Consider the following 264,271-nt stretch of genomic DNA (forward strand, 5'->3'; position numbering starts at 1 on the left):
ACAGAACTTGAGCAACAACGAGGATTCGCATCTCGTTGGCTGGCATCTGTTGCTATTTAGCCTGCTGGCAGGTGACCCATGACCCATGACGTAGATTTAGCGGGAAAGTTGACGTCACGTGACCTGCAAATAAATTCAGTTTACCCGCTACCCGTCATTCTCCATACTCTGTGAGCACAGGCCGACCCGAGGAGGGAAGTCAATGAGTCAATGGGGTGGAGAGGAGGGGAGAGACCTGGGGAGGCACAGCTCGAGAAGACATGCCTGGAGGTTACTAGTGATAAAGCAAGAACGTTTCACGTGCCAACACAATTGCAGGACAATTTGCGATATATCTAAATGCGAAAGCCTTAACAGTCCCATGGAGCGAAGCCGGCGTTGTTTGTAACAGAGAAAAACGGCACATAAATTCTCATTGGCTGAGCGAAACGGCACCTAAAGTCCCATTGACTGCGACGCGTCATGTGGCTCCATAGCAACGGCGTCATCGTTGCTAAGGCGTCAGCCGAACTGCTGGCGGTGCAGCGAAAAAAAAAGGGGGGGGGGGGGGGGGGGGGGACGGGACTCGGGTATGCGCTGGCCTGACGCTAGGCCTATCGTTGCGCTTTGAGGTCTAATGTCGTCAACCGGTAAGCATAGCTGTTTGACGTGAGGGGGGTACGCGGGTGTGCGCTGGCCGGACGTTAGGCCTAACGTTACGCTGTGAGGTCTAACGTCGTCTAACGGTACCCGCAGCAAGAGCGATGATGATGATGAGGGAGACGTGATTTCAGCACGCCCCGCGCCTCGCACTCGCAGTCCCGCCGCTGCCTCACCCAGCGGCGCAGCAGTCACCAGCGAGCCAGGGCGGTCCACGCGGCGCACCGCCGCACTCCCTGCCGGCGCTGCGGCCGCTTCTGCTCCTCTCGGCACCGAGAATGCTTTCGCATTCACAACTCATAAGTGATATTTTTGTTTACAACTTAAAATATGAATATTGTTCTTCCAAAGTATGTAGTGTTCTCTCACCATCAAACCGCAACCTTTCTAGTAAAAAAATATGCGGCAGAGTTAGTATACACCGTAGTTGCGCAAACCTTTTAGGTCCGCGAACCCTAAAATGCCCGAACGTCATCCGACAACCTCGCCCCCCCCCCCCCCCCCCCCCTCCTTTCCCCTTTAGAGCAGCACCAAACCTATCAGAGGCTCGGCTCTCTTAGGCCCCCGTGACCCCCAGACGTCGCCCCAAGACCCCCACTTTGCGCGCCGCTGGTACTGTACAGAGCAAGTTGAGTCTAACCCCAGGGTCCCCTCTATGTAAGCCAGACCTTTCGCTCTGTAAAGGGTGCTTTTCCTTATGCACAGAAGCGCAGGGAGGAAACCCCTGCAACGGAGGAGTGCACGTGTTGTGCCGGGTTGTGGACTTAAAAAACAGGTATGGCCTTGGAATACGGCCTTCCTTTTAACGTCGCCGCAGCCACCGCGCCAGGCGGCAAGTGGATCCATCAATTAAAGCAGCTAACACAGCCCGAGACCGTAGACATGCGGTTTCTCATCGAGCGCTTTACGATGATTTAAATTTTGGCTCCAGTTAGAATATACGAGGCCACTGCATTTACCGCTCACTGTTCCCACCTCTATCCTGTGACCATCATTAGGCGTGGCCGCTGAACCAGCGTGACGACACCCTCTCGCCGGCTTGGAATGTTCGGCGAAGGTCACGGGGCAGACGAAACAGTCGGACACCGAAAATGTACCACGTCACTGTTCTTATTGGGCCTTAGATTAACCAAACAAAACCCGCTGGACCAATAAAGTGTCGCGGACGTTGGACGAACCAGTGCCGTTTTGACTGCTGCTGCGCCCAACTTCAGGTAAAGGTCCAGCTTACACAGTGAACAATTTCACAGCTCTACCGCGTACATTGTATATATTGATCGGCGTCAGGTTGACGCCGTTGACGCCAATGCCAGACCCAGACGCCTTTTGGATTAGTCAGTTTACATTAACTGCAAACTGACCAATCGAAGGCCATGGGAGAGCGTTCAAAGCGATATGGGAGATGTCTGATCAATTCCCTTACGGTGTAGGTTTATCGGGACCTAGGCGAAAGGAATTCTGTTTTTCTAGTCAAACACATCAAGTGGCAAAAGGCAGTATGACGCCACGTTGTCTACGACGCAGTAGGTCGAGTCAGAATGGCGCCGCGAGGAGGCTGCTAGCCCATTAATAGTAAATTCTGCATCGGCGGCCCCAACTCGGACCGGTTCGTGCCGCTCTTTTTCCCAAACAGCGGATGGACAGTTTTTTTTTTTGTTTTTTTTTCTCCGAACGTCGTTACCCTCATCAGGCGGGACGCAAAAGACAGTTCGAATCGAGCGTCTCCAATGCGCGCCAGCCCAGGGCTTGAGAGACGTGCAGAGAGAGGCATAGAAAGCGACGTCGGTCCGCCCCAAGCGCGTTGGCGACTGCCCAGGGTCACTGTCAAGGCCAAGCGCCTCGCCTCCGAGCCAGTGGGGAGAGGGCGTCTCGTACTCGGAAATTGTCCGTACTCGGAAATTGTTAAGGAAGGCGAGCGAGCAAAGCGGCGTCCGGGTAAACGCGACCAGCCGTAAGAGAAATACAATTGAGACGGGCACGCAGCGGCGGCGCAGTTACCGAGGGCGTGCAGGGGGACTGGTGGTTTGGACGCATCATGAGCGAGTCGAGTAGTTTTCTTCGACGCATTTCCGCACTGGCGTCGCGGGGCAACACTCTCCAAGATATTACCCCAACCTCTATCGTATATGGAATATACTATGTAAATATCAATACGTACATACTCGCTCTCACGAACATAAAAACAGAACGAACGTCCCGCCTGTCTTGGCGTTGCCTTACCTGGTTTTTCTGTAGGTGTTACGTCATGAGCGAGCAATCGAGCTTTTGGGTTAAGTTTCGTTTCCAGGGTTTACATCCCTACCTTTGCGATATCCCCCTGATTTGGGTATAACCGAGTGTTTGGAACAATACAAATTTATTTTCTTCAATTGCGTTTTTTTTTTTTTTTTCTGGCAACTTGCTCGCCGCTTGCACGGCCTTCGCAGCTATTCTATGCAAGGGTGATAATCCGTCGTATTGCACAGAAGTACAGCTCCAGAAAAATGCGTACAAAATTACTGCGGCTGGGCACTGTCGCCTCCAGTACACGTAATCTTCATTTGCAACAGGAGTGACGGACGGCACCGGGCGAAGTTTGAAAATGGAGAACGCTTATTTTGATGTTCCTGAGAACGCGACGAGTACAGGCGGCAGGCAACGTTGACAACACGCACCAGCGCGGACACCACCGAGCACCCGGCCACACACACGCCGAGCGACCGACATTACAAAATGCAGTCAGCGGCATCCAAAGAAAACGTGTTGTTGAAGTCGAAATAAATAAGGCGTCAAGCCTCATTATTTTGACGATATAGGCCACGCCCCCTGGATCCCAAATCGCTGCCGAAAATACGCAGCCCACTCGGGCAGCGTGGTGATAAACACATAATTTTACCACGTATGATACACATTTTATAACAATGATTTTGTGGTAGTTTTGATGACAGTCCTTCAGTCTGAAGAGTTTTGGTTGTCCCCTTGTTGAAGTTGGGGTGCGAGGTGTTGGGTCAAACATGCAGCTTGGGTTGGGTTGAATGTTATTTTGTTAGTCGACTCTCTTCATTCTTTTTCGTAGAAAGAAAAAGTTAGGTTGATTAATCCCTTTGTGAGGCAAGGCTGTCTTGTAAAGATCTAAGTGTAGAGTGATGCTTCAAGGCTGCTTGCAACCTCGGCTGTATGTCACAATTAAAAAACAAAATTGTGCAATTTGTTTAGATAGTTTAGAAGCTTTTCGTCTAAACCAAAGGTATCACTGTGTGCGTCGCAGTTCACAAGCACACACATATATATATATATATATACATATATTATTTGTGTGTGTGTGTGTGTGTGTGACCTCAGCAGTCTAGAAGGGTTTTTATTTAACTGAAAGGCGGTTGTGCTTTGTAGGTTGTTTTATTTAGTTTGTGTTGTGATGTGGGTGAGGGTTGTGCGTGCGACATTGAGAAACAGGATGTTCGGTAGTTCTGTGGCGGTTGTGGTTCTGTATAAAAGGAGGGTAGTTGAATAAAATTATGAGCTGAGTTAGAGATGTTGCCTGTCCCTGTTACTTTTTCTGCCACTGTAAAAAATTCTTCTTTCTTCTTCCCCAGTCTTGGGTTAAAATCGTCATGGAAAAGTTCCATCAACTCGCGTATGCACTGACTGTAATTTTGACAAGTATAAAAAAACACAAGTAGTTTGTTCATGCTGACAGTGTCGTGCTCTAAACATGAGTATGAACATGAGATGGAGAAAGTGAACCAGAATACTCCGACAGAAATATTTGGGCAATACATAGTAGGAATGCGCATCAAGGAATACCAGTTAACAGATGTTAAAGCAGCAATGAGGGAAATATGAGATGCGGATATGCAATTTAATCATCCTTGCAGACATCACCCAAGATGGATACTGTTAGAGAACGTAAATATATATGATGAGTACTAATGAGAATTCTAAAGGGAGCTCATTAATGTTTGAGGTTGGGGGCAGCATATCAAACTATGATGTAGAAAGTTAAATATGAAGATACTGGGAGTGGAGCGTGGGGCATGGAGGAAGAGATGACTGAACTCTAGATACATTATTGCAACGGTCTTCAAACTGCAGCTTCCAAAGGTGATTCAGTAAAGGTATTGGGGTTTAAGGACAACAAAAGAAAAATTAACATTAGGAAGGTGGAGAGATCTAAACAAAGATTATCAAACTGATAGCCTCAGTTGAAGGAAAATGTTGTCCATTATTTTTGCCTTGAAGGGTGACAGGGGGCTTCTCTTGTCAATCTCGAAGCAGTGATGTAGTACATATAACCTGTGGAAGTTTAGATGACTAGAAGTTTCAATAAATTTATTGGTTTAAGAATGCTATCTGTTACGAGAGACACAAAATGAGATATCATGCTCACTGCCCCAGCATGAGTCGTATGCTCCCACTGGAACATATCTGAGCTGGGTGTTTTGACACTCTTATTGCAATTGTGTGAAAGGCGACATCGGCTTGCTTCATACTGTGCCGGCCAAGAGTTCGTGGTTGATGCCGGATGTACTCTACTAAAACCGAGGCAAATACAGCGCATAGTGATGAAAGCTTGTTTCAAGGACGAGGTGCCAAAAGTGCGAAGGGCCAAAAGTGCGAAGGATGAAAAGTTGGCGACACAGTGCATTTTCACTCAGTGCGTTAAAGCTGTTATACTTGGCAATAAACAGCAATTGATTTCAGAGTAGCACAGCTGCCTTTCTGCCATCGTACTTGCAGGCTCCCACAACAGGTATTCCTTTCAGCTTCGATGCCAGAATTGGGGACCCACTGGTGCCGCAACCAGCGGAACAATTGAACTCAATGTATGCATGTGTATACGCTCAGTCGCTCGCATCTGCAATCTACACCTGTAACTACCAGGCATCTCTGAGGCAAGCAAGATACCGAAGCTGCCGAGTCGGAAGAAAGAAAACAAACAAAAAAGAGAGTAAAGAACGGTTCGCATAGGTTCTTGAAACTGCACCGGCGATTTTGGGAATGTTTCTCACAGTGTCCATTGTCAGTGAATCTTGCATGATAGAACAGCCAACAGAGCATTCTGACTGATACTGATGATAAAAAAACATTGTACACTGATCTGACCACCTGTAGTTTTCACAACACATCGCCACCATCGAACACTGATCATTGCAACCCATTTTGTCGACCATTTTAACATTGAAACAAAGAGGTATCATATTGTTTGCGTCTGTTCTTTTGTCCAAAGTATTCAGGGTGCTAGGCCTGATGTGACTGAAAGTGGCCCGCCTGTTTTGTCATGCCCCCAGAGGCCTGTTGGACAGCCAGCTCCAGGAAACGTAAAAGGTTTACTAACTTTAATCAGCTACACCAAGGCGATGCGTTATAGTGTGGCCTGGTCAGCACAGAAGGACTCGGCACAACCTCAAAGCCCCCGCAGTGCCTTCTCATGGCGTAGCGTCCTCAACACTGATGGTAACAGAATGTGTACACCATTCTGTCGAGTTTTTGAGACTCTTGTTTCCTCGTAAAGTGTGGGGATCGACTTGTTCATTAGCGCGAGCGATGTGTGTAGCCTCTAATGTGCTCCTTGGTCTTTGGCTTCCACGATGATGTAGAAAGATGAATTATTAAATGCTGCAAATTTAGGGTTGTTGGTAGGTCTAGTAAGGGTGTGCGAATAGTGGTTTGAATCAAGCAGAGCTGCGTCGTTCCTAACCCTCACGCCGTAAAGAGAAGCCACGCCGTAGAAGCTCTCATTACAGCGTTAAAGCCGGGAATAACACTGTGCTATTGGATTTGGGCCAATACTTTTACACGTACACACTGAAAACAATTCCGAGACTTTTCTGAAAGTTTTCCTCACAAAATAGAACATGTAAAACATGTACCAATAACTGAAACTAAATATTGTCTGAGAACTGGCTGTAACAATCCAATCAAATTTAGAAAATGAATCTTGCAATTGGCAACTTTTTAAGAAATACGGATTAAGACTTGTTCACTACCATACGGGATATTTCTGCCAGTTCTCAGAACTGTAAAACTAAACTTTGGAAGTCACTTTAGTGTGTAGGCCACAAAACACATGCTAATGTTTGTTTGATCCTCTGCTATGTCTCCGTTTCTTGTTTCGAAAAGCAAACTTCATGCACTTCACTGCGCTCAATTTAGCTAGAGTCATTCCTCAATAAGATTAGCAAATCCAGCGTCCTGCCAAGAAATATTGTTAGAGAACTCATGGCTGCGACATTCATCCAAACAAGTGAGACCCCTATGGTTCATTCAAACTTTTAGAACCTGAAAATTGCACAAAACTGCATACTCAATTCCGGTGAAAAGGCAGGTGCAGCAATGAACTTGTTTCAAAATTAATATACAAACACCAATGAAGCTATGTGCTATACACCACTTGTCACATCTCATTAGTGGCCTATGTGGAAATAAAAAAGATCACTATGAAGTAGAAGCCATTTCGAAGTTGGCCAGTTACTAGCTAAAAAAACATGAAACATTTTGCTTCTAAAATGAGCTAACAACGACTCATGCATGTCCTCAATATGGGGTGTATAGCCCAAACAGAGACACGCTTATCATGAGATAGGATCTCTGTTGTAACAGTGTTTTAGTCATGTCGCATGTTGGACAACTCCCAGAACCAAGCAACCAAAAAGCATCCCCCAAATGACAGAATTTGAGACTTTGCAGTATAATCTGCATTTATTCCCAATGTGTGTAACTTAGAAGCTGCACACTTTTGTATATGCAAAATTTTAGGCAATAAATCTTTCAATATATGCTTCGACACTGTCTCATTATTTTGTAAGGATTGCAAATCTCGTATGAACCACTGAAAAATCTACCATTTTTCCCGGCCAAAAGGTCGTCCCAGATAAAAAAAAAAAAAGAGTGAAGACACAAATATTTTGTCCATGGAAAAATAGTGGATGCACTTGAAAGAAAACCAAACAGAAAGCTAATTGAATCTTTCGCTAACTATACAAGGAAAATAGTCTTCTATATACAGTATTTACTCTCATAATGAACGCACTCGGATAATGAATGCACCCCTCACAACGCGCATCAAGATTTTGACTTTTTTTTTCCCCTCGCATGAGCGCACCTCGAATTTTCGGCTTCGCGAGTCTCGAACAGCGTCCAACTCAGCTGCCACCAAGCCAATTTTCTTTTGCCACCAAGCGGCCGGGCCAAGTTAAGCCAAGCCAAGCCAACTTGCTCTCGTAATGGTTGCAAGTGCGTAGTTATGGAAGTGATCAACCGTGAAACCGAGTGGTGCGCACACACCGAACAAAGCTGGGGTTGAGGAATAGCCCAGCCCCAGCTTATGATGGGCGAAGCAGTCCCGGGACATGCTTCGCCCATCAGATGCATTGATGTCGACGAACACACCGTCGTCTGTGATCCGCTTTAGGATAGTGAAATCGTGGAAGTGGTTAGGCCTACGACCGATCGCGTCTCTCTTCGTGCTGAAAGAGCTTCATAGGTCGCTTTTCCTTTGGCAAAAGGCACGCCGAAAGCGCCTTAAAAGAGGCTCGCAATTTATAGAGCATGGGCACTATGGCGCGCCCACAATCAGTTGCGGGTGCACCTCCGTTAGTGGAGACGTGCTACAGTACACTGCCGTGTCATAATGGCATCTACGATGACATTTACACAGAATGTGTAAATGCAGAAATTTTACTCCGTGTAATGTGTGTCAATTTTTTGGGGGGAAAAGTGTTAATTATGCGAGTAAATAGGGTATGTCTTTGCTGCCTCATAGAGCATAATCAATTTTTTCATGCAAGTCTACTAAACTTGTTTTCACCTCAGAATTGTAGTAAACAAAGTTTGGCTCCTCATGGAGCATAACTAATTTTCCTTTTAATGTAGATTATAACATATATATAGGTGCATTTTAGATTAGATATATGAAACCTTATCAAGACATACAAGTTTCAAATGCCAAAAGCATCCCTCCTTCCTCCGACAACCGAATCTTGTAAGGACTACATCATGTGGCATATGAACAATGCGCAAAAGTTCCTTTTTTCTTGAGGTGAAAATGAGCATAGTAATGTGCATGATCTTATCCCCACTTTCCCAGAATCTAGCTAAAATAACATGATGCCTGCTATCTCATATAAATGTGTTGATTCAGTTGTTGACATATTGGGTCCTCTAAATAAATGTATGAATTAAGACTTTTTCTCTAGCTAGGGACATCAAGGAACCTTTCTAGGTACCAATGGGAGATCTAAAGCTGAAAACACGGCAGCTAGCAAAAACTAGTTTTACACCAGCTGGCAAGCTCGTGCAGGATTTCTAGGCTTAAATGCAACAGCCTAAAAACTGCAACAAGAATGAACAGAATATGAGTTCTCCGTGCAAGTTAGTCGAAACAAGGGGGGCACACCACAGCCAAAAAGGTTTCAAGGGGGCAGGAGAGGTAAGGAGGAAGACAAGGATCTAAGGCACAGTGGACAACAAATTGTTTACCTGGGTTACTAAAACCACACTACAAAAGGCTCTACTTAAGCTCATGCTCAGTTTATGCAGAAAATAAACAGCCTTATTTTTTTATCTTTTAAGCAGTGTCTGTGTGCACTTGTGCCCCATCAATATGAGTGCATCATTGAGTGAGTGCCTGTGTTAAATTGTAACATGCACTTTTTTTTTTACTGACCTCAAACTTGCATGAAGTGTACTTGTTTGTTTACTTGCACTTTTTTTTAATTTTTCTTTGTTTTTTGCTCCATAACTTTTTAGCCTCCACAGGTCTCGAAACCTTTACTAGCTGTACATATTTTACCCCCCCCCCCCAAAAAAAAAAAAAAAGAAAAAAAAAAAGGTGGTACCCACTCGAAACATCACATTAAACCACATAGATAGAACCCCTGACAGTTACACATCTCTTTCATATATATATATATATTTCTTTCCTGCCCCAAATCGATGCTTTGTACCAAGTGTTCATGTGTTCAACCTGCATGAACTGTGTACAGTTCATCCTCGACCTTAACACCTTGTTTTCAAATAGACAACGGCTGAGCGAAAGTTGTTCGCTAGAGCCCAAGCTCGGGATAGGATGGACAGGCATTCTTGGGTGCCCATGTGCACTATGTGACAGTAGCTTCGTTCGACTTACCTGCACCTGCTGCACCGGTGCAGAAAAGTGTAGGGCAGTGTACTTCCGGTCGTATCTGAATACACATACCAGAAGTACACTGTCCTACACTTTTCTGCACCGGTGCAGAAGCTGCAGGTAAATCGAACGAAGCTACTGCTAGCACGAACCGTTATCCCCTCCCAACAGATTCCCCGTACCCATCTATACAATGCTGCATGCAAATTGTCCATTGCCGAAAACAGTGCTGCAGGTTGTTGTGTGTTAACATCTTCAGCAGTGCCGCCGTTCTCTCCTTTACCTCATCCAGGGTTCTTTCCTCGCCTTTTTTTTTATTTTTGGTCACGTGGTAGTTTATCGGTGCATCAATTGTATCTTTGTTTCCAGATTGTACCGCAAAATCTACGTCCCGTCACATGCGATGATCTTTCCAAGCGAGTCAGCTTTCACTGCGAGTCGTTCCGTGACGTGTGTGCAAATTGTTTTCCGTGCGTCTTTCCGGTCTTGACCAAACAAAACATTGTGAAAATGAGTAGAAAGGGTCACAACGATGGACAGTTAAGCATTTGGATGATAGCAGACATGGTGCACATTGATAAAGAGACTGTATGACAAATCTTATGCAAACCAATTAAATATGTATCCGCCAAATCTGCATAAAATGGTGCTCAAAAACCTCAGTCAAGAGTAGAAAGATACCCGGTAACAGATTCACACTGATTTCATGAAACAACTCGCAGCGGAACCAGACTCGCTGGAATAGATCGTCACATTTGACAAAACATAAATTTGCCAGTACAATTTAAAAACAAAGAGAGAATCGATGCACTGAGAATCTCACGTCACTGAGAATAAAAATGGCAAGGTAAGAAGTGTCGACGATGCAAAGGAGAAAACGGTGGCGTGGCTGAATGGGTCGACACATGATGACCTGCAGCACTCTCTCCAACCATGGAAAAGTTTTACGCAACGCTGTACATTAAGTGGGGGGAGCATGTTGAAGGGTTGACAGCAAATATGTGATATTATAATAACAAACCACATATTATATGCAACCAGTCTCACTATTTAATAGACACCACATATTCTAAACATATGAATGCAGAGCAATATCATACAGTAATCCCTCGTTATAACGAAATAGCTTTTTTCTAATTATCGTATTTATCGAAGTTCAACGTGGTCCCAACCGAAATGCAAACATTTTTAACCCGATTATTCAAAGTGTATTGGCAGCTTACCCAGGGTGACCACCCGTCCCGCGACTCGCGGGACTGTCCCGCATTGAGGGCTCGTGTCCCGCGTCCCGCAAGAAATTCTCAAATCTTCAAAATGTCCCGCATTTTATACTGTCGTAAAATTCACTCCGCAACTCATGGCGCTGCCGAACAACGGGGCACGGGGAAGCGCGGAGGTCGCTGGTAATCGTGTAAATCGCAATGGTACACCATTTTCTATCCAAGCATTGTGGGAAGCAATTAACCGTCGTTCTTGCAGGAGAAACGACGGGCTTGCTCCCTTGTGCCTCTCCCCTTGGTGGCGAGGGGAGAGGCACACCGGAGAAAAGTTTAAATGTAAGAAAAGTTGCCCTCCAAAAGTTTAAAGGGAAGATGGGGCACTTCTACATTTGAGAAAAAACACTTGAATTGCGTTCATTTGGCCTTTAGATTAACAGATATCAAAATTGTATTTCAATGCGACCCGCCGGAGAGCCATACGAGCAATTTCAAAATAGGACTGAAGCCCCGCCTCCCTAGCCTTGGGCAGCCAAAAGAGCCGTCGATGACGTCACGGACAGCGACTGTTTTTTCGCGTTTTTCTCGCGTTTAACAATACTTACGCAGCAAATGGTTTGGGTATTCGGGTTCACGGGATAAAAATACACTAGAATTCACTTCTAACTCATTTTTTCCAAGAAGCTCCGTAGCTTCCCTTTAAATATAAAGTATTGTAATTATTTTGAAATCGCTGCGTCAATGCGGAAGGGGTAGTGTTAATTTTTCTTTTAGGGAAGGCAGCCATACAAGGCAAAAAGCCTACAACTCGGAACGGTCAAAAAAGAATATAATGTTAAAAATTTGTGTAGGACCATGTTGATAAAAGTGAGCATTGACAGGAAACAATAACCAGAAAAAGATTTACTGTTTCTTATTTCCATTTGATGCATTGAGTTCTGCTACAATAAATTTTTATATTTTCAACTTCGACAGATTAATAACACATTTGGCATAAAAGATAGATCACTGGGAGTGAAAATTAATTTAGCTTAATTGCCGCCATACAATTAGCAGGTGTATTAACAGCACAGGATATTAAATGTGTTAACAGAGCCTGGGTTCGCGGTGCGTGTGTTAATAAATTTCCTCTAACCGCCCCGCCCCCCCCCCCCCCCCTCCCCTCCCCCCCCATGACATGGAACATTTGCAGATAAAATGTAATGGAACATAGTACAGCTCCGACTGATTTCTCCGCAGGTTTATTTACGGTCGTGCTGAGGTAGGAGAGGGGTTGACCACCTTTCAGCGATACGAGGGGAGCACTGCTGACGCATTCAACACATAAAACACATAGTAAAAGACAACAGCTACAAGGTTTGCCAACACAAGTCAGTCATTAGTGTTGTCCATTGTGACTAAAAACATTTTCTTAGACTGGATTAGGTAGCATAAGTTACTCCTTTAAAACGAGGGACCGCAGAGTTGGTTCGGATATGGCCAATCGATATGGCCAATCACAAACATTCTTTCTAAAAGCTGACCGGCTGATGGGAAAGAAGGAAATGGGGATTTCCCCTTTCTCTACAGCTACAAGAATGAAAGCCAAATTCAAGCACTCCCCATGATGTCCTCCAAATGTCCCATGTTTCTATTGCAGATTATCCTGCTCTCCGAAACATAAAAAAAAAAGAATTGTTTCCCTCTTCCCTAGCAAATGTAAGAGAGAAAGTGGAAAATTGCCATGTTCTAAGAAAAATATTAATGGTTCGCCCTAAAAGAAACTTCCAAGATGATGTCTTCCCCCCGCCAATTTTTAAACCATCCCACCTACACATCTGAACATCGATGACAGAGCTGATCACCGTACTATGTAATAAAAAGATGTCTGAATACTGTGTGGTACATTAAGTTATTCATACCAAGCAGGTGTGCAAGCAGTTCAAGGTCATTCACAGGAATATAATACTTATAGGAGTTTAGCACTTCCATTCTTATTCTGTATTTCTTGTTTGTAATCTGCTAGATGTGCCCATAACCTTTACACTCAGCACTGATGACCCAATTATGACAATACTAGAGCACAAAACTATTTGTAACATGCGAGTTTTCATTTAGACTGACCCTTCAAAAAAAAAAAAGCTGCTCAACTGAAGCAAAGAGATGCCTAGAAATACAAGAAGGATAAATATCAAACTTGCAACCAAGCACCATTCAGTTAGAAAGGCTGCCCTAGATGATGATTCTCTACTCAGTCACTGGGTAGTCCACCTCCACCTCTAGCGGAGTAATACATTTCCTGAATCTTTCACTCGGAATTAGTATATGTTTACATTTCTGGGGACACAGAGTGCATGGAAAGTGATCACAACTTGTCAAGTAAGCACACAGAATGTCCTTTTACAATTAAAATCACTTCTTCTTCGACACTTGGGAAGCACTACACAAAAAGACACCCGTGCATGACCACTTGCAATTTTATAAGTGAGGCTTCAATGCTGCTATAAAGTGCACGTTTTAGCAAGACATAAAAAGTCAATTTGCTTTGCATAGCTGCATGCTGAATCGCGGCTCACTACCCAACTTACCGTATATACGCGTGTAATGGCCGCACCCCTAACTTTAAACAAAAAAAAAAAAGCCGAAAAAACTATATTTAAAAATTACCCGTGTATAGGCCACACCTACAATTTTAAAATCTTTGGTGCAGCCATTTTTTTTTTAAGTACTGCCGGCAGATGGTGCCTACCCGGCTGCAGCAGCCAACAACATTGAGGCACTCTGCCCCGTCTGTTTATGCCTCTCGCTTCATCTCAAACAATCTCGAACTAGACACAGTGCATCTCTTTGTGTTTGCGAGCACCCCCGGTTTACCGCTGTCACCCACTTCAGGCTTCTGGATGGGGAAGTACACAAGTTACACAGCCGACTTTAAACTCAAAGTTATTGCCTTTGCTCAAGACAACAGCAAAAAAGCAGCCGCGCGAAAGCCGCGCGAAAGTTCGGTGTCGACGCCGACGAGACGCCGAGACAAGTTCCAAAAATGAGTAATCTACTACGGAGGAGTGAAAAGGACTTTGCACGCCTGTCTATGCAATACCCATAAATGTTTTCTTGTTCTACCAAGGCATGTGAGTAGTTCCATTTAATGAAGGCAAGTAGTGAAACTTTTGGCGGAAAAAAAAATGATTTCCAAAAAACTTTTCCATTTTTCTCCGTGTAATGACCGCACCCCTAGTTCTAGCCCGAAATCATAAAAAAATACCTGCGGCCATTACACGCGTATATACGGTAGTTACTTCCTGGAGGATCTACAACCTAGAGGTGCACGAAAATGTGAGTTGTGGGGATAGACTGAGATCAGGGCTTGTCCAGGACAGGCAAGTCAGGCCCATCATAGCTCCAAGGTAATGCTGCCGGCCTTGCCTTTGCGGCCCAGCTGGGGGAATGTTGATTTGCCTGCATGGAGATACACAAATAATTCACGAGAGGGTATCTTTAAAAAGAAAAGCAACAACTGAGGTCCTATGGTCAGGAGTAGAACAAGCTCCAAGACGGTGCTCAGAAAAACCAATATTCAGTTGTGGTGGTGTTCAAGAAAGAGAGGTACACCTAGGCTCAATGTCATTATTGTTTTGTTGAGAGCGTTCCCACTTTTCTATAATTTTCGCTATTAACTTGAAATATGATCAAAAATGACATTTCACTGAAAAAATATAGCAATTAATTGACAAGCAATTGCACCATCACTGATTTGATACTTATTTTCTTGGCACATGATTTGAAACCTCAAGATTTCACCCTCCACATACTCACCAGAGATATCTGTCATTTTTTAATACCTAAATTGCTTCTTAGACCCAGGTAACATAAAGGTACTACAAGAGAATACACTATAATTCCACATAAGCTTTTAACTACTCTCCACATCCCCAAGGCAGCATGTATAAATAATGCTAGTAATAATTCTACTATGTCATGGTTCATTAATATGGACCCCCTAAATATGAATACCATGCTATATAGACACAATTTTCGGGGAAAAACTGGGTGTATACATTCATTTTTGTCTTATTATGGACAACTCCCATTAAAGGCAATTTTTGGGCCAAACAGAAATGTCAATTTTAACGAGACATGACTTTACAATCAACTCAATAGAATTGCATTTCTGTATTCCACTGTATTGTCTAGTTTTCTTTAAGTTTACATTTTGTTTTATTTGTCTTACTTACTCCCTTTTGTAATGTCTCTTTGGGCAAACTTTGTTAATTAATTTGGTGTAAGGAGGAAATACCTATACAGGGTGTAGTATATATTATGTATAAGTATCTTGCACAGGTACCCTCATGGCATGTAATTCAGCAGTATGAACGAGAAATATAAAAAAAAAGTAAAAAAAACTTTCAGCCTTTCCACTCTGGTGAAGAAGGAACGCCAGCTGAGTTGTACAATGGAAAGTACTGGCCGGCCGCAAGTCGGCAAGCCAGAGTGAAAAGGCAGCCGTCTATGAGTGGCGGCAACAACCAGATGCATGGCTTGCCACAGTCGCTCATAGATGGCAGTAGCTGTCCAGAGTGTTGTGTCGACATTCCTTTGAGGGGACACGATCCTGGGGAAACTAGCCCTTAAAGGGGCACAGACACATCAAAACCATATTTTTTTTTATTGTATGAAAGGATTGAAAACGATGCCTGGACATTACCCTCAAAATTCGAAACTTGGGAATTTAGTATTTGTGAAGTAAAAAAACAATTTCCAAATGTCGAATTTGAAGTTCCCCCGCGATCCGCGCCAGTGGAGTGACGTCAACATTTGAGGGCTCCTGAGAGTCCAGTTTCTTTTGCGCCTCCGCTCCGAAAGCGAGGAGGTGACAGCGGGAGAAGGGCGCCGGGCGCCGGCGTCGAGGGAACCACCGTACCAGAAAGCCTGTTTCCTGCGTGGGTGCCACGCTGCCTATCGCTTCGAGCCGACGACGGTGCCCCGACTGTGTCACAACCAAAACTACGATACACGGACACCAAACCCAGTTGTTTTGACTGTTTGATGATTTCCTTTTCGAAGTTTGAGAGGTCGTCGGGCACCTAAAAAAGACCACTTTGTCCAATTCCCCGATTCACTGATCACCCTCTCTACATACATCAAGCGCCGCCATGTTTTCCGAGGAAGGATAAAAATGCAGAAGGTAACATCGCAACGGACTCCGATTTTTGGTATTTCAAAAAGGAGGGCCATAGGCATTCGCAATTGTGTTAAAAAATATGTTTTACGATTGCCGTTATTATATGTTAGAGAAATGTCGCCTACGAAGCTTCTAAATTTCATGATTCTTGACGTCACGAATCAAAAGAAGTGAGGAGGCAAAAAGCGGGAGAGGAGAACGTCAAAAATAAAAAGGCGTGCGCGCGTGGGAAAATTTTTTTTCGCGATGCGTTTTTTTTTTTGCTTGTTTATGACCACAACGTGCATCAATTTAGACAATAAAAAAAATAGACCTTTGGGGTGTCAGTGCCCCTTTAACAGCTCTGCTGTATAAACTGTTTACAGCAGATAACTGCTACAATGAGAGGCAGCAAGTCAGTGGTAACCAGGGGGAGGAGAGAATTAAAGGAATACTCGAAAGTGTTACCATGGACAGTTTAGATCAAATAGGGGGTCTTCGGAAATTTGATTTGTTCTTCATACAGAACTGCCAGTGCAGCCTTCCAAGTATCTGAAATAAAACTACTAAGCAAACTGGCAAGCTTCTGACTATATCTATAACATGATCAAACCTGGGAGCAAGTAAAGAAAAAGATAGACACTGGGAAAAACTGGAAAGGAGGCTAGGCGCAACCTGAACGTGGGAAAGGCAACTGATGGCAGGGCAGAAGTTTTGAGCTACATAACAAAGCTAAGAATAAACTGTTAACTGCATTCAAGACTGCTACTGCATTGGCGAGAGCATTGTAAAATGCTCCTGGCATGTGCTGTGTATTATGTGCGTGTTCGCGGTGCACAGCGAACACGACCTATTGAGCCCAAACAATGGCAGATACAACCTGAGACATCGAAAGGGGAGAGCCCAGCAGCAAGCCATAGAGAAGCAAGGGATGCCTGGAAGCCACAGACTTGGTGCGGTCGCAGACCAGACAAGACGGTTCTAGCAACACAAACCGATTGTAACCTAAACAATTAAATAAATATATACTTGCATTATCCCAAATTAACCGGCACATCAAAATGTGACGAGGATGGGATCCATGTAACGAAGATGGATATAAACAACTGAGCGACCTCTGAACAAAGGAGAGAGAGGAGGCAGTGGTAACGTGAGTGATGCCCAATCTCAAACCCAAAGAATGCCTTGCATCGGGAACATTGAAGAGTTCGATCAGAAATCGAAATCATGGTCTTTGTACAGCGAAAGGATCGAAGTGGTCTTTGCTGCGAATGACATTCCGGAATTAAAGTGAGCCAATGTTCTTCTCTCTATAGTTGGAAGAGAAATGTACGGACAAATATAGAACTTGGCTGCATCTGCCAAACCAAGCACCAAGACGTACGTACAGATTGTTCAACTAGTGCAGGGCCAGATCGACCCGACGCCCAATGAAACGGCTGAACGCTACAAATTCCATCACCGGAAGCAGCTGGAATCTGAAACCACAGCAGACTATGTAGCTGCGCCCAAAAAGCTTTCGCTGCAATGCAACTTCGGTGTTTCCCTCCCATGACTGACTTCGAGAAAAGACTTCGAGAAAGAACGGAAATATTCTCGAAAAGCTACTGGCTGAACCAACGCTGACATTCAAGACAGCGATGGATCTTGCCACTTTGATAGAGGTAGCGATGAAGGATGCGAAGGAAATAAGGAGCGAGATCGAGACCCAACAAGATGTCAATCGTATGGCACAAGGGCGGAAATACAAGATGTCACTTCCGAAAAAGGAAAGCGAAGGTAAAGGAAAATCTTGCACAAGCAGGACCCCATGTCACCACCGCAGAAAGAACAATGTCGGCCCTGAAAACAGCTTTGCAAGAAAAAAGACTTGTAAAATATGCGGAAGAAGAGGACACTTCCAAATGGTCTGCCACGACAGGAGATGTGATCACCAAGATCAAAAAGGAAGGATAAACCACACTTTGCCAACCATGTCACCACTCGGGACTCGGGACACGAAACTCCGTTTTATTTCATTGACTCAAGCTACCTGAGACCCATCACAGCAACTGCAGAGGTTTGCAACAAACCTCTTCAAATGAAGGTCGACACAGGCTCACCCGTGACTGAGATAAACCTGGGGACCTTTCAAGAAATTCTTCCAGGCATCCAGTTGAAACCTTTAGGAATAACGCTGAAGTCGTACAACGGCAAGCCTATCGTTCCAGAGGGAATGGTTCAAGTGGAGATGCAGATAACGGGCAAGTCAAGCGTCATGAAATCCATGTGGTGAAAAATGGGGGACCTCCCATACTGAGAAGGACATGGCTTCAGGACTTTCAAGTGAACTGGAAGGAAGTACAGAATGTGCATGCAGAAACCTTAACTCTCGCAAGTGTGCTACAGAGACACGATCCCATCTTTGAAGGTCTGGGAGAACTGAAGGACTACGCCGTGAAACTCCGCGTAAATGAAGATGCTCAACTAAAGTTTCTCAGACCAAGGTCAGTTCCATACACCCTCAAACAAAAGATTGAAGAGGAGCTGGATCGTCTTGAGAAAAAGCACATAATCACTCCTGCGATGAGGAGTGAGTGCGCGACTCCAATCGTTCCAGGGATGAAGGCAAATGGATAAGTGCGCGTACGCGGGGATTACAATGTTACACTCAACCCAGCCTCGAAGCCAGACAGATACCCACTACCGAAGACTGAAGATCTCTTTGTGAAGGTCCACACAAAGGGAGCCCTACCAGGTGAACAGAGTGCCATTTGGAATAACCCCAGCATCAACTATCTTCCAACGCGTCACCAAAGAACTTGTTGGGAACTTGCCGTACACAGGTGTATTTCAGAATGACATTGTGGTGTAGTAACGGGCAAGAATGATCATATCACCTGCAAAATCTGGACATCGTACTGCAAAAACTCGAGGAACATGGCCTTCCCTTGGGAAAGAAAAAATGCTGCTCCATGCAGGACTCCATCGAGTACCTAGGACATGTCGTAAACAAGCAAGGAATCCACCCAAACACTAAGGAAGTGAGGGTGATCCTATAAGCGAAGACACCATAAAACCAAAAAGAACTCAAAGCATTTCTGGGACAGCTCAACTACTACAGAAATTTCATCAGTGACACAGCCGACATCCTACATCCGCTACATAAACTGCTGCAAAAAGATTGAAAATGGGAATGGTCGAAATCATGCCAGAGAGCCTTCAACGAAGCGAAGAAGCAACTGCAATTCCTCTGTAACTGCACTGTGATGCTTCGAGCCATGGCATTGGTGCAGTACTTCAACACATACTACCCAACAAGCATCAGAGGCCGATCTCCTTCATGTCAAGAATGCTCTCCAAAGGTGAGCGAAACTACCCTCAGAGTGACAAAGAAGTGTGAGCCTAGTTGAAGACATAAAAGAAATTTTACCAGTATTTGTTGGGACAGCACTTCATGCTGTGGACAGACCACAAACCCCTGGTATCGATTTTCAATCCCAGTAAGGGCATCCAAGGCACGGTTGCAGCAAGAATGCAGTGATGGGCGATCAGGATATCACTTTGACATAAAGTATGTGTCAACCGATAAGAATGTTGTCGCAGACACGCTGTCAAGACTCCCAACGACTGACAAGGGTGCTACAAAATCAGAAACTACAAGAATGACCGAAATAAAATGTCTCAGTCTAGAAAAGTTTCAAGCACTCCCACTGAAAAACCGTAGAATACTGTGCAACCACCCATACAGGACGTAGTGCCCACCCCCAAAATTTGAAACATCTGAAAAAATATGCACAGTACATATATATATGTAAAATTGATGACCTCACCAGTGCCCATCCCCTATTTTTTCGTGATTATCTTAAAATTTTGAGTGGGCACTTGCTCGGTATTTACGGTAAGCAGATCAGTGGAAAGACCCGAAAAGACACTGTGTTGTCAAAAGTTTTAAGACTCACCATGGAAGGATGGCCAAAACAAGTAAAATCCGATGACCTCAAGCTTTACTTCCGTTGCAGAACGGAACTAACCGTGGAGCATGAATGCTTAATGTGGGGAACACGCATCATCATACCTTCGAGGTACCGAAAACATGTTTTGAATGACTTGCATCAAGGTTATGAGGGGATGACAAAGATGAAGGGACTGGCACGACACTATGTGGGGTGGCCGCTTTTGGATCATGACATCGAAACGATGGTCCAAAGTTGTCGACCACACCAGGAATTGGGCAACGAGGTACCCAAAGTTCCCATACACCCGTGGGAATACTACCCAAAAAAGAAATGGCAATGCTTGCATGCAGACTTTGCAGGATCCTTTCAAGAAAGGAATTTCTTGCTGTTCATTGATGCATACCCAAAATGGCCCGAGATAGTACCCATAGCCTTGACTAGAGTTCCTACGAGGCGCGTTGTCTATAACAATTACGCTGTTAGGCTCGATGTGGTCCAGCAGATGAAGAAACCAAGCTTCAAACCTGTTCGAGTCCATTTCATGGAGGTAGTCCCCCTTTTTCTTCCCATGGAACACGTCCAGGCAACCGGACACGAAGCCAGTGTCACTACCTGCGTGGGTGACAATCACTCTTTCACCTTTTCCAGAAGGAGCCTTTAGCCCGGTCGTCAGTCCAGACATGAAGGCTTGCCTTGCTGACTTTATGGTGCTGTCAGTCCACACCTTGTCAACTGTGAGGCCGGCGTTCACCCAAGTCTCGTCCTGGAAGTAGATCTTGCAGTTCTGGGCTCTGTGCTTTCCGATTGCCATCAAATACTGCCGCCTCCACTCGACGATGTCATCTCTCTCAATTAGGAAGGAGTTGCGATTCCGTTTCTGTTTCTCGAAATCCATGTCCTTCAGCAGACGATACAGGGTAGTCCCAGAACAGGACGCCAACACGTCGTCTTCCTGGAGACGAGCGGCGATTTTCTTCAACGTTGGGATCTCCCCCCGACGGAAGAAATTGTGCAGGCAGCTTCTGACAGCCATCAAAGTTCACGCGTCGTGATTTGAAATCCTCTTCCTTTTCTCAGCGAATTTCGGGTGCTTCTTTGAAGGAGAGTTCACAGCTCCGTTGGCACGTTTGAAGCCACGCTTGATCTCATAGACCGAGCTAACACTGATCCCCGTTGCGGCGGCAGTGAGCTTTACGACTTCCACCTGCCGCCGCATCCAAGAATAAACGTTCAAAACACACTGCCTTGTGTGGCTCGACAGGACATTTCCACTTGCGTGACGTTTGTAGTACACCCGAGGGGAAACGTCTTTAAAGGGACACTGACAGGGTATTTATGCTCGCCGAGGTTTTTAGTTGTACGTGACATATGAGAGCTCAACTACCCAGAACAGAATTTGCGGCTCGAAATTCGGTTTCTTTCCGCCCGAAAACCGCCGATCAAGAACTGGCCGGTTCGAGTCTCGCTCACTCTCTTTTCCGCGATCACGGGCCGTTTTCTAAGGTATCGATGCGACCACCAAATTTAATCAAAGTCGTGGGTCACTGAAGGCAAACACTCAGTATTAAAAATAGAAAAAAATATGAAACCCATTTTTTGTGGCTTCTAAAAAGCTGCAAATACGTTGATTGAAAAAAAAAGTTCCACAGACAACCGGAAGCATTCTGTGCGTGCGTCGTTTCGCGTATCGTGGGACTCGCAGGGACGGCGATGGCAGCGGACGACGGGCGTGGGACCTCTATTTCAGAACTGTCGTTCGCGGTACCGGCGAATTTTGTCTGCTTTTAAAAGAGAAATTTGGGACTAATCAAAAGAATTGGTATTCATCTTGTACGACACGCCCGACCACCAAGCCGATTTGCACGAAGACGTCGCCGAGCCGTCGCTCCCTTCTCGTGGCTGAAGACATCGCTCGCGCAAACGTCAAGCACGACGTGTCTACTTCGAGTTGAATATGCACGCGTACGATTTCTTTACTAGGTGAGAATGTCGCCAATGCGTGGTGCATCCCGACTTCGACCCGGGAGTGCTTTTGCTAGAGGAAAATCGGCAGCAAACTTTCCAAGTTACAGTTTATTGGCTGAATTATCACCAAGGAGAGAGACCCCAGTTTGGTATGCCCCAGTAGCTCAGTAGGAAAGACGTCCGCTTCGCACGCGGTAGGACCGGGTTCGATCCCTCGTGAAACTTTTGTTTTTGTTTTTTTCAAATATTTTTTTTTTATGTTTACATTTCTTTTTTTTTTACAATTATCATTGAAGAAACAAAAAAAAGAAATAAGAAACAAATGTTGTGGACGACACGTCGCTGAATTAAATGGTATGGGATTTCCTTTTTGACACCTGCGAACTCAATGTAATCACTTTCCACAAAATGCAAGGAGCATATAAATCAGCGTCCGCTTTCCGAGGTGCCCGTAAATGGTCTACAGGAATTGCAGCCAGCCATTGGTCCCGATCCCGTTGATCTTTCGGAAACTCTGTCGCACAATGCCACTTCTGTTTCGGACGCAGGACATGTGAGCCAGCTCTTCACGCAACATCTTGGGTGTATTCTTTTCGGAGCCGATCAAAATTCACCACGGGCACTCACTACTCATCTCCAACTCCTCAATGTACACAACAACTCATCTTGGAGTACAGAACGTCGAGCGGAACATACATAACTGCAAAAGAATCCCACGGCGAACAGTTCCCGTACGCCGCATGTCGTCTGCTACCGGGAAGGAGAAAAAAAAAAAGCACACGGTCGGGTGTAGCCACGTGACTTCCGCCGCTCACTCTCTTCTCTCCACTTCTCCGACCTCCGTCGGGTTTCGGTTTCGGTTTCGAGCAGTTGTGTCTTTTGGCTTTATTAAAAAAATACGCTACTCTGTTGCAAAATATTAATTGGGTAGTCCTCCGACACCATAATGAAGCGCCTGGCAAAAAATTAAAACAAAATTTGGGGGGGTGTCAGTGTCCCTTTAAGAAAGAGTGCTGACAACACGGTCCGATCAGTCAGAGTTGTTGGAGTCGCCATTTTGGAAGGCGAGCGACAACGGCTGGCCGGCTGGCTACGAACATCGATCCTCAGATCTTGTGAGGCGCTGAATTACGTGAATACACGCGTACTAAGGAGGTATATTATTTATCCTACTGAGAATAACAAATTTATCTAAGCTTCAATAACGCTCGCGTCCCAGAGAGCAAACTTTTATTGCAACTACTTTGCAGAACGGAATAATATGTGCGACGGCATGCGACCAATAAGCATGCGACGAGAGGGACACACCCACTTTTTTCTTAAGGTGAAAACAGGTATAGAATGGGGAGGTTTGCTGTCCGGCGGCCGTGAGAGTACTACGATGTGCAAGCACGCCGGTGAGGGCACTGTCGGGCAGATCGCGGTAGAGTTCCTGTATATAGCTACCTACGGTAGCAGAGTTGCGCATTCAGCCTCGGCGACTAGCCGTAGCGGCGGCTTTCCCGCACGCCCTGGATGCTTTGCTCCGCACGTGACTACATTTTGCGAATAGCGGCGCCGCGCGTGCCGCCGCGCGTGGAAAAGAGGAGAGGAGGAAAAGGAGGCGGAAAGCACGAGAACATACGCCGGGGCGCGAGAAACGTCGGCGCAGCGAGCGTAAAGGTGGCTTTCTTGCACGGCGCGGATGCTTTGCTCCTCACGTGATTGATCTCAGCGAATGGCGGCGTGGCGGCGCAGGGAAAACAAATGCGCAACTCTGGCTCCCGTAGGGAGCCTATACAGGAACTCTAGCCTCGACGACTTCGGCAGCCACTATATGAGTGTTTCTAACTCTCTTTACAAAATCTGGACTGCCAGAAAGGCTTGTGACAGGCTATGGCCCGCTGTTTCGATCAAGTGAATTCCTGGATTTCATGACAAAAAAACGGAGTGCAGCAGTCATTGTCACCCCCAAACCATCCAGCAACGAACGGTGCGGCAGAAAGACTTAGTGGAAAAATCTTTCAGCCTTTCCTCTCTGGTGAAGAAGGAAGACCAGCGAAGCTGTTATCTTTATGATGACTAGGATGATGCCTAGAGGACGATGTCTAGGATGACCTAAAGGACGAATTCTTGGACGACCTCAAGGACGACGCCTAGAGGACGGCCTCAAAGACGACGTCTAGGATGACCTCAAGGACGACTTCTAGGACAACCTCGAGGACGACCCCTAGAGGACAACGCCTAGGACGACCTCAGGGACGACATCAAGGATGACCTCAAGGAAGGCTTGTAGGACGACGCCTAGAGAAATTCAGCCTTTCCACTCTGGTGAAAACCGAAGTGGAAAGGATGGAAACGTTGCCGCCGTTGCTCATAGATGGCGGCAGCTGTCCAGAGTTTTGTGTTGACATTTGTTTGCCCGCGGAAACGATACTGGAACCTAGGCCTTAACAGCTCCGCTGTAAAAATTTAACAAGTCTGTCAACGCAAACCTGAAGTCACGGCTGATCATGGAAAAGGCATGCCATAACTTCTTGGTGGCATATCGGATGACCCCGCACACGACAACAGCTCAACAACTGCCAAAATGATGACAGGACAACAGTTACGCACAAGGTTTGACCTTCTTGAACCATCAATAGGCTCTGGACAGGGTTCCAGAAAGTGCTACCATCAGTTGATCATCAGCGCCACCGTGGCCAATTGAGGCAATTCTGGGACGGGTAAAATCGGCAGCGCCGCCAGCGTACCCTTGCAAGATTACGTTATTACCAACTCCGAGCGTTGTGTTGTTGCGCGCTGCACTACCGACTGTTTTAAAAATCTATCAAGCGTGTTAGCAGGTGCCTTCCTCGATAGGTAGTAGAGACAACCCAAAACGGGAGGTAGCAGAACAAAATTGAACGTCCTGATATTCCCGCCAAATACAAGTAAAAGCAAATAGACAAAAGCAATTTTTTTTTTCTTTTTTTAAAGTTGTTTGTGCGTGCCTCAAAATAACAAAAGCGAAGACTTCATCGAGCTTCCTCATCTACAAACAATGACCGCATCTCCACGTGGTGAATGATGTTGATTAGGGTGAAGCTCTGGTGGTGCTGATGATACAGATTTTATTGTTCATAGGTGATGCTGATGGTGCCGATTTTTTTTTATTGCTCATAGGTAGTGATGAGTTCCGGGTTGTGTTTCGACTTCATTATTACTGCTTTATGGTCGGTGAAATGCAGAGCCAGTGGTTCTTCTAGCAGATTAGCTTGGATCCGCTAGAAGCCGTGGGAATGCATCTCCACCGCTTAAGTCAACGGTACATGTCAGAAAGAGAATGTGTGGTATGGAACGTGGTTATATATGCATTTGAGCATTTGACCGCAGTGCCCTCTTGTCTATAAACGTTGAGCCAATGCACGCAAAGTTTAACGCGATTATATACGCATTTGACCGTAGCGCCCTCTCCTGTATAGACGTTGAGCGGCTACATGCAATGTTTCATCCATGACAGAAACCCCAGCTCTTATCTAAGAGCCCCCTACTTGTCCTGCAGTCGTGGCTGAGTGGTTAAGGCGATGGGACTAGAAATCCATTGGGGTCTCCCCGCACAGGTTTGAATCCTGTCGACTGCGCAAACATTTTTTCTTTTTATGTGAGGACGGACGCCGGACGGACGGACAAGGCTAGACCCTAAGGAGCTTCGCCCCTAAAAGTGGAACTATAAGTGCCCGCCCGCCCGCACCTCCACCTCTACCACGCGATGTGTACCTTGGGGAATCGTATATTTCCTTATTTGATGGGAATGTTTTTTCCTACTTGCCACAGTGTGCCTTTTTTCCCAAGGACATATGACCGAACTGCCCTAAGGCCCTGAGGATCAGGGAGACCCAGAGATAGAGAATCCTTTGGAGACATTTTTTCCTACTTCCCACTTGGGGCCTTTTTTTCCGAGGACATTTTGTCCGGGGACTTTTTTTCCGATGCTATTTTTTCCGGGGCCATTTTTTCCGGGGTCATTTTTTCCTACACTCGTGCATGGAGCCCATGCGGTTACTCCATGCGACGTAATGCAAAACTTCAAACTTCAGCGCTGGGTGAAATGTCATAGTAGTGCTCAAAAAGTGCAAACTTTGTGCACCCTACTTACTCGGAGGGGGGTTGATCTTGGACACCAGGTAGACAAAAGGCTCGATGAGAGATTTGCGGTCGAAAGCAGAAACTTCTACCAGGCGCACTGAAGCAAAGAAAGAGGGCTTGCATGGGTTTTGAGACACAAAAGTAGAAAAAAAAAAGCTATGTCAGGATAAAATAGAGACAGCACACCTGTCCCAGAACACTTGGAGGAATCAGGCACGTAGCCAGGGGGGGGGGGAAGGGGGGGGGGGGCATGGCCCCCCCCCCCCCCCCTCGAAATCTTCCATTTTGCTGGGACCCTCCTCTCCTCCCTTCCCCTCATACAGCATTTTGTCATGGGCAGGCAGCCCCCCCCCCCCCCCCCCCCCCCCCCCCCCCAAAAACAAAATCCTGGCTACGTGCCTGGGAGGTATTGTTAAAGGGTAATTCCACTCAAAAGTTTAACCAAAACAAATGCCTAATATAATTTTAGTGGAACAAAGTATAGCCATAGTAAAAAAAAAAAAAAAAATAAACACTTAAGACTGCGAACGTGTCAGAATGCGAAACCATTCGTATATGTAGCGTAGTGTATTCCTCCAAGCTGCGTGCCGCGCGGAGCCCAGTCGGGCAGCCTGTGCGGATGCTGCCCGGGCGGGCTCTGTGGCCGGCCGCTCTGCAGAGCCCGGCCACCCTCTCCTTCCTATCGGCAGCCGGGCTGCTGCACCATAGCAGTCGGGTGGCATTCCTTGGAACTATGCCGCACGCCAGCCAATGGGAGTCAATCCATCAATTCGCTGCTACAGACTACAGGCTTCGCTCCATCGGACAGGGGAATTTAGAAGCTGTTTGGCGCGGCTTCAAAAGCTGATAGCGCCAGTTCACTCCATGGGACCCAGTTCATGCTTTCGCATTAAAAGAAGTGCCATCTGTTGCACCCCAAGCACAAGCCTTATTGGCTTGTGTGAACTTTAGAATGCGTTATATCCAAAGGCAAAATAAATATTGTGTCGTATCAAAGGGATGCCACAATAACTACTAAAACCAATATCAAAAATACTACCACCAGTTCAGGAGCTGGTGGTAGCATTTTCAGCAACCGCAGCGGGTTAGCTCTTGCTGAAGGAACACTGGAAATGATGTCACTTTTGTGCAGACATTTCTTTTCCTGTGATTTTTCGCTGCTGACTTGGCCGTCAAGTAGTGCTGCCTGCTGCGTTTTCTGCTATGTTGTCGCAGTTGACTCAGCATAACTTTTTTATATAAATTTGTATGTTATCCTTTTAAATCACGCAAAAAAGTATGAAGTTTTTAGACTTGTTGCTCCCGACACAAATTGTGAAAGATTGGCTTTGTTTTGCAATATCAAGCATGACTTGTGCTGTGGGTTGAACAAACGATGTGTGTTGCAACTCGGATATGCATTTTCGTGAGATTACAAAACACGTGAAGTTGAAAATGTGGGTCGATGATGTTTGCTGTACAAACTTCGGAATAAAGTGGACTCCAAGCACCAAATAGAAGCCTTGCTCTTATAACCTTAGGCCAGCAAGCTACAAACCAAATTTAGGGTTGCTGGCTTCTGCTGGTCTCTCCACAAAGGATGCGATTGAAAAATTATGCTGTGTAATTGCTGCTTGTGCGCAGTCTGCCTGCTGGAACAGGGGGTGGACAGTACATGCTGCACGCCACACACTATGCAGCAGCGGCCATCACATGTTCTCCGATGAAGACATCAAACTTATCAGAAAACAAGGCCCGTGCATAAGACACGACCAATCCAGAACACCCTCGAGCAAGTGGTTGTATGGCGAGTGAATCTCATGCGATATAACCAGTTGCCACACTGCCACTCGATCGCAGGATGCAGCAGACTTCCTAATCCACTTGCAGATAGCATCTGGATTCCAATTTTCTTGTTTAGGAGCAAAAACAAAAAAAGAGTATGACGATGCAGCCACAACCACACACTGCACCAACAATTAATGTTTCTTTTTTTTTTTTTTTAATCCACCATGGTTGAACTTGCGTTTCTGCCGTAAACTTTGTTAATGCACAGTCACTTTTGTTTTAAGTATTGTATACCTACAGAGCAAAGCAGTAAATTAGGAGCAACTTGCCTTCGTTCTTTAGAATGCTTGTGCGACTGAGCACGCCGAATGTGGCGCAGTACAAACACCATGTTACATAGCTGCCCCTGTCTCCATGGCAGCCCAGTGTAGCCGTCACACTCAAGCTGGCTGTTTGTTTCACCGTAAGATTCTGAACAAAAACTTAAAAATCAAATATGTCCTAACTTCCTAATCCACTTACAGATAGAATCTGGATTCCAATTTTCTTGTCCAGGAGCAGAAAAAAAATAGAAAAAGAAAACTACCAAAAAAGTATTACACCCCATAATTCAGGGATACTAACTCCATTTATAACAACCCCCCCCCCCCCCCCAAAAAAAAAAAAAAAAAAAAAAAAAAGAGCAGAGTTCTTAAATTTTTGAGTTGTGCGAATATTCGAAATTTCGAATAGTAGTTCCGAATAATACACTATTCGGTATTCGCTTCGAGAAGAACTGCACTATTTGCGTTTTTCGAAGTGTTGATTGCGGCGGGTTAGCCCCGTTGAGTGCGCTTCTCTCCAAGCACCGGTGCGCTGCGGAGAAGCAATACCCGCGGAAGCGAGCTCCACGGGTGTTGCTTCTCCGCAGCGCACCGGTGCTTGGTAAGAAGCGCACTCAATGGGGTAACCCGCCGCGATAAACACTTGGAAAAGTATGAATACTGTAATTGCGTGCTTAGAAGTAAAGCATACATTCTAAGCGAGATGGAGCACCTGTGCCGACTGTATTCGAAAATAAATGAAAAGTATGTGAATGTGTGTATCTACTATGTAATAAAAGTAGCTGTTGTCGGCACAAACACAACAGTTTCAAAATTAAACTGTTATGCAAGAGTATTACACTATGTTAGGCAGAGATGCCCTTACAGCCTGCGTTCATCATGCACGATTTATTCTTTTTTAACTCGAGATTAAAGGAAGAATATTTTATATAGCAAGATTTGTAAATTCACTCCTTTGGGTATAGTTGGCCATCTCTACAGGGTTCATCTTATGTCAAATCTGTCGTTTACTTGCCATCCCAAGACACCAGACCTTCTGGTGTCTTGGGATGGCATAAATATAGATAGACTAAACTTAGTTTATAAATAAACAAGTGAAACAACCTTCACAAGTTTTGCTGGGTTTTCGTCCAAGTATTATGCAATGGTAGTGAAAGGCGTAGAAAAACTATTCGATATTCGAATCGAAAATATTCGGGCAAAACTACTATTCGCTTCGAACTCAAAATGCACTATTCGCACAAGACTATAAATTTTACTAGTACAACATTGGTCCACACTGGCCCACACCATGATGCCCCTTATGGTATTGGTCACTTGCTTTCTGAGGCTCCGTGACTCTTAGAGCCAAAATAAATATTGAGTACTATAACAGTTCCTAATACAAGAAACAAAACAGTAATGGTACATGAAAGCTACATTTTGCTCATATTTATTGACAAGACATTCCTGCAATTTCTTACAAAATGCTCAACAACCAACATTCATGGTTGGTAGACAACTGGCAACAGAATGGGACAAAATCCCAGTAACTGCTAAGTGCATAATTAAAAGGAACTTAGCATTACTCGGGTGGGTTGTATTCTGCCCGAAGTACAACTTCCGCAAAGGCTATATATAGTCTGTTACAGGTTAAGAAACCAACACAAACTACCCCCGCAAAGCCGTCTACTCTTTCCTCTTGAGCAGAGCGAATGCTGGAAAGGAGGCTAGTCTGTCCTCCCCTCCTCTTCAGTGCTCGTTCTGCTCAAATGGAAAGAGTGAAGGGCTTTGCGGGAGGGCACGTGTCCTGGTTTCTTTACCTGCAACAGACTGGAGAGAGGGTAAGCAAAAGTACAGCCCACTTTGACATTCAATTTGTTCCTGAAAGAGGAATCCTCCCCTGCTGGTTGAGTTGGATCACTGCAGCCCCATTATAGATTACCTGCTTTGCTACAGGTTTAGGTTCATGCTCTAAGATAAATAGAGAAGTTTGCCATTACCTTGTGCCCAAGTTAGGGGGTTCAAACCCTGGTCAAGACGCCCACAATTTCATGAAGCTTATTGCGGGAAAAGAGTGCAACTGAGATTTCATTTGCATGCCAAAAGGTGGTCTGAATTATTCCTCAGTCCTCCACTGGGAGATGTCAAAAGCTCTTAGCTGATTTAGCATGAACACACCCAAACAATTACATTTTTGCAATTTCATTGGTGCAAATGACTGGCATGCGCAATAATTTTTGTTGTGACTGCTTTTGATTTGTGAATTTTGCAAAGATTCAGGGAACACTGCAATCAGTGTTGGCTAGGAGTGCTGTCGAACCTAGTTACTAAACTATGAATTGTGCTGCATCCTTCCTGGCAAAGATTCAGGGAACACTGCAATCGGTGTTGGCTAAGAGTGCTGTCGAACGTAGTTACTAAACTATGAATTGTGCTGCATCATTCCTGGTATTTATTGGAAACAATATGCTTTAATGGAGCACTTCCATTGTTCCTACCCGTGATGTCACGACCACGATTTTCAGCTCCGTACGACGAGTTCAATGGTGTTTGTAAAAAAGCAATGCCATCAAAGTTGACAATCTGACATTACTCTTATTTCTGTCTATGAAAGCAGAATTAATCCTACTAAAAATGTAATAGTGAGCGTTTGGCCAGTCATGGAAGGACAACCACAGCACTGCTTATGGTCAAGCTCGTCGCCAATACACCGAAAAGGGCACCCGATTGATATGGCCTGACCTTGTACTGGGAAGGCTATGAACGATGGAGAAAAGTTTGATTAAAACCTTTTTAGCCGGGTTCGACCACACTATAGTTTTGGCGCCACATTTCTTGTCATTAAGCTACACAAAAGCCAGTCTCACGAAAAATAACCATACACTGCTTAGTATTCAATAAACAGCAAGCCCACCATCATACAAATGCATGGTACAGTGGCAAACCCGCATGACATTGTGCAAACTGCAATGATTGGAAAACAGGAAACAACTAAAATAAACTTATAAACAAAAACTTTACAAAATGATGAAAACGAAACTGCAACTTTGTGAGCCTTCACTCTCTGCTCAACTGGACTTCTGCTTCCCTTTCTCTTCCCCAGAACATTGCATGCTCCAAGTAACTAAGAGGTCAGTCGCAATCATGGCTGCAATGGGCAACTGGGGCAGCTGGCCAAGTTGCCCATGCCTAATGCCAGCAAACTGCACCTGAATGCAGTATGCACCTACCCTAATAGGAGAGCTTTCTGATTACTTCTCATGCTTGCCTCACTGCTCAAACACTTGTTCAAATAGGAGGACTCAGACTCTGCACCCAATTGGAAAGTTAGATAGAGCCAGTTAATAACCATAAAGTATGTGGTTTCTATGTACAACAGACCCACCCTAGTTGCCCTGAAAGAGCAACAGGTGAAACTGCATGGGATCAAGGTATTTACTTTGGAAAACGGAAGGCGGGATTCTGAAAAGTCTGAGGCAACAAAGGGGAGACTAGAGGATTGGTAAAGACGGAGGAAGTCAGAGAAATACTTGAACGAATCTACACAAGTAACAAGCCCAGATGGGAGGCTAGTGGGACAGTGAAAAATGGGTACCCCCTCCCACCCGATTCCAACTTGAAGTCTAAATGCTTCTTCCTAGTGGATCTGGTCTTTGGAACTCCCTCGCCTGGAAAGAATTTAGGCCAGTAAGATTGTATTTTTGCGTTGTTTTTTTTTTTGAGCCCAAAGCAGAAAGGTTATTTTACAGTTTACATTTCTTTCCTGGTGAAAATTACGGGCTTGTAAAGGTTTCAAAATTCACAGGCTAGGTGTCGCAAGCTAGACTCTCTTAAAAACACTAACACCCCCCCCCCCCCTTTTTTTTTTTGCCAGGCGATTGATTTTGGTGTTAGAAGACTACCCAACTAATATTTTTCTGGAGTGTCACATATATTTTTAATCAAGTACAAAAAACGCAACTGCTCGAGACCGAAACTGGACTGGGGAAAAAGAAGAAATATAGAGGAGGAAAAAGTTGCCAAAAGTCAAGTGGCTGTGCAACATTTTTTTTTTTTTTTTTTAATTTTTTCAATTAACGTTTTTGCAGCTTTTTAGAAGTCACAAAAATGTGTATCATATTTTTATTATATTTTTAATATTGAGTGTGTGCCTTCGATGACCCACGAGTGGTTATATTTGGGGGTTGTGTCTAAACCGTAGAGAATGGCATGTGACCAAAGAGAAACCGGCCAGTTCTTGATAGGCGGTTCTTGGGCGGAAAGAAAACAAATTTCGAGCCGCAAATTGTGTTCAGGGTAGTTTGACTTTCATATGTCATGTACAAATAAAATCCTTGGCGAGCATAAATACCCTGTCAGTAGAAAGTTTTAGTAGATTGTTTTGGCACCCCTGCTGCGCTATACGCGTGAGCGATGATGCTACTGCGCATGCGCGATGCTAGCAGAGAATTAGCGGAGCTGCGGAAGCTAGCGGAGGCGCCCGATTTTACGAGAGTTGCGAGAAACGTAGCGCACTTAGGGGGGTGACCTAGCGTGGATCTCGCGAGAACGAGTCTTGGCGAGACTACGGAGAGCCAGCGAAGGATGCAATTCAAGATGGCTGCCACGCCGCGCCTGTCCTCTTCGCAATCACGGTTCTGAGGGGCGGATTATGTCTTGCTGCTGGGAGAAGTAGCCGTGACAAAGCCGATCCAGGACTGTAACAGGTAGCGATTTACGGTGGACATGCTAAATACATCCACGGGGGGAAAAACAAGCTTTGCAATTCGTGGTGCTGTGAGCGAAGGATGCGGCCTCCTGCTCAGGTGCTTTTGTCGTGAGGACAGAACCGACCAAGGGGGCGAGTGAGCAGGCGGATCTGAGAGACTTCCGTGGCGTTTCATTTTTGGTGAACAGTGAGAAAGACGAAAGAAAGACCGATCGCAACGACACAACATAAAAGCTACACTCGTCATTTATTTCTGAAATTTTCTCTCAATGGCGTTCGCACTTGACTCATATCGGATTGGCTTGGATAGCTTCGCCGTACGTTGTATTCAATTACAAACACAATAATCATTTACTTAAAAAAGAAGCAAAAATTAGCACTTTATTTGATAAAGAAAGAATAGTCTATTAAGATATCGAAGTTAATAAACAAAATGCAAAGGATTGCCTTACAAACATTTATTTTACGCAAGCCTTAGTGTCTGAAAGAGCCGCTCGTTGCGTTGCGTTAGTTATTGTAACACTGTAATGAGTAGCAGTTTGCGAACGTCCTACTAAAACTTGAAATGGCGGTTCTGCTACGCTACATATAGTGAAGGATGTAGCGGATTGCGGATAGCGTGGCGGGAGCGACTAAACGATCTACTAAAACGCTCTAGGTGCCCCTTTACTTTAAAGAACACTACCATGCAACTTCTGGTTACGCCGAAGAACGTTTACTCCGAGCCTAAAAAGCTCAGAACCCACCCTAAAAAGATTACATAGCTTGTTCTGGAAGCAATCAATGTGATTCATGACAAAAGAAGTTTACTGATAGTGATCTCATTTTACATACCACTGAAAAGTGGAAACCTAACTTCCAAGTTCTATAAAACAAAAACAGTCTCTTAACGTTAACCCAACTTTGGAGGCTTTCCTTTTTCGAAAGTGCACAGTGTTGCTCTAACCCACTTCTATAATCTGTAGATAACAAACGGCTGTACAATACTTATATATAAAAAAGGCAAATTTAAAGATACGAAGAATGCCACTGAGACAAGTATTCGGAGTAAGGATGCCTGTTACCTCTTTCCTTAGTGGCCCAACTGATGGCTGACTTTATGTCCACTTGCCTCTCCGAGTTCAGATCTGCTTTGTTCCCGATGACCAAAAATGCTAGCTGGGGATGCAAGCAAGAGTACATTTTTGTGAGACCATTTTCCCCCCATTTTCCGTTTAAAGGCAGCTCATGTGCACTACTAAAAAATAGCACAAGGACGATTGAAGGAAGAACGAGAAGACAGGAAAGAGCACTGACAACTGGCGTTTTATTTACAAGACAAAAAAAGGCGAAAAAAAGTGAGGTATTTCAAAGACAAAAAAAAAAAGAAGGAAGAAGAAAGATAAAAAAAGGCATCGGATAGAAAAAAGAAGGATGCTTTTTGTTATATACAAAATGTATTTTTTAGTGATGTTTACCCCACTAGCCCACCATATGATTTTAATGCATGTGCATTACCTCTTTTTTCTCCTTGTGCTTGTCTATGTCTTTCTTGAGCTGCTCCAAAAGCAGGAACGATTCCTTCTGGTTGATGGCATACAGCAAAACAACACCCTAGAAAAGAATCGTTACATTGAAGCACGGGTTCTCAGACTGCGTTCCTCAGGGGGGCCTCCATTGGTTCCCCCGAGCCTTCGAATTTCCTTCACTGTCCTTTCACCTAAGTAAGGTGTTCTTACAGTTTAATCACTCTTTTGGCATATCTGAGTCACCCATTGAAGCAGAGCTATGAGCCAACCACTCCCTAGTATGTGCACTGTTGTTTACAATTTTTGTAGGCTAATGCATTGCTTTATTGAGTCGATGCCGAGATCAGGAGGGGTTTTTCGGCTATCAGTCCAGAGAGACAGGCGTTCCTCGGGATTGAAAAGTTTGAGAATCCCTGCATTGGAGAATAGAGTTTGTACCGGATTGACCAATCTTCCAAATATTATTTTGAAAGGCCACACACAATGCCCCCGCCTCCCCCGTGCCTTCCAATCCCTATTCCTTTCTCGCACAACCCCAAGGTCGAGTCGCTTTTCACTGTATATTTCAGCAGGCACGAGCTCCCAGTTTCTCCACCCCCTATATTGGCTGTGGGATTGCTTCTCTCATCCTCATCTGGTGTAGCGAATAAAAATCTACTACCTATTGTCAAAGAAGCAATAGTTCTGGATCGTACGAAGCTCAACAAAGTTAGCACAAATAAGAGATCGTCAGTTTAGTCACAATTTCTCTTAGAACTGAAACGCTATCATTAAAACTGCTAGTGTGGTGGAACCCCCCCCCCCCCCACCCATGCTCACTCAGTGCACAAACTTAAGTAGTGTTTGTCAATATCCCGATTGAGCCAAATGCAAAAAAGGTGTTATGCCGGCATTAATTATGTCGTGCAGTGTACCATTTCCACACTACGTGTCGTGCAGTGTACCATACTACGTTTCCTTGCGAATCAAAAGTAATTTGTGAACCGATAGCCAGAAGAGATTTTATTAACTGCCATGAGATGGTGCCCCCCTATAAGAGTTTCATGGGGCTGATTTTCACCAGATGTTCCAGCATGCGTTTAGAATGTGTGGCATAAACAGACGTGAACCTCACAAAACGTTCAAGCCCAGGTAAGAATTTAGCACACATTTACATGCCCAATCTTAGCAAGCATGTGTTCTCAACTCATGACCATAACCTGGGGCCAAATACCACAAGATTCCAGTGAATGGAAGCAGGTGAGTACCTATATGATTAATGTGTCCACCATTCAGATGTCAATTTAAATCACCACAATCACTGAAATCACTGGAAGAAAGAAAAAGATCATTAACCGTGACTTAAAACTAAGGGAGTCCAATCGGATCACAAAATAAAATTTTCTGAAGCTTGCATAACTGAGTATGGGCCAAGCTTGATGAGGCTGAACCAAAATTATTTGTTGATTCCAGCATCTTAACACCTTGTTCGATGTTAATGACAAGAAGTGAGATAACCCATGACTCAATAAGCCTTCCCCTCTCACAAAAAGTCTGAATATTTGCTTCAGGCAAAGCGAGGAGTGTAAAGATTACTGTTCTATGTTTGTGTTGAGAATTGTCTGGCTTTGGAAGAGCACCTTCATCGTAAAAATGCGACTGATGGCACTGAAGATTCCTCTGATCTAGAACACTAAAGGAAAAAGAAACACTCTAAGACTCTGAGTAATAAAAATGTTATTCAGTATACTCAATGTAATAAACATGTTGTGAAGGAAGAGAAAATGGTGCAACTATCTTCAAGCTGAGGTTGAAAGGTTCTGTTGCATGAGAACTCACATATTCACCGCCCCGCGACATTGGGCAAAGTGCACACACCCGGCCAACATCATTCCACCTGTGGGCTTCGTCTTTTTCAATGGCCGGGGACGCTGCTACACCAATTCAACCCATCCCCCCACCCCCCCCTAGAGTTGGTAAAAAGAAAGTGGGAAGGGAGATGTTTTGGTGACTAAGTGCAAAAAGGATTGAGAAAGCTAGGCAATACCTATTTTTCTGCATATGTCTAGTGCTGGTGAACAGGAGGCACACTGAACTGAAGACTCATTATTTTCATGTCCTAAGCACTTACGAAATGAGATTTTACTGCCGTGCAAAATAAATCGTTGTTCATTATTTGCATGCGTGTGATGAAGAGCAGCAATATTTTTCGCATTCTTGCACGACCGAAAGAGAGCCGTACAAACTACTGTAACAAGTTCGTAAATCCAAGTAAGCATGTTTCTTTTTTGCTGGACAGGGGGTTCTCTTGTCAGTTTCAAGGGCTCGTGCATCCTCTAGTGTGATGCGTGCATGCAACATGGATTGACAGTTACATTGCTGCACAACACATATAGCACATGGCTCAAGCCAAAGAAAGCAAGCTGAAGTGAGTGTGAAGAAATTGGAATGTTTTAGAAATATTTGTGTGAGGCATCCCAGCGAATTGTTACTCACTCACCATTCTCCCTGAAACCATTAATGAGCAGCGACACCTGAAGTATATTTGTGTGTGTGTGTGTGAGTGTGTTTGTGTGTGTGTGTGTGTGTGCGTGCGCATGTGTGCGTGTGTGTGTGTGGGGGGGCTGGAGCCAAGATCCTTTTTGTCATTTCATTCAGTGTTGATGTACTATTTTAGAGCGCAGCTCTTAGGCGCCAGTTTCCGGCTTAAATGGCGTCGCTGTCGCCGTAATTGCGGCGACGTTTCGGCATGGTGACGTTTCGACACCATGCCAAAACATCCTTGCGACCCCCCTCAGGGGGGCACGTGAACCCCCTGAGCAAGGTCCTGAGGGGGGGGTCACGTAACCCCCCTGGGGTCACGTGACCCCCGTGGCGTCACGGGATCATGTGGCCTCACGGGGGCCACGTGAGGTAATGTGGTTCACGTGGTGGAGTAGCAGGCAGGATGACGAGTTGAGGAGGAGGGAGGAGGGGTATACTCTCCCCTCAGTACCCTTCCATCCTCCTCCTCAAGAGCTGCGCTCTAACTGGGCGTTACAGGGAGTTGCGAACGGCTTTCATTTTTTTTTAGATATTACAATCTGAGTTTGGTTTGAGAAAGAACTCTATCCTCGCTGAGTTTTTTTTTTTTTTTTTTTTTTTTTTTTTTCCTTCACAGGCGGACGACCAGACTCGAGATTCTGCAAGACAGGGCCCTTCTCCATGTCTTCGAGCGAGGGAAGCGAAGGATGGAAAGAAGGGACTAAGAAATGTGGGCATGGGTCTGTGCATGCAATTTGGATGGTAGGGTGGTTCAGGGTCAAGCAAGTGAACATCTATTGTGCGAGCATATCACATGAATGGAGATAAGCCTGCAAAAAGGATGCCCCCTGAATGGACGCGTCACAATCTGTGTGCTGGAGGATTAGCGGAGGAACCTTCCAGGACCAGGGAACGAGAAGAGTTTGCTTCTTGCACTGTGTGGTACGTCTTTGCTTAGTGCTTTTTAATCACTGCATTTTTTAATCAATGTGGCTTCACGTTTTTTCCAAAATAACTGCTGCCCCCTATCGGAAGCCTGGATCGGAATGCATTGGTATGAAATCGCGAAGACCACAAGAAAGGAAGAGTGAAGAAGCTTCTTTGTACGAACTTCAGGGTGAAAGATAAGCTGCAGATAAGCCACAATGTGTACAAAGGATACGGTGGGAGAACTCAATCACTCACAGGTCACTGCATCTAGGAAGCAAGATCTATCTCCCTTTCTCGGGAGGCCGTGACTTATTTCACTCGGACACACACCTCCCGTGTTTTCATACTCAGAACTTTCAAACCAGCATTTGCGTGGAGCTGCGCATGCGCAGAGGATGTTTTCCAAAATCGTCATTATTTTAACAATAAAAAAAAATGAAATGATGCACTCAAAAACCAAGAATTGCTCCAGTCGTATTTAACAATGTTGCCCCCCCCCCCCCCCCCCCCCCCCAAAAAAAAACAACATTCCAAGGGGAACATATAGATGCTCTGCGTCAGCTGTGCATGGCTGTGGCCATAGCCGGCCTTCAGTTTTTGTTTCCTCTTATTTCGATCACTTGGCTCCATCATTACCACAGCAGGACAGATTATGCCAATTTAGACCCGACTGTGTCCTTCTCCCCAGCATTGGCCTTTGTGGAGGCTCGTCAAAGCCCGCTTCAGTGGCTTGGTATGTCGGTGAGACAAGAGAAGGTCGGCAATGGCAGCTGTAACCTGACGCATGTGCAAAGCGTCTATAAAGAAATACCAGTGCACGGCACGTTGGCTAAAAACCTGCACTGATGTCAACGGCATTGTAACTCAAGGACTCAAGGCCACTTATCAATCATGTTGGGGTTGCTCTTTTGTAACGTAACCCCATTTTTTTTTCTTTTTCTAGTTAGAGTTTATGGCTTAGCTGCCAAGGGTTTATGAAGCAGGGGTAGGGGACGGGAGGGTGGAGAGGGGGAAGGAGGAGGAGAAAACAGGTAACGGTGGAATGGGTAGAAGGGAGGAGAGGAGGAAGCGAGAGAAAAGTGGAAAGCGCAACCTGGTTGTCGGCCTTTAACTACGTCGTATGCAGCAATTTCTATTTTCTGTGTGCAAAAATTATTTTCTTATGCAGTTCTCCTAATTGCTAGATGCCCCCAACCTCCAGGGTCCCCTAAGTATTCTTATGGAGGGGGGCTGAGTCCCCCCCATGAGAATACTTGGGAAGACTGTGGTCCTTCCCTTCCCTTCCCTTCCCTTCCCTTCCCTCCCTCCCCCTCCCCCCCCCCCCCCCCCCCCCCCCCCCCCCCCCAGTTCCAGCTTCCCCAGAAGAGCTTTCTTTTGCAAGCTTTCCCAATGTACCGGCCCGGACATGGCAGCAACACTAGTGGACACTGAGGCAGTGATTGTCATATGCACTCACATGTGCACAGATTGAGAAAATGTAGCCCTAATAGGGTGCAAATAAAACAAAGACATCCAAGACCATGAAAACAGACTTGCAGTTGTTTGTTTTTCTGTTGTCGTGGATGTTCACGGACCTTATAGTCCAGACACTGACATTCCGTGAAATTGGGTGTTTGCTAAGCAAATATAATGCCATAGGTTTTTTTTTTTTTTTGTAGAGGTTAGGATGTTTTTTGGATTCATCAAATGTCAGTTGGAGATAAATTTGGTATTGTTTATGAAGAAAAAAAAAAAGAAAAAAGGTTCTATCTGCTCTCTTGATTTTTTTTTTTTTTTATTACAAATATTTTTATTTCAGAGTTCACTGGAATGGCATTTGGGAGAACAGGTATTTGCTAACCTCGCAATTTGTGGTTGGGGGTTTTGGATACAATTTAGGGTGTTTTTCAGAATATTTATTTATTGCTCAAAAAGGTGCCACAGGCGATGTTATGGTGACTGACATTGAATTGGAAGACTAAGATTGCAATACGAGTGGTACCCATTATAAAACCCCAGGTAAGCTATAAAGATAAATCACGATTTTTCCAGGCAAACTGAAACTTCATTAATCTCAAAAACCAATTTTTTTCAAGCACTTTTCAGATGCCCCTTTAATTTAGCATAATGGCACCAAGTAGCGACAGGAGATGCGTAATGTACCCTGCATGAAGTGCTCGACGAAACTATGTATTTTGACCACAATGCAAATATTATTTCGTCAAGGTTCGTGCACTGACCTTTTTATGAGTTCTAAATGAAAGCTAGCTGAGGCTATGATAGTGAACATTACACTCGAGTACTGACTAACTTACGTCTGCTTGGGACAGATGGGCCTTGGAAACCTCTGCACATGAAGAATCCTGGTAAAAAGAAAAAAAAATAATATCACCAAGGCCAGACCAGAACACTTTAAAGACAAAATAGAAAGTAAATAGATGAGACTACTAAGTTAGAACATAGAACTTAGAAAATACATGTAAAATAAATGCCACCAGATAGAGGGGTGGTTACTAGGTGCGCCTTGATACATCACTAAGGTGGTATCCACAACTATATTGACCATGGATATTGGCCTATAATTGGCAAAAGTGGCCTGTAGCTGCCAAACAGCTATGTAATGGTCTAATTCTGCAAATTTTCAAATCATCTCAGGAAATGAACTTTCAGATAATTTTTTTTTCAGGTAGAACAACTAAAGATTTGGAGACCCAGTCAGCATATGCCTCAAAAATGTGTTCGCCAAACAATTAGGCTCCACAGACTTCTTTTCATATAGGTTAAGCAACATGTTAAAATACCACTGGGTGTTACCATGTCAAATCATACAATGATGGTCTGGGTAATATTTTTATATTTATGTAAAGAATATATGTGAAAGCCATGTGTTTGGGAGGAGCATTCAGGTATATGTGAACGCCATAGTTAATTTTATTCCAGATGTAAAATGACGATGCTCGAGGCGTGAAGATTGCCAAGGTTTCACTATGGTACTTTGCACAGCCGTCAATTTCACACTGGAGCATGCACATAGGAATATCTTTTGTATTTATTTTATGATAGGTTTACAATATGTATACATAATATAAAAAATTACAATAAGATTTTTATGCAAAACAAATATGAAACACATCAAATAAACATGTTTTAGAGACACGTCAAAAATTATTTAACAGCAAACTACTTCATATAAACAGCTCAAAGTATATAAAATGAGCATCTTACAATGTATTGTAATATATACAAGAAAATTATGCTTAGCCATTATTGTAGTTTTGTTATTAATGCAGAAACAGTTCATTCCTCTAAATGTGGCAAAACTGCACAACAATATTTAAAAAAAAACTCCACCTTTTATTTCCTTTAAACTCTCCTTAACCATTTATAGTGACTTGAACTAACTTGTGATGGCAAAGCACTGAGAAACATGGGACCTCCTTAACCCTTTGATGCCCAAAATTTTACTTGAAATCCTGCAGACCTAGAAAACCTGACATGGTTCTACAACACACAGAATAAAAGAAATCTGATCTCAGATTTCTTTTAATTCTGTTTTCAAAATGTTTATTTTGAGCAACATTGGACTTTTACAGCATTATTTTGCATGCAATGACTGAAAGAAGTTAAGACCTGGGAGAAGGCACATATGCACTTCTCATTTCGCACAGTAGGGGCACTTATAACTGGATTTCCATTATTTGCATCTGCTTTTCTCCTCGGTGTGTCGAAGCCACTGGTGCGTGCCATCACACCTCACATCCCCGGTCAGCTTTGGTTTTATTTTAAAGGAGAGCGATTTCTTTTAAAGATGCAATTCAATTCTCCACTGCTAAGCGCAGGCATCCTCGCCCTTGCGACCGAGAGCGCTACATTTATTTAGGCGCACATGGCATGGGAGAAATTAAATAACTTTCGAGTTATTTAGAGCGCAGTATTTATCAAGAAATGTAACAAAATACACTTCACCCTGATTGTATCGCGATACAAAGGAACATTCAAAATGTATTTCGATACAGAGATACAGATAATGGTGAAAAAAATCTATCGCGATACAGAAATACAGATACAAAATGTATTCCTGAAATACTATCGCGATACATTTGTATCACAATACTGCCCAACCCTGGTATATACAGTCAAACCCGTTTATAACGAACAGCAGGAAACGCTACGTTCAGTTCGATATAGCAAGTACTTCGATATAGCAAAACAATTTACAACAAACTTCCACAATGCGTTCGTTGTAAGTCGAGAGCTTCTCTTTCTTTATCATCTCTTCACTTCCGCCTTGTAACAACGCGCTGTAAGTTTCTTTCTTTTTTACATGTGTGCAGAATTTTTTTTTTTTTTTTTAGCTTATCTCTTTTTTTTAATCGCTTCCCTTCGTGGGCGAACGCTTTGGGATGAAAAGTTTTTTTTTTCTGTGTGTGCATGCAGTGTATTTTTTAGCTTTCTTCCCCTTTTGAATTGCTTCTTTTTGCTCAATTTCGTTCACAACTTGAGCTTCTGGAATTTTCTTTCTTTCCTACTTCTTTTTTGGGGGAAGGGACAGACCAGAAGACGACTGTTTGCGCGTTTTTGGAAGGCTTCCCGGGGGGAAAAAGTTTCGATATAGCCAATATGGTTGTTCGTTATGAAAAGTACTTTTTACATGCATTTTTATTTAACTTTTTCGCGAGTTCGATATCGACAATAATTGGCTGTACGTGGGTTCGTTCTAAACAGGTTTCACTGTACATATTTTTTAAAAAATATATACAAAATATGACCAGGACCATTATTGTATCAACTGACATAAAAATACCCAACCACAAAATCCTTTTGGTTATAAACTTCTATCTGCATCCCAATGTATGGTGCGCATTGCTACTTAGAAATGGTAAGCTGATTTCTTTCCAGTCGCACAATGTTTAACACCAAGATACCAGTGATTGAAGCGGCATTTAACCTTTTGTGGCAGGCTCTATAGCAGGCAACATATTAGTTTGGGGCAGCCATTGATGCTTTTGGAGCAGATGCCAACATCTGTTAACACATCACTTGAGAATAAAAAAGTGATTGCATCTCAACGAGTTCATTTATGATAGTGATCAAGGGTTCCTCTTCTATACTCGAGCATGTTACTTATTACCGTCTGTGATAACAATAAATAGGGCATAAAAGGAACACAGTATTCTTAAATAAGACACTAGTCAAAGAAAGTTTCATTTACAATGGGTATTAAAAAATGGTTGAAAAGTGAATCGCAGCACAACAGTTCATTGGGATAAATCCTCTCCTCCCCCTGTCCATTTTACGCTCGGTAGTTTGTTTAGCCTGTAAATTAGATTTCTTTAAAATGCCAGTAAGAACTAGCATATGCGGTAACATGTCTACCCATAAAAATGTGTCCTGCAAGTTTAATGAACCTACCAAACTCAGAACTCTAATATTATAAATTGCAAAAACCACCACCAAAATTATTACAAAAGCTTACACACATGCTTTAAAGATGACACTGCTGTTTAGCGGCGTAGGAACAGGGTTACGTCATAGTTTGTTGCTCTTTCTATCAACAGCTGCACAGGAACTACCGTGACTACCATATTTCTTCAAATATAAATAGACCCTTGTTTTCTTCTCTCTTTTTCTGCTGTTTTTCTTTTATATTAGAATAATTCACAATTAGGACAAAGTTTGACCTGTAATAATCCTGAGCATAATTTACGTGCATATCACACTAAGCCAGACGCTCACCCAGGTCAGTAGCTGCTCCTAGCACTCTGGTACAATGGACGCAATGCTGGCGAGGGGAGAAGGAAACCCCCTCCCTTCCAGAGCGTTGCGTCTGCTTCGTCCTCTCCCACCTTCCTTTCCCTCGCCCTACCATAGAATACCGCGCATCCGCCCATTTCACATTAAGCGCCCATATCCAAATTTCTGAGATATGAAAAAATGTGCACAGTACATTTATATGTAAAATTGATGATCGGAAAAGGGCCCATCCCCCAATTTTCCGCGATTATCTCTAAATTTTGAGTGGGCGCTTGCCCGGTATTTTACGGTACCTTCTTAACCTGCAACATACTACAGTTATAACAGACCTTGATAGTGACTAAGATTTCAGTCTGTTGTAAAAGGAGTATGCTGTATGCAGAAACAAAGTTAAACCAATGGTACATATAGGAAAACTAAACAAACTTCAGAAAGCAATATGTTATAAACAAATGTCTGTTGTAACGAGTTTATACTGTATGTGTCAAAAAGCAGTTCAGCTGTATGTACGTAGTGTAGTACAAGGCTGCCAAGACCCTGAGCTTTTTTTTTTTTCTTTCTTTTTAAATCTAGAACTTTCTTTTGTCTTGGGGTGCAGAAGGGGAAGGGGGGCACGCTTACCAGGGAGCCGCAAACTGCACTTGAACCCGCAAAGAGCCGCAGTTTGGCCACCCCTGGTATATTTGGTCGAAGGATTGTGTTTTTGTACAGCACCATGTACACTACTTCTCCAGTACAGTATGCTAAACTTTTCTAGGTACTCGCCTCATCGTTTGTAAAACTGTCATAATATGTTTACGTGCACCTTCAGTTAATGTGTTGCTTGTTTCATTTTTTACTACTACCATATACAAGGTGAAACCAGCAAATGAAGTTTATTTCACCTGTACTATTCTCATAAATAGATCTTATCTTTAACTTAACAGGCCAACATAATCACAATATGCCTTTTAGTGTCAAAACGTGTCAAGCATACGCGAGCTTACCCCTGAATGAGAAAGAGATTGACAAAAGTTGGCTACGTACCACCCCAGCGGAGTCGAAGAACTGCACTTTCTCCTTCCCTCCTCGGTCGTTGTCAATGTAAGCAACGTAAATGTCCTCGACCGTGGGTTGAGCTTCCTAATGGTCACAAAATATCAACCGCTAATTATCGAGGATTCACACAAACTAGGACGAGGAACTCGTCATACTCACTCCTTTGGAGGGATTGTGCCCATATATGAGCTGTTCAATGATTGACGTTTTTCCGGTATTCCTGTGTCCGCATACCATGATCTTGCTCGTCTTTCCAGACGAGACTGACGATTTCAGCATCTGGAGACCAGAGTGTGTGATCGAAATGCTCATGTCAAATGAAACTCTTTTCATGTGAAACTCTTTTCACTGCTATTAGAGGAAGAATTTAACACGGACAGCACTGACTGAGAGTACTGACACAAACGTGTCTCCATAGCCCTGTTAGGCAATATTAAGCAGCAGACTTATACAATGGCAAAACTAGCGTAATGTGTATATGATGAATAAACCACTATGTCACTCACATTAGAAAAATATAAGTTACATAGGGCGAAGGTTCCTGCGCCGTAAACTGGCCGAAAACTAAAGCAACACCTGTTTAGGAAAGGTGAACTGTTACAGTTACACGGCTTCACAATTTAGCACAGAGCAGCGGCAAGCCGATTCTCCTTTAAACTTGACATGGTGGGACTTTTAGACATCCTATTTTCCTGTGACGAGCACAATTTACCAGGCGGACCACCAAATCAGGATTTCTCACACGACCAATAATCCAAAACAAAATCACGGCTTGACTTGGATTGGATTGGATCGGATTGCATTTTAGAAACATTTACGTTGAAAAGTAATGTCTGGGGCGGCCGCATTTTCGCAGCCTTTATTTATTTTAACGGATAAATTGTGAAAAATGCGTGAACATAAGTTACGTCCACTACTTTTGTAACGTTGGCTAGAGGTGTGCGGCGGTCGCTTTTCGACCGGCGGCGGTGCGGCGGTTGTTTTTGTCGGCGGCGGCGGCTACGGCAGCGGTGTGCGGCGTGTGCTGTCACTACAGCGCGAAATTCAAAATGGGAGGGGACTTTGCGGCAAAGACGTCGAGATTAAAACTTCACGCGCTTTCATTAGAAGGTTAAGACTATGTGGGAAGTAAAGAAACTAGAAACTTATATGGCCATGATATTAACTTTTTGCGGAACTGAACCCGAACCCGAACCGTTATATTGTTATCGCGATAAACCCGAACCGGAACTGAACCGGAAAAAAATAACGGTTACCGGCTCATGTCAAAACGGTTCGGCCACGCGCTGTTGACAATGAATGTGCTATCAATGCCATTTGTTTTTTAAGTGCCGTCAACTGACACACACCTCGCTCACATATTTTTCTTCTCCACTCAGTCTTAGGAATATAAACGCTGCATCCATGAATCTTGACATAGGAAGCAGTATTGCGCTGGTCGCGGCTTGCACGGAAGAAAGAAAATTGGAAGGCTGTGCAAAAAAAAAAAAAAAAATCGCGTCACGGGATTTCATTTTTCTACAATCTCGTAAATCCTAAATGCTGCTGTGTGCTCATTTCATAACACGTTTCTAGAACGCGCGAGTTCTTGAAGTTAGCTTCCATCGGAATGAGAAAAGAAAAGGCTGTGGAGTTTGATAATAATGCATCCGGTTTCGTATAGGCACTTAGAAGCTAACATATTTGTGAGTCAGCGAACTCTTCTATTTTAATATTTATCCTATTACGTCCTTCTGGAGTTGCGTTCGGTGAAGTGTTTTTCATATTCCGTATCTTGTTTAATGAAAACTTCTTTAAGGGTCTAATTTGAGTTACCGAAGGCTAGTTCAAATAAAGAAAGCTGTATTTTCTCCCCACTGTTCCTTCAATTGCTTACACGCCGAGGTGGCGGGATAGTTAGCGAGTCCTACTTGTAAGTGGGTTTGTAAGGAGGTCGCGGATTTTACAGCTACTGCGTCAGACCCAATTAGATGAAGTCCGAATGCGTAAACGTCGGTGAGGTAACCTTTGAGTGCACATAAAGAAACCATTCCTGGTAGAAATCCCTGAGCCTTACACTACGATGTATCCCGTTTCGTATGTGCTGATTTCAGATGTTTTATTTGTAATTTATTTTCATGTTGCAATTTGTCATTTATAATTTCCGAACCGGTTCGCGAACCGGTTCAGCGCCCCGAACCGGTTCGCGAACCGGTTCGCGGATCGAAATAATCGAACCGGAACTGAACCGGAACAAAATTAATTTACCTGAACCTGAACCGTAACCGAACCCGTATTTTTTTCGGTTCGACACACTGATATATATATATATATATATATATATATATAGATATATATAGATATATAGATATATATATAGATATATAGATATATATATTGTTACGAAGACGACGACGACGGGCACTGTCGCGAAAGACGAAAAGGAGACCGCGCAGTTGTTGTGTTGCACGAGCTGGGGGGTTTTCTTCAGGCATATTTGTAGTAGCCATCGCTGTTGTTCTTCAACAGACCACCCTCAAATATATATATCATATTCACCCTCACAAGTGGTAGACTTCTCAATGAAGTCCTGCAGCTCGCAAGTACAGTTCATCATGTAACAACTGCTTACCACCCGCAGGCGAATGGGCTCACCGAGCGACTGAACCATACACTAGCAAGCATGATGTCAATGTATGTTGAAGAAAACCACACCAACTGGGACGCAATCCTTCCTTTTGTTACTTACGCGTACAATACCGCCCGACAAACAACGACAGGATTTTCGCCGTATTATCTTTTATACGCTCGTGATCCACTCACGGCTCTTGACACTGTTTTGCCATACGTGGAAAATTGTTCGGATCCCTACACATCTGACGTCCTGTCCCGAGCCCAAGATGCCCGCCAACTTGCCCGACTGCAAACTCTGCAGTCCCAACAACAACAACAACACCTTCGCCATGCGGACACTCACATACCACTCTCTTATAATGTTGGTGATCTCGTCTTACTCAAGACACCATTTCGCCAAACCGGCAAATGCGAAAAGCTCCTAAAAAAATTCCTTGGGCCGTATCGCATTGTTCGTTGCCTTTCCGATATCAATTACGAGATAGTAGAGAGTTTTAGTAGATCGTTCCGATACCTCCGATAGCCCCGATAACGATACTATGCATGCACAAGGGAGGCGGTGGCGGAGTATCGGGTATCGTTATCGGAGTCATGGGAACGATCTACTAAAACTCTCTAGTGCCCGTGACCCAGCCCCGCGACCATCGCTCGAGGTGCCAGGACATCGTTCACGTGGATCGAATAAAACCGTACTTCTGAAAACCTAACCAACACCCCAGTGCCGGATGACCGGCCCTACCACCACGGGGGGGAGGGGGGGGGGGGATGTTACGAAGACGACGACGACGGACACTGTCGCGAAAGACGAAAAGGAGCCCGCGCAGTTGTGTTGCACGAGCTGGGGGTTTTTCTTCAGGCATATTTGTAGTAGCCATTGCTGTTGTTCTTCAACAGATCACCCTCAAATATATACGTATCTCATATTCACCCTCACAATATATATATGAGGAAGAGCGGTCACCGCTCGGAAACGTCGTAATAAACTTCGAATTAGTAACTCCGACAGTACGCATCTTTGACTTATTAACTTTTCCCGGTCCATTGTTTTTATATTTACCTTACTTCACCCTATATATATATATATAGATATATATATAAAGTTAAAATCATGGCCATATATATATATTTTTTTTAATATTTGGCATAGTGACAATGTTAGGCTCATTGGAGTAAACTTTTGGAAAGTGGGACGCACGAGCTTCAGAAATTCTAACTACGCCTGCCATGACCTCGCAAGAAAGAACAAAAAATGGGCAGTTACAAGAAAGGGATCCCCTTTATCTCAGTTGTGTTATTTCGCTTCGCATCATACCGGACACTAATCTTTCTGTACAATCATAGCCTCCTCTATACGGAGAAAGCCTGGCACATCGACGACGGAGCCATAGGGCGCGCAGCCGCACGAAAAAGGAGAGGAGGAGCGCTCCGAACGGTGACCAATATGGTAGCGCAGAGCAGAAAGGGCAGACCTAGACAGCGAGCGCTTGGGTCATGAGCGGCCGCTCCCCGAACCACGCTTGTTTTTGTGTGTTCGTCACCGTCGTCTTCGTACTCCGGGAGAAACGGGCGCGGCGATCCGAAAGGGCGCAGGGAGAAACGGGAAAGGGTGGACGTTGAGTTTCTCCTCTCCACGATAGCGACAAGAAAAGAGAGAAGAAAAAAAAAAAAAGATTGTTTTTGCGTTTGGCCGCTCGCTCTTTTGTGGCGCTAGCAGTGAAGGTTCTCTCCGCTCCCGTTTCTCCGCCCCTCCTTTCCCATTTACGGCTGCCGTCTTTTCACGCGACGCGCCAGGCTTTCTCCGTATAGAGGAGGCTATGGTACAATATAGGATATTAACATGAAACAGGATAGCAACGCTTCATATTTTGTAAAATGACCGGTTTATCTACATTACCTAAGGGAGTGTTCATTTCGTCCTGAAGATTCTATTTTATTTGAAGAAATATGCCGGGTGTTTGGGAGAAAAGAAAAACAGCGTTTGTTTCAACTAAAAAAGAAAAAAAAAAAGAAGGGGGAGCTACAATGGCCGGACGCCAGGGCTGCCACCACGGAAAGTCAAAATCTCCCTATTTCTGCCGAAATTTCCCTCGCTTGTCCAAATAATTGTATAATACTTCGTACGTACTAAAAATATTCATTGTTTTCTGCATCATCCAGTCAGTACTGAACAAAATACTCGATAAAAGTATTTAAGTTACTAAATACCTGCTTCGTAAAGTATTTAATATACTACTCAAGTTACTTTCACTATCAAATATATTGAGTAGAGTACAAATACTGAGAAAAGTAATTAAATTACTTTTGAAGATACTTCCGCATTGCGTAATCTATATCGACGTCAGTAACAACGGCGATTATACAGCTGCGCAAATCTGGTTTACCACAATGGTTTATTAGCACGCAACAACACAAAAAGAAAAAAAAAGTATCGTAGGGCTATTTTATGCAGTCCAACCATGGGAGCAGGATACTGTCGCGAATGACAAATGATGAGGCGGCAAATAACTGAAGAAACTATTCACCCCTTAGTAAAGTAGCATCAGGAGTTCCCTAGGGAGCAGGACTCTCCCCACTACTATTCTTAATATACATAAACGACCTTCCTCATGACATTCTTTCGAAAATTAGGCAATTCGCCGATGACTGCGTGATATATCGCCTACTCACAAATGATTCAGGTCATCTCATATTGCAGGACAATCTAACACAAATTAATACCTGGTGTGAACAATGGCTTATGCCTCTCAACCTGGGCAAGTGTAAAGTAGTTTCGTTTACCCGGAGAAAGTTTAAAGATACGTATTTATATTCACTCGGCGACATCCCAATTAATACATCATCTTCTTACAATTACTTAGGAGTAAATTTAACCTCATCGCTTTCTTGGGTACTACATGTTGATAACATTATAGCTGAGGCATCCCGCACACTTGGATACCTGAAACGTAATTAAAAGTCTGCGCACAGTCACCTTAAGAAACTTGCATACAGAACATTTGTTTGACCAAATGGTGCGAACTTGTGCCCAAAACAAAATAGAGAAAGGCTAGCGTCGCAGGCGTCGATGACGGCGAAACAGCAGGATCGAGCGCTGGGGCGAGAATGACTCCGGACCGCCACTCGGAGCACCTTTTGTACCCGCGTGTTTTTCTGGAACATTCGACGTAAAACGTTCGGCGTGTAGAACATTCGTAACTCTATCAGACGATAAGGTTCTCGATCTTACGACAATGCCAAGTTGAAAGAATAAATAAAAGAGGAGTCCGTTTCCTGGTATCGAACCCGGAGCCTTCGCGCGAGAGATGTTACAAAACATTTCTGGGACAGTAAGAAAGAGGTCGCTTTAGCTATTGGGGAGGAGATCAGACCATGGTGCCCCAAGTTGTTAACTTTAAAACTACATGGATGGGGACAACGAATACAATGACTCGGCGCTCGGCTGACTTAACCGAACGCGGCGTCAGCGTTCGGCTGGAGTTCGTGTTCTCCGGTGAGGATGAGGAGTAATCTTTTGTTTCCACCCCGGCCTGCATGAACAATGCAGCATGCACGGCGCCCAGCTCAGCACAACAGCCCAAGTGGGTCAAGCTCGCATCCTCTGACGACTGCTTTCGGGAGAGATCCGGCACTTAACGTCACTTCGCTAATTGTTAGTATTTTTACATTACACTGTGCCCCGCGCTCTATTAAAAAAGATAAAATGAACATGCCCACAAGGCCTGTGAGCATGTGCACAGGCCTTGTGTTGAGTAAACACCGAGGTGTGGGGGAATCAAACGGGTCAGAGCGCCTCGCCAATAGCGACATCGCTGAATATCACGTCCTGCGGCGCAACTTAGACGCATCGTTTAACTGCAATCCATATTTCCTATAGAGGGACTTGGGATACGGATATGGGTGACACTGGATAACAAAGAGAATTCACATAATAGCCACGGCAGTGGTCCCAACTTCTTCAAGTGTTGTGTTCAGAATGGCACTCAACGTTGGGGGACACTCTGTTGGCATTTTGAGAGGTCATCCAGCTCCTAGTTCGTTCCCTGTCCTATTCTCTGCTTATCAATGTTCGCTTACATACAGTGTTCGCGAGAGCAGTAAGTGACGGACTGACGACAAAAAGAAAAGAAAAGAACCCTCGACGTTTTGCAGTAGCGGAATCAAATATACAAAAAAGCAAAACAAAAATTTCTTTTTTTGTGTGTGTCCACTTCTCATTTTCTTCTATTCGTTATTTTCTTGACACTCAAGTCTGCGGGTCTAGGCCAACTTGTCGAAAGCCAATTCGTCGACGGCCAACTCGTCGGCGGCCTATTCGGCCCATTCTCCGACGAGTTGCAAGGAACCATCTGGAAACGACATCTCAAGTAACTTTTGTTACCTCCTCCCATTTCTTTTTACTTTTTTTTTTAAACTATTTTGTGACATACCAGGCAACCAGGCCTCCACACTGTAAAGGAGGCTACACACTGGGTTTATAATATAACTACTGGGATCCCTCGCACTAAGAAAAGGGTTTTAACGACTCAAGATGGACAAAAAAAAAAGGAGAACGAACACAGCGTCTTTTATATTTTTGTGGCCGTCTGGAGCTTAAAATCCTGTTTGGCCAGCGATCTCTTTAGGCTATTCACCTCAAAGTTCGCACATTTGATGAATTTAGGTGCTCTACTATGTGATAGGAGGGTGATTTCAGATAAGATCGAACAAAGGGTGGCTGGTCGACATTTTTAAATCAACTGATGTTTTTATATGCCGTTGTCCAGGGTTGGACAGAAATACTCAAGAATGTATTTGGAAATACAAATACTGGGATACATTAAATAGTTGCTAAAATACGGATACTAAAATATATATGTAAAAATGTATCGCAATACGTATCGGAAATACATTTTAAAAAGAGGCAAAAAGTATTTGTAAATACAAATACAGGAATACATTTTAGGGAGGGCAGAAATACAAATACAGAAATACTGATACTGCAATACATTTCTTTTAATTCGTTTAAGACGCCAACTGAGATGAAGCTCTTGTCAGCCAGACAAGATGTCAGGGAAGGGACCGCGGTCAGTCTTTGACGGAACGTTTTTTGGAGCCCACTGAAGACTCCTCGTCTTCGTCCGAAACCACTACCTTCAAGGCGAACTGCCAAGCCTATGGGAAAGTAATTTCGGGATCAGAAACTTCCTCTTCAAGCTTCATCTCAGTTGGCGTCTCAAGCAAATTTGAAAAAAATGTATTCCAGTATTAGTATTTCTGTATTTGTATTTCTGCCCTCCCTAAAATGTATTCCTGTATTTGTATTTCCAAAGACTTTTTGCCTCTATTTAAAATGTATTTCCGATACGTATCGCGATATATTTTTACAGATATATTTTAGTATTAGTATTTTAGCTACTATTTTGATGTATCCTAGTATTTTTATTTCCAAATAGATTTTGAGTATTTCTACCCAACCCTGTGTCCCCCTAAATCCCATCAAAACGTCACCACGCCCCTGTCAACATTGATAACATGACGTCACGGTGGAATGAACTGGTGTTCTTTATCTGTAGGTGTGGCCTTGAACATGAAACTTTACCACGCTGCTGCATAACTTTGCATCGCACACTCGGGAGTTAGTGTGCGAGGCTCTAGTAACGTAAGAGAAATATAATCACAAAAAAAATGTAATCAGCTTGGACGTAATAGGTGAAAAAAGTACAGAGCTTCAAGCAGCTTTTTTGTCGATTACATTTTAGTATAGACCAACAAAGAGCCGAGACGACCAAGACACGCAGCACTAGATAGAGAATTGGTTTATTGTTGCAACTCGCACCAGTTACGAAAATCTGGACGATCCGCACATTTAGAATGTTCCAGGCAAAAATATGGATGTAAATCAGGCTGGAAAGCATCACAAGTTGTCACAGGCACTTATTCAGCCAGTCTGCATGTGAACGTCGATTTCGTCACTATTCTTGCCCTGGACTAGCACCGTAATCACAAAGTCACTAAACGCTTGTGCTTGATTGAGAGACACTGCATTCGGTGCAGAACGTAGTTTTCTTCCTGCTCTGGAGAGTGCCTTGAAAATAAAGCCGGAGGAGAAAAAGAAAAAAGCCCCATGGCCAAATAAAGGATGGAGACTATATCTTAGAACCCACGGATGGGCAAAATACATGCAAATATGTATCGAAATACAAATACAAAATACTTCGTCAAAAATGTATTTAATTACAAATCTAATTACATTTCCAAAAAAGTATTTAAATACAAGATACAAATACAACCAAATGTATTTGGTCTCCTCCAAATACTTTGCCGAATACATTTCTCAAGATTTGCGTCAGCCACTTCAGGGCACCTGCAACGGGTTTCTGGGTATCTCATTTTAATTTTGCATTGCACACTCGGGAGTTAGTGTGCGAGGCTCTAGCAACGTAATAGAAATATAATCACAAAAAATGTAATCAGCTTGGACGTAATAGGTGAAAAAAGTACAGAGCTTCAAGCAGCTTTTTTTGTCGATTACATTTTGGTATAGACCAACAAAGAACCGAGACGACCAAGACGCGCAGCACTAGCTAGAGAATTTTTTAGTGTTGCAACTCGCACCAGTTACAAAAATCTGGACGACCCGCGCATTTAGAATGTTCCAGGCAAAAATATGGAGGGAAATCAGGCTGGAAAGCATCACAGGTTGTCACAGGCACTTATTTAGCCAGCCTGCCTGTGAACGTCGATTTCGTCACTATTCTTGCCCTGGACTAACACCGTAATCACAAAGTCACTAAATGCTTGTGCTTGATTGAGAGACACTGCATTCGGTGCAGAACGTAGTTTTCTTCCTGCTCTGGACAGTGACAATAAATTTGAGAGATGTATTTTCGCCCACAAAATTGTATTTAATTACAATTGTATTTGAAATATCCACGTTTTAGTATTTAAATACACACGTCAAATACCTTACCCAATTTGTAATTAAACACAAATGCAAAATACACAAAGTATTTGAAATACGTATTTCAAATACTTGTATTTGAAATACTGCCCATCCCTGTTAGAACCACACGCATAAAAACAAGATGTATTTTCGCCCACAAAATTGTATTTAATTACAATTGTATTTGAAATACCCACGTTTTAGTATTTAAATACACACGTCAAATACATTACCCAATTTGTAATTAAATACAAAGGCAAAATACACAAAGTATTTAAAATACGTATTTCAAATACTTGTATTTGAAATACTGCCCATCCCTGGTTGTAGGTTACCTAGTTGAAACATGAATCATAATTACCAAATAGATGTAATATTTCTAGATTTCACGAAGGCCTTCGACCGCGTTCTGCATCATCATCTACTCACCAAGCTTTCAGTTCTTTGTATGGATTCGACTATCATCGTTTGGATTCAGGATTTTCTCACGTCAAGAGTTCAGTTCAAATTGGCTAATAATCACAAATCACCCCTTAGTAAAGTAGCATCAGGAGTTCCCTAGGGAGCAGGACTCTCCCCACTACTATTCTTAATATACATAAACGACCTTCCTCATGACATTCTTTCGAAAATTAGGCAATTCGCCGATGACTGCGTGATATATCGCCTACTCACAAATGATTCAGGTCATCTCATATTGCAGGACAATCTAACACAAATTAATACCTGGTGTGAACAATGGCTTATGCCTCTCAACCTGGGCAAGTGTAAAGTAGTTTCGTTTACCCGGAGAAAGTTTAAAGATACGTATTTATATTCACTCGGCGACATCCCAATTAATACATCATCTTCTTACAATTACTTAGGAGTAAATTTAACCTCATCGCTTTCTTGGGTACTACATGTTGATAACATTATAGCTGAGGCATCCCGCACACTTGGATACCTGAAACGTAATTAAAAGTCTGCGCACAGTCACCTTAAGAAACTTGCATACAGAACATTTGTTTGACCAAAGCTTGAATATGCGTCATCCACCTGGCACCCTTCTCAAGCTTACCTCTCTGATAACCTGGAATGCATACAAACTCGCGCAGCCCCATTCGTCGCATCAGCTTATACTCATGACATCAGTGTAACCCAACTTAAAGAAACTCCTGAACTACCCTTACTGCCCATTCAGATTGAATTCTCGGTTGTGTTTATTGCATACATTCTACTATAACTATCCATACTCCCATACCACACCTTTTGCTCCTCCTGACAGAGTATCATCACGCCTTAATCACAGTCAATGCATCAAGCGTATTGCGGGCAAAACGCTTGCGTTCAACACTTCATTTTTCCCCCACGCAATAGCCACCAGGAACTTTCTTCCCGACGGCATTGTAGTCATTACTGACCCAATAAGGTTTCGCCAGGAAATCTCCTTACACATCCACTAATCATTCCCAAGTAAACCACATCAGTACTCTGTGTTCTTTACTATTGTTATTTTGACTCTCTCCTTATCCTATTTTTGCCGCTTTCAAGTGTCAAAGTGTATTTTACACTTTGAAACGTCCTGGAACACATGTCTTATCTTTTGTTACACTTGAAAAAACGATACGATGGCATCCCTGATCTGAAGGTCCTTCCTGCCGACCCTCCGCCACCGACGCATGGATTGCAGTCCTGAAGTTTCGACTATAGCATCATCCAAACAAAGACCTCGTGGATTGCGACGATATTTCCGGCAGAGGTGTGAGCTCTCCGAGAAACAGCGCGCTCGAGTCAAGTTGCAGGTGTAGGAAGTCTGGGTCAGCACAGCGAGGCCACGTCTGGCCTCCTTCCTGGGTTTCGGATCCCCAGAGCAGAGGGCCACGTTCACGTCGGGTGATGACGCACCCTTGAGCCGTGCAATATTACGGGCGCAGCCGCAGAGGCATTCGAATATATGTTGAACTTTTCTGCGTGAGTCCTCCTACTATTTAAAGTCAACCATTCCCAGGCTCGTGCTGCAACGGACTGTGACTCAGCTTTGCCGGCTAGGTGTACTGTGTACGCTAAGGCAAGAGAGACGGTTAGCAGCGGGCGTCGCACGCCAGCAAACAGTGACTCAAGAAATCCCTACCAAAGGACCTGTGGCAAAAGATGTCCTGACTCCACTCCTGGCACGCCACCTGGTTCAAGTCCCCGACTGTGCAACAGTTCTCAGAAGATTGAAGAGGACGCATAGAAAAAGAGTTTGGAGAATCGGAAGGAACCTTGGTCAGCATGGTAACAATGCCCCAGGATCTCCTTGATCCTAATGCCCTCAAAAAAAAAAAAAAAAAAACTGCGTTTGGATTTTTTTTTTTTTTTTGAGGGGGGTGGAACGGTATTTTTCAAGAAATGTAACGAAATTCATTTCATCCTGATTGTATCGTGATACAAAGAAACATTCCAAATGTATTTTAATACAGGAATGCAGATACTGGTGAAAAAAAATGTATCGCGATACAGAAATACAGATACGAACTGTATTTCTGAAATACTAACACGATACATTTGCATCGCGATTCTGCTTAACCCTGCTATTGTCTAGTATCTGGTATAAACGAATCAAAACTTAGTTTTGACCAGGAAAGACACTTGGGGACAAGAAAAATCGTAAGGCATGAAGAGGTGGACAGTGGCATTAACGCGCACTGATGGAGGGGGCACATTTGAGAGTGAATAACTAAAGCAATAAAATTAGGAGATTTTCAATATTTTTAGACGTAAACTATGGGTATAGGTTGCTTGTAATATAAAGTAATAATATGTATTTAAATTTTATTAATTTTTCTCAAAATTTCCGAACATGCCTGCTCGAACGACAAATGGCAAAATTTTGAGGCCTGTATCTCATGAAATGATTTCATCATTATTATATAATTCGCAGATAATATTCTAGTTATATATGCATATCACTTAAAAAATAAATAAGGTATCTGAGTGGTACGATAGTCGAGATTTATTTAGGCAAACATGGGCAAAAATCAAACAACAAAAAATTCCGATGCAAAATATAAAGAAAACACCACCTTCGATTTTTTTTTTTTTAAATTTGGGTATTTTGTTATACCCTATTTCGGCATTCATTTCTGTTTAAAAACCTGTTGCATTATTGTATTGAGAAAGAAGAAATTTTCAAAGCCTACGACTCTAAGTTCCTTTTTCATGAAACTAATACACATTTATTCAGATGAGGTTATCGATAATTTTATAAATAGTCCACGCACTGAAATTGATAAGAAACTACTCTGTAGTACAAAGAGCTATCATATCACGAACTAGTGATCCGAGAAAATGTCCTGCAGCCATCGGACACTGGGAACTCTGTTTACTTTATTTTCCTACGGCACTATACACTCCGTGCGACGCGACTGGCGCGCCGCCGCGCGGCCGGTACCGAAGGTAGGCAGCGAGAACCCCAGAGAAAACGAAACCGAAACCACGCCGCGTACGTTGGTACGCATTGAAGTCGGAGTGGTGCGGTTGCGCTGGGTTCACAGCATGAAGTGCTGCCTGTGCTGCGTCATTAAGTGCTTCAATAGTTATGCGTCATATCTCGTAGAGACAAAGTTTCACAGCTTTTCACCTCGCCGATGTTTTGTGGGACAGCGACAACGATGGAGCCGTGCCGTACGACGTGAGAAATTTGGTCTCCCGATCCTGTCTGCCACTGTGTCGGCACGGCTGACATATTCTACACTGCCACTTTGCGCTCTGCGTTTGTTTTCGTACCAGTAACGCCTACATCTGTCAGCGCCGATGGGACGAACCCACACTCGCAGGTATGCAGTGCCAATTTCGTTGGAGGAATGCCCTCCAAAGAAGTTTCGTCCCCATCGTACGTGTCGATGATATTTCCGGACAAGTATGGCACGCAATCTGTACTTCATAAAGAAAGATTAGAAAGGTAAAAAAAGTGGCAAATATAAATCTAAAGAAAACAACAATGAAACTCGGAATCACTGGAGAATCGACGTTTGAGTATGGAAGTTTATGTGGTGTGCTTTCTTTCTTGACCAGCCTCCTTTTGGATGTGGAAACGCTGACACCCAGAGTTCTGTAGACAACTTTTTTTTTCTCGGCTATAGAGCCACCTATCGCAAAGTGGTTCAAACTGGAAGTACCGTCCACTGGTCCCTTCCTACCTGTAAAGTGTGCACCTCCCACGATGAGTGGTATTACCTGACAGCCTTTGACGGTCAAAGCCAGTTCCCAGTTAGTTACGCCGCCCAAAATAAATTTCGAACTGGTTTCGCTATGCCAACTCTTTTTGTTATAATAAGTGTTGTGCCAAGTGACGGTAATGTCAAAGTACCTGTGCGCCGAAAATCAGCACCTCGCACAACAGGTTATTACAAAACAGCCGACCGCAAAAGCCCTTGGCGGCCAAACCGTGTGTTGGCCGAACACTTTGTTTTCTCGGCTTTGGAACCACCTTTCGTAAAGTTGTTTCAATCGGAAGTACAGTCCACTAGTCCCTTCCTACCTCTAAAGTCTCCACCTCCCCCGACCAGTGGTATTCTCTTGACAGCCTTTTCATAGTCAAAACCGGTTCCCATTGTGTTACGCCGCCCAAACCAAATTTTCACCCGGTTTCCCTATGTCACCTTTTCTTTTTTTTTTTTTGTATATTAAGTGCTGTGTCGCACCTCGCGTCAAGTCTGTCAAGTCTGCCACTGTCAAGTTCAAGCACCTGTGTGCCCCAATTTGCACTTCGCACAGCCCGCTATAACACAACATTTTGGGTCCAATATTGGATATCCCGTACAGCTTTATTTCTTTATTCGTTAGAAACATAACTTTCACACCTGCTGTCTTAAAGAAACTTGGCTCTCTTCGTGCAAAAACTTAGTGAACCTCTCACTCGCCTCCAGATATCATCGTTCCAGCAGTCCTAGGTTTACAGCGACGAGCGAAATAAATTTCCCACTCGGAGCAATTAAGGTGGCGGCCGTCTTCTTTTTCGGAAAATTACTCCAACTTCTTTTTCGGCCGCAACTAGAGAAATTACCCCTAATTACGACTCAAACTCAATATATAAGAAGTGGAGAACAGCTAAATGCCCTTCTGCCCCAGCACTCATGCAACGTCACCCTCAACTTATCGGCTAAAAAAGCAAAAGTTTCGTCCGTGCGCGCTTCCGCCGCCACAGCTTGGCATGCGAAAAGGCGCCGCAGGCTGCTGAACGCGCGTCACAGTCGAACGCAAGCTCCTCCGCTAGCGGCGCTGCGCGCGTTTTCAAAGCGCCCCCTATAGTTCCCGCACGGAGTGTATATGCTCCTCTCTCTTACCCTCTATCTCCATCTCTCTCTCTCTCTCTCTCTTATATATATCCCTGACTTACATCTAGAATGAAAACATATTCAAACATTCCCTTTCTGAGTGATAGTGTTCTGTGGCTAGCAACAATCTTCTCCTGGCGAAGATCGCGATTATGGCGCCATAGTTGAGCAGGCGACACTCGTTGCTAGTTCTGGCAAAACAGCCGATACAATCTTTGTTCGCATTTCCCCACCCTCTGTCAAGGATGACGGGGTTAGCTTCAACCAGCAAAATATGGCCGCCGATGCCTGTTTACTGAGCAGTCGTGCCTGTCACCATCTCACTTGCTGGCTTCGCGGGCGATAATATCAGGCACAAAGAGGCACACCGACAGTGAGCAGAACCCCGAAATACTCGAGCCTCGCCTAAATACAATAGAGCGTAAACACTGTCGCCATGTTAACCTAAGAAAGGTTAACATGGCGACAGTGTTTACGTTTTAGGCAAGGAAAAGCATGGCGTGTGGTATGAGCCGGATCCTTACACGAGGTGCAAGGTGAGCCCTAAGAACCTGTCTGCTTCCCTAGAGTACTTCACGAAAGACGAGCTACAATGTTCGCGCCAGAGTCCCAACCAGAAGGACGTGATCTCTGTCATGCCCGACGGGGAGAAAACGTTCGTGCCAAAAACGCTTCCTGTCAATCTCAATCCGAGAGGCCTTTCGTGTATAGGAATACAAGCATCCTGATTCCGGCGTTGGGCTCACGAAAATTTATTCCTTGAACCTTAGATGGATCAAATGTATTCCACACCAGGAAGTGTCCGTTTGTGTGCGCTGCCAATTATTACCTTTGTATTGCCGCTGTAGAGAACGTTACAGGCTCAACATTCAACACTGGTAACTGAACTCAGCATTTCTGTGCGACCCACTAACAAGTCTGTGTCTTCAAGGAGACTGTGATCACTGCCCAAAAGGCCAGTCTCTTACACTCGAGGAACTTCATATCCCAGACGATGAAGAAATCGTGCTTACAACATGGGAGTCCGGCGACCTTGTGAAAAAAAAGAAAAGAAAAAAAAACCATTGGATTTTGAGATTTTCCTAAAAGTCGTTCAAGTAACGGTTGAAAGTTAGATATTTCACAACCATATCCGACAAACGCAAGGAAGAGCGATCTACGATGAAAAGCAGCTGGATGCAACGCGGGAGCATTGTCTTTCATTTTGACTTCGCTGAAAACTGGACCATCGTGCTTCTTGACAAAGTCAAAGCATATACCACTGAGAGAAAAAAAAGTGACGATATTTACATGTGCAGTGGCGAAAAAAAAAACTACAAACAGCGTTGCTATCATCAGTGAGGACCTGTGTGACGACGTCGCTCTCACGTGCTTGGCTCTAGAAAAATTGAAAGAGTGGGTTAAAGACAACGTTGCGGTATACTCGCACGTGACCTGCGCAAGTGACGGCGCCGCCAGTCATTTTAAAAATCGCTACCAGCTTCACCTGTTTGCACAGAATGATTGCCCACGAGCCCAGTGGTTATTTTCTGCATCTGGACATGGAGAAATGCATTCGACGGAGTTGGCGGACTCGAGCACTAGGCCACGCTGAACAACCTGAGAGAACGTTCAATAAAGGCAATTCAGACGGCCAGGACAATGGTGAGCGTTCTATTTGAGGAACTTGGTGCATCTTGCGTATCTGGACGAAAAGGAACATGTTCGGTATCGTCAACAAAAAGAAAAAGAAGAGTGGCTGACGGTGCACGACTTTCCTGGCAATCAGTCTTGGCACGCGTGGCGGCTGTGCAAGTCATCAACAGAAGGAACCTGTGACATATATGTAGCACGGACAGTCGGATCTTGTTAGAAGAAACTTTATTAAATGGGTATATTGAGGAAAGCCTTAGTGTAAAGTGCCAAATATGAAGCCCCAAGGACTGCTAATTTTGAATGAAGGGACATCTTATTTATCACAGTTTTCTTCGCTGGGTATTTAACCTACTATTTTACTTGATGATAGCTTAGAATCTTAATCTGATCACCATAGGATAATCACGAAACGTTATCTTCGCGCAGAATAAAATATCTCGGCTTGCCACGATCCATTCGTACGCCGAGAGTATCGATGACCTTACAGTCCGGCGCGTTGGCATCGCTCACCTGGAGTGAGCGACCGGAAATACATAACTAACCTAAACCATTTTAGTATTCTATCTTTATTTTTGTGTGTGGAAGTGAAGTTGTTTCTTTTATCTTAAACATAAATTATACCGGAAAGTAGAACTTCGCACAACATTACCTTTTCACGAATCACTGGTCTCTAATATGATACCTCTTTGTACGCTGTATGTAAAATGCTGTATAAAGTTTCTCACTTTTAGTGTGTGACCGATTGTTCTAGTTGTCAGTGACCTCATCTGAATAAAATGTATGAAAGATGTGTGTTAGTTTCATGAAACTGGAACTGAGAGTCACTTCTCGTTAGGGCAGTGCTTAGTGTAGGCTTTGAAAAAGGACCCTACTTTGAGGAGTTGTTTCTTCTTTCTCAATAAAATAATGCAACATGTTTTAATAGAAATGAATGCCGAAATAAAGTATAACAGGGTACCCATATTTAAAAAATATATCGAAGGTGGTGTTTTTTGTTTGTTTTTTATTTGCATCGAAAATTTTCGTTGTTTGATTTTTTTCCCGTGTTTGCCTAAATATATCTCAACTATCGTATCACTGAGATACCTTATTTATTTTTTAAATAATAGCCATATATAACTAGAATACTATCTGCAAACTATATAATAATTATTAAATTATTTAATGAGATACAGGCCTCCAAATTTTGCCATTTGTCGTTCGAGCAGGCATGTTCAAATATTTTTAGAAAAAAAAATACAATTTAAATATTTAAATATATATTATTATTTTATATTACAAGCAAGCTGTACCCATAGTTTGCGTCTAAAAATTATTAAAATTCTCCTAATGTTATCGCTTTAGTTATTCACTCTCAAGCGTGCCTCCTCCACCAGTGCGCGTCAATGCCACTGTCCACCTTTTCATGCCTTACGATTTTTCCTGTCCCCAAATATTTTTTCTGGTCAAAACTAAGTTTGGATTCGTTTATACCAGACACTATACAATGGCATATAAAAACATCAGTTGATCTAAAAATGTCCACCAGCCACCCTTTGCTCGATCTTATCTGAAATCACCCAGGAGTGAAACCAAGAAACCTTCACCTGATCTTTGGAGAGGCAAGCTACTTGCAAGCAAAGAAAAACAAAATTACGACCCTTTTGTAATAAAACAATATCCAGCATTGGTATGCTCTCATTTATTTCAGGCGTAACAGACGGCAGCTCTACTGGCTGGTGCTGTCACCATTGCTACACCACAGTCGTCTGTCGAAATGCGTGCACTCTAGGTAAACTCGTCAAGTGGCAAAAGTGCCAGTCGGACAAGCTCGGACTACTGCAGACGTCTGGGAACTGACATTTCAGTATGGTGGGGGTTGCAGTATTTGGAGAATGTGACACGCCAACAGCAAGATCATTTGCACGACACTGGTTCGAGACTTGGGACGTATTCCGACAATGGGCATCACTGTCGTAACCTGCAAAATTAATCAGAAGACTCTCATCAAACAATGTTGTGTAGCTAGTTCAAGCTGAAAACCTGAGCAAGGACCATCATGTTCACGGGTTGCTTTCATCAGCAGTTGGCAGAGAAGTTAGGGTACGATGTAATGGAGGTGAACAGGGAGGTGTACCACAGGGGGAAAGCTCATCCAATTGACCTGGGTGAGCTGGACTACGGGACACGCACGCGGTGGTGATTGGGTCGCGAATGGGAGGGAAAGCAAGGGCTTTTTTTTTTTTTTTGGAAGCCCGCAGGGTCCTCGAATAGATGAGGGCCTTGAGGTAGATTTGGGGGGGGGGGGGGGAGGAGGCCTCGTAGGACTAGGAAAAAGAAGTATCTTAATGTAGGGTTCATAAACAGTAGAATGAAGTGGGAGGAAATTGGGGGGGGGGGGGGGCAATTAGAAGGTGAAAACTTTGTGGTATGTGGACTAGCAAAAACATATTTACGAGATATGGAGGAACCACCACACATACTAGGCTATTCTTGAATGGGATGCAACACGAGTAAATGGGAACAGAAGGGAGGGGGGATGGGGATATTGGTTAAATAATAGGACTGGGAAAGGGTACGGGAAAGCTGCAGGGAACACATGTGGGTTAAAGACAATATTGAGGGAATGGGACACACTACTGGGTTTTGTGTATCTGAAAACAGGGAACGATACAAGGGACGAAAATACGCAACACCTAATGCGTATATCAGTGGACATTAGAGAAATTGGCACCAAAAGGGAAATAATTATCTTAGGGGACATGAATGCTCACTTGGAAGACTGATGGGTATACAGATACAACAGGGAGGATGTTAGACGAGTTCTGTGAAGCCCTTGATCTGGTACTGGTTAATGCTGAGGTAAAATGTGACGGAAAAATAACGTGGGAAAGAAACTCGCACTCAACAATTAACTACTGTTTAATATCTCTGAAGCAATACAACAAATTTGGACATATGGAAATAGATGAGGTGGACACGAAGAGCTTAGGGAGTAACCATAAGAGTATCAAGATCACATTTGGCACATTAAAAGCAGAAATATTCACTCAAAATTGAAAGGATATCACTAATTTAAGTGATGTGCAATTGAGAGAAGCATCTAAGCGAATTGAGAATATAGTATCCAAACAACCAGAAAGAGCATGGGTGCACAAGGATTTAGTTAGTATTTTCAAGAGGGAATTGGAGAAATACTAAATTAAGCAAGGAGGAAGAAGGCTAAAAAACAAACCGAAAGATTGGTGGCAGCCATAACGCGACGCCAAGAGGCATCTAGCCAAGAAGTAGCATCCTAGTGGGGGGACTTTCAGGAAAGAAAGAGGGAGGCGTTAGCATTAATCCAGGCCAAAATTGGGAAGGCAGGAGTTCAGTGGATGACAGAGATAAATCGGAATGACGGGAATGCTGCAAAAAGGTTTTGGGAACACATTAAAGCGCAGGGAAAAAACAACAACAACAAAAAAAAAACCACATCTCCACGTGGTGAATGATGTTGATTGGGGCGAAGCTCTGGTGGTGCTTGTCTGCGTAGACGCTGAGCCGCAGCATGCCGAGCCTTTCGTTCGTTTTCATCCATGTCACGCTGCGGTCAAATGCTCAAATCCGTATATAACCACGTTCCATACCACACATTCTCTTTCTGACATGGATGAAAGCGAACGAAAGGCTCGGCATGCCGCGGCTCACCGCCTACGCAGACAAGCACCACCAGAGCTTCGCCCCAATCAACATCATTCACCACGTGGAGATGCGGTTGTTCTTTTTTTCCCCTACACGGAGCACGAAAGCACGTGCTCACGTGCTCGTGAGCACGTGAGCGCGTGAGCTTACGAGCAGGAGCACGTGCACCCGACGGTGGACGGACATACGGACACGGCTAGCCCCTAAGGAGTTTCGCCCCTAAAAGAACGGAGGGATGTCAACAGACGCTGACCACAGGATAGGACAAGGGTAAGGGGGGGGGGGGGGGGGGGAGAGGCACGAGAATATATTAGACGTACAATAAAAGCAGTTTTTTTTTTAAACTGGAACGAAATCAGGCTTCAGGGAACGGTAACAACAGCATAGCACAAGAGGAGGAGTACTGTGAAACAGCTGAGATGACCACAGGAAAATGGGATAAAACAGAAGGTAAGGTCTCGGCTGGAACTGCAACAGGCCCAGATGGCATACCAATGAGACTGATTAAAATGTTAGGCAAAATAAGCAAACTGAAACTAAGACAGGTGATTGACCAAATAATTACGGGAGGCGATGTACCCAATGATTGGAAACTAAGCCGGATGAGACTATTATATAAGGACAAGTTAGACAAAGACAGTATCACATCGTACCGACCAATCACAGTAGCATCAGTAATCTACCGACTAGCTATGAAGATTGTAAAAAGAAGAATGTGCAGAGGGCAAGCAGATACTGGGAGAGCTCCAAAATGGTTTAAGGGATAGAAGGCTGGAGGATAACTTATCCTTAATCACGCAGTGCATAAAGATAGCAACAACAATGCAAAGGCCGTTATGGCTGGCATTTCTGGACATCAAAGGAGCATACGACAATGTTAATCAGGCAAAACTCTGGGATCAACTGAACAGATATGAACTAAATGAAAATTTCATTAAGTTTCTAGAACAGATATATGCGGATAACAGGGTATAGTTATAACTTGGGAAGGCGAAACCGCAAAACCATCAGCAATAAAAAGAGGACTTAGGCAGGGCTGCCCATTGTTTCCCTGCTCTTTATAATATGTCTTAGTGAAAAAAAAAAAGAAAAAAGATTAGAGCAGTGCAATTTAGGATTTGATCTGACTTACTTGGAGGGAGGGAAAAAACTAAATCAAGTATTACCAGGGCTGATGTATGCAGTACTTGTAGCAGAGAGTGGAGAAACAATGCAGGGACGAATTATAATTTGTGGCGGTGAAGGGGACACTTAGGCCCTAAACTTCCTTAGGGACAAGTCTGGGACAATAGTTCATAACGGGGGACCCTCTGGAGATACAAGACACTGTGATAGAACATGTAGAAACGTACAAAGATATGGGTGTATGGGAAAATGAGGGGATAAAATATCTGAATGAACATGAAGATATTGTAATAAAGAAGGGGTAAAGAAATTCGGTTATTATGAAACACAAAGCACTGTGGAACTTTAATAAATACAAAGTTGTGAGGGGGTTATGGAAAGGAGTAATGGTACCAGGGTTGACTTTCGGTAATGCAGTCCTGTGTATGAAATCTGAAGTACAGTCATGCTTAGAGTAAGGCAAAGAACTGTAGGCAGATTAGCTTTAGGGGCACATTGTAACAAACCAAATGAAGGAGTACGGGGGGATATGGGTTGGGCATCCTTTGAGAGCAGGGACGCAACAAGTAAAGTTTGACCAAAGGCCAACTGATATGGAGCAGCAGACTTGGACGTAGTTCAACTACTCTACTCAAATTACTGTAGTTTAACTACTTTTTCGAGTAACTTGGTAACGTTCAATTACAACTTGATTTGGGTAATTAGTAGTTTAATTTAACTACTTTTTCAGGTAACTTCCACTCAAATTACTAACTACTTTCGACATTATATAGTGCTAATTTTGCCCATCACGAAAGTTTGAGCGCAGAAATGAATAAGACGCCGGCAGATAAAGTGGCATTCCCGAACAAGGGGCCCCCTTGTTCGGGAAGGCGTCCTTGGGCCAAGGTGGCGACGAGCAGCCAAAATATAACACCGGCACGCACGAACGCAGGAAGAGATGCTTAACAAGCCTTGGTCGGGTATTGACCTAATCCGGTAATGCACGCAGGCGCCGCGTTTCCAGCTGCAACCGTGAAAGACGGGGACACTCCGAGAGTTGTTGTTTTCGTGTTGTCTGTCTTTAGTGAGTTCTGACTCAAGCGGTAGGTTCCACGGGAGGCGCCACTGGAATGACCTCGCAGCTGGGCGCCTGTTCCTATAATTGCCTTGTCGTCAGCGCATACGCCTTTGCAAAGCCGGACTGCCCCGCGCACAAACCCTGGCACGGATAATCCGTTCATGGGAGCACGCTCCCGCTTCCAGCTGCAACTGTATACGAGCGACGATGCTTGTTCACGTAATCCTTCGCGTCCTTCCGACCATCCATGCCTGAGAGACCTCCTCTTTGTTAAAAACGATTTACTTGTCAGGCGTGACAGGCGCATCAAAATATTGTAGTCGCCGGCGGGGATTGCGAGTTACCCTTGGGAGATCATTTTGTTGGACCCGGCGTCAGCGGCGAAGTATACTTCTTTTCATCTTCTGTTAAACCAAAACAATTTTTTTTCCATTGGCGTAGCACTAGCACTACAACGGGACGCGCAGTCGTCCGGATGATCTCATCGTCGTGGCGCGAGGCTTGAACCCTTGACGGTCTGGTGCACTCGCTCAGCGTACTCTCAGAACGACGTCGGAAAGAAGAGGGGCCAGTCATAACAATCTCAACTTTACGAAGAAAAAAGAAAAAAAAGGAGGAAAGTTTGTTATAAAAGACCCTCTACCTGAGGCAAACCTCACGTGTTTAGTCATGGACACCTAAGATGCCGACACTCGCTTACCCGACCCTGCACAGCCTGTTTCTCAAATTCAACGCTGCCGTTCCATCCAGCCCGTCGGTGGAACGTCTATTTAGCTTGGCTGGGGACGTCCTTTATGGCTTGCGAAAACGCAAGCCATAAATAGACTGCATTTATTTTAGGCTCGCAGGGTTTTTCATTGATCAAAACTGCTGTTCATTTTGCTACCACAAAAATATAAAAAAGTAACTTCGAAGGTAACTTCAAAGTAACTCGCTACTTTTTACAGTAGTTGTTAGTAGTTTACTCAATTACTATTACAAATGCGTAATTTCTACTCTACTCCAATTACTTTTGGAGTCGATACTCAGTAACTTAACTTAACTACCTTTTTTGAGTAATTTGTACATGTCTGTGGAGCAGCTAACGTATATAAGTTCCTATTGTCACGAATGACGAGGTTAAACAAAGAATAACTGGGGAAACTGAAACTTTTAATGGGGCGAACTTGTGTCTAAAATAAAAAGGAAACAGAGGATAACAGCAAAGCGTCGCGAGCGTCGAAGTCGGCGTAACAGCAGAGTCGAACGCTGTGGCGAGACTGACTCCGCTCGCCATGCGGAGTCCCTTATGTACCCTCGTGGGTTTCTGGAATATTCGGGTAGAACTTTGTGTGCGTAGAACATTTGGAATTCGATCAGACGAGAATGTTCTCGAAGTTACGAGAACGCCAAGTTGAAAGAATAAATAAAATAACGGCCCGCTGACTGGAATCGAACCTCCACCTTCCGCGCGACAGTCTAGTTTGAGTTTGAGCTAGTTTGAGCTGTGTTAGAGACGTATCCTCGACTGTTGCTTTTTTCTTCTACTTTGAAACTTCCTCTTTTCCTGCCTCAGTCTCAGGCTAACATCAGAATGGTTAATTTCCACCAGCTCGCCTGCGCACTCACTACAATATCACATGTTCGATGGTTTCTGGTTGTTTGCATAAAAGACAGTCAGTCGACCATGGCACATGTACGCCTCTTTCTTTAAGCCACGCGTTCACGGGCAAAGTATTGGTGTGTAGTTTGAAAAAGAATGTCTTTACAGAGGGTGGAACACACATACGCCTAACGCGCTTCAACACATCTTCACCGCCTTGACAAACGACACTCCGATACAGCGGCGTTGGGAAAATACTTTCCAACAAATTGCGAGCAAGCTTCTTTCTCTTTACTTCAGACAGGTACTCAAAAGAAAAACGGACAAACCAAAAGTGCAGCGTTTCCACAACCTCCTTTTGAAAGCCAGCAAGTGTTGCTGGTTCACCGCCATAAGACGATACAAAAAAAGACGGCAAATGGGGTGACAGTTTCGTTTTAATGAACACGCACGCGCCATTCACGGTTCTATCGATCGTAGTACGGCTTGAGGCGCACGACGTGGACGACTTCCGGTCGTGGAGGGCGGCGTGATGAAGTGCGCGTTCCGTCGGGCATCACCTCGTATAGGTCAGATCCCCCAGTCGACGAAGCACTAGCTCTGTATGGTAAGAAGTAGCGCTTCAGGAATTTTTCGCTGAGACCACGGTGGCGGATCGGTGTCTACACCTACACCCTGTCTCCGGGCTGAAAGTGGACGTCCCGACGACGAAGGTTGTAGCGGCCAGTGTCGATACGTTGTTGGGCTTGAATCCGGAGCCTGGCGAGCTGACGGACTTCTGCCCGTTGGGCACCCACCTGGGCGAAGTCGCTTCCGTCGACAGCCGGTTCGTGGGGTAACATCGCGTCCAGCGTTGTCGTTACTTTGCGACCATGAATCAGTTGAAAAGGTGTAACCCCGGTGGTCTCTTGCACGGCCGTGTTGTAGGCAATAGTGACGTACTGCAACACCTCGCCCCATGTCTTGTGCTCCACGTCAACGTGTCAACGTACATGGAGATCATGTCGGCGATGGTCTTGTTTATCTGCGGATGGTACGCCGTCTTTAGACGATGGCTGGTGTGGCTGAAACGAAGGAATTCTTGTGTCAGTTGGGCCATGAACAAGGATCCACGGTCTGAGATCAGGACTTCGGGAGCGCCGTGCTGGAGGACAATGGATTCAATAAAAAACTTGGCAACTTCCACAGCAGTCCCGGAAGGAAGGGTTTTCGTTTCGGCGTACCGCTTAAGATAATCTGTGGCGACGATGATCCAGCGGTTTCCCGACGTCGACGGCGGAAAAGGGCCAAGTAGATCCATTCCGATCTGCTGGAGGGGTGCTGTTAGAGGAGGAATTGACTGCAGGAGTCCGGCCGGCCTCGTCGGAGGTTTCTTCCGTCGCTCGCAATCATGGCATGATCGTGTAAAGGTGGATTGTTTGGGGGAGCTTGGGGGGCCAGTAATACTTTTCACGAATACGGGCCAGTGTCCGGCTGTAGCCAAGGTGTCCGGACGTCGGGTCGTCGTGGCAGGCTTCAAAGATCTCTTCTCAAAGGTCGGTCGGGATTACCAGCAGCCACGGCGACTTGTTGTCCCCGAGGTTCTCTTTGTAGATTACACCATGTCGAATGGCGAAGGTCGGCAGGGCTCAAGAGAAAACACGTGGCATGGTACTCCCGCGCCCTTCCAGGTGCTCTATTATTGCGTGCAGCGATCGTCTCGTTGGCGTCGTGCCATGTCGTCGGTGTTCACTGCGCCTGGAAAACACTCGTCGTCATCGTCGTTGCTGCTGCCGAAAGATGTTTCGACGGGAGCTCTGGACAGGCAGTCGGCGTCCCTGTGCTTGCGGCCTGACTTGTAGACCTCTGTCATTTTGAACTGTTGTCGTCGGAGACTCCATCGAGCGAGGCGTCTTGACGGGTCCTTGAGGTTCGCAACCCAGCAGAGCGAGTGGTGGTCCGTGACTACGCGGAACGGGCTCCCGTATAAGTACGTACAAAACTTCGTGATCGCCCAGACGACCGCAAGGCATTCTTTCTCAGTCGTGAAGTAATTTATCTCCGCCTTGGACAATGTCCGACTTGCGTAGGCGATGACTTGCTCCGGGTGCCTTCTTGCACTTGACCCATCGCCGTGCCAAGTCCTGCGTTATTTGCGTCTGTGTGAATCTCGGTTTCCGCATCCTGGTCGAAATGTCCAAGAACAGGAGGAGTCTGCAGTCGTCGTTTCAGCTCGGTCGAATGCCTGCTGCAGATCCTCGGCCCATTCGAACTTTTCGGCGTCCTTCGTAAGGTTTGTGAGTGGTGCGGAAATCCTTGCGAAATCCCGAACGAAGCGCCGATAGTAGGCACATAGTTCAAGGAACCTTCTCACGGCCTTCTTGTCTGTTGGCGCTGGAAGTGCTGCGACGGCGCGAGTCTTCTCTGGGTCTGGGCGAACGCCTTCGTTACTAACCACGTCACCTAGGAACTTCAGTTCTCATAGGCGAACCGACACTTTGACGGCTTGAGGGTGAGTCCGGCTGTCCGTATGGCTTGTAAAACAGCTCGGAGGCGTCGGAAGTGCTGGCCGAAGTCGCCGAAAACACTACGACGTTGTCGATGCAGACAAGACAGCTCTGCCACTTCAGTCCTGCCAGTACGGTGACCATGACACGATGGAAAGTTGGTTGCGCCGAGCATAGTCCTTTCGGACTGCTCGAACTCGAACTCCCCCCCCCCCCCCCCCCCCCCCCTTGAACTCGTACAGTTCATCCGGTGTGACGATTTCGATTCGTCGACTTCGATTCGTCAACTTCGATCTGCCAGTAGCCGCTCTTCAGTTCCATCGATGACCTGTATCGAGAGGGGCACAGCCGGTCTAACGTATCGTTGATGCGGGGGAGTGGATAGACGTCTTTCTTAGTCACCGCGTTCAGCTGCCGGTAGTCCACGCTGAACCTAAGCATCTCGTCCTTCTTCTTAACCAGTACGACTGGAGAGGCCCATGGACTGCTTGAAGGTTGAACTATGTCGTCGTTCAGCACCTCTTGAACTTGCTCCTGGATCACCTTCCTTTCTTTTACAGAGACTGTACGGCGATCGATGCACGGGGCGCGCGTCGTCCTCTGTAACGATGCGGTGCTTTGCAACAGCGGTTTAGCGCACCTTCGACGACGTCGCAAAGCAGTCGCGCTATTCGGCGAGGAGATTGATCAGCTCCCGTCGTTTCAGGCCCGGAAGCTTAGGGTCAATGCCAAGCTGCGCTGGCGACGTACTGTCCTGCTGAGGTGGTGATGATTCTACAGTAATCGCGGTGATTTCGGCGGAGTTCCGGAGTTCCTCGATGTGGCCCACGGCTGCAGCTTTCGTGAGGTGTTGCGTTTCTTTTCGGAAGTTCGTGATGAGGACCACAGTGCGGCCATCCTGAAGTTCAGCTACTCCTCATGCGACGCCTATTCTTCTTCCCAGTAACAATTGAAGCTTTCCTTCCAGAACAACTTCGCCGCAGGTAGCTGCATCGATCACGACGGTTACGAAAACACTTGATCGCGGCGGCAGGTTCACGTGGTCGACAGCGACTCGGACCGCGGCTGACGCTGTTTGGGGTTTCTCTGAAGGCGGAACAGGTGCGCGCAGAGTCAATCTGTTCTCTCCAAGGTCGATGACGGCACGGTATTCGCAGAGAAAGTCCATTCCAAGGATGACGTCCCTCGCACAGTTTTGCACAATGATTAACTTCACAGGGCACGTCTCACCGTGGATCTCGACGCAAGCAGTTCATCTCCCGACTGGTGTGATGAGGAGCCCTCCGGCTGTTCGTTTTTCAGGTCCCTCCCACGGCGTTTTCACTTTTCGCAGGCGGCGAGAGAGCCTCCCACTGAAGACTGAGTAGTCTGCTCCGGTGTCTACGAGTGCTGATGCGTCGTGGCCATCGATAACAATGTTAAGGTTGTTGGGCACCGTTACAGAGGCGTCGTTGCGATGCGTGGCGTCGGGGGAGTGGGAGCCCTCCGGCGTTCTTGGAGGCTCTTTACGTCGTCCGTCCACGGCAACTTCACCTCCGGGAGTTGCCGCTCTTAGTTTTCCCGGCGGGAAATGGGGGACAGGCTATCTCGACGGGACCGACGAAGAGGTGACACGTGACGGCGCGGGGACAGCGAGCGCGATACTCGGGGATGAGTTTGCCCTTGCCCAGAGGATGGTGGCCGGCGCAGGAACTCCTCAAAGTCCCTCGGTCGTTCCCCACTCCTTGGGCGGGGGGCGCTCGGTGCGAAGTTCGAACCCACGAAGACCGAGCTGCCGGTATGGGCATCGCCGGTACACATGGTCGGCTTCCCCGCACTGGTCACACAGCGGGCGTCGGTCTGCCGTCCTCCAGACGTTCGTCTTCCTCGGAGAAGGTTGCTCTGGGCGGACTGCGCAGCGGGAGAATCACGTTGGGGTGGCGCCGTATACTGGTGAGTAAGGGGCGGTGGTCGTCGGGTAGCTGCAGCGTAGCTCAGCGTCGATTGTTCGGGGGCGGCGCTAACGAGAACTTCTGGCTGCAGCGCCTAATGAACTTCTTCCCGAACAATCTCTGCGATTGAGGGCGAAGCTAGGCTTGCGGTGGCAGGCAGAAGCTTCTGGATTTCCTCCCGCACGACGTCCCGAATGATCTCGCGGAGATCCGGGCTGTTGCAGCTAGAGGGCGAGAGGGCAGCGACGCCGGGAAGTCGCTGGTAGCGGGAGGCCCGTGATTGAAGGGCACGTTCGGTGTTCGCCGCCTCTGTGACGAAACCTCCGACTGTTGTCGGAGGGCTGCGGACAAGAGCGCCGAAGATGTTTTCCTTCACGCCCCGCATGAGGACGCGCAGTATTTTTTTCTCGGGTTGAGGGTCTGCACGGGTACTCAGCCGCAGAACATGTTCCACAAAGCTGGTGACGCTTTCGTTGGGTGCTTGAAACCTCGACTGGAGACGATGTTCGGCCCGCTGCCTACGATGCTGATTCATGAATGTCCGCTTCAGTTCGGTAACGCAGCTGTCAAACGACGTCAGCGAATCCTCACGGTTCTCAAGCCAGTTTCTTGCAGTTTTCTCCAGGGAGAAGAAGAGGTTTTGTAGGCGCTGTTCCGTAGTATGACGGGCTATGCGTTCATAGTGTTGAAGCCAGTCCTCCACATCCTCATGGGCCTCACCATGGAATGGCGTCGGATTGCGTGGGGCGACAGGAATGAAGACGAATGGAGCGGTCGAGGTCTGCGACGACTGGATGTCCATCGTCGGCCTCGTTGACTGCTTGGTCTTGGGTGGCAAGAGTCCCAATTCCTGGGGTAGGCCTTGGTTGCGGCGACTTGATCGGGTCTCGGTCCTCTCTTCGTTGGCTCTTCGGGGGCTTGGGATCGGACTTGCACTGCGGGCCCTCGGAGGGTGTGCGCTGCACGGACATGCGTCTACCCCGCGCCTCCACCAAAATGTCACGAATGACGAGGTGAAGCAAATAACTGGAGAAACTGAAACGTTTAATGGAGCAGACTTGTGCCCAAAAATAAAAAAGGAAACAAGATAACAGCAGAGCGTCGCGGGCGTCGAAGTCGGCGTAACAGCAGACTCGAACGCTGGGGCGAGACTGATTCCGCTCGCCATGCGGAGTCCCTTATGTACCTTCGTGGGTTTCTGGATCGTTCGGGTAGAACTTTCGGTGCGTACATTCGGAACTCGATCAGACAAGAATGTTCTCGAACTTACGAGAGCGCCAAGTTGAAAGAATAAATAAAAGAACAGTTCGCTGACTATAATCGAATCTACACCTTCCGCGCGACAGTCAAGCGCGGTAACTACTTGGCTATGCACGCGCTCTCTCGCCGACGCGCGTGGCACTATATATAAAAAGCTTGAACACAAATTGGATGAAAAGCGTTCAAAAGCTCGGAAACAAATTTTTACAGGCGGACAGTGAAACGAAATCAGTAGAAAACAAAGTTAAGGATGCGGAGAGAGATATGCAGGAAATAACTATGCAGGAGAAATCAGCTTTAACTATGTATAGGTCACAAAAGCAGGAAATAAAAAAATAAACTTTGTTTGATAATTCTCGGGGGAGCTCTTTACCGTTTGAGGCCAGGACTGAGATACTTAGAACGGAGACTTATAGGGAAAAATTCGAAGATATAGATACAGTTTGTTGCATATGTGGGATGGAGAGCGAAACTGTGGAACACTTGGTTTTGAGGTGCAAGGGGCTTAAACCTGCCCTCTCTGAGGGGAGAACAGACGTAGAGGGGGCCCTGGATTTCGGCGGAGAAGATGGAAGGGTGAATTATAAAAGGGTTGAGGTAACGAAAACGAGGTGGATTGATGGAGAGAGACTAGGGAAAGCTGAAATTGGCAGAAACAACTAGGACAATTGGAGACAGGGAGAACAGAAGAAACTTGGGGCTCCCTCCCGCGTGGCTTCGGCCCAAAGTCTAAATTCTGTCTTTCAGTGGGTCTGGGTTTTGGAAAGAACCCCAACAAGGTTGACTAGAAAAAAATTGGCGACATCCTCGCCGGGAAAAGAAAGCAGAAGTGCGTTTTCCTTTTTTTTTTTTTTTTGTACTTGCCCGATCCCCCAAAGGTGAGCCTGCAGTGGTTCATTCCCCCGGCCCAGTGATAGTTGCAGAGATGTAGAAAAAAAGAAGTTGGGTGTTCAAGTGGGGGAGGAAAGCATTTTCTTAGGCTAGGTGGCGCAAGCTACCGCCCGTTACAAAGGGCATTGCCAATATCCTCCCGCGGGGATACCGCCGGATGATATCGTCACATGTCGATTCGTCATAGGGCAACTGGCAACAGGCCCGTTCGCAACAGCGAAACATCCGTCATAGGATGATTCGTCACGCTGGCACTTCGTCACACAAACCCCAAGATCGCTAAACGTTTTTTTGTTTCCTATTTTGTTTTCTTAGGAAAGTTACCGAAAGGGGGTCACCCAACCAAATCTGTACAAGATCAGTGAGGTTGACTACTGTACGAACGAGAAGAAAAGCATGTTCCAATGAACCCAAGATGAGGCAACATGCAGCCTTTAGCCTGCATGTTGTCTTATCTGGGTCACCTTACGAACAAAAGAACTTCGAGAACATAAAGTTCACAATAGGAAAAAGTCCACTAAACCCGATTCCTTTTTTTTTTTCTTTTTTTTTTATGCCCCGCTTTAGGATTATGCCGGTTGCTCAGGGATTATAAAAGACGAATCTCTTTTGCTTCCCATCTCACTCTCGATTTCTAAATGGAGGTACCATAGTTACTACTAAGAGAGGTGGCGATATGCTTCTTCGCGAAAGACATTCCTGCACTTGCATTAAGGTCAACGAAACTACGTTGTATCAAGCCTGCCGGCGAAGAGAAGTTTGTAAATCTAAAAGTGTCACTGATCACGCCAATATCCATGTAATCTCTTATTCCAGTGACCATACGCATGCCGGTGACCTCACCGAGATAAACGTGCTTCAGGTTCGTCATCAGATGAAGGAAAAGGCTGGTATGTACCAAATCTGTTCCTGCTCTTATATTCCCAAAACAAGTTTACTAACGTCCTTCTTTATTCCAGTGGAATGCCGTCTAGCATCACACCAAACACTTCTGGATGCGGCTGCCTGTGTCACTGACGACACTGCGTCGCAGATTCCCGCGCCGTCAACAGTTCGGCGCACAATCCACAAGCAAAGGCAGCGGGCGAATTTCGAGTACAGCGTACCATCTTGCAGAGCCGACATACGAATGCCCACAGAGTTTAAGGGAAAGTGTATTGCAGCGCAAAATCACAGTGCGCGACATATTATGATCATAATGACTGTTTTACCTGCATGCAGACCACAGCCAAAGGAGATTCCTTTCTCCTTCACGACAGCGGAGAAGGCGACAGCGAAAGAATCGTGATATTTGCTAACGAGCGCAACTTGAGCTGTCTGGCTCAGGCGACTACGTGGTTCGCGGACGGGACTTTTAAAGTCACTTCGGCACAGTTTTATCAACTGTACACGGTGCATGCCACAGTCAATGGCGTGGTATGTGCCAATGGTTTACGGCTTGCTGCCCAACAAATCTGAAGCTACCTACAGAAGGTAAGCATTCAAGAGCTCCGATAAATGTATAAATCGAGACGCTCGGTGGCCCTACTATTGGATATGTGTTTCAAACACTTCATAATACTGTAAACAACTCAAACAACGCAATACGTCCCGCGAACAATTCGGGCAATATGTGAAAACTACGGAAGCTACACCCGATTCGCGAAAATTAGAACCCGCGAATAATTTCAAATTTACAGCTTTCGCCCGATTCGCGAAAATTTGAGCCCACAAAATTAAGTCGTTTACAGTATGTTCGCTCTTTTTAAGATTTTCCGACGTCGTGCTGAGTCACATGGGGGCCAACTCCCTTGAGGTGGCTTACACCAAGTTCGAGATAGTGGCCATCGATGCGATACACCATGATTCCCGGTGCTAAGATAGAGGGATGCTTTTTTTCACTTATCCCAGTCGGTGTACCGGAAAGTGTGTTCCAGTGGTCACCAGAGTCGCTACAATTCAGATGAAGAGTTTGCCGTTCTGATATGCGGCATTCTATTTATATGTCTTATTGTTGTCTTCAGCTAGGCCAATTGGTTACTTTATTTCTAGTGGATTTTCAGATGGAGAATGCTTCCAGCGTTGGCCTTTTTGCCAATCGCCGACATTCCCAAGGCCTTCCAGGAACTTCTCGAGGTTTTCCCCACCGATGCCTCATTCGTGGCGGACTACTTCGAGGTAGCGTATATCGGGAGACCCCGTCGAAATGGCTTGTCGCCGGCCACCTTCCCTCTTCTGGTTTGGCCAGTCAGAGAATCAACACTAGCAGAAATGGCAAGGACGAACAACAGCATCGAAGCATAGCACCGGGGACTGCAGGTAAGAACTGACCTAATCCTCTGAAACTTCGAAGTTTTCTGTAGCACATTTTTGCATTTGTGGCTCAAAACTCCAGTACGGTGCCCACTCAAAAAGCTTTCTCCACGAGTGTGGGTGTTTTTTTTTTTTTTTTTTTTTTTTTTTTTTTTTTTTGTGCCAGAGCAACGTGGGCTGCAGTTCTCACAGTATCTGGGCGTTCCTGGGCTGCATCAAGAGGGAGCAGTCCTTGACAGGTAAAGGTGGCTTAAGCAGAGGGCGGCACGACATCTTCGAGGGTGTCCAAGAAGCACGCCGACTGCAACTGGCGTCTTCAGATCATTGTGAGCCGCTACGATGGTCGCAATGTCTCGCAACCGTGACGGCGGCAGCTCGGAATATCGCTTTTTAATTTGTTTTTATTGCGCTCAATAAACCTGTTGTTTTCTAAGTACAGCGAGGACTTGATTGGATGTTCACTCTTCAGTAAAAATGAAATATAACGTACTAATCTTTATTGCATGCAAAGCTAAGTGAATATAGGTTGGGCAAATTCGAATATCCAATTCGCACCGTGACAAACGTTCCTAGTGACAAATTCCCCTATGACGAATGTTCCGCTGTGACGAACGGGCCTATTAGCAGTTGGCCTATGACAAATGCGCACATGACGGACAGGCCTACACCCCATCCATCCATCCATCAATCAATCTGTTTGAGTCATCGACAGGAAGTTCTCAACGTCCCCCGGGGAGGAGGGTTGGAACTTGTAAGCTTGCACGCCGCCCCCCCCCCCCCCCCCCTTCCCCCCCCCCATAGCCGGCGCCTATGGTTTGAGTTCCTTCCTCCTTCAAATCTAGGCTCTGCAGACCTAGAACTTCTCAAAAGGCGGGAAAACACTACGTGTTTTCCCGGCTTTCGAGAAGTTCTAGGAGCCATCGTATAATCTATCTTCCTTCTATAATTAATCACGCCGGCTTATTTTACAGCAGGTCTCGAGAAGTCCCCTTTTAATGTTCACTTGGAAACACGAAAAATGAACGAACTTTGGTTCTCGAACGCACGAAGGATGGTGGAAAACGGAAATGACATAATGTATGACCAACGTAGATGTGTGACATGCGTTCGAGTAAATGCCACAATTATCTTTTTAGGCGGATGTTGTATTTGTTTTGTTGTTTTCCTGGTTGCTGCGAACAGCTGCAGATAATAGTGAGTTTTACTATTACGTATACGAGCAAACGCAAGCGCTGTGCGTTTGCGTTAGCGTTACGTGTTACACACTGCGCGTGCGCGGAGCCCAAACTGCGCCCTTGGATTGGCGCATGACGACTTCGCGCATGCGCAGCGTGCAGAACGCAACGCTAACGCAAACGCACAGCGTTGAGCTTGCTCGTATACGCAATACTAAAACTCGCTAATAATACTGGCGCGCAAAGTGCACTTCGATCGCACGCGCAGCGAGCGGGAGAGAGAGAGAGAGAGCAAATAGACTATTGGGGCGTATAAACAGTCATGCATCGACGGGTATGAAACTCCTGACCAAGGGGCCTTTGATCGCCTATACGAAAGCAATCAGACCAACCACCAATGTGCACACCATCACGTTCACAACATTATAATTCATACTTCTATCGAATGTAGCTTGCACACGAGCCGGTTTATGGAGATACCGTGTCTTTTCGGATTCAGGGGAAGCCTGAGCTGGACGGGCGACGAATGTCCGTAGCACATTGTTTAAAAGTTCCCCTTAAGTGTAATGCCACAGATAAAACGGATCCAATCAACCAGCGACTGATTAATTGATCCCGAACAAGGGTGTCACCGCTATCCCTATCGAGAGGTGAGACAGTCCGGGCTATACCTCGGAGAATATGTCCGCACGCGAACGTGTCACATTGTTTCCCGAAAATGTGCAGCAATAACGTTCCATTGACCAGAAAAAAAAATATATATACATTGATTTAACCCGTAAGGTGAAACACAGCGACAGCTGAGGTGTGACGTCGGAGCTGCTAAGGTGTCATTTCGGAGCAAATGGACCGAATGAACGGTAAAGGTGCGAGCGCGCACCATAGAGTTCGCATGGGCGTTTCGTATTAACCTGTTTCCTACCATAGACGAGCTGAGTTCGTCCACACTGTTTGTACCGCTCCCCCCAAAGACGAGCTGGGCTCGTCCACGGTGTTTCGAACTTCAATACGCGCTACCATGGACGAACTGGGCTAGCCCACGTGTTTCTAGTGAGCTTTACCGTGGATAGATGACACTTCACGGAAAATAAAAACCTGGTAAATTTCTGAATTTGGCAGAAAATTGTTCCAACGCAGGCAACAGGGGTTTAAAAATAGCAACGTCAACGTTTGCCTACCGCAAAGGGTTAAACCCTTTGCGGTAGGCAATGGGTTAAACCGGGAAACACACCGGACGAAAATGCCATTGCGTTTTGGAACCAACGAGAGTGCATTACGAAGAGAGCATTTCAGCTGTCTGCGAAAAAGGGGGGCGTGTTTTCGTACGTCATTTCGGTACACATAGTCACACACGAGCTAAACGAAAAGCGCCGAATAAACAGGGACAAGGAAGTAGACAAGACGAAGTGCCCTCTCAAATGAATATTTATTGAAAAAAAAAAAAACTTTTAATACCTTCTTTCTGGCTATTCGTTTAGAAAATAAAACTGTATCTGTAGGTTCATTGACGGGGCACTAACGCACTTGTTTTCCCCTTGCGTTCTTATTCAGAATGCATAGTAAAAATTTAAGGCAATTTTATCTGCGTATCGCCCGAGAATTGTTGTTTGCGCTAATTCTGAGTCACCTATCCCAGTTCACTGCCAGACTGTGCGACGGGGTCTGTTTTACTGACTATGCATGGCACCTTAATGCCATGCATGACAAGGCTTGCTTGCTGGCCGACAGCCGAAAATGACCCGCGTCGATATCGAGCGCAGTCGACGGCGCGAAACCGACAAGTGTCCCGCCAACAGCAAACGCTAAAATATAGCTGTTAAAAAAAAAAAAAAAAAAAAAACAAAAAAAACACGCAGCTAGCTTTTTTTATTTATCTGCAGGCAGAGGGAAAAGTTGTGACTATTTTTCGACAGAAACGAGCGTATATTGCCCTCACTGTCGCATCGGTAGAAAGTCTACCTCAGGCCGCTAGTCATTTCACTCTGTTGGGCTTGCTGGAAAGATGCTACAATTGGGACCTGGATATAGAAAAAGGATAAACCCTATAGCCAAAAGCCTAGAAGCTCGCGAGTCCCTCCTCAACTCGTCTCGCCTCCTCTCCGACGTTCGCTCTGCTAAGTGGAAAGGGTGGAAGGCTTCGAGGGAGGAACTTGAAACAGGGTGTAGGGGTGAATACGGTAAACTCTAAACAAATGACAACTCTGGAGGCCATAAGTTTCCGCTCCGGACGCCACGCCGAGAGATGGAGCTCTCGGCGTAATCTCCATAACCTGGAGACTTTGAAGCCTCCCTATTCAGAATAAGTTTTGAGTCCCTACCGAAAAACCCAGTATAGCTTTTCGCTATATGTATTATGGACCTGGAAATCTATCGTGATTCTATTTGGATTTCAGGCTTTTAGAAATTATTTCTTTGTCAGCAGTCTGGATTTCACGTTTCCAGAAACAATTCCAGTTAGATTTCCAGTTTCCTAATCCAAATAGTGAAAGGTTGATGAAAAAACAGTAGTGGTGAAAGGTAGTGAAAGGTTATACTGGGCTCTTGGTAGGGCATCCACTATGTTTCATATTCTCTCAATCCAAACCCAGCAACAAACCGTTGGGAATACTCGGCACAACACCGGGACAAGAGGGCTTCAAACGTGGGAGGTTTTCGTCGCTGATGCAATACTCCCAAATATCGCTGTTGCGTTTCCGTATCCGATGATCATGGGTTGTAAGCCCCGAGTAGACAGGGAAGTTTTCAGTATTTCCTCCTGGTAGTGTTTGACATACCCCTTTCTTTTTTTCTTTTTTTTTTTCCTTTTTTTTTTTTGCCACTTGGTCATAGGACTTACAAGTTCATAACCTCAAAATAAGTTTTTAACAGATATTCGCTTTATATACTGGTTGTGATTTTCGAACACTCTTAATAATAGCCGGACAATAGTTGCAATAGTTTCTTTGATTCTATTTCACCATCTTGTTGGTTCTCTTTGCACAAAGGTGACCATTTCGCGATTAAGACTTATTATTTAATTTTTTTTTTTCAGGTTATGTGTGAATGGTTGTTAAATGTTTTGTCCTGCTATGTGTCACACATACCAGGACAAGGGATTGCTGGTTGTTATTAGTTTTCTCTCACGATTGGAACACTGACGTCAATACTACGACTGTGATTAAATGTGCGAAAAGGGGGCAACAACTTGGATGGCAAAATTTTGTGTTCGTGAATACTGTGAAATAATTCTTAATAAACATGTCTTTATTGAAAAAAAAAAAGTTTGGATACTAAAACTTTTTCAATCCATTGTCTACTAAAATGCGGCAAAGCACCAATGTTGTGTTTACTTTGTTCCGTCAAATATGTTAACAATGCATATTCAATGTCAGACCAGCGTTCCTAAAGCTGTCATCAGATAAGTTTTCTATCGCGCTGTGTATACCACAAAGAGGAGATATGAGTAACAATATACTTTTTACGATAAAACAGTAATAGAGCAGGCGAGCTGGTGTAGATATACCATTTTATTAAACCACCCAAGACACGGTGGAGAACGAGAAAGGAACAGAATGACGGATGGACCCTTTCTGTCATTCGCTCTCCTTATCTTCCGCTTCGGAGTTTTCTCGCTCTCTACCCAGCCTCAGGCGGCTAAAAAAAATGTAAAATACATTTTAGTGATATTTTCTAGATCCATATTGGTTTCTACGTGTAGCATTGCTTCTACAAGTAGCCATCGTAGTACGTAATATACCCTCTCACGGAACATCGGGCAAAATCTTCGTGCAAAAACTACCCATCGCGCAGAAATAGGGAACCGTAAAGGTCGACGTCAAGGGACCTATTTATTGATGTAGATAGGGTTGAGGATATTTCGTTTTTAATTAGATCTGCATAATTAATTTTATAATTAGTGAAAAGATAACTATAGTTTTAATTAGAAACTTGATGGGTATAATAAAAAACACTAAATCAGTCACTTTTACAAGGGCATTCAGAGTGTGCTTCGTTTTTCTGGGTCCCAAAAAATAAGCATCTAGCTTCGACGCTCCCGGGTGACTTTTCCGTTTCTTACGCGCATTTTCATTCCACCAGCCTTGCCCCCGACAGCACTAACGGTAACTTTTGCGCATCCCCATGCTTTCCACGAGCTTAGGTATTTCTCAAATTGACTGATTGTCGATGACGCCGAGCGAGCTTTTAATGGTAACGATATGTTTATCCCAACTCACCAAGTAGTTGAACACTGCGTGACAGGACGCCACAAAAATCCATCACGAAATGTGTGACGGTGACGCAGATTTCAGGGGAAAACAAAGGAACACGTAACTGGGAAGAAATAATGATGAATTGAGAAGAAATAACAGAATTCTGGATGTTTCCCAACGAGAATCGAACTCAGAACCCCGACATTCTGAGCCCGAACGAGTGTTTTAATGGAATATTTAATATATATTTTTATTGCATGTGTCAAGGTGAAGCGATCATTAGTTTTCTACGCTAAGGGTGAGAAGCGTGTAGGTAACCGTGTGGCCGTATAATGATTATGCCACGTGATTTAACATAATGGAAAAAGGTGTTTGGTGAGATGCCCGCTATAAAGGAAAAAAAAAAAGTGCAACCCAACGTTCAATCTCCGTGCCGTCATTGTAATAGATTTCACACAGCGGATGCGCAATGTTACGATCGGCACACAGCTGCTCGGACCAGCCTTTATGATGACGATACCATCAGCGGAAATACCATTCTGATTTAAAGCCCTACCAGCGGAGTTTCACAGACGAATTGGCTAGAATGTTCAACACAATGCCGGCGAACGGAACACTGAACAGCAAAGAGCACGACTTGGAAGGTGGGGAATTTGCGGGGTACTCGCACTGTCACAAGCTCTCAGCGAGAGTTGATCAAATCCGGAAGGAACTCACTGAGGTAAGTCTGGGCCTTTGTTCCAGGGTCATCACACCGTGGTAATCGATGAAAGCGTCAGCGAATAATATGGAGGGTGTATAATTTTAATTCGATCAAATTAAAAAAAAAAGAGAGTGAGAGTTAGATTAGTGCCGTTTTCACCGTGTATTTATCAGGCTCGGCGTACATCAGGTGAGAGAATAATCGTCATACATTAGCTAATTAACTACAATGGGGTAATTAACTTTTTTGTTTTAATTTTGGCTTTAGCCTTCATGTTGGAATTTCAGTATTGACGGCAATCGCTATTAAAGGCCCGACCAATTTAAAAATATTGCAAAAAAGTAACGTTTTTTTTTGTTTTTTTTTTTTAGAAATTCATTGATCAATTTTAACGTTGTTTTACTAGATTTAAAAATTGCGCGCAAAAACAGCTCAGCAAGCCCTGCCCATAGTGGTGCTTGGAAGGGTAGGGAGTAAGTTTTGACAAGTGTAGCCTTGGTATTATTACAAAAGAAGAGTGGAAGGAGTGATTTTTTATTTTGCTTTAATGTTTAGGGGAAGGAAAGGGGGAAAGAGAGTTGGCGAAAAATTGGGACAGGAGTGGGGATTGAACCCACAACCTTCGCCTGTCCGGGGCGACGCCTCAACCAATTAGACTGGACCTTCATTGGACCTTCCCAGCCACTGGTTTTGGAGGACTATATTTTTGACCAGCTAGCTGTGTCCTTTAACTGGATAGCCGCCTGGCACTTGCTGAATTAAGGCTCCGCTAGTTCCGAGTTGGGGCAGTGACGTAGCACGTCATTTTAGGCTCGCTTATAGAAGAAAAACACATTAGAGGGAAAGAGGCGATAACAGTCCTGTTTGTCTACATAACGATATATATATATATATATATATATATATATATATATATATATATATATATATATATATATATATATATACATATATATATATATATATATATATATATATATATATATATATATATATATATATATATATATATATATATATATATATATATATATATATATATATATATAAAGTTTCTCAAAGCAAGGTTTAAGAGCCCTACCTAGTTAAGAACTGACGAGAGGGAAGAAGGAAAACAAGAATTGTAGGGTTAAAAAAAGTAAAAAAAAAAACGATTTAGATATTGCAGAATTTTGAAAGGTGAGATGAACGCTTTCCGTGTTGGGAACATTACGAGGCGACTTTTGAACGCCCCATATGTGAAAAAGCTGTCTGTCCGGACAGAATAACATCTATGTGTGGGACATTGCTATAACCACAATTTTTCACTAGGGCAAGAAATTTACATTCACCGATATCATCAGTGTGGACGTAAGCGATGGCCATGGAGCAGGAATTCGACCCCTCACCTTTGCCCGCCAGGTACGCAAATCAGCGAATCAAAGCGCGTGTGTACTCGTACAAACAAATATTTATTTGAAAGTGTAAACTGAACAACTGCGCTTGAGCCGCTGATGACAAAAAAACAGGCAACTGGAAAACACGAAACGAAATCAGAGTACCGCCATAGTGCCGCCCTCTAGAATAGAGCACCCAGGCGAGAAGCAAAATGCCTGGTACAATTGTCAGATGACACGATGGCTAGTGCACGGCGCAAAAAGCCACCAAAAGCCAGCGACTCGACGCCAGTGAAAAATTGGTCCATCGACCTTGTAGGATCTTGCCAAAGTCCCACTAGGAGTGACGTGCGGACTAAATCCAATGTACTGTTTTACAGCGGAGCTGTTAAGGGCTAGTTTCCCCAGGATCGTGTCCCCCGCAAAGAAACGAAGACACCGAACTCTGGACACCTACCGCCATCTATGAGCGACGGCGGCAAGCCAGGTTGTGAGGAGGTCAATCTCTATTTCAATGCATTAAATATTTTGAGGTCAATCTCTATTTCAATGCATTAAATTATTGACGAGGCAAATACTGGTTTTGTGTAAGCTTTAGTAGTTCCGTTGAAAAACAATAGCGGTACAAATCTAAAGAAAATCATGAGATACGTTACGGGATACACAGTTCCCTTCGGGTAGCCATAAAACAACTAGTTGATGAGCCACTGAATAATAAATGCGAGTCTCAAGTCAAAAAGGTTTGTGGAGGTCAGAGTGAAACACTTCACTTCACCTGACAACGACGGTGGTGACGTTGTGGCAACGATGTGGTGATGTGGCGTTCTGGCAACGAAGTGGTGATGTGGCGTTCTGGCAACGAAGTGGTGACGCCTTCCATGGTCGGTGCAGCCGCCACTGTGAGTCGTCCGGGACGACGGAACATCGTCTTCACAATACGGCCCGGTTGTCCCTCGCAGTTACGCCCAGTCGTTTCTGTTTGCGTCGACGGCTCTCAGAAAGAACCCCCAGTCAGCTGTCGCCCTCGTTGTTCCAAACACCTTTGCTTTTTCTGCCTGTTGTCTCGTGCTTCTGTTCTTTCCAAATCCCGTCTTCTTCTTCTTTCTTGCACCTCGTTGAAATGTCTGATCACAGTTCACCACACAGGTATCTGGTTGCCGCCGTCGCTCATAGATGGCGGCAGCCTTTCCACTCTGGCTTGCCGACTTGCGGCCGGCCATTACTTTCTGTTGTACAGCTCCGCTGGTCTTCCTTCTTCACCAGGGTGGAAAGGCTGTAAGATTTTTCCTTAATTCTTTTTTTTTTTTTCAGCTCGTTGCTGCTTGCGCGCTGCCGCAGCTTATGGAAGAAAGTTGGCTGCCCAGTGACGTGGTGTCAAGAGCTCGTTTGATCCTCGACCATTGTCCCGGAAACAGCGTCGGTGAGGTTCTAACTGGAGCACGGCAACGAACCAAGGCGGGATAAAAAGCGCTGTGCCAAACATTTAGAGGAATCCTTATGATTCACATTTTTCATGACTTACACAGAGCGTGACAAAGTCAGTTCATACACGAGTAACTTGGCCGATGAATGAACTTAGAAGTTTAACTCGACTCAGGGACGCCATGTTGGAAAGTCGCCCCTTTAGACTTTGAGAGGTAACACCATCAGGTGTGAACTGCTAGTATACATCGAACCCCCAGAGTAAATATGTTTTACCCCTAAGACCTACACTCATAAAATTTCAGCATGACACATGCACCACCTAAAGACGTCCTTGTGAAAAGTTTAAACGCAGTCTGCAATCAAGCAACGCCAAAATTACAGGACGCTTAAGCTCCGCCTTTAAGAGAGGAACGCAATGGCTAAACATATAAACCCCCGCTCGTTCCAAAGCCATTCAAGCGTGTCTAGTCGGTAGCGTGTCTGGCTCGTAACCGAGGGGCCGTGGGTCCCAATCCCGCCTCCGCCTAAAATTCTTCGAATATTTTCTTTGAGGCAAACGAATTACTTTATAAAGTGAAATCATTCGAGACATGCGGCGTCCTTTCATTCGCATTACATGTAATTTTTTAATCACTTTCATTCCAAGAGTGACGTCACGTTTCAACGGAGCCAACGTTACTAGATTACCTCACTTGTGGAACTCCCGCGGAAGGAGGCACTTCTAAGGCCGGTACTCCCCCTCACTCCCTTCAGTCAGCCTCCCGTCGTTCGAAGCGCCATCTAGACTTTCGTTTACGAACTGTGTCTTCTACAGAGTACGCTGGAACGCCATCCAGACGCTGTGCTTCGAAACTTACGTATTCCATAGAACACACGGCAGTTACCCTATAGACGCTTTGCAGCAGCTGTGCATGGACGCCGCCATAACTGACCTTCAGTTTTTCCTCTTATTTCGTTTATTTCACCTCATCATTACCATAGCAGGCAAAATTATTGCCGTTTTAGATTCAATTGTGTCCTTTTCTAAAGCATCGGCCTTTGTAGAGGATTGTCAACTACCGTTTCAGTTGCTCGGCATCTCGGTAAGACAAGAGAAGGTCAGCAATGGCGGCTGTAATTTGGCGCGTGTCTATTAAGCGTCTATAGCAGCCGTCCGGTGCGTCGAACGACGGGAGGCGAGTCGTGGTGAGTGAAAGGGGGGGGGGGGGGGGGTTACTGTCCGTGCATGCAGCGTCTATGAGCAGTTCCGTAACTGAGCTAATCTGATAGCGTTGTTTGAAATTCCCGCGAGTGTGTCTGTGATGTCATGACCCTATCTACCAATCAGGATATTCTCGTTACGCCAACGTGAGCGCCTTCAAGCTCTCACTTTTGAAAGGTGCATCGGCACTCGTCGCCTTAGTCTATCTCCAACGTACAGTGAATGCGGCGCCATACTGCGCTTTTTTCTCTGGGTTAGCTGGTGATAGCGAACTACAGCTAGGTTCCTTTTCTCCGGGGATAATCATCGTCATTCTTGTCCAGCTCGCTTGCACCTTTAAATTATTAGTAAACTCCCCCTGCCAAAATGGGCAACACTGGATATCCCTTCAACTCGTGGCCAGAACAAGGTAAAAGGACGGGACAAAAGTAGGAGTCTGTCCTGTGCGCTCCTTCTACTTTTGTACCATCCCATTGTGCGGTTTTTATTTCTCCAGAACCAGGCGCGTTTTGTTGGCACGTGCCGCCATTGTGGCCACACCACATGCTTGGCTTTTCAATGCTCGAAGAAAATGATGTGCTGCGTACATTGTTAAGAAATTACTTTAAACTAGAACTTTACTAACTGCACACCATTTCCAAAGTGAAAAGAAAGCTATAGCGCTCAAAAATAGGAAGCCCAAAGCAGTATTTTTGGTATGAAATCTTGAAAATAAAAGTGGACCCCCCCCCCCCCCCCCCCCCCCCCCCCCCCCCCATTCCTTGCCTTCTATCCTTCTAGAAGCTCTCCGCCTTTTCACTCCGATGCATCCGCAGTGTTCAAGCACGTCGTCAGCCGAATCCAGCTCACGTACTGTATACGAGCAGAGATTACTCTTATTTCCGTCGATGAAAGCGAAATTCATCCGACTAAAAACTTGGTAGTATAAGCGTCTGGCAGACCGTGGATTGCCGAACCAATGGGCTATAGAATGCTGGAAGGGCTGTAGCTGTAGATCAACATTGCAGAGAACACGAGTGGCTAATCCTGCTGCGGTGTCGGGAAGGCGTCTCCGACTGGTGTGTTTAACGTCCTATACATCCGCCCATGCATTGAAAGAGGTCCTGAAATAGGTCCCGAAGTGGCAACAAATGACGTCACAAAAGCCGTCATGCTGTCGGATGTCGCAATCCTAGTGATTGGTCCGAGAAGTTGCGGCAAAAATCGCGAGCAGACGTGAGTGTCGCTGTCGTGGACTGTCAAGCTGGAGAGCGCGAGTCCGAAGCCGTTCGGACCTAACGGATGAAATAAAATTTAAAAAAAAGTCAGTATTTTTATTTTAATATTATTATTATTTTTGCTTCGTATATCACGTTTCTGGCGCCTTGACGTCGCGTTGTGCAGTAGTGCGCGATACGCGGTTACTAATATTCGGAACCAAGAGATGGATCGGTCAGCCGACATTCTGGAGAACGTTCGGTAGGGATTTTTGCCAATTCGTATTTTGCAGGATCCATTTTTGCCAATTCGTATTTTGCAGGATCCCTAATGTTCAAGGGAGTTAGCATTATTCGTCAACACGTGGCCCAATACATCAGTGAACGGGACGGCGTTCAGGCTCATATGAACGATGTGTTCATTTGTTCCGGAGTGTTCCACGGCGCAACGGTAAGGACTTGATCGGGACACTTGACCCTCATAGAGACTCTTGATAACGACACTTCATCTTTTGTAGAGGAGGCATTGGTTGAAAGTGTAAATTTTCATTTTTCTATATACCGGTGTTTTTTTTTATGCTCTACCGATTTGTTTTAAAAAGCCGTGAATGGCGGTTGATGCAGGTGAGTTACACAGCCAGGGGGACATAATATAGGGGGCTAATCATCACAATAAGCCGAATAATTAACTAAAATGTGTTATTTAACTTTTTAATTTGAGAAAATAAACATATGGTTCCACTTAGAAACTTGCTGATCGTCATCGAAAAATTTTTAGAAAGACTCTGAGCGCGTGGGAAGCGCCAGTGGTGCGCTAAACTGACCACTCGTGCAGCAGGCACAAGGCTGGGCTGAGAAAACCCGGAGGATGAGAGACGGAAGAACCGCGCGGACGCCTTATCGCAGCGGCAGCCTTGCTCCCGTGTCACGAGTGGGAACTTGAGAGCTCCACCGTGCTTCCAACGCTTTCCAATATTGACTGGTTTGGTGGTTTTTGATGACGCTCAACAGGTTTCTAATTGGAACCATATGTTTATGTCCACTAATTGAAAAAGTTAATTAAGATATTTAGTTAATTAGCCGACTTATCCTGATGATTATCCTCCTATATTATGTCCCCCTGGCCGCATAACTCACTTTTACAAACCGCCTTAGCGGAGCTTTCATGGCTTAAAAAAAAATCTGTAAAGATTAAATTAAAAACCAGTACAATTTGTTTTTCTCGATACCTTCTTATGTTCAGCGCGTTTTTTTTTTATTTTAGGTTTACATTTAATATTTTCTTTTTATAATTTTTGCATGTTTTTATCGTTCAGAGTGAAAAAGGTGGTCGGTTAACGGAAAATTACATATTTTACCTCGCTGATGTATGCCGTAATGTCGATCAAACTGCCTCCCATAAGCCTTTTTTCTTCTTCTAAATACCCTCCATCTAAAAGGTGAAGAAAAGAACACACTAGAATCGAATCCTTTGTAGCCTTGTCGAACACGCGCCACGTTACCCAGTATCGACGTTGTCGCCGTACGCTGCAGCGACACAAGAGATACGGGCGCCTCCACAAACATATGTCTGCTTTCTGTCGCATCATGGTGAGATTCGCCCATTAAGTCTGGCCGTTATTACAGTTGGTGATGAACGTGCTGAAGGAGTGCAAGAACGGAAAGCCGCCCGGCGCCATGACCTGCATGCCCCAGTACGTGGCGTTCCACCATTTTTTCGATGAGTTCGGATTTCAGAAGGTACGTACACTACTCGGTCTTTATGTTCAACACGATACCCAGGCACACCATTTAGCGTTTCCATTCTGCCGTACGTTCTGACCAACCTATGGTGCAATTTTAGATTTATACTTTCGCGAATCTAACAGTATGGTGCGAAATGCCAGCAACTATAGTATGGCACGAAATGCCAGTGATAACGAAATTAACCGGGCACAACGGCACTGTCAACTGCATTTTAAATAAAATTTAAAAAAAAGTGAAAATAACTTTGTAAGCACGGCGGTCTGTCTTAAAGCATTTTCATAAAATTCACACAAACGCATCAAGGAGGTTTAGTCGGTCTGTTTCCTTCGGTGAAAAGAATTTGGTTATGGTAGTTTTATGCTCGATAGAATTTGCACTGATTTAGGCCTTTCTCGTCTAAACAAACAAAAAAAAATGTATTAAAAAAAGAGAAAAGTGCGCTTTACTAGATCTTTGACAACGCGAGTAGCGTCGCTCGCGGCGCCGAAAGGAATGCCGGGAACTCAAGGTACAACCAGCTGTAGCAGAAGTCAGAAGCAACCTTTTTGGAGGCGACAGCGAGCGGGCGAAGGCAGGCGAGCAACCGCGTTACCCTCTCGCTCTTTTCATTATCACGTGGGGGCAAGCAGAAGCGTACATGACTTCGCGCGCGGCCTTTTGCGATTTTTAGATGCGGTCTATTAAAGGGATACTCCGGCCGTGTTGCGAGCTACCCAAATTGCATTTTCTGAATACCAGGACTTTAGTCTTCCCGGTATGCTGTTTATTTTACTGCCCCCTTTGTACCATTTCTGTCGTCACACTACGGTGTTGCCAGTAGGGGGTCTCGGTTTGAGAAATAGGATGTGAACGAAATTTGAAAATTCTATAACTTCAAGAAATATATTTATTTTCCCGCAATACTCGGGGGAGTGGTGCAGCCGTGTCTATCGGTGTGTTTAGCTAATCTTTAGCCAAAACAGAGACAAAAAAAAAAAAATCGCTGGAGCATTTATTTAGAGGGGAGGGGTACTCCGGCGATTTCTGTAGTTACCCTGACTAACTATATTTACGGAACCGCCGGCCTTTATTACCCTTTCCGGTGTGCTATTTAGTATCGCGAAATTCAGAACAGTTATTGTGAAATCGGCAAGTGATAATGACGCCAAAACCAATAAGATTCAAATATACCCGCGCTTTTCAATGCCGTAAAGTCAGGGGAATAAAGCTGGCTTGGTTGGTCGAGCGGGCAGTCGAAAAAATGGACTATGCCGAGCATTTGTTTCGTGCTGCTGCGCGGGTGAGGGAGCGAGCTTCTATAGCATTCACTTGACACCATGAAGAGCTTGCAATGAGTTAGGAATAAAGTCTACAGTCCAAAAAGTGAACCCCTGCCTTCCAATAATAAAGTCTACAGTCCAAAAAGTGAACCCCTGTCTTCCCCGGACGTCATTTTTTTTTTCATGTTGCCAGTAGAGACTTTCACTTTCAAAAACACGGCGAGGACCGAAATTCTAAATTCAGTAACTTCGCGAAAAAAAAAAAAAAAAAACTTATTTTGGCCGAATATTTGGGTTAATATTTCAGCGATGTCTGTTGGTGTCCTTAGCAAATTTTCGTGAAAATTGGGGACTATGAAGAAAGCACCGGAGTACCGCCTTTAACAAGCAACACCCCGGCAACGAATCCGCACAAAATATGGCGCTTACTAGGACTTGGAGGCTGGTTCACACGGCCCGGTTTTCTTCCGTTACGTTACGTTGCACAAGTTTACGTACAAGTCACCAAGGGGCTTCCTATTAAGCGTGACTGCCAGTTCAAGGAGATAGCCTGGCACGCTACATTCGAAACACGAACCTTTCGGTGGCTTATAAGTAACGTAAGAAAACGTAAGGAAACAATACTTTGTGAACCAGCCTTTAGGCTGGTTCACATAGTAGCGTTTCGTAACGTTTCTTTAGGCTGTGTGAACCAGCCTAAACGCCCATCCACACAGCATTCTTGTTCGTTGTTAGTTTAAAGATGCTGTGTTCTGTGTTCCGTCCTATTTGTTTATTCTTTCGTGTGTAAATTTAATTGTAGCCAAAACAACTTTTTGGTTCCTTTGGTTAATTCCCCTTCCTCCCTTATTTTCTCCTCTCGCTACCGCAAACCAGGGAAACGTGTCGAGTCAGGAAAGAAACCGGATGGATGGATGGAAGGATGGATCTTTTAATGGCTGCACTTTTTATAACGGGCGGCAGCTTGCGCCACATAGCCGCCGTTTGTGACGTTGCTGGACAAAAGGCCAATCAGGGACCCCGGATTCGCCCCACAATTTTACTCCGTGAAGAAATCCCAATACGCGTCCGGCGTACGAGATGCGAAGGCGGATGCGTGCCGCCGGTCGTAATAGACCACAGTGCTTTTTTTTCCCGCAGATTCTTTATTACCTCGACGAAAACAATGGCTGGGCTCACAGTATCTCCAGAATGCAGAGGTCACTTGACGCATCCCGGAAGTTCTGCGAGCCGCGTTTCCTGTTCGTTGTCAATCCTGGCAACCCAACAGGTATTACAGGGCACCTCTGTAATTCACATCCGCTACGGGAGACACTAATGCGAGAGATCACTGGAATAATCACCAACATTACGCAAAAAAAAAAGAGAGGATGCATGGCACACCTAGAAAGATGAAACAAGGACTAGGGGACTAGGGGGTAAAACGCAAGGGTACTCGGGCGTGCAGAAAAGCATGGTGCGAAGGGAGACGAAGGGAGTTTTAACCGCGTGCGGGTCGCCTTTCCTCTAAGCAGGACCGTGTGAAGAGGAACACGCTCTTCCAGACCGGGCGAGCTTGGGATCATGGGAAAATCTATCTGGATTTCATAAAATGAAATTCCTTGGTGCGTGTCGTCCGTTTTCCCTGTACCGCCGCTTTTTTCACCCGGCTTGGAAGAGAGTCCGGGGACGGTGTCAGGCATGCACAACCTGCCTGGGCCCTGCGGCTGGGGTTGAGGCCCCGGGTCAACACCATCTAGAATAATGAAGGCCCCTGAACGCCCCACATTTCCTCCGTGAAGCGTCACCCCAATCGGATGGCGCCAACACAGCAATTAGACCCGAGCCCGGTGCCGAACGTTTTTCGTTCGGCACCGGGCTGATTGGACAGGAGGCCCAGCCGAGCACTGACGCAGCGCTCGTAACCAATCGGTGTCTTCGCTCGATCTCACTGTGATGACGTCGAAATTCTAGTGTACGGGCTTTGATTGCTCTAGGTGGTGTTGCGCGGGCCCACTACGCTTAATGAGATTTACGCTTCTTGTTCCGTCCTACCATTGCCTTTTTACGAGTTGCAGAGTACGTTTTCAATTTCCCCTGCGGGAGTCGAGCCATTGTTAAGCCAAGCCACCTTGATTTGTGTTGGAGCGTCGCCACTGCGCGGCGCTTGTGTGATAATTCCGTATATCCCGCTCTGGTATACTCCAGCGTATTTACTTGCTTTCGTTTCCATCGTGGGTAAACTGGCTAACCTGTTTCTGCCACCTTTAAACATTTGGCGCTTTCGTCGTTGTCTGTGTTTATTTCAATGCAAGAAGCACTCTAGTCGGTGACAGGTTCAGAGTTCAGGGGAAGCTCATCCCATCTCTGTCCACTTTAGCAGAGCTAACGCTGGAGAGAAGGTCGCCTCCTATCCTGAGTTCACTCTGCTAAAGGGGGAAAGGTGACTTCCCCTAAACTGCCACCGATTATAGTTACATAATGCGGGCGAAAGCAATACTAAAATGCGAAGACTGTGTAGTGGCCTTTCCTTTCCATATACCCCCCCCCCCCCCCCCTTTTATTACATTCCGTACCTCCTAACACTGCTCAGACACCAATGCGCATGCCCGAAAAATAAGCATTATGCTTTTTAAGGAGTAGCCAACAGGCCTTAAAACACGGGCGTGGCGTGGTGTTCATAAGAGGATCAAATTTTTGTTGGCTATTTCAGCAACGGTCCTCTCAGCCGAGAGAATCGTGGACATCATCCGGTTTTCTTACCAAAACAACCTAATAATTCTAGCTGATGAGGCAAGTCCCTTTACTTTATCACTTGACTCTTTTCCTTTCAGATATGCCCTTGCAACAAACATGCTAGCTAAGTCATTGTCGGAGATCGCTTCTATCAATTTTACCAATCAATTTGTAATTTTTTGCCGAGAATTCTTTGTTCGTGCTTAGCTAAACTTCATACAACCTCTTGTCGAATCCCTGATTCCAACATTCTTTAAATATTTTACGTCTATTTTGCAAACGTAACTATCCACACAAAGCGGACAAATAACGTAATTAGACAGCTATGCCGTAGGATGGTCAATTTAAAATTAGCACGAGCATCGTCAATTCTTTAGTAATGTGAACAGCTGAATTTAAAGGGAAACTGAGGCAGTTCTGTATTTGATGAAAAACCCTTAAATCGTTTTCATTTGGCCACCAGGATCACGAATATCATGATTGTTCTTCAATTTGGTGCACGGAGGCTGCAGAAAATCATTTTCAAAGTACCGCTGAAGCTTCCCCTTCCCGGAGCATGACGTCATAAAAGGAGTTTTCGGAATATCCGCTCTCGCGCATCTTCAACGCCTATCAAAGCTATGCACGCGCACTCTTGCCATTAAAGAAAAATAATAAAAAAGAAGTCAGAAAAAGACGTTACGATCGCTGTCAGTGCGTGGAAATATACCTGGCAAGCTTGCAATTGCACGCACTGCCCACACGAACGACACGTCATAAAAGGGCCGAAAGATTATTTTATAACGGAACGACTGGTCGGAGGTTTTTTGTGTTTTCTTTCGTTTAGTTAGATCTTCGGAGAAAACGGACGTGATATTCAGATTCATGGGATAAAAATACTCTAAAAGTCACCTCTAGGTCGTGGCATTCGCACAACAAACTACATATTTTGTGAGGAGCAGCTAACCATAAAATGTGCATACATTTGTTTCGTAGGTGTTTGAGCACAACATCTACACGGAGCATGCCCCATTTCACAGTTTTCGTAAGGTTATGCACAAGATGGGAGATCCCTGGTCCAAAACACAGCTCATCACCTTCAATTCATTATCGAAGGGTATCATGGCAGAGTGAGTAGCCTGCGTTGCATCGATAGTAAGGTGGCCGCATAGTATATTGCCGTTCATATCCGAATTTAGCAGTTCCGAGTGATATTTGTTTTTATCTATTACTGGCTATATGCCTACAAAATATAGTTACATTCAATATGATATGGACAGGCGTGTGTGTACTGTAAGGTATCGGTTTGGCCGACGAGACTCGTCGACCGTTGCTACGCTCAGCGGAGCCGCCGGGTTGAGTAGATAGCTCAACCCGGCGGCTCCGCTGTAGTAGATAGCTCGAGTGTAGTTAGTTCTGGCGGTTGGAATGAGCGGCCATGATTTACGGGTGTCTTAGATCAAGTGTTTATGAGACGTTGAAACCTGCGCTGCTCTTTTAACGCATTCACATAGTTTACACTTATCTGTGTTTATTTGCCGTTAGTTTCGCTTCATTTTTTGCTTCCCAGCTTTTTTGTAAGGTACAACTGTTCGCTACCAGGCCTCAAGCGCGAGCTATTCGTTGAAGGGTGCATCTCGGGCTGCGCGAACTTTCGATCAGCCGGAGCAACAGCCGAAAATAAAGCTACGAGATCGGGATCCTCGCCTTCAAAAAATGTCACAATTAAAAATCAAGCATTTGCTCAGAGTGTTGTAATAAAAATCGCAAGGAAAGCAAGAACTGCCAAATTAACCGATTTTTTGTTTTGTTTTTAGAAATATGTTTAGAGCTCGGGAACGACAGTGTACTTCTTCCCTTGTTCTATTAAAAATAGCAGCACGTTGGCGGGCGGTGTCATTTTAGTTCTAGTTACACGTTGGCGGGGCGGTGTCATTTTAATTCTAGTTATCACATCACCGGCAGGGCCCAGAGTAGTCATAAAACACATAGAAGTGAAAGACCTCACTGGCAAAACTGTGATTTTACAAAAAGTATAAAGAGCGAGGTCTCTTCGCTATATAATTTTATGCCCCCCCCCCCTCCCTCCCCCGTCTTACGTTGGCTTGCGACCTTTCCGGTGTGGGCTATTTGACCCCCACACTTGAATGAGTTTGAGACCCCTGATATATATTGTCAGGTTTCACTGCGGCCAGTGTCATTTATTAGTCGATCTCTGAACGCAGCTGAAAGGAACTACACCGTGCAAGAATGGGAGTGTTTGGCCGTAGTCTGGGCCATTGACAAGTTCAGGCCGTATTTGGAGCATACCACGTTTGAGGTACACACCGACCACGCTTCTCTCAAGTGGATGTTCACCACGAAACAGACCTCAAGCAGGGTACGTCGATAGGTGCTACGCTTGCAAGGTTTCGATTGCCTCATCAGACACCGTCAAGGAGCAGCAAACATCCCAGCTGATGCTTTGAGCAGGTTCCCTGCTTTAGTCACGGTACCGCCGTCGGAAGCACTGGACACCGAAACCGATGAGTGGTTCCCCATAGAGACGGTGGAGCCAGAGCACCCACTTCGGTTCGAGGAAAATGCCACAGTGGAGGAGACGGACATATCCCTCCTCCTCAATGCATCCCAGCTGGCTGATGAACAACAGAAAGATCCTGAAATCTCCGAGGTAATTCGCTACCTCCAAGACCGAACTCTACCGACCGACGAAACAGAGGCACGTCGAACACAACATGTTTCTAATGATAGTGAAATCGATCATGACGGACAGCTACTAAAGGTTTCAGGGGAAAGAAAACTCATCTGGGTTCCAAAACAAATACGCCAGACGGTACTGCAGTTGTCACACGATAACTTTTTAAGTGGAAACTTGGGGTACTTCAAGACTCTGAAGCGGGTCACTGAAAGGTATTTTGGATCAGTATGAGGTCTGACGTTTCACGCTATGTGCGATCTTGCCCGTCCTGTCAGACTCTGAAGCCTCGTCGTCAAAAGCCGGGGGGACTAATGGACAGTACCTGGGCAGAGGAACCTATGGCACAGCTGAGCGTAGATATCATTGGGCCATTGCCTATATCAAAACGCCACCACAGATATCTTCTCGTGGTCATCGACAAGTTCACGAAGTTTGTTGAACTATTTCCCCTTCGCGCTCCGACCAGTAAGGCCGTCCTGGAAAAGATGATTGAGGTGTTTTGTCGGCATTGCTTCCCAAAAAGCATATCCAGTGACAATGGAAAAGTCTTCGTTTCTCGGCTGTGGAAGAACGTCATGAAGCACCTCGGCATCAAAGACCGCCACACGGCACCGTACCGCCCTGCAGGGCAGATGGTAGAGCGGCATAACGCAACAGTAAAGCAGTGCCTCGTGGCATACTGCCGTGACCATCGTGACAGGGACCAACGTGTCCCCGAAGTTTCATTCGCGATGAGAACTTGCGAAAGTGTGACCACAGGGTACACGCCAGCTTTTCTGTGCTATGGGCGCCAGCTCCGCAAACCATGGGAACAAAACCCCGGTCAACTTCCTACACCAGACAGCCGAGCTCCAGGCTTCGTGGCAGAGGTGACATCTAGGCAGCAAGACGCACACGAGTTTGCGCTAGAAAACCAGAGAAGAGCCCAAGAGCAGCAGCGCCGCTACTGCAACAGAAATCGACGACAGTGTAACTTTAGGATCGGTGATCTAGTGCTCCGTGATCTGCACTCTGAGCGATGCCAGCAAGGGCGTGGCGGCAAAATTGGCACCGAGATGCTCTGGGCCATTCGTGGTGGTGGGGAAAGTGGGGCTGAATGCCTATCGCTTGAAGGACCGCAATACTGGACGACCAGCGGGACTGGCACATGTTGACCAGCTGCTGAAGTTTTGTGAAGACCGGCTGAACATTTAATCTAAGGGGGGAGGATTGTAAGGTATCGGTTTCGCCGACGAGACTCGTCGACCGTTGCTACGCTCAGCCGAGCCGCCGGGTTGAGGAGAAAGAAGTAGTAGCTGGAGTGTGGTTGGTTCTGGCGGTTGGAATGAGCGGCCATGATTTATGGGTGTCTCAGATCAAGTGTTTAAGAGACGTTGAAACCTGACAGTACAATCATGAAGCCTTTTAAGGACAACGATTCCCCGTTCGAGACGTGCGAACCTTGTTGAGTCAATCGCTCCTCACGTGTACTCCCAACGCTTACTCACTAGGCCAAGATGCCATAGCTCTAGGATAAACTGCGTTACATTTGTGTTTAAAAATTTCGGACATACGGTGCGAGTCCGTCTGCCTGTTCTGAGCCATATAATTGTCCAGATTAATTTGCACATATAGTCTGGATAGAAAAAAAAAATAGGAGGAACTCGTACTAAATAACTGCAATAACATCGCTCAAAGAAATTATACGAGCATTCAGGAACCTCGCCTGTCTAATGCTGCATGTCGTGTGATCACAGAGACGGTCTACAATGTGGCTACTTTGAGATCGTGAACCTGAATGGAGACGACGAAAAGAGACTTCTGAAAGCTGTGGTTGAGCTGCTGCCCTCAACTCTCTCGCAGGTGAGCGTAAATTCCCTACGACGGGCTTTATGTAGAGCAGTTGACAGGACACGAATCACATAGTACAGTGAAGCGTGCTAGGGTGAATTAGCCAACTATGACATGCAACTTATCACGAATATACCCAATGAAACCTAAAATTTCCCTACTAATCGCCAGAATGCTTACAGCGGTATGATAAAGAGGTATCTCCCGTTCTTCACTGAACGGAAAAAAACATTTTAAAGTAAAAACTGTCTTTATGGCCCGGGGGATTTTTATTTTTTATAATGCTTTCGGTTGTAAACACAAAATGTCTTAACTAAAAGTCTTCTACACTCGCGAGTTTCTAAAGTAATTCGTCTCCTTTACGTTAAAACTCCACGCCTTACATTTGATCGAAATAATGACCAACTACGAAAGCAGCTGTGAATTGTTGTATGTATACAGTTTACCGTAGCCAGAAAGTTTTTTTTTTTTTTTTTTTAAGGGGGGGGGGGGGGGCGTTGAACATAGGTTATAAAGTTGACAGAGTTTGAAAGGCACAGCGGTCGTGTCAATGACACAGGCCGTAAACATGTTTTCTAAATTTGAAGCCGTATTTTTCTCTCGGTTTACCTTTTTTTCCAAACATCTGCCCCATAACCTCCAAAATATGTAGCCTAGGTTAATCAGCATATTAAAAATTTTGATACACAACTCAGCCCATCTTTGCTTCTCTGAATATCTAAATGAACCTGTTAGGCATTACACAAAAATGCAAAATAAATCTCGCAAAAGAGTGTTAAAAAAATATTGATCTAAATATTAAAATTAATCCCGTGACCCATGGAGCAGGACAGAGACGCCGACTCGCCACTATACTCGCCGGTGGGAGAATCGGCCACACATATAGGCCTATTATTGAGGAAGATAACATCACGGGGGAATAATTTAGCGATGCAGTACTTCTTGTATCCCTGGATTATCTCAGTTCACACATTAATGACCTTGTATTATAGTCAATCTACAGAGAGTCCCGCCCCATTAAAATATTACTGCTACTTCCCGCTAGGTGGCTTTGGATTGTCTCGTCAAACCTCCCCAGCTTGGTGACCCATCGTACGACTTATACCTCAAGGTAACTGCAGGATCAGACTCGCTTTGAGCAGAGTTAGTAGTAATTTGGCTTGACATAGGAATACTTGACAGCGAACTCACTTTATGCTTTCTTTCTTCCACGTCTTTTATTCCGATTGTGCAAGGAAAAGAACACGATCCTAGAGTCCCTCAAGAATCGAGCGGAGCTGGTACAAAACACATTGAACAGCATTGAAGGGTTCTACTGCAGCCCCATTCAGGGGGCCATGTGCGCCTTCCCTCGAGTTTTACTACCACAAAAAGCTATCGACAAAGCAAAGGTATCTGTTTTTCTTTGACTTTTCTCCCAGTGTTCAGCAGTGCAAACCATTTTGGTAAACTTGCATATCAGTTAGTGAACTAACTTATAATTTTTTTTTCAGTTATTAAAGTAAGATTTTGATCGACATTTCTCACCATCGTCTGAGTGGGCGAGGCGATAGCAGCGAGGACAGTATGCTCAACCGCTGTCTGCTTCTTTCGCAGTTCTTCGTGTCCCTCGCTGTTCCTGTGTACAATGCTACCGCGGCGCACGGATACCAGCTACTGCCGGCGCTTCCTGCTTCGTCAACTGTTTCATGCTGCGTGGTCGACCCGTCTTGTTCGTCCACGGACTTCCTTGCCAGCGGAATTAAGGATGTTCACGGTTTCCTTAACGGCCTACAAACCGTGAATCTGCAAGTCACCCCCGTCGGTGATGCCCTCCTGGATCGTCCAATCATTGAAAGGCCCAGTTCTGTGACGTCGGTTAACGAGGATAGAAAAGCTTCACCGGCATCTTTCCTCTTCAGTGGGCGAGGCGATAGCAGCGAGGACAGTATGCTCAACCGCTGTCTGCTTCTTTCGCAGTTCTTCGTGTCCCTCGCTGTTCCTGTGTACAATGCTACCGCGGCGCACGGATACCAGCTACTGCCGGCGCTTCCTGCTTCGTCAACTGTTTCATGCTGCGTGGTCGACCCGTCTTGTTCGTCCACGGACTTCCTTGCCAGCGGAATTAAGGATGTTCACGGTTTCCTTAACGGCCTACAAACCGTGAATCTGCAAGTCACCCCCGTCGGTGATGCCCTCCTGGATCGTCCAATCATTGAAAGGCCCAGTTCTGTGACGTCGGTTAACGAGGATAGAAAAGCTTCACCGGCATCTTTCCTCTTCAGTGGGCGAGGCGATAGCAGCGAGGACAGTATGCTCAACCGCTGTCTGCTTCTTTCGCAGGTATGTTACCTTCAGAACGCTCATTGTGTACGGTCCGATAATCGCTTTTTACTGCTATTTCCTCGCCCACATGGATACGATCACGGTATTTGTTGTTTTGTTGACCTGTGCTCTCAGCTGGTGTATTGCATCAATAGCCTTCTCCTTAGTGGAGACGTTGAAACGAATCCAGGACCACCAAAAAAAGACAGCAAAAAAAACAAAACAAGATAACGTAGTTTCGGTTACAGAGGACTCGAGGGCTGCTAATTCGGGTGAGAGCGATAATGACGGAAGAGATATCGAGAGACAACCCACAGTTTCGGATATGTTTGCTGAATTGCTGGCTGGCCAGAAAAAGATGGCTCAGGACATAGCTGAAATCAAATTATTCCAACAGTCAGTTAACTCCCGATTTGACGCTCTTGAAGCACGAATGGCTGCCCTCGAGTCGCCTTCTGCCACGCCAAGTGTCCCTTGTACATCTTGTGACAATCTGCTTATAGAGCTTAAGTCATTGTCTGGTGTGGTAGACAGACTCGTCGCGAGGAATGACGACATGGAAAACCGCTCGCGCAGAAATAATCTAATCTTATATGGCCTCACCGAAAGCGCAGACGAAACTAGTGAGTCATTACTCTCTAACGTATCAAAAATATTCTCGGATAAACTGATTATTGACTGCCCACGTATTGAAAGGTGCCATAGAATAGGTCGAAAACACGACGATCGTTCACGTCCTGTCATTATGAAACTCCTTGATTTTCGCGAAAAAATGGAAGTATTGAAAAATTCTTTCAAGCTTAAGGGTTCAGATATTCGTATATCGGAAGACTTCTCTGTTCATGTCCGTTCTGTTCGAAAGAAAATATGGGATGCGACGGCCTCTTTCCGTGACAGTGGCTCCTCCGTTCGCCTTCGATATGATCATGTGTTCATCAATAATGAGCGATATAATTGGGATGTTAAAACTAATACTCTGGTTAAGTGTTCCGACTACTCCGCCCAGTCTACTACCACCGCCCCATCTACTGGTGGTCGTTGACTCGGCCGCGGTTTAAAAGACGGTTTAAGTGAAAATCTTTGTGTCTTGAATGTTAACGCCAGAAGTTTAGTAAACAAGTTCCCCGATTTTCTGTCACTAATTTCTTCCCACTCTGCTCACATTATTGGAGTCACTGAAACATGGTTACATGATGGCATATACGACACCGAAATTACACCCTCTGGTTTCTGCGTGGTTAGAGGTGATAGAAAGTACGGGCGTGGCGGTGGCGTCGCACTCTTTTTAAAGTCCAATATTAAATTTTCAGTTATACAGGGTCCTCCCCAGATTGAATCACTGTGGTGCAAACTTAATGTGGATAATATATCTTTAGTTGTTGGCGTTGTCTACCGCCCTCCCGGCTCTCCCATTGATCAGTTACATGCTTTATGTGACTTTATGTACGAGCATAACCTGTCTTCTTCCAATTTAATATTAATGGGTGATTTCAATTTACCTGGCATCCAGTGGTCGTCTTTGTCGCTATCTGGTCCTGACGTTCAAATATCTAGAGAGTTAGTGAACTTTTCTTTGTCATTTGGTTTAAAACAGATTGTTCAGGAGAGCACGAGAGAGTCGTCAGTTTTAGATTTGGTATTTCTTAGTATACCTCTTCTAGAAAACCATTTTGAATGTGAAGTCGTTGACGGTATATCAGATCACAGGGCAGTCTTTGTTTCTGTTGCTTATCCTGTCCCTAAAACACGTTTTGTTTACCACACTTTTCCTGATTTTAACCGTGCCGATGATGTGTCCATAATTGACTCATTAAGCTATTCCTTTGAAGTGTTTGAACAACTTAGTATCTCCAGTGACGTGAATGTACTCATTACATTTTTTGAAGACTTGGTTAAATCGTGTATCCAGCGATTTGTGCCACTCAAAACTAAAAAAAGTAACATTGTCAAACCTTGGATAACAAGAGAATTATTACATTTATCGCGACGGGTCGGCAGACTGCGGAGTGGAAAACGTTGCGCTGACCCAGTAAAGTCTGCTCAGTTTATTCAAGCTAAGGAGGAACTCCGACTAAAAACTAATTCCGCGAAGGACTTCTATTTCCGTGTTACCTTACAAAACTTAATAAAATGCAACCCTCGAAAATTCTGGAAATCTATTTTACCAGGCAGCACAATTTCAAACTCGTTTATAATTAACGACGTAACTACTATGGACGCGCTGACAATCGCTACAGCGTTTAATACGTACTTTCAGTCAGTATTTACAGTTGATAATTTCGAAGTTCCTCCTTTTACTCATGTTTCGCAGTCTGCGGTTGACGACATAGATGTGAACGTTCGGGGCGTACTAAACCTGATTTTGAAGTTAGACACTAAAAAAAGTCCTGGTCCTGATGACATTCCTAATTCATTTATTGTCAGGTACTCCCAATGGTGCAGTCGGTATCTCACGGTTATTTTTCAGAAATCACTGTCAACGGCCACAGTTCCTTCATCATGGAAACTAGCAAAAATTATTCCCGTATACAAATCTGGCAACTCACAATCACTGTCAAACTATAGACCAATTTCTATAACGTCACATTCATGCAAATTATTGGAACATATAGTCTACAGGCATGTAATAGAGTTTCTCGATACTAACAATATTTTATGCGATTTCCAACATGGTTTTCGACGCGGTTATAGTACTATGACACAACTAACAGAGTTTGTTCATGATATCGGTCTGTCTCTTGACATCGGTATCCAAGTTGATGCGATATTTATAGATTTGTCAAAGGCTTTCGACACCGTTCCTCATTCTAAACTCCTACACAAGCTTAACCTAATTCTAAATAATCATCACCTTGTGAACTGGATATCCAGTTTTCTTTCCCAACGGTCCCAGTTTGTCTACTTCAACTCATCCAAGTCTAGTACAGTTGACGTATCATCAGGTGTTCCACAAGGGTCAGTTCTTGGACCGCTACTTTTCTTGTTATATATCAATGATTTGCCACGCTGTATTTCCACTAAGGTCCGACTTTACGCTGACGACTGCGTACTATATCATGTGATAAACTCCTCAGATGACCATATAACTCTTAACAATTCTTTCGTGAATTTTTGTACGTGGTGTAAAACCTGGCAAATGAACCTGAATTTTAGTAAAACGGTTTTTATGACCTTTTCTAGGCGTTCATCACCTTCTGTGTTTAATTATTCATTTGACGGGTTATGCCTAGAAAGAGTTTTTGAATATAAATATCTTGGCCTCCTTTTCACGCCTGATTTATCTTGGTCTAAGCACATTGATACGACATGTAACAAATCTCTTAAAAGACTTGGATACCTGCGGCGTACCTTACGTGTGGCACCACAAGATACTAAGCTTTTAACTTATAAAACTTTGATTCGCCCAATCCTCGAATATGGTTCTATTATTTGGTTTCCCTACAAGGAGTCCGATATAAAAAAGGTCGAATCAGTACAAAAGAAATCGGTACGTTTTATTTGTCGTCGGTATGACAGAAACTTTTCTCCTTCTTCTAATCTTTCCGTGTTAGGTCTAAGACTTCTTTCTGAGCGTCGTGGTATCGAGCGCCTAAAGTCTCTGTATTTCATGGTTAACTCATCACGTTTTGACTCGTTACATAACTACATAAAGTTTCTCGAGCCAACTGCAACTAGGAGCCACCATGAATTAAACATTTTACCTTTTCATCCTCGTACTGATATGTTTAAATACAGTTTTTTTCCTCACACCATTGAACGCTGGAATTTATTACCAGGAAACATCCGATCACTACAACCAGATGAATTTCTGTGTGCCGTTGACAGTGGTCCACAGTGATGTCCGGACCGTCTGTGTTTACCTCCCACTCCTGCCATAGCCCCAGTGGGGCTGCAGTATGTATAAATAAATAATAAATAAATAAATAACAGTGTTGGGAACTGAATCTTTGTCTTTCAGGCGGACTGTGGAGCGGTTGAAAATGATTCATAAAATTGTTGATGGGGGTCGCGGCATCCAGCGCATGAACAACGTTAATTTCAGAAGTCACTCGCACACGGTCTCATCCTTTTAACATTACACCATTTCAATCTCATGCCAATTGTTTTAAACATTTCTTTTTTCCTCGCGCTATTGAGCTATGGAAGAATGTTGATGGATCTATACGCATGCCTCACTACCATAACCTTATTTCAGAGATAGGAAAATTTATCTTGCCTTGATGTGTGCTTGTTATATCGTTATTTCTAGTGTGTTTTTTTAATACTGATTTATTGAAGCGCAGTTTTCCACTCCTGAAATTGCCTTAATCGAGGTGGCAGTATGTACAAATAAATCAATCACGGTTAATAAAACATGGCTTACCAGTTTCAAGCAGAAAACTCAGAGGAACCTGACATTTGATGTTTTCTTTAGGAGGAAGGGTACGTCGTGCCAGACCAACGAAGGAACTTTGGTACACTTCGGTAAAGGACGATGGTTTGGACCAACTGGGAACCTTTAGGCTACAACCAAAATCTCCGATGCGATAATGCGAATGATAAGAATATCATCCGGGTTTTCGCATGGCCGGCATTGCGGCTGCTGCACGAGTGGTCATTTCAGGTTCAACTGGCGCTGGTGTGCTGTGGCAAATTGAAACAAAAAGCATGCAGCCAGTCTGAAATTGTCTTCCGATAATGCATTTCTATGGTAAAAAGCGAGTGCATTTTCTCTTTGCGCTTGATCATAAGAGCATACATCACCAATAATTCGTACGTACTAGATAGCCTGGAACATTTCCCAGTCACGCAGACGAAATAATTAATTAGTTAGTTAGAGTTTTTATTTAAAATTCATGGAATTAAAGACGGAGCTAAAACGGCTTCGTACATGTACCTATGTGCACTGTCAGACACTCTTAGCGCGAACACGGCGTCGGCGCTTTCCAGCCCGGAGGATATACGTGCCAAACGAACCAAGGACATGTGGAAAACCGAGACCACGCAAGAAGTACGCAGTAACACTGGATCAGTAACTCCTTGTGCATGCAGACGATCAAAATAAATTGAAGGTCACGTAATATAGAACGATTTGCAATAAGTACTGCTTTATCCTGTCTGCTCATGAATATCCGAGAATATGCTTGTTCTGCGTTCAAAACATGACCTGCACGCTCGAAAGTTTTGAAAATAGGTAGAAGCCCGAGAACAGCTGTGCCCGATAACAGCTGCCCGACATAGGAAATAATAAAAAAACACACCTTTCATAGCCCATATAATTTATTCTTACGTTTCGAATGTTTTTTAACCGCTCGTAAAGAAGCACGACGGCATCATTTTCATATAATGTAGTGACAGGACGGGCATATAAGCAATATATAAGCACCACCAGAATGCTTGCGAACCTTGAACACACTCTACATTCCTTTCGATCGTTATTTTGCTTGGAGTCGTCGCTCGTTATTATACCTGTCATGGAACAGAGGTTTGGGCCTGAAGTATAGCAAAGTTTAACATCGTTCAGTGGCAAAGAAAAATGCTGTAACTAAAGCAATTACACTATTACAATGTTAATGAAAGTACATACTATTCGGTACGACCTAAATAACAAAAGTTATATATGTTATTTTCCGGCGAAGAGACAAAATGCACGCGCGTTTTCCAATGGAAATGCACAGCAGCACCGCAAAAGTAGACTGTTTGCTGTCTGCTTCAATTTGCATCCCGGAAGTCGCATAGACGCTAGCGCCAGTTGAGCCTCTAGCGTACATTATAATACCTCTATGTTTCAGCGCACCCCCTCGCTTCCCACGTGCTTCAGGTCGTTCTAAAATTTGATTTAGGGGTTTTCGATGACGCTCAGCAAGTTTCTAATTGAAACCATGTGTTTATTTTCACTAAATAAAAAGTCACTGAGTTACTTGTAGCTGATTGTTTTCTAATTGGTGTTTTTTTTTCTTTTTTTTTCTTTTGCAATACTTCATCTTTGCTGTGGCTGGCAGTTTTTTGTTGCCGAAGAGAGTTCCTTATCTTCTCAACCAGCCTAGACTTTCAGGCTATATAATCGTTCAGACATCTTCGGTTTTTCATGTTTTGCTTTCTCTTTGGGCAGAGTCTTGGTCAGGAGCCCAGCTATTTCTATGCGAGTCAATTGCTCGAGAAAAAAGGTGTGTGCGTGACACCAGGCAGCGCGTTTGGCCAACTCCCGGGAACCTGCCATTTCCGGTAAGAACGAGCTATGGCCCTCGTCTCGAATCCTCCGTGGCCATGACATATGTAAGTTATATAATAGCGATCGTTCTGAATAATGATGGCTGCGTAATCCTGCTTCCATGAATAAAACAATACCCAAACGCTTCGATGCTCCACCAAGGACTATGCATGCCCTTCGATACTAATAGAAAGGTAATCAAATGTCGCATTACGAATTCTGGACATTGCCACCCAGGAATTTGTACGGCCACCTTCGTAGGTCTGTGGCTCATGGGTCGACTCGGAAGACCCCTTAGTAATGACATGCACTAGTACTACAATTGCGTGTATCCATCATATCGAAAATGACCAGAATGGATTGAGATAGGGGTTAGCAGCCAGAGAACAAAATCTGAAACCTGCGCTTGGCACAATCTGTTAACTGGCAAATCTGTTTCAGGGTTACCATACTTCCACCAATGGCAAAGCTCCTGGACATGCTTGGCCGAATCAAGGACTTCCAAGAAGAACTCACGAATCAATACAAATGAATATAGCCACGGTGGCCGAAGCGGGTTGCTCAATGTAAAAAAAAGTTGTTGAACGAGAGCTGAGGAGTAAAATAAAACGGTGGTCCATCCAAGAAATTACACGATACCGCTTTTTTTGCTATTTGGACTGGACTTTCAGTAAACTCATCTGTGCATAAAGCTTTTAGTTCAAATAGAACATATTCCAATAGAATGTCTTAGGGCAACGCGCATTACGTCGCATGGCTATACAGTATATCGAGTCTGAAGGTGCACCACCAGTAACCAGCAAACGTTTTGAAAACTAGGTATTTTAGAGAAAAGAAAACCATGCTTTTCTTATCGCAAAAGTTAACTACTCGTCGCCCAACGCTGGTCTTGGTCCAAATCTGGCGCCAGCAGATGGGGCCAGATATTAAAGTCTTAGAACTCAGCATTATCTGTTTCAAAAGTTACTAAGCGATTTTCAGAAAGTTCCAATGAGGAAATGCGGCCCTATCCCAGTAGCAGACGTCATTCATCTTTATGTAGTCGCGGGTTTCGGTGAGCATCATTTCCCCATTGAAAATTTCCGAAAATTACATAACGTTTGAATCGAATAACGCTAAGTTCTGAAACTTGGTCGCGTGGTGCCAACCGCTAGCCCTATGGGTGGGAGCTGAGCGTTCGGCAATGCGTAATTTAATTTGGCGATTAGAAGAACGCGGTTCTCATTTATCCCATACACCCGGTAACAACGAGGCGAAAACGATTGCTACAGTTCATACGTGTACAAATAAAAACAACCGTCCCCCCCCCCCCCCCCAAAAAAAAATATGTATATCGGCGTTGGCATTGAAAGTCAACTGTTGGCCCTACCAGATTTGCCTTTTAATTGTGTCCTATTATTATTAGTGCATCCCCAACATTCTGAGACCCCATATGCACTCTGCACACTCTCTCAACTAAAGTCAGAAACTCGCTGCAAAAAAAAAAAAAAAAAAAAAAAAAAGGATTTCAGCCGTACAATTATCATGAAATTGGTATACTATATACACGGCATATAATTATAGGCAGCACTAGTACGATCATATTGAATATAAATTAGAAACTGAGGAATTTGTACTTTTTATTTCTAAGCACGACACACACGCACACACACAAACACCACACACACACACACACATACACACACACACATATATATATATATATATGAGCACATATGAAAACGCTCATGACAAGATGAATGATGGAGACATTTAATGCGTACTACCAAAACACTCGTGGCTTACGAACCAAAGCGGACACATTTTTGCCAAATGTAGTCTCTCTCAATTTTCATATTATTTGTCTGACTGAAACATGGCTCAACGAGGAAATTTCATGTGCAGACTATTTTCCGCCTTCTTATACCGTTCACCGTCGTGACCGTGACTATGCTTTAACTCGCCAGAAATTCGGAGGCGGTGTATTAATCGCCGTAAATCAGTCAGTTACCTCGCATCGCAGACAGGACCTTGAAACCTACCCAGAATGCGTTTGGATAGAATTGCTTTCGAATGATGGTTGTAACTACCTGATTGGGAATTATTATTTCCCTCTCCTATCGGATAATCATATTTTTAATGAACACTTTGATACATTGGAAAAAGAAATTGACTTTTCAAAGTTCAGGGTGCACATTTATAGTGATTTTAACCTACCTGGTGCCAACTGGCAGTCAGGATTTGTTACTCGTCAAAATAATATAACAGCAAGCAAATCGTCTCACCTACTGACTTTTATACATAGTCAATTAAACGGGTTTGATAACAGCGCTGGGAACGTCCTTGATATTTTTCTTTCAAATGTGCCAATCATCGGCTTAATTCTTGCCGATGTTTCACTTGTTAAGGTAGACGCTTTTCACCCACCCTTTATTGTTGCCTTCCATAATTCGTTGAAATCTGCAGCTCGCACAAAGCAGACGTATTACTCTTTCAACACAGGCGATTATTTTGGTCTTTATAGGTTTTTGAAAATTACGACTGGTCCTCCATTTTGAAGGACGATTCCGTCGACTCAGCGGGGAAGTCGTTTACGACGGTAGTGAGAAATGGAATGGAAAACTTTATTCCAAAACGATCATCGAAACCTAGAAAGTATCCTTCGTGGTATTCTAAAGATCTAATATACTACATAAAGAAAAAATCGCATTGTCACAAAATGTACAAAAGAAATGGATCGCAAATGTGGTATGCTAAGTTCAGCATTTATCGGTCTCTTGTTAAAAAAGTTATTTATTCATAACGAGTGTGTGCATTTAAACGCAGTAGAAAAGAACCTTTTTCACAAACCAACATACAAAAGGCAGTACACACGGTATCTGTTTAAGAAGAAATTCTGATTATCTAATTCGAAGGATATCGCTAACTTTTTTGCAAGTCATTCCAGTGGTTGTTTTTCCTCTGATGTTCCTAAAGATAGTGCATTTCTTGACGATCCTGTCTACTCTGATGTTTGTGCAGTAGACAGTCACCATGGGCGTACCAACCGGGGGGGCAAGGGGGGCACTTGCCCCCCCAGTTCTCAGAGTGGGGGGGCAAGGCATGCGTTTTGCCCCCCCTGAAACGGCCGCCACTGGGCAGAGCAGACACAGGCCGGCGGCGCCCAAGGAATACCAAGGGCACTGCCCCCCGACCCGCGCGGGCATATTTTTAACGCGCAGACGATACAAACCCTAGCAACGGTGCTCACGCACGCCGGATTGGCTGGTTCGTAAAGCCTTGCTCCACGAACAAGGCTACACGGTAACCTTACGGAATCCATCCGCGAGACATGGGCCGGACGGGCCGTCCAGACCAGGACGTAGGCCCTTACACAAAATAAAGTTTTGCTTGCTTGCTTGGAGATAGGCGCTGCCGCCGTCAACATAGGCAGCGGATGCAATGCGAGTTTCCGAAGAGGTAGCGTAACTTAGTGGTGAGATGTCTGCCTCATACGTGTCAGACCCGGGTTCTATTTATGGTGTGGGCCGGCTTACTTCTTTTTATTTTTTTTTCTCGAACATTTTGTTTTGTCGAGGCATTTGGCGATATTTACATTCTTTTTTACCATTAATACTAAAAAAACGAATGTTGTTGACGAAACATCGCTAAACTAAATCGTATCGACTCTATTTACGGAAGTGCATGGGGGGCAGCGGGGCTTGGGTTGCCGACCGGACGCCGCGGCGTGTACGGGGGGTGGGGGGGCTAGGTGGGTTAATAGATTTGTAATTAGCAGCCGCACACCGTCACCGCGAAGCGGCGTGAACGCAGGCGCGGGGGTGGGTTAACGCGCTTCGAGTGATACACGAGCAGCCCATCCGGCGTGAGCGTCGTTGTTAGGGGTTCTATCGCCTGCACCGTAAAAGGAGCAGTGTGTGCACCTCCTGTAGTGGGCAAGAATTCCTACATTGGAGAGAAGCGGGGACAAGCCCTTTCTTCAAATGCGTCAAGTCTCCTTGAGCTTCGGAATACAAAGAAACGCCACTATTGGGAGCTAATCCCACAGTTACTCGACCTCTCTTGCGTCGTGTCTGTTCGCTCCCCGCGCCTCGTAGCAGTGTTGTTGCAGTCGGGGGCTCGTTAAAATTTTGGGGTTTTTTGGACTATCTAAATCACTTTCTTCCTTCCCATCCCCCCCTTTCCTACTGCGGATGCTTCCCCCTCTGCAAGTATCAGCTGACCTTCCAACCTCTGTTCTCTGTTGATAGGCAAAACAACCACTAAAATTAGAAAGTAATTTGTAATTTGAGTGGAAGTCACTCGGAAAAGTAGTTAAAGTAAACTACTGATTACTAGAATAGAAATGTAATTAAAAGTTACTAAACTACCCAGAAAAGTAGTTAAACTACAGTAACTTGAGTAAAGTAGTTGAACTACGTACAAGTCTGGCCTGGCAAGCGCTCTGCGTAAGTGTTTTCACTGATCTGCCTAGCCCCGCACACCATCACATGGGCCAAGAAAGGTGTAGTTTTACTGCAGAGGAGAAATCAGCAGGGTCCAAGATGGTGACAATGGAGGATGGGGGACTGTTCCAGTGGCTGATGGCTTGAGAAAGGAATGACCAATTGAAAGCGTTCGTAGAGCCAGAAGTGTGTTTGATGGTGCAGACGTTGTTGAGGCAAGAAGATGTTCGGTCGAGGGGTAATAACAAAGTGGTTTTGAGGTCGGGAATGTGGTAGTAGATTTTGTGAATAAGGCACAGCTGAGAGACTTTCCTGCGAAGCTGCAAAGAGGACATGGTTAGTTCAGTTTTTAGCGCCGAGACACTGAAAGAAAAGTCATAAGTGGATGAAATGAAGCGAGCAGCTCTGTTCTGAACTGCCTCTACAGCGTATTGATGAGGTACAGTCGATGGGTATTCCAGATGGTTGAAGCATATTCTATTTTTGGTCTGACGTACGTGTTAAAGGTTAGCTTAGGGACAAAGGGTGGAGGGATTTTTTAAGTTACGTCTGCTTAGTCCAAGAGTTCCAGATGAATCGGCGGTAATGACTTCAATGTGGTTATTCCAGGGAAGGTCAGATGTTAGTCTTACACCAAGGTATTTATACACAGTAGCGGTCTCAATCAGATCGGAGTCCAAGAAGTAATTAAATGACAGAGTGGTTTTTTTCTTGGTGAAGTGGATTAGTTTGCGTTTATACTTGTTTGGTGACATAATCCACTCTTTGTACCAATTGTTAATTTTATCTAGATCTTCCTGAAGCTGGTTATTATTTTGCACACAAGTTACTTTGTTATGGATGACGCAGTCGTCGGCGAAAAAGCGTTTTTTTTAAGAAATCCCAATGGGAATGTCATTAATAAATATTAAAAAGAGTAAGGGCCCAAGTACGAACCCCAGGGGAACACCAGGAGATACATTTATTAAGGAAGATTCATGATCATCATGGACGTGACCTGTACACGGGAAAAAAGAGAGTCACGAATCCATGCAAACGGTTATTGGTCGAGGCAAAAAGATGATAGCTTAGAAAGAAGGCGTTGATGGAGGACACGGCCGAACGCTTTGGAAAAAAAAAACTGCGTCAGTTTGGACGTGACATTCAAGGTTAGTGTGCAAGTCATGGATGAAGTCGCAGAGTTGCGTTTCGCAGGAAAGTACCTTTTGAAAACCGTGCTGCTGTTTAAAGAAAAGAAATGGGATGATAGGTGCCTCATGATATTGGAGTAGAAGATATGCTCAAGTAGTTTGCAAGAAATTGAAGTCAATGAATTAGGGCGATAATTAGATGCGGAAGAGCGGCTGGCCTGTTTAAAGACTGGAAATTACCCTTCCCACCTTTTGGTCAGATGGAAGGCAGCTTTGAGATGAGGACTGAATGAAGATGAGTTTCAAATACTCACTAGAAATAACACGGGTGTTTCTTTTAAATTTTAGGGTTGATGTTATCGGTTCCAGCGGACGAAGTAAGTTTTGGTTTATCAATCAATGTTTTAATACCAGCGGAGTTAACGTTAATAGGATGCATGCGCTCGTAAAGCTCTTCAGGGAGAGTGGGGACGAAGTCCAAGCACTCGTTAGTAAACACTGATGAAAAGTATTCGTTAAACACAGAACTATCATGCTCGACGTTGCACATCCGACATTCCTAACTCTCCCCATCTTCCTAAACGTCCGTGTGTGTCCTAACACCAGAAACCGGAATTTTAAAGGTTAAAAACGGCACGTTGCGAATATGGAACGCGCACTTTCATGCAAAGCTGATGTCAAGTGACTCAAATCGAAAAACATGCATATTTACAGTATTGTTATCTCTTCTGGTGAAGGCTAAACAACCGTTGCATCCATTTTCGCGCACGAAACGGTGACTCCCAGAGAAAGTAAGAACGCAGTGATTGTCTTTATTTTAACAATGTAAACACACTTGCAGGCGTGCGCTGATGAGGCCTCAAAATCAAAACTCTCGTAGTGTGATTCGTGACTGCTCCGGCTACTACCCGACCTTGTTGTCACGCCACTTTCTGCAAGCAAACACTAAAATTGCCAGTAAACACACAAAAGCGACATCGATACAATTATCTTGTAGAATATCACCTTATTTAATCATAACTGTTTTAATAGGCACTACAAGTTGTATTTATTTTAAGAAGAAGAAGCAAAACTTTTTTCGTGAGAAAAAACAAAATATCAATGTTAAGTCTGGTAACGTTGTAATTTTGCCGAATCATTGCCACATCTTTAGAAAACTTCGACAAAAGTTGCGCCGAATTTTCGATTAAGGGGGGGGGGAAGAGGGTCGGGTTTGCCCCCCCACTCAAAAACAAGTTGGTACGCCACTGACAGTCACTGTTAGCGAGATCTTGGCGGCTATAAGGAAACTGAAGCCAAAACTAACATCTCGTACAGATTATGTGCCTAACTTTATTGTTAAAGGTTGCTCGAATCGTTTTGCGCCTATCTTAGCGCATATATTTAATATTTCATAGAGTAAGGGTATATTTCCATCTGTGTGTAAAGAGTCTATTGTTGTTCCTATTTATAAGACGGGGAATACTTCGCAAGTTGGGAACTATCGCCCTGTATCATTGCTATGTTCTTTTTCAAGGGTATTTGAGGTAGTGATTCACACCCGTCTGTCTTTTGATTTCAAGCGACGTATCAGTTCTTTTCAGCACGGTTTTATCAAGGGGCGCTCAGTCGAGACAAACCTCTGTACCTTCCTTGATTATTCAGTGCCCTTTGTTTGTAATCGTGGTCAAGTTGACGTTGTTTATTTTGACCTCTCGAAAGCCTTTGATAAGGTAAACCACGCTTTGCTGCTGCACAGATTGTCGCGTAATCGCGCTTCTCCTGTGCTTTTATTATGGCTTGAAAGCTACCTGACTGACCGTCGTTGTGTCGTACGCATTTTAAGTAACTTCTCTGATCCTTTTTATCCGTCATCGGGAGTACCACAGGGCTCCAATTTGGGTCCACTATTGTTTTTGATCCTTATCAATGAGATATCTACTTGCGTAGTAAACTCAAACGTGCTGTTATTCGCAAACGACATCAAGCTCTTTTTAAGAATTAGTTTGATCGACGACTGTGACCTTCTTCAGAGTGACGCATCGCATATTTTAAACTGGTGTCGGAGATTTGCTTAATAATCAATCCCAAAAAAACTAATGTAATGTCTTTCAGTAAAAAAGGTGAAATTATACAGTATTCATACTCAATTGATGATAAGTGCATTTTAAGAATATCGTCGCTTCGTGATCTCGGAGTGTACTTTGACACTACTCTATCGTTTGGCTGCCATGTCGCCCATACTGCCTGTTCTGCATTTAGATTACTTGGAAATTGGAATGATTACTCGATTAACTAGAAAGTTTGCGAACTATGCTTGTTTCTTTCGTTTATTTTGTTCTATTATCAGATCGAGACTAGACTTTGGCTCTGTGGTGTGGAATTGACTGACACTACGTGATGCAGCTAAAATAGAGTCAGTTCAGAGACGCCTTGTGCGCATAATTTATGACAAATACCTTGTCCGAAGGCATTTTTACAACTATGAACTCCTGCTCGACAAATTTGGCCTACAGTGTCTATCCCTCAGAAAATTATCGCGCGATGTTGCCGTCTTGTATAAAATAGTTCACAGGGACATTGACTCAACACTTTTGTTCACAGTGAATTTTAACGTACCGACTCGCTCAAATAGGAGAGCTCTCACTTTTTATCCCCACAATCAACACATGACATCACCAACAACAAGAATGAAGACAAGTGTAAACAATCTTGGGCATGAAAATTTAGATATTTTTGATAGCTACGGTACATCTCAGTAGACAATTAGATAAGATTATTTTCCGTCGCTAAAAATGTACTGTCGTGTTTTGTTGCATGCTAGTTTTATCATTTGAGCATGTTTTACAGCTGTGCAATGTTTTCACTGTGCCACATTGTAGACCTTTGTTGGTTTCTGATTGGCACAAATAAAGGCATTATGATGATGATGATGATGATGATTGTTGTGCCTGCTAAACGTGCTTCTCGTGTCGACATAGTTTCTTAATATTAGTTGCACCGTATTGCCCTGAAGTCCGATTACGACTAACCACACTTATCAGAGCAGCTTTCAAAACCGCTCGTACATGTTTCGATACCCGCGCTGATCGAGCTACATGCGTGCGGTTTATATAACAGAACGTAGACATAGAGCTCATCCTACGGTATATGCGCCCTCCAAGTGAGTCACCAATGAAGTGTCCGCTGGACTTTAAATTCAAGAGACGACCTACGTTGCCGCGACCGAACTGCGTGCACACATTGAAGGAAGTTCGGTCGGTAGTAAAATATTCCGCACCCAGAGACGGCGCTAGTCACCAGCAGATTGTAAAGGGAAAAACTGCAACGCCATGACACACCCAGCCATTCAAAGTGCGCAAAACCTGTCGTCCCCGAGGCCATTGTATTCTCGGGGAGTGTCCTGTATTTTCCCTAGTGAAGTATTTGGTTAGGAGTATTTGGTTAGGAGGAGAAAACTTGTTTATAAGGGCGGGAGGAATCATATGTTTGTCTTTTTAGACTTAGCCTAGGTGGCGCAAGCTACCCCCCGTTGCAAAGAGTATAGCCATTAACATCTATCCATTCATCCATCCATCCAGGAGGGATTGTGCTACCTTTCAGTATATATGGACCTTATTTTGACCCCCTTCAGCGCCTCGATGGTATCATCATTCAGGGGAGAGGAAAGGCTTCTTTGCGGATCGGATTGTTACGATTTAATTAATTTTTATTTATGTAGCAACACTGCAGACCCTAAAGGGGTCCAAGCAGAAAGCGTACATAATCAACAAAGTAAGCAACACTTTTAGAGCGCAGATCTTAGGCGCTCGTTTCCGCTTTTCGCGTCGTCGACGTCGCCGTCGGCGTAACCGCGCGCGTTGCATTATGAGAGGTCACAGACCTATGTACCAATTTAATTCCCCGCTAACTTTAGCGAAGAAACTGGATTGGTCTGTAGGTCTGCGACGTCCCGTAATGCAACACTGCGTATTCAGTTTCCCCGCTAAATGTAGTGGTAAAACTGACGTCCCATGACCTCAACACCAATTCGGTTTCCCCACTAAATTTAGCGGGGAACTGAATTGGTGTTGAGGTCACGTGACGTCAATTTTACCGCTAAATCTTGCGGAGAACCTGTGGGAGGAGGTGAGGGAATGGAGGAGGAGGATGGGGAGGAAAAAAGTGTTCTCCGTACCCTCCCCTCCTCCTCATATAAATAATATTATAATAAATAATTAATTTATATATATATATATATATATATATATATATATATATATATATGGGTGATTTCATCTCAAATCGGGCAGGCTAAAAGGGTCTAATTTTTAATTTTCACGAAAAAAATATATGTTTCGAGGGCATTTCTCAAATGAAGGAGGGCGCAAACTGCATGTTCCCCAGATTTTTTGTTCTCGAGTTACGAGCCGTAGAAGCCGCAGTGGCAGAAGCTAGTGTTTTTGCCTGCCGTCGCAGGTCGCGTGTTTGACACCATCTGCTGGCGCTAGTGTTTTTTCTACACCCTTTTAACTTTTTCGCCCCATTTAATAGGTATTATAAAGATACCTTGACGTATTCAAATATTTTTAGGAATTTGATTGTTTTCTAAAATACGTGTAAAACTCGTCACTCCGGTCGCTTTTTGGTCAACTTTGACAGGTCATTACTTTGTCTGTACTTAAGGTAAATTTTCTCTCTTTGGCTCTACAGAAAGCCCAAAGCAAGCCCATCCTAGATATAATAATATAATTATGATCTGTCGACTAGCCGCTCCGCTACCTTCACGTAAACGTTGTAAGAAATAACAAATGTTGAAAGTTTGATTTTCTCAAAAAACCCCATTTTTGTATATTTTTATTTTTTAAATTCTTTTAGACAATTTAGTCGACTACAAGAAAAAACAGTCTAGAAATGTAATATTTTGGTTGTATGTCCTCTGTTTGAGCCGCAATCGCGTGAAATGTGTGAACATTTGTTATTTTTCACAACGTTTACGTGAAGGTAGCGGAGCGGCTACTCAGCAGATCAGAATGATATTACTATATCCATACTAGGCATGCTTATAGCTTTCTATTGAGCCCAAGAAATAAAATTTACCTTAAGTACAGACAAAGTAATGACCTGTAAAAGTTAACCAAAAATCGACCTGAGTGACGAGTTTGACATTTTCTTTAGAAAACAATCAAACTGTTAGAGATATCTGAACACGTGCAGGTATTTTCATAGTACCTATTAAACGAGGAGGAAAAGTTAAAATGGTGTAGACAAAACACTAGCGCCAGCAGAGGGTGTCAAACACGCGACGTGCGACGAGAGGCAAAAACACTAGTTTCTGCCACTGCGGCTTCTACGCTTCGTAACTCGAGAACAAAAATCTGGAGAACATGCGGTTTGCGCTTTCATTCATTTGAGAAAAGCCCCCAAAACATATATTTTTTTCGTGAAAATTAAAAACTGGACCCTTTCGGTCTGCCCGATGTGGGAGGTTTCATCTCAAATCGGGCAGACTAAAAAAGTCTGATTTTTAGTTTTCACGAAAAAAATATATGTTTTGGGGGCCTTTCTCAAGTGGAGGAGCGCGCAAACCAGATGTTCCCCAGATTTTTTGTTCTTCAGTTACGAAGCGTAGAAGCCGCAGTGGCAGAAACTAGTGTTTTTGCCTGCCGTCGGAGGTCGCGTGTTTGACACCCTCTGCTGGCGCTATTGTTTTCTTTACACCATTTTAACTTTTATCCCTCATTTAATAGGTATTATAAAGATACCTTGATGTATTCAAATAGTTTTAGGAATTTGATTGTTTTCTAAAAAAACATGTCAAACTCGTCACTCCCGTCGCTTTTCGGTCAAATTTGACAGGTCATTACTTTGTCTGTACGTAAAGTAAATTTTCTTTTTTTGGCTCTACGGAAAGCCTAAAGCAAGCCCATTATATATATAATAGTATCATTACTATCTGACGAGTAGCCGCTCCGCTACCTTCACATAAACGTTGTGAAAAATAACGAATGTTCACACATTTCACGCGATTGCGGCTCAAACAGAGGACATACAACCAAAATATTACATTTCTAGACAGTTTTTTCTTGTAGTCGACCAATATGTCTAAAAGAATTTCAAAAAATAAAAATTTACAAAAATGGGTTTTTTGAGAAAATCGACCTCAAACTTTCAACATTTGTTATTTCTGACAACGTTTACGTGAAGGTAGCATAGCGGCTAGTCGACAGATCATAATGATATTATTATATCTATAATGGGCTTGCTTTGGGCTTTCTGTAGAGCCAAAGAAAGAAAATTTACCTTAAGTACAGACAAAGTAATGACCTGTCAAATTTGACCGAAAAGCGACCGGAGTGACGAGTTTGACATGTGTTTTAGAAAACAATCAAATTTCTAAAAATATTTGAATACATCAAGGTATCTTTATAGTACCTATTAAATGAGGGGGAAAATTTAAAAGGGTGTAGAGAAAACAATATCGTCAGCAGAGGGTGTCAAACATGCGACCTGCGACGGCAGGCAAAAACACTAGTTTCTGCCACTGCGGCTTCTACGGCTCGTAACTCGAGAACAAAAAATCGGGAGAACATGCGGTTTGCGCCCTCCTTCATTTGAGAAATACCCCCGAAACATATATTTTTTTCGTGAAAATTAAAAATTAGACACTTTTAGCCTGCCCGATTTGAGATTAAATCACCCATATATATATATATATATATATATATATATATATATATATATATATATATATATACACCTCAAAATTCGAGACTTGGGAATTCAGTATCCGCGAAGTAAAAAACAATTTCCAAATGCCGAATTCGAAGTTCCCGCGCGATCCGCGCCGGCGCGTTGACGTCAAATATTGCGGAGTCCTGATAGTACACTTTTTTTCACGACTCCGTGCTGTTGCCACCGCGACCCGAAGCCAAGAGGAAAGGAGCGGCAGATAAGGGCGCCGCTGGACCGAGAAAAATTGGTTTTATTCCGTGCGAACGGTGCCGCCTGCCCAGGCGGAATATTTTCCGAGGGACGATACAATTCCAGAAGGCGACAACACACCGGACTTCGATTTTTGGTATTTCAAAATGAAGGGCCGTAGTGCGTTCGAAATTACGTTTTAAAACATGTTTTACGATTGCCGTTATTCAATGTTATAGAAATGTCGCCTACGAAGCTTCTAAATTTCATGATATTTGACTTCACGAATCAAAAGAAGCGAGGAGGCGAGGAGCGGGAGAGAAAAACGCCAAAAATAAAAAGGCGCGCGCACGCGTGAAAAAAAAATTTTTTTTTTTTAGATGCGTTTTTTTTTTGCGTGTCTATGACTACAATTTGCATCGTTTTAGAAAATAAAAAAAATCTTTGGGGTGTCAGTGTCCCTTTAATCCAATGAATCAAAGTTGTTACGAACCTGCCGAAAGAAGCCAAAATAGCGGCGGAGCCAGGATATATATATATATATATATATATATATATATATATATATATATATAATCATCAGTTTCGCCGAGAGACTCGGCTTCGTCAGGGTAAGTCATCTTTTGACGAAGCCGAGTCTCTCGGCGAAACTGTCGATTAAACTTCCGCTGTTTGCTGTTTCTCATCGTGAGTTTTAGAGCGCAGCTCTTAGGCGCCCGTTCCCGGCTTGAGCGGCGTCGGCGTCGTTGTCGCCGTCGGCGTCGGCGTCGCCGTCGGCGTCGGCGTCGCCGTCGGCGTCGGCGTCGCCGTCGGCGTCGGCGTCGCCGTCGCCGTCGGCGTAACCGCAACCCTCGTAACCCTCGTGAGGGTTACGAGGGTTACGAGGGTTAATCTCATGAGGGTTACCCTCACGAGGGCCACGAGGGTTACTTACCCTCGTAACCCTCACGAGGGTTACGAGGGTTAGTTACCCTCAAAAGGGTTACCTTCACGAGGGTTACCCTCACGAGGGTTACTTACCCTCGTAACCCTCACGAGGGTTACGAGGGTTAGTTACCCTCGAAAGGGTTACCTTCACGAGGGTTTCCCTCACGAGGGTTACTTACCCTCGTAACCCTCGCGAGGGTTACGAGGGTTAGTTACCCTCAAAAGGGTTACCTTCACGAGGGTTACCCTCACGAGGGTCACGAGGGTTATGAGAGTTACCCCCACGAGGGCCACAAGAGTTACCCTCACCAGGGTCACGAGAGTTGCCCTCACAAGGGTTACTAGGGTTACCCTCACGAGGGTCACGATGGTTACCCAGGTCACGTCACCCCCCCCGGGGTCACGTGACCTGGGGATACCCCCCGAGGTCACGTAACCCCCCCGTTGACGTCATCGCCACTGATGACGTCACCGGCATCCCCATCGTCATCATCACTGATGACGTCACCGGCATCCGCATCGTCATCATCATCATCACTGATGGCGTCATCAGTGACGTCACTGATGACGTCATCGGCATCGTCACGTGGCCCCAGGTCACGTGACGCCCCAAGGTCACGTGACTCCCACAAGGTCCTTGACCCCCCGCCCTCCGAGGTCACTTGACCCACCCCCCAGTACCCTTCCCTCCTCCTCCTAAAGAGCTGCGCTCTAATTCGGCGTTACAGGGAGTTGTAAACGGCTTTCATTTTTTCACTTCGTTATATATACGCCTTCGGCCCCTAGGCTCCTATGCCACCATGCACAGTGTACTTGCGGAATTGCTATGCTAGAAGTTTATTGCATGTATTACGACAGTTTCGCCGAGAGGCTCGACTTCGTCAGGAGATGGCATACATGTGACGAGCGCAGCTCTTCACATGCATGCCATCTCCTGACGAAGCCGAGCCTCTCGGCGAAACTGTCGCAATACATACCATAAACCCCTTATATATATATATATATATATATATAGATATATATATATATATATATATATATATAATATATATATATATATATATATATATATATATATATATATAATATATATATATATATATATATATATATATATATATATATATATATATATATATATATATATATATATATATATATATATATAATTTATGGTATGTACACAGGAGTACGAGGTCTACTGTATATTTGTACATATAGATATTCCTCAAATTTACTCTTTAGCCCGGAATATCGTAAAATCAAAATGCCACAAAAGCTTCGATCTAATTTCGCATTACAGAGATTTGTAAGCGTCTTTCAATTTTTTATACACCTGTGTAGAAAATCAAAAGTCAAAATAGAAAATAAAACCTACACCAATATACGCAAAAGCGTAGAAATTGCAAGCATCGCGAAATAACCTTCGACCTAACAAAAATACAGACGATCCTATGTCCACACAAAATCGGAACAATAAAGTTTTGATACATAGCGCATTTAGAAAGTACATATAATAATACACAAGGGAACATTATGGCACGGAAATGCCCTTCAGAGAGGTATCACATTGAAAGTTGTCGGAGGTAATCCATTTCGATCATTAATCGGGTTGGAAACAAAAATACTTATATGTATTAGTTCTCACAAAAAGAGGCTCGACAGATAGTGGGTGTTTGTGTCGTGATTGGCGAGTTTGGGAGTTTTGAATAGCGGATGGTTTCACGGCTAATTTATGGAAATAAAGCGAGTGGAAAAATTCCGAGGACACCTAAGCACTTCTTATGAGTTGTGAATGCGAAAGCATCCCTGGCTCGCTGGTGACTGCTGCGCCGCTGGTTGAGGGCGGCGGGAGTGCCAAGCTCAGCGCGGCGCGTGTTGAAATCACGTGTCCTCTCATCATCAACATCGCCCTAGCTGCGGGTACCGGTTGACGACATTAGACCTCAAAGCGTGGCGTTAGGCCTAACGTTAGTCCTAACGTCAGGCCTAACACCTTACGTGCTAAAGCAATAAAACCGCCTTGAAAATCAAGACGTTAAGAACTACGCATTAGCACTTGATCTACACGCACCTGAGCGTGTAGACAAAATAAAGTAAAGCCAATTAATAATGAGAGCGATTTGCAATAAATAACATTCGTTTCATTCACTCTGGTGCTATGTATGGTTGGAAAGGTAAGTTTGCTCTAGCGTTCAAAGCCCGTATCTGCAACCTCGAAAACTTTTAAAACGGGCGATAAATTCAGCACACTAATAAAAGGAAAAACGCCTTTTATTGTTGGCGTATGTTTTTACTGTTCTGCGCGTTTTAACCGCACGTAAATGGGGCCATTTTAATGACATGCTGCCAATAAAATGGCACAATGCCATTTTATTGGCATAATGCCATTACTTGCACATATCAATCTGGAATGTTTTTATTATTATTATTATGAGGGACATAAGTGCTCTCGTGTTTTTTTCAGCTATGCCCTTGCTGGGATTCTGCAAAGTGTACAAATCAGCTGATGTCTACTACTCAAGGATAAAGACTCATTTGAATATTTAATGAGGAGACATAAATTTTTGTCGCGTAAGGGAACTCAAATGAGTGTCTAGTTAGTGAGTTTAAATTAATGGATATTGAGGTCTCAAATGATAAATCACATTTATATATCTCATGAGCAAATTCAAAATAATATATATTGAGCTTTTAATGATAAAACTAATTTGCAGACCTAATGAGTAAATTCAAAAGAATGAATATTGAGCATATTCCAGGTTAATAGGGTTTAAAAAATATTAGTTATTGCAGACTTTCGAAAAGGACAGATTACGCTTCCCACGGAGCGTAATCTTGCTTAAAAAATAAAAAGGGGAAATAAATAACATTTTGGGTTGTGCGATATTCCTATTAGCGGCGAGATGTTTCGGTGGCGCCCTCGTTCGGTTACCTTTCGTGACGTCATTACCTTATGAACAACAAGTTCGATTGTGTTTGTAATGGGCATGGTCGAAGCCTGAAATCACAGCGCTCTCAAAGCAACACTGCCAACACCGTCAAAATTGAAGTTCTTACATTCCTCTTATTTCCGTCGATGAAACATCCTTTGCTGACGTCATAGTCAGCATTCGGGCAATTGTGGTGGGCCGACCACAGCGACGCTTTCGTTCGCTCGCGTCGCCAATAGGGCAAGAAATTTACCTTCACCAATTTCGTCTTTGCCACCACCGATGACGACCAAACAGGAGGATTGCGGCTCTTCAGTTTTGCCCGCCAGGCATGAAGCTTGCATTTACGCTGAAAAAGATCAGCGAATGATAGAGCGGGGGCACCCCTTCATGGCGTCGTTTGATGCACTGAGCCGCTTGTATTGTACTGTATTGTATTGCATTGCATGGCACTGCACTTTCTTGCAGAGTGCCACTCAGTGTGCAGGTGTTCAGGGAAAGGCATTGCGCCCAGGCACGTTTTGTGCTCCTGACACCGACCGGGCGGCGCTACAGGTTGAGACGAGGAAAGAAAACGTAGAATACGAGAGAGGTGAAGCACACACATACAGAGACAAACAAACAGACACACACACACACACTATGGGGAAATAAGATTGCTCTGCACAGCTCCCGAATGTCATCGCGGTTGTCGGGGAATGTCTCCGTCAAGTCACAAGTGTGGAAGAAGTGACCTCCAGAGGGCTGCAGCACGTAAGAGCACGGTGTAAGATAATACTCTTCAGGTGAGGACAGCGCGCTCCTCGCGACGTGCCCGATAAAGTTCGCTCTTCACTCTATCTCACTATGGTTTCAGGCGGCGCCGGCAGGTGACTCGTCGACCCGTGGGCACGTACAAGATGGCTCGTGCCGCCTCGTGTACCACACGCGCAGAGCTCCAGCGAGGTTGTCGCACGTGCGGAAAGACGACGGTGTACCGGCGTGTCACGGCAACGAGATAATTTGTTTCGCTCTCACACAGTTTCGCCGTTTGGCCGCCGGCGACACTGTTAGCCGCGGGCACGGTGGCGGCGGAATAATGCAGCCTTTCGGATGCCCGTCGAACGAGCACTATCTAATTCCCCGCGCCGCGCGTTCAGCCCCGCCGTGTCCTCACCTAAAGGGTGTATCTTACACCGTGCGTAAGAAGCACGACTTGCAGAGGGGCTGCAGCTTGCCGGTGCGTTTATAGAGACGCGGTGCAAAAGGGACTTCAGGGGTACCAGTGCCCATAAGGAGGCAGAGCTAGCTGATTGAGGCACATCTCTACAGTGTTGCAGGCTCTGCCAGCTGGCGTAGACGTAGGTTTCAACCGTTTGTGTCGAAAGTTATGAATTAATTTGGTTTCGTAGCGCCTTGCAACGTGCTTTGTCGCGCTTGCTAGAGGTTCATTCAGCACAAGGATTTTCACTTACCTTGTTGGGCTTCATTTTCCGGGTTTTTGAGACCGAGGTTCTTGATCACTTTAAAATCGCAGAAATGCAGCGTCCTCTTTGTCTTTCTTGAGGAACTTCTTTATGTTGTTGTTGTTCCTAATTTGACCACCAAATGGCGCCACTGGATTTTTTTTTTTTTTTTTAAATCTCGTGCGCAGTAGCAGCATTAGTGCAGTTCTCTGGGGACTACACTGGAAGCAAAGTGTTGAGGCTGCAGCAGGAAGCTGTCGCGGTGTCGAATCAGTACAGATATCTGGGAGTGACACTGACGAACGCGCCCGACTAGTGTGACAAATATCAAGCACATATTCGACAGACGGCACCAGAGAGGGCAAAACATCCTTCGTCGGCGAATCCTGTGGAGCGGCAATAGATACCTGGTGGTGAATGAACTATGGAAGGCTGTGCAGGTGCCTGGAATTACGTTCGCCAATGAAATAATTTGTGTCACGGCTGACGCACGAGCCTGCATGGTTAGAGCGCAGGCAGAGGGATGTCGAAAGTCAGGCACTCAGTTGCCACGGACAAGTGGCGATTGAGGCGATTCAGGGTGACGTCGGATGGTCGACTTTCGAAGCAAGGGAGGCAGCCAGCAAGCTTTGCTATCGAGGACGGCTCCTACGCATGGATAAAAGTCGATGGACCAGACGGATATTTAACTATTTGGGTCTCCGATGCCTACAGACACGGCGGGTGAGGCGCGTCTAGCAGCTCCGCAAGAAAAACGGCTTTTTCTCACCAAGCCAGTTCAGGAAGTGACGGAAGGCCAGTAGGCAAGAGAGGTGAGATGCGGAGACGACACACTGGATGGAGGAGGCAGAATTCTAAGTGGAAAGTCAAAACAAATTTAAAAAATAAAGTTCTCTCCAACCAGTACCACACGAGGTATAACAGGTTTAAGCCAATTAATAAAAAAAAATGAGAAAAATTCTTTTAATAAATGCCAATTGAAGGAAGGGAGAAGCGCGACCACTCCCCGTAACGAGCCTGCAGTATCCGCGGTTCTTTTTTTTTTTTTTTACTTTGTAACATAGGCCTATATATATACACATATACATTTTTTTTTTTGTTAACTCTTGTTTCTTGTTTCTTGAACTGTTGTCCTTTTGCAGAAGTGTTGTAAGTTGGGCGAGTTGGTATGATGACATGATGAACAGAACAGCGCACACAAAGACAGGGACGAAGAAAAGGAACATGCAGGACACACAGGCGCTGACTCGCAACTGAATTTATACACAAAAGGAAGAAGAAGAAAACGTTCTGAAAGACACGCAGGGCACGCAGTGCTAGTCACACGCGACACAACACCACCTAATTACAATGTCTTTGCCCCATAGTCCGATCTAAAAACAAGGTTTCGGTTTGTAGTAGTGTCACTGATGGGTGGCTGACGCAGCAGTCCCCCAGGCTGTTGATGCAATGTGCTTCCAAGATTTCGCGAGTCGTCTTGTCTCGATAGTGTCCAATATTGTTGTGCCTTTAAGAATCGGAGCACACGAGCAGGAATTGCAATGAACGAAAATGTGACCGCCCACCGTAGATTTTAGTGAACGATCATGCTCCAGAAGGCGATCGTTTAGGCACCGTCCAGTTTGGCCCACATAGCTTCTACCACACGTTAGTGGGATTTTGTACACCACGCCAATTGAACACGGCGCATAAGGGTGGCTGTGGCGTTTCTGGCACTTGTCTTTGTTGAGGTTATCCACTATCGAGCGAACCTTTGAACAGATTTGCGCCATTCTTTTAGGAGCTGAAAACACCACAGGCACATCGTACCTTTGGGCTGCTCTTTTTAAATTATGTGAGGTTTTGTGCATGTATGGTACAACAACCTTTCGTTTCTGTGGATCTCTAGGTTTCTTTCGCTGAGTCCCTTTAGTCTTACGTACTAAGGCCGCCGCCACCTCGTTTAAGACCTGTGATGGAAAGCCCGACTTTTGGAGTCTCTCAACTTGAGCAATAAAACTTTCACGAACAGTGTGAAAGCAGGACTTCTTAAGTGCAGCCCCAAGTATGGCAACCGCAATCCCCCTTTTAACAACTTTCGAATGTGCGGATGTGCAGTGAAGGATGCCCTTTTTTTGACCTAGGAGAGAAACTCCAGCAGATATGGTTTGTATGAAGAAATAACGAAAGGTCCAGGAATTGTAACTTTCCGTCCGAAGGTTTTTCAACAGTGAATTTAAGACCAAAGCCACACCTGGAAAATACGCTCATAACCTTATCAACGTTATCACCTTCAACAGACTTGGGATAAACTAGCAAAAAATCGTCAACGTATCGGAACACCTTTGACACTTGTGATCTGCTAAGGGCACCTTCAATCGCTCTATCAACACTTGCTAGAAAAATATCACTAAGAACGGGGGCCACGCATGATCCTATACACACACCTGACCGCTGCGTAAAGGTATCATTGTTCCAGCCAACGATCATAGAGTTCAAATAGAACTGCAGAAGTTCTAGAAAGCCTTCTAAAGAAACACCACTAGAGTTTCTGAAGGAGAGCTCCCCTTGCTCTTCAATGCAGGACTTGACTGAGGCAAGTAATGCTTGGTGTGGAAGAGAATAAAAAAGGTCTTGCACGTCAACGCTAAACAAAGAGTGGTTGTTGAAATTATTGTTCTTGAAAGCTTCCACTACTGCTTCAGAGTTGCTGACTAAAAAGGGGTCCTTGATTCGCAACCCTGATAGGTGTTTTTGAAGAAAGCCAGCCATCTGGCGCTGCCACGTGCCTCTCTCAGTGATGATGGCACGGAATGGGCAGGCTTCCTTATGGGTTTTCCCACTAAAGAACACCTCAAGGTTAAGCCCTGTTGCTTTCTTGATGTTTCCGGAGAGGCTTGTCAAGGAATGGCGTTCACAGAGCTTTAATGCCTGCGTCTTAATCTGCTTGGGGGACCGGAAAGGGTCTATTAGACCCTTTCCGGAATGCAGTCTGACCTCTTTGATCACTATCGCCTGAAAACGCCATATGTGCTATACTAATGGCGACCTTCTGTTTACAGATGAAGGAAGAAGTTAAAGATGCTCCTAAGCAGATGATTCGAGGCCCCTATACATTCTAGATTTTAGCGCGACGTGAAGCAGGAATTGGACGCAAGAGCTGCGTAAGCGTTCATTTCTAACTCAGTCCCAGTCAATCTGTTAGTAGCACTCACTCGGCTTCAAAGCCCCTCTATCAAGGCGCCTATGTGGGTTGGCGCTTCGTTTCGACTGGCTGCCTTTGTTTCGCCATCGACACTATAAGAGACTGAAAAATAATCTTAGTGAAGTGCACATTCTCGTTTACCGTTGACCTTTAAGTGACGGTGCCCCATTAAATACTGCAGACTACAGGTTCATTGCCGCCATTAGTATAGTAAAAGGTAAACTGCCATTTGAGTCACCAGATGGCACTGAATTCTGGAAAAAGTCTATTCCTGCTCGTGTGCTCCGATTCTTAAAGGCACAACAATAATTGGACACTATCGAGACAAGACGACTCGCGAAATCTTGGAAACACATTGCATCAACAGCCTGGGGGACTGCTGCGTCAGCCACCCATCAGTGACACTACTACAAACCGAAACCTTGTTTTAGATCGGACTATGGGGCAAAGACATTGTAATTAGGTGGTGTTGTGTCGCGTGTGACTAGCACTGCGTGCCCTGCGTGTCTTTCAGAACGTTTTCTTCTTCTTCCTTTTGTGTATAAATTCAGTTGCGAGTCAGCGCCTGTGTGTCCTGCATGTTCCTTTTCTTTGTCCCTGTCTTTGTGTGCGCTGTTCTGTTCATCATGTTGTCCTTTTGCTTCTTGTGTAGGTTTCCTGGATCTTGAGTGGATGTTCTTAGCTGCAAGATATATCAATATGATAGAATAGACAATGAATAACTATTTACCAGTGTGTCGAACCGAAAAAAATACGGGTTCGGTTACGGTTCAGGTTCAGGTAAATTTATTTTGTTCCGGTTCAGTTCTGGTTCGATTAATTCAATCCGCGAACCGGTTCACGAACCGGTTCGGGGCGCTGAACCGGTTCGCGAACCGGTTCGGAAATTATAAATGACAAATTGCAACATCAAAATAATTTACAAATAAAACATCTGAAATCAGCACATACGAAACGGGATACATCGTAGTGTAAGGCTCAGGGATTTCTACCAGGAATGGTGTCTTTATGTGCACACAAAGGTTACCTCACCGACGCTTACGCATTCGGACTTCATCTAATTGGGTCCGACGCAGTAGCTGTAAAATCCGCGACCTTCTTACAAACCCACTTACAAGTAGAACTCGCTAACTATCCCGCCACCTCGGCGTGTAAGCAATTGAAGGAACAGTGGGGAGAAAATACAGCTTTCTTTATTTGAACTAGCCTTCGGTAACTCAAATTAGACCCTTAAAGAAGTTTTCATTAAACAAGATACGGAATATGAAAAACACTTCACCGAACGCAACGCCAGAAGAACGTAATAGGATAAATATTAAAATAGAAGAGTTCGCTGCCTCACAAATATGTTAGCTTCTAAGTGCCTATACGAAACCGGATGCATTATTATCAAACTCCACAGCCTTCTCTTTTCTCATTCCGATGGAAGCAAGCTTCAAAAACTCGCGCGTTCTAGGAACGTGTTATGAAATGAGCACACAGCAGCGTTTAGGATTTACGAGATTGTAAAAAAATAAAATCCCGTGACGCGATTTTTTTTTTTTTTTTTTTTTTGCACAGCCTTTTAATTCTTTTTCTTCCGCGCAAGCCGCGACCAGCGCAATACTGGTTCCTAGGGTGCCTCAATGTCCTTCTGTTTAGGGTGATGCCACCCTTTATAGTACCCGATGCCGACAGCACGCGCTCACGGGGAAAATACAAAGAAATCGACGAAAACAAAATGTCGCCATAGCACAGTCAGCGCCACAAGCGCGTGCAGGGACACGCTCTTTCACGCGCTTCTGAACAAAAAAATAAAAATAAACGTGTGGGACAAAATGGCGAGATGTCTCCACCCTAAGCAGAGCGCACATGAAGGCACCCTACTGGTTCCTATGTCAAGATTCATGGATGCAGCGTTTGTCAAGATTCATGGATGCAGCGTTTATATTCCTAAGACTGGGTGGAGAAGAAAAATATGTAAGCGAGGTGTGTGTCAGTTGACGGCACTTAAAAAACAAATGGCATTGATAGCACATTAATTGTCAACAGCGCGTGGCCGAACCGTTTTGACATGAGCCGGTAACCGTTATTTTTTTCCGGTTCAGTTCCGGTTCGGGTTCATCGCGATAACAATATAACGGTTCGGGTTCGGGTTCAGTTCCGGAAAAAATACCGGTTCGGTTCCGGTTCCGGTTCGACACCCTGCTATTTACATATATATGTTTGGATCTTTATATTTAGAAATATTTTTATGTAGAAAGGTTTTTATTGTTTATCTTTAACGAGCTAGTAATGTTGTTCACCTAAATTGTGTGTGTATGTGTTTAATTTTAATTTTTGATTGAAAGTTCCAGTTAAAAGACCTGATTATATTAAGGCATAGTGATACAATCTTGATAGTGTTTAATAGGTTGGAATTTATTTGTAGCTAGGAAATGTAATTATCAGGGTGCGGGATACAGAAATTGTGTATGAAAGACCATTTTGATGGTGTGGCTAGAGAAATTAGAGTCGATCAATGATGAATTACAATTGCATTGGTGTGATGGTTTGCATGTTCTTGTGAAGAATAATTTTGATGATGTGTTGAATAATATGTAGTAAAGTGTTAGTAAGCCGAATGTAGGAGCAAAATAACTACCCGGCTCCCATTTTGATTTTTCGATTGCGCAATGGGAAAATTAATATTCTAATATCTCTGAATATTTTTATTATATCTCAATGTAATTTGAGTCTTAAGTTTTTAATGCGGTTCTCTACCTAGGTCAGCATATTAAGTCGCTCAATGTAAAAATAACGGTTTTACTACTCATAAAGCAATATACGAAGTATATTATTGCATAATATATTTGTTAAAGCCCCTTCTTATTACAATGGAATAAACAATATTTTAAAGTATCCGATATACTTTTTTGTGTTATGTACATTTTTTACTTTTTTCATTTACTTACATGTATACTTTTTATATTATTTACATTTGTAATGTTTTTTTTACTTTTTACCCTTTGCAGACGTTTTATGAACTGGGAGAAGTTTCCTCTTTCTTCTTTTTTGCATTAATTTATATTTTATTCATATTGCCTTGTTCCAATCTTTCATGTTTTTTTTACTTAATCAAATACTACTGTTCATTTGTCGTTTTAGAGATTATCTTAGTTTTTGTATTATATATTTGGTCATTATTTTTTCATTTCTGCAATTATGTTAGGATATGGTGGTTTTTGAAGTTGATGGACAGTTTTGTTGGCCTTTGTCATGAGGATCCTTTTGATTTTCCGGGTTCAGTTGTTTAAGGTGTTTCCGTGCAGCACACTTTATTATATATAAGGTAGCTATTTTTTTGTTGTTGTTGTTGTTTGTGCGAGTCCGCAAGATCAAGTCCGCTAGACCGGGCAGTTTTTGGCCTGGGATGGCTCGCCAAATGACCCCCTGCCAAAGCTGGGATGGAGGAGGCAGGAAAGAAGCCGATGCTAGACGTATACAGGGTCCACAAGCATGATATCGGAGCCGAGGACTTCTATAACAACAGCCTGGGCAGCCGCTTCCTGTTTGAGGCGCGAGCAGGAGCGCTGCGGACACTGGCGTATCGACAGCGGTTCGACCCGACGATAATGACCATACAGTGTAGGCTCTGCGATCAAGAAGCAGAAGCAATCGAACACCGGATCCTCCGTTGCCCGGCCCTGACGCCAAAATGAGAGCTAGCCGACGCCCAAGCCGACCAAACATCCAGTTACGACAGTGTACGGCAGGCGACGACACCGGTGAGTGTGCACGGAGGCTATAGAGCTACGGCCACTACAGCTCCACAACCTGCACAAGCGCCATCACTAGCGGAAACACTGGGATTTCAAGAGGCGGCCGACTCCGGAGCACACCCCACGGACAGATGGGTGGTCCCAAAAACAAAACAACGGCTGGCAAATTGGTGGAAAAAAAAAAGAGAATGTGAAGGGCTACACAAAGGAGCCCACCGGCTTGGACACGATTAGTACGTGACCCCCCGGTCCAAAGGGGATAGCTGCATACATCATCATCATAATCATCATCATCAAACACCAGTGGACGGAGGGTATTGTAACGTATAATATTATTATAACTTAAGAGAGGCCGTACAACGTTATTGGGTAGGAAGGTTCCTCACCTTAACAAAAAAATATTTCAGGCAGTCTATAGAAATCATATCCCCATTTCAACAACTCTTTCAACTTTCTATCCAGTCACGTCGAATCGACAGTTCGCAATAGACTTTCTATATACTTTCTTCCAACCGAAGTCTATAGAGTACAGACGATGGAAATGCTATAGAATTTTCATCACCACGTCTCAATATACGCTGTCATCATACTTCTATAGAAGTTATATAGACCAGAATCGATATAATAATAACATGCAGCACGGAGAAATATCACACCCAGCCCAGTTAAAGCATCCTTGCAGAGAACAATTTTTTTTTTTTTTACTGTGACAAATAATTATCGTTTTCTGCAATGCTTTATAGTTGGAGATGCAGTTCCCCAACCCTTATAAACGACATTTCGTACAAATTATGAGCGAAAAAAAAAAAAAAAAACACCATATACTTGTACTTGTAATTTTTTTATCTTCTGGGATGGTCCTCCTTCAAGTCATTGGCTTTTAAGTGTGGGGTATATAGCGGTAAAGCAGCCAACACTAGTGAATTATTAATGTTATAAGTGCTCCATGGCGTGTGTACTTGTGATGTGTGTATGTGCGTACACGGCAAGTATTTCCAGTGATGAATCGCGACAAAACTAAACTTATTATTAAATTTTTTTTTCCCGAAAAACTATCCTGTTGTTAAAAAGAGGATAGAAACGTGGTAAAATCTTTATCTGTCTTTCTATACAACTTCTCTTCAATTTCTAACCTCTATGAGAGGATACATTTTCTTTAGAATATCTATAGCCTCTATACATTATTTTCTATGGCAATTATGTAGAAAGTGCATAAATATTTTTGTAAGATGACACTAGTGGCACCCTAGTTACTCGCACGCAACGCCACTGATGAGATTCTTTGTCGCTGCGTGTTTTTAAGGATAGAGTCGGACGCTTTCTTTCAGCTCCTTCGCGAACTTGACGACGAAGCTGTGGGGATCGCATTGTTGGCGCTGCTAACAATGCGATCCCAAGGATTTCGCCATCAAGCTTTGCGATCTCCGCGGTGACGATATTTCAATCCGGCTCGTATACATTGGAAGGAGCACTGCGTGAGCATTCGATTTGGGCTCGTGACAGTCAATGCTTCGACGTGCATTCGGGTAGTGGCTCCCGTGCACACTCGCTGCGATGACATTAATTAGCGGCGAGATGTTTTAGTGGCGCCCACCTATGGTTCCCCCTTGTGACGTCATTACCTTGCAAACAACAAGTTCGATGGTGTTTGTAAATAGCATGGCGGAAGCTTGAAATCATTGCGCTCTCAAAGCAACACTGCCAACACCGTCAAAATTAAAGTTCTTTCATTCCTCTTATTTCGTCAATGATAAATCCCCTTTCCGACGTCATAGTCAGCGTTCGGCCAATCGTGGAAGGCCGACCACAGCGACGCTTCCGGTCGCGCACGTCGCTAATAGCAACTCGGCGCGTGCCCTGTACGTGCTTTGCCAACCCTAGCGCGTGCCTGATAAACATCAGCGGCACTCCAGATCACCTGACCGCTTGTTTTGCGAGTTGAGGGGATGAACTAGAGTCTGCTCGTTTTTCTCCGTCTTTTTCTGCGACTGCTATTGCTTAGTAAACACACACACACACAATATATATATATATATATATATATATATATATATATATATATATATATATATATATATATATATATATATATATATATAACGCGTGTTTTATAGGTAATGAATGTCAAGGATTAATTTTAAGCGGTATTTATTACGCTTCCGGTGCACGCGTGCCTGAACTGTAGAACTTCTGACGGTTTCACAAGCGCGCACAGTCGAAGCACGGTCATGTAGCGATCATGAGAACGGTAGGCGAGGTGGCAGCTGTCCTGCTTTCGGCGTGAGTTTCCTGCTTTCGGTGCCACTTTGGTGTCTCGTGAGCTTCGATCATGCACGCGTAAGCACGGCGCAAAGAAAGCGTGCCGGAGGACGGACATTCGAAAGAGACGCCCCGCCGTCTCATTCAATGGCACAAAAAAGGGGACGCCGAGTACTTGTCGCTCGTTGCTAATTATTTCAGTCGTGACGTCAGGAACCGTAAGAGGGCGCAACCAAAAACATCTCGTCGCCAGTTACCGACGTGCGCGACCCAAAGCGTCACATCTGGGCTCCGCATTCCACGATTTGAAAAGAGCTCACTATGACCTCTTCACGGATTTATTCTGCTTTCATCGATAGCCATGATGAGGGTGCACTGTCAGAAAGTCACATTTACGTGTGTTGCGGGTGAGCATGCGATGACCACAACTTCCATTCTGCTCCTCAGACGCGCCATCGAGTTCCCAACTCATGACGTCACGGTGATTTAAGTCGTGTTCGTGACGTAACGAATAGGAACCATAAAAGGGCACCACCGAAACATCTCGCTGCTAATAGGAGTACACACCACATGACTAGAGCACAGCAGCAGGCGTCCTTTTTTGTGCGTGTTTTTCTGCAGCTCGTTGCAGCTGCCTGCGCGTTGCCTCAAGCTCATGGAAGAGAGTCGGCTGCCCAGTGACGGCGTTTCAATAGCTCGTTTGATCCTCGTCGGTGAGGCCCTAACTGGAGCACGGTACCGAACGAAAGCCGGGTAATGAGCACTATAGTCAAGGGCTACAAATCAGAATGATTTATATTTTTCTGAACTTACACACAGCGTGACAAAGTCAGTTCATACATGCGCATACAATAGCCAAGTTTCCTCGTTTTCTCACACAACTAAAAGGTTGCCGATGGAGGAACCAGGGCGCGCCGGGTTGCGTTCATGTGTGTGGTAGAGTCTGGCCTTGGGCGCTAACTTGATCGAGAAAATTATGGCAACGCGCAGATATGCCGCATTGTCATACGACATCTGCGTGTCATACGAATTTTTCAGGCCCCATAATGTTCGAGTGAGTTAGCACTATTCGTCGACATGTGGCCGGTTATATCTATGAGCGGGACGACGTCCATAAACGATGTGTTCATCTGTTCCGGAGTGTCTCACGGCGCAACGGTAAAGACACTTCACCTCTGCCGTACTTTTACAAAACAGAGCTGTGCATAATAAAAGAAGAAGAAAAAAAAACACACACACACACACCCATGGTTTCACATTGCTTCCCTCAATTCGTCAAAGACCAAACAAAAGTAATGAATAAGTTTGCCTTAAAAGGGGTACTCCGCCGATTTTTGAGCTACTTCAACTAACTATATTTTCTGACTCCCCGGCCTTTGCCCTTTCTGGTATGCTATTTAGTATCGTGAAATTCCTAATAGTTATTGCGAAATCGGCAAATGAAAATGATGCAAAAACCAACATTCAAATATACCCGCCCTTTTCAGTGCCGTGACGTCAGTGGAAGGCCAGCTTGCCAGTCGGGCGAGCAGTCTAATACCCCATTCACACGACCAGCATAAAGGTACCTTTAACATAGATCCCTTTGCAGCCAGCAAATCAGCCCGCGCTAGTAGACCGCGAGCATATGCCACGCGCGGAGGATCGCGAACTGATTCGCCTTTCGCCATAAAGGTCCCTTAGCTAAAGGGACCTTTATGCTCGTGTGAATAGGGTATTAAAAATAGAATACGCCAATCATTTGTTCCGTGCTGAAGCGCGGGTCCTGGAGCGAGCTTCCAAAGCATTCATTTGACATCAAAAACTGCTTCGAATCAGTTGGGAATAAATTCTGCAGTCCAAAGAGTGAACCCCTGCACTTCCACTGACGTCACTTTTTCGCTGTTGCCAGTAGAGACTTTCAGTTTGAAAAACACGGTGAGGACCAAAATTGTAAATTCAATAACTTCGTGAAAAAAAAAATTATTTTGACCCAATATTTGGGATACTATTTTGGCGATGTTGTTTGTCGAGTTTAGCAAAATTTCAAGCAAATCGGGGACCATGAAAAAATCGGCGGAGTAACTCCAGCGATTTTCTGATATTCTTCGATTTGGCTGGAAATCGGCAGACCGCGTCAATAATCCTTTCTCAACCGATAGCCAAAATATTCTATAAAAATGACCGCATCTCCACGTGGTGAATGATATTGATTGGGGCGAAGCTCTGGTGGTGCTGATGATACTGATTTTGTTCATACGTAGTGCTGATGGTGCTGCCGCAGCGCTCTCTCCTGTATAGACGTTGAGCGGCTACATGCAACGTTTCATCCATGAGATCCCCAGCTCTTGAGTTAATACCACATCTCAGAGCCCCCTACTCGTCCCGCAGTCGTGGTCCAGTGGTTAAGGCGATGGACTAGAAATCCATTGGGGTCTCCCCGCACAGGTTCGAATCCTGTCGACTGCGCAAACATTTTTTTTCTTTTTTTAAGAAGACAGATGGGATGGCAATCGATGTGAGCACGGACGCCGGACAAGGCTAGACCCTAAGGAGCTTCGCCCTAAAATACAACTTTGCCTTAAAGGGGACTTGAGCTTCATTAATATACGATAGAGACATTGAATGGTTTCTCAAATGGTTGGCATGAAATTTCCTCTGACAGAAGAGGTGGTGAAAACGTCTTTATTTTATGTGATTGCGGATAAATGTTACATAGGGCTGAAAAAATAATAATCTCGTTGAGGTAAGCCATGCAAATTTACAGCTGATGAAGGTGCAAAACCACAACTTATTTTTAAATAAAAAGTCTTATATAGAATTACACCCTTCCCCATGTGCACTAGTTAATGAGTGTTTGAGCATGTTGCATACTGCTCCAACAGTTGAAAAAGAATATGGGGAGGTTTACACATTTTTGGTGGATAAATATTGTTAACTTATTTTGAACTAAAAATGTTATGATGCATTTTTGTACTTTACGCACCATTTCAAGCAGATGTGTTTTTATTTAAAGATAAATAGTGTCTCTGTTTATTTTATACTCCTTTAATTGCACCTTGATGTCGGCTTAGTGGTTGTGGAGCTATTTTAATTTTAGCGCAATCATTATGAACAGAAACCTGTCATCTGTCCTACACGAATGCAGTTCATTCCTTTCTACACGTTTTAATGTTTACGGGAATCATAGACTACATGTGTTAGGTCTCAGCCAAGTACGCGCATGTTCATCGAAAGGCAAGCAAAGAACGCACCACACGCACGAAACGCTGAAAATGGCATTAAGCACCAAGGAGCATATGCATGCTATAAAGGCGAAAGTGCTGGCTTCTGCAACTCTAACTTTTGTAAAGCAAATCTAAAACAAAAGCGCACGTTCCTTCAGGTGGGAGGACGAGCGTGTGCGGCACCTGTTTCCACATTTCGAGCATTCTCTGTGGTGCTTGGGTAATTTGTCAAAAAAAAAAATGTATTGCTTGACTCGTCAACATTTCTTCGCCAGCGTAGCTGACGGCTTCTGATAGAAGGAGAACAGATGTGTTCGCGATTTCACGAATCTAGCGAGCCGCTGCTTGAGCGTACCGAGTTGCAAAAACAGTTTTCTCAAAATCCCGATAGCTTTCTTTTTTTTTTTTTTACTTTCTCATAGTTCAGCACGTAAGCCAAGGTCATACTTTGTGCAAAAAAAGATGATTATCAACTTCAGATAGAACGAACGCGCATGTATTCTCGCTGTTAGACGCGAGAAAGGCGGGCACGAGCGGATGATGAAAATAATCCCTGGAGAAGGGGAACAAGAGGGACAAGGGACGAACATAAATCTCCATCCCAGCTAGGTGACTGGTGAGCGACCGAAAAAATCCGCCTGGTCCGGGTATCGAACCCGGGACCTCTCCACTTGTAATGGAGAGGTCCCGGGTTCGATACCCGGACCAGGCGGATTTTTTCGGTCGCTCACCAGTCACCTAGCTGTGTTTGGAGATTTGTGCTTGTCCTTTGTCCCTCTTGTTCCCCTTCTCCAGGGATTATTTTCATCATTATTGTCCAGCTCGCTTGCACCTTTGCATTTAATTGCATTATAATTATCACGAGCGGAGCCGATTGCCGGCCGCGCGCCTCGCTGCCCGCTGGTGACGTCACGTTTGGGTGGCGGAGAAAACTGGGGAAAAATTAGGTAGAACGATGTTTCGGTTTCGGCAGCGAACAAAATATAACTTTTTTTTTTAATTAATTAGAGTGGATCTGGGGGTAGGAGATGGCATTTCGGAATTAGGCAGCCATCCACATTCAGGTGAGGCCTTCGGAATTAGGAAGCTAAAAAAATCGGCGGAGTTCAGGGGAACTCTGCCGATTTTTTCGTAGCCTTCGATTTGGCTGTAAATTGACAGATCGCATGAATGATCCTTTCAAAACTACTAGCCAAATTATTTTATAAAAATAAAAATTTTCCCCGAAGTTATTGAATTTTCAACTTACGCCCGCCGCGAGGTTTCCAGGAAACGACTCTCTACTGGCAACAATGAAAAATCCCTCCCTTTCCCTACCCGTGTACGTCGCCCGCGGGCAGGCGGACAAGCGACCCGGGCAGCCACGAAGCGGCTTTCTGGGCGCCAGCGGTCGAGATTATTTTTTCACAGCTTCAAGGTCCAAAAGTTCTATTGCAATGGGTAGCAACTGTGCTCTGAGGTAGATTCTAGAAACAGTGCCGGGAAAAGCTTCTTTTTTTGCCCTTCTTTTCGTCTAATGCCGCATGAAACACTCGCTTATGCTCGGAATAGTTTATAGATTTACGGGCTTGAGTACTTTGTAGCCGCGTGCTATGAGTTGAGTATCTTTCTGCAGCTGGAACAGCTTGAAGAGCGGCCAGCTGCTGACGAAATCAGGCTGTAACCACTACAACATTCGTCCAAGGCGCAGCGCTAGTATCGAGAAAACTAGTCCACATTCTAGCACTGTAGTCTACATTCGGCGCAGTCACATTTGTTGTTCCAAAATGCTTGTTATTTTTTATTTTTTTCATAAACACTATATTTTTTTTTTTGGACATCAAATGCTACCTGCAGGCTGCAGAGTTCCCCTCACGCGGGCGATCAGCTGACGACGAGAAGTGAAACCTCTAAACAAACTTCAAGTCTGAGTTTAGACATGACTTTCGACACACTGCTATTCGCGTCTGGTATTACAGAGGTTTAGGGAGCAGGTGCTGATCTCCATTAATATACGATAGAGCTACTGCCTGGTTTGTCAAATGGTTGGCATACAATTTTCTCTCGCAGAAGAGGTGGTGGAAACGTCTTCATTTTATTATATTCCAGAGAAATGTTATTATGGCTAAAAAGAATTTTAAAACTGTGAAAATAAATAATGTCGTTGAGGAGAGGCATGCAACTTTACAGCTAATGGAGGCTGTGCAAAACCAGAACTTAACTTTAAAAAAATCTTATATAGAATCACATTCTTCCCCATGTGCACTCGTGGATGAGTGTTTGATCAGCGTGTTGCATTCAAATACAAAAAAAAATGGGTACACAATTTTTGGGGGGCAACCTTTGTTAACTTATTTTGAATTAAAAATTATATTATGAATTTTTGTATTTTACGCAACATTTCAAGCAATTAGTCTTTAAAATAAAAAGTGGATTTTATACGCATTTCATTTCACCTTGATGTATGGCATGGTGGTTGCGGAGTTCTTTTAATTTTCATTTTGGCGCGATCTTCATGATGAGAAACCTGCCAAATGGCCTTACACGAATGCAGTTCATTCCATTTCATACATTTTAAGGTTTACGAGAATCACAACTTAGATGTGTTAGGTCACAGCCAAGCACGCGAATGTTCATCGCTTTGGAAGGCGAGCAAAGTACGCACCACAAGCACGAACGCTGAGAATGGCACAGACCAGAAGCGCTTTTCTGAAATGGTCTATAGATCTTTTGCTAGATTACTTAGGCACCAAGGAGCATATGCATGTTACAAGGGTTGTTAACGTGATGGCGTCTGCATCAGTAACTGTTCGAAAGAAATTCTAAAACAAATAGCACGTTCCTTCAGGTAAGACGAGCGTGTGGGGCACCTGTATCCGCAATTCGAGCGTTCTCCGTGGTGCTTGGGTAATTTGTCAGAACATGTATCGCTTGACTTGTCGACATTTCTTCGTCAGCGTAATTGCGAGCTTCTGATAGAAGGAGAACGGAATGGCTAGAGATTTCATGAAGCTAGCGAGCAGCGGCATGAGCGTACCTAGTTGCAAAAGCGGTTTTCTCGAAATTCCAATCGCTTCCGGTTTTTTTTTTTCTTTCTTATAATTTAGCACGTAGGCAAAGGTCATACGTTGTGCAAATAGAGGTTATTATCAACTTAGACGGCACGAACGCCAAGATTTTCTCGCTGTTGGACGCGACAAAGGCGGGCGTCAGCGTACCCGATTGCCAGCCGCGCGCCTCGCTGCCCGCCGGTAACGTCAAGTTTGGGGGGCGAGGAAAATTGGGGAAAAAACTAGGGAGAACGATGTTTCGGTTTCGGCAGCAAACAAATATCACTTTTTTCATTAACTAGAGTGAATCCGAGGGAACGAGATAGCATTTCGGAATCAGGAAGCCATCCGCATTCGGATAATGCCTTTGGATTGGGAAGCTAAAGAAGTTGGCAGAGTTCCCATTTAAGGTAACTAAAGCAAGGATGCAGGCGAGCTGGTTCAATACTGACATGGTAACCCTGAAGCCGGGGAAAAGAAGGTCCGTAGGACAGACATAAAACTCCAAACACAGCTAAACATTTATTTGACCGTCAGGTCAATAGACATACGACCAAGCGACGCAGACACAAACGGTTTGAGAGCATTTAGGGTGTGCGCTACATGATACGTTTTGTGCACTTTACTTTTTAGAGCGCAGCTCTTAGGCGCCCGATTCCGGACTTGAGCGGCGTCGCCATCGCCGCTGCCGTCGGCGACGGCGACGTGACCATGAGGTCACGTGACACCCCCCTGGGGTCACGACTCACGTGACCCCCTGAGGTCACGTGACTCCCGTGACGTCACGGGGGTTCACCACGTGAGGAGGGCTATACCCTCCCCTCAGTACCCTTCCATCCTTCTCCTCAAGAGCTGCGCTCTAATTCGGCGTTACAGGGAGTTGTAAACAACTGTAATTTTTTGGTTAAAAAAAATCACGCAAAATATTTAAAAAAAATGTTGGGGCTCCAATCCACGCTGTGAAGGTGGTTGGACAGTGAAGCTGTTGTATCACCTGCAACAATTGCCCACTGCACTATATACCTTTTTAAAGGCAAACGCCACCAGGTGGTGCTCCAGTCTTTGACGTCCCAGAGAACTTCCGGTTTATGAAATGAATGAACAAAGGCCACCTTAACACCCCTGCTTGAAATGTAGATGAAACGTTCAACCACCAGTTCCCCAGATGAACGCCAAAAGAGCAAAGGAGTGCGTGCGAGATCTGTTATAAATGTTTCGAGTATTCTGGTAAACCAACTTGCCTCCTCCAAGATGTAATTATGTACAGCCGAAGGCCCTCGTTAAACCTACAACTTTGTTGTCCGTGTAGTATTTATGCTTTCTAGCACTGGTGACATAAGCAAGCTCAACAGGCTTGGAAAGATGGTGCGACCGAAAGTCGCTTGGGACGCAAGTGGCACTTCATGTTTGTAAACCTCAAAGGGTCTAAACCAAATGATAGACGAAAGAAAAGTAACTTGCACTGTACGAAAAAGTTTTTTTTATATATGAAAGTCTTCGTACGCTGCCGTTGCCGCAGCAGCTTATGCAACCGCAATCATTATCGAAACCTCAAGCCAACAAGCCTCGCATCGCCATCATCGTCTAGCTGGCCACATAGGCACATGTGTACGGGCGGAAACGCCTTCTATGCGGCCTGTACTTAAATGTACAAATATCTATCTATCTATCTATCTAACCTACTAAAAAATCAAAAAAAAAAAAAAAAGTGACAATCGAGACCGGGCTCTGCGGCAGCAGGTGCTCGCGCTTATCCTCTGGGCCTACACCAACACGAAGCCGTCTCAGACAGCGCGTCAGTCATAAGATCTCGAGCTTTCTAGGCTAATAAAAAGCGCGCAAAGCGTGTCATGTAGCAAACACCTTATTTTCATTATAATGCAATTAAATTGCAAAGGTGCAAGCGAGCTGGACAAGGATAACGAAAATAATGCCTGGAGAAGGGGAACAAGAGGGACAAAGGACAAACACAAATCTCCAAACACAGCTAGGTGACTGGTGCGCGACCGAACAAATCCCTGGTCCGGGTATCGAGCCCGGGACCTCTCCATTTCCAGTGGAGTGCTCCACCAACTGAGCTAACCAGGGGTTAGACGTCAGTAGAGCAAACAGGTTTTATCAGCTACCACCAGTCTAACACCACGAAAGGTGAGGCTTGCATTTTAACGTTATGATTATAATGCAATCAAATGCAAAGGTGCGCAAGCGAGCTGGACAAGAATAACGAAATTAATCTCTGGAGAAGGGGAACAAGAGGGACAAAGGACAAACACAAATCTCCAAACACAACTAGGCAACTGGCGCGCGAGCGAAAAAATCCGCCTGGTCCGAGTATCGAACCCGGGACCTCTCCATTTCCAGTGGCGCGCTCTACCAACTGAGCTAACCAGGGGTTGGACCTCAGTAGAGCAAACAGGTCTTATCAGCTGCCACCAGTCTAACACCAACAAGGGGGAGACTTGCATTTTAACGTTATGATTATAATGCAATTAAATGCAAAGGTGCAAGCGAGCTGGACAAGATTAACGAAAATAATCCCTGGAGAAGGGGAACAAGAGGACAAGGGACAAACACAAATCTCCAAACACAGCTAGGTGACTGGTGCGCGACCGAAACAAATTGCTCTACTCACGTCTAACCCTTGGTTAGCTCAGTTGGTAGAGCGCTCCACTGGAAATGGAGAGGTCCTTTGTCTCTCTTGTTCCCCTTCTTCAGGGATTATTTACCTTATTTGGGCGTTTTTCTTAATGCGCTTTACAACTTTCCAGTTCACACCTCGGCCCTTAAACAAATAATGAAAAAGTTATGTGATTAGCCTTAATTAAATAACTAGGCGCACTACAAAAATCCTGCACTTTCCTAAGATGCTTGTTTAAACATATAGCTAATTTCTCCCACAAAGCGCTCCGTTTTCTTTTTTTTTTTTTTGCAATTTATTTGGGGCGTTTTGAATATACACAGGCTCACATATACCTCAGACAAGATAATCAGTCCATGCGTCTTCCGGTTTCAATGCTTCGCTTGCTCTTTGGGCAGAGTCTTGGTTAAGACCCCAGCTATTTCTATTCAACTGCTAGAGCACGTAACACCAGGTAGCGCATTTGGTCAACTCCCAAGTACCTACCACTTCTGGTAAGAATGAGCCATGGCCATCGTCTTGAATCATCTGTAGCCATGACATAAGTTATAAGCGCGGTCACGCTAGGATAATGATGGCTGGTGGATAATGATGAATAATGGTCCTGTCTCCATGAGTAAAACAATACCCAAACACTTCAATGCTCCACCAAAGGTTATGCATGCCATTCGATACTAATACAAGGTAATCAAATGTCACATCCCAAACTCTGGACATTGACACCCGGGAATTTGTATGGCCACCTTCAGTAGGCCTGTGGATCAGGCACACAGGACAATTCATATAACCCCTTAGTAATGGCATTCACTAGTACTAAAATGAGCTTATGCACCATATGGGAAATTACCAGACGGCATTGAGATTTGGTCATTCTTTTGGGAACATTTGATAGTCATCAGTCATGAAAAGCACAATATAAAAAAACCTGCGCTTGGCACAATTTGCTAACTTCACATGTTTTTTCAGGTTTACTATACTTCCACCAATGCCAAAGCTCCTTGACATGCTTGGCCGAGTCAAGGATTTTCACGGAGAATTCACAAAGCAATACAAATGAACGAATAAATGATTACCAAAGCAGCTTGCGTAATCGTTCCAGATAATAAGTTAAAGAAAAACACCTAATTACCTAGAGTTATAAATTGCTGCCTTTGGCCATCTCGGGTGGCCTTCCAATAAGCTGCCTTTCTGAGCCTTTCTAACCTTAATGCCTCTTCGATTGTACCGTTCATTCATCTGCATATTTCAACTAAATGCTGTAGAACAGATAGCAATTAGTCCAATAGCCCTGCCGCACATCTTTGGGCAACATGCACTATGCCTTATTGTGATATATGAGCCATGCATAGTGCACTGTTTAGTCTGGAAGACCGGCAACACCAAATTTTTGTCATTTATAAAGTGACAACAAAACTGAAACTCCATAGTTCAAACCTGTACAAACATAACTAACGTTGCGACACTTATAACAATTTTAATATTACAGTTGCTGCTGCTTGGGGATACCTCAGAAATGCAGTGATGTGGCTGTACAAATATCTGAGCAGAAAGTGACTGGAAGTATGCAAACTCATGCTATGCTCAGCGTTCTCAAAATATGCACTTGGCTAGTAAAACATAACGGAAGCATTGTTCATCACGTTGCTTTTAACCCTCTACAGTACTACTTGTTTTACTTTGACCAAAAAATATATTTCGTGCCAGTTGTGACCATATAAGCTGCACTTAAAATATTTTTCTAAAATCCCTTTGAAATGGGCAATTTTCTTCAAAATTTGGTGTGCCATTTAGAGTATTGGAAGCGACATTTGACATTTTGGAGTGAGTTCTGTAGCATGCAAAACATTGGCCTGGAACAGCTACTGGTGCTTTTGGAGCAGGTGGCAAGATCCGTTAGCGTACATCACTTGGAAAAGGAAAAAAAAATTGATTGCATCGTTAAACGAATTTACGGTGATAATGATTAAGGAGCATATTACTTACTACCTTTTGTAATAAGAGTAGAAAGGGCACTAAGGAACACATCTAGAGCTTGACAAAAACCCCAAGACTGCGGGTAAAAACACATACACTAAAAGGTCTTTCTAGCGTATGTCTTCTTTTTTTTAATGTATGTGTTGCTTTTACCCGCAGTCTCGGGGTTTCTTCACCAGCTCGTTTGCGACCTTACGTTCAGTTCATTAACACAGAACTTTCTTTTTTTTTAGAAGTAAGGCTTTGGTTAGAGTATGTTTGATTTACAATGGATTAAAAAGAATTGGTTGAAAAATGAATCATAGAACAACACTTCAGTTAGGATCAAGCCTCACTCCACTCCCCCTTTTACATTAAGTAGTTTATTTAGCCCGTAAATATAATTTCTGCAAAATGCCATCAAAAACAAGCATAGTTCTCAGCACAGTTCTTTTTTTTTTCTTTTTTTTTAGTTAGAGGTTTACAACCAAGATCAAGGAAGGAATACAAGGCTCTGGGTATGTCGTATTAGAGCTTCTGCCATCCTGATATTTAGCAGTTTTCTCACGACTTTCAGTCCCCGACATTGCCTGGAAATATCGACGATGCAGGCGATCGACCGGGCAGCGCGGTTGAAGAGAAATATTTTTACCTTAAGTCAAAGCGCAGCCGACACTAAAAGCAGTGGGACCAATAAAGCAGCGTCAAATCGAGACATCATGGCATCCGCCCTTTTCCTTGACATGTTCTTTCATCAACTACACCAATCAAGTGTAGCAAATGTCTCGTGACTTGCGCTTTTAGTATGTGCATTCGCGGTTGTATGCGTTCAGACCTTCGACTGTGCTCTGACCGTGAGACAAACTATATAGTAAGTCGAGACACTAAAATATGTAGTCACGCAAATACTAAATAGCTCCAAGGAAGCGAACGTTTGTTTTCTGAGGAGCGCTATCCTGGCGATTTTCCTTCGTACTCGTTTTGACGGCAGGACTCGTTCATGTGAAGCAGACAGGGGAGAGTCCATCAACGCAAAGAAAGTGCTGTTATCATCCGCGTCTTCTCAGTGTGGTCTGTGGTGTAACTGAAGGGGGGAGAGCGCTTGCTTGCTTGGAGCTATTTAGTATCTGCGTGGCTGTACATATTTGTACAAATTTCTTTTCCGCCCACTTCTCTGAAAGGGTCAACAAATAATTAAATATCTTTCTTTTTTTTCTTTGTTGAAGCCCACTTGGCGCAGGTTTGGCGTAATTCTTAGCAAAAATAGCATTTTGGCGCAAGATGTAGCAGACTTTCGTTTGTGGCGCAATTTGGAGCAAATGGTGCAGCACTCCCATCACTGCATACATGGCACAATACGCAGCAGTGGAAATTTTAGTCAAACCAAATGCTATTTCAAATCCAAATATCTTGACTATATGTTCTATGGAAAACATATTTGAAGAGCTCATTGGTCATGTAAGTTTTGGCTTTGAAGGAGCAAAAAGCAACATCGCCTTTTCTGCACGCCACGAAGAATTTTGCTGCCGGGCAAACTGCGCGTCGTGCCAGTCTTCGTCCAGAAGGGGGTTGTAGTCTTTATTGATCAGTTGAACGTCTGGTAATGCTTTCTGCAGCTGGAGGACCATGTTGCTTCTTCGCAATTAGTTAAGACTACTGGACTGCTAAGATACCCTCCTTTTCTCTAAGCAGGTGTTTCAGCTTTGCAGTCCCAGCTACTGACAACTTGAAGTTCGCTGACTTTTTTTTTTCTTCCTTGGTCTGCCGAGTTTATGAAATAATATTATGCTATAGTTTCATTGACCTCTAGATTCTGCCAAGCCCAACGTACAGCCACGAGGGTTTACATTCTTGAGATAGGTGTAGTGTACTTTGACTGACTGCAGGCAAATTACAATATTATAACCAGGCACTAACCAGGATCTTGTTTCGGGGGGGGGGGGGGGGGGCGCCCATGACAAAATGCTGTATGAGGGGGAGGGGGGAGAGGAGGTCCCAGCAAAATGAAGATTTCGGGGGGGGGGGGGGGTGCATGCCCCCCCCCCCCCCCCTGGCTACGTGCCTGATTATAACATCTCCAAAGAAGACTGCATGTTGTACCACATATGGCACATACCCAAAACAGTGTGGTGCAAACAATACCTAGGGAAAAAATTACATTCGCCATGCCTGATGCACACTAATAGGATTAGAAGCAGCTTCTGAATTACTGATACTGAAGTTACATAAGCAAAACTTTTCCTATTTGCGTGAAGTCTGGCAGAAAAAGCCCATGTGAACGGCAAACGCAAAACCAAAAGCATGCGCAGCTCTCACTGATAAACGCAGATGATAAATAGCTCTACATGTCTGGCATTGGAAGTTAAGTAAGGCCGAATTTAACTTGATAAAGGAGACGGTCAGTCAGCTTGCGTGATGGTCAATGGTAAATTTTCTGAACTAATATGGACTTCCCTTGGTGGATTTAGAGCGATCCAAAAGCGCTCCATGCTCGCGCCTTTGGTGCAGTAGATATCAGCGTGCACTTACGAGCCCAGGAAGATACCAACTAGGAATATCGCGAACCACCCTAGGTTCGAACTTGAAAAGTTCGCAACTTTCGAACACCGTGGAGTTTCGAATTAAAAAAAGGTGTAAGCTTTCACGGTTTCCAAAAGTTCGAGTTCGAATATTTTTTTACTTGACGTTCGAGGTATTTGAGAGATTCGAAAATTTTGAATTTCTTGGAATCTGAGGTTCGAAAAATTCGAAGATTTCGATTTCTTTGAATTTGAAGTTCGAACAATTCGAAGATTACGAAATTCTTTGGATATGAAATTCTAAAAATTCTAACGTCTCGAATTTTTCTAGACATTAAGTTCGAAAAATCAAAGACTTCGAATTTCTGTCTAGATAAATTTCGACGGTTTCGATTCTCTTTTAGGGCTCAGTTCGAAAAAAAAAAAAACAGATTTCGCATTTCTTTCAAGTCGAAGTTCGCAAAGTTCGAAGTCCGGTTTTCATGTTCCTCCACCAGTTTCAGTTTCAAATAACGTTTTCACGCCTCACTGGTTTTCACGAAATCAGGTTTAGAAATGTTCGGGGTGATATTTAGACTGTGCGAAGTTGGTCAGAGTGTCCCGGATGTGCTGGAATATTTGCCGGGGCAGAGTGACGTGTGACCATAGATCAGTAGTTGTGACGAACGCACTGTTTTACGATACTCATCCAGTTCGTAACGGCCAGGGGCGGGCAGGGGGTTGAGGCTCAGAAAAACCTTAAAACGATCTGGCAAAGTACCTCCCCACCCCTTGCACGCTGGTAGTAATCCGATCGAACGCAGGCCGAGGTACGCTGGCATATAGTAAGTTTAGCTTGTAATTGTTCTGGAGGTTTATTTTCCGGGACGGAGGAAACGCCGAGCAAAAATCACAGAAGCCGACACAACGCGAGGTCGAGGGGCGTTCTACCATACCAGTGACGGCGGAAGAGGAAAAATTAGAGAAAAAAAAGGGAGGGGGTGAGGGCTGCCCTGCCCCCCCCCCCCCCCCCAATATTTCGGACTGTTAAAGAAAACAATACGTGGAAAGAGGGCGTGGTCGAGCTTATTTTAATCTGAAATTATATATTCATATGAATAGCTACTGTCGCTCTTCACTGCATAAAAGATCGCGTAGATGGTCATTGTCGAAAACTCGTTGTCAGATGGCACCACTCGTCACATGCTTAGTGGTTCGGAAGTCAAAGCTATGTCTTTTCCACCAAAATAACTGTGGCATTGGTAAAAGAAAATTAAACAGAACAATAAATGCGAAAATTAAAAGCGAAAAAAAAAAAATCTATCAAGAACTTGCCGTAAGTGTTGTATTCTTGCATATTCAGAGGCTCAGAACTTCGAAACAAGTTTCTCCTACCAAAATATGTACAGGCTGAAAGAAACACGACACTTACCTAGGCTATACATAGATCATTCTTAAAATGTTTAACATCTCTACCATAAATAGCAAATGTGGCACAAACGACAATTGTCAAAAACCCGTCGTCCTTTCTCGCTCCTTCGAGAATTTATTTCTTAAAAACTAAGCATGCCAGGACATTGAAATAAAAGGCATTGTCTTTCGCAAGGAATGCGGCACCGCATGTAAAAATGCGAGAAAAAGAAATTACGAATGTACCTCACTGCTTGAATCCAAATGAAACCGCCCGCCAGTCTTTCGAAATTCGACGCACTTCGAACTTTTACAATAAAAGTCGAACTTTTGACTTTTATGAATTCAAAAGTTCGAATTCTCTGTATAAATAAGGTCGAAAGTCGAAAACTATCGAATTTCTTAGCGTAGAAAGGTAAAAAAGCTTCCAACTTTTTAGTGCAAGAAGGTCGGAAGTTCGAAAATCATCCAGTTTTTTGTCTATCAAGGTCGAAAGTTCGACAAGCATCGATATTTGTAGCGTAGCAAATCGAATGTTCGAAAAGGATCGAATTTTTTTGCGTAATAAGTTGAAAGGTTCGAAAAACATTGCATTTCTGAACGTGCAAAGTTTGAAAAGCGTGAAACTTTTTAGTTTAGCAAGTTCGAAAATTCGATTTCAGTGGATTTTTCGACATAGAAAGTTCAAAATCTTTCGAACCACTTCATTCGATCATCGAAACTTCGCGCTCCAAAAAAACACTCCAAATCCGCCAAGGGCCGCGCGGTGTAGCCCAAGGCCCAAGCTACCGAGCGCATCTGTTTGAAGAACATGAAAGTCTCGAGGTAGCACGGGCGCAGGTTGATTGAAGATCCAGTGTTACGTGTTTTAACCGTAATATCAGCTGTAAACTAAATAAACACACACACACACACAAAAAAAAAAAAAAAGTTTTATGCGTTTTTGCACTTAAAACGTGCGCTTAGTTTAACAGTAATCTGCTCGGAACGGAAGAAAAAGAATGTATCCACATTACGTCTTAAATGTATTTAACCGAGAGCAGAACGTACCCGAAGCAAATTATGCCAATTACATAACTGCAGGCAAGGAATTTGTTCACAGAGTTTACAACTTACAACCAGCCAGCGGAAGAGCAAACACTATCAAACATCATGAAACGAGTAGCGTCACAGTAAATGCACCAATCTTGACCCCTTACACCGCTTTCTTGATGAATTAATACTAAGAATTTATTATTTCTGAAATTATATAAATACAAATAAACATTTTAAATAGAATAGAAAGGACAACTATTCAACGGCGCGTGCGACATTGACTGCGGAACAGTCGATCTAAATTTACCCGTTGTGCAAAACAATCGTCGGTACTCCAAGCAAAGCGATATGATCTCCCTGGATTTGTAATCTGTCACCTTCATATTACTGCTGCTCGAAGAGCGTAACAACACGTACCCTTCGAGGAAACCATCTGGTGTTAGGAAATCGGCATTCTTCTGCATCGACGCCTTTTCACAAAAACCATGCACAGGCGCGCTGCGCTTCGCCTCCTATCGGCGGGTGGTTTCCCACGTGACCTACGGCTAGCAAGAGTAGCAAGAGCGGTGCAAGTGGGCAAAGCGAATTTCGGGACAGCGGAGACCACTACCACGATGGCAGGGAGGACCGTGACTCTGGATAATATGAACCCTCACTTGAAGACGATGGAGTACGCTGTACGCGGCCCCATCGTGATTCGAGCCGGCGAAATTGAGAAGGAACTTAAAGGAGGAGCGGTGAGGATTCTCGCTTCTTTCAGGCTCCCGCAGCTCGCAACATGCATTACTGATAATGTCACTGGTTGGCCGATCTCTGGCTGGTTCTTTCTCTTTGGTGTGCGGTTACCGGTGCTTTGCTCGTTTTGCCCGCGTTCTGTCTTTCGTGAAAGCAGAAGAGCGGTTTTCACGAAGTTTGTTTCGACTTGGTAGCGCAGTATCGTCTGCTCGAGTCGCGAAGCAAGCTTGGGTCTCGCTTTCGTGAGCGGAGGTGCGTACAAGATGTACCGGTGTGACCAACCAAGGTTTCCACGTGATGGTGTTAAGTTTCCGCACATGTTTACAATAAGAAGTTACAAGTACACGTCGAGGACGTGCTTTGGTCCGAGCTGTCCGACTCCCTTCTTTATCGGCCATGGAGGGACCCTGTTCCGCGAAGTGGGCGAGCTTTTAGATTATCCAAGACTGTTCGAGTCCACATGTCATCGGGGGTGGTATCCAGACGGAATCGTGTGAATTGGTGGGAGCTGTACCATTCGAAGGGAACACATTCGCGGAGAGTGGGAGCGTTGAAATGCAACGACTGGTGCATTTTTTTTTTTATAAGGAAGGTAGTTTTTATTCTCCTCGGACGCTTTGAGCTGTAAACACTGCCTGTGGAGAAGGGAAAATTTATATATATATATATGTATTGTTTATAATTTATTAAAAAAAAAAAAAAAAACTTATTTGATAGATTTGCTGAAAAGGAAGTAACTAAGCAGCAGCAGAGATCTGGTTGTGTATTTGCACACAAAAAAAGCATTGATTGATTTCCTTTGCAAACTTCTTGGCATATTCTGAAAATACAAAAAATATGTGCCCATTCTCTATAGTATATAGGCTTTTTTTTTTTTTTTTTTTCATTTCAAGAATGTGATGTAAAAGTGTCTTTGTGCAGTTGCCACATTATTAACAGTGCCTTTATTTTTTTTTTTTTTTTTTGCATCATATACATTTAGGGCAAACAACGACCTTTCACAGAAGTGATTCGAGCCAACATTGGAGACTGTCATGCAATGGGCCAGGTGCCGCTGACATTTTTCCGGCAGGTATGTCAAGGCGTAACTGCCACTTGATTAAATGTGTGTTGGAACTCTTCTGTTGATATCTGGGGTTGGACAAAAAGTCAACAGAAGTGCAAATAATCTGCACCAAGCAGCCTTTTGCCCCACAACAAATGTTGTCTGGTCCCTCGTACGTTCCTGGAAAATAAATTCCTGTGCACATGTGTTGCGTGCTAAGTCCCCCAAGTGCAGTCCCTATTCCCAAATGTAAACAGTTCTGAATTTGGGATTTCTGGAAGTTACACTGGGAAGTGCAAAAAGTTTTCCAAGTCAACTAATTTGAATTTATTGATTCTATAGTTGTGGAGAAAAAAACGGGGGACAAAAAGCTACTCAATGTAGCTTGTGAAGTCCTTGCTTCATAAAAAGTTTGACAGCTTTGTCAGTATAGAGATTAATATAAATTGCATATTATAAGTTCACAAATAATAAAATGAAGCATGTAACATCTAGGGTCTTTTTAAAATGTATTGTTAATGAACAGTTGTCTTTTCTGGTAATTTTTAATGCATTTTATGTAAATATCCTTTTTAATAGGTTTGTTAATTTTAAGTGGTACAATGTAATGAAGTGTTTACATTTCCATAATCAGTTCTGGCATGCAATACTCTCCAGTAATCTGGGCTATGCGTATATGAAGTTGGGTTTCGAGCTAGTAATGCCAAATCAAGGAATGATGTTATTATGATAAGTCCTGTTTTTGTATGTCTGAATTAATCTGAGTCTAAAAGAACAAACTGTATTGCCTCATATGTTGAAGAAAAGAAAAAAATATCTTTGTGACTGCCATAGGCTATATTGGCTACTCTTGGAATTCCATAGGTCATTGCAGCCTGTACTCTCCCGGAGTTGATGAAAGGAGACCTGTTTCCAGAGGATGTCAAATCTCGTGCTCAGGACATCCTTAACCATTGCGGGGGCAAGAGTGCCGGTGAGGACCAGAAAAGTATATCGGAATAACATGCTGCATGACACAGTTGGCGCAAACCTCAATGCTTTTTTTACTTCTACAGGGTATTGACGAGCACCAAACTTAACGCTTAGGCTAGTGCCCCAAATGAGCACTTTCCATCACACTAGTAGTTTTGGTGGTAACCTTTCAATTTGAAGAGATAAATCAGAAAATATTGACAACTTGTTCAAGCTCTCCAACAGCATGAAAGACAGCCGTTGGCTGGATGAGGGGCTGCTGTGTGCGATTTGGGCCATTCCATGTCATTTTGAGGGGAGGAAATGGTGCACTCTGTCACGGTGCACCAACTTATTTTGCCAGCAGTTTCGGATTTGGCTCTGCTTTGTGCAGCATAAAACTACCTGAAATGCATTATTGTGTTTGCCATGCACTTCACGTGGGTCTTTGATATTCTTACGGACTGTATGTGTACCCTCTTTAGGTCAAGTGTCCTTAATTGTAGTAGTAAATTAAGGCTGTAGGACAGAAACAATACATTTCATTGGGTTACCATGATTAATGGCTAGCACTTCCTCTGCACCATCTTTTGCTTATATCTCTGTGACTGGGTCGAGTGAGCACTCCCGTCGTATGTGGCATGCAGTGGGCTTCTAACTATTATGTATTACACCAGTATTAGTGGAATTAAGGCTACAGGTATGTGCATAGCCCCCTCCAGGGGCGGATTTAGAGGGGAGGTCCGGATGTCCTGACCCCCCTCTTGATTTCTGCATGTGTAAAATTTAGGGCATAAAACGAGGGAGAGGGGGAGGGGGTTCCTAGACATATGGTATGCTGACCAACAGCTGACCCCCCCCTCAGGAAATTCCTGCATCCGCCCCTGGCCCCCTCTCACCAGGTATTCTCACTTGTGTAACAGTTGCGTGCTGAAAATCGGGGCACATGCAGTACAGCCTTCCCTCCACTACCATTTTGATGTCAAATTTAGTGCTTTGGTTTTAGAATTGGGTTTCAGTAACCTCACTAGCTTCACAAGCAGCTATGTTGCTGGAGGCAGTACATCTGGAGCTTTTAAAAAAACTGGCGAGCTTTTGAACATCTTGGGTTGCAGCTCTCTGCAAAACGAAACAGTCTTGGGCTGCTGCTTATTAGAGTCGTTTTCTCATTCTATAGTCAATGTGTTGTTGGACCGTGTTACCCAAGCATTATTTCCATTCATATTCAAGGGGCCTACAGTGACAGCGCCGGCGTTGAAGTAATCCGGAAGCACGTAGCAGACTACATTAGCCAACGAGATGGTGTCAAGGCACACTATGAAGATGTGCTCCTTTCCACTGGAGCCAGCGAATCTGTCCGGGTCAGTGGCCAATTTCTGACCTTGTTTTTATTAGCAAGTTGTATAGGGTGTGACACAACTAGCAAAAATTTGCTGGCTTTGTCTATTTTTCTCAGATGGCCGAAGGACTGCCATCAAAACTAGGTATTAGTCCAATGGGATGTATGAATGTGCAGCATCCACTTAAAGGAATACTGAACCAAAATTTTGATTTCGCAAAGTAAGGCTGCAGAAGTGTTGAACCGGATGCTAACAAACTCAAAAACATCACTCGTACATCGATATCTCAAACGGGTGGCCGTACTTTTGGAAAAGAAGGGCGCGATCAAGCGAGTTCTTTGACGTAACTGTCCTCCGGGAGAATTTGAGAATGAGGAGAAGTGGCCTCGCTTCGGTTCACCAGCTTGACGGGACGTAGCGAGGAGGAGCGAGAATGGGGGAATCGTGATGTGTCTTGTCTCGTCGGCCTCATCGACCGGGTTTAATCGCGCACTTCTTTTCCAAAAAATACGGTGATCCGGTAGATACATCGCTGTATGAGTGATATTTTTTGGTTTTGCAACTTCCGCCTATCCGCCCCGGCCTTGTTTAGTGAGCTCGAAATTTCGGTTCAGTATCCCTTTAAGCTAAGTTTGGAGCTTCATGGTGGGCTGTACGAGTAAGTGGCAACAAAGCAGTGCCATCACATTTAGATTAACATGGTTGTGCACTGCTTGTTTATTTCGAGTCTCCACAGGAAAATGCAGAGTGCTACCTAAAAAAACATCCCATTGATTGGTGCAAAGAGCTTAGTACCAGCAATGTAATATTTTAATACAAATAACATATCAAACTTTAAAAGTTCCAAGTGTTTCTGTGCTTCTCGGTAGAAGATGAAAAGCAGCCTTCCAAGGCTGATAGCGGCTTCAGGTGAAATTGAAGAGCGCTCATTTTTCTACGCAAGCTTTGTCCAACCACGAGCCACTTTTGACTTTGCTCAAGATCATGTTAGAGGTTGGTCAAAATTAACATTTTAAACACAGCCTTAAGTTGCAACTGAATCCAAATATGACCCACAGAACATTGGAACTGGCAATGAAATTAACTTGAAAAGCCAAACCTTCCAAGTTGCTCTTTTTTTTCGGTAATAAAGGTTGCTTATCAAAAAAGAATAGTTATTTTCGGTTACAGTTGATTATTAGTCACACCCTCTACCATAGGATATAAGGTACCCTTGCGCTAGACTGAAATTTCCTCATTCTGGTGGTGCTATGGTTTCCTTGCAGTCAGTACTGAACCTGCTTAATGTGCACAGCAATGGGAGGCCAGCTGGTGTTATGATTCCCATTCCACAGTACCCTCTTTATTCTGCAACACTTGCAGAATATGGGTTGCACCAGGTATGTGCTTCAACATAACTCGCTATGTTGCTCCAGTCTATATTACAACATGTTAATTTTTGTGGCTCTATTAAAATGGTCAGAAATTTCAATGATTGGAAAAAGAATGATTGTTTGGCTATAGAATAGAACTTTACGTCCAATTATCTAGCTGGGATCAGGTCGATCCGACACTACCTAATGGTCAAGGCTATCACAAAGCCATTGTGTTTTGCATAACTTTCAGATAAACTACTATCTGGATGAAGATAATGACTGGGCATTGAGCCTCAAAGAACTGCAGAGGTCTCTCGACGAGTCAAGGAAAGTTTGCGAACCTCGTGGTTTGGTTGTCATCAATCCAGGGAACCCCACAGGTGCGAGCATGCATTTGAACCATTTTTATTGTACATTATTTTTGAGGTAGGCAATCGAGCCAAAAAGTTCAGTGATAATAGATTTTCAGCTTTCGAGTTCCACCTTGCTCTAGTTCCTTTGGGGGGTGAAGAAACTTTTTTGTGTCAAAACAATTAGAATGGTTATTTATGGATGTGGGGCTGTCTCGCATATTCACGTCACGCAAATCCAGATACCCACCCCGACACAGCAAATCCAAATGAAACCACCCAGCCAGAAAGTTTACGTGGCCACTTTGGACCTTTCAGGCTCTGTCCTGACAGAGGAAAATATCAAGCAAGTAGTGCAGTTTGCCTACAAGAACAAGCTCTTCCTCATGGCAGATGAAGTAAGAATTCAACCCTTGCACTGTGGTTGAGGGGAATTTAAAAAAAAAAAAAGAAGAAAAAACATCTTTTCTTTTTTTAGGTGTACCAACACAACATCTACGCAAAAGGAGCGGCATTCCACAGCTTCCGCAAGGTCATGCATGAAATGGGATCGCCCTATCAAGAGATGGAGCTGGCTTCCTTCATGTCGGCATCCAAGGGCTACATGGGCGAGTGAGGGTTGCTCCTTTTCCCTTTTTGTTGCCTCGGGTATGCGGAGGGACTCCCCTGTTGACATGCAGGTGTGGACTGCGTGGTGGCTACGTCGAGGCAATCAACCTGGATCCCGAGGTGAAGAAGGTCCTGCTCAAATCGGTGTCTGCCAAGCTCTGCTCGTCAGTTCTTGGTCAGGTAAGCAGTAAATGTAGCACCACACTATCCATGAGGGTGGCACACTTAGTGAATTTTAGTCGCTGACAGAATGAGAACAGCGCGAGCTTCGTCCCTCGAGCAAGCATGCGTAGCCAAGGCACGTCGGACGGCAACGGGTGTGTGCTACAGGCCGGGCATCAGAAAGAGGCGTCCTGCTGTTCTCGTCCTGTCAGTGACTATAGTTGTGAATGTACAATTACGGTCACATCCTTGAGTGATGGCGCAAAACTTTTTAGTGCGCCATGGACTGTGTGGTGAATCCTCCCAGGCCTGGGGAACCATCCTATGATCTCTTCATCAAGGTAATGGATGTGGTTTCAAAATTCCCAAGTGATGTCTCAATCTCAGAAATGTTTTAACTGGTTCTTTCTTGCATTTGACCAGGAGAAAACTGCTGTTCTGAGTTCGCTGAAGGAACGGGCTCAACTGGTTGCCGACACATTCAACTCTTTTGAGGGATTCCGTTGCAACCAAGTGGCTGGGGCAATGTATGCTTTCCCCAAGTTCACGTTACCACAAAAAGCCATAGAGAAAGCCAAGGTAGTTTTTCTTTCCTTATTGTTTGCAATAGAAGGCAGTAGCAAGGGAAGTTAATAATGCATCTTGTGGGCGGAAGACCATTCAATAGGAGCGACCGTGTCCTACTAAGATTACAGTATCAGATATATATACATTTTTAGACATGGCAGAAGCAATGTCTGTTGTACAGACCAGTCTGTGGTCTATCGGAAATATGAAAGCACTATAAAGTTAAGAATTGATAGCTTAGCAGTTCAAACGTGTACTACATTGTATCGTGCTTGCAAAATGCATACATGGTGAATTGGTAAGAAAACAGTGGTCAGATGTTTCCTTTGACTTTGCTCTTGTTTCTTTGTGCAGTCACTTGGGCAAGCTCCAGACTTCTTCTATGTAATGCAGTTGCTTGAAAACACTGGAGTATGTGTTGTTCCTGGTAGCGGGTTTGGCCAGATTCCAGGGACCTTCCATTTCAGGTGAGCCATAGCCAGTGCTTAAAGTCTCCCGTAAGTTGAGGGGGGTCCCTGCAAGAAGGCATGCGGGGGGCGGGGGAGGGGGGGAAGGGAGAGGGAGTGGAGTGGATTGGAGTGTGGTGTGGTGTGGTGTGGTGGACGTGAAGGGGAGGGGATGGGATTCTGACGAGATGTACTAAATACACATAAAATAAACTCCACCGCTGACTCTGCCCAAGCTGTACCTTCAACCCTCAAATCGCTAATCCCCAAACGTCACATCCTTGAAAACAAGCTATTTTATTGCAAGATATGATTTTGATTTCACTAATGCTGGGGCTGTGGAGGAGGGTCTCGGACCATCCATTAAAATCTGGAGGGGGGGGGGGGGGGGGGGGGGGGGGGGGGCAGGGGCAGGGGCAGGGCAGTCCATGACTTCCTGAGACCCCCCAGACTTTAAAGGGGGTGTGCAACGATTTTAAAATTAAAAGAATTTGCATCTTGTCATTGTTACATTGTTTATCGTGTCCCGGAGGATAAAGAAAACATCTCCTTCATTTAAAAATGTTGCGATTCCGCTGCATAATCGCAAAGCAAAAGTCATGCTTTTTCCCCCGCCTGCAGCCGCGAGTGGCAGCTGAAGGAACTACGGCGGAAAGCTTACGTGACCTCGCTTGGCTCTAAGCTGCAGCATAATGCCCGATGCCAAAGTTTCAGCCCGATCCAATAACTTAATCAAAAGTTATAAGTGATTTTCTGAAAATTTCAATGGGAAAATGGCGGCCGACGGAGTTTTCAAACACTTGGGGCTCTATGGCACCAGAAACCGAAAACGGGCAAAAATGGGCTCCCTTTTCCCATTGAAATTTTCAGAAAATCGGATCGGGCTGAAACTTTGGCATCTGGTTGTGACCTCTAGCTCTACCTTTGGGCGGAGAATGAGCGTTCGGCGATGCCTAGTTTATTTCTGCGGTAAAAAAGACTGTGTAAATTTTCTGTTGTGACACCCTGTATATTTATAGTGAGATGCTCGTTGGGGAGTCAGCTAGCCGCCCTGTGTCACAAAAACCTGAGCCAGTAATGGCACTTATGGCTCTGCACGAGCCTCTGGTGCGAAAAGGCCCGCATCCCAGAGGGGCGGGCAGTGTGGCATTGTCTTTGCTTGGTGGCCTATGACCGGGGCTGTAATTGTGCATAGTCGCAACGCTTTGTCACATCTCGTGGCGCCAGGAACGTCTTGTCCGCCTACAACTTTTCAGTTGGGGTTGCTTCATGGGGGGAGGAGGGGCACTTCCATCCTCGAAGGAGCATTAGCCGGTCAGACAATCAGGCCGTCGTTCACCCTAAGTGCAATTATAATGTGTCAAGGGCCACTTTGACCGTGCACTAGTGTTGCACCAGCGGGCTGCTCCTAGCTGAAAATCGACGCAGCTCGGAAAGAACAGAGCCCACTGCTTTACGGGGAAAGGGCGTCAAATTTCCTTCCCATTCCATTCCGGGGTCGCAGAAACGCGGAATGATTCCGGAATTGTTCCGAACTCTGGAGTGGTCACTCCGCAATGCTGCTCAGTATCAAGAGCCCCCATTTAGTTTTGTTTGAGAATTTGTGAAACTGCAAAGAACCAGACTTCTTTCATTATGAATGTCGCTGGAGAAGCAACTATCAGGTAGTAGAGTAGAACCTTATGTTTTTAAAAAGACTGCAATAAAAAAAAAAAAAAAAATTTATGATTCGAGAAAACATAGCTGGTAATACTTTTTGGGCTCAGTAGGCGAGACTGGAAGCAACTCTTGCACTGCACTTTATTTCGAATGGAGTTTCTCAGCCATGAAAAGTAATCATGTTTATTCAATACCGGTGAACTTTGGTTAAGAACTGATTTAAAATTAGGGGTCGGTGTATAATCTCAACCAAAGAACGTTGACCTATTCTAATGAGCAAAATTTCTGCACCGATCAAGTAACCTAAATGCCGCATCGACCACTATTCCTAGCATGATGGTGCAAAGAGGTGAAGCCTCATGTGTGCACAATTGTGGACTCTGAATTTCACACAAAATGAAGCCCGGTAGTGGACCCAGGGGAAACCAAGCATGCCAGAAGTGTAAGAGGAGATGGAAAGATGAATAGGCTATTATGGTTGCAAAAGCCTGGATCCCTTCCAAGGCCAGCCCAGGGCCTTTAAACGAAACAAACACAAAATTGGGGCCGAAAACATCTCAATTTCTCATCTTTTCAGGACAACGATACTTCCTCCTTTGGAGAAACTCAAGATCATGCTGGAAAAGTTCAGGACCTTCCACCAAAAGTTTATGAACGAGTACAAGTAAGCTGCATCTGCCACCCAGCAAAGCTTCGGAAGCCATAATCCAGACCTTCACCAGTTGTAAATGGGCAAAGCTGGATACGACTTATACCACGTGCTTTCTTTGTGGCATTGCTAGCCTGTCAATGTTTCGTCGCTCAACGTTGTCAGTGTGTCTTTTAGAGGACGGCAGGGCAAAATGACCTCACATTCTAAGTATTTTTTTGACAAAAAGTTTTTTTTTTGGCTTATAAGTAACTGCCACATAATGCTATTTTGTCTGATGGGCAGCCTTAATTGTAAACCACTTTTAATATAAAGAATTTTAATAAGTTTTCCTATTGCTGTAGTTGAGTTGTTAGATATTCAACCTGCCATCACTTGGCATTTTCTCTGCCTCATACCTTTTTCCAAGTGTTCAAATTGGTTATTGTGTTGCGGTTTTACCAGGTTTTTGTTTGTGGTTTGCGAATTTGATTGCCGGTGGATGCAATTTTATGCATGCATGCGATCACATTTGCCTTTACTTTCGTTACTAATAGGAATATGTTGGGCCAGGACATGTTTTAGTCCTCAGACTGGCATTGTTACTGGTAGGAATATGTTGGAGCAGGACATGTTTTAGTCCTCACACTAGCATTTCCAGCAACTGTTTGCTTGCTGTTGCAAACTACAGCACCCAACTCATAATAATTTATTTGCTAGATACTCCAGTTAAAGAAGTAGAGAAATACTTCTTCCTCAATATTGCATTAATTTTGCAACTGTGCAAGATTAGCAATAAGCTGTGGGTCATTAACCTACAAATTTCTATAGTTTGGTGTGCAAAGGCCAGAAATGCCTAATGTGGGAATGTAGTACTTGTTTACAAGTTGAAGAGAAGTCCTTTTGGGCAAAACCACATTCCATTCCACAGATTAGATATATTACAGTGCAGGCTACGATGTGTACTTAGGCTGTGTGAACAGGGAGCCAGCATTGCTCAAGAAAATCCCGAAAATTGATGGATAATGTGAACTTAAACTGAAGGCCTTAAAGGTCACCGATTCAATTGTCAGACTAGAAAAAGACACTTGTATTTGGGGTCTAAGCATTTGGGTGTGCAATTCGGAAACTGTACACAAAATCTTACCATGTAGAATTGTGTCAACTTGGATGAGCACCACCTTGCTGTCGGCAGGCGGGGGAAACAAATCAGGTACCTTATTATATTACTGTTTCACCTTACTATGGACTGCAATGGATGCTATGAATCACCAGAGACAATCCATAGCTCGAAGCATGTCACGTGACCTTTCGGTTTGATTGAGTGACGTGTCGAGCGCAGTCTTGCATCGGTTCAGCTTCGCTTGGCTAACATGGCTCCATTGCAGTACATCGTAACGGACTATAGCCCACCAATGCTTGTAGCCTTGCTGTGGTAGATGCGATATGTGAAATGGAGTACAGGTCCAGCATGAACATGGTAATTAATCTGCAGTGGCAGCCACAATGCTGTTGGGTTTCTTCTATGTAGGTGTTACTTTACAGCAGAGCTTTTAAGGTGTTAAGTGCTAGTTCCCCAGGATCCGCCAGCAAACAAATGTCGACACAACACCCTGGACAGCTACCGCCATGTATGAGCGACTGCAGCAACCAGACAACGGGCTTACTGGTTGTCGCCGTCGCTCATAGATGGCATCAACCTTTCCACGCTGGCTTGCAGACTTGCGGCCGGCCATTACTTTGTTCCCACCATGGTACAGCTTTGGCGGTCTTCCTTCTTTATTAGAGTGGAAAGGCTGAAAGTTCTTTTATCTATAGCCGTCATGGTGTCCACTGGATTTGCAAGTAATGTGCGAGGAGCCTAATGCGCACCATAGAGAGCTTTCTACTTGTGTCTTAATCCATGAATCCAGAGAAAACTAGGTTGGACACTCATTTTTGAAAAATTCCAGTGTGCATACTTGCCAAAGCTGAACTAAAAATTATGCTCATGTGTATATTGAAACAGTGGCAAATTGTTTCTAAACGATTGTCAAAGGTATGTTCACCCTCAAATAAGCTATCAAGTGACCAAATAAAAAAAAGGAAATAAGAAATTGCCCGATAGTTTAATGAACAGTGACCAAGTTCAGTGTCTGTTATTGTGCCTTTAGGTATCAAGGTTCTAGCATCTCCAGCCAGCTCTGTTTGTGTTTGATGTGACAATGAAACATTTTTACCCCAAGAGTATACAATAGGCACCCCAAAGTAGATCCAGGTCTATAGTTGCAACAGTGAAGCAATATGTCCTGTGTGGAATATCTGGCCCTAGGCATGTAATGGGTGGGTCTCACTGGACAATAAAGACATTTGACATCACCTGTTAAAACCTTTGTTTATTTCATTTTTGTAGGATCTGCTGTAAATACTCTCAGCCGCTTCAGGGTGCTGAAAATAAAAAGTAAAAACTGGTTGCAGTGAAACTTCATATTTGTTACAGCTACGCAAATGCTGTAGCACGTGCGTCAAAACATCACTCCCTCGTGCAGGAAGGAGACGTGGAACAAGTAATCATTGTAGGGCTCTTGTAGGTGTTCTATCACACGTTTGGTACCAACACCACTCCACAGTGAAAAGAGAAGTGTGAGAAGTGTGAAAACCTCTCCACAGAGAAGAGAAGTGTGAAAACAAGGGACCATTCTTGCTGATCAGTGATGTTCGGTAGATATCAATAATTCCCGAAAATTAACCCTTAAGCTGGTTTTATCAGAATCTAGGGCGGGTGGGGGAGACTGCACAGAAGTCTGAGAGGGTGCTTCTTTCTGCGGGTACCATATCTCATTTGCTTCTATCAATGATAGGAGTTTTTCCGAGTGTTCAGGTCACGTGCATGTTCAACACAAAACAAAAACTGTATCGAGAGTTTCTTGTAAAGCTTGGGTTTTTCTTACGCAAGGACAGCTTTGATAGGGTTTTTCGTTTTTACGGATTGATAAAACCGACTTGGGGAAGATATTTTTAGGCTTACCGGTACACAGCGAAGCCAAAACTTTAGTCGTGAGTAAGGTGCACAGGAAGGTATATGTGGAAAAAATATATGCCTCCGTGGCTTTGTTCCATTACAACTTAGCCAGGTGCACAGAACTGGGGCAATATTCATTCTGTTTGGACGAAGTCCTGTGCATGCATGTGCAAGGCGCAATACTGGTAAGTGGAATAGCAGCAACGTCGACACTGGGTGCGTCACTTATGGGACGTGTTTGAAGTGCTTAATAAGCTGTGCAACAATTTCAGTGCTTTGCTTATTGTGGGAGTTGGTGTCTCGGCCTTTCTGAAGAACAAAAATCCGCTTTTTCCTGCATGTCCTAGTTTTTATAAAAAAAAAAATTGACGATTGAGCCTTTTGGCACCTCTCAACCCCTTCACCATCTTCTGAGACACGTGTGCTGCGACGTGAAAGGTTCCAGTGAAGCTCTCTCTCTAGCGCCATCAGTGAGCAGCGAGAATTCGCACGCTTACGACCACGAGTTTTTGCACTGCGTGATCAACATGGCAAAAGGAGGAAAGTGTCAATGTGCTCATCCAGGTCCGGCCGTCAGGCTCACTGATCTCTATGGCCGGCTTCTGGCGGCTCCTCGCTGTAGCAAATAGAGCTGACGGTTTTGTTGATCTCAGAGAGATGGCGCCACTGAAACTCTGTATAATAAAAGTTTGTCAATGATACCAGGTTTTTGACGCATTTATGTTGGAACAATAAGATTTATAGAAAAATTACCTTTTATCAAGCAGGTAGTTGCACAACTTGCTATTTTTTTTACAAGTACCCCTTTGACGTCATGTCTCGTGTTCTCATAGCCGCCGCTCGCAGCTGCAGATTGGGAAATAATCTAATTTTTGCCTTGTGATTACGTGGCGGAATCGCAACATTTCGAAGGAAGATGAGTTTTATGTCCTTTCTGGGATAAAAATGTCAAAAGTAGAAGATGCAAATTCTTTCAACAGTAACACCATTGCACAGCTCCTTTAACATTAGCTTTGTGAAGTGCTAGAGCACAAGCTGATTGGTTGTCTGAAAACTTCAAAACCAAGTTTTTTTTTTACTTATTGCATTTTATCACCGAAATGAAGGCTAGAAGCAGATGCGCAAAAGCCTAAGTCGGTGCTCCTACTGCATGACGTTTTGGTCAAAAGTCGGAAGCATGAGCTCGTAATTTTATCCTGCTATCATCCCAGGTGAGGGAAAGGGACGGGTGCGAAGAGCAACCTGTGTCCCAAACGATTGAAGGGTTACAAGGGTCTGAGCAGTTGAATATATTTTCAGAGGCTACAGACCCTAACCAGAGGAAAGATGGGCAATTAACTGATTATACAACTAATAATTATGAACGCTTCAATTAATTATTTTTAAAATCGGATGGCGACTTGGTAAATACTGTAAACACAAGATTGGTCAACAAAAATTAAAATGCAGACAATGATGTTAAATGCAGCGAATGTCTTGATCTGAAAACATTAAGCCAGCTGCCAAAGATCGCAGTTATAAACTGTTCACGGTACCTTTTGTGCCTTTCACTGTTTGCCAAGTGAGAATGGAGGAAAAAAATCATGGCTAACCTAACCATACAGCAGGCAAAGCTGTATAAAGCTCACTCAAAGGCCGACCTACAGAATAGTCTTCTGTCGGGAAGGAAACTGGTTCTGTTTCCTTCTCTCCATTCTCTCGCGCTCTCTTCTCCCCGCAGGGGTGGGTCTCCGAGCTACTCCCTGTACACGGGTCCCTCGGAAGGCAGGCAATGAACCTGCATTGCGTACCGCTTACACCGCGATAAATATTCGGAAGCCTACAACTTCCCACCAAGCCAGACGATGCTATGCATCCTACTTTTTCCTTGCTACGAGTGTTGCGATGCCCGTTTGCTACAGAATGCCGGCTTTCCAAGGTTAGCTCTGGTCCCCCAATAAGCAGCTTTGGCCACACAAGTTGCCTTTCTCTGCCCTTATGCTTTTTCACGGTAGAATAGCTGGGCCATAAAGTGGATGCATTACAATTAGGGATGCTGCAAACTTTTTTCGAACCGAAGTTTCGATGATTAAATCAAGCGGTTCGAAAGATTTCCAATTTTCTAACTTTCCATATCGAGAAATTTGACGGAAGTTGAATTTTCGAACTTATTAAACTAAGAAGTTCGACGCTTTTCGAAATTTCGAACTTATTACGCTGCAACATTTGATGCTTGTTGAACTTTCGAACTTGATAGACTAAAAAATTCAATGATTTTTGAACTTTCGAACTTCTTGCACTTAAAAAGTTCCAAGCTTTTCAAACTTGCTACGCTAATAAATTCGATAATTTTCGAAATTATTAATCTAAAGAATTCGACAACTGTCGAACTTTCGATTCCTGAAAAGTCAAAAGTTCGTCGAATTTCGAAAGACCGGCGGGCGGTTTCATTTGGATTCAAGCAGTGAGGCACATTCGTAATTTTTTTCCGCAATTTTACATGCGGTGCCTCATTCCTTGCGAAAGACAATGCCGTTTATTTCAATCATCTGGCATGCCTGGTTTTAAAGAAATAGATTCCCGAAGGAGCGAGGAAGGATGACGGGTTTTTGGCAATTGTCGTTTGTGCCATATTTGAAGCGCGCTATAGCCGAAGCTATTTATGGTAGAGATGTTAAACTTTTTAGGAATGATTTATGTATAGCCTAGGTAAGTGTCGTCTTAAGACATGATTATTGGTGTTCAAGACGAGTTTCGAAGAAATATTTAAACATGTACCTACGGGCAATTATGCCCTAAACTTGGTAATATTTTTTGCCTACATTGTTTGAGGTATCACATTTAAATTAACACCAGAGACAGTACATATCATTATCATCTGCAGAATACAAAATAATGTATTTATTGTTTTTTCACGTTGAGGAATAAATTAACTCGTGGGGGAAGATTTCTAAAATTGTTCAAGTAGTACAGCACGTCATAAAAACATTTTTTTTCTCATTTTACGTTTTTGGGACGTGTTTCTTTTGGCCTGTACACATTTTAGTAGGAGAAACTTGTTTCATAGTTCTGGGCCTCTGAATATGCAAGAATACAACACTTCCGGCGGGTTCTTGAAAGTTTTTTTTGCCTCTCCAGCTTTTTATTTTTGCATTTATTGTTATGTTTATTTATTGATTATTTTTTACCAATGGCACAGTTATTTAGGTTGAAAAGACATAGCTTTGAACTTCCGAGCCACCGAGCATGTGACGAGCAGTGCCTTCTGACGAGTTTCTAACAATGGGGAACATCTACACAATCTTTTATGCAGTGAAGAGCGACAGTAGCTATACATATGCATAAATAATTTAAGATTAAAATAAACTCAACCATGCCCTCTTCCCCCGTATTGTTTTCTTTAACAGTCCGAAATATCTGAAAGGGGGGGGGGGGGGGGGGGGGGGGGAGGGGGGGGGGGAGTCCTCTTTAGGGATGCCGCGAACTTTTTTCGAATCGAAGTTTCGATGATCGAATTAAGCGGTTCGAAAGGTTCGAAAGATTTCGATTTTTCGAATTGTTTACATCGTAAAATTCGACAGAAGTCGAATTTTCGAACTTGTTAAGCTAAGAGTTCGATGTTTTTCGAATCGTCGAACTTATTACGCTAAAAAATTCGATCTTTTACGAACTCTCGAACTTATTGCGCCTCAAAGTTCGATGCTTGTCGAACTTCCGAACTTGACTGACCAAAAAATTCGATGAATTTCGAAATTTCGAACTGATTTATCAGGAGAATTCGAAAAGCTTCGAACTTTCGAATCCTGAAAAGTCGGAAGTTCGACGAACTTCGAAATTTTAAGGTAAAAAGTTCGACGTTCGTCGAACTTCGAATGACCGGCGGACGGCTTCATTTAACTTCAAGTAGTGAGGTACATTCGTAATATTTTTTTTTAACTTTTACACGCGGTGCTGCGTTCCTTACGAAAGACAATGCCGTTTGTTTCAATGTTCTGGCATGCTTAGTTTTAAAGAAATAAATTCCCGAAGAAGCGAGGAAGGACGACGGGTTTTTGACGATTATCGTTTGTGCCAGATTTGAAGCGCGCTGTAGCCGAAGCTATTTATGGTAGAGATGTTATACTTTTTTAAGAATGATCTATGTATAGCCTAGGTAAGTGCCGTCTTAAGATGTGATTATTGTTATTCAACGTGAGTTTCGAAGAAATGTCCAAACATGTATCTACATGCAATTATGCCCTAAACTTGATATCTATTTTTGTCTAAGTTGTTTGAGGTGTCGCATTTAAATTAACACCACATACAGTACATATCATTGCCATCTGCAGAATACAAAATAATGTATTTATTGTTTTTTTACGTTAAGGAATAAATTAACTTATTTGAGAAGATTTCTAATAGTGTTCAAGTTCAGCACGTCATTAAAAGAAAACTTTTTTTTTTTTTTTTTCGCTTCACGTTCCTGGGACGTGTTTCTTTTAGCCTGTACACATTTTGGTAAAAGAAACTTGTTTTGAAGTTCTGAACCTCTGAATATGCAAGAATACAACACTTCCGGCAAATTCTTGATAGTTTTTTTTTTTTTTCAGCTTTTTATTTTTGCATTTATTTTTTTATTTTTATTTTTTTACTATTGGCACAAGTATTTAGGTCGAAAAGACATAGCTTTGAACTTCCGAACCACTAAGCATGTGACGAGTAGTGCCTTCTGACAACGAGTTTCTAACAATGACCATCTACGCAATCTTTTATGCAGTGAAGAGCGACAGTAGCAATATATATGCATAAATAATTTCAGATTAAAATAGGCTCGACCACGCCCTCTTTCCCGTATTGTTTCCTTTAACAGTCCGAAATATCTGGAAGGGGGGGAAGGGAACTGAAGACCCCCCGCTACTCTCTTTCCCCCCGTTTTTCCTCTTCCGACGCCACTTGTATGGTATAGTCGGTTACAAGTCAAGAAGGTAGGAGAAGCTCCTCCCACAAGTGTGATGCGCCCGTTTCAAATCTCTCCGCAGTCGAAAGAAGAGTTCACTGGAAACACTCCTTGTTCCGCTTCAATGGATTCCCACTTGTCTCCGATCCCACTTTTTAAGAAAGCGACCTTTGTATTCATCAGAGAGGGAACCGAGCCCCTGAAAGCAGCCTTTGTATCCATCGGCGGGGGGGAAGCTAATCCCCGAAAGTCGTATTTGTTTCCGTCGGTGGGGGAGAACTCTAATCTCCCTCTCGTGGCTTCCACAATGCTAAGTCAAAGTCGAAAGATAAAGCAAATATGTACAGAAAGGCAAGACCCTCCTCGCGCGTTGTCCGCGACGTCACGGAAACGGTGGGACGCTATTGGATGCAAAGGTGGCGGAGGGATATCTGACTCCCTTTGAGGGGCATTTGTCGCTACCTTCTTAACCTGTAACTGACTATAGAACGCTCCTCAACCTCGAGTTGTGTCGGCTTTTGCGAGGCGATTCCTCCGTCCCAGAAAATAAACCCCCAGGACGATGGACCTCTTGGCGAATATGTGCTGCCACCTAGACACGCGACTGGGGTCAAGGCTAAGTGGCGAGAAAAACAACGTGCGCGCGAGGCCTCTCCCACCAGTTGCACTCCCAAAACGTCAGCTACATCCTGTTCACCCATTGAGACGCTGTGACCTAGATACGGCTCCCCCAAACTCGCCTTTGTCCCCATCGTGCGTAATCTTCCGCCCCGAAGTCGACACAACGAAACCATCTTCCCTCTCTGCTCGGCCAGAAGGAAGAGAGAGAGGGTACTGGAACCAGTTACTCTCGAACCGATGTTTCTGCAAAAGGTCCATTACAAACTTAACTTACTATATGCCAGCGTCACTCGGGCGGCGTTCGATCGGATTATTAGCAGCGTGCAGGGGGTGGCGAGGTGGTTTGCCAGGTCGCTTCAAGGTTTTTCTGAGCCTCAACCTCCTGCTCGCCCCTGGCCGTTTCGAACTTCGCAGAATCTAGATATCACACCCTAACTTTTCTAAACTTGATTTTGTGGAAACCAGTGAGTCGTGAAAACGTTATTTGAAACAAACTGTGGAGGAATTTGAAAACCGGACTTCGAACTTTGAAAACTTGGACTAGAACGGAATTCAAAATCTTCGAAGTTTTTTTTTTTTTTTTTTTCGAATTTAGCGTTAAAAGAAAATCGAAACCTTCGAACTTTTCGAACTTTATGCAGAAAGAAATTCGAAATCTTCGAATTGTTCGAACTTCATGTCTATAAAAATTCGAAGCGTTCGAAAGTTTTCGAATTTTATTTCTAAAGAATTTCGAAATCTTCGAATTTATCAAACCTGAAGTAAAAAAATATTCAAATCCGAAATTTTAGAAACCGTGAAAGTTTCGAACTTTTCGAATTCGAAACTTCACTGAGATCGAAAGTTGCGAATTTTTCGAATTCGAACCTCGGTGAATACGAAAATATCGAAATTTTTCGAAATCAAACTTCAGTTCGCTTCGCAAATATCGAAACCTTTCGAAATCGAACCTGGGGCGGTTCGCGGCATCCCTAGTCCTCTTACACTTTTTCTTTCAAATTTCATTCTTAGTCTCAGGATTTTGCATCATGTACAAACTAAACTTACTATATGCCAGTGTCACTCGGGCGGCGTTCGATCGCATTACTACCAGCGTGCAAGGGGGTAGAAAGGCAGTTTGCCAGATCACTTCAAGGTTTTTCTGAGCCTCAACCACCTGCCTGCCCCTGGCCGTTTCGAACTGGAGGAGTATCGTTAAAAAGTGCGTTCGCAGGATCACTACTTTGTGATGCACGCTAATGACCACCCCGGGCCGGCGGTCACAATTACTGATTTATTGTCACACGTCACTCTGCACTGGCAAATATTCCAGCACATCCGGGACACTTGTCGTCTCATTTAATTGCCTCTCCAACTTCGCGCGGTCTAAATATCACACACAAACCTATGCCCGATTTTGTGAAAACCAGTGAGGCGTGAAAACGTTATTTGAAACTGAAACTGTGGCGGAACATGAAAACCGAACTTCGAACTTTGCACACTTAGACTTAAAAAAAAAATTGAAAACCTTCTAAGTGTTTTTTTTTTTTTTTTTCAAATTTAGCTCTAAAAGAGAATCGAAACCTTCAAACTTTATGTAGAAAGGAATTTGAAATCTTTGAATTTATCGAACCTTATGTCTTTAATAATTCGAAACGTTTGAATTTTTCGAATTTTAGATCCAAAGAAATTCAAAACATTCGAATCTCTCGATTTCAAATTAGGAAGTTCGAAATCTTCGAATTTATCGAACCTTAAGTAAAACAATATTCGAAATAATGGAACCCAAACTTTTAGAAACCGTGAAAGCTTCGAACTTTTCGAATTCGAAACCCCACAATTTTGGAAAGTTGCGAATTTTTCGAATTCAAACCTCCGTACGGTCGAAAATATTGAAACCTTTCGAATTCGAACATCAGTTCGGTTCGAAAATATAGAAACCTTTCGAATTCGAACCTAGGGTGTTTCGCGGCATCCCCAATTGCAATAGCATCCAAAGGGAGTCCCGTCCTGCCCATTAATGGGCAACACAGGTATTACCGCTACCTCGGTAAAACGTCGAGTCTGCTCAACAGGAGTAACCGTTGCGGTGCCAAGCGCCACGCGAAGCCACGTTTTTGTCTGTTGGCTAGGTGCACCTCATGGTTTTTGCAGTCGTGTCTCGATATGGAGCCAGTTAATATGGACACCCGCTACACCACCTAGAAGACGAGGCCTGTGCAACGACGCCATCGTCGATGGATCCCCGGCCTGTCCCAAATGGCAAACCTGTTCAGGCTCAGCGAGAGTCGCCACAAAACACCAGACGTGTCCATCTTGGCGTCGCCGCATGCTAGTATCGCACTTGCTATGAGACATGCTGGCGGCAATGCTGATGCAAGCTAGGCGATGCTACGTGAATCCAGTAGCAACAACTTCCGGGGGAAAGGCCTTCTCTTCTAGGTGGTGTTGGCTGTGCAAACAAAAATTGTCCAGGACCAATCCGTCCCCGCACAATTCTGCCTCATTCTTAGAGAAACCTGCAGTCCGGACTACGGTTGGCGAGTTTGTGAATAAACTCGGCAAATACATACATTTTTGTCTCGTTGTTACGAATGCAGGCTCTTTTTAAAAACGAACCAGAAGTGCAAAAAAAGTAAAGGAAAGCCCTTGGGTCACAGATTACAGACCCTGACCAGTTTTTCGGACGCCAATTTTTCGAAAACGTCCAATCATTCGGACGTTTTCACCACCCCACAGAGTTAATGTATAACATTGACCGAAATTTCGGACACCATAAAGCTTATTGCTCGATATTACGGACATAATTTGTGTGATTTCCTCAGTTTACAGCCACAAAACAGCCACCGCGACAGCGCCGTGAGCTTAGTCACTGCCATTTCGGCTTTTTTGATTTTGCCTTGTAGCCTCAATACCACGTCCTCCGCAATGAACAAGCCGAGTTGAGGCTATAGTCGAGTTTTCCGGTTCTGCTATAGCCAACAAGGCCACCGTCTGCTTATTCTTATGGCTCTTCCAGCGCTTCTCGTGGTCAGCGTTTTTCGAGTGCAACCGCGAGAAGAGCGGCTGTCTGCTGTTCTTGTAGTCTTTGAGCACGAAGGTTTTTTGTTGATAGGCTTAGTATTGAGGCGAGCTTGGTGGACTAAACGTTGTCTACAAATACACCAACTTCAACTTCGCTGTTTGTGCCAATGAAGGTGCCGACAAAGTGCAGCACTGTGATCAAACAGATGAACAAACAAGTGAAAAGTAAACAATATAAAGTGGAAGTTGCACGAGAACTTAAAATTGACATCAAGCAAGTGGAAAGCGGCCAATACACAGCGGACTATGTTCGAAAATTTGATATTTTGGCTGAAATTGATTTTTCGAACCACTTGATTATTCGGACAATTTCAGGGTCCTTTCCATGTCCGAAAAATCTGTCGGCGACTGTACACTAAGAATATCATAATTGTCCGTAGCTGCTTGCCCTTCCTGAGAGAGAGAGAAACCTCTGCACCGAAGAATAGTTCGATTTTTTAGGGCCCTCCGGTCAAATGGGTCACTTGTCCTTCACTTCCTAGGTGTACCACAGTTGCAGGCGATAAACCTTAAGAATATTCGTAAATCATGTGCACAAAAGTAAAGGCAGGACAGTTCCCTCGTCACTTAAAGGGGCCCTGCAATGACTTTTTACTAATTTTTAATTTGCACTGAACCTGGGCGCACTGAACGTAATAACTTCGTGAAACTTTTCTTTTCTCGAAATTCCCTTTATATTAAAAGTTATAGGCAAATTAAAATTACAAAAACAAGTAAAAAATAATGTTCCTCATGACGTCCTTGGTTGCTTGAGAGTGGCCGCGAACTAGAGGAGAAGTAGTGAGCTCATCGAGCGCTCACGGCTGCCGCACTCCGAGTCGACGGCGCGAGAGGGCGCCATTAAAGCGTGTTGTGGATAGGCTGTATGCAGCGGGCAGCCAGAGCGGCTCTCATTGCATTTGCTGCGCTATTAAATACTAATTCGGCATGACACTTCATTGGCCACAAACGACAGCAAACACGGGGTAAAGATCAGTTCAGAATGGGAGCTACTTTGCACTGCCATACCGCGAAACGGCCAAACCGCAAGACAAAGCTTCTCGCCGAAGGCTTTCGGAACGCTCGGAGCCGGTCGGATCCTCCTGCCCATACGACTGCAGCGCCGCCGCATACATCCGGGACCTTTCCGTGTCGGCACCTGACCCCACTACTCCTTTCTAGTATGCGCCGCCTTTTCCACCACTTGGTGGCGGGTATGTCGACGGGTCATTTCTTGTTTCCGTACTTTATGAACTGCATTCGTTTCTTTTTTGATCTAAAATACTGAACAAAAACTACTTTTATAAATAACTGAAACGGTTTGCACAACTTATATGTTGTATTTTGACTAAAAAGAAGCTTTTAGCGGCTCTGACCAGCAGTAAGCCCAGGACCAAAGACGTCACATTTTGTACACTTTCGGTACCGCGGGTCGCCCTTGTCGGTGGAGGTTTCCGCGTCGTCCGGTTAAAATATGACGCACCGATATTTAGTTACTCTCTCCATGCCCGCTGGCTTGCTCGAACCCCAAGAGACGTGAAAACCGCAAAAAAGGTAGGTGCTTAAATATGATTGCAGGGCCCCTTTAAAAGGAGGCAAGACCGTTTGGCGTAAAAAAAGTGGCCAGAGACCGGTGTTTTTTTGGGGCAATGCTTGTGGTTCACATTATTTGTGATCTTGCCCTCGATTCATTTTTATAGACATTTTTTTTGGGGGGGGGGGGGGGGGGAACGGAGGTGCTCATATTAATAAGACACAATTGTATCGTGCCATATTCCATCACTAATACACAGTAACGAATATGCGAATAAGGATGTCTTACCGTCTTGTGGGTAAACTCAAACAAAAAGGCATACACTTTATGTTTGACTCGGGCACGCAGCCAGGATTTTCTTTTTTAAAGGGGGGGGGGGGGGCGCCCATGACAAAATGCTGTATGAGTGGGAGAAAGTCCCAACAAAATGGAAGATGTTGGGGGGGGGGGGGGGGCAGACCCCCCTCCCCCCCTGGCTACGTGCCTGGTTTGACTGCTACTAAGGTAGACTAACCTGCTGTTCTATTCTGTGTGTGCTCCCGCTGATCTTTGTACTTCAGGAAACGCACCAAGTTTGTCTTGGCTGTCATGACGACGGGGTAGTGTTTTCCTAACGATTTCTTCATTTGGTTGACCTGGAATTAAAAAAAAAAAAATTGCAAATAAAAATTACCTTATTATTCAAATGCAATGTAAAGGACCTTTTATAGAGACAAGGGGAGAATGGGAGGAAAACAATATTTATGGTACATTGTGTAGAGCTCACCAATTGGGCAGATTCCACCAACATAGTGTATTGTTTATTGCGCACAACTCTCAACATTCACCTGAACCAAGACTAGTCTCAGCCAGTTTTGGTCATCACATTTTACAAAATACCACAATCATTTAGGCAAGAACACAAATAATTTTTGAAGTGCAAATTACTTGCGTTCTAGCGATAAAGAAACACCAGACACCACTGCTTTATTTATCTCTTGAATGAGACTAGACATGTGAGGATGGTGTTCAATTAACTTTCCAAAGGATTTATTTAGGGCAGTCAAAAAAGCCACCAAGGAACTGATAAGAGCAACGTTAAACTGTGCAACGAAGATTTTATGTGCCCTTTTCTACTTAACGAACCGGCCGTAAACATACTTCATTGCACTGCTATGAAATAGGGCATGCTCATTTTATATGCAGGCACCATTCGCAAACTTGATACAATTGCGACAAACCTTAGCTCTAAAGGCAGGCAGCACCAGCCTCAACTTGGGTACCAATTCAATTTCTACAGCCGTCTGGTCGGTCGAGTCTTCAGCAAATACGTCAAAGGTGGCATCGAGAGCTTCTGTCACCACTGTAATGTCGGAATCTTTTGAAGCCACTTCGAGCAGATATTGTCCCACTTTCTGCAAATGAAACGGGGGAGGAAGAGCAGCAGTTAGACACAAGGGAATTGAGATGGGCACAGCCTCCTAGCACCACTGAATGTTACCCGAATACTGAATTCCACAGCCTCATCTTGAACTGTACAAACGAGTAAATAAAACTTTCTGATCAGCCCATGTTAACCTTATAATAATGCTAAAAAAAATAATAAAAAAATGTGCACACATGAGCTTGAAACAGTCGGCGAATCTTAGGCGGCTGCGTGTCGGTTTCCGTTTTCGCTAGTGTTCTTCTTTAAAGTAGCCCGTGATCTAAGCCACAAAAGGAAAATACGGGCCAGCTTGCCCACTCCGGTTCGATTGAGTGCACAGGGCTGTCGTCGTGTAGCGATCAATAGACCCTTTGCAAAAATCCCAAAAGCCCGCGCGCGCCGCACAACGAATAATGGGAGTCCTCGGTACAGCCCTCCTCCCGCTACCACGTGACCACGTGGCATATGCGAGCAGGCGCAGGTTACTCCGGCAACAACTTTTGAGCAGCCGAGTCGAGCGAGCGACGAGCCAACGGCTGCCCCTTTCTCATCCCTCTCCTTTGTATACCGGCTCTGTCGTCTGCCGCACCAACGCTTTGTCGAACCTGGTTGAAACCTGCCACGGTTGCGATGCAAAATGAGTGGATTCGGTGACACTTCAATACGTGAAGGTAAGTTACGACGAGTAACGTATTCAAATAAGTTCACCTGTTGCGATGCCAGTGATGTGATTGGTCTAAGCCATTTTGAAGCACCTTTTGGAGCAGCCAAAACAGTGTTTTAGAGCAGGAAATGTGGTGTTTGGAACAACCAAAACAGTGTTCTGGAGCAGCAAAAGTGGCTTTTGGGGCAGCTAAGACAGTGTTTTGGAGCAGCAAAAGTGGTTTTCGGAACAGATATTCTTAGAAAAAAAAAATGTTTTAAGTGCTGCACAAACGAAGGGCATTTTGTGTTGTGCTTGATGTGACATGTTGTGACGGAACTCGCTGGTTGTGTTTTTAGTGCTGAGACATCCCACAAGCGTACAGTGCTGTAGGAGTCGCCGAGCAATTCCGAAAAATCACTTGCCACCGTTTTACTGGTTCCCGAATGCCAGATTTTCGTAAAAAGTAAGCAAACGTAAAACAATCAATTGCAAGCGTCCCGGCTGGTGCCTCTGTCGTACAATCATGTTCGCATGCACGTGAGGGCAAGTTCTGCAGGCTTGCAGTTGCGCGTGCTTCGCCGCACGAGCGGAAACAACGGCTGTTCAATCGAAACCGAAACCATGCCACTCCGCTCCGTCACCGACTGATTTCCAAAATGTATGCAAAATGTAATTGTCGAGCATAAGACAGAAAACAGTCCAGTGGTGCGTGCTTGCCAGGCCGGCAAGCAAAGTACAAGCTAAACATGTACACACACACACGAAAAAGAAACAAAAGAACCATGAGTGCATCGATGGAAGAAATCGCGAGCCAGGGTCAAAAAGTTCTTGAAGCGCTTTGTGCAACGACAGAACTTGAGACAAACAAGCGCGCTGTGCGGGTTCAGTGTGCAGACGTTGCCTTCTTTACTTTAGCTCACTTCTCTTCCCCAACTTTCTTTCGCGGCAGATTTTTCACGTACTGGGGTTCTTTTCGAAAGAAAGCCCACCGAGAGAAACCTTGGTAATCAATACTTCGACACAGGAGTCAATTGGGTTAAAGAGGGATTTTTGTAGTGACCTATGATTTAGAGACAAACAGGAATGTTGATGAACATGCAGCGGTATTTTGTTTCATTTTAGAATGCGCCTTATCTGCAGCGACGTGGGGATGGCAACACCCGATGTCGCGCGACCACAGTGATTGGAAAGCAGGGACCAAATATAGTTTTCCCACAACCATTGTTTTCAGGAGCGAGGGCTTGAGCTAAAAAAAAAACTTCCGCCGCACAGAAACGTGGTTTCGTTTCACAGCATGACGGCATGACTGGTACCCGGCACGCTAGCGTTGGAGCGCCCACACACGCTTGCGTCTATCGTTAAAAATATTTGAAAAAAAAAAAAAAACGACACGAGACGAGACCCACGAGACGACGAGAACGCGAAACCAAGATGGCGGGAAAATCATGCAAGACAGAATGGACAACCGATGGAGGGGACTTTGTGTCGGGCGGCCGCTTGCGCCACATAACACTTGCGTCCTCAATTACGGTACTGATTTTAGTTTCGATTTGAAAGGCGACCAATATTGTTTTTTTGGCACAGGCTTGGCGCAGATTACCCATATTTTGGCAAAATGTAGCAGGATGTAGCAGGGTTAGCCACTTGGAGCAGTTTGGCGCAATTGGCACAGCAATCACATCACTGCGATGCCTTTACGCTGCCACAGATATGCTACGCCGCAAACGTACGACTCAGCAGATGGGCGGGATGGTGGATGGCTGCAATGGATGCTGGCGGTAGCTGCCAAGATGCACGCGCAGTTGCGGAGGCGCAACGAGAAAGCGCGTGATCTGTACCGAGGGTTCCCGAAATTCCCTGCCGTCGTGGCGCTGTACGTTTTGCAACAGGTCTACTGTGTAATCCCAAAACAAAGTTTGGGGGTTTCAGTACTCTGGGAACATTGAATGGCTTTACTGGCTCCCATTCACGGCACTCTAAGCCTTTTCTTGATCAGCCAAGGTTATATCTTCCGATTTATATTCTCGAAAAATTTTTACTTTTGTTTTGAGCGAATTTAGATATAAAACAGTTTAGTAATTGGCAGAGGCTGTACAGGGGAGGGGGGGGGGGGCCATGTCTGCTGCTTCGCTCCACAAAAGTGAAGCCAACACCAACCTTGAGCACGTCGGGTTGGGATCCTCCGAACAGGCACCCCAGTGTTGCCATAATACGGGTGACATTGGTTCTCACTGCTCCGTCTGTACACTGCAAGCCAACCTGAGACAGAACTCTCAGCTCTTCATCCGACATATTGGGCAGAGCAGCCCCGTTAACATTGCCGCTCTCAACGGCCGTAGCTAGAGCTTGAAGCACAGACCGGCAAGCACTTGTGCTTGCCTCCAAAAACTCAAAGTCCTTGGGATCTGAAAGAAATTCAAAAAAGAATTCTTAAAATATCAGAAGGCTCCAGATCCATCACATGTGACTGACTCTAGCATCTTTACAACTTTCCTATAAAAAAGCTCAAATCAAACAAATGCAAAAACACACGCAAGCTGGTAAGGATCAACGAGCATAGTAACCCTGAAATGAGAAACCTGCAAGGGGTACAATGAAACAATCTCAAACACCTAATAAGGTAAACTGGGAGGATAAAGAGCTAAACAAACCAGTTCTGTTAATATTTACTGCAATATCTTTGTGCTTTTATTTCCAGCTTTTCTCACAGTTGGAAGGCTGTCATCAAACCTACTGGTGTGATGAAATGTGTGCATCCTGGGCATTAGCCTAAGTGCTAAAATATGACATTTGTACAAATAGTCATAATAATATAATAATAATAATAGCGTTTATTTAATGTGCCCCAAAACAACCACGCAGGTCTTCCTACTGGTGTGATGAAATGTGTGCATCCTGGGCATTAGCCTAAGTGCTAAAATATGACATTTGTACAAATAGTCGTAATAATATAATAATAATAATAGCGTTTATTTAATGTGCCCCAAAACAACCACGCGGGTCTTTACATTGGTGCACACAAGATAAAAAGAAGAAACACAACACACGCACAGCTTCAAATATACAAATTAGCATGACTACAAATAGGTTGCACACTTCACACAAAATGTAATAGACTTTCAACCTTAAACTAGACTTGCCAAGTTCCGGCAAAAAACTGGGAGATCTGTGAAAATGTCCAAGCTAGAGGATCTGATTCTATTAAATGAAATTTGCATACGGGACAGTGGTGAGAGTTTAGACATAAATTGAATGTAAAAGACAGTGAAACTTTTGGTAACGCGACAAGGAACATGAAAATCGACAGAATTCAGAAGTAGGTTAGCATCAGTCCAACCATTTACCACCCTGTGCAAAAAAATCAGAACACGCTCGAATCTTCTATTTGACAAAGACTTAAGTAAAACACTACTATTAAGAAGAAATTCATAATCATAATAAAAGCGATGCTGAAAGTGTCTATCAAATAAAATGCGTATCATTCTTTTTTGCACTGATTCAATGCTTAACCCTTTGCGGTCAGATACTCCGACCAACTTAATGGTTATTCCGGTCAGGAACTATTTTAGACGCATGGGTCCCGGAAAAGTAAAATTATTTTGGCGTACAAAGGTAACGTCTCACACTGATCATAAGGACAGGAAAGTCCGGGAGATTGTTTGTGCACAAACTCCGGAAAAATGTTTGCGGCGGAGCGGCTCCGCGGCCGCTGTCTTGCGCAGTCGTTTCATATTCATCACTACTTTCACTCAAGTCACAGAGATCGCCTCTCCATCATGTGATGGAGGGATATAGTCGTCCTCTTCACTGAAATCGTTGTCACTTTCAGTTCCATCACGCAGAGAGTTACATAAAACGAGCGTGGCTGGATTGTGGCTATAACTGTCGTGCCAGCGAAGTTGAAATTTGCGCACTCCTCCGTTGCGCAAAAAAACATACAACATGGAACATGTTTTTTTGTTTTTTTTTATGACTAGTCCTGCCCTGTATGAGAAGAAACTCGAACCCTTTCAAGAGTGATGTGATTGAAGTGTTTTCCAAGATATGGCACCACCAATCCAGCAAAAAGAGCGAAGGAGCATGTTTAAAAGGATGTGGGAAAGCGTGTCGGGCGACGCCCGACTCCTGACCGGAAGCATGTTTCTCCGATGTTGGGCCTGGCCCGACATATGACCGCAAAGGGGTAAAGACTTTGTACGTGCTAGAGAATTCCAAACACTGGAACCCCGCGCGTCCCTCATTCACGTCAGAGCGCACGTGACTCGGAAGATGGTGAAAGAGTTGAGAGGTGCCGAAAACCTCAATCTTGGACAATTTTTAAAATAAAAACTAAGGCGTGCAGGCAAATGTGGTTTTTTTGTTCTTTGGTTCAGAAAGGTCGAGACAACAAGTCCCAAATTATTTAAGCAAAGCACTGAAATTGTTGCACAGCTCCTTTAATATTGGCACGACAACTGCTTTCTTCCATAACGAAGGGAACAAACCAGGGCAAAGTGACAAGTTGATAATGTGTTTTAAAATCGGTGAAAACAAGTCACCACAACCTTTGATTATAAAGCTCGGAATACAAATTACTCCAGTAGATAACTTCGGTTTAATGTTTCTGATACCTTCCTCAATTTCATCCGTATCTATTCTAAAGCCCGATAAAACATCCTGGCAGCTTAATTCCATGTCAATAGGCTGAATAGTTGGCTGACCAACTGTGTGGCATTGACTAAAATAGTGTGCAAAACGACCTGCCACCTCTGGTGGGGACGAAAAATACTTAGTGTTTCCAGAAGAACAATCCCGCAGTGAAATTTCATGCCATTGTTACGAGCGTGCTACTTTGCAAACTTCCAGAAAAGTTTGGGGCAGTGGTTCAGACTGCGCTCGACATCATCAAGATGTAACTGTTTATTGCGAGAGTAAAATTTTTTGACAAGAGAACAATAATTACTAAATTGAGTGCACCAGAACTAGAGCCTGTTTTTACAAAAATTCTATGATAATGATCTTTTTTCTTAAGGTACATTTTTAAATCATTGGAAAACCAGTCCGGGCAAACAGAAAGTTGAGAATTGCGTTTTGGAACAAAAATGCTAATTGCGTCTTGCACAACTGACGTAAACGCTTCTGTTGCGAGATTGGTGTCATCTATTGCAAGAAGAGCGCTCCAGTTATAATTATGAAGGTATTTATACATTCCCAAATAATCTCCTTTGGGGTAACAGTAAGCAGAGGGTCTGTTCAATGCTTGCAACTTTCTTGGAAGCCATATTTGAACATTGAGAGGTAGATGATACCCATCCATTTGTACTAGAGGGATCAAAACAGTTCTAATTGATTCAATTTGAATATTTGATAACACTAGGGCAAAAACATTACCAGCGGAGTTTTCGAAACTGTCAAGCTGATTCAGCCCACAAAAATGTATAAAAGATAACAACCCAGCTGCCTTATTTGACGTGATTAAGTCGCCACCGTTTACAAAGTCTAATGACCAATCTATTTCAGGAAGGTTAAGATCCCCGTACATTTGAACTCTGTACCTATCGAATTTTACCTGTTGTTCTAGTGTTTCAAGATGTTCAATAAAACTTGAAGGATCGCACAGCAGTGGAAAATAGTAGTTTCCAATAAGGTAATTAAAGCCATCGGCAGTTTTAATTTCTACCCATAAGAATTCTGAATATGATTCTAGGTCGAACCTTCGATGTGACTCAAGCAAAGAGTGAAGCGTCATTAATACGCCTCTACCTACTTTTTGCCCTGTGCTTATAATGTCTCTGCCGCGGCGGTAGACATTGTAGTTAGGTATAAAGTACTTCGAATTCGGAACGCCATCGCAGAACCAAGTTTCTGATATACAAATAACGTCAAAGTTGGCAGTAATAAGACTAGACATAAACTTGTCAACCTATGTGCGCAGTCCTCGAACATTTTGATAAAAAATGCTATGCATTTCCACCATTTACATCTGATGTCGTTTCGAGGGGATAAGTACGAGCAGGGTTAAGCTGGCCAAGGAACTGGTGGAAAATGTGCCCTCCGGCCAAACTTCCGGTTTGTTAATGGCGTCAAACACGGCCTGGTCACAAGACAAATGAAAGGAAGAATACGAGGGAAATCGAGTTACCATTTTGGAACAGACAATTGACTTCCCGTCTCAGAACGGCTCGACAAGCGCCTGGACATCGGCAACCAATGTATCCGGTCAAAGTCGGGATACAAAAAGTGCCATTCAACGCTGGGGCCTAGCAAAAGCCTGCACAGTGTCTGATTTAGCAGTGCCAGTAGAAGGCTTGGTACGTCGTTGAGGCTTGACATCTGTGAAGCCGTCATTCGTCAAGCTCGCGATCATCCCCACCACGAAAATCTGATGGTGGCGGAAGAAGGGCAGGTTCCACGAGAGTTGTCGAGTTCGAACATGGAAGAGAAGGCCAGTTGTTCGGGTGTGCAAAGGCGGGTGATGCAAACAAAGCCTCGCTTGCCGCTAAAGACACGCGGGATGTCGGGGCGGCAGTAGTAGCATAAAGTTGTGGCGGTGAAGATGGGATTGGGAGACAATCCACTAGGTTCTTGCAAAGTTGCTGCTCTTCGGAGCGAAGCTGTTGGTTTTCAGCTTTGAGGCATTTCAGGGGTGGAACTCATGAAATATACTTGGGAGCAGCCACGGGAGCAGCTGAAACTGCTGTTTTGGAGCAGGTTGGGAGCAGCTAAAACTATGTTCTGGAGCAGGCTAGGAGCAGCTCAAATCAGTTTTCATTGCACTTCAGGCTTGTGTCTTAGACGAGCACGGGAGCAATTTCAATTGCGCTTAGCAGCACAGATGAATATGAGTGGTTAGAAAGCTAGGTAGATGGGATAACAGTGTAACAGATGCGAAAACTTGAAATGTTGTGAGCCTTAATGAGAACCGAAAAGCAAGTACCATATGTTTCTGAAGATAGTGTCCTTGATACTTTCTGAGTGGCTTTCAGCTGCTCAAAATGCAAACCAGCACTGCTTATAGCATAACCCACACGTGCTCAACACAGTAATTATATGTGCGAACCATGTGACGCGCATAAGCAACGGACGTGCAGTTGCGCGGAAGAACAGGGCCATAAATTTCGAGTTTATCCTGTTGTACAATTCAACATCGAAGCAACAGACTACAATTAACGAAGTTATCGTATTCTAAGCGATAAGCAGGAGCAAGGTTAAAGTACGCCGAGCAGATATACCGCTCGCATGAGAGTTGCTGGCCAGCAAGGTTTCGGATCAGACCGCGTTTCAGTTCTATCAAATCACGATTTATCTTGCGGGAATGCGGTTCCAACTTCTAATGATAAAGTACTAAAAGGAATATCTTGCTTCGTTTTCAATTGGCTGACACCCGGATCCCAGGCCGCAGAGCCTCAGGCAATCCGACGTTTAACAACTCGACCTCACCTCGGCCGACTTGCTTAACCGCTTATGGTTGAAGAATAACAATCCAGTCACAGGTGACGCAGCTCTTGGAATCCGACCCCCGAATTTTTTTGCGCGCTTCCGACTCGGGATACACAGGGAAAATAAACAGAACAAAGGAATACAAGGCCTACCAAGCTGAACGTGCTCATTGTTGCCAATCAAGTCGATAAAAACCAAGACCAAGGCAAAATACCATTTTTTTCGCGCATGTTGTGAGATTTGGAGCACAATGGCGTGAGGTATTGGCTGCGGCGCAGTTTCCGCAAAATGGCACAGGATGGCGCAGACAAATGCGTCTGGCGCAAAATGGCGCAAATGGCGCAGCCGTTCCACCCCTGCATTTGAACTTGGCGGTCAGGATATCCATTTTTCTTGTCATACTGTCGATCACACGCAGCAAACTGGCGGGGACGCAGAGGTCATCCTGTGCTGCCGCTGGCCACCCGTGGAGGAAGCATTCATGAAGTTGTCATTTGGCATATCTGGTAGGTCACCCTGGTTTTTTCGTGACTTACTGTGGTTCCGGGTACAACCAGTGCATTTGAAAGTGCTGGTTCCAGATTGCATGAAGATATTGTATTCCTCGAGGCCGATGTTTAAGCAACTGCAGTGGAATTTTCTGTCGCAGCCAGCGGAACAGCCAAGGTATTGCTGCTTTGGGTAGAAACGAGCTGCACATGATCCACATTGATCTTTTTGTGGAGCACTGGCTGACACGTCCTTTGCAATAGCAGCCTCCATAACAAGAAAATTAGCGAAAATTGGAAAAATTCAAACTTACAGGAGGAGCATCAGAAAATGGTTCTTTTTGTTCCAGTCTGTTCGCACTGACTACACCATCCAATCAATAAAGTTTGGTTCAATGGGTAGCAACTCTCGCAACTCTGAGACATGCCACAGCCACAATCACTGGACCCACTCGCAAGCGCGTGCTCTGTGGCCGAACTGTGATGCAGCTCTCCTCTAATCGTTTGGTGCTGTATACTGCCCAAAGTTATCCTCTAGGTAACAGCGCTAGTCAGCCAACAGCAGTGCTGACTAGCAGCCGACCGAGGCACTTTCTATTATTCACTGCCCTGAGGTTATTAGAGGCCCAATATTTCATAAATTTTGCGGAAGGAGGGTTTTGGGAATATTTCAAAGGCATATAATCTTGTGATTTGTGGGGATATGCTATGCATTCTTTACTATGGGCTGATATATTTGCGGGATAAATATTTTTACAATTGTTTTGAAGTTGCAAAAATTAAGTTGTTTACATAGTATGTCACAGTACATCCTCTAGTCCTTCACACGTAGCAGCGCAGCTCAATTGCAATGACTGAATTGTCACAGCATGCTGGCCTAGCTCCAATCGAGCAACTTGTGTAACCTCGTACAGACTGACGCTCACCTGCATCTAAGAATTTCGCTACTATGCACACAACAGTTTACCAAGTAATGATAAACTTACTCATGTTAACAAATGCCATCTGAGCAAGACAAGTCCAAGTGCTGACTAGTCCTGCCGGTCCTCCAAGATCCTGAGGATCCAATGACTGGGCCAAGTTAGCGATGCACAGCAAGGCACGACACCTCACGGCATGAACCCTGTAACAATGGCATGTATGTTGCAAACACAGGCGATGAGTTAACATGCTTTTGATCAGTGTGGATTGTAGGGTCCTTTGAAGACAAACAGAAGTGGACAATCTCACAAATTCCTAGTTTAATTGAATGCCAACATGTCAAAGCAGCAGGCCCCTATGGCATTTTGTACATAAACATTTCGAACAAAGCAGTTTAAGTGTCACAAAGGCTTATGATGCGTTTTTCAGTCAATAGATTAACCTGAGCTATGCAGTATTGTTGCAGCATTAGCTAGAAATAAGGCAAAGTAAAGGTTTTAATGGTTTGAAAAATGGAACACGGCGTGCAACCGACAAGGACACAAACTAAAAGAAGTACAAAGGTCAAGCGCTTGTCCCGTGTACTTCTATTGCTTTGTGCCCTTGTCGTTTGCGAGCTGTGTTCCCTTTTTCAAAATATGCACCAACTAGCTCGCATCGCCACCCTAGTTCCATGGTTTCGGATCACTCAGCTGATATGATGATCTCATGATAAACAATAAATGAAGCAAATTTATTCGTCCAAATTTCTTAAATACAGTAAAGTCACCCACGCCTAGCCCGCCGTAGGGCCGGACAGATTCTCCGAGCGCTGGTGTAGCATAATGCACCCGTCAAAGAGCTCTAAAACACAGTAAACCAGTGTAGCGATTCAGTTTACACACCACAATGTAAGCATGAATTATCACCTTTTTGGCACAGCGGCAGCAAGCTTGTGTTCGAAAAGATTGGTAGAAATCCTGTCGTCAAGGTTGTTCACATGGTCCGTTACCCTAGAAATTATGTTTTGCGCCACAAGGATTTCATGAAAATCACATGAAATGTTCAGTGGAAACTAGAAAAAAAAAACAAAAAAACACTAAGCATTAGTGGTGCTCTCCCATGCGAGTAACTCGTGGCACAATGAGAGTTAAATCGATCATTTCAATGACTTACCACTGCAGGGGCGTCCTCGGCATCCATTTCTCCAGTAAACACCTCAGCACTGTCGTCACTGTCGTCTACCTGATCATCTTCAGCCTCTGAGGGTAAAGATCAAACGCAATACTTAGGACGGACAGCCCAGAGTTGTATGCTGAAACACAGTACCTTCTGAGCAGCACAAGTTGGACAAAATTTCCAAGGCAATTTGCTTTGCCGTCAAGGTGTTTGACACCACAGTGAGGCACTGTTCAAGATCTTGCTCCTGTTGGGAATGTTGCCCGAATTAGGACTGGGGTCGATGGAGAAATATAGGAAAGGCTCATACCTTCTCTTCAACTAAGTGTGTGTCAATGTTTTTCTTCTTCAGAAAGCCCTAGAAAAAATGTTTGAATTTTTAATGTCCACATGTAAAAAAATTGGAACCCAATCGGTAAAAGAAAGTTAGAACAAGTCTGGCATGGCAAGATTCAATGTCTTGCCACACTGCCATGTCCTTTTCTTATCCAACATCAGCCCCGATAAACACCCATTTCTTTCCAAACTGTCTTCAGAATTTCGTGGGATTTAGAGTTGAAAAACAATCACCCAGAGTAACAGCCGGCAATCCTAAAGGGAGCATTTACACAACGTCACAACCCAGTGCGATCCTACTGCGGCCGCCATCGCTGTGCTCTCGCTGTGCATACAGAAGCAAGCAGAGGCACATTTCAACTTCCTGTTTTTGTAGTGTGGCATGTGGTGTCCTCGGAGGTCAGTTTATTTATCTCGTGTTTCTCAGCTGGTGTGTGCCTTCAACCGATAGTCGCTGTGTGTGCTTCAATGTTCATTCACTTGACTGAGTGAGCATGCACAACGATAGCTCTCTACAGACACTTTGCTTCGAGAAACTTTGTAGCGTACTTTGTATACTATGTAGCAAAGAAAAGAAAAGACATTTATAAACTGTATTGGTTCTTAATAACTTTGAACCACACCAAAAAGAAACAAAGTGGGCATGTTAACAGCAGCCGCATTCGGTTTACTTACACCTCCAGCACCCGTGTAGAAATGTGTAGGGCGGTGTACTTCTGGTTGTATCTAAATGCACATACCAGAAGTAGACTGCCCTACACTTTTCTGCACTGGCGCAGGAGGTGTAAGTAAATCGAACGCAGCTAGTTTGATAAATCGCAAAGTTGCTTAGATAAAGTCACTTAGACAAATTATTACATCATGGCACTGCATAACGCACAACAGAAATTTTCTTGCTATTGCTGAAGCAAATTGGTCTAAGCTCTACATCTCATTAAAGTCAATTTGCTCGGTTTCTTCTCAGCAGAGCAAGATCACAAAGTCTGTCCTGGTCCATTTAAGCTAACAAAAAAGTATTCATTTCAACTTGCTGAACGACCTTCCACAGCCAGCAATGGAAACTGATAAGGTTATCAGTACCTGAATGGCAATGCCAAGATTGGGGAAGACGTTCTCATCTCCATATACTGGACAATAAAGCGAAAGAGTTCTTTAGGTCTTGACAATTCCAGGTTAAATTGCTTCGAGAGCAAAAAACTGCAGTCTAAAATCTCTTCACACATATCATGTACATCAACATTGCAGCTTTAGAATTCTCCGAAACTGCAACATTTTGTCTTCAAGTGATCCTTGTCAAGATCATATTACATTTCGTCAAAGTCGGGAGGAAGCCAATCTTGGCATTGGTGTCGTAGGCAAGTGAACCTCTCATCATTTTCTATATGAAGACAGTAGAATGTACATTTCATAGCACTTTCCACTTCCTGCTCGGTCCTTAGGCTGTTATCTTAATTTTTTAAATACCCTACTCTTCGTGGAGACGAAGCCCTTCATTAAGTGACTCGCTCAGCAGCGTTTCTCTTTATCAGAAATAATCTTGGAGCGCTTTCATGTCTAACGCATCATAATAATTTTTTTTTTTTTTATTTTATTTTGCAGTTTAGGAACTTGTAAGTCAGCATCCAGCTTTACAAGAGTCTTGCATCACTGTCATTTCCTGTCTCGCTGGTTTCATTTTCATTTTTCATAATTCATCAATGAACTTTAAGCACTGAGATGTCCATTAAAGGATATTATAGGGTCAGCTGGATTTTGGGGGGGGGGGGGGGGGGGGCTGAAATCTTATAAGACCCCCCCCTCTCACCCCTTGGCTATGCCACTGGAGAGGAGGCTGCAAGAGTGTGCACTTACTCCGATGTGTACACCCACGCAGCCCTTCCTCTTCACTACTGTTTTATCAGCCTCGAGATAGCGCAGCATGTATCCAAGGCCACGCGCTCCGGCGTTCCCGCTCATACTGTTGACGATGATACCCATTTGCAATCATAAATGCTAAGTCTCCATTACGTTCATGTGGCATAGACGGTGCAACCTATCTATTTAGTCACTCAAAATTTTTCAATTTGAGTATCTGCCTCCTTAGACAATAGTAGTGGTAAGCATTAAAAGTGGAAATTAACCCCAGAATGGTATATTGAGGGCTCTATAAAGGGTGCTTCAATTTCGAGTGCATGTATATTGCAAAATTTAGGTGCTATCCCATTGTTTTAATAGCAAAATCTTGAGTTATTAATGTAAAAGGCTGGCCATGAAAATAATGCATGGCCATCTGTGAGAAACTAGCCGCTTCAGAACAAAGTACTTCATGTTCGTCGTCGCGCGGCAGATTTATCAGAGCCGCTCAGCACGACGACTGACTAATAATTTTATATATTTCTTCCGCTGATCAGATATGACGGTCAGAATTATATAAATGTTTACTATTTACAAAATTTATTCCCATTATTTGCTTGTTTTTAAACTCGCTGCAGCACAGCTAACCATGCAAAACACCTGTTGCAAATCACAGCTTTGGCCATACCAACGGTGGTCAAAAAGCAATTCCACTTTTCATGAGGCAAGGCCCCCAAGAACCTGACATGTGTAAACACTACACCATCCTTCCCAAGCTCAATAAACTGCACAATAAAAAAAAAGAAAACAAAAAAAGTAGCTTATCATAGTAGTGTACAACCCTATTGCATGAAAGTAAATCAAACTTGTCATGTTGCAGGTCACTTCAAAGGCACCATTACTAAGAACAAGAGGCATTTGAACATTACAAGACTTCACTCATGTGATTAGAATGTTGCCTGCCTTAAATAAAGTTTTTTCTAATTAACAAACTGACATAATGCATTAATTCCTGGTATGCAAACTCTGCTATGGATAGGTAGTTATTTTTTTTCTTTATCCAGAAAAGGGGGGGTCAAATTAAAGATTGAACAGCCACCGAGGCATTGGTCTTCCGAGATTTCAGATTTAAGGTACCCTACACAATAGACATTAATTAGAGCAAACAGGGTTCTCACCTTGACCTCTGTCACAATGTGTGACAATCTAGTGATGTCCTCAAGGACGGGCAATGACAATGCGCTCACAAGCACAGACACTACCAATGCCGGCGAAGCAGATGTTGCCTCCTGTGTTTCGGAAAGATTTAGAAGGATTCCTTGGAAAGAACAATAAAATACCATTGCAGTCAGAAGTTGTCTGAATAAGCTTGAAAGCAGTCAAACCTTTACCTGATGCTAGAACCTTAAGCAGTATGTGTGCTGGATCATAAGAGGGATCTTGAAAAACACCCTCTAGCCCATTGAGGTTGCCTATGTTTTCGGCCAGCTCTGGATTGTCTTCTGATACAGCATGCAGGCAATGGCCTGCAAATGCACAAGGAATGGAATGTATATTATGAACCTGAAGGGGAATGACAGACATTACCATAAAATTACGAGCAAGCACCCACACAAAATCAGGATATAAAGATGTCACAATTTCATGTGGGTGCTTGCTCGAGTTGGATTCTAAAGAACACCTACATGTGTTTCCCCCAAATAAATTTGAGAAAATATGCTGCCTACCTGAAACCAATTAGAAAACGTGCAAATAGCAGAACCCCTGATGTGCTGTTCTACACATGCATCCTGCAGTGAACACCACTTGTGCATGGTGTACAAGTACAGTATAGGGTCATTCCATGTTAAATATCCCATACGTTGCGCTCGATCACCCCCGATTTTTAAAAGAAAATTCGCGGCTTTTTGGGCAAATGGGCATAAAACTAGGCATCATTCAATAATTTAGTAAAAAGTCGAGCGAAACGTCTGCGGCGTTTGACATGGAATGACCCTATACAGCTTTTGCATGGTACCATACTCTGTCTCACCTAATTTGGCAAACGTTTTCTTTTTCCCCAAAAATTTCCTTGTTCAATAAAGCAACTTATATGCTTATTTTTTTTTTAAATGCAAGTCTGGAACTTAATTGTGGAAGATGTAGGCCGTATCGACATTCACGACAAAGGACAAAAAACTTTGAGAAGCAACTACTGCTTGGTTACAACAAGCCGTAGCTATATTTCACTCCATCAAATAAACTTGCAGCGTGGCATTTGGTTACTCTGCCCTCGATTTTTCATGTTATCCATAGTGATATCAGAAAAGTAACAAAAAAGTAATGGCATTACTTTCAGGAGTTCATGTAACTGTAACAAATATATAATTTTTTTTTTTCAAAGTAACACATCCTAAACTAATAAAATTGCTGGATATAGACCTTTCCAGCGCTTAATCACTCGGGCAAAAAATGCCAAGTCAGTGGGCAGTGTGGAAGCATGTGCAGCGTCAGATATATCGTGGAAGAGAGCTACTATGCACGCTCAGGACAAGTTCTACAGCCCAGTAGACAAAGATGGCACCGCCCAGAAGGCGATTATTGCAAAGGTCTATAAGTAGGCTATAAATTTCCGGTGTTTATTATAAGGAAAATCTGCAGATGTTTTAGTGTTCATTTATTTTTTTAAATTGTTACATTTCGGCAATTTATTTTGTATGGATGCTAATAACTGATTACTGATGGAAATAGTCGTGAGAAACCAAGAGTTCAAATTTATTGTACAATTGGTATACTCCCTTGTAATGCTTTACTCTCATTCTAATGCGACAGCACTTGCAAACCACTCACAATGAGTCTGAACATGATCCAATGCCTGCATACTCTTCAACATAATTATTTTGAGGACTGCCACGGTGCTCGATTCAGGTAAAGAGTATGCGCCCGACGAACGTCTAAGACGAGAGGGTTTCAACGAAAACAGTCCTCACTTGGAGAAAACATTTCTTGAAATCTGTCTTTCGGTTTTAACAGATTTTGTACTTTTGACACTGACGGATGTTTATCGGCGTTTTTCAGTTAAAACCGGAAAATCTACGGCCCACATACCATAGAATACCGAGCATCCGCCCATTCCACACTAAGCGCCCATTTCCAAATTTGTAAGATCTGAGAAATATGCACAGCACATTGATATGTAAAATTGATGACCGGACAAGCGCCCATCCCCCATTTTATCGCGATTATCTCTAAATTTTGAGTGGGCGCTTGCCCGGTATTTTACGGTAGTGAAGAAAGTACAACATAAAACCGCCCAAACACAACACTCTCATACAGGCACAGTTTGTGTCGAAAGTCCAAAGCCCAGTGTACGCATGGTCAGAGCGAGATCAGTTTCTTGCGGCGGCGCTGCTATCGTCGGCACTCGATGACTGCGAAGGTTTTGAGAGTGAAGGGGAACTTCACTCTCTCCTTGCCGCACTCACCTCGATGACAAAGGCACTAACCAGCGAGTGCCGACGTTAACAGGGCTGCCGTACAGGACCCCTTTAAAGGGAGGCACCGCATGCTTGGCCCTGGCCAAGCATGCGGCGGGCTCTGAACTTTTGACAAAGATTGTACCACATACTGTAAAATCCCGAAAGATGCCCCACTTCCGAAAGATAACACACACCCCTTTTTGGCACAATTTGCCATTTTTTTCAAAAATACCAAAAGACAGCCGACTGCCAGTAATTGCAGGACCCTGGCCAACGGTGACCTCAGCAGAAATGCTGTTACTCAGCCAAGACTGGGGCTGATAAACGAATATTGCTCACTGGGAAGCGCAAACTTCTTTGGTTAATCTCTCCTCCCAGCAGTCACAAGTTCTGCAGGTCACAGAATCAGAAACTAGCATTTTGCCAACCCTTTTTTTGATTGCACACCAAAAGTTAGCCCACTCCCTATTTTCATCCCATTTTCTTTCGATTTTAGGCGGGCTATATCTCGAGATATTACAGTAAGTTAGTGCCTCCTGTATGCACCTACCACTCCATTAGTAGTTCCTATGGCATCCTTTCCACTGTTCAAAAAATTAAAAAAATTAATGACAGTGTGTTCAAGGTAACTGCGTCATGTTTTATACATAGCCCAATCAATATGGGACCAACAGGACTCACCAACTGCAATGGCAATGTTTGCTCCATACTTGGCGATGTCCAGGCAAGGTAGCAGAACACTCCACAGCCTTTCTTTGTTGAATATAGACACTGAAGTCACACTGCTCTCACTATCAAAAAACAATAAAGAATACACCTTGCATATAAAAATGAACGCTGCATGGAAGAAAGACACAACACAGCTCTTTTCCAATATTGAGAACAAGACCCACCAAAGGTTCCACAGCAAGTGGACGGCTTCACAGAATATTTCTGACTTTGAGTCGATCTTTCCCTTGGTTTCAGCAGGCTGCCAGTCACAGTTGTACTACACAGAAATGTGAAGCACAAATAAACAACTGAAACTATGTAGAAGCCTCCCTGTCACAAGGTTACATAAGGACGTATGTAAGAGATGTAGAATAAACTGTAACGAAAAACATTCACAAAGAGTGATACATATTCTCTGGGTTATATTTAGGGTTCCGCGTTTTCGGTTTCTATTTTTTTCAAAATTCGGCGTACTTTTTTCGGTGTTTATTTTAAAATACAATTTTCGTTTTTTTTCGGCGGATATTTATGCCCACAAAAGTTTATTGGCTTTTTTCGGTGAATATAAAATAAACACCAACGGACACTGGATCAGATGATCCTTGTACGTAGCTCTGATATTTGTGATCACTCAAAGAATGACGGCACAGATACATTGAAAAGGAAATGGACACTTCGTTTGGCAAATGTGTGCAACTGTAAAAGATACAAGAAAAAAACCCATAGAAGTACAAACAAGTCAGATATGAAGCCTATGCCCAAAAAAACATGGAACTTCACCTTCTGTACATCAGGATTACGCGATCTCATAATAGTACACACACATGTACTTGCCAAGGTTCTTCTCCTTAATCCGCACTCTTTCTTTTCTGTTAATATGACCCTGAGCTTCGAGAATGCCCTCTCAACGCTAACACCGGACACTGACAGGCTCAGGAGATGAAGCGCTGCCTGAGCCAACATCCGCCAATCAACCAGTTGTGACCGCCGAAAAAGGCACGGTGCGACGTTTTAAAGCACAACACAACATGCAGAGCTTGCATCACGTCAGTCTTCCTTACAACGAGTTTCAAAGCATGCTCGTACATGGCGAAGTCATGGGGCATATCGGACTTCACGTTCCGATCAATGATGAGCACATTAAACCAAAACGTTGTGATGCCATTCGTGTATCCCATACTTTCGGACACGTTTCGATAGACACTGTCGTTCCACTTTTTTTACCACGGTTCTGTTGTACGACTGGAAGGTCAAAGTGGCCTTTTCCGGTTAAAACTGAATTTTAGAAAATGGACTAGACAAACTTTTATCGGTTTAAATCGAAAATGCCGAACCTTAAACTGACCTTTTTCGGTTAAAACCGAATTTGCAAAAATGAATTCGGCGTACTTTTATCGTTTTTTATTGGTTTAAACCGAAAACTCCGAACCCTAGTTATATTAGCACACTGAATGCAGAGCTACGGGATACTGTAACCAAAAACTAGTAACCTAATCGACCACATTGTGCTATATGCAACGCAGCAGTAGCTGCAGGTATGAGTGTGAGGCTCTACAAAAAGCTTTCTATGTGTGAGCACTCCAGCAAACAAAGCACCCCCATGCATTCATGCATGCTTGGCTTAGGGTAGTGCTGGCAATAGCCACAGCAATTGACAATGGGTCACTGGTCAGACAACCCTGTAGCCAACTCCTGCAGCAGCAATGCTGAAACGTCAGATTACATGTTTGTCATTCCCGAAAAGGAAGCAATTGAGAATGTGCAGAATATTTATGTGGCACTTGTTTGCTTTGGTGCATGTAGCTGGCGAGGCAGATAGTCAAAACCAAAAGCTCAGACGTCAGCAATGGAAATTCAGAGTATAGTATATCATACCCATGTTTCATTGGAAGCAACCTATATTTCTAGCTTGCAGCATCTAAATAAGCAGCAGCAGAGTAAGCAAAATATGAAGTACTGCAACAACTACAACTGGACCCGCCAAACAGCCCGCATCTGCTGGTCCTACGGAATGGAAGCAGCCGCACAGCGTTGCCCAGACTGACATGAACTCAATGTCGATGTTTTAGTGAAAATGTCAGGGAAACAAGATGCTCGTTGGAGAAGGCACGAGAGAGGGGACTAGGCAGTTGGCACCACCCCAAGCAATGTGCATATGAAGTCACCCTCTTGCACAAGTTATGTGCAGTGCATTCAATAGTGCTTCACAAAGTAATGAGAGACTATTGATATATATAATGCAACTGCACATTTTTCACGTTTCGAAGAGGCTGTCAAATACTGCTGATGAAACCGGAAAATACCAAATAAAAAAATACCAGACTGGTCTTTGTAAACAGCCATTACAGAAGCTTTACTTGGGAAGTAACCTAATGTTTGCAGTGGCCATTGAATATGCTTAAAGGGGCACTCAAGGAGATTCTGAGATAGCCTATTTATTTTCATAACTCAATTTATGGGCTCTAAGCGTCCTAAAAAACCCTAAATCACATTCAAAACGGCCGATTTCCCTACTAAAAGTTCAATCAAAGATCGGGCCGCGCCCCTCTTTCGGCGCCGTGGCACAGAACACCAGGGGACACCACCAGACGGGAAGGCAGCAGGGGAGGGCACGCGCCAGCCAATCACGAGTGGCGGCTTCCCAGTAGACTGATTTCTTGAAGGTGCGTGTATTCGAAAATTTAGTCTGCCCAAAACCCGTCACCCGTGATTGGCTGTCGTGTGCCCTACGCTGCTGCCTTCCCGTCCGGTGGTGCCCCCAAGTGTTCTGCACCACAGCGCAGAAAGGGGGGCATGGCACGATATTCGATTGGATTTTTAATAGGGGCATTGGCCGCCCTTGAATGTAATATTGTGTTTTTAGGATGCTTAGAGCTCATAGATTGAGTTGTGACGGTAGATAGACAATCTCAGAACACAATTGAGTGCCCCTTTAAAGGGAGGCTCCGGCAACATTTTGATAATCACAGATTCGCCTCAAAATTGATTTAACACATTAATAGATGCATCTGAACTCATAACCCAGATTACAAGTCCCAATACATTTTTTTTTCTTTTTTTCCCAGTTATTGAATTTTTAAATTTGGTCTGAAAGGCTCAGGGGCCCTACTGGCTACGCTACAAACATGACATGAAATGTAATATGACGGCAGCTCAGCCTGTTCCCAACAGGGCACAAGAAGCTTGATGCAAAACAAATGCTAGGAAAGCTGAAGACAGCAAAACAAACAAAAAGAAAATGTGCAAAATACTGTTTTTTATCTGCTCGACTCGCAAGTTATACACCATCACCACTGGAGAGTGCAGTAATATTTGAATGTAAGTTTTGGCATAACCTTCAATTGCAGGTTTTCCTCAATAGTTATTCTGAATTTAGAGATATTAATAGCATGCCAGGAAGAGTAAAGCCAGGGCATTCTGAAAATGTGCTTAGTTTGGGTAGCTCAAAAACTGCCGGAGCTCCCTTTAACTTTAAAGTGTTAACGCTCCTAGTAGAGAGAGCAACTCTTGAGGCACGTCCATAGGACAGTTGTATTCCTCAAAAGCAACTCTGTGTCACACTATGTTCTGGATTCAGATTAAGACCTGGAGCAAATATATTAGTAATTGTGTTTTACAGACATGTCAGAGAAACTTCTAATGTAAGCTTTACAAGTCATTTAAATCTTATTTTCATACATACCTTTCTCAAACAAAAACAACAAAAAAAATTACCAATTTAACAGCTATAAACTATTCTATGTCATGACTCATTTTTGAGAAGTGCACAAATTTCTATTAAACAGAACAGCAGGGTCAAGACAAAAAGAAAGTTCACATAATTCAAACTGCTGTCCGAATCACAAAGAATTGTCCATTATAACTAACTTATCCTTTTCGCGAATCAAAACAGGATTCCACAGTATTGGTTTAGTTTTTACATTCCCTTCAATTGTTTTTGAGAGGGTTTATGTAGAAACTCAAGACTTGGGCTTAAGGATTCCTTGAGTGCCAGGAGGAGAAATTCAAGAAGTGTCAAATAGTCTTCCTTTACACAGATGACCAGTCATGGGCACGTTACCAGTAAAAAGTAACAGTGTTACAGTTACAGTTACCTAGGGGGAAAAAGTAACTCTGTTACAGTTACCGGTTTCAAAAAAGTAACGTGTTACAGTTACAGTTATTGCAAAAATAGTAACGTCGTTACTTTCTCGTTACAGTACACAAATTGGACACAAAGAATCGCAAACCAAAACAATACTATTCTATTTGTTACACTATAGTGAGAAGAAACGCAAACTGAGATTTTACAAAAATTTAAGACCGACGAGTGTTTCTTTTTTACGTCGTTCGCCATTTCAGCATTTTAATGTGCATAATTTATTTGCAATAATTGTTATAACCTATAATCAGCCGTTTTTCAAAATTGTCATTGACCCGCGTCAGTGAACGTTTTGGTTTATATTTCACTCCGAAACGAATGAGGACAGATATAGTCACATAATTACCTTATGGAATATACTCGGAAGCAGGACTAAACATAGCAGGTCAAACAGCTTCGAAAGAATAAAGGGGAAAAGGAGACAACTAACTTCTGGTGCAATTTACGAGTGTACGATGACCACCGCGGCGTCTATGTCCGAAACGCCAACTGTCGTGTTCACTCGAGCGCCTCCGAAGAGAATGAAACAAGCGCCGGCTTTCTGCACAATATGGGGACGACTTCCTTGAAAACTATTAGGGATGAGGAAACGGCGAACCGCTGGGTATAAAAACGACAGCACAAACATATCCCAGACACAGCCCGAAGGAATACTCGGAGACATCGCACGACCACCGACACCCGCAGATGGTCCCCACAAGAGAAGAGTGAAGTAGGTGACAATTAAGATAGACATTGTTTGCCGCCCCTACCACCGCGGGCGCCGCTTCCTTTATCTCCCGGTTTCGTGCTGACTCGTCCGTCGTCCATTCTCGGTTGTGGGCTAAACCAGGCAATTTTTTGTTTGTTTAACACGTGGCCACGCTCCTTATTCTTATTTATTTATTTTTTTTTTTATCAGCGAGGGGCTTGGAGTAATATAACTTCAAGGTGGAGATTTCTCCATGCCCGTGGCAATGGGTTCTAATTTATATAGTAGAAAAAAGTAACTGTAACGGCCTAAACAGTTACAGTTACCCAACAAAAAAGTAACAGTGCTACAGTTACAAGTTACCAGTATTAAAGAGTAACGCGTTACAGGTCAAAGTTACCGGAAAAAGTAACTAGTTACCGGTAACGCGTTACTAGTAACTGCCCAAGACTGCAGATGACAAGAGTCTACCTCAATTCTTTGTGTGCATAGCTACCGTAAAATACAGTGGAAGCGCCCACTAATAATGTTTCCAAAACTTCAGAATTCTGCAAATTATATGTTAACCGCACGACTTGACCAGACAAGCCTAGATTAACCCAGTTTTCAGTGAAAGTGGCGTGGGTACTCGTCTGGTATTTTACGGTAGTTGATAGACATGCATTTTAGCCTCTTTTTGTCAGGCTGGCAATAAATATTTGTTTTCTCCATAAGGTGTTCACACCTGGGTCAGTAAGGCAACTACTACCATGCTCATACCGATTTTTATTAGGACTATTGTTTCATACCTTAATATGAATTGCTTTGTGTACTGGTCCCATAAAGTGCTTTCACTGGAAATTTATCCTATTCAACCAGAACATGAGTTTTGTTAGTGGACCTGAATAATCAATGAGACAGTCTCTAAGGCAAGAAGTGGAAGAAGGGCCAGCCTTGTGAGAAACAGTGTACTACAGACTCCTTAACATGTTTTTAAAAGGACAAAGTAGCAATTGTATCAAACGCGAATTTATGAAAAAGTCATCAACAATACCTAGAGGGGATAGCTTCAACACAGAATGCAGAAACTAAAAGTAGCCACCGTATCAAACGCGAATTCATGAAAAAGTCATCAACAATACCTAGAGGGGATAGTTTCAACACGGAATGCAAAAACTAGATAACAAAGGTGTAATACAATATTTCTGATATCAAGCCCTTTTGTACTTTTCTAACAGAACATACATGAGCAAAACTAAATGCCATGAACTGTTCACAACAAGGAGCGAGTAACAGGTCCTACTTTCGAGAGAGCAACTAAGCGATGGAAAGACAATGTAGAGATACCTCATCCTTCTACGTATAGTTCTTTCTCACTTTTTCATTAATACCAACGTGCTCACATCGCAAAATATTCAAGACACTATTTCTTTGCCTTTGTGCTTTATATTGTTGAATTAGTGCACAAAACACCAATTCCTAAATGAAAAAAAAAAAATCCCAATTTGAGTTGGAATGGCTCTTTAAATTCATCCGGTACTCACCGCAGTTCTACCCACACCTGTATCAGATTAAACAAAACTAAATAGAGCCATCCACTTACGACACGATGCAACTGGAAACAAACATTAAAAAAAAAGAATCTTTTTTGAAAGGCAAACATTGCCCTCCGGTGCTCGAGAACGCGTGTGGAGGAGTCTTGTACGCGGGGCCACTGCGACACGGGTCTTCGTCCCAAGCGCGCAGCTATGCGAGGACCCGCGCAATCGGGCACGGCGAGAGCGCGCGCGGAGCAGCGGTCCCCGGGGCCAGCTCGGAAGCCCGCGCAGGGTCCCAGGGCAACGCGACGACGGCGAGGACTTTGCGACACCCCGCCAGCCACGACGCCACACGCCCTGCGAAACGCATTCCGTGCAAATCTTTCATGCAATTCCCTGGACGGCCCTTTTCATTTGCAGCGAACGCCAGCGACGCGCCGGTCCCCACGGAGTCCCGGCACGTAGCGGCACAGCGAGAGCGAGCGCGCTTTTTCCTCGGTATCTGGCGAGAACGAGGAGCGGGCGTACGCTGGGCCTCTAATCCCCCGGCAGAGGCAATCCTCGGCAGAGTACCCGTGCTCCGAGGCCCGCAACGCCCTCCATCAGGCAGACAGGCGCCCCCGCAGGACACCGCCGCTGCACCAGCCCCACCGCGCCAGGGATTCGAGGGCCCAACTAATTCATGCAAACTAATGCCTCGTGCGGTTTCCCTTAGCGATGCACGACCGCTCGGCCAAGACCGCAACTGGCCAGCAGCACCGGCCCTAACGATACCCGTTGCATCGGGTCGAGCTACTTTTTCTTTGCACCTGGGCACCTCTCCACTCGGGGAAACTGTGCGCTGTCTCTGTCTTGCAAAACGCGGTGGTCTTGGAGCTTCATCCAAAGTCTCCAAAAACGCACAACGTAACATTGCAGAATCAAAAATGCGAGGTGTCCAACATAAATTGTCACCGTGCGCGAATCCATCTGACATCGAGACTCTAGAACAAGGCGCGCGGCAAATTAAATGCTGATATTCGCTGATTGGAAACACTTCCAATTAGTAGCCCGAGGAAAAGAAAAGAAAAAAAAAAAAACATATACGCACGCTCCTTGACCTTTCCGGGAGGGTAGTGGAATGGAGAGCCCCGCTACCGGCGAGCTGTCAATGCTCAAATTGGAACAGATGGAAGGCCGACGAGCGTCTGGGGCTGGCCAGACGCGGGGCGGCGGCCGGGCCCGGGACCTGTCCCTAGCCTCGGCGGACCCATCCCAAGGGGCCGGCGGACGAAGCTCATTAAACTTGAACGGGGAGCGCTGCTGCACTTTAGGGCCCGCCGCGCACGGGAAGCGCATATTTCAGCCGTTATTCCTCATCGCTGCGCGTGCCGCCAGGAGTCCCCGGGGAAATGCGACCACCTGAGTGAAGCAATCTACGGGGCCTCCCTTTTCCCGAGAGTACGCCGGAGTGGAAAGGTCGCATAAAAGGGGCCGACGGCAACTACACGCACACACGGCCATCACGGCAGAGGCGGGAGGATGAACCCGCTGCTCTCAATATTTCGCGGGCATACGCGCGCACGACGCTCCACCACGCGCGAGCAAGGTTCGAAGGAGTTCAAACGAAGACGAATGGCAAACAAGACCGAAGGAAACACGCGACAAGTTTAACGCCAGGACGAATCGAGTCTCGCTGTGCTCTAAATCAAATGCTCCGTGAAATTCTGTGGCTCCAGGGCCGCCGCTAGTCATCCATCACACGAATGTTGCATTTCTGCCTCTCGTACGAGTCACCAGTCCTACAACCGCTCGCTCCTTCGCGAAAAGGTGCCTCCACACGCCGGAAGGTGACATCTGCCTACAGACGGTGCTCAGAAATGCGAGCGATTTGCACTGGCGGCACAGACACAGAGGCGGTCAGCGCCCATATCGTCTGCGCGACCGCGTGGCACAGGCGCGCTCTCCGTGAAGGCCCCGGGGTCCCCAGGGCGCAGCAGAGTCCGCGGGACTCCCGCGACCGCTTCATATTTCACGTCATTGTGCGGCGCCGCGCACCGGCCATCCATTCTTAACGAGTGCCCGCTACGTCAACAAACGGGCATTCCGTCCGGGGAATTTCAAAATGGCAACCGTCGTGCCAATGCATATTTCAAGGCGGGGCCTGGCCCGGTGATGGACGGCAGGGACGTTGCCCCCGCGGCCCACGGGGCATCAACAGACAGGTTGCGCCAGAGCAGGCACCGGGCACCCCACGAGCGTCGCCCAACCAGTCCAACCTTCCAATGTCACGCCGGGAGAGCACCCACCCCGCCCACGAGCGTGGCGACCGATGCGGACGACCCCGTGCTTTCTTTTGTGCTCGCCAACTGCCATAGTTGCACGATTATTTAAAGGGGTCATGAAACGATATCGGGTTGGAATGTTCATGACTTCGCAGAGGCGTACAGTGTACTGGTCCTAGTCTGGCCCAACTATACTCGCACGACCGCCACTGATTCAGAAGCTTCTTTAAACGCGGTGAACCTGCGAGGATAAAAGGAGACTATTTCTTTTCCGTCTTGCTTTCCCAAAGCTTGATGACGTAATTGTGGGATCGAGAGCACCCGCCTGACGACAGTCGAGCGCGGCTCATGGATTGGACACAAGAACTGCGTGGGCACTAGACTTCGGCCCGTAACATTAATGCCTCGGCGGACACTCGAGAAGTGGCTCGTGTCCAACCACTGCTGTGATGAGAAAAGCCGAACTCTAACAATACCTGGAGCTCAACACGCGTTTTTTTACTTTGCTAACCCCAGCGCGTGGCTATGATTAACGTTCCCGGCATAGGATACGCACCAGACACGTGGCCGCTTGTTCTGACTCCGAGTTGAGCACAATGCTCACATTTCTCGAATTTTTTCAGTGACTCCCATTGCCTAAATAAAAAAAAAAATAAAAAAATAAAAAACTAAGGCAAGTTTATTCAGTTATTAACGTTAGGGAGTAATTCTAAGTAGTGTTTAGCGAAAGTTGAAAAACCGTTGCATGGGTAGTCCGTGGAATAGGTGGAATATCACTCCAGAATCCCTCGTGCAAACGCACTGATTCCGATGCGACGCGCACACGGGGATACCACCGCCGAACACTTTACATACCCAAATCGAAGCACAGTGATATCCCTGGACACCCCCTCGTTTTTTTTAAACACCCCTTAATTCGCAACGACTCCTCTATTCTAAATGCCCCCCCCCTCCCCCCCTCCAAAAAATGTAGACACACCCCCTAATTTCAATTCCTGGGGAAACCTTTGACAAGGCATACAAAAGGTTCACATCAGATTTGCAAACGTAATTGGTAATTCGATGCCACTATGCTTCGTTTCATGATAACAATTGGCGAACTGTGGAGGCTGCGGCTCCCACGACCCAATAAGAGCGTCGGTGCAAGGCACATGAAAACGCTCCATGGTCGAGGCCACGGAGGCCTCGTTACCGCCACAGCAACAGCGCCGTCCGCGACAAAAGTTTTTCTTTTAACGGCAATTGAACTCTCGCGATGGCATCTCTAGCAACACGACACACAAGATTGACGAGGAGCTGCTACTTGTCAACTATACTTAATTTTGATCAACCCTTTTCCGAGAACAACGTGGCTTTTGAACGTTGTTTGGAAGATCGCAGCCCTGTAATCGACCGCTTCCGCTCAAAAAGTCGCCATGGCACTACCGTCCGCTACAGGATTCGCAGGTAAATTGATCGCACGTTTGTCTCCTGAACTGTTCCCGAAGGAATCGCTACTCTAACGGACCGCAATGTTGCGGCGGTGGACGTTCATCGGAAGTTGGTTGGTTTCGCAGCAGACGACTCTTGGCCATCAGACGACAGCCGGTTCCTCCGGCCCTCGCATTCGGCGCAGTGGCACAAACCATAGCCTCCTCTATACGGAGAAAGCCTGGCACATCGACGACGGAGCCATAGGGCGCGCGGCCGCAGAAAAAAGGAGAGGAGGAGCGCGCCGAACGGTGACCAATATGGTAGCGCAGAGCAGAAAGGGCAGACCTAGACAGCGAGCGCTTAGGTCATGAGAGGCCGCTCCCCGAACCACGCTTGTTTTTGTGTTTTCGTCACCGTCGTGTTTGTACTCCGGGAGAAACGGGCGCGGCGATTCGAAAGGGCGCAGGGAGAAACGGGAAAGGGTGGACGTTGAGTTTCTCCTCTCCACGATAGCGACAAGAAAAGAGAGAGAGAAAAAAAAAAGATTGTTTCTGCGTTTGGCCGCTCGCTCTTTTGTGGCGCTAGCGGGCAAGGTTCTCTCCGCTCCCGTTTCTCCGCCCCTCCTTTCCCATTTACGGCGGCCGTCTTTTCACGCGACGCGCCAGGCTTTCTCCGTATAGAGGAGGCTATGCACAAACGCTCCCGTGACGTGGTGACACGACGCTCTTATTGGGTCGTGGGGGCCGTAGCCTCCACAGTTCGCCAAGTTATCGGGAAACGGAGTATAGTAACAGCTGACCCATAACCCATAAGTAAAATAATTGGACCGAATTAGGTCTAGCGCAGAGACGACGTTTGCGAAGGAAATCGCATGCCCTGGTTACAACCTAAACGTGCAAAACTGCCATATCGTATGCTAAAGGTGCGAATGCTGCGATGCAAATTATTGTTCTCGGGAAATTCAAGGTAGCCAGTGAAAAATGGTCAGAAACTTATTACTCACCTCTTTTAGCAAAGTCACCAGAGGAGTCATGACGTCATACTCCACCAGGGCACTGCATGCTTCGTGGTTTATTGCACTGATGTTCCTGGTGGCAAGAAAAGAGGTTACAACCGCCGAATTCCCATAGGAACCTGAATGGTTAAACATTTCGAAGAACAATGGGCACATGGGAGATAAGTTTTATGCCGTGATTAAGTAAGAATATGAGAAGCAAATGCAAACATACTGGGTGTTTCAACTAAAGACCTTCAGAAAATGCTAAAAATATGCTCGTTGAGATCATATAGTTTTTATAATGTACGCTCGAAGTTCAAAGGGCGCTACAGTCTATGCGACTTCAGGGAGGAAAATTCAAGCATACAGCAACCAGTCTACTTGTGCGGTGCTCCTGTGCATTCCTATGGGGAAACGCGCGTGCATTTTGCCTTTTCGCCGGAAAATAACACGAATCACTTGTTATTTCGGTCGTACAGAATAGTATGTAACTAACTGTAATTACTTTAGTTACAGGATTTTTCGTAACCAGTGAACGATGTTACACTTTGAAATATTTAAGGCCCAAACCTCTGTTCCATGGCAGGTGGTAAAAACGAGCGACAATTCTAAGCAAAATAACAATCGAAAGGAATGCAGAATGTGTTCAAAGTCCACCAGTATTCCGGTTGCGCTTATATATTGCTAATATGCCCATCCTGTCACTATATGATAATGACCCCGTCATACATCTTTACGAGTGGTTAAAAGCGTTCAAACGTAAAGAATAAAGTATGTGGGTTATAAAAGGGGTCTTTTTTTATTATTTCCTATGCCGGGCAGTTTTTATCAGGCACCTCTTCTCTGGCGTCTCCCTATCTCCGAGCGTGCGAGTGATGTTTGGAACGCAGAATAAGCATCCCCGAACATATTCATGAGCAGAAAGAATAAAGCAGTACTGATTTATTGCAAATCAGACTATATTACGTGGCCTTCAATTTATTCTAATCGTCTACATGCACAGGGAGTTACGGATCCAGTGTTAGTGCGTAGTTCTTCAAGTCTTTCTTGGGTTTCCAGATGACCTTCGTTCGTTTGGCACGTGGGTGATTCCACGTCAATTCATGCAATGATGGTCCGGGTCATATTTTAGATATTTTTGTTAAAAATATATATGAAAGCCATGTTTTGGGGAGGAACATTCAGCTAGATATGAACGCCGTAACAATTTTTTTCGCTGAGGTATAAAATAGAGAAGCTTGAGGCGTGGAAATTAAGAAGATTTCACAATGCTACTTTGCACAGTCGTCATTTCCTTATCAAACCTTTCACGGCACCATAACTTTTTTAATAGGTTTTTCAAAGGTTATACACCACACACATAAAAAATTAAAAATATCCATAAAATATTTCAATGCAAAGAAAAATATCAAACATGGCACAAAAACGCGTTTTAGAGACATATTCACAATTTTTTTTTGCAAATAAATCATCTTTCATAATACTTCACAAAACATATCAAAATGCGTGTATTTAAATATTCTTTACGAATATATAAAGGTAATATGCGAACCCTTAAACATATTTTTGTTATCAACGCGGAAATTCGGCTGATTTCTCAAAATGTGGCAAGATTGGGCGTCGATATTTAAAAAACTCCATCTTTTATTTTCTTTAAACTCCCCTTGGCACTTTGCAGTGACTTGAACTAACCTGTGACGGCAAAATATTGAGTAACATATGACCTCCAAGCGGGAAAAGCTACGACAAACCTTCACTCGAAGCGAGCCGACGTCTTCGTCATAGTGGCTTTGCCGCACAGCACCAAACGTTTGGGCGTTAGTTATGGCATGTATTTTATATTATTAAAATTCTTTTTTTATACGCGGTGAGTATTAGTGACGTGAAAAGGAACTTTGAGCTGGAATACCATTAATTAGCTTACAATTCACAGGAATAAAACGGCCCCACTCTGCAAATTCGCTACCTATGCATCATACATAAGCTTAAAACTCTCAGTTGCGCGAATGGCCATGTATACATCTGGCCTCTCGGCATATGATGACTTCCACAGATGAGAAGCCTGGATTCCTCTCACAGGTTTTATGGTGGTCCACTCTGCTTGCTTTACCGCACGAAACTCTCGAACCCGTTCCACAGACAGGTGGAACATGCAGACATTTGTTACTTTTTTTACGTAGCACTTCCACAAAGTCTTTAGCGGTGGCAATTGTTGAGTTGAGCGAAGATCTCAACTTGGTGAGCGTTGGTTCTTCCACCTACTTCATCACAAGCGATTTCTCCGTGTCCAGTGGCTGAAAAGATCCATCTTGCCGAAGAGTGCGGCTTCCGAGACAATTCGTGGAATTGGAAGCGATTCTTGAAATGCGCCGCCGCTCCGTCTGATACAAAAATTAGTTCAAAAAAGACTGGGAAATGAACATTAACATACTCTTTTATGGCCTATGTGGCTAGAAGAGCGTGAGCTGTGTCATGTGTCGTGTACCATCGGTGACAACGGCAAAGCTTTGCGTGCCTTGCTTGGACGTAACCACACTTGTGGAGAGAGACACTTGAGTTTTTTTTTCAATGAAAACTTTGCACTTCGGTTGGAAAGAGTACTGTCCATTTTCACGCAAAATCGAAGTGGAACATCACTGCCTTGGGTGGTAAGGCGGTTCTTGTGTCATGTATCAGGCTTCGTTCAAGGTCAAGGATGTAAGAATGCCTCGTATCCTTTTCGCTCTCCTATTGCCGCAGGAAGGCAGAAGTGTCCATAACCTTTTTGACGAGTTCGCCAGCGTCCCATAACGCGAAACAGATCTCTTCGTCTTCGTCGAGATGAAGCGACTGCAGCGAGATGCTCTGCGTTTTTGGGCACTTTTCGCAACGGCGCAGAAAGCAATCGTTCTGTGGAGCGCAGAAGAGGTAGATGCGCTTGAGGTCGTCTTCAGTAAATGTCTTCTTTGGGGCATTTGTTATTGCCCTTAAAAGCAACTGAAAATTGACGCAATATATGCATGCGCACACCTCGTGCTCGGGACTTTTCTTTACCCTTTTTGGTCGTAGGGAATAAAATTTGGAGATGCCTAGTTCGGGTTGGAGATGGTCCTTCCTAAACAGCTGGTAAGCTTCCTTAAAAGAGCGGGTCATAAACCTTTTTACGACTTTGAACATGTCGTTGATCATGGCTTTGACGACGTCCTTTTTGTCGGGGCTTTGAACAGAGCATGCGAGGTCGTCGCGTGTGTAGTACTCAATTGCAACCCCCACGTCTTCGGCATTCGCCTTTTTCCCCATGTAGGGATCAGGGATTGCCCAAACACCACCTTTGCGCTTCAGTTTTCATGTTTGATCAATCATGTAGGCAGTCGCACCCGACACCAGACGCAATATTGTTTTCTTCAGGATGATTGGTGGCAGAAGCACGTACAATCGCTTGCGTTCCTGGTGGGAACTACATGCCTTCAGCACTTCGCAAAACGCGTCAAACCACTCTGCGCAGTGCTCACAACTGTCTTCGAGTTCGAGAGTTTTGTGCGGTGAAGCAAGCAAAGTGGACCACCGTAAAACCTGTCAAAGGAATCCAGGAAACTCATCTGTGAAAGTCATCATATGCCGAGAGGCCAGATGTATACATGGCCATTCGCGCAACTGAGAGTTTTAAGCTTATGTATGATGCATAGGTAGCGAATTTGCAGAGTGGGGCCGTTTTATTCCTGTGAATTGTAAGCTAATTAATGGTATTCCAGCTCAAAGTTCCTTTTCACGTCACTAATACACACCGCGTATAAAAAAAGAATTTTAATAATATAAAATACATGCCATAACTAACGCCCAAAGGTTTGGTGCTGTGCGGCAAAGCCACTATGACGAAGACGTCGGCTCGCTCCGAGTGAAGGTTTGTCGTAGCTTTTCCCGCTTGGAGGTCATATGTTACTCAATCTTTTGCCATCAACGATTAGTTCAAGTTACTGCAAAGTGCCAAGGGGAATTTAAAGAAAATAAAAGATGGAGTTTTTTAAATATCGACGCCCAATCTTGCCACATTTTGAGAAATCAGCCGAATTTCCGCGTTGATAACAAAAATATGTTTAAGGGTGGGCATATTATCTTTATATATTCGTAAAGAAAATTTAAATACGTGCATTTTGATATGTTTTGTGAAGTATTATGAAAGATGGTTTATTTGCAAAAAAATTGTGAATATGTCTCTAAAACGCGTTTTTGTGCCATGTTTGATATTTTTGTTTGCATTGAAATATTTTATGGATATTTTTAATTTTTTATGTATGTATTGTATAACCTTTGGAAAACCTATTAAAAAAGTTATGGTGCCGTGAAAGGTCCGATAAGGAAATGGCGATTGTGCAAAGTAGCATTGCGAAATCTTCTCAATTTCCACGCCTCAAGCTTCTCTATTTTATATCTCAGCGAAAACAATTGTTACGGCGTTCATATCTAGCTGAATGTTCCTCCCAAGAACATGGCTTTCATATATATTTTTAACAAAAATATCTAAATTATGACCCGGACCATCATTGCATGAACTGACGTGGAATCACCCACGTATATCCTCAATGCTGAAAAGCGCTGACGCCGTGTTCGCGCCAACAGAGTCCGACAGCGCGCATAAATACACACACGAAGTCGTCTTAGCACCGTTTTTAATGCCATGCATTTGAAGTAAAACGCCGTAACTGACCAATTATTTCATCTGCGTGACTGATAACTGTTCCAATCTACCTATTACGTAGGAATTATTTCGTGATAATTGCTCTTATAGTCGAGCGCAGGTAGAAAATGCACTCACTTTTTCCCATGGAAATGCATTGCCGGAAGTCAACTTTCGACTGGTTGCTGTCTGCTTCAATCTGCGACAGCACGCTAACGTCATTTGAACCTATAGCGTACATTATAATACCTCTATGGTTGAGATAAAATTAAATTCTTTCCGAAAACAAACTGCCAGCCGCGGGGGGCGTCAAATTGTAATGAGCTTTTTAGGCATTGAAAGTAAACATACGGTTACATCTAGGAACTTTTGAAGCATAATTGAAAATCTCTAAATCAACTCATTTTAAAAATATGTAAAGCAAATACAACATTTTACGTTGCTAAAAGAAATTAGAAAAAAAAAGTTTCACTTGGACGCGTTTTTAGGTTTCAGTTTTTATTCGGAGCGCATCTCAGCGCCAGCGATCCTGCCACCACGCCGCCGAGACGCGAAGCTACCGCCTCGCCGGCCTCGGCCCCACATAGGAGGGATAGAAGCAATTGAAGGAAGCAGACTTGTACACGTTACTAAAGAAAAGTAAGGAATTACATTTACAATTACAATGGCTAAATGTAACTAATTACAGTTACAATTACAGTTTCATAAAAGTAAGTGACCGTTACCTCAAAAAGTAATCCGATACTTTCGCGGCGTTACTTTCAACCTTACTGTCCTAAGGTAAGAAACAAGACACTAATGTTATGAACGCGTTCATTGTTGCCGAAGCCCACACCTTTTGTGACCTTGAGCAACATCTGGTCCTCAAAAAGTCTCATCGGACATCTTGCCTCGTTTCTATTTCTCAGCGCTGAAAAACTTTTCAATTCACGTTTTTCCAAATAGGTGCTGCCACTTAGACGCGCGATTGAGTGTTTAGAAAACAACACCTCCGCAAGGATTCCCCTATCCGCTCCACACCCAAAACGTCGGCTAGATCCTGTTGGCAAATTGAGAACCTCGCTTTTCTCCCCAGTGTAGACTATCTTCAATAATACTTAAACAAGCGAGCTGGTGATGATTCATGGTAATAAAACCCGAGACTCAGGAACACAGAGACGTTATGTTGTGTTCGTCCCCTTCTGTGTTCGCGAGTCACGGGTTCTATTACCATAGACTATCTTGGTCCCTGAAGTTGATACAAATAAGTCTTCTCTCTCTCGCGCGGCCAGAAGGAAGCGGACCTGCTCCACGAGTGGTAATTTTAGTGCGCTACTACTCTTCTCAAGCGCTTAAAGTCTTTCTGAAAATGACTGATTTAGTGGTTTTCGATAACGCTCAGCAACTTTCTAATTGGAATCATATGCCTATTTCCACTAATTAAAAAGTTAATTAACAAGTTTTAATTAATTATCTGTCTAATTAGTAGGTTTTTGGCAATTCCTGACGTCCGCCGTGGCTGGTAGTTTGTTCCCGAAGTGCGTTTCTTCTTTTTTCAATCGCCCTAATTTTTAGGATTTTTGAAAATCTTTGCAAAAACACCCGGTATATATATATATATTTTATTACTCCTAATACTTTGCAAGTCGCATTGAATTAAAATAAAAAGTTCCGTGTTGGTTACACAACATTTGACAATTTTTTAGCATGTGCTATAAATAAATACTTTATCATTTACAATTCTCGAAAAAAAAAAAAAAACCTTTAGTGACATTTTGGTATGCTTCGGTACACTTTGTAACAAAACTTCTGACAAAACAATCTTTTTTCTTTTTTTTTTACTGGGATTATTTTATAACAGATTTTTTTCCTGCAGTAAGAAAAGAGTTAACTGTAAACTCAACACTTTTAGATCAAACATCAATCAAAGAACAGAAGAAAATGACTGAGCATTTGGATGGACCACGGCGCCGGCTGACCACTTTATAAACTCGGAGATTGAATGAACCCTTAGTGAAAGGCGAAGACCTCGAGGAAGAATGCACACATAGCGTCGAGTACAGCGGCATCATCACCATATATCTCATCAAGCTGAACCTCTGGGTCAAGAGAAGGAAAGAAACAAGCAAACAACTTATAAAGCGTTTTTGAGAATCGCGCAAAGTAAAATCCTCAACAATGCACCAAAAATATTGTTCAAGCACCCACTGTTAACATTTCCCAAACTTTGGACTTCTGCAAATTATACGCGAAGTGTCCGATTTGACCGGACAAGTGTCCATGTCTAGATTAATACGGTTTTTAGTAAAAGTGGGGTGGGCGCACCCCTGGTATTTTACGATAGGTAAACCAATACCTGCATGGGGACACCGACATTGAAACAATGTATATCAGCTTGACTCAGAAGAAAATGAGTACTCCTGCTTCAAGTGTCAATGGGACCAATATTGAGCTTGCCACAAACAAATCAGAACATGGTGTAATAACACCAAAACACAACAATAAAAAACAATGCAGACTATGCATCACTACTGAAAGATAAAAGTATGTCCTTCCTCTGAATTTTGCTTGAGCGACGCTCAGCAACTTGAACCACAAAGTGCTGACTGCGAAAATAGACAGCTGGAAGCATGCTGACCCCATACACAAAGAGTCATGCCTCAGAAAATTTTTTTATGAAAACCTGTGATGTGGACACTCATCTCGATTGTGACATGGAAGTCAGCAGTGCGAAAGAAAAGCAGAAATTAAAGAAATGAGGAAGAAGCAGCGAGCACAATGAATGAAAGCAACAAAAATGCCTAATGACAATTTTGGCACACGCACAAAATTCAGAAATAACGAAGAAAATGACTAAGCAAAAAGTGTATGCTGCAAAGGATGATGTCTCAGCAACAAGAGGGGAAACCAAAGAAATAAGTAGGAAGGATAACCAGGGGTAACAGAGATGCTTCGTTTCCAAGCTGTTCTCATGCTACAAAAAGCCTTCCAAGGTATCTGAATATGCCATGCCTGATTGGAAGAGCACAAGAGATCTTCCTTGAAATTCTTAAAGTGTGAAAGGAGATTAAGAAGTTGAGATTTAAGAGACATGACAACAATGAAGTGGACAAGAAAGAAGTGAGCAATGGAGACTGGCAGAATGGAGCTCTACTACAATGTAAATACTGTACAATAAAACATCATTAATTAAGTTGTAACAATGGGAGAAAAGGTAAAGTAGTAAATAAAAACAACACATGAGAAGTGAAAAAAAAATTGAAAGGGGACACATTAACTAACCAAAATAGAAAATTGGTATCCAAATGCCCCACCATTTTCCAAATTATGTTTTGGAGTGTTTTCCACTATGAAGTGTAAGGGTGCGGCAAAAGGGAGTGTCCCTTCCAGCAAGGATGCTAGATCCTGCTTGCTCCATTCAGCTAACAACCCCTTACCCTGGCAAATAGCGAGCCCTTGCCGAGCAGATTCCTGCATCCCTCGTTAGATACGAGCAATCTTTTCGTGCGCCACGAGTAGATCTGAAGCCGGCGGAGCACTTGTCGAGCGGTTCTAATTGATCCGTGGGAAAGTGGCGGAGCGCGTCGAACAAGCTGGAGAAGTTGTCTGCACTGCCATTTTTCGTACGAGTTTCATCCGTAGTCACTCGCAACATTTCAGTTTCAATATATGCTTCAGCAATGTTGTGGCAGTCATGAAAACGATTGCATCAGTAGCACTTTACAAACTTAAGTTATGTTATGAGAATATCAGAAGGACGCAGTGCTGTTACAAGCCCCGTTACAAGCTGTTCGAAGGTCAGCAAAGCGCCATGACGCAGTGGCCAGGTGTTGACGTCCCCACCAAACAATGAGAGTTGCGATCAAGATGTGTAAAAAGTCACTTTTACTTGGGGGTACGCTTATTATTCGGCGGGAAAGGTATGTCGATCGGTAGCCTTATAGACCGACACGCTGTTTACAAACAAGCCCGCCTTTGCCCACACCAGGTGTGGGCATTGCGCGTGCGCAGAAACCGGATTTGGGAGGAGTGAAGCGTCTGCGCATGCGCTGTGCCGCCGACAGCGCCACCGCAGCTGCATGACGTCAGGGCCGCGTGTTGGTCTATAAATAGGGTTCCGTGTTTTCGGATAAATAAAAAAAAAAACTGAATTTCGAGGTAACAGTGCAAACGAAAAAGAAAAAAGACTTGTAAATAAACCTCACAAGACCCCAAAGTCAGCGGTCCTGAGGAAATGCGACTTCAGTTTCCTTCGAAAACTCGAACTACTGACAAAAGGGGTTTGTCTTTAAGCTCCTCAATGTTCCTTGAACTTTTTAAACATTGGGAACAAAGTAAAATAAACTCTGAATTTAAGAGAACTGGGAATCCAACAAAAATAAACTCCGATAAACCTCAAATTTTCCGTGAAAAATAAACAAAAAATATATCCCTTGAATTTCACGATAAAGAGACTCAGAAAACACAGTATCCTGCTTATAAGCATAGGCAGTAAATACGAGCCGCACTCGCCCAGCACAACGGCTTTTGTGCTGCATGCAGGGCTGGTGAGGCATCAGAGGGCGGTGGCGGTGGAAAAAACAGTCTCAACAGCACCATATAAGCGGTGGTGGTGGCCACGCAGCAGAAATGCTGGTGAGCAGTCGCTCCACCACCTAGACTGGATGCTCAGACTCCCAAATCTAGGCTTCACCCCTCCCCTTCTAATGACACCTGGAACAAAATCCATATATAGCCGGTGACAGGTCGAGAACGAAGTGGAAGTTCCTCCCACCACTTTCCACTTCAGCGGAGCGAACGGCGGAGAGGAGGTCGCCTCCTTTCCAGCTATCGCTCGACTAAAGTGGAAAAAGGTGGGAGGAGATTTCACTTCGTTCTTGACCTGTCACCGACTATACACCAACTCATGTTTACAAACAAACCAGAGCGCCCCTAGCGGATGCCACCGGCGCCGCGCATACACAATGGGGGTGTGGGCAAGAAGCTCGCCGTCGCCCATAAACAAATCATTGAAATGCGATGTTGTCGGCATTGGTGTCAGTCCCCCTGCCCTTTTCCGCGTTCGAATTGTTGATTCTACCTCTTCCTGGCAATGTCTGACTACTTGAGTGGCACCAGCGACATTAACGAGGCTCGTTACACAGCAAAACTTCGCGTGAATAATCTGACATGCGGTGATTCATTCCGCGTGGACGCCGCAGAATGTATGCTAAAGCCTAATTCGCATGATGAGATTTCGCTCGCAATGTTCAGTCGCGACGACGTTCGGGCTGCAAAAGCGTGAACCGTAGCCGAGATGGTCGACGTCGATACTGAAAATCTCACGCAGAATCGAACCAAGTGAATCCGGCATAACAAGTCGGTGATAACCACGGGTAACAATTATCAATATCTCCTTGTATCTACTGTTTGCATCGAGCCTGCTTACCAACCTTCAAACTTAAGTCTTTTGAGGCCCGCATTTACTTCTTATCGCAAGTACCGAACCCATGTTTGGTCTACGGGCCGGTATCGTCTAAAAGAGCAGACGACAAGCAGAAACTTCTGAAAGAGCATCGAGCCTGCTTACCAACCTTCAAACTTAAGTCTTTTGAGGCCCGCATTTACTTCTTATCGCAAGTACCGAACCCATGTTTGGTCTACGGGCCGGTATCGTCTAAAAGAGCAGACGACAAGCAGAAACGTCTGAAAGAGCAGACGACAGTTCGAACGATCATGCGGCCGTTTGCATTTGAAGACGCACCGAGCGTAGTCCGCAGGTAGGTTATACAACTTGACGGTTTTCCGGCGTTCATGTTGTAACAAAACAAATATATCTGATGACCACAAGTATCCATGAATTCAACCCAAAGTGCTTCCCGCCCAAGCAATCATGGTCCGACAGCGTCTGCTTTTCCCTTTTCACGGCACATATTAACTATCTCAAACGAACCAAGCACACGAAAGCTGACCTTTGAACCTTTCTCAACTTTTTTGGTACAGCCCCAATCGCGGCATTTTAACGATAAGGCAGGGTTTTGTCCAACTCCCTTCAAAACAACGCAGGAATATGCGTCTCACATGGGGACTTCTGCCCACAGCCCCAGACCAAAAGTGCGTACGACGCGCCACCACCACCCTGACGTAACAGAGATGAGTTTGTGTATACACGTTTGCAAGTCCGGCTTCAGGGAGCTGCCATCTTGCCTGTCTGGGGTGCGCTTGGACCAGTTATAATCCGATTACGAAGCCTTGCTAAGGCGTCGTAATCGGATTATGGCCTCTCCCGAGAGCGCACCCCACTAAGGAAGATGGCGGCGCCCTGAGACCGGACTTGCAAACGTGTATATGTGGCTTGCACATGACGTCATTTCCGATGCCCTCCAGAGAAAAGGGAAAGGAGCTCCGCTCTTATCACAATCCTCCTTTGTGCCTCAGGGATAGGCACAGAGGTCCCTGTTCTCCTCCCAGAAGATTATAGAAGATTAACCCGTCACTCAAAATTCTTACAAAAGCGGCTTCCCTCTCCTTCTTTTACATGGTGTTCAAAAGTATGTGATGTGACGTCAGTGCAAGGAGCCTATTGGTAACACATTTCTTTTTTCTTTTTTTTTTTTAATCGTGGATTCTGTATTGAGAATAAAGATTTTTTTTTTTTTTTTTTCCTTCTCCACACAGGGGCCGACGGCGACGGGTCAGTTCTCTGACTGGAAGACGAGTAATGGCCGCATACGTGTGTAAATTGCTAAAAAAAAAAAAAAACTCTTCTATTTATTTATTTATTTACCTAGAGGCAACGTTTACGCAGTCGACGGTCTGTTTTGCCGACGAAATACACAGTGCAGTTGTCCTATGTGACAAATTTCGAGAAACCGCACCAACAAACACTAGAGCCTTGAGCCGTCACTTACCTTAGCGCTCCCGCTATGGAGTGACGGACAGCGCAGTTCGGGTCCATGAGTAAAGGAGCCGCCGTCCTGATGACAGAGGCGTCCACGAGTGACCCGCATGATTCCGAGTTTTTGGCCAAGTTGGCCATGATGCAAGCGGCGCATTCCCGCTCTTCCACATTGCCACCTTGGAGCTGGAAGCACGTGCGAAGTTACTAGAGTGAAAACAAAAGCGCGCCAGGAGTCGAACGGGCTACTGTCAACAAGCGTGCCTATGCCCCAATTACGTTGCAAGGTCACGAAGAACAAAGTAAATGAGTTGACAATACATACTTCACTGGCTCTCAAATGCTTTTTTCACACGAACCTAACAAGTGGATACCGCCGTCACATGGCAAAACGGCTCAAGTCTCGGGGCAGGCGGCGTTGCTCGGGGCAATTCCAGTCTCACCATGTTTCCTCGCCGGAGACAAGTTTATAAAGAAAGCTCACTTAGAACAAAAATATATGTCTCCTTGATTGCCAAAGAGCTTATATTAGACACGTGGATATGATGCCACTACTTTACCATTTCACGAAGTTCGTCGACGGAGTTTTCAGTGTCGTCAACGTGAAGTTCCTGTTCTTCCATATCTCGATTACTCGGCACCCCAATGGGGTTACTGGTCCGAGTTTTATGCTTTCTTACTTTTGCCTTACCCATTATTTTTCACACGGACACAGGACGACACGAATACAGAGGAAGCACGACTACACACTACAACACATGCCTGACCCAGTCGCGGCCATTACCAAAAAGGACTTGACGCTCTTCAAACAAATTGTATGTCGCCATAGGTGGCGCGGTAAGATGAACCGTTAAACCGTTAAATATCCTTAGTTTAATCAAAAACATTATAAATAAAATTATTTAAGCATTATATTGCTTTATTATTTAATATATATGCATATCTTTTAGTTAATAAACAATTAGGATACAACATGAGGAGCAACCGAGAGAGGGTGTAGAACAGTAATCACCAGAGTTGCTCTGTTTCGGTTTCGGTCTGAGTGTGTATCTCAGCATCGCTGTTTAATGGAGTTAGGGGCGATGCCTTTACGTGTTTTATACTCCATCTTAGAAGTTCTGTACAGGGCAGTGGAAGCTGTATTCAATTCCGGTCAATCGGCAGAGCGAGCACATGATATTACTACGCGCTTCAACTTTCTTTTCTACACACACACGTCAAAGTGCTTACCATAATATGTACTGATACACTTTTTTTAATGCGTGTAGTTTGCGCCATTATTACGTCAAAAGATCATTTAACTCTATCATTTACCTCTATATTTGAGAAGTTATTTAGACGTTCAATTGTGGGCGGTTCCCTAATGTCTGAAGGTAAGCTCGTGCCCTTTGCTATGGCTAGCGCGTGTGGCTCTGATGAATGATGTCACCATTTGACCGGCACTAGATCACGTGGCTGCTTGGCTGCGATTTGGGGGGGGGGGGGGGGGGGGGGGGGGATTGAACCCTGCTCGTGCACTCTAAAAAAAAAAAAAAAAATCCCGTGCGTCTGCTTTCCTGCACAACACTCGGTAAGCCAATCACCACAACTTACGGAGGCAGCTCAGCGAATGACGATGGCTAAACTTATGTTTAGACCAAAAAACGCAGACTGAGGTATGACATTAAGGCATGCAAGCGTGACGTTTTGCATTGCTTAACGTCACAACTCAGAGTGCATTTTTTGGTCTAAACATATGTTTCGGCATCGTCATTCGCTGAACTGCCTCCGTAAGTTGCGCTGATTGGTTCTCCGAGTGTTGTGCGTGAGAGTAGACGCACATACTTTTTTTAGAGTGATACCCGTCTGTTCTTTCTGCTGTTTAATCCATTTCAATAATTGGCACTGGTTCTAGCGAACTGTGCTAGTCTGTTTAAGAAAATATCGTTTAGGTCCTTGGTGTGAAGCATTTCAGTGAACCGAATGAATATTGCATGATCTATCATCTACGTTTTCTTGCATTGATTGTTGCCATGCTCACTGGACACCCCAGGAGCCCTAATCTACACTGTGGCACCAAAAGGGATCAAGGGACCGAGGCATTGCCGCCTGCTACGATTGGTCAACGGCGCGGAGCTGGCCAATCGCAGCAGGCTCGATGTCCCGGTCCCTCGGTCCCGCCGTGTAGATTAGGACCCCAGGTGTGCTCACTGTATCAACGGATAAAAGCATATTTCTGCTTTGGTAAGGAATGGTTCTTTTAATCTTCGATTTTATGTCATCGCACACTTTACGTACTTCTTTTTCCCACTGTCCGGGTGGAGGGGGGAGGTTCAAAAAAAGCAAAGCATTACAACATGTAATATGTAAGAAATCACAAAAAATATAAATAAATAATAATAATAATAATAAAAAGAAGAATGAGTAACCGGTGCAGTTGAGGTTTGGTTCAGACATTGCGTCGGTTGAATCAACAGCAACCGAAACGACAGCAATGATCGGGACACTGGGAAAGTCGTGGCTCATGACTACGTCCCGAAGTTGCTTTTTTTTATTTCATGTTGCATTGTGTCGTGCGGCGAACACTTGTCTCGGTGGCTCGGAGGTTGCTGTCGTTGGTCTCTTTGAACACAACTAACGCAACTGTCTGAACCAGGCTTGAAACGTGAACACCTTCCAGAACCGTGGCAAGAGCAAAACCATGAGTAAAACAACGTCTTCCAGCATACTGGAAGTATCGTCATCCAAGACTGCAGCGGCAGCGCAGGAAAGGTTTATAGAAAGACGATATTCATGCTTTGAAACAAGAGCCTCTTGTTAAGGCGGGACAGTTAATCGAGAGGAAAAAAAATATACAGGAGACAAACACATTTAATGATAATGAAATGCAAAGTTTAATAATGAAACAAACGAGCACCGTCGATAGCTACGAGGTCTGAATGACCTGGCATGACTCACGCACACACTGAACCCAGTGAAAGAAAGTCAAATGTGCACTTCCAAGCCCGACTCCAGGACAAAGAATTAGCGCAAGTTGTCGGCCTGTTATGTCTAGTGGGCCGGGCGGGAAGAGCCAGACCTCCAGGCAGGTTACTTGCGTCAAAATCATGCAGAAAGGAGTGATCAGAGTTGTTCACTATAATTAGGATTCCGTGTTTTCGGTATTTATTTTTCTTCAAATTGAGGGGATGGTTTTTATCGGTGTTTAATTTTTCCCCTTTGAATCGGAGTTTTTCAGTGTCTAATTTCAATACCGGAGAGAAATTGGTGTATATTGGGCTTGTGTTGTAATGCCACTGTATAATTACTGAAGGAAATATTATAATTTATAATTTATAATTCATAAATTATAATTCATAAATAAGCACAAACCGTCTAGAAAGAAAAAAAAAAAAAAAAAAAAAAACAACAACCGCATCTCCACGTGGTGAATGATGTTGATTGGGGCGAAGCTCTGGTGGTGCTCGTCTGCGTAGACGCTGAGCCGCAGCATGCCGAGCCTTTCGTTCGTTTTCATCCCTGTCACGCTGCGGTCAAATGCTCAAATGCGTATATAACCACGTTCCATACCAGACATTCTCTTTCTGACATGGATGAAAACGAACGAAAGGCTCGGCATGCTGCGGCTCACCGTCTACGCAGACAAGCACCACCAGAGCTTCCCCCAATCAACATCGTTCACCACGTAGAGATGCGTTTTTTTTTAACCTACACGAGCACGAGAGCACGTGCTCACGTGCTCGTGAGGACGTGAGCGCGTGAGCTCACGAGCAGGAGCACGTGCACCCGACGGCGGACGGACATACGGACATGGCTAGCCCCTAAGGAGCTTCGCCCCTAAAAAGCACTACGCTTTGTTTATGACAGGTACGACAAGCCAGCGTCTATTTTCTGTTCATACGAACTTTCGGGCTTACCTGAACTTGAAATTCGCAGAAAAATTAGCCGCCTAATGTTTGGTAAAATTCTACTTCCATTTGAAAATACATGCAATACAACACGATGAGACCGACCCGAAACAAACATGACAAAGCCATAATAGTCCCACAAACTGAGAAAGACTCTTTTAGATTTTCTTTTCTTCCTCGCACCATCAACAAATGGAATAGTTTACCAATAAACATAATTAACCAATCAACAACTCCTGCATTTGTCGCGGCTCTCACAAAACATTTGCTGCCTTAGATAAGTATGTTGTCTGCTTTAAGGTGCTTTTAAACTGTCGGTTGTTGCGCTTTTCTTGTATTCATTACCTCATGTACTACTGTATTGCCTTTATTTAATATCGTGTTGTTGTTGTTCTTTTCTATTTCTGTCTTGTTTTTCTTGTATTTTGCTCAAGCAATGCTCACCCTTATTTTGGCCACCTTGTAGGTGGCTGGCAGGATTATCAAATAAATAAATAAATAATATTTTCTCCAGTAATGCTGGTAAAGATAAGGGAAGGAAACGGTGCAAGGAATGTGGTTCCGATAGAAAGGAGCAACCCCCAAAACAGTTCAGTGCGGTTGTGTTGCGGTCGAAAAAAGTAGGTTAGACTATTTCTTTTGGTGAAGCTGGCTTCCCCCCCCCCCCCCCCCCCCCTTTTTTTTTTTTTTTTCGGTTTGCACCGATTCAGGAAAAAACACTTCTGGGGTAAATTTTCGGTGTTTATCGGCACATACCGAAAACACGGAACCCTAACTAGTCTATAATCGATACGCACCTTCGTACTCAGATCGAATCAGACCTAAGTAGCGCGTACCCAATGAACATTTTCTGATACAGGATAAACTGGCATGGCTGTTTAGGTTTGTTTTTGACAAGACCGGGCGGTCATTCCCTTTGCAAATAGGCATCACCCTTGCTAATTCATATTTATTTTATTAAATAAAACTATTTCATGTTCTACTCGACATGGCAACTACTTACTTTATCCCTTTCTGACGGTCCGCGTGCGCAATAGTCGTAGTTTTGCCATGCGCCCCTGTGTACTTTGTTTTTGTACAGCCCACAGACACTTCAAATTGCTGTTCATCACAAAAAAAAAAGAGGAAATAACAGACATCTATATGTTTTAGAAGTTATATATTATACCACCCCTGCCCGTTTTGATCTGGATGAGCATCGTACAGGCGTGCGGTCGTGTATCACTACTGCGTGGTGCACAATTTTTTCAAAGTCTTGGATTTGGCTGGAAATCGGCAGACCGCATCAATACCCCTTTCTCAACTGATCGCCAAAATATTTCATAAAAATACAAAATAAATAAAAATTCCGTGAAGTTTTTGCATTTTTAAGTTACGCTGGCCACGAGGGTTCTAGAAGGCGACTCTCTACTGACGACAATGAAAAATCCCTACTTTTCCCTATCCGTGTACAGTGTACTACGTCACCGGCGGACAGGCGGACGAGCCCACGGGAAGCCGGTCAGCGGCCCTCCGGGCGCCAGCAATCGAGATTATTGATTAACAGCTTCAAGTTTGAAAGTTCCTTTTCAATGGACAGCAATCTGTGCTCCTCGGTAGACTGTAGGAACTGTGCCCGGAAAAGCATTTTTACCCTTGATTTTGTAGGGTAAAAATGCGCTTCCCGGGCAGCAGTGGGGGTGCATCACGTCGAGGAGCATTTGCGCGTGCTGTGTGCCGAGAGAACTAGCGCCACCTGAAACAGTCTCACTCATGCTGGGTATATTTTATAGCCGCGTGCTGCGAGTTGAGTATCCTTCAGCAGCCGGAACAGCTTCAAAAGCGACAAGCGCTAACTCAAGCCGGCTGCTACCACTACAACATCCGTCGAAAGAGGAGCGCTAATAATATCGAGAAAGAACAGAGCACATTCTAGTATTATAGTCGACATTTGGCGCATTCACATTTGTTCGCAATTGCTTCTATGATTTTTTTTTTTTTTTTCATAAGCACTATATCCGTTTTGGACATGGCATCTAGCTGTGGCTACTCTCGGAGGTCCACTCACGCGGCCGATCTGTTCAAGACGAAAAGAGAAAGGTTTAAACAAAGTTCAAGTCTGAGTTTAGACACGACTTTCGACACACTGCTATTCGTCTCTGGTATTACTGAGGTTTAGGGAGCAGGTCTTGAACTCCATTAATATACGATAGAGCCGTTGCCTGGTTTGTCAAATGGTTGGCGTGCAATATTCTCTCGCAGAAGAGGTGGTGAAAAGGACTTTAATATATTATATTGCGGAGAAATGCTATATAGGGCCGAAAAGTTTTTAAAACCATGAAATTATTAATGTCGTTGAGGGGAGGCATATACATTTACAGCTGATGGAGGCTGTGCAAAACCAAAACGTATTTTTTAAAAATTTATATAGAATTGCAGCTTTCCAATGTGCACTCATGAATGAGTGTTTGAGCGCGATGCATTCTACTCCGACAGCAAAAAAAGAAAAAGAAATATGGGTACAAATTTTTCTTTGAGTAACTTTTGTTCACTTATTTTTAATTAAACATTTTACGATGCATTTTTCTGCTTTACGCACTACTGTACCTTCAAGCAGACATTATTTATTTGAAGATGAATAGTGTATGTGTTTTATACGCCTTCCATTGCACCTTAATGTTTGGCTTGGTGGTTAAGGAGTTCTTTTAATTTTTATTTTAGCACGATCTTCATGAACAGTAACCTGCCATCTGACCTACACGAAGGCCATTCATTCCACTCTGTGCATTTCAATGTTTACGAAGATCACGGTCTGCATATGTTAGGTCACAGCCGAGGACGCGTATGTTCGCCGCTTTGGAGGGCGAGCAAAGTTACGCGCACACGCACGAACACCGAAAATGGCACCGACCAGAAGCACTTTCTTGGAATGGTTTATAGATATTTTGCTAAATTACTTAATGGGGCCTTTTTTACTGGTTTTTGAGCTGCACCGAACCTGAGCGCACTGAACGTAGTAACTTAAGGAAACTTTTCTTCTCTCGAATTTCGCTTTATTTTAAAAGTTATAGGCAAATTAGAATGACAAAAACAAGCAAAAAATAACCTCCTTCATGATGTCCTTGGTCGCTTGAGTGACCGTGAACTAGAGGAGGGCTAGTGAACTCAGCGAGCGCTCACGGCTGCCGCACTCCGTATTGACGGCTAGAGAGGGCGCCACTAAAGAATGTTCTTGATAGGCTGTATGAAGCGGGCAGCCAGGGCGGCTCGCATTGCATTTGCTGAGTAATTAAACACTAATTCGACATGACATGACACTTCATTGACCACAAACGACAGCAAACGCGGGGTAACAATCCCTTCAGAACGAGAGCCACTTCGCGCTGCCATTCCGCAAGCGGCCAAACCGCAAGCCAAACCTGTTCGCCGAAGGCCTTCGGAACGCTCGGAACCGGTCGGATCCTTGAGCCTGTATACGACCGCAGCGCCGCCGCGTACATCCGGGACCTTTCTACGCTCGCTGCTCGTCTGTGCCTGATCTTACTACCACTTTCCAGTATGCGCCACCCTTTTCACCGCTTGGAGGCGCGGGTATGTCGACGGGTCATTTTTCGTTTCCGTGCTTTGTAAACTGCATTTGTTTCTTTTGTGGTGTAAAATACTGAACAAAAACTACTTTCATGAATTATTGAAACAGTTCGCGCCACTTATATTTTGTATTTCGGCTAAAAAGAAGTTTTTAGCGGCTCTGACTAATATAGTAAGCCCCGACCAAAGACTTCACATATCGCGCGCTTTCGGCACCACGGGTCGCCCCCGTAGGTAGGGGAGGTGTGGGGGAGGTTTCCGCCTTGGTATGACGCACTGATATTTAGTTACTCTCTCCGTGTTCACTGGCTTGCCCGAACCCCAAGAGATGTGGAAACCGCAAAAACGGTAGACGTTTAAATATGATTGCAGAGCCCCTTTAAGCACTAAGGATCATATGCACGCTGTAAGAGTAGTTACACGTGCTGGCGTCTGCAATATGTTTTTCTAAAAAAACATCTAAAACCAAGGGCACGTTCCCTCAGGTAAGACGAGCGTGTGGAGCACCTAGCTGTACCCACATTCGGAGCGGTCTCCGTGGTGCTTGGGTAATTTGAAAAAGAAAAAAAAAATGTATTGCGTGACTCCTCGATCTTTCTTCGCCAGTGTAACTGGCAGCTTCTGATGGAGGGGGAACAAATTTGCTAGCGATGTCACGAAACTAGCGAGCCACGACTTGAACGTACCGAGTTGCAAAAACGGTTTTCTCAAAATTCCAATTGCAAGCGTTTCTTTTTACATTTTTTTTTTACTTTTTTTATAGTTTAGCGCGTAGGCCAAGGTCTTACTTTGTTCAACTAGATTATTATCAACTTTAGATAGCACGAACGCCCCCTGTTTTCTCGATGTTAGACGCGGGCATGGCAGCCACGAGAGTAACCGATTGATGGCCGCGCTCCTCGCTGCCCGTCGGTGACGTCATGTTTGGATAACGGGAAAAAACTGGGGAAAAGCTGGGGAAAACGATGTTTCGGTTTCGACAGAGAACAAATACCCCTTTTTTTAAATTAACTAAAGTGTATCTGGGGGAACGAGATAGCATTTCGGAAACAGGAAGCCATCCGCATTCAGATGATGCCTTTAGATTAGCTAGCTAGAAGAATCGTCGGAGTTCCCCTTTATAGACCCCAGGCCAGCGGTTGTACTGCAATGGCTAAATTGCTCATCTACAGCTGACAGACAAGTCGCTCGTTGAAGGCAGACTAACTTCAAGGCTGTATGCATATACCCACAACCATTTTTTTTTAGAAGTTATATATGTGTCAGGAATGCATAGTTATTTAAATCAGCTCCAAAATCATAAAATTGTTTAAGGCTCTCCCAAATAACTTATACACGTGCTTATCGAGGATGAAAACGTCGGAAAAGATTTGCAGAGAATCTTTCAGATAATTTGGGGATAGATTTATTTATGATGTATGTCTTTAAGGTGATCGACCCTTTATTTATGTTATCAAAACTTCTGTGAAAATTTTTTTTATTATCATCAATAAATTTGACTGTATGAAGTTCACATAAACGCTTGAGACCGACACGGCAGGTCGATACACGAATATACGCCTACGGTTAAACCAAACTGCCGAAACGTGTTTTTTTTTTTTTTTTTTTTCTGTTTGGCAGTGTGAAACATTGGGTCGCGGGGTACATCAAAAAGGACTCTCTGCTCACATGATGGATCTGAAAACAAATACACGAAATATGAAGAGAGGGATAATAAATGGTATTTTTCAAAATAATCCGATACACAATGCCTTACTACAAAAATAAATACAGAGATGTAATATTTCTAATGACACATAAATAGCGCGAAGGACAGACAAAGATTCTTATACTCCTAACATAAAGCACATTTGGGCATCGGCTAGCTTCCGTGTATTTTGACACATTTAACCACATTACCACAGAAGGATATTGCGAATCGCCATCTGGTGATTTGTATGGAATTCCCAAAAATCCGGATACACTGGGATCTCCAACTTCCCCCCATCCCTTAACTCAAAGGTAAACAACAAACGTTTTTTATTTACTATGACACAACCAATTTCGAGAAGCCTGCACATTCACGCTCCTTAGAAACCAAAAAACAAAAAAATGACAAGACCAGCGCAGGTGCGTTTGCCAAAGTGAGGATTACCGTCGAGGCTTGAGCACCCTCTTATCCGCCGATTGAAACATCGGAGATCGTCTCATTTCCTTGGACGTTAGCAGTATTAGCGGCAGTGCGTTACAGGTGACGCTGTTACCGGTAATGCGTTACTTTTTCGGTAACGTAGCAACGTACTCGTTACGTTTCTTCTTAAACAGTGACGATCGAATGACGTATTTCCGTTACTTATTTCTAGTTACGTGTAACGTAGATACGTCGTTACCTCTACCCAAAACATAAAAAAAAAAAATTCGTCATATTTTTTAAATGCTTTACACACCTTCAAAATCAAAACCGTAAAAAAGATAAGTATTTATGTTAAATTATGCATAAACAGAGCGTTTCTTGAGATATGGTGCTTATGGTTCATAAAAACGGCTCAGGGTTTCAATTCATTAGTAAAAAGTAATGTGCGTTACTTTTATCGGTAATCGTAACGGTAACTCGTTCCCTTTATTTTGTGGTAACGAAGGTCGGTAACACGTTCCTTTAATTTGCAAATCACGAGTAACGTATTTCGTTACCTTTTTTTCTTTAACTCCTTCAACACTGGACGTTAGTGCCGCCAAGATACTTCGTTGTGTCCCGACCACGAGACGCCGAGAATCTGAGACGAAGAGGACGAAGGAGCCACAAGCGCGAGCGCGAGATCACGTGTACCGCGGACCCAGCGCCTCATTTGGAACGAGGGCAGTCACAGGAGTCGGACGCAGGTTCGGACCCGCTGGAAGCTCACGAACAGGCCAGCAGTCCCGAAGAGGAAGCGACGCCCTTGGCCCGCCTTGCTGACATCCAGGGGGAGTCCGCGTTCCCGTTCGGCGTCCGACGTCGCCTGCCCGCGAGGTTCCGGCCCGCTAGCAAGCAGCCGCCCATCCGTAAGTAGACCGAGGTCCCATGCCAAGGCCGCCTAGGCCGTGGCATGATAGGCAGGCCCGAGTCTAGTTTGTTCGATTCAGACGGCTTTCTCGGTGTCAGAGGTGGATCTTCCAAATTCCCGGTTGGAGAGCGCGCAGGGCCAAGCGTTCGGCGTTCGAACGCCAGGCCTTGCGCGAGGACCAGACGACGCTCTTGTTCTCTCCGATTCAAGGGAGGTAGTAGTGTAAGCGAGCGCCATTGGGTTTTGGCCATTTTATTTTATTTCGCCGGGCGCATTCCTGAAGTCGCCTATAGGAAGCTCGGAGGGCACGAAGGTTGTGTTCTCGGGAAGCTTGTATTTACACTGACTCCTCAGCATCAAAGGTCTCACACGTGGATTCCCGCGACATGAAGGCGCGACTGGCTGGCGTCAGGCCAGATGCAGCCTTTCGTTACAGCCCGGCGAGACCAAGCTCCGCGGGAGAACTATACGGCAGTCTACTTGCGGTACTCAGAGCGAGAGCGTTGTGCGATGGTGGTATGCGATCACCATAGTTTCCATCATGTAACCTAAATTTGTACTTCTGAGAATATAAAACCAAGTGTTTCTTTAAAAACCAAAAGCCCAGTTGTCAAGACCTCGTTTGTATTCCAGAATATATTTTATTTTAGACTAGTTTGTTAACAGTAGGGAGAGAGGAAGGCCTTTGTACCATACCCACTGACCCTCCCAATCAGAGCTCGGCGCTCTGACATCGCTGCATGCTCCTCTCCCTCAGTTTATCTCCGTACAGCGGATATATAATCTCAGTGAATACTCCCTATAGGTTGTATTCCATGGACACCATATTTGAGGACGCTGTTTAGAGCGCATGATCAGCACGAGCTCAAAGTAATAGGCTGCTAAGACCGGGAATCCTGATGGTGTGGAATGCTCATTGCAAAGGAACTGTGGAAGCTCGCCGTCGGCACGGGCTCAGCAGTTCTGCACACAGCTATGGCCGCCATTGAATACTCCCTATATCACTAGATCTGTGACAATCATGTAATCGATTCGTACTTAAAAATAAAAAAAAATTATTCGACATATGTAGCACAACTGCGGTCATTATTCTAATATTACTTTTGAAGGGAGCTGATAACGTAATTTCCTATGTTGCGCCGGATGACGAAAGTGGGTTTCATTTTTGTTTTTGCGTGAAAGAGTTTAAAGGACATCAGCCTGGCAACAGTTTAAAATGTCACCTCGCACGTCTCGAGACCGACTGTCACGGTTCCCGTGTATTCTTGCAGAGAGACTTCGACTGTCCCCCGGTTTGATAAGCGAGACCGCTGCACCTAGGCCCAGACGTGAGACAGAGAGAACCTCGAGGCCCGGCGGACTGAATCCCTCTCATGGCACCCGCATCCACCAGCGGGGTAGGCGAGGGCGCCCCCATGGCGTCTGGCTCCCGAGTCCGGGGACGCAGAAGGAACAGGGCTGCTGCTTCCAGGAGCCGTTCCAGGTCGTCTTCCGCGACTCCGGCAAAGCGAAGAACGACGAGGCGCACCAGGCGCCGCCCGTCATCGCGCTCGAGGGCTAGAAGTGCCAGCGCCACGACTAGGAGGTCCAGGGCAAGGAAGGCGACGTCAGGGAAGAGCAAGAGGCGAAGGTCTAGACGCAGCAAGTCCGCAACTGGTCGGTCATCCCCTGCGAAGAACAGGAAAGCCGGGGCGAGCAAGAAATCTGCTGCGAAGAGGAGGTCCAGAAAGCGCAACGTGGCTGAGGAGTCTGGTGTGGCAAAATCCGCTTTGAAGAGAGCGTCGCGCAAAAAGTAACCAGTCCACCTTTGCAGGCTCCTGAAGATTGGAATCAAGGCCAATTTCGAGGCAAAATTAAAAAAAATGCAGCTTTCAATAATGCTCAAAATTAAAGTATTTATTTTCTACAATGCTCAACTGTGCCCTTAATTACCCGGAGGGCTTAAAAGGGACCATTAAAAGGTACTGAATATTCGAACTTTACTATTGGCGATTTTCACCGCATGTTTCCGAACCTACTTTACGGCTTCGACTTTAAACCACCAGGCGCTGTGAGTATCTGATTCGCTCGAGAAGGCTGGAGAGCGAACCTGCCGCCAGAGCTTTCTGTTCTAGCCGCTGGGTGCCGTCGATATCGCAAGAGTGGACAATACTCGGGCTCGGCTTTCTGTGGCATTTTAGCAGTGAAGAGTGCGCGTGCACACTTTTCATTGACGCTCAAGGTGTGCGAGCGAACGGGCGCCCACACACCTTTGGCTTCATTGCCACAAAAGGTTGGCCCTCAAGTATGACTAAATATCGCGTGGGAGACAAGCGATATCGTGGCAAGGAGCAAGAAACTTGATTTCCACTCAAATTTCGAACCCAAGAGCAGACTGCTCATCGTTCTTTCCAGCATTTATTTTTTTACTTTATCGTTATCCGCTCATGTCTAAACGGTTCCAGACGCGTGACCAAATGCTGCTCACGCAATGGACGTGACGCGAGCACTCTGTCTCTTCTCGACATGCGTTCGGTTACCCCTCGGCAAATATTCGATTTAGCGTTCAGAATTTTCATTATTGTAATTGCAGATTTGAAGGAATAGTATAGGCAGGTACAAGTTAAGAATGTGTCAGAAGCTCCGTCTCCAGCGCGAGCGTTCCGTGAGAGCGATTACGTACATCTTCAATCTTCTATAGCGGAAGCCCACACTGTCTAAAAGCTGACGGCCAGTCTAATATCCCCGTTGTGCAGTCGGAAAGACAATGGAATCTACGAGGAGACCTAGCGAGAATCCCGAAGGAACCTTTGACCTACACTCTTAGAAAAAAAAAAGTTAGTAGTACTTACTAGCAGAAAGTTAAGGCCCGTTCACACGATGCATTTTTCTCGCGCATCTAGTGTCGCAAAACGTAGTTTCGCGAAATGGTTGCGCCGACTGAACGAGTCCGAAAAGGACGCGCGCATCTAAAAAAAGTTGCGCGCACACCTCGCTTCTGGAGCGAGCTTTTGCTGAAACTTTGCCGAGTCCTGTCAGTCACTCTGAGGGCGCCGCCAATGGCCGCTCAGAAACGCCCTCACGTGGCCTTTGAGGGGAGAGCGAGCTGTTTGAGAAGACCACTTCACTGCCGGTGTTGTAGCCGAGCCAAATCCGAAAAAAAAACCGAAACCACGAACGATCGATGGATCCTGCCGGCGCTTCCGCAAGCACGTCAAGCACCACTGAAGGAAAAGTGAGTAGAGTATCGGAAAAAAATCCAGCGATGGACGAAGACGTAATTGGTGATGATGATAATTCGCGTCTATTTTTAGTCATAATTAAGAAATAAAACCTTGAGACAAGGAAACAAAAAGGGACGTACACAGTACCGTCTCAAAACCAGCACAGCGTATACAGCTCTCATTTACTTCCACAACAGTGTTCTTCTTTGTCAACCTCCATCCAAATTATACATATTCAACAGTAAACAATAGACCGATCTCACCAAGCGTTCGGCGCATACGTGACACCGCCATAACTTTAGTTCGCAGGAGACAAGCAGCAGTGCACGAGAGGGCTCGTGCTGTCTCGCACTCATCACGCGCAGAGCTCCAGCGAGGTTGTCGCACGTGCAGAAAGACTAAACTTCCCTCGGTGCATTGCGGCAGCGGTGGCGTAGTCAAACTGGCTGGTGAGATCGGTCTATTCAACAACTAGTAAATGACAATTTAAGAGTAAATTAAGTAAATAGAAGTAAATGACAGCTGTATGCTGTGCTGGTTTTAAGACGTTGGTGTGTATGTCCCTTTTTTGTTTCCTTGTCTTAAGGTTTTATTTCTTAATTATGATTGTTCACCAGCTCGCCTGCGTTTTGACTCTTAAAATGTGGCGGGAGATGGAGAACACGACGCTGAATGGTTAATGGTGATTATGATGACGTTGGCTTTCAACTGAAGCGCCACTTTATGGTCAACACCCAAACTATTTTCGCGAGTCTAAACGTCATCGTTGTTGCACGTGAAGCGGTACGTGTGAACGAGCACATTTCGCGAAACTTGAGTTTCGCGAAACTGTTGCGCGCCTAAAAGATGCATCGTGTGAACAGACCTTTAGCAACTGCATGTCAGAAGATTCGCCACTGCACTTACTAACGGTCAAGTTATACCCTAGTTCCACTAGCGCTCTTAATTGTCCTTCAACCAACAATCGTTGGCATCCCCAACTGTCATTTCAGCCAGCCGGTGCCACAAGCACGAGAGCTCGAGGTGGCTGCTTTGAAGCGTTCTTCCGGAGAGCGATCACTCTATCAACCTGACAGTGCGGTGGAAGCTATGCGCTTGTCGGACCAATCAGCCGCTTCCCTTTCATTGCCTGGCCGCATTCTCTGCGCGTGGGGGGTATGCACGAGGGAGCGTGATCACGTGGAAAAAGCGTGGCTGGCCCAACGAACATTTAGCTTCCACATCACTGTCATGTTAAGTCCAGCGAGTGTTCCAAAATGCGTCTTTCGTGCATCAGAACTCAAGGAGGAGCTTGCCAATCAGAGGGCAACATAGAGAACGCGTAGGAAACGCGCGATGACGAAGCAGCCAAGCGCGAGCCGTGTTCACTTCAGGTATAGGAGGGAAACTAAATCACTTGGAGGCGTTTGGGAGGTAAACAAACACACGAGGTGCAGATGGAGCAGGTGAACTTGCACGCTGTATTGGCGACGTGAGCGACCGAAAGCGTCGCTGTGGTCAACCGGCCATGATTGGCCGAATGCAGACTATGACGTCAGGAAAGGATTTCTCATCGACGAAAATAAGATGAATGTAAGAGCTTGAATTTTGATGGTGTTGGCACTGTCGTTTTGAGAGGGTAACGATTTCAAGCCTCCACATTGCTCATTGCAAACACCATCGAACTTGTTGTTCGCAATGTAATGACGTCACGAAAGGGAGCCATGGGAGGGCGCCGCCAAAACATCTCGCCGCTAATAGGAGACAAGTGCACAGATGAAGATAAGGTAAAACAGTGTAATATTTGCTTCTTTTATTTTTTTCTATTAGAGCGCAGCCGACACTACGAGCCAATGGGACCAACCAAACGGCGTCAAAGGCGCACGGGCATGACGTTCGTCATCTTTCTCTCGTGCTCGATCTATCCTCTGCTAAACCAATCAAGTTCAGTGAACGCACGGGGACTTGCGCTTTTAATACCTGCGTCGGTGGTTGTATGTCTTCGAACCTTCGACTGCGCTCTGACTTATGATTAGGGTTCGGTGTTTTCGCTAAATACCGACCAACCCCGAAAATTCACCCCCAAGCCGGTTTCATCGAAGTCGGGGAAAAGCGAAAAATGCCGAATAGGAGAGCCCCTGAATGACGGAAAGCTTGACGAAAAGAAAATCTTTAGCCCCAGCTTTATCGTGTGCTAAACCGGAACACACGCGATGCTTCGAACGACACATGTTTTCTCGTTTTTTTTTTTTTTTTTTTTCTTATCGGCCCGGGGACGTTTTCCTGCAGGTCAGGCTCGTATATGTCCCCTGGAGTCACCGAAATCCCACGCCTCTGTCCTTTTTTCGTCAACCCCTGTGGCGCTCTCCTGGTCGAAAACGCCTATCTTTCGAGTTGTGACGTGACTCGAACGTTGGGGCGGAGCCTTAAACTCAAAAGTCGAAAGGTTCTTCTTTACCTGCAGAAGTGGTCGCAGTTTTTGCGCGCCGCCGAAACGGTGTTTTGCTTAAAGAACTTGTTTATACGTTCTGGTACGTGTTGTACCTATAGTTTTTCCACCAACGGCGAGGTTGTGTCTTCCCCACGGCGGGTCATCGCCTGCAAATCTTCCCCCTAAACCAAGGGTCGTTGCATCCAGACACAGAAACCTACACAGTCAGCATAACCCCTAAGTGCACCTGTCAACGGGCAGGTCGTTTCGTAAATTAGACGAAGTGCCGTGGACGCGGATCTCGGGCTCAGGCCACGACGGCGGAGGCCGCGGATCATGTTCCAGTGGTCGCGGGGGCTGGCTGCTGGGGTCCCGAGCGCGCCAGAGGTTTACGCACAGACGTAGACGCAGGATCGGGTGAACCCCCCGGGGTGGTCCCCGTATGCATAGAATCCGGTGTGATCTTTCGCTGCGCTTGTGTTCGCGAGACCCATGTGCGTTGCGTCGGGCCTCCGAATTATCGAGTGGTTTTAACGTACCTAATACTCACACTTCGAGTGACGGCTTTCCGCGTGAGGCACGTCCTCGCGATTCCCGCTGGAATCGTCGGAGTCAGTTTACTTTCTCCGTCAATAAACTAACCAGGGCTCGTGTCTCAATGTTTGGGCTCTATAGCCGTGAGACCTGTCCTTGGGAGCTGACCTTTTGGCCTCCTGGCGAGGGTGGTTTTGCCCGTCCGATTGGTTGAGAGTGCATCGGGGCCTGTACCCAATGTGTTTTATAACTATATATAGACTCGGATTAAACGGGACAGGTTTCGGCGCACTGTCATAACCCCCTACCATATCGGACACCGGACGCCGAGGCGTCCGTCTTTGTAACTGCTTAACTTTGTAAGCCGTGCGCGGCAGGAAGTTAATCTTTAATATTTTTCCTGTCTTCATGTGATTGTTTTAAGCAGCAGTAAAGTTTATTTCTATCTGTTGTATTTATTACACCTCCGAGCCCGTTAACTTGCCGCCGTCAACTAGAAGAAGCAAAAAGTCTTCAACGCCAACCAGCATCCGGGCCAGATCTTCCACGATCATCACCGATCCGCGACAGTAGACACCGTAGAAGGTGTCTATCGAGGCCCGAGACCGAAAACAATCTGATCTCTACTCTACCCCAAAACCCATTATAGCTTTTCGCTATCTGGATTATTGAACTGGAAATCTTAGGTGATTATGGATCTCAGGTTTTCTGAAGTTAATCATTTGTTTGAAATATGGATTTCAGGTTCCCAGAAACAATTCCAGATAGATTTCTAGTACCATAATCCAGGCAACAAAATTTTACATTGGGTTTTGCGGTAGGGTTGAAGTCCTCAGTCATGTCGATGTGATATCCCTTGAACTGAGAAAATATTAAATCGCATATCACTTCAGGAACCGAAAGTGATTCCAAAGGGTATCGGTTAAACCATTATAGCAACCGAAAACCGGAATCGAACTGTTATTCTTAGCCGAACCGGAACCGGAACCGAACTAAAATTGTCGCCGCCATCTTGGAACTGAGCCGGAAAAGAACCGGAAAAAAATTTGTACGGTGACCGGTTCCAAACGGTTCAGTCCAATATTTTTTGTTTGTTAATACCACAAACTGAATATTTGAGAATGCAAAATAATTGGCAGCTGTGTTTCTCTCCCTTTACCCTCCGTCACATGCATGGGTGCTACCAGTGCCATCTTGGAATCACGTGATGCTGCCGCCATAGGGTGGGTTCAACTCTTCCTCCCACCGCCCCCCGTGCCTTGGCGAAGCCGTTGTATTCGCGTTTCTTGTCTTGTTTCATCGCATTTCTTGCCTTACTACGAAAAGTGTCGTCCAATACGTACCTATATTTACTATGTATAACATCATAATGTGCACAACTTCTGCAGTTATTTCGGTAACACGTTCGACCATTTTCACCGTTGGCGTGCCGGATACGAGTAAAGAGGCTCTATCATGTACATTGAGCATAGGAGTCGGAGACAGCACGAGCTTTCAAAGGTCAATCACTTAGGAGGACTCCGATTTTCTTATTATTGTAAAAGTGGTGGAACATTCGCAATAAGAAGCTCAAGGTTGGAACTTAATTCTTTTGCGAGGCCCTAATTTACGCAAATCGCGCAATTTGATATGTATCAAAAAAAAAAAAAAAAAGATCACGCGAATACAATATTTGAACAAATACAGAGCATACCCTTCCCAAGATTTGCAAAATATCGAGTCCGCAAACAAAAAGTCGTTTACAGAATATTTATGATCGCGCATTTAGCACTGTAAGGAAGGTGCCAAAAATAGTCAGCGTAAAAAGCCACTATGTGTATTGCCTAAAAGCATCCTGCTTTGTATTTATAACCGAGTGAATACAGTTGCTTTAGATTATATTTGGGGAACTCGTGGAGAGGGTAGGCAAAGAACGTTTAACATGCATCTTTTCCTGATGCTAGAAATAGTGGTACCTCCACACCAGATGGTTTGTTTATTCATAATATCTCACCTACATCTGTTCGACGTTCTTAATCGTCTTTGGAATATAAACATTCGCTTGATCACATGTACCGTACTCGGTGCCATGCCATAAGTGTTTCAAGTACTCTAAAAAATTTGTGAAGATAGAAAGTTCAATTTAATTTATTTATTTCAACACAAAGGTTGGGACTCCCCACGCAAGAAACTGCCACAGACAGCCTGGAGTGGGTCCGCAATATGTCACGCCGAAAAGAGGCCGTCTACTTGACAATCACCCGAGTGTATGCAGCCTTGTCGACAGCGAATAGGGATTTCCTTTCAGTGGCCGGCGACGCCGAAATAAAAAAAAAACAAAAACGAATTTGTTCAAACAAAGAAAGAGCTGTCTACACAAGTCCATGGAGCGGCGCCTGGCCTTCTACTTCAGCCAAACTTGCCGGAGGTCACTACTCTTGCGACTTTTAAATTTATTCGGCAGATGCTCCAGAAGACAAATGTCAGACCTCATTTGACGCGCCTGCCACTAAACGCATATATCAAGAACATCGCAAACAGATATCCATATAACAAATAGTTAATTTCCCAAGGCCAATGTAGTAAACTGTTGTTAGGTAGTTAAAGAAATTTCCTACTCCGTCTATGCGGATCGCAAGTTCGTCTGCTTCTTTTGCAGGGATTGTGTTCACGTCAGAACGTCGAGCTCCGATTGGCTCTGATTGAAGGATGGTGGGTAGGCCTCGGCAGCTTACTTTGAGGTCTACCCACTATCCTTCAATCAGAGCCAATCAGAGCCAGTCAGACCTCGGTGTTCTGACGTCACTGCAACCCCTGCAAAAGAAGCAGACGAACTTGCGATCCGCATAGGATGGACTATCGAGATTTTTCTCGACTACTTAATTTCTTTTGAAAGAAAACGGACCAAGACAATATCTTTTTTTCTTCAATTACCTCCTTTATTTATAGGAGACCTTTCCAGTCTGCGAAGTTCACAAGCGAGTCGGTGTCCGCGAAAGGCAAACAGCGAGCAGATAAACTTGGGACTTGATGTGTTCTTCGCGATCCAACATTTTGTTAATCAGGTTGTCGACTTGTTACCTCACTGTGCATTCCTGCATTAAAGTCTGTTGCAGCTTTGACATGACCGCGAGCTTTTTACCTTCCATCGCACTTGGGTGCAGGCGCAGCGAAAGCACGGCGGCAGTAAAACGAGCGCGTGTTGTGAAGCTTGTCCTGCAAATAGAGAGTTTGAATATAAGGGGGCCCCAACGCTTCCGGTCTCCCTTTGTTGGTGTGTTTACCTAATTTTCAGGCAAATAAGGGACTATGACGCCGGAGTACCCCATTTAAATTGAGGAAGTCACTAGATTTATTAGCGTTGTTGAAACCGCGATGTCAAGTGACATCATGTCTTCGCCCCGCGAGTCACGTGACACCGTGACGTATTTGATTGTCATGAGCCCGAGTCGAGCGCTTCGGTTCATGACATTCGGCATCGCCAAACATTCGGGTAATGGCTCGTGTTCAATGAAAGATCAAAGCTTAACTCTAACATTGTCTGAAGCTCAGGCCATGCCCTTTGATTTGCCAACCCCAGTGCATGACTATGATAAACATTAACGGTATATAATTAGCGTCATATCATGCATCGCCGCTTGTTCTAATTGCGAGTTGAGGAGGAAAAAGCTCTTTCTTTCCTTTCTTTTTTCTCTGACTGCCATTGCGTAGAGAGGAAAACTAATGGGTGGTTTTGCTAGTTATCAACGACAGAGATTAGTTCTTAAGGCTGGTTGACACTGTTGCAACCGACTACGACTTAGTCAGACATAATCGGTTCTTAAGCCTCTTGTGGCGGCTTACGAAAGCGACGCGCAGCAGCAGCGGCGATCGTAAGCGGCTTAAAAGCCTGTCCTGTCGGACTCGGTCGTAGTCTGTTGCAACAGTGTGAACCAGCCTTTAGAGGTATTTACTGAAAGAGTAAAAATTGTTGCACGACCCATTTTACATGTACACATCATTGAGGCACCCAAACAGTTTTTCGTTGTTGCCGAACTGCCTCAGAATGTTGTCCCCGAGCATAGAAGTACTGAAATGACTAAATGTGACATCAATCCGACGTACTTATAGTGTGTACTGGAGGGATAACTGAAAAGAAAGATTCTAGTGGCCTCAAAGGAACAGACGAACGTTGGCAGCCGCTCTAAAAGCTCGTTCACAGACTTCCGTCTGACCGCGTTTGACTGCGTTATGACTGTTTGCTTAGAGCTGTTGCTATGGCTGCCCTTAGGACGAGCCAATGGGGAGACGCTGTGCTGCATGACGCAACGCAGCAAAACGCAGTCGATGTGTGAACGAGCCTTAGGAGTGTCGTTTTCAAGCTCTTCCTCGATCTTCGACCATTTCCATATTTTGTTTGAATGTCACAGTTTATGAATGCAAAACAAAAGCAGCGGAGGACTGTTAACAAGTGACACAAACATAACACCCCAAAATGGAAGAGGGGGTCCTCCAGGAATAAAAAGGAAAGGGGGACGGAAAGCGCGTTTTCGTGGTGCCAGACGCTCGCGCCGTTCCTCACGACACTGCACCAAGAAAGAATAATTGGTGCTTCTCAAAAACGTGGCTTGCACTGAGCGCGAACCTTCTGCATCGTGCATTTTGCACCACCGGATTTGTATTTTTCAGCAAGAGCAAATCCAGTGACCACCTGCATATGGTGCAATGACGTCACGTACAAACCATGTTAAACAGTTCAGTTTTCTTTTAAAATGCGATGTTCGCAACACTAGCAAAAGTAGATGTCCAAATTGTAAAGTTGTGCCGTATATATAGACCTTCTCACCCTCCGTCGCATGGGCGCTGCCACCTTGGAATCACGTGACGTGGCCGCCGTAAGGTGACTTCAAATCGTCGCTCCTCTCCACTCCGCGCCCTGGCGAAGGCGTTGTATTCGTGTTTTTCGTCGCGTTTTACCGCGCTCCTTTTGCTTTGCTTTGTGAAGTGTCGTCTGCTGCCTATTTTTTATTAACTAACTTCGTTCCATCCTTATGTGAACAGCTTCTGCACTTGGTTTTATTGCACGTTTTGACTATTTGTACAGTCGGCGTACCGAATACGAATGAGGAAAGGAATCGGCGTTAGCACTGGCGCAGATTGAGTAGGTAGATGATTCTAAGACACACGAGGATTAAAAGGCCAATTATTTATGACAACGCAAATTTGCTTAAGTGATAGTGGTTAAGTGATAATGGCGCAAAAAAGAAGCGCAAGATATACTTATAATTACGCACTTATGATCTTAGAGAAGGCAAATATAGACAACGCAAGGAGTCACGGTGTATTTCTTGAAAGCATCATGCTCTGCCTTCATAACAAATTCAAAACAGTTGATTTTGATTATACGGGGGAATCATTTTTTGCAGTATAAACATTCGCTTGATCTGCTTATTTATGAATTTGAAGAAACTATACGCTTTGCTCGGTCTTATATCTGCTGTCATTCAGTTTTCTTAAGAGATCCAATTCCAATCATTTCTTTAAACACGAAGGGTTGGTCTCCCCGGGTGAAAAACGTGTCAAAGACAGGAGTGCCTGGCAAAAGCGCCCGAGGCACGCAATGTTTGACGACGAAAAGAAGCCATCTGCATGGAAATCACTTGAGGCGATGCCGGATTTACCCTCGACGCCGCTAAAAGTAAAAAGCGCATCTGTTCAGACAAATAAAGATCTGTCTACACAAATCCATGAAGTCGTGCCTGGCTTTTGACTTGAGCCAAGCTTGCTAGAGGTCAAGTCTCTTGCGCCATTTAATTTAATTCGGCAATTTATACGGGAGACAGATGTCAGACTTCAATTGACGGGTTTGTATCTTATATCTAATATTCTCAACACGTTGTAAGGAAATGTCCGTACAACTAAGTTTCCCAAGGTCAAGATTGCGAAATGTTGCCAATGAATACTTTAGCAAGGCTGATAGTTGAAAAAATGCTATACTCCGGCGGCCTAGAAAGCACCGTTGAAACATCTCTCGAGTACAAAACAACACAGACACAATTGCTTTTTTTTTTTTCTTTTTCATTCCATGCTTCATTACAGGGGGGTTTCCCGGTCGTCAATTTTCACGAAACGGTAGTGTCCTCGAAAACCAAACAGTGAGCACTAAACTTGCGAGTTCATCTGTTCTCTGCAATTGAGCACATAGTTATAGTCAGGCCGCCCACCTGCTTTTTCACTGCCTCCATACAATATTCTTTTAATTAATTTATTTTTATGAAAACTCGTAGCAGTGGATACGTCCAACACGGCCGTATATAGACTTCGCTAACCCTCCCCCAGCATTATTTAAGTCGTTTCGAAGCCAAACCTGGCCGAACGAGGAACATGATCAGATGAAGATGTTCGTTAAAACGTCCATATTTTAGGTTCGTAACCACCTCGTAGTTTTTTGGGTGGCCTGTTATCACTGTATCATTGGTTCTGTACCAGAAGGGATACATTTATATGACAGAACTAAGCGAAAGCGACGTAACACACCAACTCAGCCGCGAGCCCGCTGAAACTGAAATCAACCAAATTGACACCACCTTATGGCGTCGCGTATTTATTCATTTATTTATTTATTTATTTTACCCTCAGGGCACATGACATTACAGAGGGGAGTGGGAACAATAGTAAACATAATAAACAATTGGAACAAAATATACAATACTTAAAGAACAGGGGACATGAAATTGGCAATAGATGTACAAAAAAGTGCGTGGTCATTAATTGATGTGAGCGATGCAGGTAAGCGATTCCAGTCTTTGAAAGTCCTGGGAATAAAAGAGTCACAATAAACATTATAGAGTGGCAAAATGGGACACCGACTTTGTGACGATGATCAAGGCGTGCTGAAACAAAGTAAGGGGGGATGATTAGCAGTGATTTAAGCTGAGGAATATGGTGATAGATGTTATGAAAAAGACAAATACGAAAGACTGTGCGACGATGTGCGAGGCTTGGAAGTAACAAATTATCTTTCATTGATGTAACATTTGTGGTGCGGTTATAATTGGCCATCATGAAACCTGCAGCTCTGTTCTGAATACCTTCAAGTGAATCAACGAGGTAAAGGGTAGAGGGATCCCAGATGGAAGCTGCATACTCTAGCGTGGACCTAACTAGTGTTTTAAAAAGGAATAGTTTTAATGATGATGGGGAGTTACGTTTGAGAAAACCAAGCATTCGATTGGCGTTGTTAGACACATAGTTAATATGAAATTTCCAGGAAAGGTCAGCACTTAAAATCACACCCAGATACTTGCATGAGTTTACAACTTCTAGGGGTGTGTTATCAACACTATAAGCAAAATTGAAGTTGGCTTTACGTGTTATGCGCATTATTTTACATTTATTAATATTGAGTTCCATTGACCAGAGTTCACACCAGTGTAGTATGAAATCTAGGTCATGTTGCAGTATTTGTTAGTCAGAGTCAGTAGATATTACTTGATAAATAGCACAATCGTCAGCAAAAAGTTTAATTGAGGAAGAAAGCACCACAGGCAAGTCATTAATATATATTAAAAAGAGTAGAGGTCCTAGGACGGAACCCCTGAGGTACTTGGGAAGAAACTGGTGCAGAGGAGGAGTTAGTACCATCACACGTTACAAATTGTGACCGATTCGTTAGAAACGATACTAGCCAGTTAAACACGTTAGAGTCGATGTTAAGTTTACTTAACTAAGCAGTAAAAGTCGGTGCGATACCTTGTCAAATGCTTTGGCAAAGTCTAGAAATATGCAGTCCACCTGAGATCCCTGATCAAGTGCCGAATGAAAGTCGCTGGTGATAGACAAAAGTTGCGTTTGACAAGATAAATATTTATGACAGCGCCCGCTGTTCATCGGTTAGGTAACTACTGAGACGAAAATGTCTATAGCAGTCTCGTCATGATCTACAGCAGCCTAATCAAACGTTAGAGCGTACGACTGAAAACCACAGCGTTGTAAAATAAGGGCCCAAAACACCTGCATGTAAAACGGAATATAACCTTAGACTCCCGAGGCAGTATTTTGAGAAGTTCCGAGTTCATGCTAGCCGATGCCCAAATGTGATTTACGTGAGGATTATAGGAATCTTCGTCTTTCCTTCGCACTATTTATGTGTCATTAGAAATATTACATCTCTGTATTGCTTTTTGGAGTAAGCATTATTAAAAACAAAAATTATTATCAATTTCTTCACATTTCGTGTATTTAACTCCCCCCCCCCCCCCAAAAAAAAAAAAAAAAAAAAAGTTTTCGCAGATCGGTTTAACAGCAGGCGTATTTTCAAGTATCGTCCTCCCGTGTCGGTCTCAAGCGCTTATGCGAACTTCATACCGTCAAATTTATTGATGATAAGAAATACATATTTAATTACTGACAGAAGATTTGAAAACATAAAGAAATGGTCGATCAATTTAACGATATACATAAAAAATAAATGTGTCCCCAAATGATCTGAAAAATTCTATGCAAATCTTTTCCGACGTTTTTATCCTCGATAAGCACGTGTATAAGTTATTTAGGAGAGCGTTAAACAAATTTAAGATTTTAAAGCTGATTTAAAGAACTATATGTTCCTCACACATAAATAACTTCTAAAACATACAGGTCCCCGTTATTGCCGCTTTTTTGTGATGAACACAATTTTATGTGTCTGGAGGCAGGACAAAAACAAAGCACACACGATTACGCACTCATACTGTCAGAAAGGGACAAATTAAATGGCTGCCATGTCCAGTAGAGAATGAAATACTACTAAATTACAAATAGCGCTAATACAAGGACAGACGAAGAAGTGGACAGGACAGGCGCTAACTCACAACTGACAGTTTTATATACAACGAGAAAGAAGAAGGTGAAGGAAGGGGCTGGTGTTGAAAAAAAGAGAAGAAATAGTTATATTTCTAGCCGGAGCATTCTAATAAAGGAACTTATTAGACTAATAGGACTAAAATACAGTTGACCAAAACAAAAATATTAAAAATTAAACAAAGGTATAGAATTTGAACTATATACGATATTACGATCAGTGCCTCGTACAGCCTATAGGGAGTATCCACTGGTGGCCATTGCTGTCTACGCGACTGCTGAGCGCGTGCTGATGGCAAGATTCCACAGCTCTTTTGCAAAGTGAATTTCGCACCATCAAGACTGCTGTTCTTAGTAGCCTATTAATGTGAGCTCGTTCTAAGCATGCGCTCTAAACAGCACCCTCCAATCTGGTTGAGGCAACGTTGCACAACGTTGCTTCAGAGAAGATTTTCCTGCGGAGTGATATGAGTTCCAGGCAAAGGTAGAAGAAGAGGAAGATCACTTAAAGAAGACAGAAGAAAAGGGATGAGAACATTCCGACAGCTGAAAGGTCAATGCGTCAAAGGAAAAGAAATTCCAAATTAAGAGTAAAAAAAAAATTAAATTAAGTGTAAAGAATTAAAAAAAAATCTAAGTTAATGCAAAGAAAAAGAAAACCGAAATCAAGGATTAGCAAAAAAGGAAAAAAAGGCATCATGAAATGTTGCTAGTCCAGCGGTGCGAATGTTATATTTTTTCTCTGTGTGTTTTTCATGTTCAGCTGGCCCCATTCACAAGCAAATGGATCTTTCGTACTGTCCATTATTCTCTCTTAAAAATGACTTCATGTTTACTTACCCACAAAACATTCAAAGAGCAAATCTCTGCGATCTACGAAATCAGCTCAGCGGCGGAACATCCGTTTAGACCTAAAAATAAAGTCTGCGCTTTGGCATTACGCCATGCAAGCATGACGCTTTGCATTGCGCAGTCCCACAGCACAGACTTCAATTTTTGGTCTAAGCGAATGTTCCGCCTCATCATTTGCTGAGCTGATTTCGTAGATCGCAGAAATTGACTCTTTGGGTGTTTTGCGGGTAAGTAGACGCGCAGGCATTTTTTAGACAGTTGGTTTAGAATAACCGAACTATAAACTACTCATCATCTTAATTCACAACTTTTGGTCAATCGTCCTCCTGTCGGAGACTTGGTTCGAGGATTTCTTGGAAGGAAACTTCTGCAAACAAAGGCTGCCATTATACTCCGTTCACCCTTAAGCTGAGACTGCAGCCAAAGGTATACAAGCGCGAGCTAGCACGCGCTCCTGGCTTCGAGACGTGCATGTCTGGCGCGAGCGCTCGTTCTGTGGAAGAACGCTTCAAAGCAGCCACCTCGAGCTTTCGTGCTTGTGGCATTGGCTCTCAAGTTAAGGCTGAAGGATGTATATATTTGAGCTCAATGACAGTTGGGGATGCCAATGATTCTTGGTTGAAAGACAACCAAGAGCACTCGTGTAACTAGGGTATAACTTGACCGTTACTAAGCGCAGTTACTAAGAAGGAAGCGAATCTTCTGACAAGTATAGTTACCAACTTTTAGTTAGTAAGTACCACTAACTTTTTTTCCTAAGGGCGTAGGTCAAAGGGTCCTTCTGGACTCTCGCTAGGTCTCCTCGTAGATTCCATTGTCTCTCCAAGTACACAACCGGGAAATTAGACTGGCCCTCAGCTTTTAGAGTGCATGCGTTTCCGCCATAGAAGATTGAAGATGTACGTACTCGCTCTCGCGGAAAGCTCGCACTGGAGATGGAGCTTCTGGCCCAATTTTAACTTGTATCTGACTATTATATTGCTTCGGATGTGCAATTAGTATAATAGAAATTCTGAAGGCTAAATCTAATATTTGCCGAGGGATAAACGAGCGCATGTCGAGAAGAGACAAAGAGCTCGCGTCACGTCCAATGCGTGAGCAGCATTTGGTCACGTGTCTGCAACCGTGTAGGCGTGAGCGGATAACGATAAAGTAAAAGAGAAATTCTGGAAAGAAAGTTAACCAGTCTGCTCTTAGGTTCGAAATTTGAGTGGAAATCAAGTTTCTTGCTCCTTGCCGCGATGTCGTTTGTGTCCCATGCGATATTTACTTATACTTGAGGGCCAACCTTTTGTGGCAATGAAGCCAAAGCTGTATGGGCGCCCGTGCGCTCGCACACCTCGGGCGTCAATGAAAAGTGTGCACGCGTACTCTTCACTTCTAAAATGCCGCACAAAGCATAGCCCGAGTATTGTCCACTCCTGTAGAGTGCCTTCATACACACGCGCGCCTTTGCTTGAGTGGTGACATCTCAGCCATTTTTCCGCTCAATTGTTTTTCATGCCTTTTGAAGTGTGCGCAATCCGGTGTCACTCAGCTCGAGCGCGTAGCTTTGGCTAATGCATAGACGCCATTTTACCGCCCAAGTCATGCACCGAGTGCGCGAGAGCGTCACGCGCTGGCACATTCAGTGCAACAATGGATGTCTTCACCCTGAGACAGACAGACATGCAGGCACCCTACACTCCTGCAAAATCGACGACACCCAGCGGCTAGAACAGGAAGCTCTGGCGGCAGGTTCGCTCTCCAGCCTTCTCAAGTGAATCAGATATTCACAGCGCCTGTTGGTCTAAAAACGAAGCCGTGAAAGTAGGTTCGGAAACGCGTGGTGAATATCGCCAATAGTAAAGTTTGAATATTCAGTACCCTTTCATGGTCCCTTTTAAACCCTCCGGGTAATTGAGGGCACAGTTGAGTATTGTAGAAAATAAATACTTTATTTTTGAGCATTACTGAGAGCTGTGTTATTTTTAATTTTTCCTTGAATTCTGCCTTGAAGTTTGCCTTGAATTTTGCCTTGATTTCAATCTTCAGGAGCCTGCAAAGGAGGAATAGTTACTTTTTGCGCGACGCTCTCTTCAAAGCGGATTTTGCCACGCCAGACTCCCCAGCCACGTTGCGCTTTCTGGACCTCCGTTTCGCAGCAGGTTTCTTGCTCGCCCCGACTTTCCTGTTCTTCGCTGGGGATGACCGACCAGTTGCGGACTTGCTGCGCCTAGACCTTCGCCTCTTGCTCTTCCCTGACGTCGCCTTCCTTGCCCTTGACCTCCTAGTCGTGGCGCTTGCACTTCTAGCCCTCGAGCGCGATGACGGGCGGCGCCTAGTGCGCCTCCTCGTTCTTCGCTTTGCCGGAGTCGCGGAAGACGACCTGGAACGGCTCCTGGAGGCAGCAGCCCTGTTCCTTTTACGTCCCCGGACTCGAGAGGGGGACGCCATGGAGGCGCCCTCGCCTACCACGCTGGTGGATGCGGGTGCCATGAGAAAAGATTTAGTCCGCCTGGCCTGGACGTTCTCTCTGTCGCACAGTGTCGCACGTCTGGGCCTCTGCAAGAATACATGGAAACCGCGACAGTCGGTCTCGAGACATGCGAGGTGACGTTTGAAACTGTTGGCAGGCTGATGTCCATTAAACCCATTCACGCACAAACAAAAATAAAATCCATTTACGTTATCCGGAGCAACAAAGAAACTAATTTATCAGCTCCTTTCAAAAGTAATAATAGAAGAATTACCGAATTACCACATTTGGTGAATAATTTTTTTTTCCTTTTTCAGTACGAGTAGATCACATAATTGCAAACGCTCTACATGATATAGGGAGTATTCAATGGCGGCCATAGCTGTGCGCGCGACTGCTGAGCCCGTGCCGATGGCGAGCTTCCACAGTTATTTTGCAACGTGCACTCCACACCATCAGGATTGCCGGTCTTAGCAGCCTGTTAATTTGAGCTCGTGCTGATTATGCGCTCTAAACAGCGTCCTCAAATTTGGCCTCCAGTGAATACCCCCTATGGGGAGTATTCACTGAGAATTTTGAATCGCTCTACGGAGTTAAACTGAGGGAGGGGAGCATGCAGCGACGTCCGAGCGCCGAGCTCTGATTGGGATGGTCAGTGGGTATGGTACAAAGGCCTTCCTCTCTCCCTACTCTTAACAAACTAGTCTAAAATAAAATATATTCTGGAAAATAAAGGAGGTCTTGACAACTGGGCTTTTGGTGGCTAAAGAAACACTGGGTTTCATATTCTCGGAACTACAAATTCGGGTTACATGATGGAAACTATGGTGGTCGCGTATTGCACAACGCTCTCGCTCTGAGTATCGCAGGTAGACTGCCGCATATAGTTCTCGTGCGCAGCTTGATCTCGCGAGGCTGTAACCAGATGCCGCATCCAATCTAGAGTCGCGCCTTCATGGGACGGGGATCCACGTGTGAGACCCTTGACGCCGAGGAGTCACTGTAAATACAAGCTTCCCGAGAACACAACCTTCGTGCCCTTCGAGCTTCATAGGCGATTTCAGGAATGCTCCCGGCAAAATAAAATAAAAGGGCCAAAACACAATAGCGCTCGCTTACACTACTGTCTCCCTTCAATCAGACAGAACAAGAGCGTCATCTGGCTTGCTATGTTGCGCTTTTTGGACTCCCAGGAGACTAGGGAGAAGGAAGTGACGTCAACAACGCAGCAAATGCAGATTGGATGTTGATTTTGTTTTCTCCTGTCAACATCCAATCTGCGTTTGCTGTAACGTTGACGTCACTTCCTTCTCCCTAGTCTCCTGGGAGTCCAAAACGTACAACATAGCCCCCTGCTCCTCGGGCAAGGCCCAACGTTCGAACGCCGATCGCCTGGCCCTGCGCGCTCTCGAACCGGAAATTCGTAAGATCCTTCACTTACACCGAGAAAGCCGTCTGAATCGAACAAACTAGACTCGGGCCTGCCTATCATACGAAGGCCTAGGCGGTCTTGGCATAGGACCTCGTCCTACTTACGGACTGGCTGCTGTTTGCTCTCGTGCCGGAACCCCGAGGGCAGGCGACGTCGAACGCCGAAGAGGAACGCGGACGCTCTCTGGATGTCAGCCAGGCGCGCCAAGGGCGTCGTAGCCTCCTCTTGGGGACTGCTGGCCGGTTCTTGAGCTTCCACTGCAGCTGGTCCGAACCTGTGCGTCCGACTCCTGTCACTGCCCGCGTTCCGAATGAGGCACTGGGCCCGCGGTTCACGCGATCTCGTGCTCGCGCTTGTGGCGCTTCGTCCTTTTCGGCTCAGATTATCGGCGTCTCGTGGTCGGGAAACAACGGAGTATCCTGGCGGCACTAACGTCCAGTGTTGAAGGAGGTAAAGAAAAAAAAAAAGGTAACGAAATACGTTACTTGCAAATAGAGAGTTTTAGTAATATAAGAGCAATTGCAAGCCCCCTACGTTAGCGTTAACACTGCGTCCTCCACACTGCGCATAAGCCATCCCAGGCAGCACACCAATGTCGGTCCGACATTGGCCTAACATTGGCAAAGACCGGCCTCAATATTGGACAATATTGGAAGCGCTACCCTTTTCAATGTTGGCCCAGTGACCGGTGCCAATGTTGGGCCAATGTTCAGCCATCGTTCCAGCCGATGTCGGCCCCATCATTGGTGCCAATGTTGGGCCATCGCTAAACCATGGTTCCAGCCAAGGTGCTCCCACATTGGCGAAGACCGGCGTAATATTGGACAACACTGGAAGCGCGACCCGATCCAATGTTGGCCGTCATGCTGATTTTTGGCCATCGTTGCACTCGCCCAGCTCTTTGCAAGTGCCCTCGCCAAGTTGTTTGCAAAAAGGAAGGTAAACAGACACAAGGGATTGTTTTGAAATCTCCTAACAGTTTATTACGCACAGCTTATTCTGTAGACAAGCACAATCTCAGCAATTCGTAATATGTGAAGATCTACTACTCAGCTGTGATACAATTAAAAAGACTGCAAAGCAAGCAACAACCGGGGTAATTCTTGGGTAGTGTCCAGTCTCCCGGCAGCTGACAGAATTGTTTCGCCAAAATTCTACCACTAGTCGCCCCTCATTGGCGGTGCAATCAGTTCATCGAACTACATTTCATAGACAGATCGTTTCATCAACACGCGATGTTTCATAAAAAAACTCAAAATATGTTTTGTTTTCTTCTTTTTTTGTTGCAATGAACCGCTTCAGATTAGCATGAAGCGGCGTGAAAGGGTGGGCTGGTTCGGTGAGCACGCGCCTCAGGAATACACGCGCGACGAAATGCCCCTACAGCGCGCAATTCGCGTAACGAATGTCGATGAAACGTAAATGTCGACCAGAAAGGTGGCAACGAAACGTGTTTTTGCGAAACGCAGGTAGAATAAAAAAGTCACTATTCTACCTGCGGTTGTGACATTATTTCAGACAGATAATGGCAGGCGACTGTCGGTAAGATTGCGGGAAAATTATTCTCCCAGCTGCCAGGAGATAGGCAATGCCCAATTCTAGAGGTTATCCGGAAGATTGCCCATACAAGAACGGACAATGATCATCAAGTAGGTTGCAGCACACTTACGTTGAAAATACTGGACTTGAAAGATGTAATCCGACTGATATGTCAACACGGGCACTGCAGAACAACCACTCAAACACAAAAACTACAAGGAAGTGATCCGTGAAGATTCAACACAATGTAGCACACGCTGCCATTAGCCGAACCGGACACTAAACTGTGCACAAGAATGTCTTGGGCCTCTTTGAAGAAATCGACACGGGTAGGACTTTTCGAACGAGATACCATTTACCACAGAAGCGAAATCCACAGCGGGCCTGCACCCCGCAGGCCGCATCACGCGCGAAACTAGGTCCGGTCCTTGCGACGCAGGCATTCCGAGTTTGTCAACGGGTAATGTGTCATCCGTCAAACCACATGATCACACTTCTGCCGTTACCCGCGCAGAGAGAGCGGATTCAAGTCCGGCGAGTACGCACAGCAACCGCGCCTTCAGCTTAGGGAGAGAGAGAAAAAAGAGAGAAGGAGTACAAAGCAAGCAGGCCAGAACGGGGGTGGGGTGCGCTTACAAAGGCTTATCTTCAGGGGCATCTCAACAATGAACGGAGCGAGAGAATTTGTCACTTCTACCCAAGGTTGATACTGCAGTAGAAGTTATGCGTGACCTTGTGCTTTAGGCAGGTTCCGTGCTCTGCCTTATCGCCAGCTTTGAGACAGTAGTCACGTGACCCTAACCGGAGACAGGATTGGCCTTAAACACGCATAGCGTCTACCTTGCTGTCATTACCGATTTAACAGGACAGCTCTTTGAAGGTCAGCTTTCGAACTTCTAAAGAAACTGTCCAGTCCAAAAGTGGTTCTAAACGGGGCAAGTGTGACGACAGTATGTTTTGCGTCGTATAACTTACATTATAATTTAGAATGAAGAACTAAGCGCGACTATTTTTTGCGCACGATGTACACAAATATATCTATAAATATATAAATATATTTTTTATCAATAAATTTAAAACTGTTTGTACACTGTTAGGTTCGCGTTTTTAAACTTCAAATTTTTTTACGAAAGAGTTGCACATAAAAGACACCTCGAACAGCACATCGTCCGACTTTCAACACACAATGAATCACCGACGCTCGCAGTAAGAAGGTTGCGATGCTGCGCGAACGGTTTCTGAAATATGCTGCGTAGGGTACGCCGGGCGCAACGGCTTCGCGACCGTTCGAAGGGCAAATGATTCGCGACAACAAAGTAGCGTCTTGCAGCATCAGTAAGCTAACGGGGCTCGAGAGTCCCACGCTCACATTTCCGCAGAGCGAGCGCGGCCGGCCAGATCGAGGCGCAGTATATATGTATCTGTTTGCTTACTTTTACCACTTTGCAAGTTGGTTCCATCACGTGTCGCACTGTCGTGCAGTTTTGCTTTATATGATTTGTCTAATTTTCATGTAAGTTTGTGAAAAATGTTTCAAATAAAAGGTTAATTAAACCACTGTTGAGTTCCCATTGATTAAGTTATCTATATGCCATATTTCATTGAGTTTTGAAAACCAGGTGACATTTAGCCTCTATTTTAATTCTTAAAACTGACGAATGCTGTTCCCAACTTGCTCCAAGACCTCGTTTTTGCTGCTAGCCTGCATGAAAATAGTTTTTTTCTGCTCCCAAAATTTCTCCAAAGCTGCTTTGCCCAGTTTCATCCCTGTATTTCCAATACTGGAAATTGTGGCTTTAACACTCCAATATTGAACAGCATATGGCAGCATACATTCAATATTAGAAAGCCCTTGGCCTTGGCAGTGCAATATGACCAGCACAAGTCAGCATACTTCCAAAATTGGAAATCCAAATTGGCTTTTACAGTCCACTATTGGACCAGCTTATGCCAGCATGAGTTGATCTTGGAAAGCTGTTGGCTTTGACAGTTGAATATTGACCAGCTTACGCCAGCATGCATCCGATATTGGAAAGCCATTGGCTCTAACAGTCCAATATTGGACAGCTAATGCTGGCATGTATCCAATATTGGAAAGCCATTGACTCTGACAGTCCAATATTGTACAGTTTATGCCAGCATATATCCAATATCGGAAACCTATCGGCTTTGACAGTCCAATATTGGATAACTTATGCCGGCATATATACAATATTGGAAAACCATTGACTTTGACAGTCCAATATTGGACAGGTTATGCCAGTATATATCCAATATTGGAAAGCCATTGGCTTTGGCAGTCCAATATTGGATAACTTATGCCAGCATATATCCAATATTGGAAAACCATTGGCTTTGACAGTCCAATATTGGACAGGTTATGCCAGCATTTATCCAATATTGGCAAGCCATTGGCTTTCACAGTCCAATATTGGACAGCTTATTCCAGTGCATCACCAATATTGGAAAAACATTGGCTATGATAGTCCATTATTGGCCCAGGTAATTCCAATATTGGTAAACACATGGCTCAGTTGGGCCATTGTTGGGCCATTATTTGTCCCATCAATTCCAATGTTGGCCCAATATCGTGTGCTGCCTGGGATACGTACGTACTGCAGCGAGCTATGCGTACGTACGCTCGCTGTCGCTTTTTGCGAGCGTAGGTAGCGGTCCCCTGCGTGCCATTCTCGTTGCTCTCGTCGTGCACAGGAAAGCGCGAGACTACTCCAGTTTGGAAAATGGCGGCGGTGAGGCAAACCAGTGGAAGTGCTACGCGCGTTGTGCGGGTTCGCTTCACCATTGAAGATGACCTCAACCTCGTGGAAGAAAGAGGAAGAAGAAGGGAAAAAGGTCATGGCTCGTGGCGTGTGAGTACACGTGGAGTTCGGAGCTGGAGACAGATGAAAGAGCCGGTGCCGAGCAAAGCCTTTAACTGAAGACCCGGACCACTGACAGCCTTGGCCCTCCTCTTCATCGGACTCTGAACTTAAGTTCAGATAAAACCTTTTTCCAGTGATAGCGCTTCCCCGCGTGACTTCCTCGGAGCGAGAGGAACTCGACGTGATCGGGCAATATTGACAGGCGACCCACAATCTTCTCAAAGAAATCAACGCGACGAACCCTTTCGAGCGCCCACAAAGATGGGCATCGGTAGCCAAGAACGTTGGCAACGCCGTCGAACCCAAAAAGGCGTTTACCATGCGGTCGGTACGCGAGCGGTGCGACCTATTGCTTGCATACCTCCAAGCGAATGACGAGGCCAACATAAGATAGTAGGGATCCCAAAACACACTGGAGGGAACAAACTGCTGGTCGCACAACCAAAAAAAAAAAAAGACAAAACACGTTCACAACAGGCAACTGGAAAGAGATTTAAGCACTTCGTAGGAAAGCGAGGAGATTCGCGGTGTAAATTGGCTTGTCCGAATACCCGCCTTGGATTGTTTGAGGCAGTTCGCAGGAGCACCTCTAGATGGCGCTGCAAGTCTTTACGTATCGTTACGTATGCGTTTGCCTTCCACTATACTAAAAGTGCGCGTTCAACGCGCTCCGTAACGTTACGTCGACAGCTAGCGTGCGTTGTACGCAGTGCTGACGCAAGGGTCTTTACGCTATTCTAAAACTCTCTAATGAAAGGAACGTGTTACCGACCTTCGTTACCACAAAATGAAAGGAACGAGTTACCGTTACCATTACCGATAAAAGTAACGCACGTTACTTTTAGAGCGCAGCTTTAGGCGCTCGTTCCCGGCTTGAGCGGCGTCGCCGTCGCCGTCGGCGTTGACGTCACTGATGACGTCATTAGTGACGTCATCTGTGACGTCACAGAGGTCAAAAGACCCGATGACGTCATCAGTGACGTCATCAGGTCACGTGACTCCGGTGAAGTCACGTGACCCCGGTGACGTCATCGTGATCCCGTCATCACGATGACGTCATCGCCATCGTCATCATTACGATGATGTCATCAGTGACATCATCAGGTCACGTGACCTCCCTGAGGTCATGTGACCCCCATGAGGTGACGTGACCCGGGTGACGTCACGTGACCCCGTGAGGTCACGTGACCCCCATGAGGTCCCGTGACCCCCGGGAGGTCACGACGGTCACGTGACCTCACGGTTATGTCGACGCGACGGCGACGCCGCTCGGAGGGAGCAGTAGCAGGCAGGATAAGAGGAGGTGAGGAGGAGGGAGGGGGGTATACGTACCCCTCAGTACCCTTCCCTCCTCCTCCTCAAGAGCTGCACTCTAATTCGGTGTTACAGGGGGTTGTAAGTGACTTTTTTATTGATGAATTAAAACGCTGACCCGTTTTGATGAGGCATAAGCGCCATATCTCAAGAAACGCTATGTCCACGCAGAATTTAATTAAATTATCTTTTTTAACGTTTTGATTTCGAAGGTGTGTGCGATGAGTTCAAGAATACATTTTTGGGGCGCCTAAAAATATCAAAAAATATGATGTAACTTTTTGTTTTGTTTTGGGTAGAGGTATATAACGTAACTACGTTACACGTTACTCGAAATAAGTAATAAAAATACGTCATTCGTTATTATTAAAAAAAAAAAAAAGAAACATAACGAGTACGTTGCTCGGTAACCGAAAAAGTCACACATTACCGGTAACACCGTTACCTGTAATGCATTACCGCTAATACTGCTAACGTCCAAGAAAATGAGACGATCACCGATGTTTCTATTGGTGTTCAAGTCTAGACGGTGATCCTCACTTTGGCAGGCGCACCTGCGCTGGTCTTGTCATTCCTTTGGTTTTGTCAGTGCTAAGGAGCGTGAAGCTGGAGGCTTCTCGAAATTGGTTGTGTTATAGTAAATAAAAACGCTTGTTATTTATCTTGGGGTTAAGGGATAGGGGGAAGTCGAGGATCCCTGTGTATTCTGACTCTTGGAAATTCCATAAAAATCACCAGAAGGCGATTCGCAATATCCGTCTGTGGTAATGCAGTGAAATGTGTCAAAGTATACGGAAGCTAGCTGATGCCCAAATGTGATTTATGTTAGGATTATAAGAGTCTTCGTCTGCACTTCGTGCTGTTTATGTGTCATTAGAAATATTACATCTCCATATTTCTTTTTGCAGTAAGGCATTGTGTATCGGATTATTTTGAAAAATACCATTTATTATCCCTCTCTTCACATTTCGTGTATTTGTCTTTAGATCCATCATGTGAACACAGAGTCTTTTTTGGCATACCCCGCGACCCGGTGTTTCCCACTGCCAAACAACGAAAAAAAAAAAAAAAAAAAAAACACGTTTTCGCAGATTGGTTTAACAGCAGGCGTATTTTCGAGTATCGTCCTCTCGTGTCGGTCTCAAGCGTTTATGTGAACTTCATACAGGCAAATGTATTGATGATAATAAAAAAATATTTAATTAGGGACAGAAGGTTGGGCAACATAAATAAAGGGTCGATCACCTTAAAGATATACATCATAAATGGCGGAACGCGGATGATAAGATTATCATCACGTTCGGCCGCGGATAGCTTTGCGCCTGCTTCACGAGTGGTAACTCTGGCACGCCCCCGAGTTTCCCACAAGCTTCAAGTCTTTCTAAAAAGAATTGATTTAGTGGTTTTCGATCACGATCAGTAAATTTCTAAGGGGAACCTTATGTCTATTTTCACTATTTAAAAAGTTAATAAACGAATTTTAAATAATTATCTGACTTATCGCAAAGATTAGGCATCCACATAATGTCCCCCTGGCCGTATAACTCACCTGCACAAACCACTTAAGTGTAACTTTTAAGGCTTTCTTTTAAACAAATCTGTAAAACTAAAAAAGAAACAAAAAACCTGTATAAACATCCGATTAAACTATCCAAGTTTGTTTAAACCTCGGTGGCTTTTATTGATGATGAAATGGTATTGTACAAATGAGTTGTGTGGATGATGACGATGATGATGGGATGGTGAAGAGGGTGAAGAGCGTGAGGCCCAGCAGCGGCCTTCGCGACGGTGGTCTTCGCTGGGCCGCAATGGGCTGCTGACTTCTAGCAGGCTAGTCTCGACTCTCAAGCGCCTGGCGAGGGCTCCCTGCGTGCTCAGCTTGCAGACGAGCCGGCCAAATTTCCGGTGACGCAGGGAGCCCAGCACCCCCGTGGTGGAGCTCCAGGGGTTGGCGCCGGTGTTGGCTGGGCGGCGGGTTTGCGAGAGTGGGCTTTGATGTCTCTCAGCTTGCGGTCGAGCTTGTAACCGAGCAGCTTGAGCGCCCTGTCGATCGAAGACATGGTGGGTGCCACTGGTCCGGCTAGCGCTCTGACAATAAAAAACACACGCTTCCTCTCCTGCGCGATTCTTTTCCCCGCGCCGATTTGGACAGTTAACCCTTTACCTAGCCTTGTTCCTCTCATGAGCGATCCGTCGTGTACTCATGGTTATCAAAATTACGATAAAAAACTGAGATGACGACGATCTCGACGATATTGCTTCACAGCCTCCCAGGTACTCTGCACACGGCATTACGCACGCCATATCCAACTATAGTCACTGCAACGACCGCCTCCAAAGCAGTGGCGCTTTGAACGATGTGAGGCGAATCGCGGTGAGTGAGGGGGATCGGTGGCCGAGTGGGCTAGCGCACATGAGATCGAAGCACGTCGTTGAGCGGAAGCTCGCGCTGCAGAACCCAGGATCCTGGGTTTAATCACCACCCCTGCACGTTTCGATCTGGATGAGCATCGTACCGGTGTCCGGTCGTGTATCACTACTGCGTGGTACATGTTAAAGACACCAGGCTAGCGGTTGTACTGCACTGGCTAAATTGCTCATCTACAGCTGGGAGACTCGTCACCCGTTGAGGCAGACCAAGTTCTAGGCTGTATAAATATACACACAACCCAATTTTTTCTTTCCGTAACTGGGCTAATCTATAACGTTGGCTGCGCTCTCAGCTTAAAGGGTCCCTGCAACGACTTCTTGCCTGGTTTTTAATTTGTACCGAACCCGAGCGCACTGAACGTAGTAACTTAGTGAAACTTTTCTTTTCTCAGATATCGCTTTATTTTAAAAGTTATAAGCAAATTAAAATTACAAAACAAGCAGTGACATCCTTCATGACGTCCCTCGTCCTGGCTTGGGTGGCTGTGAACTAGAGGGGCCCTGAGCTCACGGCAGCCGTGAGCTCAGCTAGCGCTCACGGCGGCCGCACTCCGTGTCGACGGCTCCAGAGGGCGCCACTAAAGCATGTGCTGGATAAGCTGGATGATGCGGGCGGCCAGGGCGGCTCGCATTGAACTTGCTGCGCGATGAAACTCTAATTCGGCATGACACTTCATTTGCCAAAAACGACAGCAAACACGGGGTGAAGATCAGTTGAGAACGGGAGCCACTTCGCGTTGCCAAACCGCCAAGCGGCCAAACCGCAAGCCCAACCTGCTCGCCGAATGGCCTTCGGAACGCTCGGAACCGGTCGGCTCCTCCAGCCCATACGATCGCAGCGCCGCCGCGTACATCCGGGACCTTTCTATGCTCGCCGGTGCACAGCAATGCGTGGCGCGCGTCGGCGCCTGATCCCACTACCCCTTTTTAATAACCTGGTGGGCTAGTTGGTATACATGTTGGAAACATTAGCTCAAGGACAAGAAAGGAAGAACGTATAGACGCACTATCCTGTCTCTACGTTCTTCCTTTCTTGTCTTTGCGCTAATTTTACCAATAACCCTTCCTAGTATGCACCGCCTTTTCCACTCCTTCGTGGCGGGTAAGTAGACAGGTTTGTTTCCTTACTTTATAAACTGCATTTGTTTCTTTTCTGATCTAAAACAGCGAACAAAAACCGCTTTCATAAATAACTGAAACGGTTCGCGGCACTTATATTTTGTATTTCACTACGAAAAAAGCTTTTCGCGGTTCTGACCAATCGTAAGGCAGGAGCTGGCCAGGACCGACAACGTCACGATGTCGTCACATGCCGCGCGCTTTTGGCACCGCGGATCGCCCCCGTAGGTGGAGGAGGTTTCCGCGTGGTGCGGTTCAAATATGACGCACTGATATGTAGTTGCTCTCTCCGTGCCCGCTGGGTTGCCCGAACCACAAAAGACGTGGAAACCGAAAAAAAAAAAAAAAAAAAAGTGGACGCTTAAATAGGATTGCAGGGACCTTGTAAGAGTAAACAAATTATTACGAAATTACTCCTAAAAGTAATCGATTACTAGTTCGACTTTCTGTCTTACATTGTGGAATCATGATAATCGTCTTTTGAATTTTTTTATGGGCGTCATCATACAAGCCCTCTGCAGGCTTTGATATGCCCGTATCTAGAACATGAATTCTAATTTGTGTGAAATAAATAAATAAATATATTATTATTATTATTATTATTATTATTATTATTATTATTATTATTATTATTATTATTATTATTATTATTATTGCTATATTACCCAAGCATCGAGGAGAAAGCAGGGATTGGTGTTAAACGCGCCGCACCTGCTGGCCTCAGCAGTAGTAAATTTTCTAAAGCAAAATCCTAAAACAAATTGTAACTTGATCGCGCGTTCGTCAACGCTTTATTTGGGTTATTTACTTCGAATCTTTTACACGGGGAAGGCGTGCGCGTGTGGCGTGTGGAACACAAATCCCTGCACCCTCATTGATGCTTGGGTAATATAACAAATATGGTCTATTTGATTATATTTAATGCGTGCCGAACAAGTCTGGATCGGGTACATTACACCCGCTGTACAAGGCACGAATGGTCAGACGCGCTGGCACGTGGCTATAGTCAATTTCTTATTATTATTTTGAGCTTTTGAGCTATAGACTCTATTATGAGCCAGTTGCGAATCAGCGTTTATGCATGGCCAATGTGTTTCTTTTTTGTGTGTGTCTCTTCGTAACTTTAAGCGAGGCAAGGCAAAGTGAAAGACTGCTACAGCATTTATTTTCGATGGACGTGTTTATGTTAGTGCGGCAACCATTATGGTTTTGTTCTGAAGCGAGCGACGCAGGGCGCCGCCGTGTTTGCTTGCCTGCAGGGAGCATATGAGCGACAAAAACGGGCGGCGTGCGGCAGTTTCCATGGCAACATGCGCGCACATTGTGACGTGGCGACTTGGCACGTGGCGAAAGAACTGTGGAAGCTCGCCGTCAGCACGCGCTCAGCAGTCGCGCACACAGCTATGGCCGCCAGTGAATACTCCCTATATATAGACGCTTTCAGGCAGCTGTGCATGGGCGCCGCCATAACCGACCTTCAGTTTTTGTTTCCTCTTATTCCGTTCGCTTCCCTTTATCATTCCGAAATCAAGGCAGGTTATTGCCATTTTAAGTGTTAATGTGTCCTTCTCCCCAGCATAGGCCTTTGTGGAGGGTCGTCAACACCCGCTTCGGTGGCTCGGCATCTCGGTAAGACAAGAGAAGGTCGGCTATGGCGGCTCAATCTGGCGCGCGCTGAAAGCGTCTATACAATTGCAAGCATGGCACCCTGACTGGTGCCGCATGCGTGCAAGCACGTGCAACGTGCGCGTGATCATAGCTTTGGTAAGATTGAAATTGCACGAGCTTTCCCACACGAGCAAAGACATGGCGGCGGCCAGTTGCCTTTCTTGCAGTCGTCTATGAGTTTCACTAAGCCTGCCAGCGCTGCTGCTGCTTCTCGCAAATCTCGCCCCTCAGCTCCCTCAACGGCCAGTAAAAAACGAACGAAATAAAAGTGACATTGAGCGAGCAAAATTCGGATAGCTGAAACAGCGTCTTGGTAAGTTAAGGCCCGTTCACACGATGCATTTTTCTCGCGCATCTAGTGTCGCGAAACGTAGTTTCGCGACATTAGATGCGCGAGAAAAATGCATCGTGTGAACGGGCCTTTAGGACACCCATAACCTCCTATATCACCATGGTCGATCGTCGCCGCTTAAGGTGTATCCACACGACGGACCGGGCCGCGGACCGATTGATCACGTGATGCGCGGCCCGCGGGCCACCCGGCTGCAATGAGCATCCACACGGCGGACCAAAAGAGCAGACGACAGAGTGAACGGGCCGGTCTAACCCTCGACCTCACAGCACCGCCAAACGCATGCAGCGAGCTGCTTGAGGCTATTTGTAAGGAGCCAAGATGGAGGTTGAACGAAAGAGACGTTTGGCCGCGGTGGCCCTGGCATTGACTATTGAGGACGGGAAGGACTTAAGTGAACCGAAAAGGGCATGCATCTATTAGAGAGTTTTAGAGACCGTTTTCATTTTCCGCTCCGCTCTGGGGGGCCAAACTGCGCATGCGCGGCCTGCTTCGCCGGAATGGAAAGCGGAGGTCAAGAAACGCGTTTTAGTAGAGCGTTTTTCTTAAGCGTAAGAGCGTTTTGAGCGGGTTCGAAAAATTTGCTTGCGTAGCCCCACAAGTGGACGTTTATAGTACTAGTAAGACGAAAAACCTAAACGTTAACACCAAGAGAGTGAAAGGGAGCGTGTTTGTAGAGGTAGTAAAAACAAAGGCGACAATAATGAACACAAAGAGTGGCACACACCCGAAAAAATATTAAGCTATAAAATATGAATAAAATCGTTCCACCTTGCGTGCGAGTGAAGCCGCGGAGGTATAAGCATGAGCATGTTGCTCTAAACGGTACTTGCACTGCACGAGCGCACGTGCTGGTCAAGGATGCTGAAAGGCCGGCACTCGCTCTTGTAGCTTCTGCTCCACTCGAATTAAAAATGAAACAGATTTACTTATTCGAAGTAGAAAAATAAAAGAAAAGGACGAAGTTTGCGCATTGCGAGTACATCCTTTTGCGTAGTACGAGCGCAGTGTTGCTCAAGGCTAGCAAGGCATCTATCTGCACGATGAATCCCCGCTGTTCTCAAGGAAGGAGACTTCTACTAACGAGATTAAGCTGGCGAGACATCGAATCTATGATTCGTATCCCTCGTGCTATCAAGCGCCGAAGCTTCCTTTCCGAACGCGGTTTGCTGGATATTTCCAACGTAGAAACCCTTTAGGAGGCTATCCTGCTTAATTAAAGAAGGGCCTGGCTGCTCTGCATGCGGGCCTCCAAATACCAGCACCCGACGGATCGGCGCAGGGTGTTGCCAACCTGGCGAGACTCTTTGCATGGTTCTTCCTCGACTGGCCTATCCCAACCGTCTGTTCGTACTTGTATGAGCGTTTGGACGGAACTTGTCGGTGTTCTTCAGTTTTGTGAACCTTATCGGTGGGTCACATCAACGAGAGGTTCGTTGCACCTGCTCGCTGACATGAACAAACATAGATGGTTGACCTTGGCGAAACTGGAGCTGTGCTCACAGGTGAGACCCTGCATGGTTTGTGTAAATTTCGCATTTCCACTGTTTCTAGCACAGCTGCTCTGTCTGGCGAAAAGTTACTTTTTTCTATACGCCAAAGGTGTACATGGGCAGTGTCAGGACAAGTCACGACGAGCGCGTTCGTAATCTGTGAGTATTAGTAGGCCACTTTAATGAGCCCTCTTTGCTCTACTTTACACTCTGCGAGAAGCATCGTCTCCACCGCGCATGCGTGGCCCGCTCTGAGTTGGAGCGTATAGTTAGCGGAGTGAGCGTGCGCTCCGCTTCACAAGTTGTAGAACGGACTGCCCTCAGCGTCGTTAGCGTGATCGCTTAGATCTCAAGATGGCTGCACTTACTCAATACGCGTCGATGTTTTTCACCGTGACCTCAGGTTGAAAGAGGTCGAATCAAGAAGTAAAGCGTACGCCCCGCGCGTGAAATGTAAACCATTCGATTTGAGTTCTATGTAACATAAAACAGCATAATCAAACGAAGTGAACGAGTATCACTTTGCAGCCAGCACGGCGTCGGTAAAGTCGCGTTTTTGTGGACGTCCTATGGCTATGCAGTCAGATGAACGGGTGCGCGTGCTTGAACGCCTATTATACTTGTGCACGCGCCCTCCTGTCGAAAATGCCACTGAAAGCTGACCACGAGCATAGCGCTCGCAAGCTGCACCAAAGAAACCATTCCTCTCAGCTTTAATCACACTCGCTCGCAACTTTTGAATTGTTTAACTTTCCTCAGAAAATGTTCGCCTTGGATTTCCTTGGTAGATTTAGAAAATAATAGAGACTTGAATGCAGCCTTTTTAAAGTGCAACCCATGGTGCCGCTAGTCTTCGAGGCCGCCTTATTTTGGCCAAGTATCTAGGGAGCTAGAGAGCTACGTCAATGTTCGTCGCGGATGCGAGTGTAAATGTATTAGACACGAATGCTGCGTCAATACTGAATATGAAATCGGTTCTAGTCACAAGTCTCGCACTAAAAGTGATGCCCAAAATACGGCGGCCGAATATGTTACCCGGTGGTGTTTTGAAAAGAGTTACCAATAACGGTCGAAAGAATATTCCACGTCAATTTTTTGTCTGGTGAAAACCCGACAGGCATAAAGAATGCAAAATTTAGCAAACACAACCCTGGACTTCTAAGCAATAGTGGTAGATTAGAACAGTTTTCAGAAGTTTCGTTTTGAATTCCCGCGTAGCGGGCCTCGCATGCACAGTTTGACGGCCTCAAAGCTTAGCAGAATTTAGGAACAACGATATATATATATATATATATATATATTAATTTACGATACCCAGTTTTTTACAACCCTGCAATGGAAATACGCTTTATCTTAGAGGAGTAAGAAGTCCCATATCACATGTTTTGGTAGTGTTTACATTCTGCCGTGTTGTCAGAGTGTCTTTTTGTCTTTTTTATTAGGCCGTCAAGGACAAGGGAACACCCCTGGACAACTGTTGTGGTTTTGTTGACGGCACAGCATGCCCATATGCCGTCCATCAAAAAATCAGAAGAGGACCACAAGAGGGTGCTCGTCGTGAAGCACCAAGCAGTGATGTGCGCAGGCGGCATAATTTGACGGCTGGACGAAACCTACAAAGACCATGGGCATTTTTTTGTTTGTTTAATATTAGAATGCATAAAATTATCACAGTAAATCATGTTCAAGCTTTTGTACTGAGCGAAATACCTGTCCAACTGGGCTGAAAGGCATCTAGAAATATTTTAATAAAAAACGTTTACTAACGACTCCCATTTTACTTCTCAGATGTGCGTGTGAATATTGCATCTAACTAAATTACAGTGTTACTGTTGAATTCAGCATTGTAAGAGTAGACTATGTTGCGTGGCCTTTTATTGCAAGAAAAGACTGTAGCACAAGTGAGGCTGAACCTAGCCAGGAGCTTAAGCTGAAAAACGTACTTTCAAAAACACACAAAAGAAATAAAAAGAAGTGTAGTCAAGCAAAATGGTTTCATGTCACCCCCAAGGCAGATACATACACTGCGCTCCACTGTTACTACGAAAACGAAAAAGTCGCTTTTATTTGCAGTTTATTTCTTTGACAGCTATTCATAGAGCTGAAAATTTGTCGCTCAGATTAGTGCCCCAAACGTGCGCTTTATTCCACACCAATAGGCTGATGTCAGCCCCTCGAATTTAAGGTAAAAAATAAAAACAGAATATTGAGTGTGCCCGCTAACAGTGTCGCGTAGTGTACATAAACACCAAGGTACCCTATCACAAACCGAAGCATACGAAGAAGAAAGGACTCATTTCATTGGGTGAAAAAAAAAAGTAGAGATATAAATGGAGCACTCACTTTCGCTAATTTTCACTGTCTTGATGCCTAAAGTAACCAAACAAAATATCTGTCCGTTTGCCGACTGCTTTAGTCTTTGGTCTTTAGCCTTCAATTTTTGGCTAGCCGCGGCACCGCGGAAAGGAGGCAGCCCGTACCACCGAGGCCCGCGGTGCCGCGTCTAGGGAACATGGTAATGTGATGAGTATATACGTGCAAGATGACAACGACATGGGTTGTTGGTATTGGGGAGGATGGCAGTCCGATTCGCAGAAGTCCAGACTTCGTGGAGGCGGGTAGGGCGGGTGAGCAGCGAGCTATGAGGATCTTGCACGCCGTTCGATCAGTGCATGAAGGAGCACCATGGAACATGATGGCGCTGTTGCTCACTATGGTTCACTGGGGTCAAAGCATCTGCTTCAAGGAGGTAGCCCAGCCAAAGTAGAAGGTGCCGCCTCCGAGGAACCGAGGCCCAGGGCTCAGATTGAGGTACCGCCGTCGCCCGGCGTGTCATCCTCTCAACGTCGTTGTCGTCATCTCGCATAAAAAAAAATAGAGACCTCTCACCGTTCAGGGGCCGTGAAAGGATTGCGGCCAGCGATTTCTCGAAGCAGCCAGAGGTTCTTGACCACCGTGAAACGTTTTCTGGAGGACGCCGTTTCAAACAAAGTCTGCTCAGCCATCTTAGTGCAGCGAAGTTCTTAACGGTCAAGCGCGCTCCCAAGCATGATTCCAAATGACGAGCACTCATTTCGAATTCCTTTCCAGAAAAACACCATCTAGTGAACCTTTACTGAGAGTGGAACGTGATTCTCAAAATGGCGACGAAAGCGGAGCTGACGCTTCACGCTCAAATCCCAGAGCGGGTCGCGCATGCGCGATGGCAACTCCGCTTTCCATAGAGCGGAGCGAGAAAGCGAAAACGGTCTACTAAAACTCTCCATTGTCCCACAGAGCGGGGAATCGCTCCACGAGCGCGATGAAGTAAAAAGTTGCATTGTCGCACCATGCCGCCATCGTCGCACAACAAAGGGTCTTCAACAGTTGGCGCTAGGGGTGTCGCGAACTTTTGTCGAACCAGATTTTTTGGTCGAACTTTCGGGGTTCGACTGGGTCGAACCGGTTCGACGAACCTTCGAACTTTTCACCAGATTCGACCGGTTCGACTTTGTGGACAGTGTGGCCAGACCTTAATACGAGCATGCCTAGGTTTGGAAATTTTTTTTTTTATGCAAAAGGTTATTTTATATTGTGAACACCTGCAATTAAAAGAAACTAATTCTAATCAATAAAGAAGTTAATAACTTTATTTTTAGTACTGTATTAACTGAAATAGCCAATCAGCGCTGCACTTAATTCATCTCTTAGCCATTATCATCCAATCCGAAGCCAACCGGCCAGCCTGTCGCGCATGCGCACACGAGTCGAACCTCAATAGAAGGTTCGCCGAACTTTCCACTAAAAGTTCGAAAAAGTCGAACCTGGTCGAACTCGAACCGCGGCCGGTTCGCGACACCCGTAGTTGGCGCCAAAAGAACACGACTTTGGATTTGGATTCCAATCCAAACAACAAAAGTCAGCTTGTTGCCAGACTTAGCGCTTCAATTATACTAAAAACGCCGCGGTCCGCCGCCAAGGTCCGGGCGAGAAAAGTCGCTTGGCATTTCTCACAAGCGCGGGCCGCGGACCGCCGGCGGACCTCGAAAACCGGGGACGCAAGATCACGTGATGCGCGGCCCGCGGACCAAAACAGCAATTTGGTCCGTCGTGTGGATACACCTTTAGCGGTGTCCCGGCGATCCACAGTTCACATCGCGAAGCCCTATTATTGCCCACTGTTGCGGCAAGTAGTTCGCAGGTCAGTGTCGGATTGATAAATACGCTTGTCCTGCCCTTGCGAGCTACTATACAGTGCCAGTCACCGCATCACTCGTACTTCCAGAAAGTGTATCGAAAACTTTGGCTATGTTGTTTCATCGTGCTGTAGAAGAATGCAGGTCCTCAAATTATCGGCGACGGCACACATCGGAGGCTACATTACCCGTCATTGAAAGAAATCCTGAGACTGGGGAAAAAAATGGACAGCACGACACAAAATCTTACCCGTGTAGTAAACGAATACTTGGCATGCCTCTCCTGCTCATGGAATATGGCGAAACCGAAAACCAATAGCCATTTGCATGGTCCTACAAACCACCTCCTGGATTGAAGAGGACTCCCGTACCCCTCAGAAGAACTTATAAATCTACTCAACATTCTCAAACTTTATGCAGCAGATGTGTTATCATGCAAAGTGAGGAACTGGCGACCCCTCAAGACACTTCTCAGGTTAGCAGAGCCAGCAATCTGCGAATCTCCTCTGCTAGTCTGCCCAACCGACAACGAGCCTCATCGCCGTCAACTTGTTCGTCTCACTGGCACAAAGTTCTTCAGGTGACTTCTGATAAGCTATATGCTTTCAGTGAAACAGAAAAAAAAAAAAAAAAAATGAAGCGTACATGAAGTTTGTGCGAACGCTTCTTTCTCGTAGGTTTCAAAAGTCGAGCTAGAGACCTTCCACGGTGTGGTCTCTAATAAGCGTAAAGACAATCAATGTACGCTTCGTTTTGTCATACGCATTCGCAGCTAGGATAATTGTACTGCAGACATTCTCCCTTCCCCTCCGTGGCATGTAACAACCAGACACATATAGCCACTGGCGAGAGGTCAATATCTTGCCCGTTGCCTCCGCGAACGCCATTCAACGCAGTGGTTTGATCTATTATGTCGGGTTTAATGTGTGTTCTACAAACGTGCCGTCAACTGCTTTCTTGTTCTTAAAAAAAAAAAAAAAAAAAACTGTTTCCATCAACAAGTTTCCTGATTCAAAAGTTAACATGACACGTCTAGGCTCAGGTTATTTTTCACTCGTGTTTTAGTTCATCTAAAACCAATTTGCTGCTCGACGCTTCCTTCTATAATTGATCTGAACGGAGTGATAATCTCGGATGCCTCGTAACCAGCAACAGTCCGCAAGATTAATACGAGCGGCTGCCAAGGGCTACTCGCTTCGACGGCACGATAACCCATTCCCTGGTGTGCATGCTCCCTGCGAAGCGAAAAGTTGTCTTCACCGCAGACACTGGCGCTGCGAAGCGCCACCAGCTGGAGCCACGCGCACGTTTTGCCGGCTGCCCTCGTATTACGCGCGCTCTGCGTTGACAGGCGTTGTGAAACTTATATAGGAGGCTCTGGTTAGGGGCGAACGCTAACCCCAAGCATGATTTGGCTTCGGAGCATGCGCAGTGGTGAGCCCCTATTTCTTAGGGGCCTCCGAACATTGGGGCCCCCTAGTACCACTAAATAAGCTGCGCTTCAGAGTAACGACACTCAGCCATATTCTATCTTAAAATCATAGTTGCCAGTTATCTGAAGCTTTATCTGAAATCACAGGAAACGCTTTTTTGTCCTCCACAAATGTTGAAACAGTTCGCGACAGAGCAAAGCAATATTACATGAGCTTCCTAACACCGAATCTAATGCTGAGGAAGTCGCACTTTTGAATCATAACGATCGGATATTGCGTCTGCTCTGCACAAGCACCGAAATGGTGGCGCCCACAACAATGTCGGGGAACGGAGTGCCGATACTCTAAGCGCAGCTCATTAGTGACTCTAGCTGGCGCTAGTGTCTACGGGACTTCCGGTTGCAAATTGGAGCAGACGGCAACCAGTCTACTTTTCCAGTCTTCCTCTGTATTCCTATGGGAAAACGTACGTAATATTTTTCTCTTCGCCAGGGAATAGTAGAAACCAGCGTAGTTTCTTTACTCGTAACGGGTACTATGTAGCTTTATTCACATTATAAAAGTGTAATTTATTTATTTAATGATTTTTTTAATTACTGAGTGATGTTTAAGTTGGCAAATATTGAGGCCCAGGCCTATGTTGTACAGCAGGATATGTCAATGCAAGCTATCAATTCAAGCAAAAGGAACAATTATAAAGTGTGTGGGGTTTATTCAAGCCCTACGCTATTCAGTACGTGTTATTCGTTCCATAAATCCATGCTTCGTTCTTGTCGTCTGTTTTGATTGTTTGATTTGGCATATATTAGCATCCTATTGGTGTTTTGTCAAGCTGATTCACTCTGTGCTTCATAGCATTGAATTTATCCGTAAATAGCTGCAGACTTCTATAATAGCAGTCTTACTATGTCAATCCGTATTATGCATGTGTATTGGGATATTTTAGCGCTGTGTTCGACGCCATGAATTCTAAAAAACAAAAACGCTTTAACTGACGCGTATTTTTGTTACATCCGATTGTAAAACGTTCGGAACTTTTTATTCTGTCACAAAACTAATAATTATTTGCTTCTATAATCAAGCACGAAGAGAAAACGCATTTGCGTTTTCCCATAGGAGTGCATTCCAGGAAGTCAAATTTAGACCGGTTGCTGTCTGCTTCAAAATTCAACGGCACACTAGCGCCACCTGAGCCTTTAGCGTTTATTGTAATAACTCTATGAGCACAACATCAGCGAAGTCGGCGCCACCATTGCCGCCACAGCAAGGCTCACCACCTCAGAATACAACTACCTGTATAGCAAGATTCGCCCAACGCACAATTTATTTGCGGTAGACACCAACAAAGCCACAGCGCAACCCAAGCTCCTGGAGATCGCCGAGCTCGTCATTGGGAGCTCGGATCTTTCGACCGAAACCTACCCAACTACAAGCAACAACAACATTCGTGGAGTCGTTCATGGCCTGTCGAATGATATCTCTGAAGAGATCCTCATTCCCAACCTCCAGTCGGAAGGCCCGAAGGTCACACGCGCTCACCACTTGGACAAGACAAATTTCGTACTCGTCACCTTCGAGGGGTCCCAGCTCCCATGATACTCTATTCTTCTACGGACGGGTGGCCATCCAAGTTCAACCCCATCGGCCCCTTCTGTGCCGCCACTGCTTCTAAATCTGCCACAAGGCCGAGGTGTGCCACCAAAAGAACGTCATTAGCTTGACCTGCGCTACCTGCAGCGCGAAACTGCCCCTCAACACTGGCGCCGACACCCCAAACCAATGCGGAACGCGCT

At 44.6% G+C, this 264,271-nt stretch overlaps 7 protein-coding genes across 8 annotated transcripts; 4 read left to right on the forward strand and 3 right to left on the reverse strand.

The window, feature by feature from the left end:
- Positions 1-13,067: 13,067 nt before the first annotated feature.
- Positions 13,068-150,529, reverse strand: LOC115311683 (NF-kappa-B inhibitor-interacting Ras-like protein 1). 2 transcript variants are annotated; one of them, XM_029970460.4, is made up of 8 exons: positions 150,458-150,529; positions 44,760-44,879; positions 44,589-44,684; positions 40,124-40,171; positions 34,387-34,482; positions 33,954-34,047; positions 26,120-26,206; positions 13,068-14,397 (listed from the first exon to the last, which is right to left on the reverse strand). In XM_029970460.4, exons 2-8 carry the CDS (start codon positions 44,877-44,879, stop codon positions 14,333-14,335), a joined length of 606 nt encoding a protein of 201 aa, XP_029826320.1. In that variant the 5' UTR covers positions 150,458-150,529; the 3' UTR covers positions 13,068-14,332. The 2 variants fall into 2 exon arrangements, with proteins under 2 accessions (XP_029826320.1, XP_029826319.1); XM_029970459.4 differs by lacking the exon at positions 150,458-150,529 and adding an exon at positions 45,107-45,365.
- Positions 86,121-108,047, forward strand: LOC8027189 (alanine aminotransferase 2-like). Its single transcript, XM_040207946.3, has 11 exons — positions 86,121-86,224; positions 88,950-89,077; positions 90,253-90,366; positions 92,772-92,901; positions 94,324-94,403; positions 95,322-95,455; positions 98,760-98,865; positions 99,899-99,964; positions 100,089-100,244; positions 107,249-107,361; positions 107,789-108,047. The coding sequence occupies exons 1-11, from the start codon at positions 86,146-86,148 to the stop codon at positions 107,877-107,879; spliced, it is 1,197 nt and encodes a 398-aa protein (XP_040063880.1). The 5' UTR covers positions 86,121-86,145; the 3' UTR covers positions 107,880-108,047.
- LOC115315246 lies at positions 100,869-102,474 on the forward strand. Its single transcript, XM_029974461.4, has one exon. The coding sequence runs from the start codon at positions 101,246-101,248 to the stop codon at positions 102,197-102,199; it is 954 nt and encodes a 317-aa protein (XP_029830321.2). The 5' UTR covers positions 100,869-101,245; the 3' UTR covers positions 102,200-102,474.
- LOC8043074 (alanine aminotransferase 1) lies at positions 150,317-162,255 on the forward strand. Its single transcript, XM_029970458.3, has 13 exons — positions 150,317-150,777; positions 151,758-151,847; positions 152,685-152,793; positions 154,002-154,132; positions 155,377-155,490; positions 155,717-155,846; positions 156,135-156,214; positions 156,295-156,428; positions 156,497-156,605; positions 156,863-156,928; positions 157,011-157,166; positions 157,509-157,621; positions 159,837-162,255. The coding sequence occupies exons 1-13, from the start codon at positions 150,526-150,528 to the stop codon at positions 159,925-159,927; spliced, it is 1,575 nt and encodes a 524-aa protein (XP_029826318.2). The 5' UTR covers positions 150,317-150,525; the 3' UTR covers positions 159,928-162,255.
- Positions 162,248-214,704, reverse strand: LOC8043073 (HEAT repeat-containing protein 3). The gene is made up of 16 exons (XM_029970456.4): positions 214,469-214,704; positions 213,922-214,094; positions 202,405-202,489; positions 191,558-191,652; positions 191,346-191,455; positions 188,598-188,732; positions 188,385-188,524; positions 185,348-185,395; positions 185,188-185,284; positions 185,035-185,120; positions 184,788-184,933; positions 183,945-184,081; positions 177,209-177,456; positions 174,221-174,394; positions 173,515-173,635; positions 162,248-162,314 (listed from the first exon to the last, which is right to left on the reverse strand). Exons 1-16 carry the CDS (start codon positions 214,601-214,603, stop codon positions 162,307-162,309), a joined length of 1,938 nt encoding a protein of 645 aa, XP_029826316.1. The 5' UTR covers positions 214,604-214,704; the 3' UTR covers positions 162,248-162,306.
- A 9,536-nt stretch (positions 214,705-224,240) lies between these two features.
- LOC120839289 lies at positions 224,241-226,389 on the reverse strand. The gene is made up of 3 exons (XM_040209552.2): positions 226,385-226,389; positions 225,655-226,202; positions 224,241-224,383 (listed from the first exon to the last, which is right to left on the reverse strand). Exons 1-3 carry the CDS (start codon positions 226,387-226,389, stop codon positions 224,241-224,243), a joined length of 696 nt encoding a protein of 231 aa, XP_040065486.2.
- A 14,884-nt stretch (positions 226,390-241,273) lies between these two features.
- LOC120839290 lies at positions 241,274-244,323 on the forward strand. The gene is made up of 3 exons (XM_040209553.1): positions 241,274-241,335; positions 242,218-242,700; positions 244,140-244,323. Exons 1-3 carry the CDS (start codon positions 241,274-241,276, stop codon positions 244,321-244,323), a joined length of 729 nt encoding a protein of 242 aa, XP_040065487.1.
- Positions 244,324-264,271: the final 19,948 nt, after the last annotated feature.

This window comes from Ixodes scapularis, unplaced genomic scaffold, assembly GCF_016920785.2.
Source record: "Ixodes scapularis isolate PalLabHiFi unplaced genomic scaffold, ASM1692078v2 PGA_scaffold9__187_contigs__length_104089568, whole genome shotgun sequence".
Lineage (NCBI taxonomy): Eukaryota > Metazoa > Arthropoda > Arachnida > Ixodida > Ixodidae > Ixodes > Ixodes scapularis.

Coding starts and splice junctions, on each gene's coding strand:
- LOC115311683 (XM_029970460.4), bottom strand. CDS start 44,879: ATGCTGAAATCGTCAGTCTCGTCTGGAAAGACGAGCAAGATCATGGTA. Junction 34,048..34,386: donor AGCACAAGGAGAAAAAAGAG/GTAATGCACATG, acceptor TTGCATCCCCAG/CTAGCATTTTTGGTCATCGG. Junction 14,398..26,119: donor CAAGATCAACCCCCCTCCGA/GTAAGTAGGGTG, acceptor ATCTCCATGCAG/GCAAATCAACATTCCCCCAG.
- LOC8027189 (XM_040207946.3), top strand. CDS start 86,146: ATGGAAGAAAGTTGGCTGCCCAGTGACGTGGTGTCAAGAGCTCGTTTG. Junction 92,902..94,323: donor CAATCCTGGCAACCCAACAG/GTATTACAGGGC, acceptor TGGCTATTTCAG/CAACGGTCCTCTCAGCCGAG. Junction 94,404..95,321: donor TAATAATTCTAGCTGATGAG/GCAAGTCCCTTT, acceptor TTTGTTTCGTAG/GTGTTTGAGCACAACATCTA.
- LOC115315246 (XM_029974461.4), top strand. CDS start 101,246: ATGGATACGATCACGGTATTTGTTGTTTTGTTGACCTGTGCTCTCAGC.
- LOC8043074 (XM_029970458.3), top strand. CDS start 150,526: ATGCACAGGCGCGCTGCGCTTCGCCTCCTATCGGCGGGTGGTTTCCCA. Junction 155,491..155,716: donor CAGAATATGGGTTGCACCAG/GTATGTGCTTCA, acceptor CATAACTTTCAG/ATAAACTACTATCTGGATGA. Junction 157,167..157,508: donor AAGCCATAGAGAAAGCCAAG/GTAGTTTTTCTT, acceptor TTCTTTGTGCAG/TCACTTGGGCAAGCTCCAGA.
- LOC8043073 (XM_029970456.4), bottom strand. CDS start 214,603: ATGGGTAAGGCAAAAGTAAGAAAGCATAAAACTCGGACCAGTAACCCC. Junction 214,095..214,468: donor TCGACGAACTTCGTGAAATG/GTAAAGTAGTGG, acceptor ACGTGCTTCCAG/CTCCAAGGTGGCAATGTGGA. Junction 184,082..184,787: donor GCTGCCGCTGTGCCAAAAAG/GTGATAATTCAT, acceptor CCATTGTTACAG/GGTTCATGCCGTGAGGTGTC.
- LOC120839289 (XM_040209552.2), bottom strand. Junction 224,384..225,654: donor GGGACAGTCGAAGTCTCTCT/GCAAGAATACAC, acceptor CGGTCTACTTAC/GGATGGGCGGCTGCTTGCTA.
- LOC120839290 (XM_040209553.1), top strand. CDS start 241,274: ATGCGTGAGCAGCATTTGGTCACGTGTCTGCAACCGTGTAGGCGTGAG. Junction 241,336..242,217: donor CGTGAGCGGATAACGATAAA/GTAAAAGAGAAA, acceptor TTCAATCTTCAG/GAGCCTGCAAAGGAGGAATA. Junction 242,701..244,139: donor CTGGCCTGGACGTTCTCTCT/GTCGCACAGTGT, acceptor TATCATACGAAG/GCCTAGGCGGTCTTGGCATA.